At 42.7% G+C, this 281,888-nt stretch overlaps 20 protein-coding genes across 33 annotated transcripts; 9 read left to right on the top strand and 11 right to left on the bottom strand.

Annotated features, from left to right (window-relative positions):
• Positions 1-24,842: 24,842 nt before the first annotated feature.
• fbxl15 (F-box and leucine-rich repeat protein 15) lies at positions 24,843-27,382 on the bottom strand. 2 transcript variants are annotated; one of them, XM_030098038.1, is made up of 5 exons: positions 27,241-27,382; positions 26,750-26,909; positions 26,143-26,645; positions 25,805-26,030; positions 24,843-25,657 (listed from the first exon to the last, which is right to left on the bottom strand). In XM_030098038.1, exons 1-4 carry the CDS (start codon positions 27,264-27,266, stop codon positions 25,841-25,843), a joined length of 879 nt encoding a protein of 292 aa, XP_029953898.1. In that variant the 5' UTR covers positions 27,267-27,382; the 3' UTR covers positions 24,843-25,657; positions 25,805-25,840. The 2 variants fall into 2 exon arrangements, with proteins under 2 accessions (XP_029953898.1, XP_029953897.1); XM_030098037.1 differs by having other exon boundaries at positions 24,843-26,030.
• Positions 27,383-28,859: 1,477 nt separating this feature from the next.
• Positions 28,860-30,552, top strand: LOC115393245 (glutathione peroxidase 1). Its single transcript, XM_075410428.1, has 5 exons — positions 28,860-29,071; positions 29,184-29,277; positions 29,924-30,054; positions 30,195-30,325; positions 30,410-30,552. The coding sequence occupies exons 1-5, from the start codon at positions 28,940-28,942 to the stop codon at positions 30,465-30,467; spliced, it is 546 nt and encodes a 181-aa protein (XP_075266543.1). The 5' UTR covers positions 28,860-28,939; the 3' UTR covers positions 30,468-30,552.
• Positions 30,553-31,513: 961 nt separating this feature from the next.
• ndufb8 (NADH:ubiquinone oxidoreductase subunit B8) lies at positions 31,514-34,767 on the top strand. Its single transcript, XM_030097386.1, has 5 exons — positions 31,514-31,631; positions 31,889-32,015; positions 32,574-32,673; positions 34,034-34,189; positions 34,606-34,767. Exons 1-5 carry the CDS (start codon positions 31,541-31,543, stop codon positions 34,696-34,698), a joined length of 567 nt encoding a protein of 188 aa, XP_029953246.1. The 5' UTR covers positions 31,514-31,540; the 3' UTR covers positions 34,699-34,767.
• Positions 34,768-36,374: 1,607 nt separating this feature from the next.
• sec31b (SEC31 homolog B, COPII coat complex component) lies at positions 36,375-45,171 on the top strand. 4 transcript variants are annotated; one of them, XM_030097381.1, is made up of 25 exons: positions 36,375-36,600; positions 37,155-37,350; positions 37,438-37,533; positions 37,654-37,794; positions 37,977-38,119; positions 38,218-38,317; positions 38,395-38,556; positions 38,757-38,909; positions 38,990-39,220; positions 39,312-39,386; positions 39,499-39,591; positions 39,679-39,796; positions 39,870-40,048; positions 40,142-40,268; positions 40,435-40,580; positions 40,741-40,914; positions 41,011-41,172; positions 41,264-41,456; positions 41,539-41,940; positions 42,079-42,117; positions 42,888-42,946; positions 43,043-43,168; positions 43,247-43,366; positions 43,469-43,540; positions 43,758-45,171. In XM_030097381.1, the coding sequence occupies exons 1-25, from the start codon at positions 36,398-36,400 to the stop codon at positions 43,935-43,937; spliced, it is 3,690 nt and encodes a 1,229-aa protein (XP_029953241.1). In that variant the 5' UTR covers positions 36,375-36,397; the 3' UTR covers positions 43,938-45,171. The 4 variants fall into 4 exon arrangements, with proteins under 4 accessions (XP_029953241.1, XP_029953242.1, XP_029953239.1 ...); XM_030097382.1 differs by lacking the exon at positions 42,079-42,117; XM_030097379.1 differs by having other exon boundaries at positions 43,043-43,366.
• Positions 45,172-50,128: 4,957 nt separating this feature from the next.
• Positions 50,129-55,059, bottom strand: scd (stearoyl-CoA desaturase (delta-9-desaturase)). The gene is made up of 5 exons (XM_030097384.1): positions 54,683-55,059; positions 53,501-53,631; positions 53,163-53,368; positions 52,529-52,761; positions 50,129-51,069 (listed from the first exon to the last, which is right to left on the bottom strand). Exons 1-5 carry the CDS (start codon positions 54,918-54,920, stop codon positions 50,870-50,872), a joined length of 1,008 nt encoding a protein of 335 aa, XP_029953244.1. The 5' UTR covers positions 54,921-55,059; the 3' UTR covers positions 50,129-50,869.
• A 3,175-nt stretch (positions 55,060-58,234) lies between these two features.
• Positions 58,235-62,712, top strand: dnajb12b (DnaJ heat shock protein family (Hsp40) member B12b). The gene is made up of 9 exons (XM_030097383.1): positions 58,235-58,548; positions 60,342-60,519; positions 60,634-60,779; positions 60,934-61,107; positions 61,220-61,290; positions 61,531-61,640; positions 61,976-62,148; positions 62,318-62,459; positions 62,564-62,712. The coding sequence occupies exons 1-8, from the start codon at positions 58,416-58,418 to the stop codon at positions 62,437-62,439; spliced, it is 1,107 nt and encodes a 368-aa protein (XP_029953243.1). The 5' UTR covers positions 58,235-58,415; the 3' UTR covers positions 62,440-62,459; positions 62,564-62,712.
• A 1,331-nt stretch (positions 62,713-64,043) lies between these two features.
• On the bottom strand, positions 64,044-65,906 carry ddit4 (DNA-damage-inducible transcript 4). Its single transcript, XM_030097385.1, has 3 exons — positions 65,792-65,906; positions 65,323-65,555; positions 64,044-65,228 (listed from the first exon to the last, which is right to left on the bottom strand). Exons 2-3 carry the CDS (start codon positions 65,534-65,536, stop codon positions 64,729-64,731), a joined length of 714 nt encoding a protein of 237 aa, XP_029953245.1. The 5' UTR covers positions 65,537-65,555; positions 65,792-65,906; the 3' UTR covers positions 64,044-64,728.
• A 1,387-nt stretch (positions 65,907-67,293) lies between these two features.
• Positions 67,294-69,510, bottom strand: anapc16 (anaphase promoting complex subunit 16). Of its 2 annotated transcripts, none has more exons than XM_030097620.1 (4): positions 69,374-69,510; positions 68,833-68,979; positions 67,968-68,042; positions 67,294-67,887 (listed from the first exon to the last, which is right to left on the bottom strand). In XM_030097620.1, exons 2-4 carry the CDS (start codon positions 68,972-68,974, stop codon positions 67,778-67,780), a joined length of 327 nt encoding a protein of 108 aa, XP_029953480.1. In that variant the 5' UTR covers positions 68,975-68,979; positions 69,374-69,510; the 3' UTR covers positions 67,294-67,777. The 2 variants fall into 2 exon arrangements, with proteins under 2 accessions (XP_029953480.1, XP_029953479.1); XM_030097619.1 differs by lacking the exon at positions 69,374-69,510 and adding an exon at positions 69,232-69,367.
• Positions 69,188-81,940, top strand: ascc1 (activating signal cointegrator 1 complex subunit 1). Its single transcript, XM_030097617.1, has 10 exons — positions 69,188-69,736; positions 70,177-70,279; positions 70,359-70,456; positions 70,544-70,722; positions 71,127-71,260; positions 72,312-72,431; positions 72,517-72,641; positions 73,202-73,275; positions 74,920-75,046; positions 81,691-81,940. Exons 1-9 carry the CDS (start codon positions 69,622-69,624, stop codon positions 75,034-75,036), a joined length of 1,065 nt encoding a protein of 354 aa, XP_029953477.1. The 5' UTR covers positions 69,188-69,621; the 3' UTR covers positions 75,037-75,046; positions 81,691-81,940.
• A 3,318-nt stretch (positions 81,941-85,258) lies between these two features.
• LOC115392930 (testican-2) lies at positions 85,259-120,380 on the top strand. The gene is made up of 11 exons (XM_030097618.1): positions 85,259-85,514; positions 101,408-101,416; positions 103,427-103,472; positions 111,795-111,909; positions 114,964-115,072; positions 115,575-115,683; positions 116,310-116,429; positions 116,548-116,766; positions 117,745-117,807; positions 118,686-118,823; positions 119,725-120,380. Exons 1-11 carry the CDS (start codon positions 85,338-85,340, stop codon positions 119,868-119,870), a joined length of 1,251 nt encoding a protein of 416 aa, XP_029953478.1. The 5' UTR covers positions 85,259-85,337; the 3' UTR covers positions 119,871-120,380.
• A 3,629-nt stretch (positions 120,381-124,009) lies between these two features.
• Positions 124,010-130,170, bottom strand: sar1aa (secretion associated, Ras related GTPase 1Aa). Its single transcript, XM_030098806.1, has 7 exons — positions 130,088-130,170; positions 127,614-127,682; positions 127,310-127,429; positions 126,990-127,055; positions 126,401-126,504; positions 126,176-126,307; positions 124,010-126,063 (listed from the first exon to the last, which is right to left on the bottom strand). Exons 2-7 carry the CDS (start codon positions 127,669-127,671, stop codon positions 125,947-125,949), a joined length of 597 nt encoding a protein of 198 aa, XP_029954666.1. The 5' UTR covers positions 127,672-127,682; positions 130,088-130,170; the 3' UTR covers positions 124,010-125,946.
• A 2,068-nt stretch (positions 130,171-132,238) lies between these two features.
• Positions 132,239-134,705, bottom strand: ppa1a (inorganic pyrophosphatase 1a). Its single transcript, XM_030098129.1, has 11 exons — positions 134,605-134,705; positions 134,339-134,403; positions 134,102-134,155; positions 133,885-134,004; positions 133,707-133,793; positions 133,501-133,627; positions 133,295-133,422; positions 133,027-133,112; positions 132,779-132,848; positions 132,457-132,496; positions 132,239-132,369 (listed from the first exon to the last, which is right to left on the bottom strand). Exons 1-11 carry the CDS (start codon positions 134,663-134,665, stop codon positions 132,341-132,343), a joined length of 867 nt encoding a protein of 288 aa, XP_029953989.1. The 5' UTR covers positions 134,666-134,705; the 3' UTR covers positions 132,239-132,340.
• Positions 134,706-136,883: 2,178 nt separating this feature from the next.
• On the bottom strand, positions 136,884-139,920 carry lrrc20 (leucine rich repeat containing 20). 3 transcript variants are annotated; one of them, XM_030098102.1, is made up of 5 exons: positions 139,685-139,920; positions 137,881-137,969; positions 137,555-137,704; positions 137,250-137,417; positions 136,884-137,166 (listed from the first exon to the last, which is right to left on the bottom strand). In XM_030098102.1, exons 2-5 carry the CDS (start codon positions 137,948-137,950, stop codon positions 137,030-137,032), a joined length of 525 nt encoding a protein of 174 aa, XP_029953962.1. In that variant the 5' UTR covers positions 137,951-137,969; positions 139,685-139,920; the 3' UTR covers positions 136,884-137,029. The 3 variants fall into 3 exon arrangements, with proteins under 3 accessions (XP_029953962.1, XP_029953960.1, XP_029953959.1); XM_030098100.1 differs by having other exon boundaries at positions 139,649-139,880; XM_030098099.1 differs by lacking the exon at positions 139,685-139,920 and adding an exon at positions 138,747-139,620.
• A 1,118-nt stretch (positions 139,921-141,038) lies between these two features.
• ndr2 (nodal-related 2) lies at positions 141,039-144,194 on the bottom strand. Its single transcript, XM_030098523.1, has 3 exons — positions 143,930-144,194; positions 141,586-142,340; positions 141,039-141,191 (listed from the first exon to the last, which is right to left on the bottom strand). Exons 1-3 carry the CDS (start codon positions 144,192-144,194, stop codon positions 141,039-141,041), a joined length of 1,173 nt encoding a protein of 390 aa, XP_029954383.1.
• Positions 144,195-145,333: 1,139 nt separating this feature from the next.
• On the top strand, positions 145,334-188,307 carry pald1a (phosphatase domain containing paladin 1a). 7 transcript variants are annotated; one of them, XM_030097605.1, is made up of 20 exons: positions 145,334-145,500; positions 153,205-153,402; positions 153,555-153,657; positions 154,451-154,630; positions 155,090-155,254; positions 155,662-155,822; positions 156,368-156,443; positions 157,067-157,224; positions 157,336-157,432; positions 157,567-157,671; positions 157,864-157,959; positions 158,057-158,191; positions 158,515-158,631; positions 158,926-159,099; positions 159,187-159,384; positions 159,654-159,794; positions 159,877-159,948; positions 162,817-162,957; positions 177,394-177,549; positions 186,670-186,819. In XM_030097605.1, exons 2-20 carry the CDS (start codon positions 153,218-153,220, stop codon positions 186,817-186,819), a joined length of 2,610 nt encoding a protein of 869 aa, XP_029953465.1. In that variant the 5' UTR covers positions 145,334-145,500; positions 153,205-153,217. The 7 variants fall into 7 exon arrangements, with proteins under 7 accessions (XP_029953465.1, XP_029953469.1, XP_029953467.1 ...); XM_030097609.1 differs by having other exon boundaries at positions 145,476-145,500; positions 153,208-153,402; XM_030097607.1 differs by lacking the exon at positions 145,334-145,500 and adding an exon at positions 147,829-148,133 and having other exon boundaries at positions 153,208-153,402.
• Positions 188,308-192,994: 4,687 nt separating this feature from the next.
• Positions 192,995-232,672, top strand: adamts14 (ADAM metallopeptidase with thrombospondin type 1 motif, 14). Its single transcript, XM_030097603.1, has 22 exons — positions 192,995-193,453; positions 193,872-194,287; positions 203,814-203,970; positions 206,349-206,545; positions 211,858-211,941; positions 215,699-215,855; positions 218,170-218,275; positions 219,803-219,946; positions 220,112-220,244; positions 221,003-221,116; positions 221,327-221,475; positions 223,480-223,652; positions 224,131-224,264; positions 225,007-225,130; positions 225,309-225,389; positions 227,500-227,663; positions 227,761-227,926; positions 229,376-229,508; positions 229,697-229,904; positions 230,014-230,143; positions 230,898-230,981; positions 231,088-232,672. Exons 1-22 carry the CDS (start codon positions 193,375-193,377, stop codon positions 231,636-231,638), a joined length of 3,684 nt encoding a protein of 1,227 aa, XP_029953463.1. The 5' UTR covers positions 192,995-193,374; the 3' UTR covers positions 231,639-232,672.
• Positions 232,673-234,142: 1,470 nt separating this feature from the next.
• star2 (steroidogenic acute regulatory protein 2) lies at positions 234,143-238,591 on the bottom strand. Its single transcript, XM_030098194.1, has 7 exons — positions 238,514-238,591; positions 238,295-238,402; positions 238,081-238,226; positions 237,813-237,971; positions 236,356-236,540; positions 235,581-235,674; positions 234,143-234,235 (listed from the first exon to the last, which is right to left on the bottom strand). Exons 1-7 carry the CDS (start codon positions 238,575-238,577, stop codon positions 234,143-234,145), a joined length of 849 nt encoding a protein of 282 aa, XP_029954054.1. The 5' UTR covers positions 238,578-238,591.
• A 9,298-nt stretch (positions 238,592-247,889) lies between these two features.
• Positions 247,890-251,480, bottom strand: tbata (thymus, brain and testes associated). The gene is made up of 6 exons (XM_030098897.1): positions 251,288-251,480; positions 249,562-249,732; positions 249,369-249,457; positions 248,992-249,141; positions 248,723-248,804; positions 247,890-248,056 (listed from the first exon to the last, which is right to left on the bottom strand). The coding sequence occupies exons 1-6, from the start codon at positions 251,478-251,480 to the stop codon at positions 247,890-247,892; spliced, it is 852 nt and encodes a 283-aa protein (XP_029954757.1).
• Positions 251,481-254,667: 3,187 nt separating this feature from the next.
• On the top strand, positions 254,668-260,431 carry qrfprb (pyroglutamylated RFamide peptide receptor b). The gene is made up of 6 exons (XM_030098413.1): positions 254,668-255,034; positions 256,341-256,499; positions 257,254-257,315; positions 257,951-258,186; positions 259,829-259,926; positions 260,034-260,431. Exons 1-6 carry the CDS (start codon positions 254,668-254,670, stop codon positions 260,429-260,431), a joined length of 1,320 nt encoding a protein of 439 aa, XP_029954273.1.
• A 1,453-nt stretch (positions 260,432-261,884) lies between these two features.
• Positions 261,885-276,056, bottom strand: polr3a (polymerase (RNA) III (DNA directed) polypeptide A). The gene is made up of 31 exons (XM_030098602.1): positions 276,013-276,056; positions 275,505-275,640; positions 274,498-274,635; positions 273,894-274,065; positions 273,645-273,799; positions 273,277-273,516; positions 273,042-273,204; positions 272,778-272,914; positions 272,593-272,696; positions 272,376-272,517; positions 272,145-272,285; positions 271,957-272,026; positions 271,683-271,810; positions 271,471-271,609; positions 270,912-271,076; positions 270,628-270,800; positions 269,809-269,920; positions 268,969-269,087; positions 268,400-268,537; positions 267,553-267,723; positions 267,111-267,224; positions 265,317-265,403; positions 265,159-265,241; positions 264,876-265,046; positions 264,585-264,678; positions 264,343-264,435; positions 264,107-264,271; positions 263,859-264,023; positions 262,921-263,052; positions 262,693-262,825; positions 261,885-262,616 (listed from the first exon to the last, which is right to left on the bottom strand). The coding sequence occupies exons 1-31, from the start codon at positions 276,054-276,056 to the stop codon at positions 262,468-262,470; spliced, it is 4,173 nt and encodes a 1,390-aa protein (XP_029954462.1). The 3' UTR covers positions 261,885-262,467.
• Between the last annotated feature and the right edge of the window lie 5,832 nt (positions 276,057-281,888).

Raw genomic sequence — 281,888 nt, 5'->3', positions numbered from 1 at the left:
CCACACACAATGGCCGCCCTGCTGTTCAATGATGGCTTTTGTATTGGGGATAATCTACAAAGGTCATCAATCATGCCACACATCCTCCTCTGAAACAAAAAAAAAGACCAGAACTGACTGATGTGATGGATTGAAACAGATCTGTTAGAGAACAACTTTATTTTTTTTCCTTTTCATCTCAAAAACAAGATGTACTGAAGCCCATGGTAAATTCCTGTAAAGAAGGATATATGTTTGGCTCCATGCTAAGGAAATACACCAAGGAAGTCAATGAGGCAAATTGTTCCAAATTCACTGTCAGGCATGTGGCGAGACGGGTATTTTCACAGCAAAACACTCCCTGGTTGAGCTGGAAATGTACAATTGACCCTGTCTGCCTTTTCAAAATGGTGCAACATTATAACCTGGGGGAATGTGTTGTCATCCAAATGAGATAAGTTTATTTTCTGCGATGTAGCATTTGTTCCATCAGGCAGGGAGGCTATAAAGCTAGGAGGATCAGTGGGGAGTCGCGCTCGGCACATGTGGCGCGAACGAGGAGCCCGACGAAAGGGCTTGGCCGCCGCCCAAGTCTCTGCCTCTGCCTTCTGTGCGGGCCCAGCTTTGGAAAGCAGGAGGCCACAATATTGTGGAACAAATTTCCCCTAATCTGAACGTGCTGGTCCAGGGCTCCGGTGGGAAGGCTGCTCTCCTGTGCCCTCCCCGCCTGTCCCACAGATCAGCCCAGTTTACCCTTCACAGTGCCAACACACTGCAAGACGGATGAGATGTCGGCGGGGGGGTTAGCGCTGTCGGGATCCCGGCCCTTCCGTGGACCGCTCATGTGTGCTCTCAGCAGGCCGGCGTTTTGCCCTGGAGAAAGGATCCGGGTGGAGGAGGGCCGACCAGCTCCCGCATGCTCACTGCCAACACTGGTGCAACTTTCACAAGTTTTAGCAGCATCATTAATCCGAGGATGATTATCGATGTTATCTAGATCTCGCAAAAAATAACACCAATATGAACCTACAGCCTCTCCATTTCAGATTAAAAAAAAACTAAAATTAAACTTGGTGAGGATTCTCCAGACGTACAGGACTGTATTTAGATTAAACGCGGTGCTGAAACAGACAAGCCACGTGCTCTTGCTGGGTCCTGTATCCATCAGCTTCCAGTCACTGTACAGCAGCATGCGAGGCTCCTCTGCTCAGGATTGATCGAGACAGGAAAAGGAGTGGGAGTGATGAAATGTATAGCAGATAATTATTTATGGTGGCGATGCGACAACGCGCCTCCTGGCACTTTTCTTTTTTCTCCTCACAGGCAGCTTGTCAGGGGAAAAAAGCATAGTTTACACCACGAGTACGACGAGCAAAAGTTTGCAATTGAAGCTTTCGATACATTTGTCAAAGTGCTTTGTGACTTGTGGCTGAAGGGAAAATGAAAACTTCATCATCTGACTGAATCTAAAGAAAGCTTGGTCTTTTATTCTTGTAATCATTACTCATAATAATTGCAAACTAGTGAAAATAACAAAATTTTACAGTAACAATGTACGTTTACTGTAAGTATTGAGATATGGATTGATGTGAGCCAAAGATTCTTAAATTGAATGAAATAAAGAAGTCATCAAATCATCAGACAAACCTACCGTAGACCATCAGCACAACAAAATACCCAATTGAAGATGATCGTCCAATTCATTTATACCAAGCTTTCATGTTTAATCTCGGTTGAGATAAATTTAGAATCATTCAGATCTGAAGATATTGTACTTGAATTGTGCGTCTTAATTGATGTTCAGCTCAAAAAAAGCAATATGAGTCCGCATTAGATTTTTGTAGCTTTTTAAAGACGAGATGGACTGGAAAGCAAACAATTGCTCAGCCTCTATCTCCAGCCAGCTTATAGGAGCCCATTCTAGGAAATTTTCCAGCTGCAAAGCCGAGCTGAGCACCGTTAAGCACCCGAGTGCACCCCGAGCCATTTTCCATTTGCAATAAACCCCGTTTGAAACAGGGCAGAACAACAGAAAAGTTGACTTGTTAACACTGGGAGAAGGAGGAGGACTTGTATGGTCTCAAATGAGCAGTCTGGGTTTTCTTTTTTTTTTTCTATGCACATGGAGGGGTAGATGGGCAGGGGAGGAAAAGGAGGGGGCGGCGATTTCCATAGCAACAGTCAAGTCCCCAGCTGTCATGTTTGGGCTGAGATAGGTGCTGTGAGCACAGGGACCACTTAACCCCAGCCACACTTCAACTTAGGAAGTTAAAATGCTGCTGAGTGTCTCTGCTGTGCCTCACTTAAAATGCAAACTCTATACCCCTGGGAAGATAAGGGAATGCTTCTGAATTAACCCAGGGATACGGGAACTATGCAGGAAGCCTTCTCAGAAATAATTAACCATCAATGTTTTTGGATGTCAGTGAATGAAGTGCAAAGGGGGAAAAAAAGACTGAGATCATAGAGCAAGGCACAAGAAAACAGTGAAGGTTTGACGTTGTGCGTCAGTAACAAATCCACTGGTTGATGATAAAAGAAGATAAGGTTCAATAACCCATAGAGATTCACTGTCAAAAGCAGAATACACTACAACTGTGTGTTTGGCATCATCTTCCCAGATAAATTATCTCTTATAAATGGCGAAATCCACACCATATTATGGATGCAGCTTTGATTGTGCATTTGTCAACAACATCAAAATAAATCCTCTTCGAAAAAGATTACACTAACTCCACTTCTTATTCTCTTCCACTATTCATGTCACAGGTTTTATCTCTCCAATTACAAGAACCTGGGGCTCCCCGGTGCTCAAATGAGCAAAAAATGAACTGATATTATGCCTAAAGCTACAAGCCTCCGCTTGGAGGACATGGGATTATTACAGTGCTCAGAGGCAGCTCCTTGAGCTGCAGACATGCAGAACCACAGGAACAAGCAGACGAAGCAGTATGAAGCAGAAAGAGTGGGGCTTTTTTCCTCTTTTTTTGACCTTCTCACCCACAACCGTTAACTCATATCAAGTGTTTATTATATATTGTGTGAAAAAAGCAGGCTTTAGGTCATTCAGGTAACTTTAGGACTCTGTTAATGTTATGGACAAAATATTTTTAGTGTAGTTTGCATGTTTGCTCATTGCATTTGAAGCTTACCACCATGAAATCTGGCACTATCCAAACAAAAGACGTGCTCGTGAGATAATAGGTGTGTGTATGTGGGGAATTGTCCGTCTGCGTGTGTCAGCGCCCGTTGATGGAGTGATGATCTGTCTGTGGTCTATCCCGCCTCCTGATCAAGTTCGACTGGGATACGCTCCAGCCACTCAAACGTACTCTGCATAACATGTGAGTGGAGGATTAATACACGGTAGGATTACTTAAAAACCTGTTTATGTGAGTTGATATAATATTGTATAGTACTGCAGAATCATAATAAGGAGGGGAAACAACAAACCATTTTATGGTTGTGCAACAGCACAATTTTGGGGTGTGTGTTTCACTTTTTTGCAGAGAAATATGTACAAAAATATATGTTTACAGGTTTACAGGTTATGCTTGTTGCTTCTAGAAATTTTGCTGGAAAGGAAACAAGTTGAAGAATATATATACTCCATAAAAATGAATAAGGAGATGTATTTTTTGACAACTGTTTATCTTAAGGCTACTTTTAAACCTCTGCAGGAACGGAATTTCTGGTAATTTCCCAATAAGGATTCTCATTAAAAGGAAAAGCTCATCGCAAATCATCAATCAGCTGATATCCATCCATTCCTATGAATAAGTATTGTTAAACAGTAAGACTGAAATAAACTGACTTCCTCTGAAGCCACCAGGAAAACTGCTTTTAGTTTAAGCCGAAGTGACTGCAGCTCCAGCAGCCGGTCGTCTCAACATGCAGGGCTGCTCAGCCTCCTCTGAGCTTTTCAAACAGCCCTCCTCGACATAACAGATATTGCCCGCGACAGGCCAGACAAAATGTCCCTGTTGTTTTGCAAGAGAAAATGTGGCATTGTCCCTCTATGTCAGTCCCCTTCTGGGTGTGAATGGCCATCTAATCAAGCTCTCCCTTTCACTGCAGCTGGTTTACAGCGAGCAGCGGGCTGACCTCTGAGGGGCCCGCCTCCCCCTCCCCGTCCTCTGGGACCCTTCAACAAGCTTTAGAGGCCAAATGAGGTGTAAGTCTATTAAAAGGGAGTTTGTGTGTAGATCACAGTCCCTCTGGGGGTGGGAGCCTTTGCCTTGTCATTCAGGTGCGGCTAATTTCCTTCTGCTCCACACGCAGACATGAGGTCTGGCCGTGGTCCTCATCACGCTCAGACGAGACCCGCTGCTAGAATTTCAAATGACGGCTTCTTGCGGAGGCAGCAGGTGATTTATTAAAACAGAAGATTGAAACAAAGAGACATCGCCTTAATGCTGCAGATTATATCCACAATGAATACAGTAACCGTTCATGATCCATGATCTTAGTCATTTAGGAGCCTCATAACTGGAGTGCATGTACCTCTGTATGCAAATCAGATGCAAAAACACACTGTGACATTTTTATTTCTTGCATGTTTTGAAAAAAAATGGGTCTGATTAATAATTACTTGAGTTCGATACTATTTATAGAATTACTGGGTGACAGTTGTCAGAATAACATGATGTTCAACCAATCAGGATCCATAAAAGTATCTGTTTGACACATCACCCAGCGAGGCTCTTTCAAGACGCAGTCACAGCCCAGTGCAATAACCTAATACCTGACAGATACAGTGAAATCAGGACAGCGATACAATTCTCACCGTGTGGTGCTGATACACATGCATGTTTTCAGAGCTAATAGGGCACTTTGAACCCAAAAGAAGCAGCTGAAACTATACAAATAAGAGTCATACTAAAATAATCCTCAGAAAGTATTAGGCAGTAGTAATATTTGTTTTTCCTGGCAACAATTATGTGGAATCAACACAAGAGCCGCAGACTTAGTGTGCTTTTACAAAAGTGAATGGAGAGCTCTCGGTTCAGATTTTACTCGTTTTTTTCAGGTTAGCTCACATAACAGACTTTAGGCAAAGGAATCTGTCAGAACGGCGGACCATGTTGGACCCTGGTCCTTGACCCTCAAATACAAATATGAAGTCTACAGTTCCTACTCTTTAATTAGAATAATCCAGTTATAAAGGAGAGATGGATGTACGAAAGTTTCCGAGTTACAAAAGCTGCTCTTAAGTATCCTAAACACGTCTAAAACCACACTGAGTATGCCGACCTGATATTTGGCTGAGGAAGAGCTTTGCTGAATCAAACATTGACAGTGTTTGTCAGGGGGGACCGGGGTCAGCCGAGCAGCATTAACCTCTGGAAGGCCATCTCTGTGAAGTGCATTAGTCACATAGAGGAATAGGAGGGATGTCCTGTAATAGATTATTGACCAGCGGGCAGCGGCCTGCGCCGCACCATGTGGTCCAAGCTCGCTACTGACCTCTTCATCACAGATGGAGCCACCCACCTGCAGTCCAGAGCAAAGCAGGAGGACACAGAAACACACACACACACACATTCCCACAGCGGCGCACCCCCAGTGACTAATGACAAACATACGAGTAATATTCTCGGTTTGGTTGCAAAACAGTTAGCAGGACAAGGAACCTGAGGGGTATGAAACTATATTCATTCATAGCTATAAAATGAGAGTCCTTGGCTCATCAAATTGAAAGTGGTGGGGAAACAACAATTGCTTCCATGAACTTAGACTACCTAATTAAAGGCAGGCAATTTCTCTCCGAGAGTCACACTCAGGATCTTTAATTGAAATCAAAATGAATATCGCTGGAACGCAGAGGGCAGGATGGAGCGGGGGTGGGGGTGGGGATGGACGCATCCTTTGCCATTACAATGGTCCCACTGTCGGCTCACGTGACTTCATATTCGATTTGCAGGTCGCTGACAAGCAAATTCTGAAATCCATCTTTTATTTATTTTTTTATTTGTTTTTTTTTTTTTTTTTACCATGTGGTCTTTAAACGCCTCCATAGTAGGGCACATTAGAGTAGCTTAAAAACACAAAAACAAGACATTAAAACAAATCAGAATGCAAAGTGACTGAACCCAAAAAGACAAGCGCTTCTCCAAAGCCATTGCCAATATCATCTGTGCTCTGTTTCCCTTTTGGCTCAGCTTCACTTCTTTTTTTTTTTTTCTTTTTTTTTTTAATTGTTTGATAATTCATCTCCGAGCTCTAATTTACCCCCTACCGTCGGCCCTGTATGTTCGACCATTGTGTGAGACATTCAGCTGAATTTCAAATGAGCTTGTAGCATATAAAGTCTTTCTTCCAGGGAAAGCACCTATTTATGGACATGTTTGTTTGTTTTTCATCAACATTAACCCTTTGGGCGAGTAACGTCCGTATGCCGTCTTTTTCCAGAGCGGTACCGGGATTGTCCTTGGGCAGGAAGTCACACTGTTTTAGTTACACTGGCTCCTCAGTAACTCCTACAGTGACAACACAAGTTAATTAACTTTGTTTTCTGTATGAGAACATGCGACCTGAAAGACGTCAGTTATCTCGTCTGCTGCGTGAAGAGCATCCCGTTGGTGGTCATCCCACCTTGCAATCACAAGCATAAGACATCAATTACTGGTTTCCAGAGGGAGATGTATAATGACCTTGACTGAAGTCACAATTTAAAAGGCAATGATTTCAGTCTTATAGTGGGGAGTTTTCTCTCACTCAACAAGCACTGATATAGGGTTGACCCCTTTACTTTTTATTTTTCTCTATCTCTTCAGTTTTCTCGAGAAGTGTTGTCTTTAAGGAAAACATCAAGATAATTTCATTTAGTTATTTATTCCAACTGTTGCATCGCTGTGCTTCTATATTGAACACTGCAGTATCAAAAATATCAGATCTAAATTTTGGATCACCATGAAGGGCATTTGACATACAAAAGTATCAAAATCTACAGAGCAAGCTCCAATACTTGATTTTGCTTTCTCTCTCTCACTCGTATAGAACAGACTTCATGGGACTAGTCGTTTAACAAAGACAAAATATAAAGTTAAGGTGAGGTTTCCTTCATACTTAGCTTGATATTGAAGGCAAGCAGTTTGACCTATTCCCCAGTCTTTCCCATTTAACAAACTGCTGACCATATTTAAAACATCTAAACTGTTTAAATATTTTCATCTCTGGGGAGAAAAAAAAGCTAACAGTTGCTCTAAATGTCAAACCAGTCCTCTGAATACTGCCTAAGCCTGTACAAGTGCTGTATAAACTGCAACAACGTGCAACAAACAAGATCCTGATGTTTTAAAAAGACTCCTCTTATGGAGTTTGTTAAAATTTTCTCAGACTATGTTACTGTTTAACAGCATTAGCTATATTTTATTTAACCTTAATATCCGACACTAGCCTTGGGTGCAATGTTGAATAATACGTTGTGGATGTGGTTAAAGACTAGAAAACCTCTTAGGAGACCAAGCGTTACAGATACATTTGTTCCACTAAAGCCACTGTGAACCTTTCAATGAGCTCTTAGCAACAAACAAACACATGCACGCCAGCGAAAATCCCCACACCCAAACAGGATTGAGAATATGAGGCTATCAGAGCTTTGCACATTACATTGAGTGGTGGAGGTCTTCACTGTTTAAGTGGAGCTGCCTGCTGAGGTTTTCCTCCCGAGCAGCAGGCCTATAAGAGTGGTAAGTGGCGGTGATGAGACACTGTCCCCTGTGCCTCCTTCAGCTGCCATTCCCTTTAAATTGAAACAGAGTCCTGCAAATAAATGCCACATTCTGAGCAGGGAGAACGCCTGAAAGTTGCATTTCATATAAGCACCCGTTGGGGAATTGGCCCCACCACTGCCTGCTTTATTCGCTCTGCTTTTTGTTATTTATATGATGAAGGAACAGGGCTGCATCAGGGTCATTCAGTGTTCATTTATCTTTTTATGTTGTGTTCTGGGGAAAGCTCGCACAGCTTCGGCTGCTGCCTATAGCAGTGAATTCTGCAGCGTGACTCCTCTCTTATGGTTCTGAATATGACAGACGATCTGATGCTTTCACCTCTTGGTATCAATATGCATTAGTTTTACCCCCTGTTCATTAGCTTTAAATGGTATCTCTCTTTAAGATTAATTGAAGCCAGGATAAAAGAAGATGGCTCCCAAGAGTGGCCCGCTGTTTGTTATTCATGTTGGCCTGAAAACAGCAACAGTAAATCCTCCAAGTTGTTGTTAAGCTGGCTGTATTACCATATGTGTGCCATTTCCATGGAGTGACAGACCCCCCTGGATCAAATGGGGACTATTGATCCTGCAGCACTCCATTTCAAGTTAATTGTGCTTGAAATGAGGTGCACACACTCAAGCATACCTGCATTGGGAAGGCTTTATTTATTTATATTTGTGAGGGAACACGTGTCAGATAAACAGCAAATATTCAATTCACGTCTTATTCAATTTTGCTCAAAAGGCCAGTTGTGCTGAAGTATGCTCTGAAAGCAGTTGAACCAGATTGAATCAGACTTTGATCCTCAATAAGGCCAGGGCTACATGAGACTCGGGGCTACGGGGGGACATGTTTAGGCAATGCAATGCAGAGGATTGACTGAAATTATATCAGCAGAGCAATGATTTAACCTCATCAGTGGAAAAACCCTCATTAGATCCTGACAATATTCCCACCGCCTCCCTCCTGCTTCCTGCCAGGGCCTTCCTGGCTGCACAGCCAAGTGAACCTGACTGTAATATTTCAGCGGAGGTCAGGTGAAATCTGGCCTCCGCCTGACACCTATTCCTTTCCACACTAACAAAGCAGGCTGTAAGGTAACCAGGCATGAAAAGCCTCTAGCCGAAGCAAAGAGGCTGCGAGCGCTCAAGCTCCTCAGCAGCCGTCGCCGCAGCGTCACCGTGTTTTTGCCAGATTATGAATCTCAGCACACGCCAACGCAAACAAATCCTTGATCTTCCTGCAGCATATTGGTTGACGAAGGGCCAGTGCGAGGTTAAATGTTTGAAATACAATCAAATCTAGAAACCAGGCTATGAAGTTAAATGTTCACCGGGGTATATCAACGAAAAATTCAACGCTAAAGGGGTCGTCTGGTCAGGAAAGCAAATATTCAAGGTTATATAAACGGACTCCTTGTTCAAAATGCTAGTCCCATTGTCTTTCAGTGGTCGACAGTGAATATCAGTGTGCTTACCATGAGCCCCAGGGGCTCGGCACAACACAGCCCCCCATTTAAAGAACACGCCCCTCCCTCAGTTTGTTTATAAGCCTATTCTTTTATAATAGTATATATAAATAAGTGAAACAGTGTAATGGATCGCATTAAACAGGCGGGCATATTGAGGCAGGATTTAATTTGCATGCCAGATTAGCTCGCTATTGGCTGAGGCAGTGCCGTAGGGCAGCCTATTCATTAATAGGATCTAGTCTCTTCAAATCCATTAAGTCAATTGAACCCATACATAATCTGATTTCAGAGGCACCATATAAATGCTGTATGGTACGCCTGTTCGGGGACAGGCCTTTGCACTCACTTAAGTGCAGCAGCGTGATGGTATTTGTAGATGTGAGAGGGCACAAAAAAAAAAAAAAAAAAAAAGACTGCAATGTACACACAGGTGTGTTATGTACCGTTAGGCCTGCGGTGGTAACCAGCCTTATGGCAATAACCCCGAGTTATTCTGCTTCACACATCACAAAAAACACAGGCTAACTTGACACTTCCAGAGCTTCCTCTGCCAGCAGCGGTACATGGGTGATGACAAGCAAGAACTTTTTTATTCTGTTACCTGTCACCGAGGATGGAGGACGGATTATGTGACTGCACTACCAACAGACTGCAGACAGTTCAAGAACGGAATATAAAACAGGTTGTTGCTTGTATTTCCCTTCTATCATTTCAGATGATTATAAAATGTTTGTTTTTATTCCAAGAAAACACACGCTGGTACACTAACTTTATCCATCATTAGTGGAAAATAAGAATCAGTGTCAGCTTCTCATAAAAAACACAATAAATGCATTTCAGAATACTTTAATCAGACAAGAACACTTATACAGGATAATCCTATAAAACCCTGAAGTACAATTAATAACTGGTCTGTATTATTAAGGAAAAACAACTTTTGTCATTAAAAGATTATCCTCTGGCTCTGTAGGTTTACCACATAAAGACGACGCATGTGTTATGTTAGGCTTCGTTTGGACTTATCTGTTCAACTTCCTGGCATAATTCAGTTAAAGATGCAACATGTACATCATATAAAATCAAAATAACAGAAAAAATAACTATTATTTCCAATTATTCCAGAAGGTAAAAAAAAAAAATATTGAGTGTAAGCAGTAATAGTTTCAAGCATTTCTTGGTTTTCACGTTGACAATTCAAACAGCCGGAAATAAATATTTGTCCAGAAGACACTCATCGACAGCCTCCACGGGAAGGTGAGTCACTCAAGGTGAGTGTTAAAAGCGGTGCCATTTACAGAACGCTGCTTCAAATCAGAGTGAAAGAAAGTTGACAAGATATTTGTGGTGCACAAACAGCTAGGACGATCAAAGCCTTGAAGAAATTGTCAATACAAGATGACTTGAGAACATGAAAAAGGGCAAGATAGATTCTGGATGTCATAACATCTCATTCATAGGGTCTGGATGTACCAGCAGTGTCTTACCTGATTGATTAAAAAGAAATTCACATGTTGTGGGAGTCGGCAATGCAGACACGCGAAGGGCTGCAACCCTTCCACCTTCTGGTGCACAAGTTTCAATATCATCCAACTGATGGTTGCATCACACTAACCCGTCTTTCACAGGTGAAACTACAAATCGAATGTTCAGTTTCAGTGATCATGTTTCACCTGCTAATCGATTCCAAAGTGAACACAACATCTCCAGAGCCTTTCCAACAAACTTTATGGAAATGCTGATTTCCTCTTTTCAGCAGGACTCTCCACTGGCCCACCGCGCCAAAACTACTCCGAGCTGCTTTGCTGACCAAGGTGTTATTGTGCTTGATTGCTCGGCCAACTGGCCTGACCTGAACCCGTTCCAGGATCTATGGGCTTTCATCAAGGGTAAGATGAGAGATGCCAGAGTCACAATACAGACAAGCCGAAGGGCAGTATAAAAACAGCCCGATCGTCCAAACAACTCCTCAATGACACAAGGAGTAGTTTGTTCAATTATTCAGAAAAAAAAAAAAAAACATCTGCATAATGGTCTAACAACATACTTTTAAGTTTTGAGTGTATTAAAACGAACAAAGGGTTCTGCAACCAAAGTACAACTTCATGTAACAGAGAAAATATTGTTAATTTGCTAAACAAGTAATATTCAGAGATTAATCAGCATCATCATATTTCGATTCTAAGGTTTGTTCATACAAACACAAACATATTTAAACTGTACAGTAAAAGGAGTAATAAGAAGTATGCTGTAATGGTGAAATGTAAGAGTTCAAATCTCCACTACAATGTTAAACTTTTTACATTTGATACCAACAAAAGAAATTCATTCTTCTGAAAATGCTAATTTATTAGCCCACTAATAATTCTATCTATTCTATGATTGTTTTTGATGTTTGTGGACACAATGAGCCTAAAATCCAGTAGCAGTACAGTCTCTACTTTCACAAATGGTCTTATGTATTGAAGAAGAAAGAAAGACTAAATAGCCGGTTTTGTGCCAACACTTCTGGCACCTCAAAAACCCGCCAATCATCACAGGCAGCAACTAGCAGCCACATTAAACTCACTGGTGATTCGGGGGGGGGGGGGGGGGGGGGGTCAAAATGACCTAAATCCTTGTTTGTGAGGCTGGCTGGTCAGAACTGAGGAGGGGAACACTGCTGGAGGCGCTCAGAAGACACAGCTCGACATAGTCCAGGTCATGCCTGAGCGACCCGACGAGCCCCAGATTTACACACTGTACACACCCCGGCATCTGGGCCAACAGGGAGCCACACACACACACACACACACACACACACACACGAACCCTGTAGATGTGAAGAGAGGACAGGGACTCACCATTGGGAAATCTATACAGTTTATAATTGGGGGAGGCTACAGAAGGAAGAAGAGAACCATAACAAATCTACACAAGGGTGCATGAGGCTAAATAGACGTGACTGTCTACAAGGAGACTCAAAAAGTGGGCCGATTTCAGTCGAGGTGCAACACATAAATCTGGTGTATTGCTATTCAAGCAACCGGCTGAAAATGCAATTATATCAAAAAAAGCGAAATGGATAGCTTTACAGCAAGTCGTACTTACAGAATTTAAACGAATACTAGAAAATCTTTAAATTCTCGTAAAACGTAAGGAAGAGCCCGAGAAACAAAAGTAACTGACTGTATGTTAAAAGTTTTAAATAAAGAAGCAGAGTATAATAATAACAAGCAGTTCGCTGCCTCTCACCTTTAGACTCAAAGACTTCATTTACAGTCCTTAAACTGTACCGCAGTGATTTCTGTGTCAGAGGATTTGTCACCGCTGCTGTGAGGTCTTCCTGCTTTTGAAAACACACAATGGGGGAAAAATTAAATCCCTCGAGGAGGATTTAGACACTTATATAACTCCCCAATTATAAAGTTTTTTTCTTCTTCAAGAAGCCTCAGTGCCCTCCCTTCTGTTTATATGACTCACAAATATCTAATACTGAACTGTGTATAATGCCAGTATGCCCACATGACTGCAGAAAAGGCTCTTTTGCTTTCTGCCCGACTGAGTCGGGCATAATGGGGGGCTTGAAAAGCTGCAAGCTTAAACCAGCACAGTCTTGACAAAGCCTTGGTGGCTTGCTGGGAGACCGTGCATCCTAGGAAGTTGCCAAAAAACTAATTTTCAAGAGCACTCAGCATGGTCTTAAAGCTATCTAATAGAACCACACCCTAACTGGACATTAAATGCCTCACTCCTGCATGGGCAATTTGCTGACAATGATGTTGGAAATGACCACAAAGGTTATTAACATTTTAGAGTGGGGGGGGGTGATGGAATAATGGAAATGACAGTGTTTACTTTAATGGCTGTTATCAGTCAAGATCAATCAACACATCCCACATACCACAGGAAAAATATGTGTAACCCTCCAGTAGTGCAACAATCTTCTAAAACACTGGTCCTCACTAGGATACTAGAACAGTTTTTAGTTGTTTGAGATTTCCACAAGACTATTTTAACAGATTATGAGTATTTTTCCAGCATTTAGCCACAAGAGCGATTCACTACTGGTGTCTGGTAATCACCCGTTTGTTGTGGTCAACAAGTTCAACCTCATGTGTCTATCAGATCTGAGGTTGTGGTCGTCTGCAAGCTATTCAAGTATTAATTTCAATATTTAAATGTAAAATAAAATAAATAACAAGTACAACAATTAAAAAAGCCAATCCAAGTTTCCAAAGCTTAAAGTAATGGACTTAAACTGTGTATTTTGTTTCCTCTGAATGAAAGACAAGCAGCAAATTCTACTAAAAATCACCCAAAGCCACCGAATGAGTCAAATTTATATTTGCCTGATTTAATTATGAAATAGCATTTTTTAAACACATAATTCCTCCTAAAATTGTTTCTTCTGATTTAAAATTAAAATGCAATGTTAAATGCAATTCTTATATAATTTCTGTATTCATTTGTTGGGTTGCATCATGTTTCATATACAGCATTAATAGAAAGCAGTTTACATTACTCTTCAATCTGACATAAATAAGTTGATTTTTTCCATGCGTACACTTCGAATGAAACTTGGTGAAAATTGGTGCAAATAAAATGATCACTATTTTACAGATGAATTAAGGTCTGGTAACGACACCATCAGGACAGAGTTTTGATGTTTACATTTTAAAAACGGGACTTTCCTACCAACTGTTGCTACTGTTGAAACTCCAGTGAGATCTGAAAACACGGACAACTTCATCCTGGCTGCAACTTTCTGGTGTAAAACTAACGGGGTTCTCATCAAAACTGTAAAGACTTGTAAATGTATAATCAGGAATACTTTGTCGTGTACACGCAGAGACAGAACTGCAACAGTAAAGTCTCATTTCTGTATGTTAACAGAAATTAGGAGAAAGGCAGATAATTAATATGAAATAGAAATAGACCAAAAAATAGTCATATTGAACATTACAGGCATTCTGCATGTAACAGGAATCAAGTTTTAACTGATTTAGATAAAAATGTGCTTCAAATAAAAAAGGGTTGGTATTTTAGCCTTGCTTTTTGCAGAACATTTTTTATCATAAACCACAATGACGCCAAGTCATGGAGAGGTTCCCGTCCCCTCTGACCCGCCTACCTGCCGGCCTCAAACCTCCCCTTGCCCTCTTCTTATATTTCAACCCACCTTGATGTACCTGTTTACCTGTCTGTGGGTGGTCCTGCTAGTACTAAAACAGATCCCCCCCCCCCCCACACACACACACACACACACACACACACACTGTTCAGATCCAGCCTTGGAATACCTGTTTATCCGATTTCAGGAAACAACTAAAAGCAACCTGCTTGTTTCTCCGTTTATGTCCCGAGTACGAGAGAGAGGTAGAAAGGGATCGAGGGTGGGCGCATGGCAGGGAGGGGTGGGAAGATCATTCAGTGAAAAAGTCCCCCTGGTCAGGCCTCAGGACCACCTAACCTGTGGCTTCTATTCCTGACCCCATAATGTGTGTGTGGGAGGGGGGATATTACCTTTTCGCCGACAGCGCTTCCCCATATTCCCTGACCCCACAGAGACATTACAGTGGGCAAATATAAAGCAGGGCTTCATGAAGCCTGAGCTTATCTGGACTTTGAAAGTATGTGAGACATGCCTGGGAACAAAAGGCCGTCTCTCAGCCTGGGAGCAAGCCAAGGGGATCTCTTTCAGCAGCCACAGATTGCCCTGTGTTTTCTTAATTGACAGACCCCGGCCACATTTGATAGAAATGACATGCAGCTGGCAGGCGGCCCCGGCCTTCCAGGTAGACCACCTTTCAGCAGGAAAATTGTCCTCAATCTACTTCATAAAGAAGTTCGATGGGGGTCTCTCAGTCTGCGTCATAAACATATTGTGCTGCGGTGGGTTCACCTCGCTGCAGATTACACCTGCGTGGGAAACGTTGGTTGTTTCAGAGTGGGGTCAACTTTCCAAAGTCCTCATGGACTCCGCTAATGGATTTGGTGGCAACAATTTTAAATGGGTTGTAGAAACAGTCAAAAGGCACTCTCATCCAGTTTTTTGTTTTCGAAAAAAATGTAAATTTCTGTCTTTCAAAGTCATGTTTTCAACTGTAAATATTGCTTTTATCAACACTTTAGATATTGCAAGTGTCTTTATTATCTCAACAGCCAGAATTTACAGTATAACTTTTGTTGTGTGTATATTTTAGACAGTGTTGGGACATAATACAGTTAAAATTATTCACTCTTCCCATTCTTTATGGGGTTTTTTTTTTCATTTAACCCTTTAATTTTTCTATTGTTTGAATGCCTGTTTTTGTTTTGTTGTGTGTTGCTTGTACTGTTCAGGGAGCTGCTACAATTTAAAACGTTGCTTTGTAAAGCTGCAATAGGCACATTGCAATTCTAATGGTGAGTTATACTGATATGAGGATACATAAAGCTATATGTTCCCTGCCTTCAGTCTGAGGAAAGCATGTCCTCAGCTGGCCACACACAGTAGTGCACCTTTCTGCTCCTCTCTTTTTCCTTTCTTTTTTTCAAACCTGTCAATCAATAATGAAAAAAAGAAACTACATTTTTGGACATTTCAGATTAATATTGTATTTCTACTTAAGATTTTGGATTTATTTGATGCTGTGATCTGTGAACAGATGGTTAGAAGATATAGGGCCGGCTAATTATTCCATGCATATCTACATTTGCTGAATTTGCTTATTTCATATTGAGAACTTATTTGACTAATGCAGAAATTGTGTGCGATGAAATTAGAAATTGCAAACATTTGTTTGTATAATGGCATTTCTAAACACTGATGAAAAGTAGGATGAAGCCTTCACAGGCTGGACGGCTCAGACAGAAAGACAGACACAGTCACGCCTATGGGTCAGTATTTAGTCAAACATAAATGTACCTCATGCATGTAAACAGGACACAGTACAGAAACATTTCAGCAGGAAAATGAGCATCACGGTGCTCTCAAACTCAGGTTACTAGTTCTTTTGACGTGCAAAGATTAATAAATGAGCCAGAATGTGAGTGTGTGTGTGTGTGTGTGAGTGTGTGTTTGTTGGACTGGCAGCCTGTCCGGGGTGTACCCTGCCTTCGTCCACAGTTAGCTGGGATCGGATCCAGCAGCCCGCCACCCTGGACAGGATGAAGTGGTCCAGAAGACAGATAGATGTATAATTTCCTTAATGGCCATTCTGGTAATGTCGTTTAAATTTTGCAAGTCTGTTTCGATATTTGTCATCATTTGTAACTGACACATTGGGCGGCGTGTACGCGACGCTTAATGTCATTTATTTTTAAATTTCTCTTGAAAAAACAAATTGCTGTAAAGGCAATCCAAAGATTTCCCAGAAAAAAAAAGAACAAGCCAGACTTTTTCTAAACACGCACCATCATTTCTAAAATACTTTTTCACGTGGTTCGCAGCATTTTCCTCTTCAGACAGTACTGTGGCCTCTTCACAGTTGAAAGCGGCGCATTACTGCAGTGGTGTGCCAGTAATGACAACAACCTAAGCTGCCAAAGGGCTTTTGTGATGGCACATATTGTCAAACATCTCTTGTGTACGTTTAGAAGCTGGGCATCCCAAAGGCCTGAACTCCACAGAGAATAAACAGGGGCCATATGGCATCCATGTCTCAAGCCCCCCGTGATCCACCCAGCCTGATTTCCCATCCGGCGGAGGAGAAAGGATTTCAGGGTGCCAAACACTGTTGGTCCCCTGTGGATATTAGTGGGCCATGGAAGATAAGAAACTACCCATCCCAGACAGCCAGTTCCATCAGCAGAAAAGAGCAAAAAAGGCCCCACTGCTCCACCTGAACCTGCACTGATCCACTTCAGACCCACTGTGCTGTGACTTTAATCTCTCAACATTCATTCAGTGTTTGAGCCTTGGTTTCATCAGCGTGCCGTGATTACTCCTTGACAGGATTTCATTAATTGCTTTGTGTATTTACATGTTATGAATGAATTCTAAAAACTCTGAGGTTGGAAATGTAAAAATACAGCAATATCTTCTCAAAAAAAAAAAAAAAAAATTCAGCTGTACCTGTCTTGTTTTTGTTCTATACCATGCGATATCATACATCAATACAGCATTTCTCCATTTGAATGAGACTTAAAACCAGAGAACCAAACTCCCTTCTCTCTTTCGATCCAAAAAAAATACTTTAAGTACAAAAACAGTGTCATTTAAAAACAGTGGCTTAATATAGTTGTAAATGAACAACCTTATCGAGTAGCTTAAAATGCTAAGCGGTCTTACTGTGTGATGAGAAGCGACAGTGTAGAATCATCACTGGTCCCAACCTTGGATGAATAGAGAGGAGGGGGTCATCAGGAAGGGCATTTGAAGTACAACTTTTGCCAATTCAAATATGTGGATCACAAATATGTCACCCGTACTGGATCGGTGGGCTGCCACTGGTGCCGTGAGCCAACAGGGTGCCGGTGGAAACAGAGGCACTGCAGGAAGAGGCAGTGAGGGAGGACGGGCAGGCCATCGGTGTGAAGGGAAGGAGGACGCAGGACTCAGACGGTATTGGAAGAAGACCATCAGCTGTGGCAACCTCTGACTGGAAAATGCTGAAAGAAGAAGAAAAGACTGTGAATTGGATGCTAAAAAATATTGGAATTGGAAATTAACACCGTCATGCTGCAACAATAACCCCAGCGCAGCTCCCGGAAATAAAAACCAAAAAAGTGAGACAGTTCCACTTGGGAAACAGCTAAACTAAAATAAAAATAAAGGATGCGTAATGTTATTGTTACTCACAATCTCTGTCGAGATTATGTGAGGATGGAGGGACATGGTGGGAAAGTCTGTATGGATGTTTTTTCTTCCAATTCCTCAAACTGTAAATTGTTGTTTTCACCCTGAGAGGAGTGAGAGAAAAATTACAAATTAGCAACAGAAATGAACGATATTTCCAACAACACACTTACAAATGCTAACCACAATAACTAACAGGCGGATTTGATGAAAATGAATGACATAAATGGATTTACCTCCAGTCAGCTTCAAAATGCCAAATGTGAACAAGTAAGGATCAGACAGTGCCACTGTCTGCAGGCCTCAAGTGCACCACGTTGTTTCCTCAACCAGTTACTAAGAATCAATACCAATCAACTCATATACTGCATTACCAAGAGTTCTCATTGACAGCTCTGTTCTAAACTACAAACACAGGTTATGATAAAACAATGTTGGTGAAAGATTCATTTCAAATTTTAGAGACGAGTGCAATGCCTTCACTGGATTGACTGGATTTCATGTGCAGCAAGTGAATAATTTTGCTCCCTTTTTTCAGGAAAATTTGAACTTTAAAATATCTTTAAAGGCAGTTTGGAAACGATTGTGTATTTTAACAGCACTGAGAAGCTAAAGTCACAAATATGTGTCACTAACACTTTTCACTGAAGAAGTATTTCAGCTACATCATTATTGTACGTATTACTGTATGTATCTACATACACTTCATTTCCACTTAATCTGACCTTTCCAAATCTTTGAAGCAACAACACAATCTGAAGTCTTCAGAGATGTCAAAGTCTAATTTTAATGTACAGAGAGATATCAGATACTCAATAAAAGTTAATTTTTGTGACTGACAAACTCAAGCAGTGGTTTTCAAAGAGTGTGCTATTTACCTCATTTCGAGAATAAATTACAGGCCATTGGAATGTTTTCTCCAAGCAAGAATAATGCAACAATATTAATTTATAAGAGGAAATCTTTTTCTTTCTTTAAAAATTGACTTAAAGTGTTATCAACATATGTCAGAAAATTGAACACTGATGAACCATTACAGTCAGTTGCAGGCTATTTATGAAAGCACGAATATTAGGAGAGTGGTGATTTTTATTGGTTCCAAAAGCCTCATATATGAGGCGCGTTTCCGTTAATTAATTTACCTCTTTCAGCTTGGTTTTTCCTCTTCCAGAGTCCTGCTGAGCCGTGGAGCGTCAAATCTGCCTACAGAAAGAAGGAAGTGCGTCACGTGACGTGACAGAGCTACAACCATAGAGAGCCCTGACCACTCAAAGTCAACTTTTAAGTCCAAGTACAGAAACCTATCGACATATATCTATGTCAATAGATGGACGTCAATTAACGTAGAAATGCTATCTATACTTACGGCTTTAAAATTGACTTGCCAAACACTGCCAACCTGTGTCTCCCTTCTTGTCTGTCCTCTCTCACTCTCTCCTGTAGTCCCTCCCATTCTTTTAATAGGTAGGTTTTTTTACTTTTAAAATGGAGTTTTTCCTTTCTACAGCCGCTTCTGCTTGCTCGTGTGGAAGTGTTGGGTTTTTCTGTTCAGTGTCATAACAATTCGAATGAAAGTGGATAATGTGAAATGATGGCATTCATATGAAATGCTTAAAAATTATATAAAATTTGATACACTTTATTGTGTTATGTAAAAAAATGTGTTGCCTTAGATGCTGCCAATTTCTCAGTAACAACGTTCTAAATGACGTCATCGTCCTATTTGCATAACTACTCATTTGCATATCTGGGTCAAATTAGATGCTGACGTCATTCAAAAATGATACATTGTTACCAACTTCCCAGTCAGAGTCCAAATGCATCATTTAAATAATGATACAGTCAGTTTTATAATAAGTAATTGAACATGTATCTTAAAGTTCCATGAAGATGGAATTCAAATTATTTGACATATTTAAAGACACTTCTTAAAGTAATGCAAGAGTCACTTTACCTAGTAATTAGTTACTTTTAAAATACAACTCAGTTATTAGTTCTGTTACTTTTTTTGAAGAAATAACTAGTAACTATAACTAATTGCATTTTCAAAAGCAACTTGCCCAACACTGCTGGTGTGACACTTTGTGGTGTTACTAAAAAAAAAATCTCTGCTCTCAGTTAGTATGCATGCAGATGATTGAGAGGCAGATGAAACTCCCCCTGTGTCACTTTTCTGATCCTCTCCCCATGCGGCTGCCTTCCTGCACACTGAACCTCAGAGGCCCAACAAAGGCAGCGCGAGGAATTTTTAGGAGAAAAGATGGGTCACAACTTCCCTCCCCTCGCTCTGCAAATGCTGGTCGGTTAATGAAGTAACAACAAATTGGGCCGCAGACTAATTTGGAGTGGCGTTTCTTGGCCCCTCTTGGCCCATAGAGATGTGTTTCATTTTCTCTTATCAGTGATTCAGTCATGTGGATTTACGCATGGACGCCTCTGTCTCCCCTGATCGCTGTGCTAATGGAAACTTTGTTAATGTCATTAATCTACGAACTGAGACATGTACTAAACACATATTTTTCTGTTTGTGCTCCATTTGTCAAATAATACCAAGAACTTCCTTCATGTCAGAGTTTATAAACAAGGAAACAAGACAGAGGAAATGAGACAGAAAAGGAGAATATGGTGGAATGTGAGAGTATTCTGCTTTGCTGTTTTGCCACATTATTTGATCACTCACTCAAAAACCAACAGATACTGGTGGTCTCTCATCTGAGTTTTCCACATATGGAGCACAGAAACACTGCGCATCAGATTCAGAGTTCTCTTTCTCCATCTTAAATTGGATCTTTGTCTCTACTGCAGAGTACAAGATGAGACCGCCTCTAGCATCTTTCAGTGTCCACTAAGCATAACAAGATGTGATCCGTGATTATGCCAGAACGCTGAACTCTGATCTCTGCTGCCTGGAGGACACAAGTTCAGCCCAGTTACTTACAATTTAGCACCCCAGATTAGTCAGAGGGTAAAATGCTCCTGCCAGGACAGATCCTCATCACGCTTACAGTGTACGTATTCCCTGTTAGGTAAATCGGTGTGTTTATATTGCAGCCAAATTGAGCGTAACGTGGTCTGTGGGTGCTCAGAATCGGGTTGCACTTAAGGCTGGATGACAGAAAGCTTGAGGTCAGAAATCGCGTGAGAAAGGCTTCTTCAGTAGCAGAGCCAGATAATGAAAGGAGAAGAGTAAATTCTTCAGAAGAGCCTAAAGTGAAAAGTCTGATTCCTAGAGAGATTATTGAACCACACAGCAGCCAAAATTCAAACCAAAGAAGCTTCTCTCACAGTGAATCTTCTTTAGTGCATTTATAGATAAGCATAGTTTGTGAAAAATTATATTACATTTGATTTTCTCACATAAAGTAACTTTGGTTTCTTTGAAAGCAAATAGAGCCTAAGAAAATGGCTTGTTGTCCCACATATTCATTTCTCAACTCAGCTCTTCAGACAAACATTTTTATACATTTTTTTGCTCTCTTTTTTTTTGTTAATTTAATCCTAAATATTTAAAAAGAAACACCAACACTGGGCAGAATTTTGAAAACTCTTCCTCAACTGAAAAAATTGTAAATATATTACAACTTGTGCCACATTTTGAAGTTTTGAGCCCAACCAACGCAGAGCAGCAGCCATGTTGTTTCTATGAGTAACACAGACTCTTACTCAACAGTAAGCGGTCACATTGTCCAGCCCAGCAGTGAATGGATGTGAGTCACACTGGTTCTGGTACTCTATTCATTCAGAAAAATGACAAAAATGTCTTAATGAAGAGATAAACTATGTGAGTTCTAACTTGCTGACCATGTGCTTCCTGTCCACTCTGCGGTTTGGAGCGCAGCAATTAGGAAGATGCTAATGGCTCTGACAGTTTTGAGTCCGAGAAAAGCTTCATATGTCGCTTCAATTAGACGGCGCCCTGAAGACGTCTTGTGTGGCAGCATCACTCACTCCGCTCAGAGGCCGAAAGTACAACTGCGCGAGCCTTATTCTCCACATAGTAATCTTTCATTAAACCCTCACACCCACTCATAAAACCCTTGAGAGATAGTTAGTTCATCAGCATCTTCCACAAGCGCGTCAGCACCTTGGAAATCTCTCCAAATTGAGCCGCAAAGATTCTAAACGCCCATATTTATTCATGCTGATTTAAGAAAAAAAAAAAATCCAACATTATTTCTTGCTTGGTTGATCGACATTTTGATGGCCATGCTCACAAAGGCACTTTAATGTTGTCATTAGTTATGCTTCTCTGGTGGCCAAAAGATGGATCCTTAAGTCCCAGGATCCAATAAGGTTGTGTATGAATGGTTGGAGGAGATAAACTACATGGAATAAATGAAAGGAAGAGTCATTCACTGATGGAAGACGGAGAGGAAAGCCTGTTAATTAAAAATATGAAAATGAACAAAATCTCTGACACAGTTTTGGGTCCATCTGTACGGCTACAGTAATTCTCTGTTCACCTTATACGAACTTCATTTAATTAACACTGGGCTGAAAAGTATCCTCAACCAATTTCTGGTGTCTTTTTTTCCCCCTGAACCGAGTGGGGTTTTCACACAAGGTATAAAAAGGGAAGGTTAGCGGTTATTATTGTACTTTATGTGCACTTTTACTTTCTCATTCAGTTGAATAATGATTCTTAGGTTTATTTTGAATGCATGTGATCTGGTTTACAGTTTCAATGTATTTATTTTATTGAAATAAATCACAAATATAAGTTGTCAATATTTCATCCATGTAGCCCTGGGTGTTCGGCAGCAATGATGAGATTCTTCGCTGTGATCTGAGAGTGGGAGGCATCATTATCACCAAACCAAATTCTTCTGTTTACGTGTCTCACTTGTGAATGATACTCATAATACTACTGCTATACCTCTATGTGTTTCACACTGACCAGTTATCATGTCTCCTGTGAAGAAGACTTATTTACAGTCCTTGTTATGTGAACCAGCTGCCACGGCACATAAATGAAACTCACCAGCTCCCGAGCAACATCCATAAGTTACTCTGACAGCCAGGACTTCAAAGGGAGCCAGAGATTAAGCCTGGATTTATTCTTTGTTTTAATAAGTACAATATATTACACTTTGCCAGGAGCTAAAACTGCATAGTGAATAGCATGAACCAACTTCATTGTTGTGTCTTGGTATGAAATGATCAGTTGCTATTGATCAATAATTTAGACAAGTGCCAGATTATTGACAGGAAGACAAAATACTTAGGGCGGGCTACGTTTGAGAAATCCCCCCATACACTCAATCACTGGAGCAGAAATTGCTCCATGCTGTATAAGATGGTAGCAATGTTTCTTTCCCTCCCTGCAGATCAATGCTAATCGAGGTCCTACATGATGAATGTACTTTGAAATATTTTAACCCACTGACTGCTGAGCAGAAATGAGGACGGGCAGCTGCTGGGTCACAAGTCACAGGTTTTTGTTTGTTTGTTTGTTTTTTCATGTGCAGTGGTTTGAGCTTTCCATTCACAGTGAGAAATTCCCCAGTTTGAGTGTTGAGCTTGATGGGTGGTAGAGTTGGTATGGTTTCCTAAAATTCTGAATTTCCTGTTATTGTGAATGTGTGTGTTGTTGTCCTTCTCTCTGTGATTGCACTAGATGGACAGGTGACCAGAGCTACCCGCTTTTATAGTGAGCAGGGAATGGCTCCAGTGACCCATGACCCTGATTATAAAGCACAGATGTTCAACAGATAGATGGCATTTTACCTGATTCTAACTAAAAACTTACTTACACAAAGAAAATGAATGAATTTGATCAATTATGTGTATCTTACATACCATATGCAGCATAAATTGAAATTTCAAGATGTACCTTATGACTAATGACACTGTGAAGCCTCCTCAGAGGGACAGCGGTACGATATGATGATCAGCACCGCCAACAGAAGGATGCCGCTCGATCCCTGAAGCCCTCCCAGCGCAACTCTCTGGGTGCGGATTCGGCTTGTGGACAGCACGCAGCAGATGGGGTAAACCATGCCATCAAGTGGAAAATAGACCTGTTGTGTTGTCACAGAGACAAGTTACAATATAGTCTGCCAATTGGACCACCAGAGAAAACTGCAGGAGGTGTTTCTAACACGGAGCTGTAACAACAAAGGGAAGCAGCGTTTGTCTCAGTGCATCCATCCACTGCATCAGGTTTTAACAAAAGCACAAAAACTTTTTTCTTTCTTTTTCACAATCATCTTGCACAAGAACATACATTATTTGCTGAATATTTCGAAAAAAAAAATAATTCTATCATCTCTTGATATTGTAACAGGAAACTACAAGTGTATTTTGTCACTTTGATGTGCTGAGAGGTTCAGAAACGTGGACTATCACGCATAATCAGACTGATGAGTATCTTGACTCATTGCTGCCATCTTGTGGCAATTTATTTAGCAGAACGTGAATCAAGCGAACAGAGAGGCTCATCTTTAAATAAACTGCAAAGCTTTACCACTCTCCACTCACGCTGGATGATCGGTGGAACTGTGCTTCTCACAGTGGGTTGCATATAAAAGCAAAATTAGGCTCATTTTCGCAGCTTAAAAAGCTGAAAGAATGGATGAAAATGTGTGTCTGGCTCATTAGACTGAACATTTTTCCATCTGTCAAGAAATGTAACCAGGCCAATTTGTTTGCCTAAAAATCCCTTTACTTACACTTGAAAAGCATTTTTACTGTCTTTTGTGTACCCAATGGTAAAGAGGCATTCAGAAAAACCAACAAAAGCTAGAGTTATTTTTTTAAACTGGAATTATTGAATTCATCATGTGATGAGACAGGAACTTTTAAAAAGGATTTTGCATGTTTAATCTGACCCAATATCACTGCAGTATTTGCAACAAGCATTCAAGAATAGAAGCTCAGACATTAAAGGGCAAAGGGAAAAAAAAGTAATTGCTTGTGGCATTTTAACATTTTATTATTCCTTACATAATTCATATTGTATCACAGATCGGGACCATTTCAACAGGTTCTTCCTGCAAACTTCAATGGAAAACAGTCTTTGAGTATTTGAAACAAATACTAAGGCTATAGATTTATTAAAGGGTTAGTTCACAAAGAGTACGATTCCCCGTTATCTCTGGCAACAAGAAGCCATGCAAAGAGTCACACGGAAAAGGCAAAAACAACGAGGCCTGTGATTGATCCTGAGCAGTCAGGACATTTCTAACAGAACTGCATTCAAGTTCAGGGTTTGGTTCTGTGCATCTGCACAGGAGTAACAGTATATGACAAATATATGTGTGGTTTGAATGAACTGACTCTTCAAGCTGGCAAATACATGCAAAATGAAATGTTCAATTAAACTCAAACATTTAAAATGTTTCTAACTGAAACATAAGATAACAGTTTTGCACTTTAAGAAAACAACAACAACAACAGCAAAAGATTAAATACACTGTACTTTGGTAGAATTACTTATCTGTAAAGCCACATCATAACAACACCAAAAGATTAAGGGGCAGTGCAGTGACATCTTCTGGACACCAGGTAGCAATTCTAAAAAGTACATGGCTTTCGTTTTTTGCAGTCATTTGCAAAATTACACTTATTTTCAGTTCCGTCATATCTTTGCATCATAAATCACACTCCGGTGATTTAACCCACATTATTGTGTGTAATACATCCAACTCTTCTTGAACTGTCTTGACATTTTTTTTTTTCAACAACACGTCTGTGCAACACAGATGAAAGGGATTGCTCTTACCAAGAAATCTGTAAAAAATAAGAAATGTATTGGTAAGAAAAATTACTATTACTTTGTATGTCATTCTTATCCAAATAAACAAGTTATGACAACACAAACGGTGAGTTCAGGGTCTTCTGTTCAGACACTCGGATAGTATAGTACTTCTGATCCACCTGTCGCTCCTGTTGAAGAGACAGATTGCCGCTGGATCATATCTGGAGGTTGATAAAGGGAGCGAACCCCAGCACGTCCTGAAGAAGCACCAGGGCTCTCTGTAACGGCGGCTCAACGTCGATCACCACGTTGCGCTTCCGCAAAGGATCAAGGCTCGACTCTGTCACATTGTGACAGTGGTTCACCTTCAGGGACTGCAGCTTCGGGCAATACTCTGCCAGAGTCCTGTGAGCACAGCATGCAGGAGTCCGTATTGGATGAGTGAACAAGTAAGTGTGGAGAGTGATAGCACAAAGTCAGCTGGAAAACAGTTACAAAAAGATAAGATATGATGTACCTTATGGACTGGTTCCTGACCCGCAGGCAACCCGTCAGGTCCAGCTGCTCCAGGCCCCTGCAGTTCTTGGCCACCTCCTCAACCGACTCATCAGTGATGTTGGCATTGACTGCCAGAGATAGAGACCTCAAATTCAAGCATTTCTTGGCCAGGTAGCAGATGGCGTCGTCCTTCAGCTGACGGCAGGCGGTGAGGTCAATGGACTGCAGCCCCCCACAGTGGTCCGCCAGGCTGCGCAGGGACAGGCTGTCCACCCACTCGCAGTGGGCCAGGCCGAGATGCTGGAGGTGCAAGCAGCTCAAGGATACAGCCACCAGGGAGTGGCGCGTGAGCCAAGCACATCCGCTCATGTCCACTCTCTGCAGATGCTGGTTCTGGCCGATAACCGGCAGCAGCTCCTGGTCGCTCACCCAGTCTGAGCAGTTCTGAAGTGACAGGTTCTGCAGAACTTTATTGTCCTTTAACATGGAGCAAAACGCCTCTTTGGGAATGCATGGTCCTATCTGCAATTGACAGAAAAGCAAATACGATCATTTTAGTGTGAATTCCAGCCAAAAACGCAGCTTGATGTGTGTTATATTAGTATAAATGTCTCATCTGGACTTACCGAAGACAGACTAAAAGTCCTGCAGTTGGCCAGATACACCTGGATGAGGCTGTGGAACTGCTTGCTCACCCTCTGCAGGCTGACCAGGTGTTGCAGTGGCAAATAACACAAAATGTGCGGAACAAGCACATCCTCCCAGGGCAGGTCCAAAAGGTGACATCTGCTGACGGGCAAACTTTGTTAGGCGAGAACTTTGACATTGAAAGTCGTGTTTTCTGCAGGAGCACTTCATTAACAGCCACAAACACAGAAAAATCCAAACAACTGCTTCCGACAGTAGCGGCATCAGGAGGGACATGGGTACGAGCAAACAGCCCGGTATAATAGCCGTGTCACAGTCACATACCGTTAAATCAATTTAATAAATGAGCCGAGCTACGTCTCTTCTCACCGGCTGCATGTTGTTACGCTGCTAGCAGGGCAGCTAGCCTGCCGGGGCTACTGAACCAGCCGCTTTTTAAACACAAAACTCCCCTTCAGCGAGCACTTACGGTCCGTTCGTGGCTTCTTCCTCCATGGCGAGCCTCGGATACTATACCGTGTTTTTACAGAAGTGGTGTTCTTCATATAAATACCCAAATAACCTAATTTCTCTTAGCATCTTGCAAACCCTTTAAGGTGTAACCCAAGCATAATGCTGCATTCAGGGACTGTGGGAAGAATTTTATGTCAGGAAGCTTCACACAAGGTTGGTTTTCGTAAACAGAGCCAAATAGACGGCATTTACGACCGAAGCCTTTAATTCTGTCAAAAACAGTTAAAACAAACATTCTAACTTTGCAGTAGTTAGATACACGCATAACTTGTGTTCCCACTGTCGTTTGATTCTACAGGAAGACGCATTCACTAATTAATTGTGCAGTATTAAACACCAGAATTAACAACCACTGCCCTTTTATAAAAGAAACATGTGTCAATATAACATTTATTTGCAACACATTTTTTTTTTTATTTCTGATGCAATTTACAATGCAAATGTGTAAAAGTGAATATCATAATATGGTTGTTTACAAGGAACCGTGAATGCACCAGTGATAAATTTCCGGGTTCGTATATGTAATATTTTTATACATTGATTCCACATTATTTTCAGATAAAGCCCGCGTTATTATTCATACATAACGACTACTATACAATTTTATACATTTTTAGGTAAAATATCTCTTTTTAAAATTCATTCAAAGAATTTTCATGAACAACACAAAGTCATTAAAATTTATGCAGGTTACATGTAGCCTGAGTTTATCAGGAAAAGAGTGATGGATAGGTGTATTAAATAAATAAATAAATAAATAAATAAATAAATAAATAAATAAATAAATAAATAAATAAATCATCAGTAGCATGTCACTCAAAGAACACACATTCATGACACTAATATATCTTAAACTCCAGAATAAATTTTCATTTCTCTCTTTCACAAATTTATTGATTTGGCACAAAATCGTGAAAAAATGGGAAGAAACACATTATGAGGACCAAGTTTGTTTGTTTGTTTGTTTGTTTTGTTCATAATGCTCTTCTTATTTGGAAAGGTACACTTTTTCACATAACATGTACACAACTATTGTCATTTAAGCGCACACGGAAGTATGGTTGCAAAAAGTCCAGTTAATTTTCTGCCTTTTTCCTTTCCAGTATTTTCTTTTATGTACTGGTTGAGATGATAAACACCAACAAGGAAAAAAAAGAACAGTAGCGCACACTTGGTCCTCAAGCTTTCTCAAAGACCAGAAGGAAGGCTCACAAAGAGCACAAGTTCTGTCAAATGAAGTCTGATCTAATCAGTTCTATAAACTCAGTCCATTCGGTCCAACTCCTGTAAAAAAAATTCTTCTTCTACTTTTAGGAACAGGTTTTTTATGGTAATATGACACTTTTTTTAAACTTGTTAACAGCAATAACTTCAGTTAATACATTCCTATTTTAATCCAACTCATACGAATTTGTTTTTGATACCTATCATGTTATTGATTTCAGAATGTACGCCACTATTTTAACAGGTGCTCTTCCAACATGTGTTGTCCATCCTGCCAGTTCACCTCTGCCCAGTAGAACAATGAGATCAGTCATGCTGAACAATTGCTGACCCATGAGTTATGTTTCAGTGAATGAGACGAGCCAACAGATAGCAGAGTGAACGCTCACTCTTGACTGACTGCAGAGCTGTATACAAGCTACAGAACAAGCATGGCGAACAAATCAATCTATGATTTCTCTGCTGAGACCCTGGATGGACAGCCGGTTCCGCTCAGTAACTTCAGGGGTAAAGTGCTTCTCATTGTTAACGTTGCCACCTTCTGAGGGTCAACAATAGAGGAGGTAATAATTTACAAGAGGATTGATTGATTACAGACAGGCCACCGTGTCTCATAACTCATAACCTGTTCAAGTGTTTTATTGACTGTATTTGATTTTTGTCCTGCTCTCTCAGTACCACCGACTGAATGCACTGATGGAAATGTTTGGTGACCTCAACTTCACTGTCTTAGGATTCGCTTGTAACCAGTTTGGTCTTCAGTCACCTGGTAGGCACCTCAACACCCTGTAGTGCATTTACTAAAGTATTGTTGTACAGTAATTGTTTTATACTCTATATTCCTATTGTACATTTATATATCTTGTCTAGTTTTATAAGATTAAACATGTTCATGGAATGTGGAATATTAAACCTCATATGTCAACAGTTTTTTCACATTAAGCTCCAAACCTGATTCTGCTTATTCTAAATCTAGTTAAGGGGCCCTTCATTTCACACAAAGCAAATGTTTAGGGGACAATGCCAATGTCTTTATATTCTGTTGCTTACAATACACCATTCATTTTCAAATCCAGATGAATTATGTGAACCTCTGCCATCAAATAAAATGCAGCTTATGTCACTGTTAAAACTAGCTTTGGTCCTACCATCATCAATGTATGTATTAAAAATAGATTATATAAATCAGTCAGATGGAATATTTTTCTACAGAATAATCACATTTAGTTTCCTTATTTTACTGTTTGAATTTTTTTTTATTTATCATGCTAATTATTTTATTTTATTTTGCAATTTAGTTAAGATATTTGTACATTGTTTGATTTTGTTTTTACTTTTGGTTAGTTATTTTAAAGGTAAATCCTTTCATGTGCACATTTTACTGACATACATTGAAATAACTTTATCTTTTGTAGAGGTGAATCATGAAACCCTCAATATTCTGAAGCATGTGAGACCTGGTGGGGGTTTTGTGCCAAAGTTTCCTGTCTTTGCCAAGGTGGAAGTGAATGGATTGAATGAAGATCCACTTTTCACCTTTTTGAAGGTAACATGTTTATAAATGACATTATGACATTATAAGATTAATAGGGAATAGAATACAATTGTGACCTATGGATTATATTTGTCCGTGAACACTGCAACCCTCAAAAACTCAGACACCGTGTCATTTCTTGTTCGTCGCAGGAATCTTTGTCATTTGTGAACCCTGTAATAGGAGACATAAAGAAATTCTACTGGTCCCCAATCAAAGTCAATGACATTCGCTGGAATTTCGAGAAATTTCTCATTACTGCAGATGGGTTGCCCTTCAAAAGGTAGATTCATAAGCCTTGTGCGCAGCCTCATGTCATTTAAACGGTTTATCTTTTTTTCCATCTAAAGCTTTCCTTTTGTTGCAGATATGAACTTCACTGCCCCATTGAGAAAGTGGAGAAGGACATAGCACAACTTCTCTAAAGTTTCTTCAATTTTTCATCGGTGGCAGAGTGACGATCCCCCAGTAAAAGCACGTGTGCAGCTGGGCTGGGTCCGATGAGAAGAGGAACAGGCCTCAGAGCTTCAGTGCATTCACTCTGAGAACAGGTTCCCTTCAGCCACTCGAGGAGTCTTCATGTCACTCTCATGTTTCTCTGTAATGTGAAGCTGTCAGGAATGAATAAAACATTGTTGATCACTATTCAAGTACTTATGGTACTAATGTTGTCACTGATTTTATTGTTAAGCTGATAAGTTTACTTGGCAGCAAATGTCCAGCTAAGCAACAATCGTTTACTGTATTAAATAAAAATGTAATGTCACACTGATGTTGCTCACTCCTGCAATCATCTCTTCTGTGCTGTGGTCTGAAAAATGCTACAGAGCCTCAAAACCCATTCATTTGTTAACTGTCTAACTAAATAACATTTAGTGAATTGAATTGAATTGAATTGAATTGAATTGAATTGAATTGAATTGAATTGAACATTCTAATTATATTTGAAACATTTGTAGTGACACTTTTGGAAACAATTTTCAATATTTTATAGCGACATGGGAAACAGTATTTGTCTCAAAGGTTCAGAGATGCCACTCACCTTTTTTGCTTGTTTATTATGCAGCAGTGGTGCAAGACCCCTGTCCAAAGTAATCCCAACCTCTTCATCACTTCATCCAAAATACTGACTCAGATTAAACATTTCTGACTTGAAGAATTTCCCTTTGGGAATAATAAAGTATTCTATTCTATTCTATTCTATTCTATTCTATTCTATTCTATTCTATTCTATTCTAATCTATTGCATATACACCTTGGTGTTAACCAAATGGCAAGAAATGTTATCTTTCGATGGGATATTAAATGTGTTGGGTTAAGGGTAGTAAAGTGACTAATATAATCTTTACAAATTCAGAGAGTAATACCAATATTTTCAAATCAAATCTAAACTGCGGTTAAATAAATGTTTGCGTTTTCTGCCATTATTGAATTGGGCTTTGTAGGGGCCCGTACCTCGACGATAGCGCATGCGCACTGTCACTGTGCGTCGGGAAACATGGCGGGTGTCGGGTTCCGACGTTTGGCCCTGGCTCTCTCCACTGGAAGAGGGACGGGTATTTCAGCTCTCCTCACGAGCTCCAGAGCAGGTGGGTTGTGTTTTTGCTGTAGTTTGAGCTTTGTGATAAAATCGTTCTGAAGAAAAAGCCAGAAATTAAGGTTATAATCTTCTGCTGAGTGTAACCTTGACATGCTAACGTTAGCTCTGGCTAACATCGACCACCGCTGACATGAATGTAAATAAAGATAGAGAGAATAGCAGTGTTGTTATTGAGCATAAGAGTCCCGATGAAAAATGTTACACCACGACTTAGTGAACTAACACTTGTTCTGGTGTCTCTTTCAGCCTCTGGTGCATCCAAGGATGGTCTCCCTGGTCCTTACCCGAAAACTCCCGAAGAGAGAGCTGCCGCCGCTAAGAAGTACAACATGAGGGTGGAGGACTATCAACCATATCCAGACAACGGCGAGGGGTGAGTGTGATATGGAATAAGTCCTTCCCTAATTGCTCCCAGAACTTTCGTGAAAAGGACAAATGTAGATTCTGTCGAAGTGTGTGTAACTCATATCAGTGTCCTTGATAAAGAAAAACTGAGCACTCTTTAGAGATCCCATGTAACTTGTTCTGACCTCTCACTAAGTTCATCATATGATGGACAGTTTGTTCCATTTTGTCACATTGCCAAAAACTGCAATCTGGAGGATGTTAACCCTGTCCCTAAAAACATGTCTTCATGTTCTGAGACAAAACATCCAGACACACTCAATACACAGCCTTATCTGAATTCATACACTTTGGATCTTCTTTTCTATAAATTCTCCAAAGGTTGGCTCCACAGAATAGGAATGGCAAGTCCTATGTGTAGTACTATATAGACTTCATCTGAGATAAACTCTCTGCATCATCAATTAGTCCAGTGAATTCCTTCCAGCTCCTCTCCAGAATGTATTCAATAATTGTAATGTAAAGCTTTACTTTTAGATACGCATCACTTCACAGGTATTCATGTGTTTTCACTCTGCTTTTACAGCTATGGTGACTATCCAAAGTTACCTGAGAGATCTCAGCATGAGAGAGACCCCTGGTACAAATGGGACCACCCTGACCTGAGGAGGAACTGGGGAGAGCCGGTAAAATGCTGATCTGTTCATTTTCTTTCTTTTGTTTTCCTTTTCTATAATGTTTGTAGTTATTGGATACACGTCCCTGGTGTAGAATTATATCATAGGTGCAAACATTTCCATGTGTAGTAATACAAATGTTCATACAGTTTCATTTATTTGATAAATATGTTTAAAAAGAAGTGTACAGGTTGTGAAAGGTCCATAAACTAAATAAGTCCTCACAGTTTGTTTTTTTTAAATGAACGGTTTGATGACATTTTTTCCCTTAAATGAGAGTTTATTTTGCTGTGTTTTCTTTATTGTATTAAGTCGTTATTCATAATTGTTTCATAGTTGCTGTTTCAGTATTTTTTATTTCATAAAAATGAATGTTTAAAGATTGATTGATTGACTTTTCAGTGTTTCAAAAGTTCACACTCATTAAATTAAAAAAAAAAAAAACCTCAGCATCCAAACAAAATATGACGATTACAACAAATCACTATTTCCAAACAGGAATTGTGAAAAATTGTGGCAAAAATAGCCTGTTAATTTAACTAATAAGAGAGATTAATGGCTCATTTCATAGACTTACAGATCACCCAGACTCAGGACCAAATGTTTTTATCTATTCATTGCTCAATATTTGCCTTTTGTTTAGTGTTTTTCCAGTTTCTGCACTGAGATGTTAAAAATAGTGATTTCATATATGAGAACGCATTGATGACAAATATCGATATTGCTTGTGAAATACCAAAAAAATAATTGAATCAAGTTAACTAAAGTAATTATCCGCTCAAGTATATCAACTAAATAACCCCTGTACTTATATTGCCCATTATTTGAAAGATTCTCTTTCAAAAACAGTTTTATCTCATTTGCATTAGCACAAGAAGCACTGCACTTTATATTTAACATTAATGTATAGATCAATACATCCAAAGTCTTGTCTTTAGGCCAATCATAGCCTATGGTTTGGCTTGTGCCATCACACATGTCATGTTTTTGGGGGGGAAAATGTTTGCCTCACAAGGACAGCATGATTTTGTAGTAATACATACAAGCATTGTGATTTGTGGACGAATCACAGTATCACATTCACCTTTGTGTCCTACCTCTGCAGCAAGCTTGTTAGATTTTTATATGAAACACTGAAGAACAGTCAATAAGAGCTGAAGGGTCTATTTTTTTTTCTTCATCTGCTATACCAGACCTCAGTAATGTTGAATGTTGTTTTTGATTGGTCTGTGTGCTTACTCTGTGGCACCATTGTCCTATCTGTCACCTGGCACCTGTCAGTAGTCTCTTATATTGTCCTTACATTAAAGTCCAGGCAGTTTCATGATGCCCCTAACAATTACTTGGTGTTTATTCTGTCTGCTTTCAGATTCATTGGAATTTTGACATGTACATCAGGAACCGTGTGGACACATCTCCCAGCCCTGTGTCTTGGTCCACCATGTCCAAACACCTGTTGGGATTCTTAGGATTCATGTTGTTTATGTTCTACATTGGGGAGTTGATGCCGTGTTACCAGCCTGTTGTGAGTGTACTCAACTTCAAACATGAGCTGATGCTTTTTGTTTTGTGAGCTGTGGTGTCAGAATTGAAGAAAGAATGTTTTACTTTATTGAAACACTCATCATTTGCTGGAATTTTAACTGATTTTCATGCAGTTTACTTTGGAACATACAGCAGGCATATAGAACATGCTGTGAATACAGTGAGTTATTTCGCTGGTTGATTTGCTCATAAACTGTTCTTTAATTCTGAAAAGAAGAGAGATTAGGCCATGTCCAGTCTGATTGACCATGCAGAGCAGGTTCCATCTAAGATTTTTAGATGTTTTAGCAATATGCACATATGTGCAGCTTTTGTTAATTACCATACAGGTAGAAATAGACATGAAGTGTTTTCATTTGAGTGTGAACATTTTCTGAAAGTGTTTCTCTGTTTCAGGGACCGAAGCAATACCCTTACAATAACCTGTACTTGGAGAAGGGCGGAGACCCCGAGAAGCAACCGGAGGAAGTCAAAAATTATGAAATCTAACTACTAAAATACAACTGTACCTGTGTATATATTTCTGTTAAGAATAAAAACCTACCAAACCTTTAAAAATATATGGATCTTGTGTTTATCTGTAATGGAAATAAAGTATTATTAAAAAAAATAAATTACACCACACCCTAAGTGGTTGGATTGTTATGATCTTTAATTACCTGCAGAGTGTGATCACATCGTTGTGGGGTTCATTTTCGGTGACCCCGTTATATTGAGAAACCGAGGTTACTTCAGGTCATCAAAAATGAGAAATGTCCATCCGGGCCTCCGTAGCGTAGTGACAACACGGCAGAGCTCTTTGCTCGGATCTGCCTGAGCTGCTAGCTTAGCCCCGAACTATCTCCAGTCTGCTGTAGATGCCGACACTCAAGTTGTGATAAAGACCTTTAACGTGAGTTTCCACCCGCCCACTCTTGCCTGTTGTAGTAAAGTTTAAAGAGGTCTTAATGCGGATTATCTTTTTTCCTGCTGAATGTGCTCAACAGGGGTGGTGGCTGCGGCTATTAGCTTATTAGCATCAACATCGAGTTAAACGGCCTGGCGGTGACCGGCACTTTCATCTGCTCGTTTAAAATCGTGTAATTCTGTGCGTTGGTAGGCGATTTGTCAGTAGAGAGAGAAGTTTGAGTTATTCAGCGACAACAGTAAATTGGATTTCTCGAAACGAGGGAATGTTAGGGACGAGCGATAACGTTGAAAATGCTAACATGAGCTAACTACTTATTAGGTTCATGCCTAACGAGCTCGGTTGGTTGTAAGCGGATAAAACGGCGTCTCCACGGTGGTCATTTTTAGTATTCACCTACATTTTTCAGTGCTCTCATTTGAAATACTGTTTATGTGAAATAGTGTAGCTGTGGTTCACAGTGGAAGACAGTCTGCCGGTGAGGGTGACTCCCTGTTAGAAGTGAGTAGACGTGTTAATAGTGCCAACAATCACCTTCAGCAGCAGAACTGTCTTATCGATGGGACCGCTCGACATAAAGTTGCTATATTCGCTGTGTGGACTGATTATAACTACTACATACTCTGTCCAATGTAAATACACATTATCAAAGTATTTAAGGAATACTCGGATACAGCGACTGTACCTACATTATGTATGAAACAAGCAAAACCAAAGAAGCAAACTCTGGTCGTCTATTACCTTAGCCACGTGGAAGAAAGGCTCAAATGAGATTATTCTTAAATTTTTTTTATTGTCATGAATGAATAATGTGGCATTGAGAATGTGTGATGGTATTTTAGTGGCCTCTTGTAGTTAAGAAAACAAACAAAAATCATGCATTCATACTCTGACAAGTTGTAGCAGCAAGTGTCAGCTCTAAAACTTATGAAAGTGTAATTGGAAAAAATTAATAATGCGGTAGAATGTATGGGAAACAAACAAAACCAAACCAAACCAAAATGACTGTATCTTCAGAAACATGGCCATGATGGTGCACAGTGTGGTTTAGTGATAAACCAGGTAATGGAGGCCGCAGCTCTGAGATAAGAGTTGTTTCTCCTTCTGGTTGATTATTCTGACCTCTCCTCATATATCACCACCTTTTGTTCATTTCTTTAAATAACACATATTATAATAATAATACTAAAGAGGCCTATTGAATCTGCTAGTAAATGTGTTGTCACTGAGTTGGATCATTTTAACTGTCCAGGATTTGAACTTGAGCACCTGTAGAGGAAGATGAGGCTGAAGGAGATTCAGAGGACGGCCCACCAGGCGTGGAGTCCGGCGGGACACCATCCCATCTGCCTGGCTTTGGGCACATCAGCGCAGCAGCTCGATGCTTCTTTCAACACCACCGCTGCCATCGAGATATTTGAGATGGATTTCTCGGACCCCTCTCTGGACATGCACCTCAGAGGGTCTTTACCCACTACAAACAGGTACTTTGTGCATGTTGTTTACTGCCGTTCACGTCAGTGGCATGGCGTTTCAGTGGTTTGGTGTGATTCTTTGCTGTTTGATTTGTTTATTCCACTTTATGTTATCATTCGTCACAGACGCTTTCCTACTTGAGTGGTAGCCAGCCTAAACTGCTTATCAGGGCCTTACAAGGTTTTTTTCAGAGCAGTTGCATCAGCCAGAAAATGAAGCTCTGGCTTGTAACAGAAAGTTTGAAGCTTTACTTACAGTGACCTATTTTTTGTTCACTCATGCATTCTAAAAATAACAACAGTGGAACGCACCTATCCAGCTTTCATGTTTTTAAGCTTTGTTTGTAGCAGCTTTGAGTGCAGCTGTTGAATAGTACTGTACATCACAGATGGAGGCTTTGTATAATTACTCTGCATTGATACTTTGGTCATAGAAATATATATCTCAGTCCTTGTTGAACGTGCTTTGTTTTTGCCTCAGCTACTTGTGAAGTGTTTTTTTCCCTCTCCTTTTACAGTCAAATTGGGAGCAAACATTTCTCTCTTTCTTCTGTATCTCACAGGTTACACAGCATTGTATGGGTCAACTTCGGAATGGGAGCAGATGGTACTGGAGGAAGACTGGTTGCTGGCAGTGAAAACGGTGCGCTGACTGTCTATAACCCAGAGGCCATAATGAACTCTGCTGCAGACACTGTAGTGGGACAGTCTGATAAACATACGGGGCCGGTCCGAGCACTCGATTTCAACCCATTTCAGGTAAAGCTAGACAGAGAGTTGAGTTTCTCCGGCAGTTCATCATAGTCACACGTCTTGGTGACCATTAATAATTGATTCTCTTCTCAGAGTAATCTCCTGGCATCCGGAGCAAATGATTCAGAGATCTATATCTGGGATCTGAACAACTTCAGCAGTCCGATGACCCCAGGAGCAAAAACACAGGTGAGCATGTGGCTGCTGATCACAGAGGGGTGATTGAGCTCACAGATGGGTGATGATGCGTGGATTGGATATTTTGATGTGGATCACAAGCACAGTAAATGCTTTTGTCTTGTTTTTCAGCCTGCCGAGGACATCAGTGTCGTGTCCTGGAACAGACAGGTTCAGCACATCCTGGCCTCTGCCAACCCCAGCGGCAAAGCAGTCGTGTGGGACCTGAGAAAAAACGAGCCCATCATAAAGATCAGTGACCACAGCAACAGGGTTGGTGGCTTTAATACAAAATAAAGAATACATGAAGTTATTTTCTGAAAAGTCAATCAATTTTCAATACTGCAGAAATTTGGTATTGATTACAGATTACAAATGAAGAGTTGGAAAGTAGAGCTTGTACTAAATGTTGGCCTCAGTTATTGTGGATCTAATCTCAGATGTGATATTTTCAGATGCACTGTTCAGGAATGCTCTGGCACCCGGATGTGGCCACTCAGCTGGTGCTGGCTTCTGAAGATGACCGACTGCCAGTCATCCAAATGTGGGACCTGCGTTTCGCCACATCACCTCTTAAAGTCCTTGAAAACCACACAAGGTGAAGCTGCTAGAAACGTGCCGTCTTGCTCATTTACTTGTTTTCGTCTTGTATGATTTGCCACGTGATAATCCTGGTGGTGTTTTGTTTTAATGTAGGGGTATTCTGTCCATTTCCTGGAGCCAGGCAGACTCTGAGCTCCTGCTGAGTAGTGCTAAAGACAACAGAATCCTCTGCTGGAATCCAAACACCGGAGAAGTGAGCGACATTAACTATCCATGAATCTCTTACTGCTATTCACAATACCTGTGGCTGATGTCTTGTCTGCATTTTAGGTAATATACGAGCTTCCGACAACGAACCAGTGGTGCTTTGACGTCCAGTGGTGCCCCAGGAATCCTGCGCTGCTTTCAGCCGCATCATTTGATGGGAGAATTACTGTTTACTCGGTGATGGGAGGGAGCTTGAAGGCTCAGCAACAAAGCACAGCTGATAAGGTAAGTCTGTGAGATCCATTCAGCTATGAAATACGTGTAACTTACCTGATTTCTCCACAAGATGGTGCTGATGTGAAGAAAATGACCTAAAGTACCTTTTTTAACATGTACACAAAATTCATGTATATCCATTCAAATATCTAAAATATTAAATCTGAACCTCCTCATCTGCATTTTCACACGTTGTTTCTCTTCAATAGATCTCCTCCTCATTTGATACCATGGACCCGTTTGGTACTGGGCAGGTGTTGCCTCCTTTACAAGTTCCTCAGCCTAAAGCTCAGGACACCATAATTCCCCCTTTGAAAAAGCCTCCTAAGTGGATCCGCAGGCCCGTAGGAGCTTCCTTTGCTGTAAGTACAACACTGAAGCATAGTGTCTGTGAATTTTGGACTTTTTTTTTCATGATTTCTCTTGCTGTTTTGTTTCTCAGTTTGGTGGAAAGCTGATAACCTTTGAGAATCCCAAGCTGCCTCCGGTGCAGAGCCCCCAGCCCGTCCCCAGACAAGTGGTTGTGAGCCAGGTTACCACGGAGACGGAGTTCCTCCAGCGCTCTCGGGAGCTGCAGGCGGCGCTACAGTCGGGCTCCTTCAACAACTACTGCCAGGCGAAGATTCAGGGCGCCAAGTCGGACGCTGAGCAGGACATATGGAAGTTCCTCCTGGTGGGTCTTCTCATATTGACATATCAAAAAGACTGTCAATTCACATTATTGTATTTACAGATTTGAGTTAAGTAATTTCTCTGGGTTTTAGGTTAATTTTGAGGATGAAGCCCGTGTCAAATTCCTCAGACTTTTGGGTTTCAGCAAAGATGAACTGGAAAGAAAGGTATTTAAAGTTTGATTCAATTCTGTAACTCAGCACCGATCAATTGAAACGGTCTTAATGCTTCCAGAGACGTTTTATGTGCCGTAACTGAAACAATGTTCCACTGATTCAGATTTCAAAATGCCTGGGGAAGAGTTTTCAGCCTAATGGACACGGAGTCGACGCCAAAGATCTGGCAGAGAAGATGCAGCGGCTCACCACCGAGGTCAGCAAGTCGACACAAACACAAACACCCTCCCCGATCATTCTCCGCAGCTCCTGCTCACTGTACAACGATCTCTGTTCCGCTCAGAGGTGTGACGACGCCGCTGCTGCAGGCGACGCCAGAACCTCAGGTTCTGTGTCCCCCGCTGACTTCTTCAGTCAAACCCCGAAGGATAACTCCAACTTCCAGATCCCCGTATCTTGTGGTAAACATCCCTCCCTTCCACTAATTCAGCGTTTTACCTCAGTGTGTTGACTGACTGCCACTTCCCCGTGCAGACACCGATGGATTGATAAGCCAGGCGCTCCTGGTTGGTAACTTCGAGGGAGCCGTGGATCTGTGTCTTAACGACGGGCGCTACGCTGAAGCCATCCTGCTGTCGATCAGCGGAGGAGAGGAGCTGCTCAAGAAGACGCAGCAAAAATACCTGAGCAAGCAAAAAAACAGCATTTCAATGGTTAGAGGAGTGTTCATTACTTTTCAGATTATACAGACATAAAAGGTTTTTTTTTTTTAAATAATACAGTCATATATTTATTTCCAACAACAGCTCATATCATCAGTGGTCACTCAGAACTGGAGGGACATCGTCCAGAGCTGTGAGTTGGACAACTGGAAGGAGGCCCTGGCTGCTCTGCTGACCTACGCTCACCCCGAGGAGTTTGCTCATCTGTGTGGTGAGTTGCTCTCGACCACAAGGCCAGAAATCTAATGTGTCATCTGAAGGGAGATGCTTCAGCCGCTCTTCACAGATCTCCTGCTGAAGCAGTTCTTTTTCATCCTCTCAGCTCCAGTTTCAGCCTCCTCCCTGTCTTTAATGTTTTTTCTCCTGTTGGTTTGTAGATACCCTGGGAAGCCGGTTGGAGTGCGAGGGGACAGAAAAGCGGTGCCTGCAAGCATGTCTCTGTTACATCTGCTCGGGAAACATTGAGAAGCTGGTGGAGTGCTGGGCCCTGCACAGAGACTGCAACTCCCCTCTCGGTCTGGAGGTATTCACTCTACCACCTGCTGGATTTGTTTTCTATTTATAGCTTTAGAAAGTACAATAAGTGAGAGTTTCTGTCAGTTTTTTGAGGTAACTTCAGCTTTTGATATCTGAAAGGAGACATTGTGGAAGTCAAGTTTCATTCATCTCTTTGTCTTTTAAAGGATCTAGTTGAAAAAGTGATGATGCTGCGAAAGTCAATCGAACGGCTGCGTAACAGCGAAGTGGCAGTGCAGAGCCCCATCCTGGCTGAGAAGCTAACCTGCTACGCCGGGATACTGGCTGCAGAAGGCAGCTTAACCACCGCCATGACCTACCTGCCTGAGAACTCAGACCAGGTAGAAAAAACAAAACATGATTTCATTACCCAAAGTCTTATGTTTGCTTTGAAACAAGCGCACTCAGCAGGTCTTGAATTCTGTTCTGTTCTTCAGCCTGGGATCATGATGCTGCGAGACAGGCTGTTTCACGCTCAGGGAGAGGCTGCGATCGGGCAGCATCCTGCAAACTCTTTCAACAGCGGCGCCGGGTCCGCTGCAAAGCCTGCTGCTGCTGCTGCTGCTGCTCAGATCCCTGCTCCAAAAGCACAAATGATGGTAGAGATTCATCACTGCAACGCCACGTTACCAATGCATTCAGCAAAAGGAATATACACTTAAAATTGCTCTTTTTCTTTCTTGTTGTTAGAATCAGTACCAGCCTCCCGCTCCTTCCCAGATGGCTCCACAACAGCAGCCTCCCATGCCATCGATCTTCACCCCTCAGACTCCCCCAGCTGCCCCCGGGCCCGGTCTGCCACCACCTTCTCACGCGCTGCCGCCCAGTGCGACCCGTCCAGCCCTGAGGCCTTCTTACCCACAACACCCGGCCCCGGCTCCAGGTGCGCCAGCTGGCACCGTGTCCGTCGAATTTGCCGCGAAGCTGTCGAGCCGTATTACAGCTGTTTGTGTCCTTCCCCCCAGGCTTCCTTCCTCACCAGCCATTCCAGCCTCAGCCCATGTCCGCCGGCGGACCCTTAGCCTATTCTCCACCGGGTCCCTCGATGCCAGCTGCCAATCTGTCGGGACCTCAGCCGCCGCCGCCGCCGTCGTCCTCCACGCCCGGAGGCGTCCCCCCCATGCCCAGCCCCGGGCTGCCGCCAACGGGCCTAATGCCGTCTACCTCTGTGCCCTCCGGCCTCATGCCGCCTAGTTCTCAACCCGGCGCTCCGGTTCCCATGTACCCCGGGGCCCTCCACGGCCAGGGGCCCGCACCGCTGATGGCGGCTGGTTCCTTTGCTCCTCTAGGAGCCGGTTATCCACAAGGAGGCCCCGGAGCTCCGGCCGCGAAGCCCTTCTCCGCCCCCGTTGGTCCTCCTCCTACAGGTACACAGAGATACATTCAGCTCCATTCTGTTTGATTTTACACCGAAACATCAGACAGATTACGTTCTGCAAATATTCCATGTGTTTTTGTTTTTTCTTTAACTCCTACTCAGCTGTCGCTCCCTTCTTGACTTGCAGGATACTTTCCCTGGCTGAATTCCCAGTGTGACCATCAAGGTGACAGGGTTAGGGCTGAATTTGGAATTGGTGTGTGACAAAAAAAAAAACTATACGCAGAATGAGCAAAAACCAAAAACATACCACAATAACGCCATATCCCTAAACGGATGTGTTGGTGGTATCTCTGTGGTTGCTTGTGCAGTTCAATGCTTCAGGGAAATGTAGAGCCTTCAGAGGTGATGTTTTTCTACGTGTGAGCAGAAACCCGGCGAGACCTGAAGCAACCCGTGCGCAATTCTCTTTGCTGGAGACGAACGCAGCTTCAGTGGATTTATGTCACGATCTGAAAGAGCGGCGACTCATAAAATGCATCATTATCTGCACGAACTCTCGTGGGAAAAACTGACACCACGTCACGTTTAGCTCTCCAGTGGCAAGAAACCCTGAAGGAATACTCACAAACGCTGCCTCCGGTCTTAATGGGCTTAAGCTACAATAAACAAAACCAATGTTTCCCGTCTCAGATATACCAAGTGTTGGTTTTGTTTTGTGCAGTTCTTTTACGAACGCAGTGACAGCCTCACAGACAGGAGCTCAAATGGTACAGATGAGTTCCTTTCAGCTTGTTTCACTGGTCGAAGCTTTCCTGGCGCGATCACGGTGACACGGCGATTCTGCATAAACTGCTCAGACACGTTTGGCTTAGCTTGTTTTCACTTAACGGTTTTGTATTGAAAACTAACTTTGGTGCAAAGATCAATTTGTCTTTTTAATAAGAGGAAAATGCAGCCAGTGTGTCTAACTGATCGCTCCTCTTTTCGCCGCAGGGCCTCAGGAGGGCTGGAACGACCCACCAGCTGTACGAGGCGTACCCAGGAAGAAGAAGGTACCGTCGTAGTTCTATCCTGTGAAAGAGAAAAAAAACAATCAAATACATTAATGTGACGACTATTAAAGAGCTAATGTTTGTGTTGTTTGGCAGGTCCCTGATAACTACACTCCTCCAGCTCCCATCACAGCCCCGGTGATGGGATTCCCAGTGGAGGCCCCCCAGCCCCACGGCCACGCCCAGGTCCCTCCGGGAGCCCCCCAGGAGCCGACCGTGCAGGTGGGTCCCCAACCAGGGGCTGTTTGCCGTGATCCTCACCGCCAGCGGCAAACGTGTGACGACGGTTTTGCTCCTCAGCTCCTCCAGCAGCTGCCGGCGGAGCGGGTGGAGCAGAAAGAAATCCCCGCCGAGCACATGGTGCTGAAATCCACCTTCGACAGCCTGGTGCAGCGCTGCCAGCTCGCCGCGGGAGACCCGGTAAGGACGGCCCGCAGTCAGGCCAAACGCTCACATTTTGGTGGTGGTGGTGTTGTGGAAAAAAATAAAATAAAATTGACCAAAAATCTTTTACTTTTTCAGCAAACAAAGAGGAAACTGGACGACGCGGCCAAACGTTTGGGACACCTGTATGATAAACTGAGAGAACAATCGGTAAGGATGTTTTTGCCCAAGTCACAGAGTTTAAACTGTGGACAGAATCACTGCCGGTCCTCAAGAGGGCGACGTAAACTAGCTAAATCTTGACTGTTCCTGTGTGAAGAGTTGCGGCTCAGCTAAAGTGCCTGTAAATACTCCTCAACTGGAAATGAGCCTGAAGGAAAAGTTCAATGTTCTCTACTCCCTGACGGTTTCCTCTTCCGCCTCGCAGCTCTCCCACAATATTCTGAACGGGCTCCACGAGATCAGCCGCTGCGTGGCGAGCCAGAACTACCAGCGGGGCCTGGAGGTCCACACTCAGGTGGTCAGCAGCAGCAACTTCAGCGAGATCTCCGCCTTCATGCCCATCCTCAAAGTGGTCATGACCATCGCCAACAAGCTGGGCGTCTAACCGGCCGAGACACCACCCACTCAGAATTCAGTGTTATCATATTGTTATATATGTATTTATTATTATTATTTTTGACCCAGTGACGTGCGTCAAACATGGGAATAATCGACCGATAGAATTCCGCGTCCTTTCGAAAGAGAGCTGGGCTGATCTGGGTGGTGAGGTGGGGTTTCGTAGAGACACGTCAATGTATGTTGCTGTGGTAATTTTACAAGGAAAAAAAAAAGATGAATGTATTCTGAAAGTTGTGAGTCTGTAAAATTCAACTGTCGATGTAGTTCGTGAAGCAGCTGCTGCTGTTCGAGTCGATGCATTTTCACTCTCCATGAAAGAACGCACAGGGACACCTTCAGTACTCCACTGTGGGGAAAAACAGAGACGAGCGGCTCCCGCCTCCAGCCGCCCCCAGGGCGAAAATCATGGGGATTAAAACTTGGGTTAGCACTTCCCGACCGCCCTGCTGGTGTGCTTTTTAGCGGGAGAAACGCGTCGCCCCTCTGCGAATGATTTCACAACAAGCAGCATTTCTACAACACTGTAACAGATTTCCGATTGTTCTCGTCACCTGCTGTAACAGACTGTGTCCAGTCCAATTGTGCCATGAGGGTTTTTTTTTTTTTTTTCTTTTTAATGATTATTTTGGGCCAAAGCACTGCAGAAAAAAGTCAGTGATTGTCCAGTTGCTCTGTTTTTTTTTTCTTTGCCCCTCATTTTGTCTTAACCCTGTTAACTCCTGGTACAATATCTCCTGGCGGCTTGTGTGAATGACTTGAGTATTTTTTTGTTTTTTTTCTTCTTTCTCAGATTTCAAATCAGTTTGCATGTTCCCCAAGTGAGTTCTTTCACCTGGCAGCTTGTACGACAACCTACAGAATGAATTAACATCCTCGCCTCCTCATTATGGGCCCTTCCATCTCTGTTAAATATACTCACTCCTCTTACCCAGGCAGGTTTTCAGATTTTTTTTTTTTGTTTTTTATGTTCTTTTCATACTTAGTTTTAGATTCCAACAAATAAAACACTTTAATTGAACTGACAAATTACAGCTGTAGAGAAAGACTTCCTGAGGTTTGTAGCTGGACATGAAGCTGGATTGTTTGGTGTGTCGTGGCAGCAGAAGGCAGTGAAGTGCCTCCGTGTGCCCATTTCGGTTGCACAGATATTTATACAATCCATGTTGCTTACTTTGCTCATTTCTGTATCTTTTTCCAATAAAATCTCACTTTAAAGCTTTCAGGGCTTTTGACATGTTGAATGACTCCCGATCTGATTTCATCACTTTACTTAATGCAGACATTGCCAAAGCTTTTACTCACATTATCTTTATTAGGTATATTTTGAGCAGAATTTTGAGGGAAATAATTTAATCAATTTTGGAATAAGGCTATAACAAAGCAAAATGTGGAAATTGAGAAACAATGCTTTCTAGATGCACTGTACTCTTATTATAATGCATCAGTTGCGTGTAAGATACTCGATTATGTGACATTTGCTGTGAAACAATAACGTGTCCCAACCTGCCTCCCAACCGGCTTATCCACTGTGCAATGCAAATAGCAATTAATAGAGACAAACAGATCTGATATTGTACGATAAATAGCAGGGCATGCAGCATGGGTGTCAAACATAAGGTCTGTGGGCCGAGAAGCTCCAATTCGGCCCATCAAACCACCAAGCAAATGGAAAAAAATAATCCAAAAAAAAAAGCCATTATTTTCTTTTTTAAACAAATTTCCTAATAGTAATGGACACAATACAACACTGAGACACTGAGATCACTGCAAGCATTGTCCTCAAAGCCAAGCTGTAAGGATGAGCTTTTAAAAACATGCAAGAGAAGTAGATTTATTTTTTGCCAAAAAAAAAAAAAAAAAAAAAAAAAACTTTCACTGTATTTTGCACCAGATGGTATCATGAAAATTGACTTTAGGTTGAGGTTGTAGTCACTTTTAGTCATAATTGTTTAGTTTCTTGAAGATATAGACATTTTCATCATGTATAGTCTGAACCGTAACAAAAGTTTGAATCTTAAGGTTCTTACTGCACTATTTTACTGGGACACTCAAGATGGAATTGGGCTGTTTGAGTGTATATAGTCCTACTATAATTAAAAAAAAAACAAAACATTAAACAGTCTCCACAGTTAAAGTCAGTTTACCTACAACCCTATTCTCCTATTTTCGAAATAAGCACGCGAATGCACCACAGTCTAATCATGTTGGAGTTTTTTTTTTTTTTTTTTTTCCAATCAGAGTTTCATAACTGATGTTTTAATGAAAGCCTGCAGGCAGCGTGTAGTCAGACAGAGCCTTCCGGCTCAGGTGGCTCCTCAGCGGCTCGTCCATTGGCCCCGCAGGATCACAAGTCAGCACCTCGCCGCTGATTGGCCGCGCGCGGTCAGACTGGGAGCGCGTGGCCCGGACGGTTTTTTTTTTTTTTTTTTAGGTGGGGTGGGAGTCTGCCCCGCAGTAACCTCGAGCATGTCGCGAGTGTGGGGTGATGATGGGAATGTAATGCAACTTCACCACCCGTCGCACTGACTCACGCTGTGGCGTCCGTCCACGAGCTGACTCAGCTGCCACGCGCTGGATGGAGATCCCGGATATCGCAGCTTCACAGAGACATGCGGGATGAATAAAGCACGGCTCACCTAATGGGTTCAAATGCAGATGTGCCCTGCAGATATTTTAAAATCTTTATAGGCTACTATATCATCAAATACTAAATTATTTAGTTCAGTGTTTGAATCCCTGTAACAGTTTTTGTCATTTCTTTTGATTAAAGTTTGAATGATGTTCAGAGAGGCTGAAGTGTCACATATAAAAAGTCCATGTTTGGAACTGAAGAATCAAAAACCCTCCACTCCTTCCTCAAATTTAACTCATGAGGTGGTTTATAACCTCCTCTCAAACTCAATCAGCGGGATCTAAAATAAAGCAGACTGTGGTCAGCAGGCTGGTCAGACATTCCTCTCTCCCCTGTGTAAACGCCGCAGGAGCTAATAACAGCTGTATTAAACAGAGGAGATATATTTGACTTGCACACTCATTACAGCAGGCCACCACATGAGCCCTTTACCACTTAAGGCAAGAACCGGCCGGGGAACAGAAAATCCCACAAGTCCAGCTCCAGAAATCTGCAGATTATAGTCACATCAGCATGGCAGGGAAGTTCAGATCAGAAACTTCTTTCCATCATTTAGCAGTCCAGCAAAGGAAAGATATAACGTTATTGTGTTAAAAGTGTGATTTGTCAACTCTGTAGTAAATAATTAAACCTGCACATACTTTACTTTTCTGAGTTTCTGTCTTCATCTGTGGCATGTCTGTAACACAAACAGGTTGAGGAATTGACGCCACACAGCGCCTGGTGTTCGGTCACTCATTTGCTTACTATTCTAATTGTGGTTGAAACTTGTATATGTAGCAAAGGTTCTCCTGTTTATTTGAAGTGTACTGTCATGATGTGTTTGCATGATTACTTCGTTGTTTCATGCTATTTGCATCAGGGCGTCCCCGCCCGGTTTAAAAGGGCTTAGATGAATAAACAAACTGATGTGCTGCATTTACAAACACTTCTAATTCAGTTTCATCTGAATATTGTCGCAGAAAGAGTTTGTATTTTAGTGTAGTCTTTATCCCAACAGCGGCTGAAGGCAGGTTCCACTCAGGACAGCGTCTAAATGAAAGTATCCCTTTCATATATATTTTTTTTATAATCCAATAAAGCGGAATGCACTGGATGCTTGTCTGGTTGATCAGTGACTGAACTGGAATCAGGTGTGTCTCTCTCTGCTTTATGAAGCAGGCATTGAAGACGGATTGATCAGCTGTGTGACAGTGAGCAGGGTGCATGCAATGTTTTATTATCACACAAAAACTCTTCATTTGGAATATATTTATAGATAGTTCAATATACAAAATCAATTCATGGAAATTCGTTTTTTCGGGTGATAATTAAAAATCAGGAGCCCCCTAATTCAGAACACAATGCTGTTTAATATAATAATAGTTTAATAGAATCACTTCTGTAGCAGCTTTTAAAAGCAAACTCAAAATATTTCACATTAAAAGCCAGGCCCAGATGTTATAGCGGTGCTCTTAAAATCAACAATTGAAATCACTCTTCAGGCGAGGCTGCGTGTAAAAAATAAAATAAAATAAACAGACAAAACATGAGCAGAATGCAGTAAAAATGAAAAGACAGCTCGCTCTTCAGCCTGCTTGAAAAGGAACACGACACAGAAAAGGACACCAGAACAAAAGAAGGTCAACAACGGTTCATGGAAGTACGAGTGTATTGAAAATATTGTGAATTTTTATTTCAGAATAGAGTACACTTGAAGATCTGACATGTTCAGAGGGAAAACCTTTAGATGCTCCTCGGTCATAAGGAAATGCTGATTTTTGGCGCTGTGGACAGCAGGAGTCGCCGTTGCCATGGCTTGTTTGTGATAATTTGGGGTTCGGCAGGCGCTCGGATGACGCTCTAACGTTCCTTCAACGGCATCTTTTTGGTGGGAAGTTAAAAAATCTCACGGCTGAACATTTGCACCAGCTGCTAGGTTTGTATTCTGTCCTCTATTTACATTTACAGTACCTTGTTGTTGTCATGCTACCATTCGCCTAAATTAAAGGTGTGGTTTCAGAGTAATAATTAAAAAAAAAAAAAAAAAAAAGACGACGGTCCACCTGGTGCTTCAGCCTGTAAACATGAAAACTTACATGTCAGATTTGTTTTGTGATATTTAAACCGATTTTTTTTGTCTTAACTGACAGGATGTGAAGGTATGGATGCAAGTCATAAGGCATTAGGTTGAATCCTGACTCTTGGGAAGAAATAAAGAGGTCCTCCAATTTGGCGATATTTCACTCAGAGTTGTAGGAGATCTGGGAAAACGGTGAAATATCTGATATCTTGGTTCGAGTCGGGGTTTTCAAAGTGTGGGAGGATGAACCTCAGCACACACGTAGTATGGACCAAAATACAATAGGGCACATTTCTTATCATGCTAGTTAGATTTTTCTTTTTTTTTTTTTAATTTTAGATGGTACATCTTTATATATATAGTCTGCAAAAAGTCATACCTGTTACATTTAAGTTTTTGCACAAAAGCTTGTTTTAAGATTTGTATTCATCACCATTACATTTACAAGGGTTTAGTTCAAAAAAAAAAAAAAAAAAAAAAAAGAAAGTGTTTTGGAAATGATGTTGAGACAAGACGCCCCCCCTGACCCCATCCCCCGCCGCTGTGGCCCTCCAGGAAGGACCCACCCCACACTTTGAAAACCACTGGGTTAGAGCAGTTTTTTTTGTTTGTTTGTTTTTTTTTGTCTTTAGTCAATGAGGATTTAAAATAAATAAATACATAAATTATATAAGCATTCCACACACCAGAACTGAAAATAAGCATGAACATTGATGCACCTAATTTTTTTATTTTTTTTTTTTTCTAATGACAATCAGCTTTTTAGGACACCAAAAGGGAAACCAGACCCGTTTCCGAGGCTGGCAACACCTCTGACGATCCTAAAGCGACGCGGCTCCACGGCACGAAACAAAACATAGACAGCAGTTCTGCCATGACAGTCACCGACGCAACACCTCACCACGACACCTACCACGGTATTATCGCCATGCACGGGGCGGCGCGTTGATTTTCGCAACGCCAGAACTGTCGCATGACGCGCCGCTACGCCGAAATCTGTGAGATCTCTCGCTGCAGATGCTTCGGCGGGGGGGGGGAAGGGGGGCGCGGTGGGGAGTCTGAATCCAGAGAGCAAAGAAGCCACTGATGCCACAATGTTAAAAAACGTCCACAATCATGAAATGTAAAGAAGCGATATATCGACTCAGTGTGCTCTAGTGGACCATTGAGATGGCTGTAAATATGTCGACGACTGGCACATTTTTGGCACTATGATATATTTATAAAAACACAACAACTCAATAAAATGTTGCATTTGTTTTCTGTAAAACGGCATTGAACATTTACTGTTAACATCAAACGGCAGTTTTAGTCTAATATTAGAAATGTGTAACGTGTGTTGCCATGAGAGAATTCCATTCGGTTATTGAGCAGGCCTAAATAAAGCACGGTGCTTCGCCTTTCTGTGATATTTGGTGTTGTTTTAAAACAATCTGCTTGTCACACACTGAAACACACTGTGCGACTCAGCAGTTTGATTTTGTTTTTGGTGTACTGGTTGTCAGTACATTACGGTCAGGTTAAAAGAAGGTCTGGGTTCCCTCACTCTCCCCCTATGTGCTATATTTCATTAAAGCCAGCAAGCTTTTTTCTTTTTTTTTTTTTTTTACAAAAAGCAAAAGCAACCTAAAAACAATAGTCAAAATCACCCATCGTTTTCCTTTCAAATCCCAATCGCTCAGTTAATTATGGATGAAACTGCTAAAAACTCGCCGTGAACTGTAAAGGCAACAGTCTCCGATCGGCATTGTACCTTTCCATCGTCACTCTGTAGTTCAGTGCTTGGCTTCTCGTCGTTTCTGATTAATAATAGAGATACACTTACATAAAAAATGATCGGCTACATGGTTTATCTTGCATGAAGAATGCGCACAAAAGTGGCAAAAAACAGCAGAGAATGAAGTTGACTTTTAAAATGTATCTACTTCAAATCTGAAACATGTGCTCTGCGAGCTCTCGGCCTGACTCGACAACACTAATCAAGGCAAAGAGCTGAGCAAATAACATGTATGTGATTTTTTTGTTTTGTTTTGTTTTGTTTTTTTCCATCTTAAATAATTTGTATAGTTACAGCTACAAAAACCACAAAAACAAGCAAAATGTGGTCAAGGCCCTCATGAAGCTGACTTTGTCCTCAGAGGATGAGAAATGTATAGCTGTCAAAGGACTGAAGCTTCTTCTGTACCGGTGGTTTCGCCTGGAAGCCGAACGCGGCGGGGCCGTCTTAGCCACTGCGGTGGCTCCCGTCGCCGGTGCGCTGTATCCGGGCCAGGACCAGCTCGCGGGACACTCTCTTGCGGTCCTTGGCCAGGCCCAGGAAGCACATGAGGTCGATGAAACACGTGGTAATGTTCAACTTGCAGCCAAACTCGCTGGTTGCATAGTCATAGGGAAACGTGTGGTGATAGTTGTGAAATCCTTCACCTGTAACAGACAGGAAATAAAGGAAATTTCATTTTGGTTTGTCATTCATGTCTAATGACTGTTTTTTTGTGTGTGTGTGCGTACATGTTGTGAATGATGAGTGTGTTGATGCCCCGGAGGATGCAGAAGCTCCGCCCTCCCTGTGTCTCTCTCGGATTACCCTGGAGTGTTATCAGATATGCCTTGCTGCTCCTCACTTCCTGTGCTTGTTCCATCCTGACTCCTGTCAGTTGCACATCACCTGGGATTCTTCCTGCCTGTGATCCTGGTTGCGTCCCCAGATGTTTCTAATTATTCCGTCTCTTCATCCTTGCATGCTCTGCCTGCCTCACTTGTCTTGGTTGCTCGTTTGTAAACGTTTGGATTTAGATTTCAGTTTTGCTCTTTTTTCTGAAGTCCCTTTTATATGAAACTGCAGAAGATGATCTTTATTGGGTCTGCATCAGAGAAGGACTCTCCTGGTCGCGGAGGGACGGTCCAGAGCACCTGAATCTGATTGTGAGTCTCTAATTACAATCAGGTACGATGAGGCAGAGACACATCACAGGACCAGGAGGGCCACTTCTCGCTCTACATGATGAATTTATTGTCATCAAGCAAAACTTGCAGAAAGAAAATTTCCGCATTGTAAATAGCAATTTATATTTGTCTGTAAAATGTCAATATATCTACCAAAATCATGACTCTAAGAGCCTGACATGACACCCCAACCTCATCAATAATATATGAATGACTGATGTTACTGACATTTCATTGTTTTAGTTTTAACCATTGTAATCAATGAAACCTAAAACACTTTGCTCTGTTGTCTTACATTTGGGCTCACAGCACATTACTGAGCAACATGGCTGAGCAGAAACAAACAGAATCAATACATATAAAACGAATTGATTCTTTCAGTCATAGTAATTCATATTTTGACCACAGTAATTTGTCTTTTTTAGCCGAAAAACAGAAGAAAGCTTTAAGAATCCAGCCTGGATCTCAAACAGGAATGTCTTTCAGTGTGAATGTCTGGAGCTTTTTGTATATTAATTTATAAACAATCACCAGGTGCTGCCTTACTCTGATTCCTCCTGACTGGCTGAGGCACAAGCATGGATATTGCTAATTTCATTATTTCTCTTTAGACCATTTAAAGACTTTCCATGCATGCCTACTACTGGAAATACTCAGAAAAGCCTCAACAAGCAGAACCTTTTTTCCTTACTTCTCTCCTTACCCAGTTTATTATCATTACATTTTTACCTTGCACTCTCGGGGAAAAGTTCACAATACTTTAATAGGTAGTTGGAAATGCTAAAACTTTATGTCAAACGCCATGTTCAAATCTTTTTAACAAGATCCAACCCTATAAAACATTCACTCTTTATGATTTTATGATGCTGAACTATACATGGCTTCAAGTCACGGTTTCAGTTCTGTCTGTATCTTTTTGTGTTACGAGAGTTTTCCATACCTATGGCGCTGAAGGTGACAAATCTGTTCTCCCTGGGGTTGATGTTTTTATCGTACGGCCTGTTTCCCCACATGTGAGCGGCGCTGTTAACCAGCCAGGTGGCGTTCAGCACCAGGGTGTATCTCAGCAGAGCCGGGAGGAAGTACGCCACCCACAGAGACTCCCCCCACAGGTACCAAGGCACGAACATCGGGATGAAGAAGCACATGAGAAGCACAGACAGCTTGTAATACCTGTTGAACACAGAGAGTGGGTGGGAAGCGGCAAGAACCAAGTCGTAAACATTACATACAAATGCTCAGCTTGACAGATGGGAACTTGTGCTCTCCTCCTGCTTCATTCACACCGCATATTTTTCATTTAGGCCTTTCTTGAGTTGATCTAAACATTCATAGATGACATGCGAGTACCTTGTTAAACCAGAATGACTAATGCAACCTGAACTGAAGACACAGTTTTACAGGCACAGTGGATTACTTGGGTTATTTCTGTTTACACAAAATAAAATATTGCACTCCTACTTTGTTTACAATCCCAACTACGTCTTGTTGCACCTTTTCTTAGACGGAATGTATCCAGGGTAATATCTAGCTTATGTAAAGTATAAAATAAATGATTGACTAAAGCTACTTACTTCCTCTGAAACATTACAACTTTGTCAGACAGAAGGTCGGAGAGCTCCAGCTTGCGTCCTTTCTCAATGACATCGGGGTGTTTGCGCACCAGCAGCCAGCCAATGTGAGCGAAGAAGAAGCCCCGGACGGCGTTGTGAGGGTCAGCGTCTGTCTCTGAATATTTGTGGTGAACCCTGTGGTCTCGAGCCCACTCGAAGATATCATTCTGTGGTTTGAAGGCAAGACAGAGATTCAGTGTGCTGCTGAGTCAACACAGTCCTCCTTGAATAATGACAGCTGCTGTTCAGGTGTGTGCCTGTGTGACAGCAGATCTGTGTGACTGGTTACGTTTCAGTACCTGGAACGCCATGGAGTTCGCAACACCAAGAAAGATCCTCAGTGGTAGCGTGGCCTTGTAGGATCTATGACTCCACAGGCGATGAGCTCCTGCAGTGATTCCTAAAGCACTTATCAAAAAACAAATGGCAGCTGTGGAGAGAAATACATTAACAAATTAGTCTGACTAGGTCCTTCTTATTTGTAAATGTTATGATCGCCTTTTATCATTAATGCTACACATTGCAATGTGAATGCATCACACCAGTGCTCCCACAGTTAGAGCTGGAAATGAGTTACAGCAACAAGTGATTAATTGCAAGACTGAGATCTGCTATCCATCATGATGTGCGTGCAACTGCGGGGAGATCATTACTCTAAAATGGTAATAGAAAGGTTTTCTATGATCATAAAATATGAATGCACAAAGCCATTTGTTTCCCACACTGTGGCTATATCATATTGGTTTTTTTTTTCCAGCGATGGAAAGCTATTTACTCATTTGCTTTAAAACACTCTTCACTGCTCAGATATATAGAGCACATGTCCATTATTTTATTTAAAGCTCAAAACAATCAGAATTCACCTGCTGCTACTTGTGTCACGAAGAGTGAAGCATTCATGAACACAGCAAAGCATGTTACAGGGCGCCGTGGCATTCCTGTGTGAAGTAATCTTAATATCCAATAATGACTGCATGGATGAAACCATTTGATGATTGCATTTATGAAAACAAGGGAGACTTTCAGTCTATTCAGCACTGCAGTCGCTGTGGCTGTAAGTCATGAAAATCACAATTTTAACCTTAAGTACCTTTACTTCTACAACCCTTTGATATTGACCCTTTAACTAAATAAATGCACTAGTTGTGAAGTCATGTTGAGCAGCACAATCTGTGTCCCTGGTATGCTCAAAACACACCGTGTTCACGTTTAAGATGCATGCTGTGAAATTAAATCTCTGGTGATGAATGTCTGATCTATAATCCCCTGCATATGCAGGAGACTGGGAGCATCATGCACAGATCCATGCAGCCCCCCTCTTTTGTGGTGAGAAAGTGGGCCGGCTGCTGACATAACAGCTGGCAATTTCGAAACAAAAATGATCCCCACAAAAGGACAATGGCACAATCAACACCTAGTGCACAAATGCTGTAACAGGTTGATTTAGTTTTTTTTTTTTTTTTTTTTAATCTTCTACTTACACCAAACCAAGGTCAGAGGAGCGGCTGATGGGATGAGGAAAATGCCGTACACAGCTCCTATATGCAACAGAGTCATCAATATGACATTTTTCCACACGATGATCCGCTGGGGCTTGGGGCCCTCCTTCTCTTTGTATGTGTTATCAAACACGTCTTCCCTGCCGGCCTCTGGACGAACATCCCCGTTGCTGCTGGACGACTTGTGCTGCTTCTTCTCCAACGCCTCCGCCTCCGTCATCGTGGTGGTGTCGGTTTTTGTTGTTTTTGTTTTTACGGGTGATGCTCCGAGCTGGAAAAGATGCAGGAAATCGGTCACCTCTGTGTTTTCTGTGATGAGCTGGCGTCACGCAGGCTGAAAAAGCTCTGAATATGTTAATTATTTTGGGGGGGAGCTAGCTGTAGCCCGGAAAGCTAGCCGCCGCCGCTGGTAATGTAACGATGATGCTGCTGACTTATAGCTGGCGTACGACAGGAACCGCGTTGCGTAACACCGAGAATACACCTGTAGGAAAAATGAGCGGTGAATGAGCGGACTCACCGAAGACGAGCGGAGATAAGATTTTGGGTGCTACAAACTAAGACGGAGTTGTACCGCTTCACCCCCAGAAAAAAAAAAAAAAAAAAAAAAAAACTACAGTAGCCCAAACAGAGGGGGACAGTCGGCTCTGCAGCGGACGCATCAATGGGAGCTGGAGCTCGAGGTGCGATTGACCAATCAGCGCTCAGAATCCGCCTCAAACTCGGCTTCTGATTGGCTGTCTGTTTATCTGCTGTTCACCTTTTATTCATTCTCCTGGCATCCAGATGTATATTTGCCTCCCCCGGAGAGCAGCCGTCGCTGTCTAGACTTGTATTGAATTAACTGCACTCATATTTCCATATTTCCGCGCATTAGAATTAATCTCGAATCTCGAGCGGAGTAGAAGGAAGGGGGCGTTCACGAAGAAACTGGAACACAACAAATTGGCCAGTGTACGGTGCACCGAGCCCAGCGGCGGAGGACCCCGCCCCCTCCTCCACACCGAGGCAAAGGATGCCTGCTCTGTCACGTAATCCTCGCCATCCCCGAAGAAAACCCCCCGATTGCTTTATATAAGAAGCAACATACATAATCAAGTCATGCTACAGTCATAATAATTATTTTTCTTCTATAGCTGAATGGAATATTTGATTGCCAGAAGTGTAGCACATGGTCTCCTCACTGACGCGGCTGATGTAACATGAGGTGAAAGGGATGGTATCTCAACTTCTGGCATCCAATTCGAAACCAACATTTACTTTCAACATATGTGATTCTGCATCTTGAGCCTTCATAGCATCTATGTGATGTTATGGATTTCATGTTAATAAATAATGATTGCTTCAAGGATTCCACAAAACCATCAGCTATACAATGGATTGCTGTATGTTTTGCTTATAATTCTGATTTTTTGTTTGTTTGTTTGTTTTGTTGAATTTTAGCCAAGGTACCAGGATCGATAATTACAGTAATACTAAACTCAGTGAGAAGTACCATATATTGCGCTTTACGTCTAACAATGCAACAAATTTCCGAAATAGACCACAAGTCAAAACCCATATAAAACTATCCCAAGAAGCTTTCTTGAATATGAATAGCAATGGTTTCCACATTAATTATCAATTTAATTGATTACCTACATTAGACATACATACAGTGTTCAGTCCAGGCAAAACACCCTGAAAGGTCTGTACTGTAAGCTTGTTTCTCTGAGTTTTCTTAAATCCTATGCGATATAACAAATTTTGTGCTTGACTTTGGCAAATTATCTGATTTATTACATCATATTTACCACAGTTTTTATTCTCAGGCTAATGCCTGCTTGTCACTACACATGATTTATGCATTTATCAGTTCATCCTCACATCTGCACACCAGTATAAAAATCTATTGGAAAAGTTTATAAGGCATCTCACAGCCAGCCTGAACCCGCTGGCTGACTGGTTTTGGCTAGCAGTCTGGATTTTTTACACCTCGGAGGTAGTAGTTTAAAACTTGGTGAAAGAGAAATGTTCCATCTGTGAGATTCTGGTCACTTTGTTTTGTCAATGGATGATACTATCTATGAAAAGGGAAATGTTGTTTAGGGAACTGGAGTGAACAGATCACAAGCTGTGTATTTTGAATCCTCAAATAATATACTGCATGCCAGTTGTTAGTCAGTGATAGTATTTAGAAGTTCAGTGTTCAAGTTATATTGATGATTAAACTATTAAAAAAAAAAAAAAAAAAGACAAGGCAAAGAAAATTTCTAACATCATTCAGATAAAAGGCAATCCAGGGTGCTTTACAGAGAAATAAAGGAAACATATTAAAACAATCCACCAGCCAGGGTCTTCTGTGTGAGTTTGGATTCTCCGCGCATATACGTGGGCTTCCTCCAGATATTCTGGTTTCCTTCCACACTCTATAACTATCTTGCTCCTAGGTGTGAATGTGAGTGTGTGTGTTGCTGTCTGTGTTGGTCTTGCGATGGGCTGGCAAACTATCTAGATGTACCCTCCCCTCACTCATAAGTAGCTGGGATTGGCTCCAGCACCCCATGACCCTGAGAAGGACAAGTGGCAAAGATGATGAGTGCAAGGAGTGGCAATCCACTTCAGAATCTTAGTCTTAAGCAATTTATTCATTTATTTATGTATTAAAAACAAAGCAATTACGAACAACATGAAAGGGAAAATAGATAAGGCAAAAGCATTATTAAGATAAAGATTAAATAAGTAAAATCTATTGTTTAATGGAAAGTCTGAGCAAATAATAGCGCTTTATGGTTTCATTCAAAAGTAGTGAGTGTGACAGCAGGGAAGTTAATTCCACAGGTGAGGAGTTTAGGAACTAAAAGCTGCTTCACTTTGTTTCTTCTGACCCTGGGAACACTTTGGAAACCTCTTCCTGAGGATCTCATGGTTCTTGATGTTCGATATATCAGGGACATATTTAGGCCCATGACCAACAACAGAACAACAAAATGTCTACCGTCCAAAAAAAGTGATCCTATCATGATTAATTATTAAAGTGGGTATTTGCACTTTTATTATTATTATTATTATTATTATTATTATTATTATTATTATTATTATTATTATTATTATTATTATTATTATTATTATTATTATCATCATCATCCTTTATTTAACCAGGTAAAAGCCCTCGTCAAGATATAAAATCTGTTTTTCAAGAGGGACCTGGCACCTGACATTATATTGTGAATATATGCATGTGATATATAGAACATGTTTCGGGAAGTCACTTGCTTTCAACCTTAATTGAGTCCAAATGTACAAAGATGGCAAACATTTTGTCATAAAAATCCTTATCCTCAAGCAATCATTGATCTTTGTTTGATCACGTACGATTGAAGATAGATAGGTAACCAGGTTACACAGTTACAAATCATAAGACCCAATGACGATCACTGGAGACGCACTTTAAGAGGGTCAACACGTCCACTGAGTTTTCACCTGTCGATGACCTACATTTGTAAATCAACGATTTGTCGCCATCTGCTGGAGTAAAGCTACAGGACAGGAACTGCAGCCTCTTTCTGGTGGAAGCAGATCCAACATATTTCTGTTGGGCATCAGGCATCAGCGGCAGGATAAAGAAAACGACCCCACAACCGATAAATTCATGTCACAGGACTCCTGACTCTGCCCTGCTCTTGCAGCATCCCTCTGACGTCATCAGCAGGCGCCTTTATTTACCACTGCAGCAATGGAGGTAAACAGGGATGAAGCTGAGCGCTGCATTGACATTGCGGCTGTGGCGCTGACTAACCAACAGCCGGAGAAGGCGCAGAGGTTTCTGGAGAAGGCGCAGAGACTTTTCCCCACAGAAAAAGCCAGGGGTGAGTAAAGAATGCTCGGAGGGCGTAACGGTGGGAGCTTCGGGCCGTGGAGGTCCGCAGCAGCATCACCTGCAGCAGCATGCCATCACCTGCATCCCGGATGCGGCCTTCGGTAGCATCCCAGCTAACTGCTCCGATTCAGTGGTACCGGCAGGAAAAGCTGTTCTGGAAATACTCTGCTACTGATCGATTTAATGTTTTTATTGTTTTTGTCGTGGTTTGTATTATTAGAAAGCAAAGATTTGAAATGCCGGTCAACTCCAGGCCAAGGGAGGGAGGGAGGGAGGCACAAAGTGTCCCATCACACTTCAGAGCAACAAATAACAGAATTAGACATGTGTGATTTAAACAGCTGGATATTAGATGATAAACCCAGCCTTTAGAACTCAAAATGTTGAGTTATGTTTTGTGTCGAGTCAGTGGTAATGGGGTGGTCCTCCTATACTCCAGCCAGAAGGATTTGGAATGGTCCACAGATGGCAAGAAGTTTTTTTTTTTTTTTTTTTTTTTTTAATCAAAGCAATTCTTTGAAATTTTGACAAGGTTGGGCCGAGAGAGATTTCCATCCATTCAGCCATCCATTCATCCAACACAGAGAAGTCAGTATTTTATTCACAGACCTTCTTACTGTGGAGCAGGAATGCTAACCATTACTTCATCGTGCAGCAGGGAGATTTCCATTCCCTCAAAAGGATATTTGTTCACAATCTAGGTGGTGACACAAAACCAGAAAGCATGTGCGCTTTTACACTTTGCATCTGTCACACAGTAGTCAAATTGTGTGGTAAAACTTATGTGGGCTTCACTTCAAGCTTGGACAGTGATCTATAGTAGTTTTGCAACACATTCCAGGCTTATTTCTCTTTTATACCAAATGAGAATTGGGAATGGTGAAAAAAAGAAAGAAGAAGAATCCTGTCTATAAACACTTATAATCATGGCACATCTTCCAATTTGTAAAACATGCTGCACATTTAAATGCACGTTCAAACTGTAGCTTTCTGTTGCAGACATCCATTCATCTAACTGCTACACCAATGTGTGATACTGTTCGAAATATTTATCAAATTATATCCCCTGTCAATAAAAATGACACTAGATAATTCATCTTTATACACAAATAAGTGGTGCATTCACCAGGAACAGCTAATGTATTGTCAGTGTTGGGGACTCAACGCGTTTGAGAGCATTTAGTCTTGCTCTCCCCAGTATGTGCACCTTTCTTTCTCTTTTTGTTGTGCTTCTGAAGATATTCACAGACAGCTCATAGTGTATGCCAGAACTCTTTGACGTGGTACAAAACAACCGGTAACACTTTACTTGAAGCCCCCCTGTATAACACATTATAAATACATTATAGCACTGTATAGCTATAAATGATCACAATGCTTTATAACATCAGGACCTAACCCTAACCCTAATCCTATGCTGTATAGTGGGTTATAAAGCATTGTGATCATTTATGAGTGTTTATAACTATTTATAATGTGTTATACCGGGTGCTTAAAGTAAAGTGTTACCAAACAACCCATAAAACCTTGTGTTTGTGTGCAGTATAGTAAGAAAGTAAGAAAGTCTTTTGATATGACTGTTGATTTTATCAATGATGACACACTTTTTAATTTGACAATTTTGTACTAAATTCAGTATAATATAATTAAACAATACACTGCACAAAAATAAAAAGGTTAAGGCTTCTCACTAACAGTATTTGCAGCCTACTGTGGGACTTTGGCTTCTTTTAACTTCCTACCTGAATATTTTCACAGCACTTATTTTTAAATCTCTTATAGTGTTGCTGGACTTCATTGCAAAAAATGGATTTACACCCGGACAGAATGACCAGTCAGACTTCTCTGGGGTGTCAGGGCCTCGGCAGCGGCAAAGTACAACTGAGGATACCCAGCCTGAGGAGAAGCCCTCAGACATAAACAAAGCCTACACAGCAGATCAGCTCGAGGCTGTGAAGAGGTATGAAAGCGTGCGAACAATGTGAATAATCTGTTTTAAGAGCCTGTTGACTGCAGTGTTGAGATATTTTCCATCTTTACATAATGTTTCATGTTCCTTGCCATCTGTACACAGGATAAAACAATGCAAAGACTTCTATGAAATCCTCGGGGTTCAGAAAGATGCCTCGGAGGACGAGCTCAAAAGATCATACAGGAAGCTTGCTTTGAAGTTCCACCCAGATAAGAATCATGCTCCAGGTGCAACGGAAGCATTTAAAGGTAACCTGATAAGAGGCAGCACCTGTGCTCACAGAAAGTGCATCATTATGTATAAACGAGGATCTATCTTATACATCACCTGTTCTCTGTTTTCTATTCTCTACTACTTTTTCTGACTCCATAATTTAATTAAATGGATGCTTTTCTCCAACAGCGATTGGCAACGCTTATGCCGTTTTGAGCAACGCTAACAAAAGGCGACAGTACGACCAGTATGGAGAGGAGAGGAGGCATCCCTCCGGACACAGCCATGACACTGGAAACTTTGAGCCAGATATCTCTCCTGAGGACCTCTTCAACATGTTCTTCGGAGGAGGCTACCCGTCAAGTGAGTGTAACTCCTCTGTGTTTTCATGCCACGCTCATCAGATGCAGTATCTTGTCTTTCCAGTAGTATTTGCTGTTATGTTCCTAATAAGCAGTGGTTTGTCCTGCATTAGGTACTCCTCATGTGTACACTAACGGACGGATGCATTACCAAAGGCGAGAGAGAAGAGAGAGGCAGAGAGATGTGAGTTTTTAATTTAAAATTGCTACTTGGGGTGAGACAAAGCTCTGTGACCTTGGCTTATCCCCCCACGCTTTGAGAACGGTTGTTCTTTATATTAAAATGTTTTCATGATAAAGAATAATCGACTTCACTATGAACCAGCAGGGGGAGACATTACACTGTGTTCAGTTCTGCCACGCCAGGCACATTCAGCAACGGTTAGATTTCCTTTGTGTTTAATGTCGACGTGTTGTTTTGCAGGGAGGCCTTGCTCTCTTTGTGCAGGTCATGCCCATCCTGGTCCTGGTCATTGTTTCAGCTCTCAGTCAGATCATGGTGAACAGCCCCTCCTACAGCCTCAGCTTCAGGCCGTGAGTGTGATCCCTGTTGCATCAGTGTGTAACTGCAGTTGCACAATAATATCCTGAAATTGCGCTGACTTACTTACTTTTTGATGTGGAGATAAATAACACCCTAATTCAGTCAGATCCTCCACATTCTGGTGTTTACTTGTGCCATTTGTCTGGCCAATCTGCAACGGCGAGTCTCCATGCTGAACGCCGTTCTGTTCCAGATACACTTACGTGTTTTCTGAGTCTTCTATCAGCTGTGAGTCATGTTAACAGAGACAGACAGTGCTCCATCTGTCGTCCTCGCCATACTGTCGTATGATAACTCCCCGACACCTCACCGTATCTTCTCGCAGGTCAGCGGGATACTCACACAAGCGGCTGACGGAGAACCTGAAGGTGCCATATTATGTGGGGGAGCAGTTCTTCAAGGAGTTCACTGGCGTGAATCTGAAAAATCTGGAGCGAACAGTGGAAGATGACTATATTTCCAACCTTCGCAACAATTGCTGGAAGGAGAAACAACAAAGTATGCTGCTCAGGGGAAAATGAAAAAATTGTTATTTGATCATTTAAACTTGAAAATTAGTTGTAGGTTCTGCTTTTACCACTTGCAGGAAAGGCTTTATGAACATATTCAAACTCCCACTGTCACTAAAACATTTTTTTCTGAATTGTTTCTGTGTTTCTTTTTGCAGAGGAGGGCATGCTGTACAGAGCTCGCTATTTTGGAGACACTGATCTGTACCAAAGAGCGCAGAGGGCTCGCACACCAAGCTGCGCCAAACTGTCAGAGATCACAGCTTCATTACACGGCTGAGAATGCATCTGTGATTGAAAGCAAGTTCACCAGAAAACTCTTCTTTTTTTCTTCAACAAATGTTGTTATGAGTTTTCAGATGTTTTGGATAATAACACAGCTCTCTGTTGCTTCTTGTCTTCAGGTTTCCAGAAACTCCACGAAAAAAAAAAAAAATACTGGATGTAAATAGGTAAGCTTTAACAATCTGGCGGCTGAAGAAAACCCAACAAGCAACACAAGCAAGGCGCCATAAAACTCCACCAAACTGGATTTAAAAAAAAAAAAAAAAAACGACTGAGAGCGTTTCAGTATGTGAAATGACCATCTAATGTTATTCTATTATTTGGAAATGGAAAAGCCACCTGTCACATTTTGTCTGCCTGACGAGATGTGGGTTTATACAACCTCCAAGCCTCAGTTTTGACTGGAAGCCATGAAGCTGAAAAGGGCACTTTAATGTGATTTTGTCTTTCTTTGCAAGTATGAAACCAGAACCTAGTTGAATCATATGAAATTATGCAGATGTTATTTATGTAGCAGTGCAACTGATATCACATTGATTGCTTCCCTCTTTGATTTTATCAGCCACACCAGTGGAGAACTGTTTGAGTCCACTGATGTGAGTTCATATGCACATTCCCAAACTATGCAGGAATATTGTGAAACCTCTGATAAATATACAGTCATGTCCACGGTTCGTCAGACACCTGAACACCTGAGATTCGTCCTCTTCTGCTGTGTGTGAGATAACATCTGTCCCTGTCACTTTACCTCTTTTCATTGTACCAAGGAAACAGTTAAATGTAACTTACCTTAGTGTCACTTACCTTCACAATAGATGCCAAGAGAGTGAGACATGTGCCTACCCACAAAGTGGGACTTGAACAAGTTCTAGTTTTGGAGCATTATGTCTCTGTTTCATCTCGTTTGTCTGAAAAAGCAACTCTTTTTAGAATTCAATTTCATAGTATGCTATTTATTTTACCTATTTATTGAAAGTATAGATGATCATGCTGAGAAAACGGTTCCGATCTTGCTTTTCCACCATGTTTTTACTCCCAGGTGACAAAATAAATATGGATGCTTGAACCTGTTGATTGTGACTCATTGCTCCGTGGCGAACGTGCGCAGAAGGAGAAGCAGAGCTTGGCACTCAGGAGTTTTTTTGGCCTGCCGGCCCCGCTGGCTGGCTGAGGCGGGGGACTGGAAACATGACTGCGTGCACGTTCACAGAGAGCTGTGCTGCATGTGCCTCGCAGGAAGTGTAGTGTCATATTCTTGAACCACAGAGACTTTTGCCAGACTTTGTAGTTCTGCTTTTTTATCTACTGTATGATGAGTGTTAGTCTTTCTTCTTTTACTTTAAACGCTTCCTCATTTTTCTCTGTGGTTCAGACTTTTAAACTTTGTTGGATTTTGATGACGATCTAAATTGAATGCAGTTCAACATCATTCCTCACAACAGTTATTTTAGTATTATGGTAGCTGAATGTTTGAAAAAAGATATTTGCTCGTTCAAAAACCTGTTTGACTCCCATAAGGAACCTGGATTTGTTCATGAAGCACGCAAACAATGGTTCATGTGAACTTGACACGTCATAAAATGACAAGCAGAAACAGAGGTTGTTAGAAAATAATAATTTATTTGCGATCATGAAAGTACAAAAACAGTGCAATGTTATGAGTATTTGAATATCAAATAAAGTGGAAAGCGGGACGAGGCTACACAAACACAAGTTCGAGCTTTGTCGGAAATCTTAAGCCAAAGCTTGCACAATTTCATTGTTCTCCGTGTGATGAATAGAGGACTTTATCATATACTGCACAGGGCAAGCACTGGCAGGCCTTTATGCCTGACGCGGCCACGACGGCCCCCAACTGTTCTCATTGTGTACAGTTCATCAACTCATGTCCACCTCAGTTAACAGTAATGTAAAAAAAAAGAAAGAAAGCACACAATGGTTTCAATGACTATGAATCAATAATAATATAGCTGCCGTTGTATGGTTTCAATAGAAACTGAGGTATGCATTTTTATATTTGCAAAATGCCTATTTACCGGATATAGCATGATGGTTACACTTTGTAATTCAAAAGTCTGAATGTCAGTGAGCAGGTGTTAAAACAACAGCTGCTCGGGGTACCATAAACAGCTCCTTTACTGTCAGATCAATAAGCTGCATCATGACAAAGTCCATCCCTATACTTCAGAAGGCATCATATACATGAAGGTATAGTAATAAGGCCCTTCTGTGAGCTTTTACTGTCACATTATAGACACTGAAACCCAACAGTTCCTTGTCTTTCTCAACATTCTTCAATGAGGAGCTCCTCAGAGCTGTACAGTTTCTTCTTAATGACACGGAAACCAGTGCTAAGTTTGATAGCTTGTCTCACTGCGTGAGTGGAGCTCGACTTTGTGCTAAAGAGTCCTTGGATTTTAGGCCACAAGCCACCCGACTCCAGCCTCAGCACCAGCGTCAGCTGAAAGGTGGGTACAAGGTAGGGGTCCACAGACAGCTGTCCCATGCTCTCACAGGTGGCCCCTTGCTCCACACAGAGGTCGATGAGAGCCCCTCTTAAACCACAGGGCTCGCTAGCTGCCAGGTGAAGGAGCTCCTGCCCAATGTGCTCCAGAAGCTTCTCTGGGATGAGCAGTTTGGTACATCTTAAGGCGCAGTCTGAGTCTTTGGCTTCTCTTAAGCTTCGTGCAATAAGCTCCACGACTTCCTTCAGGATTGTCTCCTCCATCGGATCATAGAACAGGTCATCATTAGAGGGACACAGATCTCCGAACACGTCTGACCCTGTGGAAAAAATGAACAGCATGTTAGGGCCTGAAATACGAAACCCATAAGAAACTGTTCACAAAGGATTTCACATATCTGCAACAAAGCTTACCTGATTCTGACAGATCGCTCCTGCTGCCATTGTTGGAAACAGACTCAATGCTGCTGCTATTGGTGGATGAGCTGAAATCAGCCAGTCTTTGGACCAGTTTGCCCCAGGACAGCCTTCGGGGACTGGCATCCACTGGGGAAGGGGGTGAGCTGCCAATATCGGTGGGTGCAAAGAGATCAGGCATGGTTTCCTCTCTGCAGTAGTCAAAGAGCATCAGCTGCTTCTGTGGGCAGCTGCTTGGGAGGAAACAAAGGCGACAGATCAGCACTCAGACACTGTCTTTAAATGACCTATTAATGGTTCACTTTAACTGACAGCTATGTATTTAAACTATAATATGCCAAGAAATGCACAAACAGTACACATTAGCAGCAGAAACTACATGTATGTGAAAGCAACTAAGAGGCTGTTCACTCTTTCATTTTACTGTAAAGTTAGCAAAACTGCTAAATTATAACAGCGTACTTACAGTATGTAAAAAGCGTCGCGGTGCAAGCTTGCTGTGGCAGTTGAAGACAAGTTATTGTCTCCAATTGTTCCCTGCTTTTTATCTGTACTCCGCTCGTCTCCTGGCTCTTCCAGCAGCTGCCAAGCTCTGCAGTCTGTCCCGCAACAAAGTATATATACGGGGGCTCCGAGGCCACGCCCCCCGCCTCCCGGCCAGCCAATCAAAAAGAGAGGCACGCCATCTGAGCTGCAGCCTGCCTGGTAACATGCCAGCAGAGGAGACAAACAGGAGGTGGGGGAGGAGAAGAGGGGGGCTAGCTGGCTCATGAATAGCACACTCCAGCGCCATGGAAATGTACATGAACATGCCTGGACATGTAAACATCATATGCATTTGTTTACCAGCCCGCTCGTGTCTGAATGCATGGCCGTGCTGCTGCTGCTGCTGCTGTAGGTTACAGGCTGGAGTCCGTGCAGGCAGCTCAGCTGGAGCCAGTGTTGCAGTGTACATTACGTCACCTGTTTTTTGCTCAAGCATTACATCAGAATTTTTTATCTGCAAAGAGAGAGATGCAAACAGCGAAACGGGCAGCTGCATAAAACAGCGTCAGGGACACGATAAAGCAATAAAAGGTAACATTTAATCAAATCCTGATGAGAAAACAGTCTTTTATCGCCCATATTTCGACACTGCAGATAAACAAGAACAGCTCTGACGCAGATAAACAAGCATCTGAGAGTTGTTGACACATCACATTTTCAGTATCTGTCATGAAAGAAATCTTTTTTTTTTAAAAAAAATCATTAGACTATACTGTAGTTTTATTGGTAGGTAGTTTTCCAAGCTTCACACTGTACATATAACACAGTTTGCTTAAGGAAAGTTTTGGAGCGCTGCCAGATTTCTGCTGTGCTGCATGTGAGTGGGCGTGGGGAGGGCTGTCGGGGAGAAACTAAACAGGCACCAAACACGTGTAGGTACAGTACGTTCTAAGGAGACCAGAAATTAAAGAGTCCTCCAAAATCTGTTGTGATGCTGCGCAATATGTTTACCCCCTTCGAAAGAATGCGGGAGAACTTTTCAGGTGTCAGCAGCTCATATATCCATAGTAAATATTTTGACTTCCACAGCTCGTAACATGAGCTTGCTAAAAAGTGTCCTGTGACAAACTATTGACCTCTGAAGCAGGAAATTTGACGTGCAGCCAGAGGCGTGTCATAAAATGTTCTGGGCAGTCCTTAGATGCTCCCAGAACAGAACACTCTGTGCAGACTCAGCCTTGATTTGTTTGAAAACAATCACTCAAAGAGGGAAGAACAGCAAGATTTGCGTACAGTATTTCCTTGTAGTCAAAATGAAGAAAAGGCAATACTGAGGGCACATTGAAACCACGGAAAAACAGAACATTTTTTGCCTTCAAGAGAAAGTGACAAAGCCATTGACATTGCAGATTTCGACAAACACCACACCACCAGCAAAAGCAGACAGCAAGAAACGCAGAGAATGTCCAAGTCTGACTTTATTTACAAGTTCTCTGTGTTTTGTTTGAACGGAGAGCAACAGCGAGGGAGCAGAGATCGAAGCGAAGAGCCTGACCAAACAGCGGGTTCCAAAATTTAGGAGTCACACCACAGTTATGTGGAAACACTCCACTTCCAGCAGTTTATTACATCACATAGGCTGTGCCTTAAAAACACCCTCTTAGCATCTTCAAGGACATGAAAAACAAATTGATCTATTACAAAAAGCTGAATTGTATGAAGTTATCACTTTATACAAGAAGGTTTACTAGAAAACTGTTGCTATAATATACATGGGGTAAAGAATAACAACTCAAACATGCATCTGTAAAAATAATAAAACATCACATCTCACATTCCTTATCTGCAGGAAACATTTCATACTTAGCATTTACCCATTCAGTCATGATCGATGAGATAAAATGAAACATTCCTGTGTTTTCCATTCTATTTGGCTCAATAATAAACCAAAGGCATCGGAATAGTTTTAAGATGGTGTAAATCCCAGCAGCTGTTCAATAGGTTTGTAGCGCCACTCGTCTGCCTCCAGCTCCTCCACCAAGCTTGCAAGTTTCTCCATTCTAGATACCTGTTGATCTGAAAACAACACAATGTTATTTCATTACTGAGCCAATTTTTATTCATGTTATTTTTTTATCTGCAAAAGAGCGACTTACCATGTTTAACTTGTTTCAGTGTTGAGGCAACTTGGTAGCTGAATACAGACTCGCATAGAAATCTATCAGAACCATCTACATATGTGAAAAAAGAAAAGATGGAAAGTAGTCAATTGGTGGCGAAACACTTATTAAAGTAAAAAAGACAGCAAGACAGTAAAAAAAAAGAGAGTTGCTGGCAAAGTATGCCATTTTCAAAACAACACAGAGGAAAATTGCTTCACTTTTCAAGCATTTTGTAAAGCCACTAATTCAGTGTCTTGAAACAATGTAGGTATTAAAGTAAAAATAAAGAAAGTGAGAAACTGCTTGACACTTTGAGCATAACTGTATTTCTGCTCATCACTGCAGCACTTAAGCACTTCCTTCTATGCCAAAACTAAAATAATCACATTATTTAGTGCGAGTCAAGCTAGAAATGCAACAAAACAAGTCGGAAGAAACCCTAAGAACAGGGTTTTGAAGACTTATTCTCACTTATTCGATTTCAAGTAAGGCAGAAAATACTGGTTCTAGAAGAGTTAAGATAAGAAGGTGATGTGCAAGTGTCAATGTGCATGACTGTCTTTCTCTCTCTGTTTGCTCTGTGATGGACTAGTGACCTGTCCAGGCTGTCTGCTGTCTTTTTCCTGAGTTATCTGGGATCAGCCGGGAACCTTGAACTGAATCAAGTGGGAGAGGGGAGGAAAGATTTGTTATCTGCAAAACTGAACTAAGCCTCACGTCATTACTTTTATGCTAGTTTGTTTGTTGATAAGTTGGTAAGACTTCAACGAGGTTATTGACTCTGATGACACTGTCTCCTCAGCATAAATGTTTTGCAAACATATTTTAACATATAAGCCTTCAGGTTTTGGATCCGTACCTTCCATCATCTCCCCTGCACCCTTTGGATATGTGTACAGCACTTTTCTCGGAGGGATGAGCTCTGAAGCGCTGAACCCGGAGCCAGTCACCGAGCTGCCGCTCACTCCTCCCGCAGAGGATGACGAAGAAGACGCTGCCATCTCCTCTGGAAAATTAAGAAACATACACAAATAAACCCCACAAAATCGGATGTTATTGGGTGGAACATGTGTGCTACAGCTGATCTGTGTCATACGGACCGATTAAAACAAACGTTAAATGAGTGATTCTCTCAGATCGTCATGTTAGCAAGCTATCAAGTGCTACGGCTGGCCTGCTAGCAGCAGCACAGAGCTTCCCTTTCATGTAATTACGTGCAACATCACAGTCAATACCGGTTTTCTAACAAAAGGCTTACCGTCACCGTCCCGGTTAATTAACAAAAATAAAAACCCACGTCTGAAAACAGCTGTTTGTTTAGATGTTCGCCACAACGTTACGACAAACTAACAGCTTTACGTTTGAAGCCACGGCGCCTTCGCGGCAGATCTAGCACTCACCCGGATGGGCTCGTTCGGCACACTTTTCAGGAAATGGCTGCTTGAATTGATGTGTAGATCTAGTAGTGTACCAAAAAGGAACTCCGTATGTCGCAAAACAAACACGTCAAGTTACTGGTATGCTAAAAAGAAGCTAGCTCAGTGAAACAATACTTCTTACTTTATTTTGTTCAGCTAAATTGTTTGGTAGTTATATATGCTTTAAGTTAAACTTTCAAAAGTCTAGCTAACAACAAGGAACTGGCAGTATGGATGTCTTACGTCCACCTCTTCTCAACATAAATGGGAGAATATACCGTAGAAATATAATTAAAGAAGAACATTATGAGGAAGAAGAGGATTTCTCCTACATGGGAGCAGCAGGTAAGTCTGAATCTGTCAGTATTCACAGATTAATTGTACGTATAGTAATACGTAAATGAAACTTCAGATTGTAGCTTGCCACAGCTCCGTGCTGTTTTCTCAAACACGTCATTCGTGGTTTCATAATAATTGTAATTCATCTCCATCACAATTGCAAAAGGTTACATTTTTAAGCGATGTGCTGTAATGAAATGATTATATTACATTATTAAATAATAATTATTTTTTGCTTAAATTAACTTAAGTTAAAAGTATATTTGGTCAAAAAATGCTTTAAGTTTTTTTGTTTTTTACCCCTGTTGAAACTGAACCTTGATATTTCTTCATCATGATGGTCTAATTAATACATTATAAGCCCACTTGCTGAGAATATTGTTGTTTTTTTCCCCTTCCAAATCAGTTTTTTATAAACAAACAAAAATATGATTTTGTGCTTTCAGAAAGTGAAGAGCTGGTAGCAGATGAAATCTGTGATCTCCACCAGATTGAACAGACTGATAAAGGATATCGCAGTGCCATTGACGTCCCAAGTGTTCTTTACAAGTCTGTTATCTACTAAATGAATGCTACAATATGTTATGTGGCATTCTCAACTTGAGGTCTGTCTTTGATTGTTTTCCAGATACATCATTGGGAAAAAAGGTGAAACACGTAGACGCTTGGAGTCTGACACAAAAACGTCCATCAGCATTCCAAAACAAGGAGTGGAAGGACAAATTGGTGCGGACAAAGAACAAATCTGGTTAATGAAAACACAAATCGGACTGCAAAAGATTTTGATTGTTACTGTGTTTGTTTCCCTGACAGTTATCACAGGATCGACCAGGTCTGCGGTGTCGTCTGCACTCACTCGAGTTGAGGTTCTGGTGGAGAGTTTCAGGAAGAAGCAGCCTTTCACACACTTTCTGTCATTTCCACTGAATGACTCCAACATTCAAGAAGGATTCCTGAGATTTAAAGAGGAGGTGCTGCAAAAGTGTTCGCAGGTGTGGAAGAGGGAATGATGCACAGTGATGATATGAGGATAGGGATTGTAGACATTCATGTGTGTGTGGTCAGTGTCCTCGCTTCACAGTGAGAATACTCCTGGTTAGACTCCAGTAGGTGTGTCTGTGTAGAGTTTACATGAACTATTTGTGCTGCATGACTTTTTTTTCTGGGTCCTCTAGTTTCCTCCCACAGTGCATTAGAATGTGTTTGAGATTGATTTGTGACTCCAAATTGCCCCTAAGTGTAACCGAATGTAACTCTGTTCAGGGTCTAAGTTTGGCATATCATAAGACAGGATCAGTTCCAGGCCTCATGACCTTTAACTGAACAATGTAGTATAGAAGATGGATGGATCATCAATTAATTATACATTATTAAGTTGTTATTTTCCAATGTCCAGGATCACGGAGTGGAAGAAAGCATCTTTCAGAACCCTTTAAAGCTCCATCTGACAATCGGCACTGTGGCTCTATTGAACGACATTGAAGTGCAAAGAGCATCTGAACACCTTCAGGAATGCCAAAGCTTCATCAGGTAGGGGCCGAACACAGAAACTCTGTGATCCTACCTGAATCGAATATTTGTGTTTGAATGAACTGATCCCACGAACAAGTTGGTTTCAGAAGTTTGTTTTTTTACCCCAACAGGCAAAATAACAATACAGGCAAATAAACAATAGACAAGCTACTATCTGACTAGAATTTATTTAAAAAGAAAATCTGCTGTTTTAGAGAAACATTTACCCATTTTAAGTAAAAAAATAAAAGACCCCGAAGAGGTCCAAAGTTTCATGACTGCTCAAGAAAGAAAGCAAATAACATTAATTATGTTGCAACAATGGTGCATTTCAAGGTCGAGGACATAATGAAGCACTAAGTGGAACGTCATTTTTCATCGTCAGCATGCTGGATAACCTGAACAACTTTGACAAAGAAGCCAAATTGTGGCCAGACAAATGACTTGGCACATCCCCAAGAAGGCAAGGACGGCAGTCTGAAGGGAGGCCGACCGAGGACCTGCAGCGAGCTGTTAGGGAACGTACCGGACGCGATGTTGTCACCAATGTGAAACCTGCACCGCATTAAGGATCTGCTGATCGTGTCTTGGTGCCAGATACCGCAGGGCACCTTCACAGAGTGTGTAGAGTAAACACTTTGGAGGCCGAAAGCAACGCTTGAAAGACTTAACAGCAAATCAGTGTGGGATGCTTCATAATGTGTTGGTCATGAAGTCAGATGCTTGACCTGATTTTACTTTGTCAGAAGCCACAAATATCTGGACAAGAGACTATCTCATTACTGCCTTCTTTTAGTTAGCAGATTTTCACCTGCCTCATTTTTAAATAGCAACTTATGTTGTTGTGCATTTTATTTAGATTGAATTTAAATAGATTATGTGGATTAATAGAAGCCTGCTCTACAAACTCTGAAGTTTGTCTTGTGACCAGACTAAAGACGGTTTTCTTTTGCAGAGTTACAGGCAGCTGCAAGTTATTTCATCATCAGTGTCTTTTGAGGAAAACATATAAAAATGCGGAGTTTGTCCGTTTGATCTCACGCCTCTGCTTTGTGTTGTCTTTCATCAGGGACATAACTGAAGGGAAACCTCTCCCGCTGGAGGTGGCGGGTATAGAGTACATGAATGATGACCCTGGCATGGTGGACGTCTTGTACGCCAAGGTCCATGTGAAAGACAAGTCCGATAAGTCAGTGAAAAATTAAATGCTTCTCTTTATTTGACTCTGTAAATCCTTCTTCGGGCCTGTTTTATTGGAACTGCACATGCTTTAGGTTGCAGGAGATCGCCGAGCGGCTGGTGGAGCATTTTGTGTCCGCCGGGCTGATGGCCAGAGAGTGGGACAGAGTCAAGCTGCACGCCACCGTGATGAACACCCTGTTCCGAAAGGATTCCTCAGGTAGGAACGTGACATGACACATGACAGCCTAACTCGCACAAATGCACAAAATCAGACCGGTATCTCTTGCCCAGAACACTATTTTGCCAATGTCCCCTCATTACGTGTTGGCTCGGACCGCTGCTGCTCTGACGGCAAAGCTGATCTTCAACAATTACAACAGCAAATTTGTGCGGAGAGGAATCAGGGAGGCGGGTCTCAGTCCGACCGCAGCGCTGTTTACGTGCACCGGGGAGCGCGCTTTCCAAGTACTCGGACAATGGCCTCTTTCATTTTGGACATGGACTCGGTCCAGCAGCAGTTCTCAGATTTGCACTGAGCTGACCAACAACACGGCACAAACCACTGCTGACCATGTTTACCACGTTTCACTCTCTTTTCTCTACTTATCCCTTCCATAGAGAAAAGTTCCTCTAATTAGCGTGCCTTCATGGCGCTGTTATAGTACAGCTGAAGGTATGAGTAAACATGTTTATCTGATCCCAGAGATAACTTATCTGTTTTATATTGTTCAGCGCTGCAGTGCTCAGCTTGCATTTGACCCTCTGGTGTTTTTCCAGCTGAAGACTCGGGCGGGACAGGAAGACAGAACGCGAGTGAACGAGAAGCTTTTGATGCCAGAAATATATTAAAGGTTAGAGGAAATTTACTCCTTCTGGATCACTTTCACATATGTACTCACTACACAACTTCTGTTAAGAGAACATGATAGATTCACATGAGGGCCTTTATATTGTGTGTCCTGCTGGTTTTTAACCATTCGACTTAAATATATATACCATATTAAATTTATATTGTTAAGATTATTTCCTCAACAGTAAATTGGATTTGTGTTTCAGTAAAAAAACTTTTAGAAAGAGATATAATCTAGCTTTATCAGTGTGTAACTTATAACCTCAACTGTTAACTGTTGCTTTTTTAACGTTGATATCAATAAAAAAAATTATAGGAAATTATAATGCTGCAAATCTAAGATGTCATTATATTTGTATCAAACTGTTTTGATCAGTTAGTGTCATAAGTTTTTCAATTATATTTGTTTGGTTCTCAATGTGTGAAGTTTTAAAGCAATTCATGTTAACAAAACAGGACAGTAGTTAAAAAAAAAAATCATAGTTATAATGTTCTAATGACTGAAGATTTTGGCGTTACCTTAAAAAAATTACACACAATAATAAAGAGAAAGGAAACGACAAACTCGCGCAGATTACAGGACGCGTCTTTATTTTTTTCTGTCCTCCTATATGCTGTATCATTTACCAAAAAAGTGCCATAAATGGAGTTGAAACTTGAGTAAAACTGCACCCATTGACATTAAACAATGGACATGTGCAGCGGGGATAATCAGGTTAATTTTGAGGCGTTTTAACTTCCATCAGGTATTTCAAAAGGTGTTATTTCTTCCAGGGACAGATTGATCATGTTCCCAGATTAGCCACTCAGCCACCGTGTGAAATACAGGAATTAAAAGTTAAAAGAAAACAACAAAAAAAAACAACAACCTTGATCTCCTTAAATGTGGCTGCAATCGGATTTCAAATCACACACACGTTTATTTATGATTTATCACCCTAACCCTGTACCAGAGTAGGGAACATGGTTTATTCAGGATTATTATGAGCTGATTATGGTGATTTGTGTCATTCAGTTTGAACTAAAACTTGCTCATATTTAGGACTTTCACGTAGCCAGCATTTGGAATTGTAATGTAGAAAAAGCACAGATTTTCTTCTACAATCGATCCGGTTTACTAAGGTGTGTCTGTAGGGGGGGACTGTTAACCAGCAGGCACACGAAGCTTAACTCAAAACGAAGCTTCTCCAGGATAATTTTCCACCACTCTTTATTGTTTGTGTGCAAGCAGACTGAAGTTATTGATAATTTTCACCACTTTTATGTTTAAGATTTAACCAACAAAAGGAAAAATAAGGTGTGCTATTTCAAAAATATATATTATCTGTCAGAATCTAAACTAAATTTGAAGAGAGTCTCTTGAATAAGATCTCGAGCAGCTCAAAAAGAAGAAAACAGATTATTTCGAAATGGGGTTTTTTGTTTGCATTTGAAATAAAAATGTCTGTAATTCACCTTTTTTTTGTTCTCTGCTTCTGAGAAGGTGTTTTTAAATAACATCGTTGTTGTTGTCTTCCTGAAAATCATGCAAATGTGTCACCTGTTGCTATGGCAGCATGTTTTTTGCAGTTTGAGTTAATTCCGTCCTTCAGATTTTTTTTTTTTTTTTTCCTTTGATAACATGTTTTTTGCTGTTTCATTGCAGGAGTTTGGCGCGTACCGTTTTGGCGCGTTTGAGCTGAACGCCGCGCATCTTTCCCAGAGATATTCATCCGACTGCAGCGGATACTACACGTCAGCGGGAAGCGTCAGCTTCTCCTGAGCTGTCAGAGGTGAGAACCTGCACCACAGCAGCAGTCACGGTCCAGTAGGTGGCAGCATAGCTATCTGGATCAAGCTCTGAAAAAAAGCCTGAGGAAGAGAATGTATACATGAAAGAATATCACGATCAGAGTACAGAGCATTTGAAATTTTCATTCAAAAGCTCATTGAAAAGATGAAACAGGCATGCAAATCCATTCTAGGATACTTTAGGCCCTCAGATTTTTTTTTTTTGTGTTATTCTCCAGACGATTGATTTTTCTTCAGGGAGTCGGAGTCAAGCAACATCAAAGTAAATGACACAAAATACATTTTAATGGAAACGGCAATCAAAAGGAAACATGAAAAAGCTGGATTATGTATTGAAAACTGTACAGAAGCCATGCTTGTTCATGTTTGTTTTTTTTTTATTGTGGAAAGTCAAAGGCTTTGCTTTCAGAAACTGAATAAGTTGTTGAACGGAGATTCCGGGAGAACTGTGTCTCTGTGTGGGCAGAACGCTGTTACCGGAGTGGAGGAGGTGGCTGGCTCCGAGTGTCATAAATGACATGCTGTTGAACACAGTCCTGAAATGCAGTCAAGACAAGTTTATTTATAATATCTGATCTGAGAAACAACAGAAGTTGGCTCAGATAGCAGCACTTAAGGCACAAATGCTTAAATTCTCTTAAACAAAAGTGTCTAAAACCAAAAAGAGTAAAAAATCGTATAAATTAGCTGTAAAGAATAACTCGAATTCGATGCTCCTGAAATGCTTGATATCTTTGTTACCTTTCATACTTCATTGTGTGTTTTGCTGGCAGTATTTACTAAACGATCTGAGCGGTTTCCACGCCGCTGGATGAACATTTGCTTTGTGCCACCTGCTAAGCATCACCATCAAATTAGTTTCAAACTGCTGCAAATTGTCAGAAAGAGGTAATGCGTCTTCCTCCCTCTCTCTCTCTCTCTCTCTCTCCTCTTCCTCGTGAGACTGCCGGCTGATCCGCCTCATAAATGTTCGAGCTGCTCGTAGAAAAAGTCAGTGTTGATGGCACGTGCTTAATAATTTAAGGAATCTTCCTGCAGTATCTCACCTGTCAACTATTATAGCTGAAATAGCTACCGTTCCTCAGCCGGCCCCAGCTGCACCGTTCTGATAAAATAAGACTTCCACTCAGAGATGGTGTGACATAAACATTTCATGATTTAGCAAATATGAATCTGACAGCCATAATACTTTCCAAAACAAGTTCTGGTGCCAAATCAGGGGAGTTCCGTATCTCTGGAAGCACTCTGCTTGGTATTTTCTTGCACAGGTTGGATGTTACAGCCAGGTATTGTCCATTTCTTTTCATCTCACCGGCTCATGAATGTGTTAATGCATGGATGACAAGATTTATTACACCAGTCCCAGCGTTCCTTTTTGCTAGTTTTCCTTTTTCTCTGACGCCTGCCCTTCCCGCCCAAACCACAACCTTGTTCCCGCTCCCGCCTGTCAGTGAAAACAGACATCGGACACAGAGCCTGGCCGCCTCTTCTTGCCGTCAGTTGTTTTTTTTTTTTTTTTTTCTTTTGCGCCCCTCAGCTGGCGATGCTCCCTGTTTGGCATTCAGGAGGGTGACCGCCGAGCGGCCGAAAGTTACACTGATGAAAACTGAGGGCGCTTTTTGTTTGTCAGCTCTGCCATCCTGTGCTGTCCACCCTCCTCTCTTCGCAGTGGCGTGAGCTTTTTTTTTTTTTTTTTTCCCTCTCTCCAGTGTTTTCTTGCAGCTATGTCCACGGACACCATTAGAGAGGGACATGCAAATTCACTGGGAAAGAAATAATAATAATAAAAAAAGCTGGCCAGCTGAACCGTCCACGCCATGACTGCGGTATTGCCTCGGCGTCGCATTTATCTTTTTAGAAACTGGAAAGGAGGCTAATTACCTCCACTCGGCCCCCTGACAGCATGCTTTTTAATTGGGTCTTGGGTGTACATCTGCTGTAATGCCATTCCCAGGTAGGAGATACGGCGAAGAGTCTGGAAATGGCAAATACCGCTGCTCATAAGCACAGAGAGGAGGGAAAAAAATGAGACGGTTAATTAAAATCACTGAGACTGTGCATCCTTTTTTTTTTTCTTCTTCCTCTTGGCACAGACATGATTAAGGATGTGTTGCGCAGATGTCCTCAGTAATCATCGCGCCGAAAAACACATGAACAAACATACGTCACCGGCACACATGGACAGTGAGACGGACTTGATTTGTCAGAAGTTCATATGTTCAGGAATACATGTTCAGACTGCGTGTTCGTTGGAAAGGCCATATGCTGGAAACTGTTGCACATACATGGAACATACTGGCTGCAGTGAACAGTTATTCATCAGCATGAATAATTCACCAGCGGCAGCTTGTCCTATTAAGACATGTTTATCCATACATCTGCATTTAAATGAAACTTTTTTTTTAATGCATTAAGCGAGAACAATGAACTATTAAGAAATACATTATATACTGGTGAAAACAACATACATTTTTTTTGCTGAAAAATGATTCCCGCAATTTCCCGAAGCCCAACAACTGCATCTTTAAATCATTTGACTTATCTGTCTGACAGAGCAAATCCCCAAACTATTTGATTTATTTCAGAAAAAGCTGTAAATTCTTCGATTCTCACAGCTGGAACCCGCATCTGTTTTGCTTGATAAATGACTGAAGTGATGATTGTTTCATTTCTCCACTTTAAACAGTTATGCATTGTTATATTATTGTTTTGCTCCTTTTGGTTTGTCTGAACTCAGAAATACTTCTGTGGACTCATTTGACTTCTTAGACTTTGTTCTTCGCATTGTGGAGAGAAGTGCGGGCGAACGGGGGATAAGTAGGAGTGTGAAGCTTGTAATTGTGTTGAAAAACTAACAGCAGATCTAACAGCGTGCGAGCTGGCAGCCCTGCTCTTACCTACACTTTGTAATCCATTTATATGCTGTGCTTTCTGTGGTCTGTTGATGATGTACAGTAGCTGCAATGATTTGGCCTCTTTCAAACGCACTCACATAATTACTCCCACTTGTTGCTGCTGCAGCCGGCTTGTTACTTTTGTAAAAAAAACAAAAAGAAACGTACTTTTTAACTATTGACACAGAATGTCTTTTTAAGGTATTTCGAACCTTTGTTTTGGCAGAGGTCGGGGATATTATATATGCATAGTTGCCACAGATTGTAGCGATAGTTATTACTCATCAGTCTGGATGTACCTGCTTTGTAAAGATGCAGATTGTGATTCTGACTCTGAGTCACAATTTAAATGGTTTCTAATTAAGGGAAAATGGTACAAAAACATCATTACATGTGACTTCTGTGGATGGATACATGGTGCAGACTGTGTGGAAAATCTCCCAAATTGAAATAATATGGACTTAAATTGACCTTTTGCTCAGCTATTGGTGATGTAAACTGTAGAAATAATATTTGGCATTGTCATAGCTAATTTCTGTTTAGCTGTGTTGTCAACTACAAGCTGACACTACATATTTATGTTTGTTATTTTCTGCATTAAAAACACAAAACTTTTGAAGACCGCATAAGATTTGGTGCCCATTGCTGCGTGAAACCCAGCAGATTTAATTGAAAATGCCTCCTAAATGTGTGCAAATGATTATTATTGTCATTGTGCACAAACACAATGCAGGATGCATGATGAACAAGCCAATTTTACAACCTCGCTCAGTGTTATTGCTGTAATTCCATGTGATTACAGCATAAGTAAACTGATCACGACTATTGATTGGTCCATTCCGACTGCACATTTGTAAAACATAATTAACAGCTAACTCACAAATCATTTTGAATGCAGAACTGCAAGCACTGAGCTGCGACGACTGCAAACCAGCCAGAGAACTCACACGGAGCACAACTTTGCACGTTATGCCATCAGCGGATAATAAATCCGAGACATGCGACTGCCACAGGATAACAGACATTAGCCGTGTCCACGAGGAATCTTAATGATTAAGCTAACAATTTAAATGACCTGACTCTGATGAGATCGTGGTGTTCAGAAATGTGCGGGCGGACTTGCTGATGCACTGCAGGACGTCCGTAATTTCCCCGTCCCTGCCACATCTCTCACCCTAATTAGTCATCTCTGTCTTTCCGGCTGTATGACCCTGCAACAAGACCATTAAGATTTCAAGACAAGCATCCAGCACTTCCACCAGGCTGGATAAATGAGACCCCTGTGTACGTTTGTTTGCTTTCCCTCAGACGGTCGGCCCCTATTCCCGAAGATCTGAGAAGACTCGGGATGTGCATTTTAATTAAACCGTTAAACAGTTTGTCAATGCACACATTCATGTGCGTGCGCTTGTTTCATGCACTGATGAGTCAAGAAGGCTGCATGTATGGGAGGGTGATAGACTACACCCACAGAAAACATGCCTTCAGCTGATACAACCTTTTTTTTTCCCTCTAATCCACTTACTTTTTCCTCCCGTTAAAAACTTTAGAAAGGAAAAACAGATTTTTATTTGAATGAAAAAGCAATCTTAACATTCTAAAAGCTTATACAGAACCCTTCTGAAATGAGAATTCATATCTTGCTTGAAAACTGAAGTCTTATGTTATCTCAACAAAGTATTGTTTAGGCTTCCGCCCAATTTGCATATTTAATTTCATGCCAGTTTTTTAAAGTGGCTCTTTTTTTTTTATGCAAAGGCTGTTTGAAATAGGTCTTACTTGATCAATGTCGATCTTTTCTTCTTCTTTTTTTTTTTTGAAGCATATTTTGAGGTTTTGATATTCTGATCCACACCGTGCAATTTTTCATCGCGTAATTGGAAATTAAGCTTTCCTGTGGGAGGGAAGACATTAACGTCTGCCGGGGAAAAAAATAGGCGATATTTGACAAACGTGACCTTTCAACACAGAGGATGTGTTTGATTTGCATGCTCGGAGTGACTAATAACATGCATGGAATCGATTAAATGCCGAATTACTTTCATAGGTCACAGCAAGTTCTAGTGCGTTTTAAAGCGTGCTCGAGGATTCAGTCAATTTAACGGAGCAACGCAAAGAATATATGAAATCAAATCCAATTAGGCGATGGGAAAAAGATCCTCCAACAAGAGGGGGAGCTAAAAGGATGACATTTCAGCAGGTAGCTCCATACTCCTCATGTCATGTTTTCCCTCTTAACAAGCTTGAATCCCCGAGATTGTTTTAGGTTATTTGATTTTTTTTTTCAAACACGCTGAAAGGAGCTCCTCAAATGAAACCTGCTCAACGGCAGCCGAATCCTTCAACCCAGATATCGTTAGCGGGGAGAAATGTCAGCACACCTTTCCCGCTCGCTCGCTCGTGTCGGATGCGACTCGCCAGTCGCGTGCTGTCGCCGACGCTCGGATTTGGCACTAATCACTCTGTCACTAATGGGCACAGTCGGCCCTGACGGACGGCCGGGGCCCGAGTATCTGAAATGTCTAATCTGCGTCTCCAGCGAGGAGGCAGGAGATCCCTGCAGCAGCTCTTTATCATTCAGAGTGCTGAGTCTGGAGGCTGCCTGCAGCTGTCCGGGTCTGTTTACTGCTGGAGGCGTCCACACAGGGAGGAGAGGCAGAAAGCTGCGAGTGTTTGAACAGCAAAAAGTCAGTCTGGGATGCTGTTTACTTTATGTACTCTTTGCGAAACAGCATTTTAAAAAATAGGCCAGCAGAAATGTTCATTATCTCTTAGTCTCTGTTACTTTTTTGAAAATCATTGCTCAATCTATAAAATATTGAAAAATGTGATTCTGCAGGATCTAGAGAAGTGGTCAGAGTGTTTGCTTTGTTTCATTAAGTCAACATTACATGAAATTTTATATTTATAGCGGCACAAAGCAGAGAAACAACACATCCTCACACTCGAGAAAGTTTGATTAAATAATTATCTATTCCACCCATTTATTTACTTTTTCATGATTGCATTTGAATCTCTTATCATTTATTCACGCTGCGGTGTGAAACCTCTCAGCACGCACCGCATCGTTGGAGGGAAGCTGATATGGATTCGTCTCCTATCAAAGTTGTTAAGCATGAGCATTTTAACAGCGTCTAAAAATAAATCTCCGGCTGACACTGCGCATGCCAGGAGTTCAAACTATTTCCCGGTCTCCCCGTCTTTTGTGTGCATTTAATTGAAAAAGGTGCCGCACTCTGTTCCGCCTGTGCTGCAGCCGCCCGCAGTGAGCATCAGCAGCCCCGGCGCTCCGCTCGGCGAAGGCAAACTGCTGTCAGACTGCTCTCAACTAACTTTGCACTTTTAATAGCTGTGTGACCCAGTTTGAATCCTATTGAATTAAATCTATACGCATTTATAGCAGCTCCACTTACAGCTGTAAGTCACTCGAGATTACTTATTAAACGCCTCCCGATGTGGTTTATTCGCTCCTCCACTTTCAAAATAACATCTTTTTGATGGGATTCCCTATTCAGGGACGGAAGCTCTCGGGCTATGCTGTATTTTCCTCATGCATACTCCACAGTGTTTGGGTATCTATAAGTGGACGTAACTGCTTTAAGTGAGTGGCTCTTGAAAGAGAGCCGGCTGAAGTGTGTCATCAATATTTCATGCTTTAATGTCCTTTCCCTATAGGTTGCCGTTTTAGATACATTTTAACTTAAGTATTGATTACTGATTATGTGTTGCAGGTCTGGAATGGGGGGAAAAGTTCCCTGCTGCTGAAAAATGAAGAAACTCTTGGTCGGAAGAGAACTCCCATCAGATACGTCGATGAATGGATTCGCAGCAAAATGCTTCAGCACCTTTCCTGAATCTTTAATTGAAATTACTTGAGATTCAAGATGTGTTTTCCCCTCTCATCCTGGCAGGACGTGCTCCACTTCAACTTTCTGTTTTAATTTGTCAGGAATGAATAAAAAGTGTGATGCATCCACCCATGGCCTGTTGCAATTAACTGTGTGCCAGAAATCCCTCAAGCGATCCTTACAGAGTTGTTCCGCCATGTGACAATACGTGTAGCCTCCGTAATCACTTGTTTTGAGCCTCATGAGCTGTACGTAAAACAAAAAAAGGGACACGCTGTTTACATTTATGGGCAGCAAATATTCATAGATAAGGAAGCTTTTAGAATATACTTGATTCGGTCTTGTCTGATATTATTCAAATGAAGCTTCTCCATCCGCTGCTCCTCTTGTGCAAACTGATTATGCTCGGCGAAAGATAAATGAGTTTTATCAACATCTGCCTAGAGAGGAACGGGAGGAAGTGATGACATCGGATAATCCTCTTACAATTACAAGCTCTCTTCCACAGCGTAAGTCTGATATGGAGATGGAGACGTCGAGCGCGTTGTTTGGCTTTTACGGCTCGTGCATCCAGCTTATTGTGTTGTAAGAGTACAAGTTCAAGCTTCAGCAATTTCCCTTGAAACACCAGCAAGCATAAATATATATATATATATTCACGCGATATAACAATGACTGATAGGCCTTCGGTGCAGCTGGTAGAGTAGGTCGTCTTCCATGATCCCCAAAACTGCTGCGTTGGTGTGCACGAGTTAGTGGATGCGATGTGCTTTGAGACTGCTGAATATGAGTCAAGTCCATTTCCCATTCCCCGTATCACTGATAAAGCCAAACTGCTTTCCATTCTGCCTGTTTACTTCAATTTTGCCGCTTTCAGTTGTGTGGAATACAGACATCAATGACAGACAGCTCCAGACTAAAATAATTGCCCTGTGCAAAGAGTGGAGCATTATCTATTTTATAATCAGTGTTGTGACAAGTGTTGGAAGAAGAAGGTTTTGAAGGACAGAAATTACTGTGATTCATTTAAGAAAAATAGACGTCTGTGTGTGAAACCTCTATTTTCAAAGACAGATTTGAGACTAATCTATTATACATTACCAGTGTCGCCTTTTAATGTTGAAGCAGCTTGACTGCACTGCCTCCTCTCGCACTGACCGACTACAAAAGAAGCCCAGCTGGCTTTTAAAGAAGCCCACCTACCCTGGACATCATCTGTTCTCCCTGCGGCCCGCTGAAAGGAGCTGCGGACTCTTTAAACCCTCAACAAACAGACCGAAACCGCATTAAACTCAATCCATCCCGCCGCAGCCAAACTTTCTTTTCATGTATTCTGCACTGTCAGCCAGAGCCGCTGAGCATTTTATTGTCTCTGAAACATTGACAGTTAATTCTTTTCTTGCTTTCAGTGCTGGAGACATGCCATCTGAGGTCAGTCTCCATCATTAGGACTTTGAGGCAAACTGGCCACATTTTAATTTGATGAATATTTTCGGGGCCGGATCTGATTTCCCTTATCTATCAGGATCATTTCCGAGAAATAAATCACATCAGAAGCAAAACTCTTGGTCACTCCGCTGCTGTAACTGATACCGATGGAGCAGCAGAGGCGCAGAAATCTGAAGAGCCCTCTGCGTTGCTTTGAGTCTTCTCATCCCTTAAAATCTGCTTTCTGAAGTTTTTTTTCAGTGTGTGCACATGTAAGATTCCCTTAGAAGACTTTGCATGCCACAGTCCAGAGGGAGGCCTCCCAACAACATCTCAACTCTGAGAAAATCTTTAAAAGCTAATGGTGCACAGCCAAACACACTCCCAACTGACCCAGTTCAGCTGTGCGACCATTTATCTGCAACACATTCACGCCGACCACGGCTAATGTTGACTTCCTGATTAACGCGCGGCGGCTCAGCATCTTGTGGTCCCGATGTGCACAGCCGGCTGGCGCTGTGGGGCGTTTCTCCCGTTGCCCTTGTTTCCTCTGGATGCGGAGCTCAGCGAAAAGAGGAGCCTGTTACCGCCACATCGACCATGTTGATGCCAGTGTCAGGGGTAGTTTGGCCAGCTAAGCAGCATCACAGAAATGTGGTCCTGCCCCCGGCTACTCAACCTCAGCCAATATTGGTAACCTTAAACTTAAATGAATCTGAGCAGGGGGCTGAATTAGGTTTATCTTCATGGGGATGAAATACTGAGCGGATGGAGTGGAGGAGCGGGGCCACGGAGAGTTTAGAGAGGGTAACGTGGGGAGACTTAAAATGATGTGCAGGTACTGAAAACTGCAGGGAGAGGCAGCGCTCTGCACATTTCTGGTTCTGCCATCCAACTTCACAACACTATTTTGTGCAGCCGATCACTGTTTTAATGCTGCATCAAATCTGCTGTTGTGCTTTACACTTAAATGTGTACAAGGTACAGAGCAAAATCTGATTTAAACAACTTAACTTTTTATAAATCTCTGGCCAGTTGCACCCCACGCCTCTTAACTATGTTTGAAGGCAGGGTGAACACTGGACAAGTAGTGTCTCCATTACAGGACAAATTCAAAGAGACAAACAATACAGACTCAGAAACACAGCATTTAAGGCTCGTAAGAAAATGCTTTGAGAAACATTAAAAATGGAAACCGATTTTATGGAAGATAATAAGTAAATAAGTAAAAACACAATACATAAGTAATGGGAGAATATGCCAGCTAGAAAAACAGATAAAGTGAATTCATGAATTCATACACAATAATAATCCATATAAAATCAATCCATTTATTTAAACGTCATTTTTAATAAAGGCTACAAAGGATGTTGGGTTTGCTTTTAAAAATACTGGAGTCACTAACACAGCATAAATAATATTTAATGGTGAATTGAGCTTTATTGGCTTGCCTGTTAGCCTAAGCATAGCTCGAGCACCACTTTTTCTCAACAGCAGTTTCCCTCTGCTTGTCTTGTCAAGATGACTCACTCTGTTTCAGCTTATTACAGCTCAATTGAGCCTTATTGGCGTAAATATTCCATTAATATAAAAAGGCACTTTTCCAGAAAGTTTTTTTCTTCTTTCAATTTAATGAATAAAATAGGACTGATCAGCAGCACAATAATAAACATCTGTTCTACTTGTATGATTCATTCGCAGTGTGACTATCACACAAGCTTGTGTGTGTGTGTGTGTGTGTGTGTGTGTGTGTGTGTGTGTGTGTGTGTGTGTGTGTGTGTGTGTGTGTGTGTGTGTGTGGAGGGTGCCTGCAAAATAGAAAAGCCTCTGAAATAATGAATCCAAGTAAGCAGAAATAAATGATTAGTGCAGGATCTGATCTCTCTCTCTCTCTCTCTCTCTCTCTCTCTCTCTCTCTCTCTCTCTCTCTCTCTCTCTCTCTCTCTCTCTCTCTCTCTCTCTCTCCATTCAGAGTGTTGAGGCAGCAGCAGCAGCAGTGTTGTGTGTGGATCATTGGCTGAAGGACAGCAGCAGCAGCAGCATCAGCAGCAGCAGCAGGAGGAGAAGGACGCTACACCCCGAGAACAAACTGCCCGAGCGCCATGGAGGCTGTGAGGGTCGCGGCTTGCCTGTGTCTGCTGGCGGGCGTCTCGCTCCAGGTGGACGTGAAAAGTGGCAAAGAGGCGGGGAAAGCCGGGAATTTCATGGAAGATGAGCAGTGGCTGTCTACCATCTCCCAGTACAGCCGGAAGATCAAACACTGGAACCGCTTCAGAGACGTGAGTGGCTCGTTCGGTGTTCGGTGCGGGTTTCCGTGCGCGTGCTGTCGCACCTGATCCGCCGCCTCGCGCTGCGGGGCTCGTGCGGCTCTGCTCTGAAGGGCTCCATGCTCACACTGAACTCTCGGTATTAACTATACAGTAATCTTCTCAAACACAGAATTTGACACCGACCAAAATTCCTGTAATGATAGTTTGATATGTTTTGGATTGCTCACATTTCTTCGCAAAAGTGAGCGATTTTTGCTTTCCCTTCATTCCATTCATTAACAGCGTGAAAAAAAATAATTGAAAAAAAAAAAACAGGCTGCGATTAAAAATTTCATTGCAAATGTCACTTTTATCCTTTAACTTCTTATTAGTTCAAGTCCCAAAAGCTTCTTCATTCATGTTCTTGTGTCATATTGCACTTAAAATATTCGCGTATTGAGACATTCCCAAAAAAAGGCACACCTGCTGTGTGTTCAATGAATCACAAATATTACAGATGAAGTGCAAACTGTTTCTATTTGCAAGTGCTGTCTTTGTCCAGACTGATCTTTCTTGTGTAGGCAGCTTTGTTTATTCTGTACAGCAATGCCAGTAGGACCACTCACTTGGGATGAACAATAAATTCACAAGATGAATCATCTGCTGGTCTAAATTTAGTTAAATCGTCATTAGAGCTGAAATTATTCAATTACTCAGCTGAAAAATTTAATTGACATCTATATTTCAAGCATGAATGATGTAACACTAATAATCACCTCATAAACAAGTATCTAGTGCGTTTCATTATCATAAGCTGATAAATTCAGGTTTTTAAAGAGCTGTTTTTTATTGTAGCATCAGTGGATTCTGAAAACAAAACAAACATTTATGGCCATTCTATCTGTCATCTGTATGTCACCCTGAATTCATAAATTTCCTGATTGGAGCTGAAAATTGGGGGAAAATGTATTAAGTTCAACAAATAAATCCATAGTCTTACTTACAGGTGTGTGACAAAGATAAAATCTCATCTTTTCTCATTGAGTCACCACTTATGTATAAATCCTACAAATCATGCACATGATAAATGAAAGCTATTCATCACTGTGGCAAAAAATACCAGTAAATCCAATTACAGCAGGCAGTCTTGTGCATTATTTTGCAACGTTGCCCACAGCTTCCCGAAGACTGAAATACACACAGCTATTACAGCAACAGCCTTCTTGGCACAAACGCCAACCTGAACAGGTCTTACACGGCGAGGAAATGTGTCTCTCATGTCATCAAACATTTGAATGCTCAGAATCAGTCAGTCTTCCATTTAATGTGTTGTGGGTAATGGTGGAAAGCCTGCTTTTATTTGAGAAGCCCCCGGGTGGCGTGATGATGGTTGGATGCACCCCAGGTTTTATTTGGTGCCTTCACTAATGTGCATTGTCGTGTGCGAGCTTCTGTGGAGTATTACAGCATGTACTTTTTGGTTCTGTGCTCCGGATTGTCAAGTGGAAAGGTGTCTGCATGCAGATTTATTAGAAATATTTTCTATGGCGATATCGAAACTTGGCTCCACAGTGGTGTAGAGGTTAGCACTCAAGGTAAGTAATATCCACGAGCTTCAGCTTCTGCAACCCCGCAGAAGACAGACTAGAAAGTTGAATAATTGAGTCAGGAAGTGGTGCTAAAACGATGTGAGCTATTATCATAGATAAAAAAGATGGCTGTCCAATGCTTGGGTAATCAGCCAACTCAAGCTCGCAGAGCTGCCAGTTTCTTTAATGAGCTTTCATTAAGCGTTATAATGCTGGAAAAACTGTTATACAAAGGTGTTGACAGCACGATCATTTTCGTTATGCTTGTTAAACGGGCCTTTGTAAACTCTGAGGTGCTTATGATTTTAAAACCGCCTTCAATCATGCAAATGGATGAAAGACTTGAAGACATCAGTATCCGCACCGTGAGGATTGTTAGCACGGTGTCAGGAGGCTGTAACGCTGGGTGTGCCACATCTTGACGGCTCCCTCCAGCTGAAAGACAACACAGGACATGAATCAGGAAGCCGGAGCTCTGGAGCTCTCCGAGGTGGAGTGGGTTAGCAACGCTCACATCCAGGACTCTGCCTTGACAACTGGACTGTAGTTTGATCTCATTGCTGAGAAATATCACCTCCGACTGACAGTCTTATCAGTGTCAGCCAGAGAGGAGTTTCTGCGCATTTTACCAGGAATATGTCCAACATCCTCCAGACCCCCGGGAGATTTCGTAATTGAATCGCAAACTTGCACTGCCATGCAAATTGGAGTCTTATCTTTTCTGGCATCCAGACTTTTCTTCTTTTTTTTTTTTTTCCTTCACCTGTGTGATCAGATTACAGCTTTTCTAAAGGAGAGATTGAAAATTCTGTTTGGTTTTCAGCAGAATTTCACCCGAACTGAGAAGATGTGTTTGTCAGTTGATTTGGGTTTCGTTGCATCTCGATTGTGAGTTTCAAACAGAAGTGATTTCTCAGGAGTGTTGTAGGATTACAGTCGGCGATACGTTTCATGGTACTGGAGGCACCACATTAACTAAAGTAGTGAAATATGGAAAAGAAACGTGACATTTTGATTTAAAACCGAAAAATTCACAATGATCTAAAACAGGGAGATATTTGACAAAAAAAGGTCTTCTTATTGAATTGATGTAAATACTAAAATCAAGTTTCTTGATTCTTTTAGGTGACCGATTGATCGGCTCACAGTTCTCTGAGCATTCAGCCCTCTGACCTTTCTTTCATGCTTTACTCCTCATGGGTTAATTACTCTTTTGAGCAACTGAAATCAGGCAAACGCTCTTAAATATGAAAGCGTAAACAAGTCTGTTGATCAGTTTCATTAAAGTTTCATCAGTCTGATGTGGATCAGATTTGTAAAATCATAAAAAATGAATGAACCTCAAGTAGTTGGGATGCATATTTAGGGTTTCGTCAAATGTGTGTAATGTGTTCAGCCACATATTTGATTGAGGTGATGACCTGCACAGTGGTGTAGAGTTGGTCTTTGTGTCTTACAGCGATTGGAAGTTGCATGTTCTCCCCTGTACATGAAGCTTCCTCCAAAAATCCAGACTTGGTTAATTGGTAACTTGTTGAATGCCTTCAGCTTGGTTATTTTTTTTCTCTTTTTGTCTTTTGGGCACTTCACTCTGATTGTTCACGCTGTGATTTGCTTTTAAGGTACTGTAATCTTACCAGCATGAACAGGTTCATGAGTTCTCGCACAGGTCTTCACAAGCAAAGGCTGAACCACGAGACGATGCAGCGCGGAGCCCAGTTGGCTCGGTTTCGCTCAGATAGGACGGTTATCTGCTGAGACGGGCGGTGAAACACAGCATCTGAAAATGTGAAGGGGTTGTATTTGTTTACTTGCAGTCTTGGCAAACAGGAGGTGTGAAAACAGCAAATAGAAATATTCATGCCGCATCTAAATAAAACCAAACCGGGGGTTTGAACGAAGAAGAAAAATCCATGTAGGCTTCACAAACAAAGTGGTGGGGATTTTTTTTTTCTTTATTTTTTTTTCGATCTTGGACCGGCGTACACATGATTATCCGGCAACGGAAACTTAATGAGCAAATGCTGAAAGGAAGAATAATGTAACCAACAGCTGCAGAGGCAGGAGGCGTCGGGATAAACCACAGCAGGTTACTTGGTGTTACACAAGCGCCATTATGACAGACATCAAGGTCGAAGTTATGTCAAGACGTCAGATCGCGCAGTGAAAACTCTGTCATGCACACAAATCAAAGGATCCAATCACACAAAACGGGACAAAATGCAACTCGGCTTGGTTGCAATTAACTGATTTCTCAGGTGAACAGACCCTCTCTGGCTGCTTGATGTATTTATTTGCTGCGGCACAAGTTTCACTTTGCATTCTGCGGCGTCGGGATGGACGCCGCTCAGTGGGAGCTCGGGACGCCACGCACGTGAACAATACCGCGCTGTTCCTTCCCGGCCAGCTTCTTCCCATCTCGCCGAGCGGTGCAGAGAGGGCCTCATTAAGGAGCCGCGCCTCCTTTCAGCCAACCACAGAGCGCTGTTTAAGGTTCGCACCTGCTCTTCTGCCAGCCACGTTTTTAATGAGGGAAAATTGCAACTTTTTTTTTTTTTTTTCTTTTTTGTTTCAGGTAAATGGCTCCACGCGTCTTTTGGTTGTGGAGATTAGCACAGTGAGGGGAAAATACTCATGATCATTAGCCTTATTGGTGTCTTGGAATTGATTTGATTTAGGACTGTGATAATTAGATAACAGTGAATGGGCCCTTCATTTTTCACCCAAGCCTGTCAGTGTGCTTACATCCACATTTCTAATATTCCCAAGGGAAGGTCTTCCATAGTATGACTTTAGATGTTCATGCTCTTATTCACACTTTTGTATTGTGAAAAGGAGTGAAACATACTCAATACATCTAAAGCTAATAAATTATTCATTTTTGAAAGTAAAAAACAATTTGATATAAAGAATTTTCTCAATGACAGTCTGCTTCTCACAGCACAGATTGATGGAACATCTCTCAGTTTAGCTTCGAAAGGTCTTCATATTGATCTCCTTGGCTGTCACCGACAGGTTGTAAACCAACAAACCGTGGCATTATCCAGCATTATTCCTCCGACCTCCTCATCATGTTTGGTGAAAACCGCTAATTGTGCTCTCGCATGCGTCACTCACACTCCGATTACAGTGATTATTTATTGCGCGCTGCCGTGAGTGAGGTGAATCCCGCCGCTGTCCGCGAGCGCCGCGCTTGGTTTTGAGTGGTCTTTTCTAAACGCGAGGCCAGAGTTCAATACGTATTTCCTGTACGTCAACAGCAAAACATGACGCTTTAGCCTCCCTGACAGCGAGCTCCTTCAGAAACACACGGACAGCTGGGGGTTTTTCTGCTCCTGTCATCAACCTCAGCCTTTTATTAGGCTCCCTCAGGATTCATGCTCCGCTGCTAACAACCGGCGTAATTATGGATATGAAAAATTAGAGTAAAATGACAGTATGCAGTTGTGGAGTATATGATAATGAGCCCTATTTCCTGTTAAAAGCGAATAGTGAAGCATGGATTGAAAATTAAGACGAGCGTCGCTACAGCAGTCGAGTGAGCGAATAGATATCTGTATTTTCTCCGCTGGAAATCTGGGAATCGACCCGTCAAATCAACTATCTGTGATATTGTGCTTGTTGCACACTAATGAGATCAAAATGGCAGAAGTGGTGGGAAGAGATGCGCTCTTGTTCTCCTGTCATTGCCATGCATGGAGGTGTTCTCCACTGGAGAACGGGGGGGGGGGGGGGGGGGGGGGGATTCGCTGCGAGTGTTTGTGGCTGCTCAGATACGATTCACAGTGGAAGAGGGGAGCGGAAAGGAGATCCCGTTGGCTTCCCAACACAAGCGTGGGTGACTCTTAATTGAGTGGAAAGGCGGCTTTGTGTTGGTGCAGAGAAGCTCTTCTCGCTGGATGGCAATTCATGCTCTGCGAGAAAAAAAAAAAAAAAAAAAGCAAAGAAGCTCAACACCTGCTCTGAATAGCTGTTCCAACAGCATGTCCCACAGCCCACAGTGTTCAAACAGACAAAAACCCTCTACCCGCTCAGTCATTGGCTGAGTATGTGGAAGCTACTTGTTGAGATCGGACAGTACAAGTAGTTCAATGTGTTTCGTAATGGAGTCTGGCTGTGCTCACACACACTCTCTCTCGATCTCTCACACACACACACATCGGCAGCAACCACGGCCTGAACTCCATCTTTTTTCGCCGTTAACTTCTCTGCGAGTTGCTGAAATGTCGGGCTGAATAATTAGCTGTTTCAAGGTTCCTCTTCTGGCTCTATTGTTCATGCATTATTTATTGTGGCATCTGCCTGAGAGTCGTCTCGGCGCTGGTGACGCTCGCTCCTCCATGCCTTGCTGCAGGCAGAGCGATAAACGCCGCCACTCCACGTGTGTGATTGTCTTCACTCACGGCTGGCATGCTGGCACACCCAAGGTTTAATTGATGATCCAGATATTTAATGAATACCCTGCTCTCTATTAGTTGACAATAAAAACAAATAAAGAGCGAACCAGTTATTGTTTACGGCATCCCTTCTCCGGATCCACAAACATACAAATGTAGTTTTCCACAAGAAATGAAAAATCTGCACGTAATAACGACAGTAGTAATTAAAGATTTGCATAAAAGTGATTAAAGTTCATCTCGAGGGGAACATGAATGTTTATGGATGTCATGAAAATCCATTCTGTCGAGATGCTCGACTCAGAACCACAAATTTCCACCTCATGATGCGTCCAGAGGAAAAGTCAGCCGATCGTAAAAGTCAGGAAACTTCATTCTTGTTGAACTCAAAAAGGTCTGTACAGCCAGTCCACGAAGTCGTCGTATGGATGTTTCCATTTGAGACAGTATTGGCGGATTAACGGCTAACCTTAACGTCACCTTCCTCGGAGCCGCGATCACCGCTTGGCTGAAAAGCAAAAAGAGGTTTTTATAAAGCAAATACTGAGAGAAGAGTTTAGTTAAGATGTAGAGAAGGTGCAAAAAGGTTCTTTGTATCATGTATTTCAGTAGTTCCCAAACAATATTGGACTCGCCCACCTTCAAACACATAGAAATACATAGAAATACACAGAAACCCTTCAACATGAAAGAATAGTGTAGTTTCCCACGTCTGCTTTGAGTCGAGATTCTGTACATGTTTCTCTTTTACATCTGGAATCCAATTTCATCAGAAACATCAAAAGAACACACACATTTCAAACCTTTTTATATGAAATATTTTGCAGTCCCTTTTTGAAAAAGCCCCACAAAAATCCTCAATATGTTATTCAGATGAAGTTTTATTTAATAATCATGTCTGGACTGTGATCAGTCACACTAATAGCGGCTCTTCACTTCGAACTGTATTTTCCAGCTTAGCGGAAATGTCTCACATGTCGCTGCAGACACACGCCGGGAACTTGAGGATAAAAACGCCACCTGTGTTTGTATTCGCCGGAAATTCCTCTGCCACTCAGTGACAATGAGATCCCTGTCTGTTTATCTGCTGTGACCTTTATTGTTATCATTCACAAACAGGCTGGCTGAAGATTCAGTTTACCCTTCATGGGGTAAACACTGTGGAAGAGGCTTCACCTGCTGAAAATGCGCCCCGGTATTTATGGGACCTGTTATTTCTGTGGAAATGATTAAATCTGGAAAAAAGCTCACAAACATTGCTGTGAATATATCAGCCCAGTGGAAATATTGTAGATTGAAGCTGCGGTGAAATTCCGTCCTGGATATATTCAGGTCTGCCTCCGGTGTGTTTATATTCTAGACGGATGTGTGCCTGGAGCCTCTTTCATTATTCCGAATCGTCCTGAGCCGAGCCGCTTTTAGCACACGGTCTGGACAAACACGACGGTTTCGCTCATGTTCTGTAACAATAGGTCTAATAAAGCAAGGTGCTCGGGTTCAACCTGGCATTGATGGATTCTTCGCTTTCGGCCACAAATCACACGGGCTTGAACCAAGCGAGGCAAGTACTGTACAATTAGGCCAACGAGCCACACAAAACTTTGAGGACACGCTGCTGCCCGGGGAGAGTCGGACCCCCTTTGGCTGTCTGCTCTGAGTCTGATACCCTCGCCGGACGTGTCGGGCCCGGCTGGGGGAGCTTAGCCTCCTCTCGGTCCTGTCAGACGTACAGGGAGGTGTCAAGGACACGCTTGGGAAGAAGGACTGTGATCTTCTGTGTGTACAAGCCGCGTTTGGTATGTGTGGCATGTGGTGGATGTATTTGTGTGTGTGTGTCTGTGTGAGAGAGAAGAGAGTGTTAATTTGGCGAGTTGGCACGGTAATGGATACACACTACAAAGTCATATTGAAATGACCTTAATCAAGCAAAGCGTATAGCGGGGATAGCATGCAGAGCTAAACCGCTAATAGCTTTTTTTTTTTCTTTTTCCTTCTTTCCCCCTCACTTGAAAGCGCCCAACAGAATCTCATTTATGCGTGATGTAGTCCTTCCTGGCGCCGTAACGTGACATCTCAATGCGCCTCTCTGTTTTACTGTAATATCCCACCGCCACTGCGGGAGATTAGCATTATCAGCAGCCACAACAACCCAATTTGTTCTCATTGCCGTGGCAGACGGGGGGAATTAAATGTAATCAGCCAGCTAGCATATTTAACTTAGCTACCCCTGTGAGCTGTCTCATGCATGTCCCTGCGGCATTTCAACCGCGATGGTTATCATCATTATCTTCTTTTAACCATGCCGCTGCTTCCTAAACTTGTGTGAGACGGTTGTAAAAGAGCCCCGTAGCTTCAATGAATAAGGCAGTGGACTCGAATTAACTGAAACAGCAGGCGCAGTGGTTCAAATTTTTGGATAATGAAATAATAATCGCAGGTGAAGATAGATGATGGTGAAATTATATTGTAATAATGGTGTTTGGACGTTTGCTGAGCGCACATGCTGACTGTGCACTGCAGCCCACTCAAATGATCGCTCAGCTGCTCAGTATAACAAAATAATTTGGTTTTTGGCCTCCACAGATGACTCCTGTAGTATTTGCATTTTCATATTATATATAAAAAAAAGAAACATTGTCTTTATGTGCCTATTATTACTTTCCTATCCTGTCTGTGGTACTGTACCACAAATATGTGGTTGGTTCAGTCTGTGATCAAATTCAAATCCAAGCACTTGGTATTAAAATGGAAAATGCCCCTAACGGGTCTTAGTCTCACCTGTTTGGTGGATTTATGCTTTGGCTGCCAACACTGCTTTGTTTTAAGTAATTAAACCAAACAAATTTGGCCCATAAGATTCACTTAGTACTCACATCAGCCTTTTCAAATTGAACTTGATTTGAATTTTGCTTGAATCAAATGCTGCCACTTACAACACGACCCTCTTATTTCTCTTTGATTGAAAATTAGCTCAAGGAAAGTCGTATTATAAACTCCAAATGCCAATATCTAAAGAAGTAACCTGTTGCCAGGTGGTATATCCACACCTCATGCTCCTGATTTCTTGTAATTCAGCACAATTTTAATTACATATCATTTAGGTGAATGAATATTATGCTCAGTTTCATCAGATTAAATGATCTTAAAATGTGTTTAAGATATCCTCTGAACTATAGTTCAAATTCATGATGGTAACTTGTATTTTTAGTAGTAAAACCTGCAAAGCTGGTGTTTATTTTTGAAATGGAAAAGGGGGAAAAACAACGTCGACTTGTGAGAGTTTATCGCTGTAGAATTAATTTTCCCAGCCTCCCCCACAGTAGATATTGATTTAAGTTCCCTCAGTGGTTACTGTGCCAACACCAAACAAGATTTTACCTCATTCGTCTGTTTATGTATGCTGATAACTTCTTGTGTTTGCAGATCAATATTGATTAGTCCAGCTCGAACACAGTTAAAATAGCACATTGTATGAAGGTATTTTTGTTTCGGTGGAGCCGCAATGCTTCAGCCTGCCTCATAATGGGGTTTTCTGCTAATATTGTGTGCGGAAGCAGCATAGCTCAGCACTGTAAAGACGGCCGCGCATAAGCTGCAGGCTCCCTGGGGCATCTGTGTGGAGCTCAACCTGAAGGCTCGCCTCTTCCCTTTCTGCCTCTTTGTTTTGCAAATCGGGGGGAGGGAGCGATAAGATGCTGCAGAGACTGAGCCGTTCCAAGGTTCTGCTTGGCTCAGCAGCGCGGTCCAACCGAATCCATTTTTCTGCATCTGCGCCTTCTTCCTCCTCTCCAATTACTGCATCTCTCAGAGCATGCGATGCCCCGATTCAACCATGGAGTCCTCCACGGCAAAGTGAGCCCGGCCACTGTTTGATGTGTCACTTCATCAGTGATTTGAGACCACAGCTAAAGGGTTCCTAAGAAGAAAAGGTTTATTTCTGTGATGCAACTTCCTGAAATGCGGTCTTGGCCGATGGCAGTATTTGCATAGAAAAGACTCTCATCAAAATGTCTTAATGTTTGCAATGGTTTTGTTTCAGGTTGAGAAAAGCCTCTTTCATCTTAAGTACCCAGGAACCAGCTTGTGCCTTCGTGGAAAATAGAATTGACAGTTGGTTAAAAAAATATATGCATTTGTTGGCTGGAGCCGATCGCTTCAGTCGTGGCTGATAACTTTTCCATCTCTGCATGAGTTGAATGTTTCAGTATGCGTGCATGCATTGCAGCGTTGCTACTGTGCGTAGCTCGGGAGGCAAAAAAAAAAAAAAAAAAAAGGAAACAAGACATGCCCTTCAGTGCGCAGAGATGGCTGCAGATTGTGCTCCGTACTGTACTGCATTGCAGGCAGGCATCTTACCTTGTGAAACAACATGCGTCCTTCGCCTGCAGGCCCCCAAGCTCTGCAGCCCAGATGATCAATTTTATCCAGCTCTGTATGGCTGGGCCTGAGACTTAATCCCATAATGCTCTGGTGTTTTGTTGCAATTGAGACACCCCCCCATTTTTCTCCGTGGAGTTCTTATTTTGTCTCGCGAGTGTGATGAAAAACCCCCATGCTGCTTTAGTAAGTATAGTGTGTATCCACTTTAACAAGGCTGCAATGCAACCATAGATCATATCGGAGTCAAATCCGTCGTTTAATTTTTTCTTTTTTAGTAATAGTAAACTAAAGAATTGTTGCTCTACGCTTGTGTGGAAACCACGTGAGTTGATGTGTGGGGCCAGAAGAGATGCGTCTTCGGCTGTTACCGTGTGATTTCCACCTCACGTTTGAGTGTCAATACAATGTTTTGCCTCTCCAAAGCCAACAGGTTCGGGCCGAAAGACGCGCGGCGTCATTTTGAAACACTCTAATGCATTTCTAAGTGTTTCAATCTGCGGCGGGTCTACGCCATTAGTGTCTCGCCCGTCTCTCTGTCGTTTTCGAAGACGGCAGGGTACAAACAGAGCGAGGCATTACCTCCACCACTTAGGCCCCAGCACGCTGAATCGGGGCGCCATAATGACACGGCAAAGGCGAGATGCTCTCCCGCTGTTCCCTGGTAACTACAGAGAGACGGAGGGTGGAATGTAGATTCTCGGCAGCCTCCGCCCGCGTGCCCTTTTGCGGCAATTTAAAGAAAAGGCGGCGGGGACGCAGCTAATTCAGCTACATTAATCAGGCTAAGCACATTACTGTGCAAATGATAGCCGGAGGAATGATGAGCTGACAATGTCCTGCCAGTCAGAGAGGCAGACACACCTCAGCGGTCTGATAGGATGACACAGCTTCAGCACAGAGTGGAGCAATCAGCTTTTCGCGGGTCTTCGTTCATTACAGACATGACCCGGATCGCCAGTCCATCCATCAGCCGGTGTTTATCCAGTCACCGGCAGAGTAAATGACTTCATGAAGCTGGGTAAATGACAACGGGAGGAAATGCAAAATGTCCAGATCATCATTTAACCTCTCACTCATATCCCGCTGCTTAAGCGATGTCTTCAGTGCAAATACCAACCTCAGAATATCAATAAGGGATGTTGTGGAGGGAGAAGTGTGCAGTTATTGCCCTGAGAGAGAGGGAATTCATCTAAAAGTAAGACTTTTTGTGTAAAATTCTTCAGCTGTGTGCATCTCAGTCAGCTAAAGTTCAGCCGCTCGAGTTCTTTAGGTTAGCACTCCAACTTATTTGCTGTGCCTGAAATATTATCTAGTTTCAGCGTGAAAATGTGTCGAGATACAGATTAGATTGGTTGGATTGGATGAAGGAAGTTGCCACAGTTACACATATTTTTTGCAGCTTTGGATTTAGGAAGAGCCGTAATTCTCTAAATCTGGTCATAAATGTTTATTTGGCCATTCAGGTTCCTATTCGTCTTTTTGGAGGCGTTATCCACCTTTCAAGTCGGTAATCAATCTCCAACACATGGAAACTGGAGTTGAAGAAACTCGTGCACAGGGAACATGCACAATCCTCACAGACTGGTCCTCCCAGCAGGTGTTAGTGAATTATGTTGTTTTGTAATTTTGGCAGAGAAACTGAAATCACATGTGGCCCATGTGCCAGTTTTTGTGACTATTTGATGCCAAAATGTGAATTAATTTATGAATTTTAATGGGAAAACGTGAAGTTTGACTGTTGGATTGACTTCATTTAGTGACATTAAACTAATAAACCAGTCCTACACTATATTATGTTTTGACAAAAGACTAATTTTATTCAATTTTTTACTTTGTCTTTTTCATATATTGAAATTTGTAGAACTTAAACTAATATAATGTTTTAATCCTCCAGCCTCCTTTGGGCTGCTATTAGTTTTTGTGAATGACATTTTTGAGAAAAAGAGAAATTCGAATAGAGAATTGCAGCCAACATCCATCCCCATATCTTTTCGTGTGTGTGTGTGTGTGTGTGTGTGTGTGTTGCACGTTGGCACCAGACTGCATGTCCTCCGGAGCCCAGACGACCAACCCTGTCACATTACAGGGACGGATGAGCTCTGGTGATGGAGCAAGCGGGCTGCAGGCACGTAATGGATCATTGCAGCGGGGAGGAGGAGATGCAGATTTCTGTTACTCTTGTGAGCATTTCTCCCGAGAAGTTGGAGTCAGGTCGCGCTCTGACAGCTCTCAGCCACGAGCACTCAGGCTCTGCAAGCTTCTTCTTCGACGTTTCAATTTTTTTTTTTCTCGCATGAAGATGGATGCTGCCTTCATTTTCGATCATCGCCTGGTTTGTACATTTCCAGGGTTGAATCTCTGAATTACAGCTGACCTTTATCACTTAGGCAACAGATGACTGGAACAAATAGAATTTCAAATGGATTTTTAAGATGCCAAAAAATGCAATACACACTTTGCCCGCTTTGTTTTTTTTTTCTCTTTTGCTGTGACGTATTAATTGCTGAGGATGAAAATTCCTGAGACCTTTAAGTGAACGCTCACCAAGACTCCGTTGATTCACCACTCGTTAGCTTTAAGTGCTCATTGTGAAAAGCAATTTTCTAAGATGTTTGGACAGACGTTAGGCCGCCAATTCAAAGAAAGAGTGTTGGTTTGGCAATGTGCAGAAATACTTTTTAACAAGATGTTCTTAAATGCAGAAAGTGGGTGGTCATCCATCAGAATAAGTCTTCAGCCTGTCAGCTTTGTTTTGTTACTTTCTCCAACTTCACACCTTCCCACAGGCTCTGTTGTTTTGGAAAACCTTTTATTCTCAGCATTTATTGCTTGTCCCTTTTGATACCACCTCTGCAGGTTTTTTTTTTTTTAAGCCTTTGTCTTTTATGAAGCAGTCCTAATTTGACCCAATGATACTTTTTTCAGATGAAGACTTTTTTTGATCCTAGAAGAAAATTACAACAGATCTTTTAAAAGCTGAAAACTTCACAAAGTGCTCAACAACATCGCAAGAAAAGTCATGAAATTATGGTCAAGATTAAAATAACAACATTGTGTACAAGAGTTTAATATGCTAATAAAGATACATGTGTATGTATTAAAGGTAAGTAAGTCCCAATGTTCCCTTTGAACAATCAGCTCCATCAGCAATGTCTTGGTCTAGTTTTTTTTCTTTCAAAATAAGAGTTCCGGGATGGAACTCTGGCTTTACTTCCAGGTGCCAGAGCCAATCAGATGTGAGTTCGCGAGGTTGCCAAAGAGGCAGTACAGCAATTCGTATTTTATGACCTATGCTTGCTACACTTTCACCATGTTTTATGTTTCAGATTCATAGTCTTTAACTCAATTTTAACATACTCTAAACTATGTTTTTCGTGATCAGCAGACGCCACGAAAACCCATTGATACCCTTTATTTGTATTATTCTAAACAAAGTATTTATTGAGACGAACAATATGGGCATTTTTTGCATTTTGCATACACTCTCTGCCTTGCAAAAAAAAAAACAAAAACGTAGGTTTTTCCCCCATGTGCACAGTGAGACTCATGCCATCTCAAAGTTCACGTTGCCTCCTCAGTCATCATGCAGACCTCGCATGTCTCAGGGTGGGTGACGGTTCGGGTTGTGTGATTCCCTGTTTTCCACGGGTATTCATGTCCCGAGCAGACGCGGCTTGGGCAAGGTGAGGCAGACGTTAGCTCGGGAGAGCGCGGCAGGCTTGAGGCCAAACGCTGTCAGACTAATGCCGGCGCGCGGTCCGGGAGGAGCGGCCGCAGCATCTGGATAGTCAAGCTCCATTAGCCTCCTGGCTCTGTTTTACACCAGCTGCATTACCGCCTTGTTGACAAATGGCAGAAGAGGTGCTGTGTGTGACATGAATCACATAACTCAGGGGACCTCCTCCATGAATACTATACCCTCCTGCCCTGCGGTCTTTCTCTTCCACCCCGCCTTCGTGTCTGGGCTCGCTTCTAACTGCAGCGGGGGCCTGGATTCAGTGGGACGGCGTCGGCTCTCAACCTTGGTGAAGGACTAAATTGCAGCCTCTGCCTGGTGTCCTTGCTGTCACACTGCTGCTGGGAGAAGATAAGCGCTGCAGCCCTGAGGACACGCTGCCGGACCCCCGTCGGTCCAAGCAGCGTGAGCCGAAGCACTGCGGATCCACATGCTTACATCTGATGTACAACATAACCCGACAGTCTTTCATAATAGGGCTTATTTTAAATGGTTATTTTGACAATAGTCAACATTTCTGTGTTCGCTAAGGCAGATTTTCCACTCCTTTTAGCAATTATTTTTCCACCCTTTTCGCTGCAGGGTCAACATTAAAGTTCAATGACTGAACTATAACCTTCAAAATGCCATGTAAAGAAGCAGCTCTGCAAATAAAATATGCATCCATACATCTGTGTTTACGTCTCATTCGATATGATGAAAAAAAGTTGTTGTTTGTTCTTCCCCCTCATCTGGCTCGTCGAAGGAATGCAGCCAATTAGGAGGATAACAAACAGGCGTACCGCGAAATGTGCAACATCCGGACATTTCCAATGCTACAAGGAAAATATTTATCTCGACAAAACTGTCTCTGAGGTGAAATCTAGTCGTGACAAATTCTCGTTTCCGTCTGTCAAGCCTTTCGTGGCATTTGGCTTGTCCTTGCGAGGCCTGTAAATTGTCCATAGTGATATATTAAGATGCTGTCACAGCGCTGTTAAGTAGACAGCTATACGTGTGTGTGTGTGTGTGTGTGTGTGTGTGTGTGTTGTGGTTGGTGGATGTGTGTCAAAGAATTTGGTATATTTACTGGGTTGAGTTGCTGGAATAAAGCATGCGGTGCTATATTTCTCCTCAAACACACCGGAGCATTGAATGATGAAACACACAGGGAGAAGCTGTGGTGGGTATTGATGTGTAATGCCCTTGGACCGGAGCCAAGACGGTGAAATGGAATGAAAGGAAAGCAGTCACTACCCTGTTAACTCAAGGTTGTGCTTTACAGGAGCTATATATGTCTGTGTTGTCAGAGCTACGCTTAGTAAATGCGCTCTATGTGTGCGCCGAGACTATAAAAAAACATCTAAATCATGTCTGCCTGTTGCCTTTGAGGATGCCTACCAATTTGCCTGAATTTTTCCAAGGCTGATGCGGCATGTCGTGGCTTATGCACAACTTTTTGAGCTGGCAGCGGGGCTGGCGTTTGGCACTCGCTTGTAAACACAGCTAGAGAATGGGCCCTCAGTGACGGGGACCCCTGCCAGCTCATAGAAGTGGCAGCTGATCATCCTCGGTTAATAGGCGCTCATAATCCTCGGTGAATGTCTCATGTTGTCCCCCGAGAGGAGCGAGACTAAGGCATGTATTTGCAATCAGTGTGCATTAAGGGCTGACAGTTTAACTGCTGCCATCGCCGTAATAAACCAAAAACACAATGTGCATGCTGAACAGAAGCAAAATGAAAACTGTTAAGTGTGGGGGTTTTTTTTATTCATGTATCTCTAACAATGGCTCTGTCTCTTTTTTTTTCTCCTTCTCTGTTGCTGCTTGTCAATGCCGCAGGAAGTCGAGGTTAGTATCTCCTTTTTGTAAATTCCACTGTCTGTCTTTTTCTTCAACACTTCCTTTAGTCCTTCGGCATCACCTCCTAGATGAGCAAGAGCAGCTTGTGGGTAAAATACAAAAAAAAAAAATACAATAAAGTACATCGGTCTCTGCTGTGGTGCAGATTTGTCTCTCACTGCAGCTGAACAGTGTGAGCTACAAGCAAGAGGAGGCAAAACAAATAGCCAGACTTTAGTATAATAAATTAAACAAATAATCCAGTGCAAAAATAGAGAATTTCCTTTATAGAGTCACTACATAAAAAATTATGTGTTAAAAATAAGTATAAACATAAAAGGCATCCCTTTAACTCCTCACCCTCTGCACTGTATTTAAGCTGCCTTGGGCTGTACTTGTTCAGCTTGACTTGAGAGCTCAGTCTCGGCGTCCCCCGAGCAGAATAAGACCGAGCTAAACTGAACAGACCCGATCCTCGGGGTCCTCTCTGGGCCTCGTGCCGAGTAGTAACCGCTTTATAGTCGATCCTCTCTGTCCTGACACACAGAGAAATGGGTCAGAATGGATACAGCAGAGGGGGACGCGGAATTTTTATTATCGTTCCAGCACAGCGCCACCGGGGATGATGTGAAAAAACAGAGTTGGTTTGCAAATACTCCCTCTGCAGCCGTGCAGCGGCGGAGATAGTCGGCGCTCCTTTATGAGTTCCATTTTAGCTCTCGGAGGCGAGGCCTGTGCTTTTCTTTCATAGACAGGATAAACTTGACCCGTCAATCCCGACCTTGGAAACAGTAAAGGAAAACCTTGGTTGGCCGATTGAGCTCGCTCTGTTCGCACAGATCTGTGGAGAGATAAATATTTCATGAGTTCTCAATCGTGTTTATGAATAGTAGGCAGTAGTGTCCGAAACTTTCCAGCATAAACGATCATCTTCAACTCATGGATTTTAACCAGGGACACTTTCACCATGCTGACCACTGCACCACCGATTATTTCTTTACCCGCAAAGAAACTTTACTTTTCGTTTTTCAAACAACGGTTAAATTTTCCACATTTGGGGAAACGCGCCGGCAACAATAAAGTTGAGAAGTGAGAATACTTGCTCCGTGCTCCTGTGTTTTCCCCCTGCAGTTGCCTCTAATCTAATATTTTACTTAAAGAATACAATCCACAGTGCTGCACAGTATAGATCCACGCCAGTGCCAGAGGTTTATGTTTCGTCCTTCGGTGTTTATTTTCAGAGAGGTGACTTTCGCACTGCAGACAGGTCTAAATAATGGAGAATCCAGTGTGAGGTGTGAGTCAGAAGGAATATAAAAAAAAAAAAAAAAATAGATGTCTCTTGCTCAATTGACTCTCAGGAGTGTGTGTGAGCTTCAGTGTTGTGATGCACAAGGTTTTTCCACCCTTAACTTTGCAATGTGATACAAAATATGTTCTCATACAGTGATTAATATTTTATGATGGTTATTAAAAAGGAATAAATCCATGCTCATCTTCACCTGCAAATCAACTGGAAATATATTGACTGTTGTATCTACCAGACGAACCTGCTCTTCTCTTTCTGATATTGTTTAACTATTATTTAACAGCATTAGCATAGATCAGTTTATGTTTTTAGCTTTGCTCCCCAAATGTTTCCCTTTCACAGTCTTTCATGTACGGAAGAGGTGATCATTCATTATAGTCGTTGAAATTAATTGGAGTTGATTTAAGCGTAAGAGCAGGAAGAATTAAAAAGTCTTGATGGCTTTGCGTCTTCAGGTAATTTGATTTTAGTTTATTCATTCTGCATGATATGACCAGAATGTATCCGAAGAGCTGAACTGATCCTCGGTTTAAAGTGTTATTCAGGACATGCGGCAAAGTTTCCAGTTCATTTTGCATTTCTTGTGTCTTCCCTGATTGTTTGCACTCTGTGAATGTTAATGAGGGGCAGGAGCAGAAGCGAATCTCCTCCATTGTGCTGCCTCGGCATGAATTATTAAGCCCATTAATGCCAATATATTTTCTTTCTAGGATGACTACATCAAAAACATGGAGGAGAACACTGGTTCTGATGAAAGTAAGTTTTAAAATTACGCCTATTACGTCTGATTAGGGAAGATATTCTGCGAGCGTTTGAGGATGGTGGAGCTCGGCGTGTCTTTTCCACTTACAGCTGAAGCATTCAGTAAATAATTATAAATGGAAATGGTGTGCCAAGACTTCCAAGGTTCAGTGCTTTCAAATTTAAATAATCAAAAGCTAAGTGTTCGTCCTCATGCACCGGTTTCATGAGCCGGTGCCGCATGCATTATCAAAACGCTGACTTCTTTTAGCGGCTGCAGCTGTCTGGGGTCATGCAGCTTGTGGCGAGCGCCGATCCGGGGCGTCGGAGCTCGCGGAGGGGTGAGAACACAGTTGTGATTCAGGAAAGGAGAGACTGAGCCTTCAGTCTGATCCATTAGTTTGAAAAGCCTGCTGTAATTGCTTTTGTTGCTGAGGGCTCAACTCAGAACTCCCACCAGGCTCCATTTTCCTCCACGGGGTCTGTTCCTAGCTGTGCGAGAGAGGCAGAGAGAGAAATCTCTCTCTCAGAAAACCGGCTGTGGAGGTGGAATGGAGACGGCGCGAACATGGGAGTTCGGCTCAGTAATATTGCTGTTAAATGCTCTTTTAGTGTTCAGAACGAATGTAAAATGAAGCCGGCAGAAGGTACATGCTTCTGCAGACATTTCGTAATGACACGGGTTTGACATTTTAAACGCTTCTGTTATTTGAGTCATGAAAGTGGAAGAGCGGTGCTATTACGTTCAAGCATTTGAAAAATGCGTCTGCCACAGGGACGGGCATCAGGCACTGCGGTGTGGGGGAAAGAAAAATATATATGATGAAGCAGATGCAGCGTTGAAGCGATGAAAAAGTGTGTTTATTTTACAGTGTTAGGATTTCCCGGGTGAAGGTTTCTGGTTTTAGCTCCAGCTGAGTTCTTTCCCGTGTTTGGTTCTACAGGGAAAATGATGCTGATCTCAGTCTGCAGCTGTGGGCCGAGCCTCTGAAAGGTCGGGGTAATAAAGTGCGCTATGCATCATTTCGCCGATCAGCCGATCTGTGTGCGTTTGGTGCGTGTTGCAGCCTATTAGTGGGTCCTTACCGGTGCGCTCTCGCTGTAAAGGTGAGTGCGGGAGGTCAGGCAAGATGCCACTCCCACACCGCCTCAAAGGAAGAAGATGAGAGGAGAAGCACTTTGAGATGTTATTCTCGTCATCTCTTCTTACAACAGGGGGAATAACTAATGTAGTCTCAAGAAAATGCCTCGTTTGCTGTAGTGTGGGCGCCGTTCATTTGAATATCATTGATTTCATCGCCATCACGGCTCCCTTTGGGACTAATTCCGCGGACCTAATTGATCTGAGCCTTCCCCGGCACATATTCAACAAGGCAGCCGAGACTCCAGCGAAGGTGTACCTGCGAGCCCCGGATAGAACAAAAAGACCCAACAGGAGACTTCAGACGCCTCGTTGCCTTTTTAAGTGAGCTGATTGAGACGTCAGCTCGGCTCCACGGACTCGTATCAAAGCAACACGCCATTGTTCTGCCTCTGACCCAACGGAGAAGCTGCGATGTTTCACCTTCACTTCGAAATTAGATTCCGTTTGTGTTTTGAGAACATTTCACTGATTGGAGGAACAAAAACAAAAAAAAAAACTTCAAAAGTGGCAATGATTATACAGTCAATTGTACAGCTTGAAGAAACCATTTAGATGTAATGAGTTGTACAAAAAATTGAGGTGAACTTGTGTGTTTTCTTTTAATTTTACGAGCAAATAATTTTCCAGTTAGTAAGTGGAGGTGAAGTTTTGCAGATTGCTTCAGCTTTTCTACTGCCAATGAAATCAAAGAGCATGAACTCGTCCTTAAAGATGACCGTAAATGCAAATACAGTGAAAGCAGCTTCCGTTTATTTATTTATTTATTTATTTTATTTTTTAAATACTTTCAGATATCCAGGGGGAGCTGCTTTTCCTTGGTAGCCTAGTAACAGACTCTCTGCGGATACTTGTTGTCCGGCGCCACTATACTATTTTATTAAATGTAAAATGAACGAGCGGGTGAAAGATTTTGATTGATGATCCCGTCTCAGATGTGAGCGCAAGCAGCAGCGGGAACGCCGGTCCTGGGCGAGAACGTCGCTGTGTGCAGACACGTTTCTGATCGCAGCTAAATAATAATCATCTCCGAGAGATTGGATGCACGCTCCGCGCCGTTGCATTGCTTTTGTTGACGTGATTAAAGGAGGATTTAAAAGCCATGATGGCCTTTACACGTCCCAGACCTGCACTGAATTCTCAATGCAGTGCAATGTAAACAAAACCAGAGTGCAGCAGGGGTGGAAAACACACTTGCCCTTTAATGCAAATTAAATCTTCAGTCTGAATTTAATTTTTAGCATGTGTGGGATTGTATAAAAATACTCCATGAGACACATGTTGGATGTAAAGCTGAAGCCCGGGGGCAGATCTGTAGGTGCTCATGAATATTGAGAAGAGTTGCTACAGTGCATCACTTCCTGAATCTGGCTCCGTTTCTATGGCAACTTACAGTTTAAAAAAAATGTGTTTTATCGATTAAGTCAGATAATGAATGCCTCGAAAATGGGTTCAGCACCAAACAAGAGCTGGAAAACTGCAAGCTTGTTGACTCCAACATGACCTAATCTGTGATGCAAAAGTAGAAACACTACTCTTTATGGGCACGTTTAACATAAATAGACACCTACTGCTAACATTTTTATCATTATTTGATGAAATCTAGTGACCAAAAACCTGGATTTACGAACATTTTTCATAACTTTACTACCACGCCTGCTGTTAGTTTAATCTCCTCTTGATTACGTTTTAATTCTTTTTTCATAACCCTACTAGAATTGGTTTCATATCAGTTTTTTTGTGAATCGCTGTCAGATTTAACAAACGGAGTACATTTTGAATACCATATGAATCACAGTAACTGTAATTATATTTGACATGAGAGACGCTCAGCTTTGAGTAATCTTGGGTTTGTCAGGCTGAGAGGATGAACTCGCTTTCATAAAGCTTGAACAATATTGAATCCCGCAAAATTTTTCATTCTCAATAAAAGTGGTTCCAGTGAAAGATGCGCAGTTTGAAATGTTTAGGTCGAAATTCCTGCTGAGATCCGACAACTCTGATTGAAACCTCGACCCATGTTTTGAGAAACGCTCGAATAATCCAACAACTTTGACAGTGCTTCCTCTGCAGGCGGCGATGTGTCAGTTTTATACCTTTCAGAAGTCGTAATTCAGCAGCTGTGAGTCTGAATACTCAGGCAAGAATTAGATATTCAGTGAAAATCAATCCGACTGTGATCTATGATTGAATGTCACAGATCCAGGCTCACATGCTGATTAAAAAGGTCTTATCCTGGAGAGGAATGTAAAACCTTAGTGGGTGTTTGCTCTGAGTGCTTTTTTTTGGTTTTATTTGACTCTTCCTCACAGAGCACAATCAGCTGGTGCGGTGCACGGCTCACTGCACAGCCCATAGCTGTGGTTCTGTGTGTGTGTGTGTGTGTGTGTGTGAGAGAGAGAGAGAGAGCGCTCTGCAGGTAAAGGGACCACACAGCGGCTCAGAAATAATAAAATGCCACTCATGAAAGTAGGAATAGTTTAAGGTATATTGCACCACTAAAGGCAACTCGCAGAGTTCGGGTCCCCGGCTCCCATGAAAGTTTATGTTCCACAGCTGGAGCTGAATTAAGGAAAGCTCATATCCTGATAGCTGCACAGCCGGGCACAAAATATCCAGTGACAGTTTGTATAAGACGAACCAAAACGATGAGTTTCACTCAGAGGAGTCTCAGTTGGTGCATCAAACGCATGCTGGAAATATTAGATGACTTGATTTTATTTACAGGCAGGGAAAAAAAAAAAAAAAAAAAAATCGAAATGATATGTATGGCGCGACACTTCAGGGTGAATATCTCAGCGGCGTGAAGTCTTCAATCAGAAGAGAAGTGGGAGACAAAAGCCCCGCGGGCACTTGAGTCTGATATTCAGCTGCGGAGGTTAAATCATGAAAGCCTGTTGACCCTGTGAATGGAAGTGGGGTGGCCGCAAAATGTTTTTATATGTGAAAACTCAAGGTTTATAAGTTCCTTGGTGCTTCCAGAGTCTTTTTATCAGGCTTGCAGCTTCTTTGCAGAAGGCCAAATGGAACGTTATTGTTTTTATAGGTTTTTAATCAAGTGAAAGCAACAGTTAAGAAGTGTGCTCTGGGGAATACAACGTTCAAAGTATGCTTTGTTTATCGGTTGTAACTTTTTAAAATCATATTTAAACAATTTCAAGTAATACTTACTTCAAGGTTAGCTTTTCTTTTATGTACTTAAATGTTCTTCAACATCCATCCATGCAGCAACAATACCTAAACAAAAACATTTTTATTTTTGTAATTTCATTTGTATTCAGATTACATACTGTACATGCCATTAACTAGAGATTACACCATGTATTTTCCATGGTCAGCTCCTCTCTGTCATGCACTTGAATTTGTGTTTTAATTCCGCAACTGAAACGTTTTTGATTGATGTAACTTTCAGTTACAGTGAACCCGTCTGGCAGCAAGGTTTTAAAACACCCGGCAGTTCCTCGACCTCGCTGCTCCATACGTTTCACTGCAGTTTCATCAGTTAGCGTCCCCTCAAGCCCCGAACTTGAAACAGGAGGGGTTTTTTTTTTATACGTGCCGTCAAGCAGTCGGCTGAATCTGGCAACACGAACACCGACACACGAAATATTCTACATATATAGTACAAGAATACCTTTATCTGGATGAAATAATGATCGAAATAATGCCTCTTATGTACAGAGAATCATAATGTAACAACATAATAGTCTGAGCAAATGTATTGTTCAGTGTAATCCAGTGTCTACCACTACAGACAGTGTTAAACTCTCCAAGGACCGTCACCTTGAGCAACCTGAACACACAGCAGCTGGCTACAGTTCACGAAGGAGATGTGTTTACTCCTTATATGAGGATTATTTATTGATCGCTGTGTCCAGGCACCGCCACTCTGTAGAAAGAAGTGGTGTTATAACAGGCGCTTAAACTTCACCCTAACAGGGTGTAGCTCTTCTTTATCTCTCTTGAGTACAGAAAGATACAGGACATGATGAATAACAGCTGTTTTCCATGAAACGAAAAGGAAATACAACAATGGCAGTGTTTAAATATTTAGATGAAATATCTTGAAGAACATGAAGGCATATTTAATTGAAAAATATATTCTTAGAGCTGCCTCTTTAGATTCGTATATTGTTCTCACAAATTCACTATTTCAGATAATGGCGGTGGCTTTACTGGATGGGTTATGGGAGGAAGTGTGCCCTCCTCATTACAGCCTCCACTGGACTGTGTCTACCTGTCCAGACTAGTAGTTATCAATGTCAGCCAAGTGGCTAACTCTGTTTTCTTTACAAGTTGTTGCTGGAATGAGCTTCTTGTTTACCAGTGTGTGATGAGGCAGATCATCTGGCTTGACTAATGTACTTAAACCTCTGTGTTTTGTTTTTGTCCTGCACGTGGAAAGCAGGTGAAGTTGTCCCGGAAGTCTCCATCTGTACTGTGTTGTGAAGTGAACATTAATTGTACAAACAATTTAGCTCCTTCCATTTAAGATAATATGAGAAAACGCCTTCATATGGTATTTTTTGTTCAAGCAAACACGTCTCATGATTTGATGTCTCTGCTAAATCTGCATGTAGATAAAAAACTGATGATCTGTCACATAAAACTCTGCCTGGATTTTGCATTTAAGCAGCTTTCCGTAAAAATTACAACCTTCTCTCCTCTGATTCTGGACCTCAACATTCTAATCTATCTAATACCCCTTTCCCACTGCAACTAGCGGGTCGACCCGTGTCTGCGACCCGCTAACTATTGCCTTTTTAGACGCCTTTCCCACCGTCTGCAGACCCGCGTCTCACCTCCTGCTGGCGAGCCGCATCTCTACGTTTTCCCGCACTGATGGTGTCCCACGTTGATGACATCATCAGCGCGACGGAGCAAAACTAAAGTAAACAATGCAGCGGAAAGCAGTCCCTGTTACCTGTAGACGAATCTCCTCTTCCCCACGGATCAGGGGAAGCTCTCTGTTCTCGCTATCTTGCCATTGCTGGGTCATGTTGACGAGGGAAATCTCACGCTGTGTCCAGAAACAACAACTAGCGCGCTAACTTAGCCGCGCTGCGTCAACGTCATCATGTAAGTTCCCGGATGTGTCCCTCCCACTAAAAGCCGGGAGAAAGCTGACCCAGGAATTTACCGGGTCGATTGCAGGGTGAACGACCCGGGTCGAAATCCCGGGTCAGACCTTTTCCCACTGCCATGACTTAGCGGGTTTAAACGGGTTTTTTGGCCAGTGGGAAAGGAGTATTAAACTCTCAAGTCTTTGACACTATTGGACAGTCTCTTCTTCCTCCAATCTCGAATCACCAGCTTCTTACAGGCAACAATCCATCAAACTAAAAACTGCACCTCCTCCACTTATCTTCGGTGTCCCTCAAGGCTCTTTGCTTGATCCCTTCATTTTTATCATTTATCGTCTCCTTTTCTGTGACTTTACCATCTCTAACTCCACCCACATTACACTCCTCTACTTCCCCCATATCAACCAAGTAACCAAAAAGGCATTATTACACCTTCGTAACGTTTCCTTTCTCCGCCGCTCCCTTTCTTTCTCAGCACCTGAAACATTGTGACTTCTCACCTCACCCACTGCAACAGCATCCTCTTCAATTCTCCCTCCAAAGCTTTAAAGAAACTTTAATATGTTCGAAGCTCTGCCGCCCGGTTCCTCACTCAAAGCGTTTTCCCCGACCACATCACCCCTGTCCTCCGGATCTTCCACTGGCTCCCCATCCCTCGCCGCATTTAATATAAATTGCTTCTCCTCACCTTCAAATCCCCGCAGATCGTCCCGGCCTATCTCACTGACCTCCTTCAGCTGTACGTTCCTGCTCACGGCCTCCGTTCATCGGGTGACAGCCTCGTCTCTCCCCCTGATAGGACCGAGTGCTGGATCGAAGGGGGACGCAGCCTTCTCAGCTGATACCCACACACTCTGAAACTCATTCCCAAAATCACTTTGTGACTGTAAAAATATCAGCACCTTGAAATCCCAGCTGAAAAAAACCATCTTTTTACATGTAGCTCTTTATGAATGTCTCTTGCAGTCGATCTGCTTCGTGTGGCTTCCCAGTGTAAAATCACTGCAGACTCGCCGGTATTTGTAGATTCTGAGTTGAGTTGTCATCCCACCTATTCCCAGAAACCTCCGCCGTTCCCTCGTACCGTCCTTCCTCCCGCAGCATCAAAGTATCACCTAGCTGTGGGATTTGCGGGGATCTGGCAGGCAGCCAGCTCGTCTGTTGACCGTGTTGACTACAGAAGCAGCTGCTCGAAGCTGACTCAGGATTTCACAGCTTAAATTTCTCCCACCCGATGCCACTCACTCTTGAAATTTATCTGAACCTCCAAGTTTTTTTTTTTCCCATCTCTCTGGCAGAGGCGGGAAATGGACTGACATCCACTTTCGGATTGCGTTGACCACTGGTTGAGGAAGGTGGAGGACACACTGCTATTTCCATCTCAGTCTATCAGTGGAGAAGTGGCTGGCGTTGAAGCGTTCAACCCTCTGAAGATACAGAGACGAACGTGGGGAAAGGGGGGGCGGGGGGGGGGGGGGGGGGGGGGGCGGAGAGAAAAGGGAACGTGGGAGACGAAGATGGAGTGTGAGTTTCTGTGAGGCAAACTGCAGAGAGACAGTGATAAGTTGACGTGGGGGAAGTGAGATGTGACAAGCAGAGAGAAAGAGATGCTCAATCAGGGCTGTCAGGGCTTTCGCGCAATCAGAGGCAGCCGCCGAAGACTGCAGGCAGTAGTATTGACGGAGGGCTGCCTCGCTAATGACAGCCAGGCGTCCGTGTTTTCAGCAGTGCCGACTATAAAATCAATGGTCTCATTTGTGCACGCTGGTGGAATATTTTCCACGGCATATTTCATGATTTTTATTGCACATCGCTGTGTCTTGGGAGAATGAAAGATAATTTCAAACCATGTAAATACACAGAGCTTGATTACGCCGCACTGAAACTCGCAGTTTTTTCCTTTTTTTTTTTTTTGTTTTGTTTTTTTTCTTCTCTCAGGTTGTACTTGCTATCAATCTGTTGAACACATGCTTGTTGTCAAAAGAAACAGAAAGAAAAAAACAGCTGGGTGCTTTGTGTTTCTCTGCCGGTGGTGACAGAAGTGAAGGCTTGTGTTTGATTGACACTGCTGGATTTTTGTTTGTTTGTTTGTTTGCTTGTTTGTTTTCTCAGCAATGGACACCACCAAGGACCCGTGCCAGAATGTGAAGTGCAGCCGCCATAAGGTGTGTGTGGCTCAGGGCTACCAGAGGGCCGTGTGTGTCAACCGCAAGAAACTGGAGCACAGGTAGGAGGAGGGGTTCACCTCCGTTTCCTCTTTAAATGATGAGCCAGATTAGAAATCTGTTCTCGTGAGTTCCATTGCATTCAGGTTTAGACGGGCTGATTTTCATTTCGAACACGTGAATGCGGCCGATTCTCAGAAGATGAGATCGTCTATGTACGTGGCTTCTCTTGCAATTAAAGCGGCGACGCTCCTCTCGGACGTGGAAGTAAGAGAAATTACTTTAATGGCTGCCACGTAATGTCAAGGGTGCGTAACTTATGATTAATTTAGGCTTAACTAATACATGACTTATGACGATCTAATGCATCTTGTATCATGAATTCCCTTGACTTAGCATTAAATAGTAAAGAAGCTACGATCGCTTACTTTAATTACATGAAACGCCACGGATGATCAGTTTGTGAAATCCTACATATATGTAGCTAAGACAGGCTAAAATGAATTAGCTCAAAGGATTTTATAATCTGCTCCAAAAGCAAATTAGCGCCACATTTTAATGGTTAAATAAGACCAACAGAAGATTTAATGAGCTGCTTGAAATATGCTTCGTGTTATTTGTGCTCAGATGTCCAGATTAGGTGTTTATGCATTGATGCATAAGAAACAAAATCTGAAAAACTATGATTCTGAGTGAATACCAAGTGCTGGTGAGGGGAAATAAACACTTGTGCAAGTGGCTCCAGATCTGCAAACGCAATTCCACTTATCGAAAGATATCTTATTATGAACGGATGAATGCAAAAATATTTTGTCAAAAAGTTTCCTGTTCAGCTCTGCTAATTGAGAATGTTTGATATTATTGTTCCACCTTTTGGTTTCCCTGTCATTTTGTTGAGAAGCTGTTTTCTTCATCAGAGAGATTCTGGTGTATTTTTTTTTATTAGTACAGTCTGTACCAGCTTGGAGCTACGACTTATCCTACAAATGAATATTCCCAAAAAAATGAGGCATCATTAAAAGGTACTAATTGAAATACTATATGATTCATTATGAAGAAGCTTTTTAGGAAAAAAAAAAAGGAATAATCTACCATGCACTTTGTGAGAATAGTTAGCTTTGGAGAGAAAGAAAAATGCATGGTCAACCTGTCAATATGATGCCAGTAATAACATTTAGTATTCCAGCAAATTAAAATAGATAATTATAATGAAACATACAAACGTGATCCGCTTCTTCTTGCCAAAAAAACAAGGACTCTTCATCATTATCTGAAGAGGAGAATTTAGTGGGAAGAAAGCTTGATCTTTTCTTGTTGGAGGTCAAGAATATGTCAAGTGGTGAACATGTAAATTTGAATAAATGCGAGTGTGTCTGTTAGCTGTGCCCAAACCCAATATATAGAATATAAGAGGTTTATTCATGGGCTGGCTTTGGGTTTGTTTTGTTCTCCTGAGACACTGCAGTGCAGATAAGTCACTTTTAAATTACGAGGAGCGTTCATCATATTGTGTGTCACTTAGCAACAGTGTCGTTGCACGTGAAACTATTTTAATGCTAAGAATGCTGTGCATTTTAATTATGCTTCACTGAACTTCTCATGCGATCAGAGACCAGCTATGGAAAAATCAACAACATATTAAGCAGCAGAAGCAGAAAAAAAAAAAAAGATCAAATTAATGAGAAAACCATGACAACTGAAGTGGAACAACTTTGAATTTCTGGCCATTAATACGTGCGACACTTCGGTTTGTGCTCGGATTGCAGATGCTCTCTTCACAAATGCTCTTTGGTTTTCTGTAGTAACCCTCAGTGAAAAAGCATTTATCTGCTCCCTCAGCCATCCATTCCCCGCTCTGACTGAAAAACAAATGAGTAGGTTTGCGGGCTGAAAAGAATTAATGGAGTGAATTATTACTACCTGCAAAGTCTATCTGCGGTGACAGGCATTTATCTTTTTCAATAAAGTGCTTCATTTACAGAGTCACTCCAGAGATGAGAGCGACTGTGTCAAATAATGGGTAATAAGCACAAACGCCGCCACACTGAACCGTCCCCGGCATCATTAAGTAGCGGGCTCTAGAAGTCGCACAGCCGAGCTTGATGCTTGTGGCTCACTGAACATGAAGTCAATCAGCGTGCGAGAGGAAAGCAACCGAGGGGGGGATTTCACCCGGCGCATCCAAATATTAACAGGCGCCTTCTGAGCATCTGGCAGTTTTAATCAAAAAAATGTCTGGTTTAGCCCGCCGGTTTGCAGGGTGTGTTAAATGAGAATGGAGTATAATGAGCACAGCTTGTCAGAGGAAAAATAGGAAAGTCTGCGTGCGTGTGACCTCGGTAAGACGGTAAATATTAAAGGGTCACTTCACCCAAATTACAGAACATATTTTCTCCCTCTTAGTTTGATGGTATCTAGCCATGCAGGCGCTTTCATTTATCCAGGATCGGATTCGCCTCTGAGGTTTTTGCGGAAGGGGAATTTAGCCGGCGATGCTCACGGCTTTTCAGATTTTACACTTTAAAAATGCAGCAGTGAGCTGTCTCTTCCAAACAGCATCTGGATGCATTATGAAGCAGCAGTAGTAAAAGGAGAAGCGAGCTAATGGTATCAAAGGAGAAAATCTTTCCTAGAACCAGATAAAAGCACCTGCAATGCCGGCAGTGGGTGTATTATCATTCTTTGAATATCTCAGATTTTATTCACGGCGCTGCTATAAAATTTAGCTTTAAAATCAGATATGCTCTCTTCTGCATACGCGGCAGTTTTGTGGTTTTAAATAAAATTTTACAACAATAGTGGACAGTGGACCGCCATACAGGTCGATACACACTCCATAAGAGCAGAGAAATTTGTTCTATCTTCCAGGGCTTTTTGTTTTTTTCTCACAGCCCTAGTTTTGGAGATCTTGCAACTTTTTCTCAAGTTCCAGTTTAGTTTTGGTTCTTTGAGGTTCTCTTGGTTTACACTAAGCTATTATATAATTGTACCTTTAAATTCAAACCATGACAGCGAAGTTTCATGTGTCTGCACTGTGGTGTTTCTGGCACGCTGTATGACTGAAGATAATGACGACCACAAACCCTAATCTTTATATTTCCTCACTCTCTCTCCAGAGTCAAACAGTCTGGGCAGGTGGAAGCACATGAGAACAGCTGCAAGCCGTGTCCCGTGTCCTCCTCCTCCCCCGTCTGCGGCTCAGACGGACACAACTACGCTTCTGAGGTACAAGAAAATAATCCGCTCGTTGAACTTCTGCTCACCGGCATGGTAAAAGCACCTGGAGAAAAAAAAAAAAACCAAAGTGCCAGTGTCATTGTCTTAAATGATGAGGTGAGTCCAGTGGAGTGCTGTTTCCTGCTGCACCGACACACGCGTGGGCGCAGCGCGGCGGGACGGTTCATCACCGCTCGCTGGGGGACAGGTACAAAGGCCCCGACGTGGCCGCGCCATGATTAATGACTGACGCCGGTTTGAGCGGCGTCGCTGTAGACCGTCCACCGCCAGAAACCCTTATTGATTTATGTATAGTTTTTAATTTTGACCTTGCATGAGAAGACGGTGGAAATGACAGCTCATTCTTGCTGCCTTTTTTTTTTTTTTTTTTTTTTTTTTTACTGAGTGCAGCGTCTCATCTGAATGAGCAATCTCTTTTCGCCGCGGTCACCTCCATAAATATTTAACTGCATCCGTGCGCCTGTCTCTCTCTCTTTCTGTCTCCCGGCAGTGTAAGCTGGAGCAGCAGGCCTGCCTCACGGGCAAAGACCTCAGCGTCATGTGCGCTGGATTTTGTCCCTGCGCCTCGGCCTCCGTCACAAACACGGACACAAAGCGTGGCAAGTGTGTTTTTCTCACCCCCCCTTTCATAGTCACGCATCCTGATTTTGAATTTCGCGTCGCTTCGTGATCCACGTGACGGTGCTGTGGTTGCCGCACGCCGCGGGCCGCCGCTCTGCGGGACGGGGCTCCCCGGGAATTTCCTCAAAGGGACCAATCAACCCAATGCTTGCTTGACATTTGGGATCAATACTCACCAATTTCAGAGATTACTGTAAGCCAGATATCCCCCCCGTGTGGTTCAACTGCTCTTTCAATCATGCAGTAATTAATTATTTAGAGTGTACACTACCTGTCACTGCAGCCAAACACCATTGATTTTCCAGCCTCTCGGGCACATAAAAAATGTCAGTTGATCAAAAGGATGAAATGTTAGTGTTGTTTTTCATATGTAACTTGGAACATGGGAGTAGCATGAAACCGGAATGTTTTTTTCATGGATATGGCAGATTGCTGACACGCAGCTAATTGGCAAATAGTGTTTTCTTTGACAAGATGAAGGTGTAATTAGATAAATCACAGCAGCACGGATCAAATACTTCATCATAAGGGAAACGTGAGAGCTCCGTGAAGCAGTACGTCTGTATTCATTTTTCTTTTTTCTTTTTTTTTTTTCGCCACCCAGAAAGCTGCACAGGCCAGGACCTGGCAGACCTGGGTGACCGCCTGAGGGACTGGTTCCAGCTCCTTCATGGAAACGCAAAGCAGAACAACTCCGGCAAGCCCGGAGCTGGCACCGCCTCAGGTTCGAAACTCACAAAGCCGCTTTCCATCCTGAAACCTCGAAACTCGCGAGTCAATTGTTCGCGCAAACGTAGCGTATGCAGAACGAAACTGAAGTGGCGCGCTGCCGTCTCCCGCAGTGCTGGAGAAGAGCCTGGTGGCCAGCTGCAAGGACTCCATCGGCTGGATGTTCTCAAAGCTGGACACCAACGGCGACCTGTATTTGGACCAAGCCGAGCTGGCCGCCATCAACCTGGACAAATACGAGGTCTGCATCCGACCCTTCTTCAACTCCTGCGACAGCTACAAGGACGGGAAAGTGTCCACGGCGGAGTGGTGCCTCTGCTTCTGGAGGGAAAGTGAGTGACGCCATTTCCGCAGTGGAAACTTCTGCCGAGTCCATTTAGAGCAACGTATTGGATTTTTTTGAGAAAGAAAAGTTAAATCTGTTGTCTGCATAGAAGTAAGAAGCTTATATTCAGATTTGCATGCATCTCCTGCCAGCTGGGTTGAGATTTAGGGGGAAATGTTGAAAAGATGGATCTAAAAATAGCCTGAGAAAGTCACCTGCAGCCTGTGTGCGCAGGTGTCATCTTGGAGAAAGGAGCATGACTGAGCACCCCTGATCAGCGCCTCTCATCCATTTCTTGATCTCCCGTTTGAGCTGCGCTCCGAACATCTGCACCGTTTGACATTTGCTAAACAAACACAGGGTATTTGTGGGAATGACCCCATTTGCACGCTGATTGTCTCATTGATCAAGCATTTAACCTGCTTGCTGCAGATTGCACTGCGCCCTAATCAATTTCTGTTTGCCGGATGTTGATATTTAGGAAAGAATTTGCAGGAAGCCGTGAAAGAGGAAGACGCTTTTGCAGAAAAATCATGACTTTCCTGTAAAAAAAAAAAAAAATCTTATTTTTCATCTTGAGTGCGACAGTGGAGTCGTGAAGAGCTAATCATGCCTTGTGAATTCACACAGAAGTGCTACACAGCCGAAAGGGCAGAGGAGTATTTCTGTGAAGATGCACAAACGCCAGGTGGAGCGTATTGTCTCCGAGGTCAATATATAATGCCTTTCTCTTCATTGTCCCTATTTCTCTCTGCTCCGATGGCTCACTTCATTTCCTTGTCACTCTCAGACTGCATCCATATGTTCTTTCACCTAAGTTCTCTGCAAAATCGATGCAGCTCAAGGGAATGAAATATAAGACCTCTTAAACAAATCGATGCAGGCAAAAAAAAGTGTAATTATAAAGGGCATTGATTGAGATAAAGTTTGGTGGGAGCAATTTCAGGTATTGTCAGTCATCACTTTTCTTTTCTGATGCTCGCAGAGCCACCCTGCCTCGCCGAGCTGGAGAGGATCCAAGTGCAGGAGGCGGCCAAGAAGAAACCCGGTAAATACATTTTTCATGACGACACTGTGAAGTTCAAGATGTATTGGATGGGCTTTTTTTTTTTTTTCTCAAATGCCACTCTAGCTCAGGAAGTCATTTTGGGCAGTGGTTTACTCACCTCGGCTCGTCTCAAAGCCGAGTCGTACCGTGCAATTAGCCGTGAGCCGCGCCGTCCAGCCGGCCGCTGCCCTCGCGCTTGCCGGCGAACTTATGTAACGGAGCGCCCGGAGCTGGAGGCGAGAAGCTGGAGGAGGCTCATTAAAGAGATCACAAGCACACGGCCAGGATTAGGCCCTAATCAGGCTGGAGGGAGGGGTGGGGGGGGGTGGGGGGGGGGGGGGGGATTAGGGGGCAGCACTGGCTTTGGGAAAAAGCGAAGCTAATACAGCCGTTTGGCTCTGCGAGAAACCGCCGTCTACCCAGAGCGCACAGCTGTGTTGCTTTCTGTCTTCGGCTTCCAAACACAGACCTCTGTCTCCCCCCCCCCACCTCCTCCCTGAAGCCCACTCATCTCGCTTCTTGTGTTTTTCCTCTTGTTTTCTCGGCGGCGGGGCGGGGAGGGTCGGCGCTAGTTAAGAGAGCCGCGCTTCGGGTTTGACAAGAGTCGTCCTGAGGGAGGCTGAAACAGTGGCGCTCTGTCACAGAGGCTGTCACCACTTTTTTTTTTTTTTTTACATGACGGCACCAGGAAAGCCGCCGTGCCAACACGCTTGTATGAAATCACATCCACTGCAGCATATGCCGGCGCAGAACAAACAGTGCTCTGACTGAAGGGCTCATCACCGGCTCGCTAAGGCGTGCTGGCAGAACTCAGGCATCAGTCTGAGGCGGCTGGAGGTGGAAGTGTTCACGACGGCGGCGTGTGCCCGTCTCCGCAGGGATGTACATCCCCAGCTGCGACGAGGACGGCTACTACAGGAAGGTGCAGTGCGACCAGAGCCGGGGGGAGTGCTGGTGCGTGGACCAGCACGGCGGAGAGATGATGGGCACCAGGATCCATGGCAACCCCGACTGTGGTGAGAGAAAGAGCAGTGTTTGGTAAAAAACGGATTCCCCACACTCTGCAGAGTGTCAGAATCAAATAAAAAGAGGTTTCTCTAAATATCAAACTACCTGTCAACGTAGTAATGTCATTTGAGTAGTTTCTAACTCAAGATTAATATTTTAGAGCATCAAGCAGACGTTAATTTATCCGAAGGGACTTTAATTGCACAGCGCAGTTTGACTCAGCATTGTTTTCGTGTTGAAGTAGGACCAGAATGCTCCACCGCTTTAAGTTAATCTGAGGTTTATTGTCTTGGGAAAAGCAGAGGTAAACTGAGGGCGAAAATGTGCAGAGATACACAGACGCAGGGACGCCACACAGTGATCAAGGGCAGTCAGGGAGGAGAGGAAGCACGTTACTGCAGACATCCGCAAGCGTAAAAGTCACAAACAGCATTTAGATTAACTTCATTAAACTATATATGTTCATTCTGAGCAATAGTTGAACACTGATGCATATTGATTCTTTGTAGTGACTCCATAACATTAATCCTAAACAATCTGCTGTATGTACGTGATTCTGGACAGATTCTAAAATCAATAACAACTTACCTGAAGGGCAGCGAGACAAACTGCTGGGAGGTGCTGTTTTTATTTTATTATTATTCCTTTTCTTTTAGCAGTCTTATTAATACTTGGTGAACCTTTTCAAACCCCTGTATGGATTAAATAATCAAAAATATACGTAGAATGTTTGAAGTTAGTCTCACTATTCAAAAAACTGACTCCTTTCGAGCGTTTCAAGCAGAACTCGGTCCGTGCATATTTCATGATCCCAGCCTTTTATTCTATGATTTGCTCGATCAAACAACCAGAATAAAATTCTCAAAATAAAAGAGGAGCTAATGGAAGACTGCCCTCTCCTTTATTCAGATGAAGTGGCGGGATATTCTGGAGATTTCGGGAGCGGAGTGGGATGGGAGGACGAAGAGGAAAAGGAGGCGGAGGACGCCGGGGAGGAGGCGGAGGAGGAGGAAGAGGAGGAGGGCGAGGCCGACGACGGAGGATACATCTGGTAGGACCGTCCGGCCCGCCGCACGGAGAGCACGGCCGCCGGCCCGGAAGATCTGCGGGCACGGCTCTCTCCTGAACAGATTCTGGGACGGGACCGGGGAGGCTGTCCCGGCGGGGTGTGTAGTCCTGGCCAGGTCCAGCGATGAGACGATGACCAGTTGTTTTTTTTTTTTTTGTTTTGGTTTTTTTTTTGTCTTAGATATGTGTAATTGCTTCATTCTATTCTCTGTTTTTTAAAGTGACAGAGCTTTTTACTTTGCTGTCCCGCCAAGCGGGACCCACTGACTACTGCGCCGTAGGTAGCTACAGTCCGTCCATCACGATTCCTATCTCGTCCGACCGCCATCTATGCATATAGAGATTACGAGTGATTTTGTATTGTGTCAACAGTCGCTTGAGTGTTAGAGCTGCCAGCCCACCGAAACGGCGAGAGATCAGAACTGAAGCAAACACTTCGACATTTTGGGAAATAGGCTGTGTTTGTTTTTATATTGTAGATAATTAGAGGAAAATAATCAGCGCCACTTGAGTTTCCAGCTAATTCTGGAAGAATTTATGCCGAGAAGCAGGCTGGGAACCAGAAATCAGTTGCTTTGTTCGCGTGTTCATGAATCAATCAATCAACATCTCACCTTTTTGGTTTAAATCTGGATTTTTATTTCTTTTTAAATAAACCTGTAAACCTGACACGTTGCAGTTTTAGGTGTCGTGACTGTTCAAAAGCTCACTTAATCTAGAAAAAAAAACCCTGTAGAAATGGATGTTTTTACACGTTTTGTATGAATTAACAAGCATTTTGTAACGTGTTAATGAGCTTCAGGGGTGCTGGCGTCTGGGTTTTGTCATCTTTGAGTCCCTTCTCTTCCAGCCTATAAATGCTTGATGAATGTTTCCCTAATAACAGCATATTAAATGATAATGAGAAGACAGTGTGGCAAAGGGGGTCACCGGGAGAAATAACCCTACAGGGAATCGCTGCCTGCGACGGCAGCTGCTAACATCTCCATGGCTGCTTCGGCTTGTTATTTATCGACTCTGCGGTTTCGGCTCTCTCTCGGTTCGGGTCTCTTCGGGTCTCGGAGGACACCTGAGCGGCGTAGCACTTCCTGATTAGCTGGAAACAGCAGGTAGACGCAGTTAGCACCACTGTAGCATTTAGCAGCTGCTGAAGAGCCTTTTATTTCCCTCAGGACTGAGATTGAATCGAATCATAACTAATAGAGAGTAAATATTGGATTTTCATTTGCCTGGTAATAATGAACGGTAATGTTCTTTGGCTCCCTAACCTCTCGAGGTGTAAATAAGCTGTTGTTTTACTTCATCAGCTGTTACTGTTGTGCATTACACCTTGTTTCCACATGTTTCCAGTTCTTCTAAGTGGCTCCAAAAGCAGTTATTTCCTTGTGATAATGATCTCTGACTTTAGAGCGTATTTTCCAAAATGTCGACCTTTTTTCTTTCAAAAGGTTCAGCACCGCGCTGTTAAGTGTTTGAAAACTGTATAGAAATCCAGTGGATTTAAGGCCGAACGGTTTCAAGTAAAAGCTCCAAGCCACTTTTAAATCGTACAAGAATTAAGTGGATTCACGCCACTATTACAGGACCTACATTTCTAGTCGGCTTCACTTTGATTGAAAACCTGTAGAATGTACTCTGACGACCTGAACCGCACCCTCAGTAGAAACCCACTCGCCGTTGTGCTCTGCTTATTCTGAAATCATGATGAAGAATGTGCCACAACTCTGCTTTACTTTTAAGTTTGCAACTTGAAATACTGTATTTTGTGTTAATATCGATTTAAAAAAGAAAAAAAAAAAAGAAAAACAATGTGTGCATTACTTGAAGTTCTGTGTGTATACTTGAATTCACACTGTGGTAATTTTTTTTTTTCTATGAGAATATTGTTGCCATGATTTCATTCATGCTATATTGATAGGCCAAGACATTTGTTTGTTTTCGGTATTGCATGTTAGTAAAATAAGAATGTACTTCTAGGCTGAGCACTTTACTAATAAAGGCACTGGAGCCCGACTTCAGCGTCGTCTTCAATCTTCTCCAGCGGCGTCAGGCACGGAAACGATCGCCCGCAAAGGAACGGGGACGGCGAAAAACACGCCGCAGTGCTTTCAGACCTGCAATGAAGGGCGCTGTGAACCTCAATGAGGGGGTCTGGGGAATTCCTGATCATTGAATAAAGCAATAGGTAGAGGTTATTTAAGGATTATGGGGGAGATGGATCCAGACGCACATTAAGGAGACCAGATGAGCACAAGAGAGACCTTGAGTGGAAGAAGCCACGGGGGGAAACGTAGGAGAGCGAGAGCCACGGGAATATCAGAGCTGAAGCGGGGCAGAATGTCACACACTCAGGGTGTTCAGAGTCGTCGGTTGCTGTCGGATGTGTCTGTGTTCGCAAACTGTAACCAAAGACGACACAAACGCACCGAGCCAACAACTAATCTGAGTTACACCAGGAAGAAAAGAAGAAGATATCAGTAATTAGAGGAGATGATTTGATGTATTTTGTGGTGAAATAGTTTTTTTTTTTTTTTTTTTTTTTTTTTGCTATTCGAACCCCATTGTGATAAAAATAATTAAGCAGAAGGGGGGGACGCATTGATCAGATGGAGAGTAGCAGTAAATGGCTCTCAGCTCATTCCATATTCACACTGCATCCTCCTCTCCCTCATCCTGGCCCCCTCACCTGGTGTGTTAAAGATTATTCACAGTGAGGCCTGTTTAACGACTGTAATCGCAGCTAATTATGTGTAACTGCAAACACCGGGCAAAGTTTTCATTGATCCTGAAGTGGAAGTGAAGCAGGGGGGAGGCCGGGAGCTGCAGCCGAGTGTCCTTTAAGACAGACAGATGGGGATATTTGCCGGGGTATTTCGGTGCTCAGCTGCCACCTCATGCTAGGAGAACAAATTACAGCAGTCGGCGACCAGATGGCAAAGCGCTGAATGATCAATGTGAAAGACGGCAGAGGTTATGCAAACGGTGGGATTGGAAATGACTGGGCGCTAAGCTGTTTACTCTCAAACGATTAGCAATCAGGCCTTAATAAAAGTCCTGAGTGATACACCGAATCACTAATTGAGTGAATTCAACAATCAGCCTGAACTTCAGAAAAATATTTTCTTTTTTTTTTTAGGAATAAGCATTTGAAGACTAGAAAAAATAAGGATAAAATCTAATGAATAAGAGAAATTCGAAAATTTGACCTTGTTATTTTAGTATATTTGAGGACTTTATTTTTTACTCGGGTGGCTTTTTTAAACACATGAAAAATGATTAAAGACCATTTATATTTGCATATCTTCTTTTTAAATTCTCCATTTGGATTTTTAAAAAGATTCTGTTCTTTTATTTCCACCTTTGAGAAACTACTGAGTGCTGCTGGTGTACTTCCAACACCCATTTAAGCAGTTCTGCAAATTTCCTTTTTCAGTTTTACATTTGAATTAAACTCACCAAATTTCTAAATGACATGTTGCTCAACACACGGGTTTAGTCTCGTGACGATGAGTTTGTGGACGCAGGACTTCATTTCCGAGAGGTGTGACCATACCTGATATCTAACAGCAATGATACGTCTACATCAAACATCACTGTATGATCACAGTGTGGAGGCCTCAGTGAAACCCTAAATGTCTTCGTGAGAGTAATCACTTCCTTGTTTTCCTTTTTTAAATTAAATCAGAATGAGAGTAATTAAATATTTATTGAGCAAACAAATGAAAATACATTTACATGATTGCACTCCGCAGTTCAAACTTCATTCTTCAGGGACAAATGACGGCAGTAAAACACTGCAAATGTTTGACTTTCCACTCATCCTCATTTGGAATCGGTTTTTGCATCATTTCGTTTTAATTAGCTTCACTAATTCAATGTAAAGTATTTAAAAAGTATTTATTTTGTAATTCTTTTGTGCTGGACGGAAACTGATCATTTGAGGCTGAGATGGAGCCTCGGAGAGATGATGTGTTCAACTTCCTGAAAGCTACAACTTCCTATCTATTCCACAAATGTGAAATATAAAAACAAAACAACACATTTTAAGTCTATAAAAAGCTGATTTTTTTATTACATTTTACAAGTCAGTAAATTGACAGATAGTTATCTAGGTTAACGACGACTGTTTTGCACACATAATTCCTGAAAATGGTAATTCAAGTAATATACAGTTATAAATAACTCCAGTGCTTTGTGGTGTCAGCTCAAGGGCAGTTCACTGTACAAGCATTTACATATGTACTATACATAATTTACAAGAGCTCACAACTGGTACAGAACACTGTTCAAAGGAAAAGCGGTTTGTTTACATGCATACTACAATTTATATATAATGTGAACAAACACCCTGTAAACAAGGAAACAGTCCATTAAGTACAAAGTTTACATGCCTGATGGTCTATTTTGAGCTTCTTATAATGAGGGAATAAATTAGCGCAGGTCAGAGCGTGTTTTTCCAGAGTAAAGCTGAAACAGTAACTTCCAGAACAGGCTTGCACTCTCTTGTCATTTATAGACCGGGAGTGTCAAACATAAAGCCCGCGGGCCAAAGCCAGTCCGCCAGGGGGTCAAATCTGACTCAATCATAGTGACTGTTTTTTTCTAATTAGTCCAGTGTGGGTTGCACATAATACTTTTTTTTTTTTCCTGGCTTGGTAAATTTGAAAATGTATGTAAACTGAAATGAGTTTGACGCCCCCGTGTCCGACAGTCAAAAAGTACATTACCTGGAACCTGATGCACTGAAGACAGTTAGCACTGACAAGTCTAAGTCCTAATCACACATCAGTACAAAGCTGAGGCACTACAACAACAAAATGAAAATTAAAAAAAAAAAAACAAAAAGAAAGAAGCAAAATTAGCATTTAGTTTCAGCCTCTTATTTGAATGGTTCCCACTCTGAATTGGTCTTTAATCTGCACTCCTTTCAAGTAAAACCATAACCAATCCAAAGCGGTAAAATGAGAGCTGAATATTTCACACAGTTGTGAGTTAATAGTCACATCATGGAAAAGATGAGCAGACTTCTGAGGACAGATTCAGAGCTTAGCGCTCGTAAAAAGAGCACATAACGTTTCTGAAGGGTGTCTCTGCTACAGTACATCTGCTTATTCTACTTTATTGCTTCATGGCATTTTAAGGGGGATTTATTATTACTAGTTTCATGAGACAATAAAGGGACTACAGAAAGACACTCGAGTTCTGTACGGACGTTTGGTCTCTGGATTCCACGCAAGACGTCTGAAGCCGACCGGCCCTCGGATCACGTTTAGCTGCCTCCAATGCAAGTGTCGAAGTGATGAAGGCAAACACGTCATTCTCAGAGCTAAAATAAATAAGCCAATTTCATCAAGACACTGAAAGTGAGCGGTACATTACTCACAGCACACTCATCAGCGAGCTGTTAAATCCCACTCCGTTTACCTCCGTCATATTCTCCTTTGTTTGCCTTTTTGGTTTTTTTTTTAATCGAAGGAGGGAACTGAAGTGATTTTGGCTCATTGCTCGGCTCCCAGAATTCTTTCTTTGCAATAGCACACGTTTTTTGGGGCGACGCTTTGAAGGCAGAGGCTGTGTCTCATCAGATTAAAGGAACTGAGATTAATCTTGTGTAATGACTGATTTGTCTACTTGATTGTATGAAAATCTGAACCAGGCCGTCTTAATTCAATGTCAGACAAGCGTTTAATTATTCGCCGTCGTCACCAAGAGGCCTTTAGTTTCATCACTCACTTACAAATTAAATTCCAGTCTAAACAGTTGGTCTATCAGGTCATTAATAATGCAACACTGAAGCAAACACATCTATGTTCTTGCATAATGCACTGCTGCTGTATTGTAATCAGGTATGATGTAACCTAATTAACAAGCCATGCAACTCTTTTAATTCCTACATTAATAACACATTTAGGACAGTTCACCAGTAAACACTTTTAAAGATTTGCATAGAAGAATCTCTGAAACAAAAAAAAGATAGTCTTTCCATGATTTCACTTGAAGTTCGGGCTTTTAAATACTGACAAAAAAGGGACGCGTTTTGTTGTTATGTTGAAGTCCGGCGTTTCAGTCGATGTACTGCGATAACCACCGGAACCCTTCTCCGTAGCCTTGCTTTTTCAACACGCTGCACATGAAAATCTCCAGCGGGCGGGCGTTCAGCTCCTTCAGGGAGACGTTGCCCTGTCGGTGACGATCGGTGTCAGTGAGGGTGGCCGTCGTCACGCACCAGGGGGTGCCCTCGTAAATAGTTACGCAGGAGAAATAAAAAGCCGGAGGTCAACGGCGTGCCTACCTTTCCGGTAACTTGCCCATCGAGTGCGAAGGCTCCTCTCAGTCCTCCCTCGCTGATGGCCTCGGGACGGTCGATTTTATTACCCAAAACCAACACCGGGACGTTAACTATGGTCTCGTCTGACAGGAGAGCCTGCAAAAATGAGGGGAGCGGAAGAATGATATCAATTCACACAAAAAGTACAGTCGGTCCTGAACAGCTTGCAGCAGCTATATTAAATCTCACATCAAGCTCGGTTTTGGATTCTGTGAGTCTGTCATGATCTGCACAGTCTACCAGGAAGACGACTCCATTCACGGCTGGCAGGTAGTTCTTCCAGACTCTCCGAGCTGAGAGCAAAGGAAAGAAAAAAATGCTTTGAGAATTAGTTGTTTCAGCGGCAGTCCAACAAGAGAGTGAAGGTATGAAAATGTGGCATAATTCTAAATAGAGAGGTGTTCAGTAAACACTGGCACAGCCGCTATATAGCAGCCCGTGCTGCATGAAATTCTGTTTGAGTGTCTGCGGCAGATTCAGTGAGGAATGGTCTGAGCTGGACGTAACTAATTATTACCAGTTATAATTACAAATACTGACATTATTGCTCATTTCAAATAAAATTATTGTTCATTGCTACGGTTAAAGAATGTTTCTTCCATCAACAATCTAAAGTTAAAACTGTAAAAAAAATAGCACAGTGGGAGACAGCACAACTGTCATTTGTCAAAATAGAGCAAACATGCAGCGTGTTGAAAAGATACGCTCATTAATTTCAGGTTTTAAAGAGACCAGTGACCAAAACCTGTTGAAGCACAACAAACAGGAGACAGCTCACCTTGCACATGTCCTCCCAGGTCAAATGTGGTAAACGTCATGCCACCAATCGTCAGTTCCTCAGATGCTTTGAAAGAAAGGAAATTAAATTTATGAGTGAGTTTTTCGTTCCATCTTCAGAAATATTAAAGTGACTACAGAGAACAGAGTCCTAATTGACTGCATGATGAAAACAGATCAATTTCACAACATTTTAAAAGACGATACAGTATGGGCAATATTCTCAAAACAACAAGATGGTAATATGACAGTAGTCACAATCCCAACAACCCCAAAACACATGAAGCCATGGATGACAGTCCTCTCCACATCTCTGCTTACTTGGATGCAGCGTTGGCACGTGCTGACCCAGTCGATCATCTTTCAGCATGTGGAGCAGCGTTGTTTTCCCTGCATTGTCCAGACCCAGGAAAACCAACTTCCCACTCTTTTTGTACAAACCTGAATGGAGTCACACAAAGAACAGCGAGAAATTACGCCTATCTTCTTCATACATTTTGATTTTCACACCCAGAATTCCGCAGAGCCCATGCACAATTAAATATCAATAACATGAATTTACCAATAAACATTTTTAAGTCCTTCTGTCAGTGCTGAGTCACTGCAGAACACAGACAGTACTCACCTAAGAATTGTAAAACACTGCTAAATCCCTTGTAGATCCAGTCGAATAAAAATGACATCTTGACAGTGTCTGCCGACAAGAGGGGGGGGAAAAAAATCACTCCAGAATACCAAACATTTATTATCCATCATGTGAAAATGTGTCCTGAGTTTTTACATACAAAAGGCATCATAAATACTCAAAAACAACTATATACTGTTTGTACTTTACACAACTGCACCAGAATACAAACATAACCCACCTTATGAAATAGTGATGTCTCAGAACAACCTCATAAAAAAACAACAACCTGGAGTCCATATTGTATTCATATTAGGCCGCTGAAGCAAAGGTAAGAGTTTAATATAACATCCAGACCTACCACATCGATCTTCAGAAAATATATTACATATAAACATACACAGGGCTGAAAAACTTGCTCTAAAGCCAGATCGCCGTGCACTCTCGATATTGTGTTCCAGTATTGTGCTCCTGGCTCACAGTAATGAATTTAAAATATCTTATGAAAAACATCCATTAACAGAGTGCTGCACTACACTGAATGAGGGTTTTATAGTACTTCTTTAAGGTTTTTTTTTTTTTAAACAGATGGGCAATTTAACATTTTTGTTCATTTGACAAACTGAGCCCAAGTAAAACTTTTATTCCAAACATTTAACAGATTTTTCCTTAAAGTCATCTTATCTTTAATGTACACAAGATTTTTTTTTCTTTATTGACTCTCGGACTTTTTTCTTATCCATGATGCTCTTCACACTTTTTTTTTTTTTGTTCTCTGTAAATTTCTGGAGCCCTTTTTCCTCCTAGCTCAAGTGGTGGCTCTAAACCCAACATATAGGCAGAAATGTGGTGTCTGTCTGTTAGTGTGAGTCCTGTGATAGGCTGGTGATACCTTTCCAGCCGCATGTATCTTTTCATACTTGGATAGAATGAGTATCAAGAGAGGATGGATAAATGCAGGAATGGATCAGACCCGACTCGGACCTGATTTGCCTAAACAACATCCATATACTGCTTCATCCTGTGCAGCAGAGCGGGGTACTGGAGCCAATCCCAGTTAACGATGGATGAGGGCAGGACTGACCCTGGACAGGTCTCCAGTCCATCACAGGGCAAACACAGAGAGACAGACTCACTCCTAAGGGTCAACACTGAACCTCACAGGCATGTTTTTCAACTGTGGGAGGAAACCAGAGGAGGAAATCCACCCACACACACACACACACACACACACACACACACGAGGACAACATACAGCTACATAAGCATTTGAACCCAAACCTTCTCGCTGTGAGGCGAGAGCGCTGCTTGAACAACGGCATATGCAAATTTCAAGAAATTCCAAAACACTGGCAAAAGGTTCTATCATTGTGAAACAGTTCATCGAGTTTAGGATTGTTCAGCTACTAATAGGGAATGTCAGCTGGCTTTAGATGGTCAGTTTTACCCTACTGATGATGTGTTGCTGCAGTAGTAATACTCAAGTAGATCAAGTTAATAATGACCTCTATGGATCAGTTCCAATGGATTATTATTATTATAATTATCATTATTATCATTATTATTATTAGTAGTAGTATTAGATACAATACATCAAATAGAAGATCGCAGGTTCAATTCCAGAATTTGTGCATACCTGGAATTTACTAACAAATTCCTAAGCTGCTCCAAATGTGAATAAAATTGTAAAGAGCTTTTTGAGCAGCTAAATTAGTGGAAAAAAAATCCCAAAATTAATTAAATCCACTTGCCAGTTTAACCTAATAATCTCTCTTTTATAGATGAATCCTGAATGTTGTTTTATTTATTTATATTGCTGTTGATTACGATTTGATACAGCTTTAAGTACTATAATTATAACCATCATGTATTTTCAATTTATAGGACTTTGTGCAGTATTTTGGTCAAATCATCCTGTTGCTGCCGAAGTAACGTGACTTCACTTGTCCTGGCCATATGTGAAATATCACGACATCTCCACCCACACGTGTAGCAGCCAACTGAGGAGATGTCAACAGATAAAACGACCATTTAGACAGAAACCTGAAGTCTCTGTACTTTTAGGAAGCGCGCAACAGGTGTCTTTAAATGATTTATCAGCGTTTGACAGCATGTAATCGCGGAATGTAACTACAGGTTAATTCACTAGCTCAGATACGAAAGGAGTATAAAATAATCATAATCTCCAGCATTATGATGCTGCATCCTTTGTAAAGTCTGTACAGCTTGTTGTCATGTCTGATATGCTCAAATTATGTCTGTGTGTATTCTGTGCCATTTAAATCGATGGCTACAAACCGCCGCTTAGCTAGTTAGCATTAACATATTAGCTAACGAGAAACCTCTGGATCTTTCTGGAGTCTCCACGCGAGAAAAGACAACACACACCAAACAACAGGCTACTAGTTAACCAGTTACTGAGACGTGTTACCAGCAGAAAGGGCCTTTAAGTGGAGGCTCTGCGTTACACTCACCTGCAGCCGTCCAGCAGCTCGGCTCTCCGTAGTGTCAGTGGTCTCCTTGGAAACAGGAGCCTTCTTCTTCTACGTCTACTAAAACTGTGCATCTGGTCAGAGTTGATAGCTTAGCGCCACCTGTTGCTGGATGATTTTTATGGCAGCATGATGGCTCAACTGTATAATGTGTTTGACGGGTACAGCTCATCCAGAGGGCGGAACACATTTCAACTGAACTTCAGCCTCTGAAATTTACTGCCTGTGTGTCAAGGAATTGCCTTAAAAATCTTTCTTCCGGTGTCTAGAGTTTTGAATGGCGCCTTGGGCCTAAAATGTCAGATTTACTTTGTAAAATTTGAAACATTCAGATCCCAGTATAGACACGAGGACCTCGGGACGCAGTAACACTGGAAAATGTAATTAGTTAGATTACTGGTTACTAGATACGCCATTAGTAACACCGTTTATTTTAAAACCGTCCCAACACTGGTTTTCACATCAATTTGACCTAGATATGCAAATGAGCACCTATGCAAATTGATTATGACGCCATTTAGAACGTTCTTGGCTGAGGAGTTTGTTACAATGTATCACTTTTAAAGCAACATTTGTGTTTTTACAAAACACAATGAAGTGCATCTTATTTAAATTTAATTATTTAGCATTTAATGTAAATATTGTCACTGTTTCTCATGATGCACTTTCATTTAAATTATTAATGACGTTGTAATATGAAAAACACCACTCACCTTTAAATTTTTATTTAAAAAATTTACTACTGGAGTGCATTCAGTTGGATGTTCTTGGATGACTCCTCTTTTCATTGTAGTTGCTTTATTTGTCTCAATTCTTGAAGCAGTGATGGACTACACTAGGAGGGCTATGGAATGACAGCTTGCGAATTAAAGTCCCACAGCAGACACGTCAACATTTAGCTAAAATGCTGGATCAACTTTAAAAAAAAAGACAAGAAACAACATACACACAAATTTCTGTCATTGCACATTCCCTTTCACGTACATTTATTGTATTGACACTGATTAAAAACAGCTGCTTTGATTTGTCTAATAGTGACATTTGATCCAATGTATGCTGTATCTTTCTATTTTTATTCACAGAGCCTGCAGAGAAGATGTTCAGTGTTCCTCATTAAGTTATTCACAATGTGTTTTAATGATCAGGTTGGTTTTTTTTTGCTCAATGTATGCTCAATGTAATTACACATGTGTCAAGCTGCTCTGACATTTAAAAACCAGCATAACCTGATGCCTGCTTAAACCTTCTAACCAACCTGAGAAGCACGACTTGTTACATCCTGCAAGCAGAGCTTGAATAAGTATACATAAATGAGAGTAGATTTCTTCCTGTGCTGTATTGGATCTGACTTCACACTCACAGAGTTCACATCTTATGACTAGAAATCAGTATTCTTCCCCTCCAGTCACAATTATTCTATTTTACAGCTGGTCCACAGCGTTGTCAATTATACATAACCATTCCTGTAGGAAATGTGAGCACGTCAGGATGAGCCCTCTGTGGAATAAATGTGAGGTAGTTCTTATTAAACATGTTCGCTGAGCAGAAAAACGCCAAATTTAATAAAATCTTGACTATTTCAATTTTTTTTCCAGTTTTATACTTCTGATTTTTATCAATTCAAAGGGAAGCCTTGTGCAGTTTTACTCAACTGTACTTATCTGACTCTTACATGAATGCTTTTTTTATAAAGGTATGCTAAAATTATCCAGCTTGTTGCATGGGAACTGCAGACTATGTTCAACAGCCCATAATGTTGATTGGATTGAAGCTTATTCAGTCACTGCCTTAAAAAATAACCCTGTGAGCATTTTTCACACACTTTGACTTTCATAAGTCAACTGAATAATAACATTTTCAGAGCATTGAATAAATTGTTTATCGGAATCGACATGAGTTGAATAAGATTACACACAGTCATGGGAATCTCTGTAGTGTAGATGACAGCGTTGAGGCATTAAAATCAATATATTACACACTTTTGGGGATTTGGAATTGTTTATCACAGTGTTCTGTCCAGTCTGGTATTCATGGCTATTGTACAGAAAAATACACGCTGCTAATAAGTGTGTGCTTTCATGGAATGTGAATCTTGTTCGCAAGAGACATTCAAAAGGGAGTAAAGAAGCAAATGAATGCGACTTGTGAAATATACATCCAATCTTCTGAGTTTGATGAAGAAGAGCGAAGGAAGCAGAATTCAAGCCTTCATCCCTCCAACGACGTTGAACTTTCCTACTTCTCATAGTAGAACCATTTGTCAACTGAAATAAGAAAAGAAGAGAGGAAAATATTAGGCGTGTGATAACATGAAGCGCCCACAAGATCACAAATAAACGTACAACGCTCACCTGAGCTTGGAATGGGACTTTCAGCTCCAAGAGCAGGTTCCTGGAAGCATTAAGTGAAATCATTATCTGTTTCATAAAAAACATAATATGCATGCATTTTGATTGATTTTAAAATCTATAGTCCTGTGTTTCTGAATAAATCAGCTCGAGGAAAAAGAAAGTGCCTTGGTAGGTTCTTTTCTCTACCAGCTTAACTAATGATGCTCATCGATTGCCCAAAGGCCTGAGTGATGCCATCTTATTATAGCCGCTCTCATTTAAGGAGGGCTGATTACAGATTTGTAAGGTGTAAGCGTGAGATGGAAAAATCAAAGGTACATACGGATTTAAGTACAGCCTCAGCGTCCGCGGCAGAGCAGCAGAACGGGCTGTCAGAGACGCTGGTGTTCATGCTGTGTGCAATAAAATGAGTAATAAAGACTAAGATATTAAAGAATGAAATAGGTAAAACATTGTTGAAGACTATTATTAACACACAAATTTAGAACAAGAGAAAAAAAATCCTTCAAAAAAATGACTTTTCGTAGATATACACGCTCACAGATTATAGAAATACAGGAAAGTGCGCACCAGTTCAACTCGCCAGCACTTGTGGTTTTAGAAATGAGAGCCTTCCAAAATTCATGAGTGTCCTTCACCGTTTTGATGGCAAAGTCCTGGAAAACATAAGAGATTTTCCACATTTCCGTTCTCTGAGAATGTGTGTGTCAGTATGCCAGGAAAAATATGTGGAAAAAGTGTGGATACTGGAAACACTAGAAATGAATCAGAGACAGATCTAAAACAAATGGAATCTGCTCTTTGCTGTTATACGCCACACATTTTCAAAACTGCATACCCTGTCCTTGAACTCTCCATTGAAGGCAAACTGGTTTTCGGGTTTCCCGTCAGGGACTTTGTATCTTTTAAACCAATCGACTGTCGCCTCGAGGTATCCAGGCTTAAGTCGTCTCACATCGTCGATATCTGCAACAAATCAAAGACAAAATGAAAACTGTGTATTTTCCTCCAGCAAAAGACGCTGCTGTTGCCGATTTCTCCTACTGTTAAAGTCTGCAGCTTCTGGGTCCTCAGTATTGATCACAATGACCTTCCAGTCTGTTTCACCCTCATCGATCAAAGCTAGAGTTCCCAACACCTTAACTTTGATTATTTCTCCTCGAGAACACACCTGAGAAGCAAAGACACGTCTGAAAAGGCTGAGCGCACATGGATCTGAACAGCAACACAGTCAGCAGTTCTTCCAGTACCTTGTTTCCTATGTCACATATGTCGATGGGATCGTTGTCTCCACAGCATCCCGTGTCGCTGTCCTTGTGGTTGGGGTCTTCCCATGTCTGTCCAGCAGTAGAGTTTATGTTTCATTAAAGAGAGATGCATTTTGGTTTTGTGTTGTTTGAGTACATAGGAGCTGAGAGAGAGACCTACCTGGGGAATAGCTCCATAATTCCAGATGTAGCCTTTGTGTGGAAACACGTTGGCGACGTAACGAAGGTTTCCTTTTTTCATGTCTTGTTTCAGTGGATTGAGGGGGTCTTTGGTGGCAATCTGAGAGGCAAGAGCACAACGTATGAAGCATCGACTCAGACTACAGCCCAACAGAACTCAACAAAGCAAGAAGGTTTCAAAATATGTAAAATTGTACCTCCATCTTTGCATTCGTCCATCTTGGAACTTCCACAACAGCGTGAAAAATGTTCTGCAAGAATAAAGGAAAGAACCACATGTGTATTATCCTGATCAACAGCTCAAATCAGGCCCACAAAGACCTATTTAAACTTTGATCAAATGTGCCTATTTGTCAGTTTGGGTTTATACTTGGAGAAGCTGCACTGCAGTCTCCAATGTAAATGACAGAAACATGATCTTAGACGAGGCTCACCTCTGCTTCGTTTGCGTAGATGGGAATATCATGAAAGGGAGAAATGTATTTCCCCTCAGAGTTTTCTATGAAAAGAAGGAAAGTGTATGTGGAATCAAAAAGTGTCAGATCTTTCCACAAATCTTGCCCTCTATTTGTCAATACTACTGGCGCCTGCGGGGGCTACAGAGCTACTGAAGCAACAAGTACGCAGTTTACAATCCAGTCAGGGATTATCTTTCACAAACACACAAGCAGGTATACTCTCCAAAAAAGCAGCGGCTTACTGAAAAACACCCGGTACTCCTGGGTGTTCGGTCTGCCCCTCTCCTCAGTGCTGAAGCTCATGTCTGTGGTTGTCTCTTCCTCTGTGGTGTGTGCACTAATACAGCAGGACTAAGACGCCCAGGAGTGTCCGTCCCTGAGGAAGAGGACTGTGCATGCGCATTGCTTAAGCTGGAGGGTTACAGACCTGACAACTGCCTGCATGTGACAACACAGCCGGCGTATGAGGAGGCCGGCAGAGCCGCTGCTGCTGCTGCTGCTGCATGCAAATCACAGACATGCGGAGCTAACAGGAGAGCAAACAAGTGTTTGGGGGAAGGCAAGCAGTTGCCAAGAGATGCAATTAATAGCCAATCCCCCTGCTTGTTACCACTTCTCCATGGCTGCCACATGCATTCTGTAGCGTGGATGTGAAGTTTGCACCTTCCTTGCGTGGAGGGGTGATTTGTTTTCCATTTCCTTCATCTAAGCTGCGGCCCTCGAGAGCTCTTTTCAGACAAAAACAGATGGAGCCGACTGGTGTTAGCTGTAAGCCAATTAGCAAGAGGGATTAAGGAGTTTGCCTATGTTGTGACTTCTCACCACTCAGATTTCACTGTAACAGTTTGATAACATACTTATCGGGCTATTTTTAGAAACTGCTGTGGAAAATGTGAAATTCACTTCCAGTTTGGAAAAAAAATAAATAAATAAAATGTCACTTTTTAAAACATGGGCTCTTTTCCTAAGGTGTGGGATATTTTTATTTACATAGAACTAAAACAAGAAAATAATGACAAGTTGTGATGTCATACCAAGATTGATAATGCAATATAAATTTAAATGCTAAAATGTTACTTTTGTGTCCATGCAGTTCAAAAAGTGGTGATTTACAATCTAATATTCTAAAATGGTGGCATGACGGTTAGTGTTCCTGTCTTGCAGTTAAAAATATCCCCATTTTGAGTCGAGATCGGGTCCTTTTTAGTTCCAAATTACATGTTTTGTGCATTTGTGCGTAGTTTATCTTTAGGTTTTCTTCCACAAACACATTCAGATGAGGTTTACTGAGTCTAAATTGTCAGTAGGTGTGAATACTAGTGACTCCTTCTCTACGCATTCAGCTGGGATCGGTTCCAGCTCCCTGCATCCTTGAATGGATAAATCAGTACAGAAATGGATGGATGCTTCTAAAAACATTCTGGTAGCAGGCTACTTGTAATAAATACAGTCTCGGGGCACAGAGTAATTAAGCAGATGCATCTGCGAAGATATCTGATTACATTTTGGTGAAACTGGAGCACAAAATGCTAGGTTTTTTTTTTCTCTTGTATGGATAATTAGAGACTGGGAGGAAATCATGATGCCCAGTGCAAGGTCACAGTCTGGGCAGCAGAGTTGACATGTGATCCTGTAAGCTTGTGGCCATTCTAAATATTTCTCTTGGCCAGGCCGCCCGTTGGCCGGCTTCTTCATGCAGTCAGTCGAATTTCTAACCCGACAGAAATAGTCAACATGAAGTTGGACACAAATATATTGTGCACCAGTGTGTAATCTACATATCTGAACGCCATTAGCCTTTTCACAGTCACACGTTAATGTACCACAAGCTGTGAACTCAAGCACTGCAGCTTAGGTGATCCAGACTGAGCTATTTAAAGAATTCTCCAAAAGCCTGAGTGAAGTGGTTCTTATGTGCACCAGCCTCTGCTGTCTGGAGCCTCTACAGATGGAGGATTTAAGAACCTGACTGACATTTGCCTAAAGGTACTTGCTTCCACCTCCGCTTTACTTATGCGTGCTGTATTCAATGTGGAACCGGTACCCTAAAAAAAAGGCTTTAGAAATTCATAAGAAATGTACCTTATAATAAATGCAACTCCTCTGAGTTGGAGCCATGCAGGAGATGAGCTGTAGAGAGGAAAAAATCAGGTTTCTCTCACTGTCCTGTGGATGAATGTTGACCACAATAAGGCGTATTTGTCTGACATATGATCACTGACTTCTTGATGAAAGCAGTATAATCCATCCCATAAATGGAATTACAGAAATGTTCTTCTCTCAAACCACTACAACATGACGCAACACTTCATTTAAGGGATTTTATACAAATTCATCCAACAAAGTCCAAGTGATGAAACTGTTATTCCGGGAAAAAAATACAAAAAAAGTCCACATTTTCAGAGTACAATCTTGAGTTTATTATGCTATCAAAAGTAATAAATTAACTGAAAAACATTCCGAAATGATGCATCAGGGATGTTGAGGATGTGTTTTCAACAGCAGGACTGAAAAGTCAGTCAAGGAGGTCACGAGTTTACAAGTTTGTAAAATCTTCCAGTATTTCTTTTTTTTTTTTTTTCACCTCTCAGGCACACAACAGCATCCAGCGTCAGCAGTGAAAGGCACACAGCATGCAGTCTATAGGCGGTGAAATATTATCACATTTTAGGACTCTGTGGTGGACAAAATGTCAAATTTATGGGGCGACTGCAGAGCAGACTGTGTGTTTGAATCCAAGGGGTTTGACTTGACATTTATCCACTTCAGTGCTGGCATGGCCGACAGCTTCTCCACAGGTAACTCTGTCGAGGGAAATTTAAAGCGGAGTGAGCCACATGTAAAGTCGCAGCCATGAAAAGGACGCATCGATCTATTTTTATCTGACCTGTGATGCTGTTTTCCTCCAGGTTAATCATCTCCAGCGTGGCGATTTCGGTGAGCTTCTCGGGAAACGTGGAGAACTTGTTCCGGGAAAGATTGATGCTGGTCAGATGCTGCATTTCTCCGACCGCCTCCGGCAGCTTGGTGAGAACGTTTCCGTGCAAGTCCAGTTCTGAGAGAAATAATTCAAAGACAATAATAATAATAATAATACATCAGACTCTTCATCACAATGTTTCAACACTGGCAAATTTAACAATGTGTGGGGAAAAAAAAACTGCATAGAGCAACACAGTCTTCTTCAACTACCTGTGAGCTGAGTGAAAGTTGAGAAGAACTTGCTGGAAATGGCCTTCATCTCATTGTCAGCCAGTGTGATAACGCGGATGTTTTCTGATACACTTCTCAGGACCTTGAAGACACCGTCTGGGAAAGAAATGAGCTTGCAGTTTGACAAGTCTGCAATGAAAATAGAGAAAACAACATAAATCCTCAGATCATATATTGCACTGGAACCAAGTGTGCTTTAGAATTTACACTTAGGTTTCTGTTGCCACCTGCTGGTAAAATCAGAAATCACCTCATGACGTGTAATTCCCACAATGAAGAGCATCAGAAAGTGGATGGGATCTTACCTAAACTGTCTTTGCCCTCCTCAACTGTGGCATTTATCCTCCGGGCCACATTTGCCACAGATTCAGCCATTATTTTGTTGGAACCGTCCCTAAAAGAGGCAACAGCACAATGAAATTAGACCCAAGTTGGCATAAAAAAACTTTCAAACAATAACCCAGCAAAATGGATCTCATTCATAAGCCTGTTATTTTGTTTGCTGCTTCTACATTCAAAACATGCATTGAAAAGTTTTTAGTTAAAAAAAAGATATAAATTGTGGCATCTGGTTATTTTTGAGTTTCATGAGGTATAAGGGAAAATAGGAAAAAACAAAACACGAATTGAAATATTCTGTCGTCAATATGAAGTCTTAGTTACATGTTCTCTGACTACATGGGGAAATTGGAGGAAGAATGTGGAAATTATGTACAGAGGCTCACTTGAGATCAAAATCCTGAATTTCTTTTTCTTCTTATGCGCCTGAATTCTCACCAGAGGTCACTGTGTTCATTCAATAACTACATCTCAGGCTGAAAAGGCCTGCTTTATTCTATGCAACATAGCCTAGCGCTTTCAGTCACAGCATTGTCACAATAAACAATTATAAAAAATGAATAAAATGTGTGCTGCAGTTTATAGTGTATAATATATCAACTATTGCATGTTCGTAATTCCTCATCAGCAGGTCCACACAGACACCATCAGCCGTCTTGTTCTGCTGGCAGTATTCACCTCTTTTCTGCTGCTTGTGTGGGAAAAAAAATGAATGACTTTACAGTACCTTTCTGCCACTTTACAGTGTCCACAGTCCAAATCTGTTCTGTTGTTTGAATTCCACTGTAAATCACTGTTCAATCACTGCATTACTGTTGTGGTTGATATTTACCTCATCATACCCATTACTGTCTTAGAGCCTGAGTGAGTGGGCATTGAGGAAGTGTTGTTTTCCTTCAACTCCACATCATGTGATCAAACACGACAGTACATGCCCACTTGTTATTGGTTCTGTCTATGTGGAAAGAATAACAACAGCAACTCAGTAACTTCCCCTATGTTTACAACCTCACTTATATGACATTTTAATAGTTCATGATGTTATGCTTTTGTTCACACTTATAAAAATGGTGACTGATGAGTGTGAACTGATCTTGTCTGATTGATTATGACATGACTATCACTGTCAAACACTCCTGTGTGAGTGTTCACTACCTAATAGCACAGAGTTCAAGCAGGAACTTGTCTTGTGCATTATAAAACTGTCTCAGCTCTGGTTATGGAGTAAACAGAAAATCACACTGATGCTGTTTGGATTAAACTCGTGTCATTGCTGTCTTTTGCTCTAAGCTGCTTTTAACTTAGTTTGGATGCAATTAAACAATAATTCAGTTGAAAGTAGAGCAGTGTGATATTAGTTAAACCTGCAATAAGCAATAATCTTATAGAGCATTGTTATGAAATGAACACAAATACACTGAAGTTGATGTGTTTGAGCTATAGCTACCAAATCATGTCATGGTGATAATAATAATAATAATAATAATAATAATAATAATAATAACAATAACAATAATAATAACAATCTGATACTTTCTAAATGTGGTTTTGTGAATCATTTGTAAAATCTTAATATTATAAAACACAATGAATCTTATTCAATACGCCATTCATGGCATTCCCCTTCCTTACAGCTCAAACATGATTCTCAAATACTCAGTCAGTTCATCTTAAACACCTTCTTTTCCCTAAACAGACATAAATTCACATAAAAAAGTGATCTTTGGGACTTACATTGTTCCTGTCAAGCCACGCAGTGAAGCCACTTACCCAGAACTAGAAACTAGAAACTCAACCAGTCCGACCGGGGAGTGTATTTTTAGCACGGAAGGGGTTGGTTCTCTTCGATCATACGCTGTTTATTAGAACCGGAGATACCTTTGGAAACGCCTCCCGTGTGCTTAAATCGTGAAAGCACTCGGTAACAATCGTTGTTGTTCGGTTTTTTTTAGTTGGTGAAGCGTGAGCCGGTGGCAGCGTGCGGGCTGTCAGAGGTGCGCTCAGGAGCGTCGCTGCTGCGCGCGAAGAGCGCAGCTCACGAGCCAAAGTCACCAAATCGTGGGTAAAATCCGACGTTGTTTCAAATTTATTCATCTATATTTTTTTTTATTGAAAGTGAATTACGTATGGACTTTAAACGATTAAGGATTGATTTGGAAAATTAAACCATGTTAAAATAAATGATAAAAAAAAATTACGGATTGCTGATGATTCATCAAATAAAAGTTTTTTTTTTTTTGCCTGATAGTGATGTCTAAGTAGTTAAATGTTGTCTCACCTTTGGATCCTTGTCATCTGTTCTCATTCTGACTGCCAACATGGCTCAGAACTCTGGAAAATTCCTGGTTAGTCAGTGTATTTTTCAAAAAATATGAACACAAAGAGCTCTCTGGATTCAGGAGAATGGAACATAGTTTAGCTTTGTTATAACTACCTGCCACTTCAGGTTTTGCTGGATATTACTGTCCTGGACAATGGCTTATGATGAATGTGAGGGGATTTCAGGCTTTCGATGGATGAAACACTGGAAATCCAGAAATAACTTCCTCTTTTGTCAGTAAGTCCTAACACACAGTGCTCTGTGTGTCACGTATGTTTAAACCGTAATACAGTTATATAATCTGAGCTGGGAAGGTTAATAAAATGTGTTCCTTGAATTGTAGGTTTAACTAAAAATAATCTTGTAGATAATATGTGTAGACATCCATATTTCTGGACTTTTAAAAGTTCACACATTGAAATGAAATGGAGCATATATTCACAATCAGTCCACCAAATACACATAAATACATTACTTTAAATATTTACAATAAATAAACAATATAGTTTACAGTTATTTACAGATGAGCATACAATAAAAACAGTGCTGCAACGTTCAACGCTACCAACATAATGTGTTTTTCCTGATAAAGTCGATAAGTTAAAGAGTTTAAACTTATACATCAGATAGTGACATTCTTGTTGATCTCAGCACATCTTCAGACGTCACAGCAGGGGTCCACGTCACAAACTAAAGCTGTGTTTCAGTGCACAACTTTCAAAGAGCTTTTTTTCCCCCTTCTGGTTAAGTGTTTTCTTGAGTCTTTTGCCGATTTCAAACGTTCTCTGTCTCGCTCGGAGGTGATCACTGGCAGCCACACTCGTCCACGACCATGTCTTCGTGGTGTCGGAGGAGCATTTCCCCGTTCTCGTAGTAGAGCATGCTCAACGGGCTCATCTTGGTCGGAGCGCAGCACGGGGGAGGCACTCTGTCGGGGTGGTAGTGTTTCAGTAGACTCTGGAAAAAGATGGTCAAACAGATTTCGATAAATCGCTAAATAATAGCTGGTTTTAAGTGATTCATTCAGTGAGTCAGACGTGTTTGGTTGTCAGTATGCTCAAGGAGAAATTTATATGAACTCTTCACAAACCCTAAGCCTGCATGGTGTCTACTGCAAATGCTGAAGTTATCTTGCAGTTTATGAACCAGCAAAGCAAGCAGGTTTGTTGAATGAGTCAAATACACACTCCGGAATACCTGTGAAACACTGGTCAGACCAGGTACCACCCGATGAAATACCAAAGCAATTTTAAGTCATGATGCTCCCTCTGCTGCAGGGGATGATCTGATGTTGGTATACACTGCTTTTCTCTCAACATGTGATGAATTCTTACTCAACAGTTCAACCCACCTGCATGTAGGCATGGTTAGTTGGATTCATGGCCTCTCCCAGAGGACCGGGGCAAGACCCTTCACAGCGGTACGCATTGTATTTCTTCGGAAAGACGATCCAGGAACCCCAGCCTATTACATTAAAATCAATATGCAGGTCCATTTTGCGACAGAAGGACTTCTCGCTCCCCTTTCTGGACGCCTGTATGCTTCTTACAGTCGGTTCTCCCTGGCCCCGTTTGCTCCTGCGCCTCTTTGGCCAGGGGGCCTTTTTCACATCAGCAGGCGACAAGAATTTGGACTGCTCGGCTGTGTGGAGCAAGCTCGCTTTAGCCTTTGACTTCTTGTCACTTCCTGTGTGTGAGAAGATAACCAGCAGAGCACGGTCACTCACGCCCTGCTCTCTTCTCAAGGTTGCCACATGAAGAGGCAGGTCAGCAAGAAATAGACTTCTCGCTCTCCGTATCGGTCTTCGTCTTTTCGGCTGCCTCCGTCGATTTCTGGCCGCAGATTTCTGCCTGATCCAGCTCAGGAGAGGACTCGTCATGTTGAAAACTCTCCAGCTCTGTGCTGGCGGGACCAGCGACCTGTCGGTGAGCAGCTCCACCAGCTCCTGGTCGCGGCCACGCTGGTGATACACCTCCACAGTAACCGTGGAAGCATTCGCTATCTGGGGAAGCCTCAGTCTCAGCTCTGCTGCCTGGATGTGCCTGTCGGCCAGCAGGGCGTGGAGGTCAAAGGTCACTGCCCAGTGCGGCTGCCTATATATCAAACCTGAAAGAGTGAACAAAGACAACTATTAAATCATGCATGAAGTTGATGCTGTATCACAAAATACAATATTACGCAATCAATAAACACTTGTATTATAAGTTACATATTGAAGTTAGGGCAGAGCCAAATATTACGAAAGCAACATGTTTTTGTTTTTCTGATTGTTTTAAAACTTTGAAAGAGAAATGTGGACTATATACAAGAATCACATGCTGCTGGAGAGGGTAGCTCCGTCTAATAGCTACAAGCTGAGTCACAGCAGTTTGCTTTGTCTCCAGAGGTGTGCATGTGGGTTTTTTCCAGCCACTCCCTCAGTCTGAAAACATCCATTTCAGTTAACTGGTGATGATTGCTTATAGGTGAACAAATGGGTGTGTTTGGTTGTCCAGTGATGGACTGGTGCTGCATGTCTTCACCCACAGTCATCTGGGTGAAATTATGCTTTGTAGTCTATGAAGAGCTCTAATTATCCCACAGTGTGCTTGATCACATGGTCATAAGGAAAAATTGCTGAGGTCATCATACTTCAATACTGGCAGTGATGAACAGCTGATGGGAAATGAAACAAAGAAGGGCAAGGCTGGTGTAAATCAGGAGCAAGAGCAAGATCAGTATTATTTGGAAGAACAAGGACATTTGCATCAACTTCTTTCTTGTATTTAATCCAATCATGCAGCTCTGATAAAAAAAAATAAATACAAATTTTCAGATCTTCCCAATCACATAGAGCCATCTACATTTGATTGGTGATTACATCAATTCCTTACATTTTATAGAAAGAATTAGTCCCAATAATTATTTTATCTGCATGGAAAACCAGATGCTTAAAATACAGGATCACACTGAACCTGGATCACACCTTTAATTGGAAGTCATTGTGATTCAAGAGTGCGACTCAAATTAATCCAGATGATTAAAAGATGGACCTCAGTGCTTTGGTCCCAATGAGTGTGGCTCTTGATCAAAGGCACAAAGCCAGCTGGTTTTTTTTTTTTTTTTTTTTAATCCACTCAAACTAAACCACTGAGGCCGAAACCAATCACTGGGCCCTGCCCTGCTCCTCCTGACTCCTGCATATCCCCGCTCAAACAAACAGGTAAGACTGCAACACCTCCCAGCGAGGTGAAATTGGATTCAGCAGCAGGGAGTTCGGGCTGCTTGTGCCACCATTAAGCCCTGAGCTCTAATCTAATCAGACCAAGTGTGAAAAAGAACTGAGAGAAATTGTTGATTTGACTTAACAAGAGATTTGTATAGGAGGGGCGTCTGGCGAGGCGTCTAATCAACATCACCTATTTAATACGGAGCAGGTTTGCTTTGAGAATTAGACCAAAAACCGGCCTTTTCACACGCTGATCCTCGCATGGTTATTCGCGGGATGTGGATTGAAGCCCTCTGAGGTCGTCTGGCGCGCAGCAATGACAGGGCGACACTTGACCCGAAATGCCTCACATCCATGAGAGACGTCGGGCTCTAACCACGGCATCAAAACCCCTCATGCATACGGATCCTTCAGTATTTCCTCATTTATAGTCAGATGAATTAAAAAAAAAAAAAAAAAAAGGTGTAAAATGTGGAAAAATTCTTACTTTTAGCCATCACACTCTTCACTGTGTCTGCTTGCTTCGCCGCGTCTTGCTCCAAAGCGTCCAGGGATCTGGAAAAGTTTGACCTGAAATTCCGGTAAAGGTGCATCATATAAGTTGGCAGATGATGTCCCATGGCTCGGTCCAGGAAAGACAGCCGGTGCAGGGGACTCCCCGGATCTCCATCTCTGGCCCTGTGCGTCCCGTGAGCCAGCAGCACCAGCAGGGACGCGTGCAGCGCGGCGCCCACAGCTCCCAATGGGCGCATGGCGCAGACTGGGTGATGACAAATTCCTCTCCTGGGAGATCAGGGGTGTCTTATATACCTTCACCCACCCCCTTTCATGTTTAACAAGTAGCTGAGAACATTAAAGGAAATTGACATGCGTCCTCAAGACTTGTTACCTGACAGCTCATCATGCATTCAGGTGGTAATGAGGCCCCTGGGTACATGTTTACAGGCAGCGCGGGGTTTTGTTTGCACCGTGCATGCTCCTCGGGGTCCTGCTGCCTGACTCCCCATCCCTGGACTAATTGTTTCAGCTACTCTGCTTTACTCTAATTGTTCGGCTTTCCCATAGCGCGGTGCAGTTTATTAAATGCAATCTGAAATAGACTACAGGGAGGGCAATTAGAGCGCTTGTTAGGTACAGAATAATGGATAGAATACAAACACATCAAGGCATCAGACTGGAGGCAGTCATGCTGTTTATTTTTTTTTTCCAGATCACTTTTTCCAGAGCAGGTTTTTTTTTTCAACCTATAATCTGCATTTCTAATCGTGACATATCAAACTGTAGAAAGGCACAATGCTTTCAATACATCTCATTCCACAGGATATTTCAATAGTTTGGAATTAATGGAAATGGTCATAGGCACCAGGCTAAAAACGCATTATACTCTTTGAATTAAACACATTTGGAAGTCTCAAATTGTTCAGAATTTTCTCAGATTCTTCTGAAAAATTGGATTCACACTTCAGACCTCCTTCTATATAATCTACTTCAGAATAAGTACCCTAAATAGGACTTGCTTAAAGCAAAGAAAGATGACTGAAAGTTTTAGTCCACAGTTATAAGAATGAGGTAAACTTTAGGACATGCAGAAGTCACTTGAAAAAGTCAGGGACATCAGTCTGGGTTGGATTAAATATAAAAGCTCCTTTATATTAAATTCACTGAAATATTTAATGCGTGAGTGTTATCTATCTATGCCAGGTTTTCAGTTTAACCATCAGCGTTTGCAATTTACCACAAAATCCAAGACAAACGTGTCTTTGAAGCGCAGTCTGAATGCTCATATTTGGTGACTGAGATCTGCAGAAAGCATCCGTGGACGGCCGCACTCTGCGCATGCGCAGTCCGTCTTTGTGCACATAGAGAAATCGTTTTCCTCGTAAATTTCCGGAGAAAGTCCACAAAAAAAAAATCAATGGATGCGTTCTCGCCTCAACGTATATAGTCAGAAAGCACCTCGTATATCGACTCCTTCATTCACACAGGCGGTCTCTGAAAAAAAAACACGCTTTTTCTTCCGGGCCCGACGGTTTTCTTCACCCTCCGTGTGCTGAAATGGTGAGTGGCTTTAAAGTTTACGGCTCCGCTTTCACGCGCCGCGGCCGCCCAGAAGTTCGCGTCGCGGCTGCATTTGGATGCGAAACAACGCTCGGTCGTCGGTGCCTTCTTCCGAACGTGCAGTGGGTTTGCACTGCGATTGCACGGAGGGGCTGCTTTTCATGATGCGGTGTGCCTGTGCGTGGTTGATGGAGTAATACATGTGCTTGGCACCCCCACGCTCTCCATGCTTTTGCACTGTATTGTGCACTGGAGCTTTCCCTCTGGACATAGGTAAAATCCACGGAGTTTGGCTGAACGTGGCCTTCATTATTGTGCAAAACCACTGCAAATGTCCGCGTGTAATCTCTCCAACAATCTCATGTAGGCAAAGATTTGCATTTTTAATGGAATGACATCATTCATGCCATCAGGTGTAAGAAGTTTCAGCTGTGTGTGTGATTGTGTGTGTGTTTGCCCACCCCCATCACTTTGCCTTTTATCTCAGGAGCAGACAGAAACTTGCTCTTCCTGACAGCAATGATCAAACTCTGAATTAATCAAGGGTGACATGATTGAACACCGTGATAGAAGATCACTGAGGCTTGATTCCTGATTTGTGTTGCTTAAAGAGATTTGACTGGAACCCTTTGCCTTACACTGGTAACTCTAACACAGATTTACATTTTTACATATGAGTGAAGTCTTGTTGAGTTCATGCCTGCATGCAGTGGATATTTTTTACCACAAGGTGTCATATTTGATCACACAACTCATAAGACTATTTCCTCACTTCCAATGAAAGGCCCTATTTATATTTGTGATTGATTACCAGGAGCAGATGTGTATTTCAACTTGACAATAATAGATAGCGGAAAAGTTCCTTGGCAGTAATGTCCCATTCCTTTACGAAAATGAAAAGACAATGGAAATTTGATGGTAATATATTTCTGGAGTCTAAATGTTTGACAGAGGTTTCCTTCATCGTTACTGTCTCCATGCTTCAAGTAAAATGACTCGTTCCAGATCAAACACCAGACCAGAGAAAGGATTTATACCAGACAGGTGATATTAACCACATGCTCCACATCCACTGGGACGTTCAGCAGTGAGGATGTTTTTCTTAGTCTGTCACAGAACTTCCTCTCATTATAACATAGTGTTTTATTACTATCTGTTATTAAAAAAGAAGCCAGAGAAAGTTTAAACCTGACAGGGAAAAGGATTTCTTTTATCAGCCAGTATTTCAGTGTCTAACTTGGCTTTTCATTTATTATTTGTTACAACACAAAATCACACCAGCAGTTGTGAATCTGGGATTGATTCATTCATCTCGTGAAGTTCTCAGGCTTTTTGGGGGGAGTGGCAGTTTCACATCGCAGTAACTTCAGAGACTTGGCGTGTGCTGCAGCAGGAAGGAAGGAACAGGTGTGGCAGCACTAGATTTTACTTCTGTATCTCAGAAAAAAAAAAACACTCAGCACTTTTGCAAATAGGCTTAAAGTGGATATTATCTCGCAACGGACTGTTGATTACACATACTTGCGCAAGACCATACTCTCCCGGGCAGATATGTAGAAGAGCTTTGTGTTTGCAGGTTATTTGATGTGTTAGCCGTGAATATACTGTCAGGTATGTCTTTGCTTCCTTTGTTATCTGCAGAAACACGTTCTTGACGCCGCTTGTGTCTCTTCTTTAACCTGTTGCATGTCGTTGCGTGAAAAATGCAGCCTGACCACGGGGTTATAAACACAGGAGGTGTAACACACTGCTGTTTGCAGCTGAACCTCCTGCTTAAATCCCAGTATTTGCCCAGCTGTAAGCCTGTTAGCCTCTTGCTCGCCATGTGTTAACTGCTGCTGAATGGAGTAATTAAAACATCGTAGTGAATTAGGCTTACGTGGAGTCATCTGTGGGCAGTTGTTGGCAATCCCCCCCACCCCACAAACACACAGGGTTATCTGCTGCAGCTGATTGTCCGCCACTTATTAAGTGCACATTTAATTCTGTGTGTTTGATCCAGTTGTTAAAAGGTCGCCGGTGTGTGCGAGGTACCGAGCCGCCGGGATACTCCTGTTGTGATTGGATAGTCAGCTGGAGGATGAGTAAGCCTCTCTGATTCCGCCTCCACATCCTCTTTACACCCACCCCCGTCAACACACACACACACACATGCACACATACACACACACGCACAGTGTTTCGTGTATACAAATAAATCCTGGCATGTGAGAGAAACCTGGCCAGGGGATGCATACTGAAAAGTGAAGCGACAAGAGAGCATGCCTTCAGTCGTCCGATGGGGAGCTTGTGCCCCCCCTCCCTCCCTCCACCCCCCCCCCTCCGTGCCTCTGCATGCGCTGAGTGGCTGTCTGGGACCGGTCTGCACTGAAGGACACGTTCATTGACTTGCTTTATAAGGACACGTTAATGATGTGAGACCGCCGCCCGCTCCGGTTTGATCAGCAGGGCAGAGACGGACCAGACGGAGAGATGTCAGCGAGCACGACTGACTGAGACCGCTTTTCCCTGCCGGAGAGCTGTCATTTATTTTTTTTGGGCTATTTTTAACCCACTACTTTCCATTTTTGTCATTTGTTGTCCTGTGAGATCCGAGCACCTCTTGGATGGTGAACCGAACAGCTGAATGTCAGGTACAGTTGTGCTGCGTTCTGCGTGCTGCGATACTCGGGACTCCTGCCGCAGGCTCGTCCCTGCCAGGCATTTCAGCAGTGTCTCTCTGAAGGTTAGAAAAGGAAATGGCATTCATAGTCTAAATATCAGTTTAGATGAGATAAGATGAATGAAGATCTAAATATATTTCCTTTTCAGGAATACAAGATTTCCTCATAATCTCATGGAGATGTTCCTGTTCTTCTCTGCCTTTGATCTGGCAGTTATGTTTGATCTTCACATAACTACATGGATTACATTCTGCTGCCATGTGACGCCGGGGCTCTCAGAAATGTTTATCAGCTCTCGTTCTTTTTGCCAGAGGAGACCATCGGCAAAAAAACGAACCTGGAAAGCGATGTCGGGATTTCAAGTTTTCCCCACTCGGGCTTGAATAGCAAGCAGACGTAAAGATGTTAACAGACCAGTGTAAAGTCTGGGAGGGAAAACATTTCGGAGGGTACAAGAAATGAAGAAATGCTGTCATTTTGGGCTTGTGCTGCTGACAGAATATTGTGGTCAGACGCTGAGGTTTGGAGGAAAAAAAAAAAGAAGAAGAAGAAAGCCACATTACTGCAGCCTCGAAATCACAGGGGACAGAATTACCATCTTGAAATGAAATAAATTACAGACGGGGTTTAAAAATAGATTTGCACACCCTTTTTAGCAGCTGTGATTAAAAGCGAGAAATGCAGAAAGCTACATGTTATTCACACTTTGTGTCATATCGCGGCTGGTTCAAGGTTTGTTTCTGTCTTATCCGAGAACTCCCAGTGGCTTCATGGCTTTTCATTTAGAAATAGACCCTTTTTTTTCCCCCCACTTGGTTTTCTTTAGGTTAGTTTATCCGTCTGGGCTATCTGTGTTACGCTGCAGAAGCTTTTCACCATCAGATTTGAAAATTCTGCGCTCTCACAATGCGTTGCTTTCTTTTCCCATAAACATCCAGAGCAGATCGCTGGGAGATTTAAACATCAGGGTTGTGAGTTGACACAAATTAACAATGAGGTTTGTGGAACAGTTAAAGGAACCACCACAAGAAAAAAAAAAAAAAAAGGATTTTATGCTGAGGAAACACTGAGCTCATTTCCGTGCAGAACTGATATTTAGCTCAGGAACTAGCGATGTCCTGTGGAATCACGCCTGCATGTAACCCCTAACCTCACTGGTGAAATATGTGTACAGCTGCAAGGAGGAAGTCTGAGCGAGTTCGACCGAGCACTTCCTGTCAAGGTGTGCTCACGTTTCCTCTGCCCTGGGGGGGGGGGGGGGGGGGCGTGACAGGGCTGCACGGAGTGGTTTTGTTGGTCTGGTAGCCTGTCCTTACTGTAGAAGTGCGAACCACTGTGTCATCATCACTCGACATTGTTCGCTGACTCGTATTATGTTACGATTTTTCAGAAATCCATAGTTAATCTGAACAGGTGGCCTCGGTGATATCAAGATTCCTGCAGTTGCACATGCAGCGTTGCCAAATAATCACCCTTCACTGATGGTGTGTCTTGATGTTGTTTTAGGAGGTTTTGTTGAAAGATCTCTCAGACCCATCTCTCTTGAACCCCTGGATCTCTTGTGAATGAAGAGTGCTCTGCATCCTTCCTCGGGCCCACCAGCAGATGCATCCTGCAGCTGCAAGCTCCTTCCTGTCTGTGCTCGGGCCCTTTTGTCTGAAGACGTTTCCACAGTCGAAGCTGGGACACCGGTTGAATTTCAATGGGGCGGGCCTGAATGGAAGCGGCGCTGGTAACGCTGGCCGGAGGCTCCGGCCTTCGTGGTCTCACTCTGGCTGCGCCGCGAGGGAATTTGAATATCAGTGCCACTGGCTAGCTTTGAGCAGCTGTTCACAGCCTGCTTGGCAGTATCGAACACAAACCCCCAGATCATCAGAGCGAATCTGACTGCTGCTGTCGTCGCGTTGGCCTCGCCAGCTCTGCAGCGCTGCTCCTTCTGACATGTGGGGTAAACAGCCCCTCTGATGAGTTGCCTTGATTGGCTCTCCAGGAGGATGTTTATGACTGAGGGCTATTTCTACTCGGGCCTCCGCCCCGGCCACCGCACCGGGCCTGCCCATGCTGAAATCAGTGTTGCTCTGGAACGCAGTGTCGGAGTGTGTTCATGCGGCATGGCGCGGCGGCAGAGGTGACGGGCCGTAAGGTAAGACGGAGGACGCCGCCTCAAGCTTCTGTTGGCGCCGTGGCGTTATTGCCACCACGGTTCCTCTGCGGGCTTGTAAAGTCACAGCACCAGGAAGTTCAATTAACTCTCTGATCTTTTACAAACACTACACGCCTTAGAATATGGGAAGTTCAAGCGTGTGGAGGAGAGTAATGGGGGGAATCTGTTGTGAGTCAGTGTTTTATTGCCCTTCCACTGAGCCACATAGGAACATTCATGACTGTGGAAACGGGTGATAAGTTCAGAGAAAAAACTTCCAGCAGGAACAGTGTAAAATATTAAGAAAGTTATGAGAAAAGTCACAGTTATCATGTCAATGAGATCCATTGTGGAAACTACTTCAGCCGACGGCGCGTCGTGTCGTGTGTGTGTGTGTGTATGTGTATGTGTGTGTGTGTAGCCTGTCCCTGTAAAAGGCAGCTGAGCTTCAGCCATCTGGCTTCCAGATGTAGCGCCGCTTCCCCCGGTCCCCTCCGTTAGAGGCTTTGAGTCGACTCCCCGACACCAGACGGCGGACAGGACAGGGACGAGCGGGACGCTGCTCCCAGAAGCCCCCAACCTCTGTGAACTTTCCTCTCTCCTCGCTGAATGCCAAGCAGCGGGGCACTCGGAGCTCCGGCGAGGGGTGTTTCCCACCGACTGGGGGTGGGTGACGGAATTCAAAAGAGGGAGAGATTTCTTTTTGGATGTGATGCCAAGTTCTCACACTCCTTTGGACCATGGCGGACAGCAAGCAGCGGAGAAAAGGATCTGGGAGTACAGATCGCTCCTTGTCTCATGCGTAAGATTTAAGATTTTCACTCTCGGAAGCTCTTTGCTGTTTTTTCTTGCGGTCACGAAAATTATGGCAACAGAGATGTTTTTGGTATGTGGACGGGACTCAAATAGATTTGTCCTGCTGGAGCAGTATATTCCTAAAAACGTAGCTTCCATTTATGAACCCCTGGAGGGGATTTTGCCTGTTTTTACGGTTTAGTCCTTCCAGTTAGTCCATATCCTATTAAGATACTTAAAATCTTTTCAATCTACTACATTTTCTGATGTTCATCTGTTTAGGTTTAATCAAGCCAGTAAAACAAAGTAGCAAACCATTGTGTGTGTGTGTGTGTCTGCAAAGAGATTTACTCTGGTAAATGTGAAATGTCTCTGAGAGCGAGGCTGACCTGCCCACTCACCTCCAGACGCAACAAAGAGGAGAGTAGCCGTGACTCACCCGGCACTTCTCTTTTCCACACAGCCTCTCTGCACAATGAGAGCGCTCTCTATTCAGAGTCGGAGATCACACGCAGAGGTGCTTTGAGCCCAGCTCTGCAGTGTGCAGCGCTCCTGGTGCAGTACGTGCATCCTCGTGGTTTTTCTCCGATGACATCTTGTTCGCGTTTTCATTCATTTATTTTTAATGGTTTATTTGCACATGGCTCGGTGCGTTCTCCACCGTCCCTGTCGGTTCCCGACAAATCTGCATGTCGGAGGTGACGTTCAGGAGCGGGGCCGCTCCTCCGACGTGGGCCTGTCGGGAGCCTCGTTTGTTTATCTGCAGAGTTCCCTGGAGAGCCCACTGTTTACTCAGAGAAGGGGGGGGGGGGGCGGGCAGACTGGCTCGAGACCTGCGGCGAAACCCTCGTGGGGGTCAGAGTGCTCGGCATCAAGTGGTTTGATGAGAATATAAACACTGACACACTCGACTTTAATCCCCCTCGTGATGAAATCGGGGAATTAATGGCGATTGTTATTTCAACACGTTGGTATAAATCGCAGAGGGAGGGGTTTCATGAGTCAGTGCTGAAACACGTGTTATCTCTCTGAAGAGACTCACAAAACCACTTCTGCTGAGACCTTGCTGGATATATAATGATGTGACCTGACTGACTGATCTGTTTTCATCAGATGCTTTCTGTTTGGGATATATTATAAAATGGTTGGACACTTACTGAAGTTTATAAGGATTTGAGGTTTTTTTGTGTTTTAAGAGATCATCACAGTAAGTTTTTTCACTTTAACTCTTTTTATAATTCAAAATTTGTGTGTTGAATCAAATTTTTTTTAATTAAAAAAAAGGAACTTTACAATGAGAAGTAATTATCCTTATCATAAATAGTTGTTCAGAATTTTTAGTAAATTACAAACAACAATTCAAAAATTGATGGAAATAACAGCAAATTGTATTATCTTTATTTCTGGAAATGGAGCATTGGTGCTCAGGACTGAACTAAAGTGAGAAAATATGGAATTAAAGTGTTTCACGATATAGTAGCGATTAAAATGTAATCTGTGGAGTAACTCTTTGGTGGTTGTTAAACTGAAAATGTTTCAATATAAGAGCTGTTCATGAGTTTTATTTGTTTTATTAAGGAATTCAGTTACATAGTTTCATCGTGGTCCTTATACTGCAGTGATAGTTGCAAACGTTGTGAACAGAATATCGATGTAAAAAAAAAAAAGGGAACTTCATTAATATAGTTGTGTGAGAAAAAAAAAAGAAAACGTGGTTTGACAGCTGGAGATTCTGACTCATCCAGGTCGGTGTATTTCTGCTGCTTGTATTAAAAGACGTTTCGCCTTTCATCTGAATGAGTCCAACTTCTTTATCTGATTAGCATGGAATCGATTCAACTCTTACAAGTAGTGATGTATCATCCACGAGAACGGAAACGGAACAATCATCTTCTGACGGAACTTGATGTTTAGATTGCAGATTTGAGCGCTGATCGTCACGTCTCTCACGTCTTACTGAGATGTAGATATCTGGTAGGATAGGAAAAAAAATAAGGTCACCCTTATAGTGACACGACAGTGAGATTTTTTAAAATTTTTTAAATAAAGAACATGTATGAGCATCTTTTTTTTTTCCTGAGTGCGTCGTCTGGTCTTTCACAGCAGCTTGTGGAGCATGGGTACAACTGCCAGCGCCGCACCACAGCCTGTTTCTGTAGCGTCGCCGCTTGAGAGTGTCCATGGCAACGGGATGGCCGACAGCAGGCAGTCTCTGAGCATGAGCCCCTTCCAGACGGTCAACATCCACAACAACAAGGCCAAGTCCATTATCACCAACAAAGTCGCACCTGTCGTCATCACGTAAGTCCCTCCCGGAATCGGCGTTCTCACAACTGGCCTTTAATCCTTTTTGATCACTGAGGTGACGGAAACCCCGCCCCGTCACGTCTTTTGTCATTCTGAGCAAACAGTCGCTGATAATTGAGTCGACCTCTCGCCCCTCATTGCTGCAGGTACAACTGCAGACAGGAGTTCCAGATCCACGATGACATCCTCAAGACCAACTACAAAGTGGGCCGGATATCGGACGCCATGCCCGAGCACTACCTGGTGCAGGTGAGGGCCGACGGCGAGCCGGGGAGTCGCCTCGCCGGTCCCTCGCGTCTGCTCCCCTTTCACATTCGCATGTCTAAATTGCGGAGTGGCGTAGGAGACATTGTCATGCGCCGTTTTATGATCGGAGGCAGGAATGTTGTCGCCCTCCCATCGAGGCTTTGATCTGCTGTGTCGCCTCTCCTCTGGTGGCTCAGGCATGCGGTGTGTGTTATCTGCGTTTCAGGCCGCAGCTTCTGTTTACATGTTGGAGTTTCACGCGTGAAAGAATCCTCGAAAGGTCGTCTTTGTTTTGACACTCGCTGCATGTGGAGTGGATGGCGGCGTGTATTTAAACATGCCAAGGTTTCCAAATCTGTGATAAGAAAGAAATCCGACCACATTAAAGTGAAGTTTTGCCAGAGATTAGAGTCAAACTGGCACAAAAACAGGATTTTTTTTAAATTAAATTCAGCTGTAATTCACCTATTTTAAAGAACCTGTGGTGCATAAACACTGGTGCCCTTCAGGATGTCTGCGTTCGGTCGTGTTTCTTCGCAGCGTGTCGTCAGGAGGATGAAGATACTTGCTTCTGTTTTGTCTACCGGCGTGTTGTTTTTAGGCTCCTGCGGTTTAAACTCTGAGGGCCACGGTAGGAAACGGCTCCACCGAAGGGTGTTTAGACAACAGAGCAACCAGACTGGATCCGTCACGTTTTAACTTAACAGAAAAGAAGATCGTAGTATGAGGTTTTCGTGGCGATTTCTGGAACCTGCATGTTTGAGTGGGTGAGTGTTTGACGTTCATGTCTTTGCAGGGTGAGTACTTCATGGTCCAGGATGTGTACAGCAAGGCAGATGTCCTAAACACCACCGGCAGCTACGGCGCCCCCAACTTCCGCCAAGTGAAGGGAAGCCACCCCCTGTACGGGATGGGCCAGCCCAGCCTGAACGGCTTCAAACAGGTCCTGCAGAGGCTCCAGGCTCAAGGGCACGAGGTCACTGTCACTTCCTTTTATCCACATTGAGTTTCGGCTCTTCGGCGAACAGAAGAGGTTGAGAGGATTATATTTTCCTGCTCCCTGTGTAACCCTTTTCTATCCCCCCCCCCCCCCCCCCCCCCTCTCTATGTTGTCAGTAAATATTTGAGGAGTCAAGTGCTCAGCGCAGGCTGCGGCTGAATTGTAGAAGTGAGCAAACAGAAAGTTTGTGGTCGTGCGCACCAGTGGAAAATGACTCTCTGCTTACAGCAGCGAGAAACTGACCGTAATTGAAATGAAATTGACAAAATTATACATCAGGGCCTCTGCAAACTCCTTACTCATGTGCTGCATGTTATTTCTCTGCAGATAATGTTTCCAGTTGCTCTTGGAAGCGGCGTAGCTTGGCAGAGGCAGGGACAATTTGCTCGGGAAGTCTCGTATTTGATGCCTCCGGTGCTGTGTTTCTGCCGACAGGAGATCATATTCTTCTGCGTGAGAGAGGAGCCGGTGGTCTTCCTGCACAAGGACGACGACTTCAGGCCGTACACCCCCAGGAGGAAGGAAAACCTGCACGAAAACCTCCACGGCCTTGAAAGGGAGGAGATGGCGGAGAGCCTGGAGCTCACAATCAGGAAGGAGGTGAAAAAACACAGTTGCAGTGATACGATCGGTACACCGGTGTTTTGCCGAGTTCTGCATGACAAGATCATGAGCAGCACGCTGCATGTGATTCACAAACACCTGATGGAGCCAGTCGAGCATCAGGTGGACACAATCAGCAGGGACCTGACCACCGCGCTGTGGGAAAGAGACGCTGCTGTTAACAAGCTGTTCAAAGGCTTGTTAACAAGCCTTGTAAAATCCTGCTTCTTAGAGGTTTGGATGTTGGGATGACTGGGCAGTCTCAGTCACATCGTGTGTGTGTGTCTGTGTGTGTGCATCCCTGTCCCATTACCTTTATTTCAGCAGCGAAGATTTTTTTTTTTTTTGTTATAATAAAGATTACAGCTCAAAAATCATTTGTTTTTTTTCTCCCATCTGTGTAGCTGCATGACTTCGCCAAGCTCAACGAGAACGTCTTCTACGTCTACAACGACATCGAGTTCTTCAAAGACGAGCCGCAGAAGATCTCCATCGTGTGCGAGGAGGACATCCACGTGACGGAGGAGGTCTACAAGCGGCCCATGTTCACCATGCCAGCCTACAGGTGGTTTGCGCTCGCTCTTCTTCCTCCCTCGGCTCCTGCGTTGTTCAGACGGAGCCGCTCGCGGCTGCCTGCTGCAGATCTCATCGGTTAAAAATAGTGGCGCTTGTTTGTGCAATGGGATGCTTGCCTTGCTGTTTTTTTTTTCTTTTTTTTTTTGCAAAGAAACGGGGGCGTAAAAATGAAAGATTGCTGCATCCTGTTTGCAATCAGATCAGTGAACGCAGCTTTCAAGCTAGCAGGAACTTGGAGATTCAGAAAAGAGAAGGCATTCCTCCCAGTCTTAATGTTTTCACTTTTGATTCTGAACAGTATTAGAGCATCAAACTAGACGTGCTCGGTTTTGAAGCGATCCCATGATGCTGACCGCTCCATCATCCCTCGCGGATTGTTGGAGGAGGCGTATCTGATGTGATTAGTAAACACAACAGGAGGCATCTTAGCTGTCAGGATCTGGGGTCAGTTGTGTTGCTGTGACCTACTTGAGCGCTGTGTTGACACAACACGATCGCCGGTTCATCTCTGGGTGACGGTCTGTTGTTTTGCAGGTACTACAGATTACCGCTACCGATGGAGGGAGCGCCGTTGGAGGAGGACTTTGACGCCTTCGTCAACATACTCAGGGTGCGTTTGTATTGCTTCGAAAGTTCTTCTAGGGTCTTGTACTGATGTGCCATCAAGGTTGTTAAAAGCTGGGATATCTCAGAACATCTGGATTTTCTCGCTGAAGCGGCGAAGAGGTCACAGAAATCATATATTTGTACTATCAATCACTCATATGTGTGATGGTTTAAGAAGAAAGTGATCTGTTCTGTTCTCACTTTGCGTCCGCTCTTTGGTCATCTGCCGGCCTGGTTTCCGTCCTGCCCTTCACTCACACAGGATGTTCTTTTCGTCTTGTTTTGCCCTTTTTTGGACTGGTTCGCAGCAGCCAGTCCAGTTCCCTGTGGTTGGAAAGTGACTCCTTTTTTTTTTCTTTTCTTCCTCCTCAAAGTGTTTGGATCAGAGCTTTACTGCCACACTCACTTTGCACTCTGTCCTTTTAGTAAATCTCACCCGATCGCTCACTTGTGTATTTGCGAAATAGCTAACAGACCCGCGAGACGGATGATTTTGGATTAAATCTCCATAAATCTCCAAACATCAATAAATGGCACAAAATGTGGAAGGAGCAGACTGAATCGAGATGAAATAGACAGGTGACAGACTGACACTTCTCTCCTCCTCATGCCCGCCCCGGCCCTCAGGAGAGCCCCAGCCTGTCTCTGGGCGGCACCGAGGCGTCCCGGCAGCCGCCGGCTCTGCTCTTCAGCTGCCAGGTGGGCGTTGGACGCACCAACCTGGCCATGATCCTGGGCACGCTGGTCATGAATCGCCTCGGAAGGGATTCGCAACCGTCGCCGCAGTAAGAGTTCAGGATGAAAGAAAATTGCAAGCAATATAATCAGGAAACTTTTGGTTTTAAGCGGATTTAAAAAAACATAAAAGTGACAGAAGTTGTTGTTTCCTGGTGCAGGGTTGAGGAGGCGATCGCTCCCGAGCCGAAACCACTATTCCAGGTCATCCAGTCTCTGATCAACAAGCTGCCCAACGGACAGCAGGTCATGGAGGAGGTAACCCTTCTGAACGCCATGAGAACAAATCATTGACATAAAAATAATACAATAAGTGATTCTTACTGTGTTTCGGTGGAAATCGGTAAGATTGATTCTGTTTTCTTGAGTGAACCTCCTCCTCTTCCTGGCAGGTGGACCAGGCCATCGCTCTGTGTTCAGAAATGCACAACATCAAAGAAGCAATATATGAGAACAAGAGCAAGCTTGAAGGGATCGGGGAAGATTATCAAATTCAGGTCGGTGGTCTTTCTTTTTTCCTGATAGATTTTATAACTCTCCAAAGTTTCTAAAAGACTGTGTGGCCTGATGTTTATACTGAAAGAGCTGAAAGAGCAGCTTCTGCCCAGCGAGACACTTAACAGTTTAACAATGTGTTCTTTTCCAGAGCTGCCGCTGTGAAAATGAAGCTTTTCTTTTTGTCTTTTTAGGGAAACAGTACCAAAGACTACTTCCTACACAGAACCATGCAGAGCTTGGAGTGCTACTTTTACTTGATTGTATTTAATGCATACCTTCACGAGCAGGTACAGACATCACGTTTTTTTTTTTGTTTTTTTTTAAGTGTCCTCGCCGCTAAGCTGGAACCGATTCTCAATTTTTTTTCCATCTCGGGTTTTGCAGTATCCTCTTGCCTTTGTGTGCAACTTCAGCCAGTGGATGTGTTGCCACGCCTGGCTGTACAGGCTCCTGGCCTGCATGGACCTGTCGGAGCTGTCGGCGCCGGCCGAGCTGGTCACCAAAGGAGCCCGGATCCTGGTGAGGAAGCCAGCACACACGTAAACGGAATGTTTAACAAGCTGAGAACATGCTCCTGGAATATTTAGTATGTCGTCTGATTAGCTTCAGTGCCATACAGAATAAAAACACATCAGTGCTCATGCATAAATTGACTGCAGATATATTCGAATATTCGTGTAAATCAATGTGTTTTTGTCAGTCATGCTTCCATGCAAGGTGTTGGTATAACTCCCACTCACGTTATATCTCCCTGACTGAATTTTATTATATCAGTGTCTGTTTATCAAGGGTGACTCAAAATACTCTTCTCATTATGCGAGTGTGTGTGTGTGTTTGCGCAGGTTGCCGATGAGTACTTGGCTCCCGACGTGCTCAGCACGGCCAAGGAGATGAAGGCGGTCAACTTCAGACGAGTGCCCAAGATGCCGGTTTATGGGGTGGCTCAGCCGACGGCAGAGGTGCGGCGCCAGCACGTCTTGCTTTGTTTAAAAAAAAAAAAAAAAACACGGACGCAGCGAAATCGTCTGTGTAGAAAAAGTGATGCTAGTAAAAGAGATTGAAGCCGTTTGTTGTGTTCATATGAAGCGTATTCAAGAGTGAAAGCCGCTGTTGTGCCAAGTGGAAATAAGAATATTCATGAAGGAGTGACTCATGGTTATTTAGTGGAGATTCACACACCCACCTCAGGATGCTCAGGCTGGATTTCCAGCTCCTTGCTGTAATGGTGTGTGTGTGTGTTTGTATGTGTTCAGGCTACCGGGGCGGTTCTGGCCCATTTGACGGATGAGAAGAGGAAGCACAGCCACATGTTGTGGGTCAACTTGCAGGAGGAGTTGGTTTTAGAAGGAAACGGGCAGATTTTCACGCTGAGGGAGCCTTCGTGTCTGGACCAACACATCCCCGTCCCGTCCTCTGATGCCTTAGAGGTAAAAAAGGGGGCTTTTATTCCTTTTGATGCCTTTTCCGGCAGTTACACTCAAGACTTGACCGCGCTTTCACCTCCCGACCTTTAGAAACTGGAGACGTCCCTGAAGGAGGAAGTCCTGCGGGCCCAGAAGTGGCTGGAGGTGATGCTGGAGCAGGAGAAACAGATGAAGATGTTTAAAAGCTGCCTGACGGTGCAGGAGATTTTCAACCTGCACAAAAGCTCCCACCAAGGCCTGGTGTACAAACGCATCCCTCTGCCAGACTGCAGCGCGCCCCGGGAGGAGGTAATGAAGCGGAGGGCTGTGTAAACACACGTGTAAACACACGCCGGTCTACGCGTAAACAGGGATTCTCCCTTGGCTGTTTTTAATCAGGGCAGTTAAGAAAGACTGAGGCTCATGCTCCCTCTAGTGGCAGTCTGTGATACTTTCAGTAGAAAATCTACTTTTTAATAGCACTGCATATATTATAAGCATGTGATTCAGTCGTTTTCTGTTGTCATGTTTTCTCGACAGATTCTCATGTTATCTCTGTTTATGTCGTTGTTCTGAAGGACTTCGATAAGCTCCTGGAGGCCATGAAGAGTGCCTTAGCTGAGGATTCCCACTCAGCCTTCGTTTTCAACTGCTCCAATGGCAAAGGCCGGACGACCACCGCCATGGTCGTCTCCGTCCTGACTCTCTGGCACTTTAACGTAAGAAACCTTTCTGCGACCTTTCCGTCATGGCCTGTAGTTGCACAATATATCACCTTAATTTGAAATCTCTGTTCTGTAGGGTTTCCCAGAATTTGCTGATGATGAGATTGTGAGTGTTCCTGATGCCAAGTACACAAAGGGAGAATTTGAGGTATGTAGAGTTTTAGAACAGTGATTTTTTTAATGTTTAACCATGTGACTTCTGATCACTTCACAGTCAGTTTTCAGTATTGAGCATTTATTTTTCTTTCAATATAACTGTAGGAAGCTTTCATTTCTAATATTTGATTAAAGATACTGTATTTATCTGATCATATAAAATCCTCTTGGATCTCGAATCATTTTTTTTTATATGAAAGAATGAAATTTCTATGTCTGGCAGATGGCCTGTCCTGCTATCGTGCCTCTTATGTTCTGTCTACTTCTCTTATATATATAGAGGCTCAGTCTCGATGTCATTCATAACGTTTGACATGCAGCTTTTAAAATCCTTTGAACAGTTTATGTGCAGCACCTGTAGTTTCTGTTGTTTCCCACATGCAGGAGTGAAATTTGAGACCGATATAGACCGGTCTAAAAACTTTATGAAAGAAGCTTCTGTCACTTTGTGTTTGTGTTTTTCGGTTAACATCTGCAGTGTTGTGGTATTGCGGCTTTTCTAATTTGTTCTGTTTGCAAGCGGCTCTTTGGCAGCGAAAGAGACAGTCGGTGCTTCGATATTCCAGCACTGCAGCTCTCTGCTGATGAAGCGTAGGTTTCTGGAGTAGCACTTGTGCGTTTGCTCAATCTCAGCTGAAAATTAAAACGCCTTAACCTCCGGTGCACCACCCGTGATTGAAGCTCAGTCGTCGATGTTGTTCTGCTTGTGGCTCGTTCATCTGTTCTAAAGCTCACTGTTGGCGTCGGCTGCAACTCGGATTTGCCTGAAACTTCTGCAGTGAACAACATCACCAGCCCCTCCAGACAAACACAGATGGATGTTGTTCTTATATTAACGGGGAGGAGCTCGGCCCTTTTCAGTAATTCTTAACGCCCACTTTGCATTTGTGATTAAACGCCGTGTCCACACACAGCCAGAAGCCACAGCCTTTTGTCTTCTGCTCTGAATGGTGCAGCGAATTTGGGGCTTTCGGGTGTTTTTCTTGACTCGGAGCTGTGACAATGAATCAGTGATTGGAACCTGCCGGCGGCCTCCTCCGCACAGCGAGCATGAGCGCACTGAAAGAGGCTGCACAATGCCGCATGCCAGCCGCAGCGGAGCGGCCTCCGGAGTTTCTGGGATACGCCGAGCGGTCGCCACAGAAACCTCGTCTGCTTTCAGTTGGGCCTGTGAAGGATGCGTGACGTTGCCATCGCTGCGGCCTTTCCTGCCAGAAATGGTGTTTCTGTATAGCTGTGAGGTCCAGAGCGCTGCTCCTGCAGGATTATGTGGTGGATCATCCTCCCCTGGTGTGATTTATGACACAGAGTTATGTGATCTGGTTATCACTGTGCATTATGATGTCTATTGCAATACTGGCTCACCCCCAGTGGACAACCTAAGAACAGCAATTGAAATAAAGTCTTTCAAAATGTCTTTTTTTGTTCGTTTTACACAATGCCAGGCGATTTCAAAAGCTGCTTAAACCCTGGTTTGAGATAGTTTCGCCCCTCCTGGTATAGAGAGTTGCCAGCGATCAGCACAGACCAAAGTGTTCTGCAAGTGGCGTTAAGTTGTGGTAGATTGAAAGTACCTAAAAGCAAAAGACACCACGAATGATCCGCAGATTCTTCTATTTTTCACTAATGTTCTTATCGGTATCATAAATAACTTTTATGTCTTTTACTTGGAACGCAGGGTAAAGATGTGCTCAAATACAGGAGTAATCAGAATTCCTTGTACATATTTTTTTTTATTTTCTAATGTTTATTGCTAAATATTTTATTTACACCATGTCTGAACCACTTGTTGCCAGTATTTTAACATAGATATCATGAAAGAAAATAGATATGTGGTTTGCTTTTCTGCAGCTTAAGCAACAATAAGTTGGGTTAATGGCAACCTGAATTCCTCCCCGGCATCAACATGGATGATAATGATTTGTGTAAATCAGCGAGTGTTAATGAACAAGTATGTGATAAAACGTGATGTTTCTGCTGTTAAATATAGGAACATAAGAGCTTGAGCTCAACTTTGCTGAAGTTATGATTGGAATGTATAAAGAAACTTAAATAGTCTTAACCTTATCAAGGTGTAATCTCGTGAATTTTAGGTTAGAAACTGGAGAATATTAACCAACTGTCTTGTAATATCACTATTGATGATCTGAAGCACTGCTTTAAGAGAGTTTAAAAAAAGTGCTTTAAAGAAGGATCAGGAAGCATGATTAACTGCACCTCGACTTCTAGTTAATAAAGTTTCCCCTTCGGACTCAAAATGCGAGTATAATTCAACTTTTTTCCTTTTCACGGATCTTTAAATGCCATGTTGAAGTAGAATGCACTTGAAACAAAGCGGCTTCGGAATGCGTTCCCAAAGAAAAGGAGGTTAGATAGAGACCGGCACAGTTTGGGTTATTTCCCAAGGACGGACGCTCATCAAATCAGAAACTAGGATTGTGCCTGCGGGCCTGTCCTGATCAGTTCCTCCCTTCGACTCCTTCGTGGCGTTATCGTCGGCGGATGAAGTGGACCAGCTGTGCTGAGGCCACCAGCAGGGTTCAGCGAACTGGCTCCAGTTGTGCTGTGTTTTACATCATACACACACGCCGAGGGAAAGTGTCCCCATTTCCACTGGGTCAGCGCCGTAAAGCGAACATGCTGACACACATTTGCATGTTGGAATGGGGCCAGGCCTGGCAGGCTGCTTTCTTTACCGCCGGGCTGCGTGTTGGCCGAAGATGACCCTGCTTTTCCAACCAGCCGTTGCAGTGCTTGTGCGAAAGAACGAAAAGAAAACAGTTATCTTTAGATACAGCCTTATCAGGTTTGACAGTTTGAAAGCATGGATGATGAAGGTGTTATTCTTTCCGTCTTCCAGGTGGTGATGCAGCTGGTGCGTCTGCTGCCGGACGGCCACCGGATGAAGAGGGAGGTGGACATGGCCCTGGACTCGGTCAGCGAGACCATGACGCCCATGCACTACCATCTGAGAGAGATCATCATCTGCACCTACAGACAGGTAGCTCATGTCGCACGTTCTCGGATTGTGAAGGGGGATCGCAGCTCGGACTCAAACCGGGGATTGCCTTGCTTGGAGTGCATTGCTACACTCAGTTTTAAATTGTAGTTGCTGTTGGAATAACTTAAAAACAGCAGTAAAGATAAATATTCTCAACAGTATCTAATGATTAATTTAGGTTTGTTTGGGGGAAAAAAATTTCTCCAGATGCTTAGTCTGTATGAAATCTGCTTCACACACTCAACAGTTGGTGTATTTTCACTTGGAGGCCCGTAGATGGCATCAGGAGCCAGATTTCCAGCCACTGTTTGACTCTGAGCCATGAATGAGTCCACTGCTCTGGAGGGGCTGAGGAAAACAGCTCTGATCCTATTTTAACCATTTTCAAATCAATTGTCAACATGTGAAAAAACAAAAAGAAGAAGACAACAAGTGATGCTTTGGAGGTTTTTAGGATCTGATTTGATGAAGTTGTCTATTTTAGCACAAAGATTTCTATAAGTTTAGTAGTTTAATGTAAAGTATGAAAGTCGTATTTAAAAAAGACAAATTGGGAAGAAAGGTGTTTTGATTGTGAGGAAGTGAAGTTAGCCGGTGCTGCTGTTTTCTGGTAAATGTGGACGTTGTGTTTCACTGAGGGGTTCCAAGGTCTCTGCCGATGCCGTGGCCTCTGCAGGAGCTCGGCTCTGTTTTAGCCATTTGTAATGCAGACTAATCGTGGTGCCTCTGTGCACCGTCAGCCGTTCTCGGCGCGCTGGAGGCACCCGGTCCCGTCTCCGCTGCATCAATGGGCCTCATTGTCCCGTGAACTCCCGTCTTTCACTTATATTCTCCTTCCTGTCACTTCCTGACGTCAGATTCCTGGAAAAAAAAAAAGGAAAAAAAAAAAAAAAAAAGCTGCTTGTCAGGCCGCTTTCTAATCACTGGGGTAATTTGTATGATAATTGCAAAAGAAGAGAGGTTAACGAGTGACATTTCAATTAGAAACCATTCCTGATGGTAAAAATTCATTATTCCAATCTGATGTTTTGGAGATTAATGGTTATCATTCAGCCATCTTCAATAAGAAAGTTTATTTTTTTAACTGATGGTCATGAAGCATTGTTTTATATTGGTGCATTGTTTGTTCATAATGATGCCAGTCTTTTGTCCTATTAGACAATGTGTTTGTTCGACCTTGAGGACATACACCAGCATGTCTGCTGTATAGGAGAACAGCGCTCTTTCATCGAGTAATTTCATCATTTCTTCACAGTTTTCTGTTATCTGCAATGTGCGCATAAGAAGTAGATATAGCAACCACAACAGTCTTGAACTATTCCTCAGCAGTATTCCCAGTGGCGCCCCGTAAAGGGTTAACTGTTGTGTACACTAGCACATCACAAAATAAGTGGTTTCCAATGCACGCATGCAAATATGAAGCCTTTTCGCACGTTTACACACGTCAAACTTACTTAAGAAAACAGTCTCTGCTGCCAGGAGTTTCAGCTGTAAACATCCATTACGGCTCGCAGGCCGACTCTCCGGTTCGGCTTGACCTTTCTAAAAAATTCGGGCTAATACACTTGACCCTCTGGCCGTCTCCAGGTTTCTTACATCGCGCAGCGTTATTAAAATAAACAGGGAAGGTGGCCCAAAGAGCAGAGACGGAGACAGAGCTGCTGTGTTGGAGCTCAGGTTGGCACTGCGCTCCCCTTCCAGGCTCTCCCCTCCTGCCTGAACCAGCAGGCCAGGTGATAAACAGTGCCAGATGTTGCTCTGGTCGAGAGGCAGCAGTCGACTGAAGAGGGGGGGGAGAAAAAGGGGGGGAAAAAAAAATTTCTCTCTCTTCTCACAGTCCTCCTCCCCCTCCGAGGCTCCCGCCTTTCTTTTTCGACGGTGGTTGGAAAATGTGTCTTTGATAGAGAGAAAAAAATATATATTTACACTGAGACGTAAACCGTCCGCCGAGGGGGTTTGGCTTTTCTGAGGGGGGAAGTTTTTTGTGAAGTGGGGGGGGGGGGGTGCAGATGGCTCCTTTACTTTAAGTCCCTGCTGCTAACCAGGCGTGACTCTGCATCCTCCAACATCAAGGCGGGAAGGCGCCTCCTTCTCTCCCTCATCCTGCGCTCTGCTCCGGTGTCAGCCGGACTCTTATTGTGAAGCTTGTGGGATTGTGGGAGATAAACGCCTCGGGCCATCATCGCCCCCTGCAGTTCACTTTAATTGTGTTGTTTCTGGGCAGGCGGATGCAATATACATGTCTCAGAAACACTTGATGGGCCACCAGGAACTCAAACAACATATGACTCTGAAATGCATTTATGAGTTGGAACACCCGTTATTTTTAAAGTCTTTTTGATTTCCATGATTTTGCTCTTGCACCGTCTTTCTTATCACGACGCCTCATTTCAGCAGATAATGATATCTCTGGCTCCTTCCAGCGACGCCTCGCGTCGGCCGGCAGACCGCCGGGCCGGAGTCGTGTCTGACTCATTATGTTCAGACGGCAAACAGAGGGAGTTCACACAGAAAATGGTCCATCTCAGGAGTGTTAATGAAAGAAAAGAGAGCAGAGGCGCAGGAATGGAGGCACTTACTGCGCCAGGACTCATTTTGAAAGCCTTTTTTTTTTTTTTTTTTTTTTTCCTGTTTCGTGACAGCTGAAGCAATTTCTCTGTCTTCTTTTGTCAAAAAATACAGTGTGCTCCTCCACAGAGATGGCGAGAGTGAATCAGTGGTTGGTGTATGTGTATGTGTGTGTGTGTGTGTGTGTCATCCAAAGAAAGGCCCTCACGGTTTGTACGGGGCAGTGGAAAAATATTTTGGGAAAGGGGAGAATGCTGTGAGCAGGTAGCGGATGTCCTCAGGAGGGCTGAAGGGGGAGCAATCCGGGCTAAATGCTTTAAGATCACAGAGGTTCGAGTTAATCCTTCTAAGAGAGAGAGAGAGCGGGGCAGAGGAAGAAAGAGGGCGGGAGTGGAAAGCAACTCGAAGCTCTGATGTGAAATTAAACTAAATTTTCTACCTTGGAGCTAATGTCTGCTTTTATCTTTAATGATATCTATCGCTCCTTCTCGATCACGGTGGCATCCGGACGTAAGTGGGCTAATCATGAGGTGAGGCTGGAAATATTGGCAGGAAAAGGAGAAAATCCGATCCAGGGACAGGTCGTCTTCTCCTTCTTGCAGCTTCTGAACAGGGACAGTCTGCCTACAGAGTGGGGATTTATGGTACAGCTGTGTGTTTCTCTATATGTGTGTGTGGTTGTACTGGTAGAGAATCTATGGTTACGTCCCCCTGGGGTGAGTCAGTTGCTTTTCACACGTTCATTTGCTGTAGAATAATGGTCAGAGCAGCAAATTGCTCTCATTGATTCCTAATGCTGAGCAATTCCTCCTAATTCCACCTGTACGGTCATGTACACTCATATTTTTACACTTTTGGTGTCTTGTTTGTGAACTTTAAAGTGATGCCTTGGAGAGACGTTTGAAACACATTCCAAGTGAAGAAAGCAAAACATGCGAAAACTGTCGACAGAGATTGATTTAAGTGACACATTTAAAGATTTTTCCACTCTTGGCAGACCAATCATACATTTATAGCGCCGTATATGACGTAGAAGGCCGGGGATATGGAGGCTATTGTTTGAGCCATATGCCCGCTGATTGAGCACATGTTCAACCAAATATGGCAAACCAATCAGTAAAATAACCTGGGAGACTGCAGCTTCGGATCAAATACGTAGAAATAAACCAAGAATGATTCAAACCCTCAATTATAATCATTCCCTGTCTTTTTTGTGATTGAAACTCTTGCCAGTTAACGTGCTGGTGTTCAAAGTTTACTTGCCTTGTCACTTTGAATTATAGAGCTCTCCGACGTGCCATTTTCTAGGACATGTGATTTTCGTATTCAGAGCCAAGCGGCTGACCTGAAGAAATATCGAATGCCACTCAGACACAAAGGACTGTAATCAGAATCAGTGAAATGCGCTTGATGGGTATTTGACTTTCCATTCCAGTCATGAACTGAAATCTCCGCGGCGACCGGTGTGCATCCGTGGTGTGTAACGACAGCAGACATCAAGTCGAATTAAAATTAATTTGCACCCGTGCACCTTTGGTTGATGGCAAATCAATGAACTCAGCTGTTTTTGAGCTTCTTTTGTTTTGTATTAAAGTTGATTTGAGTATGATCAATCGCTCTTGGTTCAGACGTTGAACTGATTGCGTTCTGTTCAACACGTGTTCGCTGCACGCCGCCCGTGCGGGCACCGCCGCTCTCACGCTCTGCCACTTTGAGGGCCGTTCCGATTCACCTCCCAGTCTGTCCTCTTTTACCCCGAATAACTGGAGTGCCGCGGGCCGCCCTTTGCCCCGACCCTCCGTCATGCCCCGGCCCTCCTCTGAACCGCAGGCCCCAGGACACCGCTTCAGACCTGGCAGGGCACACACACACACACACACACACACACACACACACTAAACCTGTCATTGCCCCGGGCCAGCAGACCAGGAATAACTGCCTCCGAGAGCGTTTCAGCTTGTTCCCAGTAGCTGCGGTCATGGTTATCTGTCAAAACCCGCAAAGCCTCCGAATCATTTCGCCGGGAAAAGGCTCACCTTTTCCTCTTAAAGCTCTCAGACCGGCTCGCCACCGGGCCCCGGACAAACGGGGAACCAAATCTGAGTGTCGAAGAGACTTAAATGCCGAGCGTGTGAGTGATGCAGAAGTGGCGAAGGGGTCGAGTTGCTCCAGGAATTGTGCTTTTCACAATCCCCGTGCGGGGAAGCCGTGTTTCATACGCGAAGACAGTTGTGCAACAAATGACTCCCGTGTTAACGACGCCCGAACGGCCTCCGTCCAGACCCGCTCTGGCAAATGGATTCTTCTATCCCTCTGAAAACCGCTCGCAGTTGGGCACAACTTGACCCCGTTTACAGGATTTTACTATTTCAGACAAATTTATGTCCAGTAGTTAAGTTTGCATTGAAGCTTATTTGCAAAACGAAAAAGTATTCCACACATCGACATTCCTGCAAAGGCAGCTGTTCAGGTGAAAAAAAAAACAAAAAAAGAAAGAAAGGCATACACGTGTTGCCTTTTCCTGGACTCACTGGGATCCTGGCATATCCAGAGATTACCCTGAACATGGAAAAAGAGAATGAATGAAAGTCTGCGGCCACGCCAACGGGCCTGTCCTGATGTCATGATTGGCACGCGCCAGAAACCCAGATCTGTGGAGACAGTTTCGCTATTTTAGGATTCATGTGACTAATGAGGCAAAAAAAAAGAACATTTTTTCATGGTTGTGCCAAAACTACCAAGTCTCCCCCCGCTTTCCTCGGCGCATCGGATACACCTAGTTCGTGCACTGGCAGCGCTGCGGTTGGAAAATGGCATTCGGAGCGGCAGTATATCGGCTGGATTAGGAATGGCGTTTCATCCCCGCCAAAGCCAGAATACAGATTTCTACGGTGATGGATTAAATGTAGCTGTATAACTGTCTAGCCTGCTGTATATGAAACCAGCTAAATAATGAGATGCTAGCTTGGCAGAAGGGTGTTTTCTGCTTTCCAGTCCTGCAGCTTCTGGAGCTGCAATAAATTCTACTGTACGAAAGTGTAAGAGGAGCCGGTATTTTGTGGTACCGGATGTATGAGGCTGTGTAGAGCTGCAAGGATGGACGCGCGTCTCTGATACGTGTCGCATTTTGACGCGCATCATGAGATAACTCTACTCATCAAACATATTTGCTTTTTGTTCCTCATGAACGTCGCTGCTTAATGTCATTATGTGGTCAGTCTTGATTGAGGGAGCTCCAGAGGGCGGCGAAGTGTCGAGTGTGACGTACCGTCGGGTTTGCATGCGCATGAGATTTTGATAGTATAGTAAATGATTGATTCGCAGTGGGAGCCTCCGTGCGCCGCGCTGCCAGACATGTGCACGTACAGAATGTACCATAACGCGTGTGGTTATTGCGGGGAGAGATTTCAGCCTCCGTGAGAGTCTGAGTTGATGAGCCCTGTCTCCTCCTGTGGCTTTTTGTAATCTCCCCTCGCCAGACATGCTGAGTAGTCCTACTCGGTCTTTTGTCTGAGAAATGAAAAGCCTGTTAAATAATTTCTTTTCTCCTTCTGATCCGAACTCTGCTGTCATTGTTCAATATTCAATTTAGATGGGGGAAGGTGATTAAGTCTGTAAATCCGTCGCGGAGCCATTAGAAATGGTGTGAGGAGTTTTGAAGCTCCCGATCAGATGAGCAGATTGTGTGGCGCTTTGCGTATGCGGCATGTAGATCAACACGGCCTCAGCTTCATGATTTAATCAGCGCCGCGCGGCTGAGAGACTGGAAAAAGACAGAGGATCGGAATCTGTAGAAACCATTAACATATAGGCATCTTCGCCCCTCCCACCGGCTGCTTCATGGCTTTTCTGCTCCTTTGGAAAAAAAAAAAAGAAAAAGATTTGTTTTGGGCACCATCCCAATCCATTAAAGATCCAGCAACTCCAGGCCAAATAATATATAATTTTGATTTCTGTGCTACTGGCCAGCCTGGCAGGCAGCAGACATGGCGGGGGTTGTCATGAGGGGGAAAAAAAAAAAGAATGGAAATGCCTGTGTGTGTGTGTGTTAGAAAAGCCTCGTGCAACCCGGAGAAATATGTAAGAAATATGTCCGCATGCTTATCTCATTTTCACACATTCCAGCAGCTGAGGGGCGAAGAACACGAGGATACCACTGGTTCCAGTGAAAGTCAAGATATTTAGCTTTTCTAATTTCCTCATTACTGTGCTGCAGACAAAATAAATAGATGGTTTGTAGAGGTGATGCCTGGTTTGATGTCATGTAGGAATACCACACAAAAAAATGCCCCAGTTAAAATCGGCTTAAAACCAGAACTATCGGTGACGTTTTATCCATTCAGCTGCTTTGCATACAGTCTGAAGGTTGGTTGGTCTTGTGAAAAACTGTGAAAAGGTGAAAGAGGTCGATGCTAATGGTCCGGGTATTACATAACGATCATGATGGCTTTTATACAGGGACAGTATTCATATCACTACGAGGATAAGTCAAGCATGATGAAATTAAAGGCTCTGACTCATTCGATGATATGTGGATTATAACATCCTGTACTGAGACTTGTTCCACATGAGAGGACGCTCTGCCTCCCCTTCACCTTACAGGACTGAAGCTCCGCTGAGCGGTGCTCTGCTGTGTTTTTTTCCTTCTTTAAACGTATTTATTTTTTGTCTCAAAGCACTTCACAGGTTAATTCACGTTCACACCTCAGTTCACACACACACACACATTCATGCACCAGTGTTAAATTAAGCCGCGATGCGCCGCGCTCGCCCACCAGGAGAAAGTGGGGATTAGTCACCAGGCCGTCTCAGAACGCCCACCAAGCCGCATCTCAGTAGAAAACTGTCAACTTGATGAAATTCACATCCTCCAACTTTGAAATTGCGAGGTCATGTAGGCAGCAGCTGAGAAAGTTTCATGAGTAAATGTTTCAATTGAGAGAAAAAGACACAATGGAGTTAAAGTCGAACTCAGATGGTCCGTGTTATTTTTACTCAACAGTTCTAAATGTTTTTGGAGACCTTGGTGACTTGTATAATCTCCGCACTCTAAGAGATGTTCTTCATAACAGTAGAGTTATCAACCTTTGGCCTATCAGTACCACTGGGATGTTCTCAGTTTCTGTTCTCCCACTCTGAGGCCAAAGGTTTTGCGCTTCCTCCTTTCACACATTGTGAATGTCAGACACACGTTAACTTGCTGAACATAAAGGTTGCGACTTCCAAACTGCACGTCGGCAGCATCGCTGCTCGTCCTGTGGACGGTTAATCCCACATCATGGCTCTTCCTTTGCCATCAGATAATGATTTGACAATTTCTCCTCCTGTTCATTCCACTCAGTCTCAGTATGCACCGCCTTAAGCTCTGGAAGCCAAAGGTCAGCCCGAACCGAGTGCAGTTCAGCTGAACCGCTGTCAGGCCCTGGTTTGTCTCCATTTAATGAACCGAACTAAAAGCCAGCATGTACACTCGACTCTGAGATGGCTGGCCATTGAGCGGCGGAGCCATGTGTAGGCCGCCTGTCCACTCCAGACACGTCGCAGTTTGGTTTAGGATTTAGGTGGGAGGCGTTCTCGTAGGATCTGATGAATGGCTGTTTGTGCAAATCTGTGGGAAGGGCCAATATGGATTGGCCTTTTTACCTCTGCAACCCCATCAGCTGGTAATTGGCTCCATATGTTAAACAGACAGACTCCTCCAGGAGACGTGTGCACTTCTCAGCTCAGGCCTCATCCGCCACTTGTTTCTCACCAGTGATGGGTTTTACTGAAATACTTGGAACAACTATATCAACATCTGTTAATTTCTCATTTTGTTCGCATTTAACATTAAAAAGGAACAATCAGATTGATTTAACCTTGATATAAACACGATAAAGGTCGTAACTGTAACTGCTGAAAACTCAAGAACTGTCCAAAAATTGGAGCCAATACACTGGTCGTCAAGTGTGTCTTCAAGATTTCTGCAATCTGATCAGCCAAAATTCACTGGTTTATCACATACCTGCTCAACATAATATCAGAGAACGACTAAAGTTATCTGAAAAAGTGGTAAATATTCTGAAATTACACATTTGGTAATTCCAGAGTTGTGTAAAGAAAATGCAGAAAACATTATCTGGCATTATTTACATATTATTTACAAAGTGATTTTTATAACAATAATACAATAATCTGCCATTTCCTGCTTTAAAAACACTCATCTGTTGTTCCAGATTAATCACATTTCTACTTGTGTTTTCATACTTGGTCATTGTTTTCTGTCAACAGTAAGATTATCCACTTCGAGCTGTTTGCATTGGAAGCTAATGTGGAATCATTGAAAAACACACACATGCACGCACATACACACACAACCATACGACTTGTTTTTACACCAGAATCTATTTCTCTTCTTTTTTTTTTTTTTCACGCTTGGATACACTTGACCGATCAGCCAATCAGAGGGCTTGATTTCAGGCCTTGTCTCTTCTTCTTGTTCATTCGACATCCTCCAGCTGGACGGATGATCAGCAGCAATAACAGATCAGTCAGCGGCGCTCGATAGAGCAAGAACCGCTATAAATGCTCGCTCCAAGCTGCAGTCGTGGGAGATAATGGCCGAGTGGTCCTTGGATTTCTACCTTTTCTCCTTCTGAGTGCCGAAACACGCCAGCAATGATTTCCCAGTCCTCCCGCGTACAAGTGCATATCATTTTCTGACTTATTTATCTGACGCCACAATCTTTTGAGCGTTAGAGGTAAGGAGGACTATATGTCAGAGTGTTTCCCTTCCTGAGTGATACGCTGTTAGAGATGGACGGAAATAACCGGTGACCTGAAGCACCCTATAGTGCGAAGTGTCGGCGCTCTGGGCTTCCTGTAATTGACCTGTCAGTCTGCGAGCGGCTGGAAAGAGAGAGCCAGCACAGGTTCTTCTTTTTATCGCCGTTTTTAAATCTAAGTAAGCTTTTGCGCTTGTTGCCCCGTATAGCTTCCGGTGTTTGCAGTTAGAACAACAAGGCCAGATATTGGCATTGATCTACAAACCTCTCGTGGAGAATCCGGGATTGCTGAACATGTGGAACCCTTTTATTCCAATTTTGAGACGCGGTATCGCTGTTTACACAAGACACGGGTGTTTTTCTTTAATACAGCTACACCTGCAGCCTGCGGGGCTGTGACGCTTATCCGGGGATTATTATGAAGTTTAGTCTGTACCTGGTTTGACGTGTTTGCATTAAAAAAAAAAAAAAACCGACGCAGACGCTCCAAAGTTTTATTGAATCGCTTTGCTTCTCTGAAGTACCTGTCGGTGTAGGCAGTCTAAATAAAATTTGTGGAGTTTATTGAAAATACCTCATTACAGGGAAGTGCCTGCAGCTCCGGTTTTTTTTTTTTTTTTTTTACTTTAACAAGCATGAAGTTAACAAGACGGGGAGCATAAAGCTCAGATCTCGTGTCGTCTGCATGTGTTCAAGTCTGATTAATTCCACGGGGATGTGATCCTCAAACATATGTGCTCCGCAAAATTCAGATTTCTTTCATGTGCTTCTAATTTCATGTGTAAATATTTACTGTATGTATCACTTACTCAGTGAAGTTGAGAAAAAAACTGCCTTTAAAGTGGCGTTTTACAGGGCATTTAACTCTGTGCTGACTCCAGGTGGTCCCTTTACTGTTGTTGTTCGCCGCTCATGTTCTCAGGACACCACTGAGTTGTTTTGCTCACATTTTCTTTTCTTTGCGTCTTCCACCATATGGCTGCTGGTTTTCTGCTCTCTCACATGTGGGAACGGAGAATTTGTGGCTATGTTTGAATGAGTTTAATAGCAGCCCCATGCTGTCATGTACATTATGTGTTTTCTGAGCAGTTTGTGTTCAGGAGAACCTGCGACTCCGTCTGAACAGTCCGTTTCAGTTTTGCGGGACTTTCTGTTTCGGCTGTGTGTGTTGGTTGTCCGTCTCACCGTGTATTTGTCTTAGTAGATTGGTAAACTCCTCAGTGCTCCCTGATATTTGCTCAGTGCATGCTGGGATGAAGACTGATGAAGATGCACTTATTGATGCACGTCTGATCCGAGTGTCAACATGAAGGACTCTGCAGTCCCCGTGTTTTTAATTTTTAATTTCACTTCTGGCATTAACCGAGCTGAACTTGTGAGCTGATTTTTCTTTGAAGTAAATTAAAAAGTTTTTTGGGGCGACTGAGAGGGCATTTAAACCTATTTCCAGTCTCATGGTTGGTGGTTTGAATCCTCATCACATATTTTCCAGGTGGTGGAGTTACTTTGCAAAGATCTGATCATGTTGAGACGCCGGACGTTTTAAGATTCAAGTGAAGTGCATACACCTTTTCCTCTTGTGCTTTGCTTGACATTTCTTTATTCAGACCCATGCGGGGTTTTTTTTTCTTCTTCTACAGTCACAGCGGTATAGTTTTATCGGCCTCAACATCTATTACATGCGAAAGGGATGAAGTATATTTCTCATGAATAGAAATTGAAACGCCACACAACTAAGCTGCCGTTGGAGAGAAAAGCGTAGATCAGACTTTAGCGGGAAATGTGAAAGGTCTACTTAATGACCCGGTCAGTGAAAAGGCAGCAGAAAGCAAAAGAGTGAAAGAAAAACACCGTATTCTTCTCCAATCAAGAAATTGTTCTTAGTTTGTTCCAACAAGACTAAAAAGTGTAGCTCACACAAACCCGAGCGATTCAAGGTTATCTCTTCTACTTGGGAGGGAAGAAGTCTTTTCTCTCTTCGCCGCAAAAGGAAGGAAGGAATTTCTGAAAGAGCAGAAGAGGGTGCTCAACCGCACATCTGGACGGACAGCGAACCGGGGTTCAGCAGATTGTGGAGGTGTGGATTATGTAATCTTTGCAAACCAATCTTTTTGTGTGTGTGTGTGTGTGTGTGTGTGTGGGAATGGTGGGTTGAGCACAGCGAGCTGCCAGCTTTTCAGGCATGTGGATCTCAGGAGCGAGAACTGAAACGCTGACAGCCCCCTTGGGGTGCAGGGTGCCGAGGGTGATCAGGTTCACCGCTGGCCACCTGCCCTTTGACTGCGGCCAGGGTTAACTGTGGAACATCTGAAAAAGTGAATTATGTGTGATGCCGGGTTGCTCTCTCTCTCTCTCTCCTGCTCCTGGGAGATGATAGACAACAGACAGCACGTCCATTGTTTGCGTAGGTGTAGTTTTTCTCCTCCACTCTGCTGCAGATACTTGGAAAACTGGGATCTGACCGCAGCTGTTTGGGAATGGACAGGAAACCCCATTCATCCCCCCCCCCCCCCCCCCCCCCCCTCTCTCTCTCGCTCTCTCTCTCTCTGCTGCGTCATTCAGCTCTGGAATGATTGTGTTATGGTGCGCCGTGCACATTTCAAATTACCCCGACTTCTAGCCCACCTACTTTGTAAACGTTCATTAGCCTCTCTTCGGCTCCGGAGCTGCCTCTGTGGCGGACCGGGAGCAGAAAACATTTTAAACGTTTCATTCATCGGCAAACAAAGACCTGAGAGGGTCCGGATCCTGCGTTATTGTGCAGAATTGTCGGCTGCAAGGAAGTATCTGAGGAACTGCTGACAGTTCACTGAGTTATACGACACCTCCACCACGCAGGCAGTTTTCCTGAACCTCAGCTAACTTGTTATCCAGTCCCGTGCCACACACACACACACACACACACACACACACACACACACACACACACACACACACACACACACACACAGCTGGATGGCAGACCTCTGTGCCTGGAAGTGCTCAAGCCCCGTAAGCAATCAGAAATAAACGACCAGAAAGTGAAAACATCTCAACACTGATTCAACAAGATGATTGAAGTCGGTGAAGGAGGCGCGGCCCACTGGGGCGTTCTGGGAAACCTCAGCACCTCGCTCCGTCCTGGAGACAATGAATAGGTCCTGTAAACACTGTCATCTCGTCTCTTGAAGCTCAATCGATGGTGTTGTCGGAGCGTCTCAAACTAGTCATGATCGCACTCGTCATCGCCGCCGACTGCAGGGGTCTCTAATGAAAAAAAAATCTCATTCACTCGGTAGATAAATGTTTGTGATGTTCTGTGTTGGCATGATGGTTTCGTATAATCGCATCCTGACTGAGTTCCAGATTTTAAATCTGTGTGTGTGTGTGTGTGTGTGTGTGTGTGTGTGTGAGAGAGAGCTTGGGCAGCAGATGAAAGCCGGGCAGCGCTGCTGAATGAGTGTGATGGAGGCAGATCGTCTGTTTACAGCTTGTTTATCAAGCGTATTACGGCCATGCACTGTGCTTGGAATTGTCTAGACATAAATATTGATGTCTTGCTGGTCAGATAACTGTAATCAGACATATTCTTCAAATCACATGGTTTACCCACGGGTTATTTCGGGCCGTGTTTCTGTGTGGCTCTGCTGAAAGGTACGAAGACGGGAGGACTCACACAATCCGAACTGTTTGTACTTTCCTTCTCTGAGTCGGATTTTTATTTAGTATTTATAAATGTTTATCATTTCTTTTCTGCTTTAAAGATTTTTTATTTGGACAGTTTAAAGTCGCCATCCAGACTGAGGTGTTCACACTTGCTATATTAGTGAAAATTAGTAAAGAGCTGCCGTTCCAAGGACTGAGACTGAAGCTGGCAATCTCACAACTAACAGTGCCAACATTAATTACTTCCTCTGCAGTATGGTGACTAGTGTTACTGAGATAATACAGGCAGACTTATGAGGTTTAAAGGTCACACAGTATAGATATGATATTTTTAATCCCACCGATTGTCTTAATGCCCTCCGGTGAAGCCGTTCACACAGGATTCAGTGAGAGGGTTTGATTTAACTCGCGGCGCAGACGCTGCCTGCACTACGCGCCCAGCTGACCGGTACTGAATCACGTTGAAGTGACGGAGTTCAAAGGAAAAGCAAAACCTTCATATCTGCTTTGAATTTCACTCACCGCTCCCATTCAAATCTGAGATTAAAAGACGTGACTCCTTCCAAAAATGTCTTTCAGACGTCACAGGAAAGGGCAAAGACAGGAATCAGTTTTTTTTTTTCATTAAACGTGTTAAGTTATGGTCAAATAACTTAATTTTTCAAATATTTAATAATATTCATATCAGATATTTCACATTAGGTGTTCATCAAGCTGAAATGTAGTTTAAATTTCCAGAGATTACACTTGTTAATTAAAAAAAACAACTTTTTCAGGCTATGAATTCTCTAGTATATTGATTTTAAAGAGACAATGCGAACCGTTTCCCAGGAGCTTCTGGATTTCTCCACCGCCAGGTTTCCTTTGGGTTGTAAGACGAGTTGATCATGTTGACGCTGAACTCACGAGACAGGACGCGGACCTTGTGTTGGAGAGCTGAGGGAGAAGCAAGATAAACAGCATCACGTTGGCTCTTTGTGGATATAAAGGACGTGCAGGCAGCCGCTGGCAGGGAGGCTGTAAGAGTACAGGAATAATAATGTTGCATAAGCCGCAAACAAATCAATGGCTGAAAAGACTCATGCGGATGTTTGTTCATTTGCAGGATCCACAATCTGTGCGGACCTGATGTATTGACCTGTAGCGTCGTGGACGTGACCGGCAGTTTCAAAACATTTCAATAATTCTGTGTGTTTTGATTGAGGCGGAAGTGTGTCATAAACTGGTCCTTTTAGTGACCGCCTGCATCTTTAATTAGCAAAAATCCATGAAATTGACTTTCCCAGCGTCCCGCGGACTTCAAGGCGAGCTCAGTGTGAAGGAAGCCTCGGCTTAATGCAAACCCGCTGAACTTCTCCTGCTCCGCACGGCGTAAACGTGAAAGCTGCTGACTTGATAGTAAAAACGTTAAGAGCCCGCTCGATGCACCAAACCGACCTTTGCTTGTGTCTCCTCGCAGATCAAAAGTGGTAAGACGGAGAAGGAGTGCCAGCAGCTGCTGCTGAGGAGCCTTCAGTACCTGGAGCGCTACATTTACCTCATCCTCTTCAACACGTACCTGCATCTGGAGAAGAAGGACTCCTGGCAGCGCTCCTTCGCCCGCTGGATGGAACAGGTACGCCGCTTCCCCGTCACCGGAACTCCGCGCAATTATTTTAATTATTCATAAAAGAGACAGAAAAAGGTGGAATAACCCGACGGATGAGGGATCAAAACAGCTCTATTCAATTAGAACGTATGAATTTTTGACCACTTCAGCGATTTGAAAGCGCTTCACATTCTACAGTTTGAGGTTCAGTGTCTCACCTGAGGGTACATCGACGGCGTCGGGGTAGCGCGGGGGTCAAACCACCAACAGTGGGACTGAAAGACGGCCCACTCAGCCAGATGGGAACCAGCTGCGCTCCTCATCGATCCCGTTCGACCGCCGGCTGGAATTGCATCACAGTCAGGAAGGGCCGACCCGATCGCGGAGTGGCAGGGGCGCTGTTGTCCAGATTTACTTCCTCCGCTCGCCTCACGTTCCGTGTTGAATCGGTCAGGCGGTGCATTGACCGCACCTTTTTGCGACTTGCAGTTCATCGGTGTGTGATTTACATGCTTTGTTTCACCTTAATTTACTCCTAAAGCTTCGTGGGCAAAGTGGGGGAAAACAGGAAACTGCTTTCGGCGCTCGGCCGGTGCACATTGTGAACTCGTTAGCAGCCTCGCTCGGGTTTTCTTCCAGGAATTTACAAGGTGGTTCTGGTTCTGCGGAGGCCTGGTTCCTCACACACTGAACTTCATATTGTCTGGTCTCCGTGTTTTTGTTGGTGCATTAATCGTTTGGCCAGCTGCGCCCCTACAGTAAAGTCGAGAATTTATGTGCATTCCAAACAAATGAGTAGTCCGTAAGTAGTACCCAATGTACACACACACACACACAGCACACTCGCACACATACACACTCCTGTTATATTTCTATGCCTTATGGGGACTATACATTGACGCACTTTAATTTCCTGCAGACTTACTCCAAAGTCTGCTGAAGCTACGACTCTAACAACAACCACAGCATGACCCCAAAATATGTTTGTGTGGAAAATGTATTGATTTCTGCCCTTGTGATCTCCGTGGGGTCAAGAATCCCCTATGCAGAAGCAGAAGAAGAAAACCGACACACATTCAGAGTTTGGGTTTCATTTACACCAATGAGACACTGCGTTGACTTACATTAATCTGAATTTCTTGCAGACCTAAAATAAGATGCGCCATAAAATAAATACTGTTTCAACTCACATCCTGTCATAACGAAGCCGTAGTCCCGACGGTGACACTGGTCACACACACCACACCACACACTGTAATTAAAGTGTACGTTACAGCGCATGTTGCTTTTGCGTTATTTTAACAAGCCATTTGAAAGTTTGAAAAACACATTATGCTCCTATCTTTTACTGCAGAAGTCCTTGAGGGAAAAATAAACTCAGTGAAGTGCTTTAGTGTTTTATGCCTTCATTTACTAAATTTATTTTCACACATTGAGTTTGTAAGCTCAGAAAATAGTTTTTAATTAAAGATGTAGACTTTAAGTATGGAAACTATTTGTGTTTTTCATTGAAAAATGTGTTGTCTTATGGGTAGATAAAGACGTTAGGGTTCTGTTTCTTTGTAGAGAAAATGCTTATCAGCAACACCACAATGCTTGTATTTAAAATATTTCTTATTCTTAACAAAACATGCCCAAGGGCCTGGAAATATTTGAAAATTCCTGAATAATAATAATAATAATACTAAAAAAATTCTTCCTTATTGAAGTGGATTAAACAAAGAGAAAAAAAAAAAAACAGAATTCCAATATGCGGTGGAACAATCGCTGTGAAAACAATTGTCCCAGAAATATGCGCGGGCCAATCGGGGGCGTGCTCTTCCTGTTATGAGTAGCAAATACATGTGGTGCATCAGGGTGGCTCTAATGGCCCAGTTATGCCCTGAGAAAATAAAGAGGCGTGCGCACAGCGGGCAGGGGCGCGGCGCAAAGCTGAAAAGAGCCGAACCGTTACGGTATCGCGTCTAAACGTCACGCACATCGCAATGCAGCTTCATTTTGTTCCTGCCGTTGTGGTAAAATGTTTTGCCAGTGTGGCTTCAGTCACATTATTAATACTTATACACCTGAAAAACCTACTTATTTACTTTAGTAGCAAAGCCATCCTCCATTTGGTTTAGTAATCACTCGTTTTTCACTGTTTTTAAATCTCCTCGAGGCCCCTTAAGGGGAAAAAAAAAAAAAAACCCTGACTTTTCTGCTGCCAAAGGCTCCACTATGTTCACAAATTAACTGTGTCTGTCAGGTGTTTGGCTCCGAGCGGCTTGTGTACAGTGGATTTCTGTAGCCATTTCGCGAAAAAAACAGCTGCATCCTGCTGGAGAGTGCACGAGAGCCGCCACGGTAAACAGCGAATGAAGGTGATCAGTGTGAAGCTCCGAAGAGCCTCGCGCTCCCGCTCCAACTTTCCTGCGGGCCCGTCATTTTCAGCTACTTTCTCTGTTTGCATTTAATGAATTGCTGAAAAGAGCTTCCCTAATTTCTAATGTGATTTGCTTGTTTTGGGTTTAATACAGACTTTACTGAAGTGCTTTCCTTTTTGCCGAGCGCCCCAGAAAGGTGCAATATCAACTGTTGAGACTGCGGGAGGAGGCAGCTCTGACTTCAAGCATCTGAAATGAAAACATCCCAAAGGGCCCAACATTTGTCTCTCTCCATAGATTTCCATTTAAGCCCACTCAACTCACCAGGACGCGACAGAAGTTATTACATGTCGGATTTCAAAGGGCGATTCAGGGTTTGCTTGCATGAGGGAGAGGGGGTCACGATTTATACAAGTTGTGTTGAGATTAAAACGCTCTTAAGCGAACTCGCAACATCTTTTGAAACCAGTGGTTTTCACTGTGGCTGCAGATTTGTAATTCCAGAGATTACATCAAGTCTTTTCCAGGTTATTCTCTGCTGTACTGAGCATCCTGCCTCGTCGTTTTTCGTAACTCCGCTGGGAGCCATTTCTATTAGTCATTTGTAAACTGTTTTTCTCAGTGGCGATTATCTCAAATCTTTACGAGGCTTAGCAACTCGTGACCATCGATCCTCCCGGATCTCATTCGCACGGTTGAAATCCACAGATGCTTTTTGTGAAATAGCAGTCAAAAGATTTGAGTGCTGTTATGTAGCAAAGTGACTCTACGCCCGCTTGTTGTCATTCCGCACTCCATCCATGATTTATCGATACCTTTTCAACTTTTAAGCTAATTGTTCATTTGCTTCAAACTATAAAGAGTTTAGTCAGGCGTTTGATTTGAGAGAGACAAACTACAATAAATCAAAGGTTCACTTCTTGTTCTATTTTTTATTTAAAATTAATTTGCTTATATTAAAGAGCCATTCTCTGCCTATACTCTGCTACTCAAGGCCTCTTCATTCAGAAGCTATGCGAACACTCCAAGCTGATGTGGTTGAATAACATCATGCTCAGTTCCACAGATTCCATCAGTTTCACCTTTTTGGCCATTCAAACACACGTGCATTTATAATTCTCTCATAATTTCCGCTTATTTCTTGCTTTGTGAGGGAGACTTTCTGATGTTTTTTTCACAAGGGAAGCTTCTCATGTGAGAAACCTCTGGATTTAGAAAGAGCTCATACTGTATTGATGAGGTTGGAGCTTGGAAACGTGAAAAAAGCTTCAACAGGCAGAAAATTAAATATCTTTATTCATATTTGATCAAGGACATAAAGAACAAAGACCTGATTCTTGGAGGGAACATCAGCCATGTGTCAAGAATTAAGTGGGAATCGGTTTGCTTTTGCCGCTCGATTCTTCTCAGTCATCTTCATGTTCTCCCTCTTCATCTTTGTCTTCTCGCTGTTTTCTTGGTCTTCTTCATTGTCTCCATATTCTTCTTTGTCCTTGTATTTTCACCTTTGTCGTCTATTTTGACCTTGTCTCATTCATCATCGTCCACGCCTTTGTCTTTTTTCTTTGTGTTCATTGTCTCCCTCCTCTCTGTTTATTGGTCAGCCTATAGTCATTCATAACTATTGTAAGTGGAAAAAAAGTAAGTGTAAGTGTAGTGCTTTTCTCTTTTCTCCCATTTGAAAGCATTTGGATTCCATTGGCCTGTCTGAAAAGTGATGCAGGGATAAAACCTGATTGATTGATGGATTGACTGGTAGTTGATTGATTGATAAATACACTCAGACGAGTGTCTAAAGGCACCACAGAGCTGGAGCAGTTTTGATAAAGTAGCATTACTGTCATCCTGTATTTTCAGAGAATATTCTATAAATACATGCAAGAAATGTTTTACTACTACAAAACAATTTTATCTGGTACGAAATTTAAGACCTAAACATTCAAACATCTTTGTCATGTGGCGTTTTTGGTAAAAACAATTAAGAAAAAAAAAAACATCAGTAAATAGTTAAATGAATGTAAAGCAGTATCAGTGTTGCGATGCGTTCACTGGCCCAGTTGCAGGACAATCTGACACAAGCGACCTCAGGCCACGATCATTAGCCAATCACCAGTGACCGTGGCGAGATCGTCAATGACAAGCTGCGGCGCCAAGGGCGTCGGTCGGGGGTCATCGCCATCGCTGGCCGTGCTTTTGAAGCCTCAGTTACACAACGGGCCAGCTCTCAGCTGTACAGCCTGTCCCGCATCCTATATCGGCTGTGTGTGTGTGTGTGTGTGTGTTTGATCTTTACACCCGCTGGAAGCCGGAGCACAGTGTTCCCAGTCCTGCTGAGCTGCAGCGTGTGCCAGCTGATAGGGAGCCTCTGCTCCCAGCTCCTGTTCAAATGGAATCGTCAACATGAGTCACAGAACCATAGTAAATTTAACAATATAACACCTTCTTCTTTCCTCACTCCTCCATTGACTCCAAATTTATCCGATCCAATCATTTCTTACCGTCCGAGTCGTTCTCAGAGTTCAGCTCCTGATCTGAAGTAGACGGGTCTTAATGCCGCATTGTGTGCACGTTGCACAAATATTGTTCTTGGCGTCACGGGGGCCGTGTCGTGAGATCAGAGCTGAAACCTCAGACGAGTTATTGAAATCAAAATATGTGTTTGCTAATCCAAAACGCAGGCCTTCACACAATGGCGGGACTTGTGTACAGTGCATACCAGGCATGCCTGCAGCAGAGGTACCCTATCAGTCACTCCAGCTGTTTTGATGTGTGGCACAGAGGCCTCCCTGTCCCCCAAGCGCCGCCACGGTATGCGCAGCCTTTGAGATCGCCGACTGTGGGAAAGACCAGCGCCTCCTCATCTCCCCTGCCCGCCCACGCGCCCCCTGCCCGGCCCGCTCCGGCCGCCTAATGAGTATTGGCGTTTGTGATCCCCCTCGATGCGGCATGGGAGGCGTCTCTCTACCATCTTTTTTTTTTTTTTCTAATGAGGGGAAAGATGCTCCCAGCAAGCCATAAACCAAAACTACTGGTAGTTCCACGATTTTTTACTTTTATTTTAAAACAAGTGGTGAAATGTGACACAAATAAAAACTCCATGATGGAATGCTGGATGACTAATGTGGCAGAAACTTGTCGGGGTCCAGGGGCAGATCCAGAAATAGTAGTGAGGATGACAGTGTTACATCAACCAGAAAATAGCAGCTTTGCAACATGGTGTGTGATGAAACCAGGAAAAAAAAATACTGTATGCTCTGAAGATTGATTTCAGAAATGATGTGACTCAGTAAGAGAAAAACTTGCTTTTGGTTTTCGCCAGGCTTTTGCTTTGAAAGGTGTATTAGGTCTTCTCATGGACACGTTTAAATTCAGAGCCTAAGCCGGGAAGTCCTTGCAATCAAACACCCTTTAAAAGTCTTTATAGAGTGTTTGATTGCACGTTCCAGCTCACTAAAACCTCTAAAACTAATTAATATGTTTGGCATTTCTATGAAGAAATACAATGTCTTGCTGTAATTGTGTTTACGAAGTTAGGAAAGATCCGTAACTCACCTCAAATCTCACCTGTAAGGATCACTGTCATAAATCCACAGTTTTATGCATTTAAGTCAAGACAGGATATTAAAACCAAGACTTCTGAACTCTTTCACTCCTCTCCTGTCAGCACTGACAGGATTTGGCTTGCATCCTTCTCGTAACCATAACTGTCAGACTGATGGCCAGGATCTGGAAGAAACCACCAGAAAGCAGAGAAATGGAGCTTTGCATCCATATACTAATCATCGCAGCGGGCTGGAATTCCCCAGCAGAACATCCAGCCGCTGCTTTTCATACGTTTATGACATTCTCTTCTCAGTACTGTCAAAAACCTGATATTGTTCATTTTTATATGTGATTAAAAAAAAAATTACTTTACAGAAAAAGCCTCTTTTACATAATTTCAGTCTCTGAAGAGTTGTAAGACAGACCGAGCTCGACCTGATATGGATGGACTGTCGATGGTAAAGTAACGATCCCACACTTGGTCGTCTCATTTCCAACAAGAAAAAAAAAAAAGGTTTGTGCGCATGTGGTTTGCGGTGGTTTGTGTGGAAAAAAGTTGACTGTGGGAACCAGGGTTTAAAGGGAGGCCGACACAGATCGCACCAAAACATTCAGACGAACTTGGCGAGAGGCTTCTCTCTGCAGCGTTGAGCCCCCTTCTGTTGATCTAAATGGTGTGTATGTTTGAAATGTCATGCAAATAGCATGATAGTGATACTTTGAATTGAAAGACTTTTGAGAGACTGGTTTGGGAATATCTGAGCTTTTTTTCCCCCTCCATGTCTCTTCAATCCAATTTGGTGTTACTGCTATGAATCTTTCCTGAATGTAGCTGACAGCCTCTGCAAAAAACAACAAAAAACAACTTGATACTCCAAAAACACATGATTTGTGAAGTGTTACTTCCACCCACGTTTCTTTTTTTTTCTTTTCTCAAATGAAGACAGCAGATTCCTAAAACCAGAAACGTATAACATGTTGTCAACATCCTCTGGAACACAGCCTTTCACTGCTTTCAGATTCTTCACAACGTCCTTTATTTAGACAGCCGGGCTCCGGAGAGCATGAGTCAGGTTATCCTGGTTAGCAGCGTTCCTCCTGGGAGTCCCATCCTCTGACTAACGATTCCACAGCAAGTCATTTGTTCCCATCAAAAAAAAAAACCCAAAAAACTTTGGACCAGACTGTGAGACTTTCAAGAACATATCAAACACAATTACAAGGGAAATCCATGTGAGTGTGTGTGTGTTATTGCTGCATTAAAACCGACACATTGAACACATTGCATTTTCTTTTAACTGGACAACTCGGGAAAGCGACCCCAGATTTTCAGGTTCAAGTCAGTGTCTCTACAAACCAGAAGTAACAGGATATTTGATGTAAGATTTAATTCTGCACGGTCAGCAAGTGGATAATCCAGACCACACTCTGCGGCGCCTGTGTTTGTTCCTGCACAAAGCTGGCCCTCCAAGCTATAATCACTGCTGGTGAAAGGGATATCTTCACATTATTATTCCTTGTTCAGTATGTCAGTATGTCTCCCTCGGCATTAAACCCGACAGTGCATTTGTGAAACACGTTCTTTTGCATAATTCATACCGGCCGAAAGAATTTCGTCCGTAATGAAGTCTTATCGTTTGAGCGTTGGTTCTGTCAGATGCATCAAAAGTTCAGACCCCGGTAAAAAAAAGGTTTTTATTTGCAAGAAATGCACTCATAATCCTGTATCGTTACAATATTCTCTGCAGTTATCACATTTTGAAAGGCTTTTATTTTCCAGAATTAGATTATTAGTGAAATGTTAACTCGATAATGGCTGGAATATCCTCTTACACCAGTGCCAAGTTATTACATTTTTGACTTTATTACATTTAAAATAGCAAAATTCATTACATTATTGGCCATCATGACATTATTGGTTGTTAAATATGCGTTTCCATCGTCCTACTTTTACCTGTGAAACCCATTTTTCCATTCATTTTGAGCGTCGCTGCCCTGAAGCTTCTTCTGCAGAACAAACCAAACACGCCGTGCCACCTCGGAGGGGAGACTCAATCCTCGCAGTGAAATCGCCGAGTTTGACCTCGCAGCCAGATGTTTTCGGCCGCTTGTTAGTGTTTCCCATCCATCCTGCGTTTGACAAGCACGGCAGTGTGTCTCAACACGAACACTCAGCACACTCCAGGGAAATCTCTCTCTCTCTCTGATCTCATTCACTCAGTGATGATTCAAGAACTCAAGAGCTTGTTTCTGTGGCCTTCAAGGAGTCTCGTACCATTGAGGGGCCAAGCTTTTCACTTGAAATGTACAGAAAACACCATGTTCTCATTTGCAATTCTCTTATTTGTCCCTTTAAAAGATTCACAATCGAATGCAGAGAACGTGTCAAATATTTATAAGTGACGCTGTTCTATAGAAGATACGAGCTCATGTTGAGGTTGAGAGCCGAGGCACATCTCTAAAAACAAAAAGTTGGCAAAGAGAAAACAAAAATCTGGAAAAGTTTGTGGCATTATTTGGAAAAAAGAAAAAAAAAAGCTGGAGGGGCTATTCTGCAACCAATTAGGTTAATTGGCCAGCGGTCAATAGAACAACTGGGTTTAAAAATAGCGAATCCAGACTCCAGAGAAGAGATTCACCACTATGTGGGCGATTGTATTATATAATTGGAGAATAAATGAATAAATTGTTAAAATATGGAAAATCCCACCATCCAAAGAACCTAAAAATAATGAACTATTCTGGGAGCATGGAGAAATCTTTGTGTCATTAAGCAGCTACTGCATTAACAAAAATGATGATTCTGTACTGAAAACCACGGCATGGCTGCAGGGGCCGCTCTGTGAAAGGATTGTCTGTGAGCGCAGTTTACTGGGCAAACCACAAATGCAAGTTAAAGCTGTGTCATGCAAAAAAAAAAAAAAAAAAAAAAGCCACTGGTGAACACAGGCCAAAAATGCTTCTGTCCTCTTGGGTCAAAGCTCATTTACCATGAACTGCTCTGTGGTCAGGTGAGTGAAAAATCGCTGTAATTTTTAAAAACCACATGCGGAGTGTCTTATTGAGAGAAGGATCCAGCTCGTTTTCAGAGCAGTTGAAAAGACTGTTCCCATGGTGCAAGGTTGTGTTTTCAAGTGTCCTATTCTGATGTAAAACAAAAAAACCTGATGGCTGCTTGACTGTTGTGTCGCCTGTTCATTGACATTGCGTGTGTGTGTATGTGTGTGTGTTTCTGTGCTAGGTGGCTGCCAGAGCCGGAGTTTATGACATCCTCAACCAGCTGGGCTTCTCCGAGTTCGAGAACCCGAGGGACACGCCGCTGGCTCGACTGCGGTGCCGCTGGCAGCAGCAGAACATTCAGTCACTTCCTTTCCGAGGGGAGTTCGTGTGAGAAAGGATCACTGTGAACGAGCCGGAGCAGCACTGTCCTTCACAGACATCCACAATAACATGGCTATGGCTTCAGTATTTACCCTCCGTATTATGTATATCCTCACGTCATCAGCTTTTCTTGTTTATTTTTTTAATTTCGAGCTCACTGACATTGTTAAAAGTTTTTAGATGTTTTAACATGAAGAGAAACGTCGCTCCTGTATGAGAAGTTAATATTTGTCAAACGCAAGACTGGGTGTCGATTTTTCTAGTTGCCTTTACTTGCGGCGGCCTTTAAAGTCTTGAGTTTGAACCGAACACGAGTTGATCTGCCGCAGAAGAGACGTGAGCGCCGCTTTGTTGTCAGCCGGCAGTTTCGCTCGCATGTCACAACAGTTTGTTGTCGCCGGAACTCGTGTTTTTCAGTTACCTTTTCGTTTCTTCTCGCCGCAGCTGGTTTTACTCGCTGTGAATGAATTCCACTCGAGGATCGTGAGGAGAGTCCCTTTGTACATATATAATCTGTTATTTAAAGGTTAATGGGTCCTTGAACGCTTGTCTTGAGTGGAGTTCTCGGACGGGAGTGTTGTGCAAGACGCTGTTGGCCACAGTTTCTAATTTTAACATTTCGGCCGCAGCTAAGTGTCCCTGAGTTGTGCCTGTTTGTTTTTACGCTTAATGACATGGTGTCATGATACAGGTACTAACATGTCAGGAATTCCTCTTAGATTTCACCGTAAAGCTCTTTATGTTGCTCTGTATGAGTGTTTCGAACATTTTGCAAGCACTATTTTTCATATATGAATTAGAATAACTACGATGTATTGTAGGGCAGAGTTCAAGTACGTATGATCAGTAGGAGTTAATGTAGCGAGAACTTGGCAGTATCCAGCACAACCATGCATTGAGCTTCCCAGGTCAATAATTTCCCTTTTTTTTTTTTTTTTTTATTGACTTCCTTTGCACAGACTTCATGATCCTCCAGCCAATAAATTGTTACAATTTCTATAATGTCATCGGCCTGTCGGCGGGAATCAGAATTATACGTCTGACCTGCAGATTTATGGTTGGAGACAGCGCAGTCCGCAAATACCTGGGGTTAAAGAAAACACACGGTATCAATTGATGCTGGTCAAGTATCCCCTGACATTAAGCAAAGCTTGTGTTTGGTGGCGTGGGTAAACGTTACGGCGGCGGAACAATAGAAAACAATAGCAGCTTTTATAGCGGTATCATTAGTTGTCATTCAAACAGGGTAACAGTGAGAGCATTGTCTCCACTGAGCGTGTGCCAGTTACGGTTCAGCGTGCCTACAGCCACTCCAGAGCTTTTACTGTACAGTATTTCTTTAATTTCCTAACACTTTAATTGTTTTGTTCATTTTTTTTTTTTAAACAAAAAAGCTTTGCCAATATGTCTTTAATTGCAGAGTAACTTGTAACTCAAAATGTGCTTTAATTATGAATCCTGCCTTAATAAGAGAAAGATAAGCCAGAAAAAGGAGTCAGAAAGTCCTCTGAATGCCTGTCGTTTCTGTTGCTGTGCATTAAAAACACATTTGCACTCTGAAAGTGATTCCGACAGAAACAAAGAGTTTGACAGCCAGTTGAAAAAATCACATCCAAATTATACCCGCATTTGTGTGGCTTAATGAAACAAGTGCATTAACATTTAACCACGCTCTTATTTAATAATTGTTTTTTAGCTGTTTTTTGTTTTTTTTATAGAGGAAATGTCTTATTGTTTATTCACTGTATGTGCCATTTCTTTTCTTTTTTTGGAGGCTAAAATAAATAAAAGCTAGTTTTAACCTCATGTCTGCTTGTCGGATCATCGATATGTATTTTTTCTACGAGGAGAATAATAACAGTGATCCACCTGTGTGAAGGATTTAGCGGGTGCGTGGGCGGATTTTCTTACCCTAAGATGTTTTGCACACCAAATCTCCGCTCTGCTTTGTTTTATTGAAGTTTCCGTGTCTGTGATGGAGCCAAATGATAGTCTCTTCCCTCCTCAGCTTCCTCCCTTATCTCGGCGTCGTCTTTTTTTTTTTTTTTTTTTTTTTTTGCTCCAGATACGCACCGCTAAGAACCCTCTCGTATATCCGCGCGGCGGCCTCTTTGTCTTGTGCCAGTGCCAGCATCGGGGGAGCCGGGCAGGTTATGAGCGTCCAGCAGCAGCAGCATACATTTACACCAAACAGATGATTCATTGTTGGCCTGAAAATCTTAACATATTCCATACACAGTAATAAAGAGCTTAGGCAGATCAAAAGACTAATCTGAGTTGCTTTTTGATGTGGACAGGTAAGGTCTTAATTAAAAAAAAAAAAAAATCTGGTCACTCTTTCGAGAATAGAGGGCTGTGTGAGGATTAAAAGCCGCCGGCCGCCACATCAGTGAAGCTCACTTGGCTTCGCTGGTTTGCTTTGAAAGGCTGATATCCCAGATCACTTCCCGTCTTGTAAGTGCATAGCAGGCTTATCTTCGGGAGGGCGGAAGTTGTTCGGATTTTTATCACACCGCAGCCTATCCTGGATTATTGTAAGCGGAGACCGAGTGGTTCAGATTAAAGCGCTTCCATTCAAGTTGGGCGCCCTTCTTCCTTTGTGGCGTCAGCTGAAGTCAAGGAGTTAATTAGTGTTGATCAAACAAACACTTTTGTTGCGATCTCTTTACCAACAGACGGACAAACCGGAACAGCACGAGGATGTCGGAAAGGGATATTCAGTTGCAGCATGCGGCCAACTTGACTCCAGGTCAAGATAAGCTCAGGACATGAGGACCATGCTTGGATGATATAGCGGCCCCCTTGCCTTTGAAATCCTTTCCAAACTCATTGAGATACTCCCCAATGTGAAACTCAAGCTAGTGGTTCTGAAGGATCCAGAGATTACGGCGGACAAAGAGCAGCATTGAGGGGTTGAGCGGCAAGAGGGGATGTAATGAACTTCATGCGAAAAGCTTCCCGCCGCAGATGAGAGAGCTGCTCAGGACAGGAGGCATGGTGCTGGTCCAAAGGGGTGTGTGTGTGAGTGTGTGTGAGTGCTCTGCCAGACAATCCATTCCAGTATGGATGAAGACGCCGCCGCAAACATCTCAGAGATCCGAGTGCGCTCTCCGGTCTCGTGAGAGCGGTGGAGAAGATGTGAAGAAGCGCCTTTAAAATCTGCAATTCTGAATTCATTTACCTCAGACTGCAACACACAGCCCCATGGAGCTCGCTGTTACACCGAGCCTCAGCTGGCGGGATAAAACTCAGCTGGTGGCGCTGTTCAATGCATTAATTTCTCATTCTTTATTCCTGAGTGTTTCACTTACTCAGGGATGACTGTGGGCCAAGTCACTGCCAGAGCTACAAGGGGAGGACGCTGTGTTTATAAAATGGATTATTGGGAGGAAAAGCAGCTTTCTCTGTGAGATAATGTCATGATTTAGAGACATTGACCTTCTCCAAGGGCTGTCGTATTTTAAAATGCTTCTGAGGAAGATCTGAGGAAGCGTTGCATTTTGTTGTGTGGTTTGGAAAGACGTGCTTCATCACAATGACATCTACCTCTCAGCAAGGAAAGGAATAAGTAAGGAACTATTTAAATGATTAAACCAAAGTCAGTATGGACTGTAAACATCTTGGATAAATATATGGACAGATGTCTAAAGAAGACTCCCAGTCTAATCACATCCTCTTAACAACAGTCGAGTGAGCCTCCTCTGCTTCATGTGCTCACTGCGCAGCTCTCGGTCCCAGATCCCTCCATCCACGCCGCCGCAGACGCTCCTCTCCCCTCGAGCTGCCGGGCAGACGAGCAGCTGCTTTGCATCTCGCTGCATCCCGCAGATGAAAAGTCGCATATTTTCTCAGCACGCTGGCATGGCCAAGACCACATTACAGCATGCGCCGAGGCATCCGCAGCTCCACACTGTAACTTCTCCCCCGCCGCTGGAAACACAGTGGAAGAGGCAGCTCCACCCGCACAGGCCGGCCCAGGAGCTCTTCAGCTGAGGGAACGTGTCTGAATGAATCACATTTTGAGAGCACTGCAGACGCTGAATCCCATTTAAGTGCCAGACAATAATGTAAGTTTTCTCAGATAAAGTGCACTGAAACATTCTCACTCTTGTGTTGTGAAGGACAGACTGTTCTCCAGTAGAAAACTGTTCTGGTGCGTGCACTTAACCACAGGCTGTATATCTCTGAAGGGGAAAAACAAGGCTTTTAATTGAATACTATACTATATTATGGAATTTCATCCTGGTTTTTGGACGCACATGAGAAGAAGGAAAAAAAAAAAACCCAACACTCCAACAGTATGGATGGAAAAACTGCATAAAACTTCTCACAAGGCAGTTAATGGTTTCCATCTCTTAATGCTGCGGTTAGTTTCCATTGCTTATTAATGCAAACCTCTGGATCACCATCCAGTCCTCTCCCTGCTGCCCTGGGGGGGATGACTGCTCCGCACCCACACCTGCTCCGCATTGACTATCCTGGGATCAGCCAGTTAATTAGGCACAGAATGAGATGAGGCATACGTTCTTATCTGGGGCCTAGACCAACAAAGCCCAGACACAGTCGGGGGAACTGTGGAAGGAAAAAGAAAATCCAGTCTAGACACCTTTTTTCTCCAGGAGTACCTGAAATTCAAAACTCATTTCAGCCAAACCCCCTTTTCCTCCTTTGAGAAGGATTCCAGAGTTGTTGGTTCAGTCTCAGCGTGGTCATGTCTGACTAAGTCTGGACTCCAGCGGGGTGAGTCGCAGCCAGAAAAAATTGTCTGAGCAGTCATCCAAAGTTTTAACAGGCTGTCATTCCACTGATGAAATCTCCTGCACAGTTTTCACACGTCTTAAGCCCCTAATGATGGTGTTAGACTTGTTCCCTTTCTGGAAATGGAACATATGCTCACAGTGACATCTGCAGGATTAGCCCAGATGATAAAAGTTTAGATTAAACAGAGTGAGGTCATTAAATCAGATAATGCAACTTATACTTTTGTTGATACTAGAACAGTATTCAGTGGGCTCAGAAAATATCAAATCTGACATTTTTCCCAGAGGCAGTGAAAGATTTGACTTCACCTCACAGAGAAAATGACCATTCAGGCTGGCGTGACATCTTATTTATGTTTTTACTCACAGATATGTCTTGGTGTGCTGACATACAGGAAGTAACATAAAGAAAGATAGGAGTTTTGGAATCATAATGGAGACTTTTGAAAGTCATAAAATGAGCTTAATTGTGCAAAGGCAGTTTTGCCGTCTAGCTCCATAGGGCCATGCTTTTGATTGCCTATATGAATCCCAACAGCTGTTAACATGAGTGTCCCTTCAGCTGTTCACTTTTAAAGTTGTTGTCAAAGCCAGTCACTGCCACTTGGCCAGATTTGATGGAGGACGTCCTTCTTGCCGCAACTTATTTTAGTTCAGGGGACACACACAGCAGAATTTACACTTCAGAAGATGAGACCAGTGAAATGATTGCATGTTAGATTTTAAATAACGGAAAGTCAGAGGTTTCTTTTTGTCTTAGTGTAGAGGAGAGCCTGTACACAGGGAAAAACTCCTGCTATTTTCTGAATAGAAAACTGAGAATATAAGAGAAAATAAGTGTAATTTGAACGTAATGTTTGTTTTTTTGTTACAATACCTAATAATGCCATGCCAGAGCTGCACATTTCTTTACATAAAAACACTTTTGTTTTTATTTTACTTTAAGTGTTTTTACTTTACCAAAGTTATTGATTGGATAGTTTTTTTTTATATTTCCTATTTGCTGTAAGCCTTCCTACATAAACTATGACTAACGTGTTTGTGGATGTGAAGGAATCTCCTTTGAGTTCTTACTTTGTGAGCCTTTAAAAGACTGATAGAGCAGTTTTTGAAGGATCCGTGTGAGCGCTGTGTGCTGCAGAGCAGGCGCTCCCACTGCCGGCTGGTGCTGCTGGCTGAGGTGGAGCAGTGGTAAGCTCCGCGGCGCACTCACTGGTGCGTAATGGTGCACGACTGGACGGCAGATGTTTCACCACCGGGACACTCTGTCTCTGCACACTTTATCTGAACCCTCCAGAGCTTTTTTCTTTCTTTTTCTTTCTTTCTTTCTTTCTTTTTTTTTTCCTTGCGCGGAGGCGTGCGTTAACTTGGACCCGTGCCTTTAGAAAAAAGGAAAAAGTTATCTAAGGAAGGATAAAGAAAAAAAAAAGTGGGCTACTTCTCCAAAGCGTCCCGGTTTGTACCGGGGAGTTTGTCGTCACCCGCACCCCAGCTTTCCCCCCCTCGGCTCCCTAAATGGATGGGCCAGCCTTGGTCTTTGCAGTTCAGCGCAGGCCAAAAGATTGGAAACAACTTGTGAGTATCCGTCAGTTTGGCGTCTAGAGGGAAACTCTCAGAAATGCCCCGCTGCCTCGCTGGACTTCAACTCTGAGGACTTTTCTCCTGCATTTTGCGCTTTCTTTTTCTTTTCTTTTCTTTTCTTTTTTTTTTTTTTATTTTTTTTCATTTCAGGAGGAAGCACAAAGTTTACAGGAGAAAGGAAAACTTTGCGCTGAAGTGGCAGCTCTCTCGCTTTAGCTCTCGCTATGGATTGTATGTATTTATTGATGTGCTTTTCACTCACTCAACTCTTTTTGGAGCATATTTTCGCTGCAGAAACACATGGTGAGTTGTCCATTTAATTCTTCTATTTTTTTTTTAAATCTGCCTCTGCACTAAAAAAAAAATGCTGTAAAGTTTTAGAATAGCTGTATAATGATAAATAGGAAAGTTTATTTGTCATTGATTGATGACTGTTATAACTCTAACAGCTTTATTGTTCTGGGTGAAGCAAATCAATACCGGGTGTTGCTGGATGTCCACTGTGCTTATGGCTGTAGTTCATAAAGAAAGCATAAATGCTGATAATCTCCTGTACTTTTATGGATTAATATATGTGCCCATTTGATCCCTTTCCTCGTGATGCATGCCCTTGTAATCATCACTGTTGCATTGTTTTATTGTTGTTTTTTTTTTTACATAAGGATTTGCTTGGCACAGGTCTGTGAACGTGATTCTCACTTGACACTGTCTGTCCCATCAGAAAAACTCTCTGGAAAGTTAAGTGAATATGGTCTTATCGTGCCATTCAGCACAGACTCCCACGGCCGGTACATTTCTCACGTGGTCTCTGCTGGAGGTGGAAGTAAAGGTGCTCCTGCCCCTGATGCCTCCTCGGCTCCTGGCAGCAGAAGAAGGGTGGCCCGCAGTGCCCCGGAGATGCCCTCTGTCACCTCTGCCTCGGCCCAGCACTTGTTTTTCAATGTCACCGTGTTTGGGAAGGAGCTGCACCTCCGCCTGAGGGCCAACAGGAGGCTGGTGGCCCCCGGGGCAGTAGTGGAATGGCAAGAGGACTTTAAGGAGAAGGGAAAAGAGCAGATCCACGGGGACTGTGTTTTCACTGGGGATGTGAGCGACATGCCGGAGGCCTCTGTGGCCATCAGCAACTGTGATGGACTGGTAAGTCACTCTTTTCACACTCCTTTCAGTTGTCATTTTTTGGCACAGTGTCCACTGATTGTCCCATGTTGACACGGACTCTACTTTTTAAGTTGCCACATGCAACACAAAAGACTCCTGTGCAGAAAACCCAAGCTGTGTCTCAAAGCTTTATGTTTCTGCTGTCATATCAGTTAGTATGCGTTCTTAGTGACCATTTTTTACTGCATTCCAGGACTTATTAAGCCACTTCTCCAACATAATTTCTATTCTTATTAGTCAAGCACTCATCAGCTTTGCCAAAACAGCCCAATCACTTGCAGATGTTGGAGTTATTGGAGTGTTTGTGTGCAGCTCCACTACTGGTCACATGCTCATTAGGCAGCTAATTATTGGGCTCTGCCCAATGACCCAGCATGCAGATGGTTAAAGCTGTGAGAAAATGTACAGAATGGATGATTTGAAAAATAAAGCTCATCCTTGTTGTCTGTTGGTCAACCATTCAGACATTAGCATATCATTACATATTGATAGACATTGAGGGAAACTAGACATGGGTGAGAATTCTTTTGAAATATTGACAAATATTTTTTTCTACTTCTATGAGTTCAGTTGTGGAAAAATCAAAGCAGCTGGAAGCCTGTTGCTTGAGTGTTTTATTCTCTGCCCATGAGAAACAGTTCAGAGAGATTAAAAAAATAATAATTTCAGAAGAGACATGGTTGACCTTGGATCCAAAATGGAAACAGCCTTTAGGCCTCAACCCAGAGAAACACAGATTTATCCAACAGAAGAGCGTTTGGACCATGTGAGGATAGAGTTTTTCATACTTTGAAGTCCAGTAAAAAGACTACAACCAGTGACACTATCTTCACCCTCAGCATCAGGCATCAACAGCTTGTGAACTTTAGCTGATGTTTGAGGAGTTTAACTGTTTTCTGAGTGAAGTCAGGTCAGATGAGTGTTTTCTTCTCCTGCCACAGCCCTTTCAGTGTCACCGTGCCCTCTAAGCCTGTGTTGTGCTGTCACAGAACAGAGCAATGGGAGCTCAGCCACTAATGAATGTTTGCATTTGAGCAAATTAGAGTGAATTTCCAAACAGCCACGTGACATTTGAATTGGCAGGTTCACTCCGGGACTGCGCTGAAGCTCCTCCCTGAGCTGTTTTGACAGGAATATTGTGGACACATGTACCTTTAAACTCAGGTCTTGAATGATCACACCCTGTTCACTGATTAAAATCTGCAGGTGGCTGGAAATAAGGCTTCAGCCCTCTCTTTTTTCTGTCTGCTTCATGAGAAAAGCTTTGATTTACATTGGCACAGCACAAAATAACCACTTTTTAGCACTTGCCTTGTTTGTTCTCATCACCGCGTTTTCACACCCCTGGTAATCTGGCTGCGATAATGTACCAAGCCACGATAAAAACAAAAGACCACAACGCGTCTTATTTCTTATTGTTTTGGATATAAGTGGTTTCTGAACAATGACATGTTGTGTGATTTCAATGAAAGCGCCCACAGTGACTCAAAGCGGCAAATGACAAGCTTCCCCTGTGAGACACAATGCTGTATTCATCTGGGGAAACAATAGGAAAGGTGAATAAACACAACCCCAAACGCCGAAGAGATGGCAGACGTGAAAACAGTCATGGCACTTTGGAGCTATCAGAGGTATTATTCAGCACTATTCTTACATTCACTTCTGCTCAGCCTGTCTTTAATACAAGGTTTGTGCTAAATTAATTTTAAGCCTTAAGCCTTTAAGTATTTTTATTTTTATTCAGAATAAGAAAAATATAATGAAGAGGACAAGAAGATTGTACTGTAACGATTATTGAAACAGGATGAAAGCTACAATCAGACCCCAAAAAGAAAACATGACGTCAGCCACAGCGGATGCAAACAACAACCACGATGGCATGAGAGTCGTCGCTGCAGCGCGACCGAGCCTCGCCACTAATGATGGCCCGCCGTCTGGGCCGCTGAATTGCTTCCTCATGATAGTGCAACCAAGGTGGCACCGCGTGCCGCCGGCGACTGCAGCAGCCCTCCCGCGCCTGTCAGTGCCACGCTCGGATCAATGTGTGTCAAACTGTTTGAAAGCGAACGCTGCTGACATTGCCGGGAGGGCAGGGCTGCACACCGTGGCAGCAACACCGTGCATTTTGATAAAGAAGTCGAAAGGAGGCAAGAAAAAAAAAAAGAAACAGTTATAAATTAGAGGTAAAAGAAAGATCAGTTATTTAGAAGTAAATAAAGCACCATTTTATAAAAACTTGAACATAAGTGTTTGTTTTTATCACAGATCATCATGGCTTTTGCAGTACTTGACAACATCTTGTGTGGCCTTGATTTAATTGAAAGACTCTCTGAAGCACTGACAGTACTCATACATAGATGGCATTATGTGCAGCTCGTTCAGTTATGACAAGCTTATTTGTTGTGTCCCCGTGGATGATCTCTGAAAAATCTTGTGTTTTTGTTGGAGTGCATTCCTGTGGGATTTCTGAAAGTTTGACGTTAGGTTGATACAAACATGCATTTCAAGCTCATTGGTGACTGCAGATGGCCTGCAGGTGTGAGTCTGAGTGTGTGTCTGTGATAGGGTAAACAAAAATCCCACAACCAGAAGAGTCCTTTTAGCAGGTGTGATGAAAAACCTTTATTAGTTATAAGTTAGGGATTCCAGGTCTCAGTCTCAAAAAATGTAGAATACATAGAAATAAAACTTCTAAAATACTAGTTATGTTCCAACCGTTGCTGTTTTGCTTCCTGTAGGACTTTGCATGAACATTTGCTTTCAAATGTTTGTTCATTAAATATTTGTTCTTCTTCGATCTGTGGTTCCAATATCAGTCAGATAGCTGCTCCAGTAATGTTTTCAGTAGTGAGGATTCATCCTGACACTGCAATAAAAAAAGGGACCAAACAATAAAAAAGTTAGTCGGCTCGTCTTCTGAAAGCAGCTCTAACCGGTTTTGTCAAAACAACTTCCTTTAGAATGCAAATCGCACAAAGGGCTTGAAGATCTTGATACTGATCACAACGAAAGAGAAGAATCCAAATTTCAGATCATCATCAGGTTTTTATGGATCTTTATGATCTCCCATTGTATTCATGAATCTGGTCTTTTATTTTCCTGTGTCTCATCATTATGGTCTCATTTCTCAGCCAAATCACAGGAAAGCAAACCTTATTTTTCTGCCGTGCATGAAGCAAATTTTCAAAGAGATTTAAGATCTTTATGCCATTAGGATGTTTTGGGACAAATACAGGACATAATGCTGTTTAGATTAGCAAATGTCAGATGTCAAGCTCTACAATTTGCACTGTGATCGCAGCAGGAGCCTGGGGCAATACGAACAAAACAGAAGCTAACCATTTAACTGAATACACATCAGTCAATGTAGTAAAAGATGTTTTATTCGCATTTTGGGTGAATTAACCTCTTTACATGCTGCAACCAGGCTCCTCAGAATATTGTCCATGCGTTTCTCTTGCATCAAAGCCAACGCAAACATGGACCTGTCTGTGCATGCAGGGGGGCTCGGCGAGCATTTGAAGCTGCACAGGCAGATTATTTAGTCTGTCATGTGTGCTTGATGTGGAAGGACGAAGAGGAGATCATGTCTGATGAAAGAACCGTCTGAACAGCGTGAGCAATGTCACGTGACCGAAGCGCTCAGGCCGCCCAATGCGGGTGAGATCTAAGAGATGCCCTGTATCGTCTTCGTGTATCGGCGGAGCCTATAGAGAGCCTTTATGATCAAGCTTTCCCATCATTTTGTCTGCAGTCAGTCTGCTGACACAGTGATGACTCCCACTAATGGATTGTGCCAAACTTTTGTCATGACAGAAGAACAAAGCCACGCCGTCACGCCACGCTCATGATAAAACCTGCACCAAAGGCTTATTTTGATTAAATTTATGCATAATTGACCAGCGTCTCATTCCCTGTGTACCTACTCAGACTCGTGCGTGATGGGAGCAGCTGTACACTTCAGACAGAGCTATTGTTGCGGGGCGATGAGTGATGGCTATGATTACACCGGCGTTGCTCATGTGTCAGGAATTAGCACAGATGATGGGGCTGATTGAATTACAGGCGCGGTGGAAACACAAGTGCCAGATAACTGCAGCAAGAAGAGCCTATTCCTGTGTCCATCGGTTAAAACGAGAGAGAGCCACCTAGCAACAGGCGGGACTTTTTTTAGGAGGCGAAGGGGTGCGGGGAGCTTTCCAATCACTGGAGATGGAAAATGCCTGCGTAAATTGTTCTATTCATTAATGTTTTGAGGAATTCTGGTTTCGGTCCAGTATTCCAGTACCGCGCTGGCGCGGCGGGACAGTCAACTGAATTAGGAGCTCCGTCAGGGAGACTTCAGCTCGGCCAATAACGTGATTTATTTCCATCTTTATTTGCGGCAGCTCCAGAGCTGCAGCGAGCTTCTCGAAGCAGGTGCTCACTCAAAAGCAAATGAATGCTGCTGCTTCTGCACATGCTGTAATGTTACAGGTTTTTAGTAGTTTACTATTGAACAGTGACAAGGATTTTGAATATTGAGGTTGTTTATGGCACCTTATTGTCTGGCTTAATGTTGCATTTTCTCTTTTCTCCACCTCTGAATAAATCTGGATTTGCACTCTCGCCCTCATTCCAACCATCGGACACTCCGACTGCAGCGCTATTGGCTCCCTTCCTGAGCCAATCAATATCTGCCATGGCTTGCCATGTGGGAGTGACAAACTTAATTCGAGAGGAAGCTGGAGGCTTGTCAACAATGGTGCGGGCTGGTCGATACCGGCAATCGGTAATTGGCTGTGGGGTTCGGTCTTCATAAAACGGCAGTGGTACAAACTTTTCTTTTTTTGCGTGTACACCTGGAACACTGCTTTGTCTATAAATAGCTAAATCGATCGCGGCTGAAGGAAAGACCCACGTGGTCCAGGAAAAAGGGCATATGACTGTATACGACCATATGAAGCCGTCAAATGTCAGAACAGGCATAACATGTAGTATTCATATTACTGTAGCTATTATTTCCACAGCTCTGAAACACCTTGTGCACTTCTTCACTGCTTATCTTTTCCCCCACAGCTATATCTTCCCTTTACTTCTCCTTCAGTTCCTGGAAATGTTTTTGCTTCTCTCTGAAAACTGCTGTGACTTCCTTTGCTGTCAGCACTATGACTAAGTAATTATGTATGGATGGAGATGATTGTCGGTGATTATGGGCCCATTTTTCTCCTCATAGCCCTGATCTTGATCACCAGCTACGCTCGCCCTTTGTGGCCTCTGCACAGAAACGTATGAAGATTCAAATCGTAACCCTTCACTGCCGCTACCTGTCTTACACAATTATTTCAAACCCATGAGTCCAGCACCGTTGGGGTATGAATAACTTCCTGTTTTATTGACCTTCATGGTTTTTTGCCACCAAAGCTTTTATCCAGCATCTGCCGGCATCTCGGCGGAATTGAAATCTCATTTCTTGCTCCCCGACAGCGATGGGATTATGGATCACGTGTCCTTAAGTTAATCCAATAAACTCTGTGACCTCATGAAAATAAAAGTGCATACCTTGATCCCAGAGGCTGACAGCGGATTACCTTCCTAAGCCTGTGTCACTGTCTCCAACCGAGGAACTAAAATTACACGTTTCTAAACAATCTGCCACAAATTACAGGTTGAGCTCCTGGAATGACGGTTGGACTTTGATTTTTCTTGCTTGTTGCAGCTCAAGCAGCCGTAGCCCGCGGCGCTTGTTTCATTTTTAGACGCTGCGTGTTTGTCATGCGCCATAAGGGACGTCTCCATCAGATTATTTGAGCAGGTGATGTAAAAAGACCACCATGCTGCATCGTATGCCCGCGGCATTTCGCTTCGCTTTAATGTCTGCACCCAGGAGACAGAGAGAGGAAAACACAGTTTCCTTGAATTCTCTCATCTTTTTGGATCAATGCTTTCATTGTAATTTGATAAAACAAACAAAAAAATAGGAAAAGGGGGTTTTGCATTGCTCACCTTTCATTTTTGTTTTGCATTATTTATTGAGATGCTGTCATCTTTATCCAGTCTTATGAACAGTTTCATCCAATATACTGTCAAGAAAGGCTTCCCTGTACTCTTATAACCAATCTGTAGTTGTTTCATAGATATTTTTGAAAGACAATCCACACTTTTTCCTGCCGAGCAGGTGGCGGAGGGAGTATCTTCCACACAGCAGAAAAGTGTCACTGTGAAATTGCCTACAGTAAATGTCCACCTTCAAAGTTGCTCTTACTGATGTGTGGAATTTAGTGCGCTGGTGAGCTTCAGGGTAAAGCTATATTTGTCTTTTTTTTGAAAGTGTCAGTGTCACAGCTGGATGTCTCACCGCCTCAACTCCACAGCTTCTTTCCCTCCAGTGCATTCACAGCAGACGCTCAGAACTCACTGATTATTATCACCGCCGGCATTCAAAGCTAAAAAATTTTTAATCCATGTTTATGCAGAGTGATGGTTTAAAATAATTTAGTCCACTTGAACCTGCTTGTCTTTCTGATCAGCTTTCATTAAAATGAGCGGTCTGACTTCACAACCGTGTTTGCAGATGTGAGATTTTTGCTTGTTAAGGTTGTTTTTTTTACCTGCGTGGAAGCTTTGGAGACAGCGACCTGATCTGAAATGACGTCCATTTAGTCTCAGAGGAAGAGCACGATAACACAATACCACAAGGCAGCGTAAAAACTCAGATTCTAAACCTGCCTGATTAGTTTTTTTCATGTTTTCTTCTTGTTTTGTGTTGAGACTAGGAATATAATTAAATGCACGATTAAAATCTTTTAATGGCATTGGATCAATTTCACCTAATCTTGTTTAAGAGTAGCTCCCATGCTGTAAAAGTTCAGAAACCAGTGATTTTACACACTTCAGCAGTGACTAACAGAGAGGCACTAATTGGAGTAGCTGTAGTGCAAAGTGGCTCGTTGTTTTCACAGTACGACTTTTTGAACTAAGTGACGAAATTAATCTGGGGATAACATGGAGTGGCACCCACTTTTTGAGTAGCCTGATTTGTAGACGTTTATAAACATCGACCTTTGTTAATGAAGCGGTGACTTGTTTTGCCTGTAGGGTACTGAGTAGAGTTTTAAATAACCGTACATTAACATGAGACAGACAGAAGTGGCATGTGTGAAATGACTTATCTTTATAGATGATTCTTCTGTTATTCACATTTTGTGACTCCTCACCCTTCCTACTCTGGACTTGATGGTAAGATTTACATATGTTTACGTTCGGTTCCTCTGTAGGCCCTTCCAGATGCGTCTGCTCTCTCCTCACAGGCTCAATTTCACTTTCCACCCACTGCTGAAATAAGAGACCACAGAGGAAGTATTGGAGCATGTCTTACTTGGCATTTCCTGGTCAAGGGCTGCGGAGATTCTTTCACTCCTCGTAGTCCTTACTGTCACATGGCCACAGTGAAGTTCATAGTAGCGCATTGTTAGTGACAGCATGCCGGGGATTTTGAAGTGAGGGTTGTGTGTGTGTGTGTGTGTTTTTTTTTTTTTTTTGTCTTTTTTTATAGCACTGTTCCATTCCCTGCACTGTATTTAGATTTCTTTTTGCAGCTGCAAATACACACAATCCTGCCAAAGTTTTGTTGGTGTGCTGCGCTCACGAATATAATGACAGGTTGGACAGATTTTTTTTTTCGGTTAGTAAGGAGTTGGGGTGTGTGAAAAGTAGTGTACAGTGGAGCACAGCTTGAGCTCATTAGATATAATAAAGCAAGATGCAGTAAAAAAAGTGTGCAAACTTGAGTTTTTCTTTCTTTGCCAGCGGCTTCAGCGTCGCATCTCCTTCATTTAGGACACACTGGATTTCCTTCGCCTCTGGATGCATATTTTGGCTTTTTAATTGGAAACACTCTACAGGAAAAAAAAAAAAAAAAACACAGGAAATGAGCAAAATGTGTCCCTTTAAAAGGATTTGAGCAAGTCGCGTTGTCACACTACTTCAGCACGGAGTTGTCGCATAACTGTGTTTCAATATGTGAAAAAAGGGCGGGATTTTCCCCGATATCTCGCTTTCATCTCTCCTGGCTGTTGAATCCTTTCCTCACAGCGCCGAGGCATATGTCTCTCTGCTGCCCAACGTCAGGCTGATCATTGCAGCTGTCCTGATGCAGCGTTCAAGCTGCTACGACTGTAATAGATAGTACTGTGCATCACAAAAATGCAGACAGACAAAAATAGCTGGAAACAGTTGTCTTCTCTCTAAAAGATTAGAGCTTAAATGCCCAAGATATAAATAATATAAACTCTGAATGCATGCTAAAGTTGCCAGGTGTCTCCTCAATCTAGCAGATTTGGCGTTAAAGAGTAGTTATTGTAGTTAACCTTGTTTCAAAGGATTTCAATGTAAGAACTGTATCTCTCGTCTTTGAACTGTGGAAACATTCTGAGTTCCTGGTTTAAAATCAAGAGTGATGGAATTAATGATCAAAATCTATATGGTTATTCTGTGTGTTGTGATAATTGCTCAAGAAGAAACTAGTAAAAGTTTCAATATCTCTCATCGATTCCCCTCTTCTGCTGAATTATTAATCCCTTCACAGCACACTGTTGTTGCCAACTGCCAACTCTCAGATAGTTCAAATGCTCTTCTTGTTTAAGTATATTGTTATAAATGTAATACAACTTTTCTTTTAAGTGCTCACACTGTATAGGAATCTGTTGTTAACTTGTCTAAACTTTTGTTGCATAATTCGGTGTGTGGGCGGAAAAAGTTCCTCCTCTCCGTACATAAACGTGTTGTTTACATCATGTTGTTCCTGTTTGTGTTCACTCACCGTGCAACGGAAACAGCAAGATTTTTCAGTTCAAAAAGAAGTCTGGCAAGAGAATAAATCTTCTATATGGCTTCATCCAGCTTAGAGTCTCATGGTGCCGACTGAATGGGGGTGAAGGCAGGACACACCAGTCCATCACAGACCGTCTCGCACATTCTGACCTGAAATGCACGTTTTTGGACGAACTGGAGAAAATCTACACATGCAGAAGGAGAACTTGTGAAGTTCAAATGGAAAGCCTTTCAAGCTCAGGCTCAAACTGGGAATATTCAGACTGTGAGGTGGTAGTGTTAACCACTGTACCGCTGTACCACATAATACAGAATGATTCCCAAGCCCTGGCATCAGTCTACTTCTTCTTGTGTGTGCAGTTAAGGATCAATAAAGTTTACGCACACTTTGAGCTCCTTCCAGATTGCAGATTGTTCGCTGAGGTTTCTGGTTTTTTTCACTTCAAAGCAGATGGAAACACTGGAAAATGAGATGTTGCTCATCATCTCCCACGGGGTGAAGTTGTTTTGACATTTGATGAATCCTTGCGAAAGGTTTCGAAGGCCCCAAATTGTGTCTACCTGCGTCATACCACGCATCCAGCTCCGTGCCGACTCTCCCAATTGATCAGCCGCACTATAATTACCGGCTCCAGTGGAATTACCGTCCTTTCAAGTGGGAGCAGTGCACTAATTTCAAGCCCTCTTTTTCCAGGCAGGCCTGATCCGGACTGATAATGGGGAGTTTTTCATCGAACCCCTCGAAAAGGGCCAGCAGGATGTGGAAGTGAAGGGGCGTGTCCACGTGGTCTACCGCAGATCGGCCATCAAGCGGGAGACGGGCCGGCGGAGGGACGACCTTCACAACGAAGGTAGGCAGGGAGGAGGAAAGTGGCGTCAGTGGAAAGAGAGAGCGCCGAGTGGCCTTGGGTGTTGTGACTGTGTGCACGAGAAACGAGCGCCAGAGCCCCTTTGGTTCTTCGTAGTTTGTATATAGAAGTCATTGTCCACGATTCAGGAAAAGATTAATATCAAACAGATATCAGTGGTTCATGAGCACATGTTAAGCCTTATCTACTTCATACTGTATTACTTTCCTTGCTCCCTTTCTTCAAAACTTTGGTGTTTATCTGGCTGCAATCAAATCGCATTTTTTTCTACATATCTGCTCGATAAATAGTTCATGCCGCCGCCTGTTTGTCCATGAGATTTTGATGCAGCCAATTAAGTCTTGCATAAAACAGTAACATCACCAGCAGAGCAGATGGCTGCGCCGAGCCAGACAGCTTCACATGAGTCACAGAGAGAAAGGGAGAGGAGCGGCACACGCTAGTCTTCTTCTCTAAACACAAACACATGTTATCCTGCTCTGCAATGTGTTCGACTCCAGGCTTCCACCGAGGGAAACTGCACCGCTATCATCCGCGGTAATGAGCTTCAGGATGCTGGGATTCAAAAGTCATATGCAAATGACGCCTTAGATCCACAGGATGTTTATGTGCTTATCAATAACTTGTCCTGCAGACCAAAAAGCAGAGTCATTTTCTTTTGGTTTGACAATAAGCGGCTTCATTTTTAGGGACTCGCTGTTGACTATATTAAAAACATTAAGCAGCAAAGCAAGAACCACAAAGGAAACCTATTAAATCTGGAGTTGTGGTAACAGTTTTCTCTCATTTTGAGAAGCTGTGGCTTTAAGAAGTTATCCTTCCTGTGCAGTTTTCTCTGGATACTCTGGTATCTTCCAACAATCCAAAAAAATAGATTTCAGGATAATCGGTAACTTCAAATTGATCGTCTCTCTGTGTGTCTGCCATGTGATGTACCGTTGATCCATGTGGGATGTTTCCTATCTTTGTACAGTCATCTGAGATCAGCTCCAGCATTGTGTTACCCTGAAATCTACATTATTTGCAGTTTAGAAGGAAAGACTTGTGTGGACTTCTGCTCTGGTCGCTGGGCTGTGCAGCATCCCTCCCATATTATTCCTCTGGATATTTTTATTAGGCTCAGCAGCAGAGGCAGTGCTCAGGAAAGCAGCTGGTAAAATGAGGAATGCTGGGCTCCCGTGGCAGTGTTGGGAACTGGGGAGTGTGGGGGCTTCCAGGAAGGTGGGGGTGACCTTTCCTTCACAGTCAAACAACCTGACTCCATCATGAATTCCTTCATTATTCCCTTCTTTCTGCAACAATAGCGCAAAGCATCTGGTGACACTCTCTCATTTTTCTCACTAATTCTCTCAACTGCTCAGCATCTGCAGCTTCAGACTAAGTGGACGTTTCATTATGCTATACCTGACACATACAACCTCTAGAATCTTTTAATTAAGTGTACATCCTTGTAAAAGGCAATGTTGTGCAACGTTTTCAGATGCTCTCTTTTTCACAACGGTTACTGTCTTTCTTACATCAATTTTTCACCAGTAAAAAACATTGAATAACTAAAGTCATACTGAAGATGGGTACTGTTTTGTTGATATATAACATTGTGTAGACTTGTACACTTGTTTTTAGAAAACAAGAGAATATGCAGAGCAAGGCTGTCTTTTGTTTTCATTGGGTGTCTCTACGTACCCATTAATCCGTGCTGTAAGTGAATATGCTATCAATTATAGATGCAGCATTTCGAACTGTTATTGTGTTTACCACTTGTACATTCCACAATTAAACGCATTTCCCTTCATTTATTCTGCCACAACTGGAACAAATCCATTTCCATCTGTTACGCATTTGCCGTTTCGTCTGGTATTTATGTGGAATTGATTGTTTCTCTGGAGATCTGCGGAGACACGGATGTGTAAATGAGCGCTCCATTCAATTTTGATTTTCAGTTGAGTACCTCTGGAAACACTTAATCTCGTGGGTTTTCTTGCTTACTATATACAATTTGTGTGATTATCCTGCAGGCTTGCATCATTATGTTATTCCGTCAAAGCCCCAGATCGGGCGCATACATGTGACAAGTGCCACACGGCCGCTGACGGACTCCGTGGCTCGGCTGAACGTTGTTTACACGCAGTGCGACTCCACCGGGATTCATGAGTGAGACTGTTTGTGGGGCGGAAAAGAAATCACTTCTGATTATGTGGCGGCACGCCAAAGGCTTTCTCATCTTTAGACCCCAAGACACAAACTCTGTTGCGTTCGATTTTGACAAAGCTGTATATTATTTCCCTAAAGCTGAAATGATTAACTGAAATACATCCTTCCTCGCCTGTCTGACTTGTTTACTCCTTCGTCGTGTTGTTCAGTGGCAGACATCGGCATCGCGGACCTCCCGGCGGCTCTCGATCTCGTCGAGCACAAACTGTCGGAGTCGGACCGCAAGAGGAGGCACGCGAAGAAAGACGACTACAACATCGAGGTGCTGCTGGCGGTGGACGACTCGGTGGTGCGCTTCCATGGCAAGGAGCATGTGCAGAATTATGTTCTCACGCTCATGAATATAGTAAGTTTCTACGTCTAACTACATATATTATTTGCCAAAGTCAAGTTTGCTGGGATAAACAAGGCCGCTGTAATCCTGGATCTGTGGTCACGTGCATAGTTTTATCTACCTGTGTAGATTTCTTTCCCGGTTTGTCCTCTTTGACATCAGACCTTGCCACACTTGTCCCCGGACCCCCGCCCTCTCTCTGGCTGTTTGTTGGATTAACCAGCGAGAGTGAGAAAAAAAAAAAAGAAACTCTCAGCTCATTCATTATGGGTTCCACCAGCTCCTACCACCATAATCTTCTTACTGGACCCAAATCCCCCAAGTCAGATTTTCACAGGGTGCTGGTTTCACTCTGTAACAGTTACCATTTGGACCATGCATGGTGGTCTGATTAGCTGCACTAGACCAATTAGAAAGTTGACTGGGAGCAGTGCGGGGCAGTCGTGGAAACCAGAGCCAAAAGTCCACTTGCACTGACATGGAGTGATGTGTGTGTTTAATTGGAATACTAGATCCACGTTTCATACCAAGATGCCTTACCAGAGAGGCCTTTGAGGCTCCTGGGTGATTGGACAGTGGAGTGGATGTGACGGCACACCCCCGTAACTGTCAGCTCTCTGGGTTTAGTGCTTGCTGATAACCGTTTAATAAGGAGAGTGAGATAAATCCCTCTGATCCACTTTTTTTTTTCCTTTTTTTAAAAAAGCCAGATTTCTTTAAAGTCATGTCATGAATTCCCCTTCTTGCTGGGAAAATTGTGATGAGCTGCAAGATTGACAAAGAAACGCGAAGTTTAAACAAACAAGGGTCAAAACGCTTTAGTTCCACTGGTAAGCCACAGGCTTGCTGTGTCTGAAAGCGCTCTGCCCACTCAAATCCCTCTGAATCCCTGCCCCGTAGCTGCAGAATGTGTAGTACCACCTGGAGAAACTCTCCCTGAAGGATTGATTACTGAACATCCTGTCTGCACAGAGCCAAGGTGACTGCCGAGGTGCCTGCAGCACAATGGTTGTGTTGTTTGACGGCGGACCGGGCTTTGTCCATGTCAGTGTGACGCCGTGCACAAAGCCAGGGACACCTAGCGCCTATAACCCACAGCTGTTACTCCCATTTTCATCCACAAGAGTCCCATTTTGGTGCTCGGTGTGCTCCTCCTGGCTTTGTAATTATCTGACTGAACGTGGACTTGGCGCATCGCTCAATAAGACTTACTGGAAAGTTTTTGAAGATGCAAAAAAAAAAACTTGCGAGAAGAAATTGTAACTTCAGTGTCAACAAATGTCGTCACGGAACATTAATGATACTATTTATTGATGCTGCCCTCATTTTTCCACAGGTTCTGCATTTCGGTCCAACGTAAACACATCTATATAGGTCAGCATAGAATAGTCTAGGAATTTGAGTTTGTAACAAATCTGGGAGAATTTGGGGTCACTCAAGGGTTCTTTGCAGCATTTATTGACCTGAATAGGCTTCTGTGAATGGAATTTTTTTTTTTTTTTTAAATGCTTTGGGTGTAACCCCGAGTAAAGTTGGCCTGGAGCCAAGATGGCCTTTCTCAGTGACAGAGCTTTTGTTCTGCACAGTCATAAGTTTTATGCAGAGGCCAGGCATGCAGTCTTTCAGTAGAAAAGCAGACTTCTTTCTCTTTTTTGCACAAGATTGTATAACAATGACTCGGTTTAGTAATATTACATGAATAAACATTTTGAAATGGAATGTACTTATTAGAATTTTAACTGCATTTATTTTTGTATTAATAAAAAAGCCTTATGCTGCTACTAAGAAACTGAAAAGCTTTTCTTTTCTGTACCATCATGGCAATATGCAAGCCACACATGGTTTCGTACAGTCTGTCATGCTTGCAGGTCATTCTGATCACTGATGATCTGCTTCAGCATTAATTACAATACTCAACCTCTCCTCAGTGCTCCTGTCATTTTCAGACGCTTTGGTAGCCGATGCAGGGTACATGATTAAGCGACACTAAGCAGTAAAACTCACAGTTATGGATTTTCCACCATCATTGTCACGCATTCGCAGATATGTTATGAGTATGTAACGTAGATAACTTTCACACCCACACAATTTTTCTGAAAATACACACTAATGATGGAGAATACTGTAACACTGGTGAGATAAAAAACAAGACATAATAAATGAACGCAAAGTAGTTAATGTTGATTTGGTGGTAGTGATGTTTAAATACGCTGCACAGTGGTGCAGTGGTTTGCTCTCTTGTCTCACAGCAATACCTACAGTATCTCTGTTTCGAGTCTGTTGGGCTGCCCTGTTTTCTCGGTTTGGGTTGTCTCCGTTATGCTGGTTTCTAACCACAGATCAAAAACACGAATTTCAAGGAAATATTTCCCAAAACTGATTGCGAGTGTGAATATCAGTGCATCTGTGTCCCTGTTTGCTTTGTGATGGACTGGCTCCCTCTTGCTTTCCATGACCTCGGTGTAGAAAGTGGATGAATGGATGGAATATCAGACTTTAGGTTTAAAGTGCTGAATATCACCTGAGACAAACTTTTAACCTTCAGACAGAATGGGTACAAAAACAAGAAGAAAAAAAAAGATGTTGACAGTGTTGATCAGCGGTCGAGCTGCGATAGGAAGAGATCGATGTGGAGCATACAGCGAGTTTTATTGAGGTTAAGAATAAACAGAGATGTTAAAGTGTTGACAATAACACCAAATCAATATGTAGGATCTGTGAAAGGCAACGGCTCACATGATTGTAGATGAAGGACAGACGCCTGCCTGAGACTGATGCACATGGAGTGAAGGAGCATGGGAACATTGGCATTTGATCTGACAGTGGTCTGATCAGATCTGACCTTTTTTTTTTTTAAACGACTGGACAGGCTCTGATTGTGATCCCAATCTCCCACTCATTAAAATTGTCATCAATACCACTGCAACCTCATAACTGGTGCTAAAAGAATCCACATTTATGCCTGAAATCCACAATTAATCCCTCTAATGTCTCAGGGAAAAAAAATGCATTAACAGGCTTTCCTGTGGAGATCTCACCACTGCTCTCTGAGTCTCGCTTCAGCTTAAACTGATGGAAAGGATTTTGTTTATCACCCATAACAGCCTTAACCAAGGCAACATAATGAAAATGGTAATGAACAACATGTTCTCAATGCAGCAACAAATGCGAACGGTGCTTGTTGATCTTGAAGACTCGCTTGTTGATTTCCAGAGTTGTCATGGCGATATTTACACACTAGTTTTAGTCAACATCAGCTCCAAGAGCTTTTCTTTCAAAAACCATTTTCCGTCTCATATGGTATTCATGGCCCTTGGGTTAATGGCTGCCATTTGAAAAGTACTTTTATCAGTGAGGAAAATAATGATGCTAAAAATGTATTTTCACAAAAACAAGTAACAAAGCTACTACCTAAAGAGGATTTGGGTAGCTGATGAAAGCGAGCGCCTGAGATTATTACCGATGTTTGTATGAAGCAGGTAACCTCTCAACAGGTGACAAAAAAGTGGTACGAATCCCATCAGGGGAATTAAAGTGGAGAGCAGGTGGTGGAGGAGAAAACCAGAGAACTGTTGGTTCACAGCGATATCAGGAGAAACACATGCGGCATTAGTGCAACAGAGTTTATGCTGACAGCAGTATGACAGTTATTATTACTAATTATTAATTATTTTACTCCCAAAGCCTGTCAGTCGCCACGTCTGCTGTAGTGAGATTTTATAAAATAGTCTGTGTTCTGTTTGAACCTGCAGCGATAAAAGTAATTGATCAGAAGTGCACTAATCACCCACTCCGATTCCACACAGCCCACACACCTGGCTCTAACTTAAACATAGAGCTCCATATTGTATACCTGATGGAGATGACTGAGGTCTTCAGAATTACCTACTCCTACACAAAGTCGGTAATACTCACAGTTTTTCCTGTTTTCATTAACATGTTCTGCCTTTAAAGTCGCACTAATACCATAGAGTGAAAAGCTCCGCAGCCTGCAGTCATATTTCTCTAATGAATGCAGGATTGTATCAGATCAGATCCGAATAGTTTAATTTACAACCCGAGGAGTGAAGATGACAGTGGATGGAAAATAGTTTAAAGAGTTTGAAAAACAGAGCATTAAATCAGAATGCCAGACAGATAGACGAGACATTCATTCATTTGTGAAAACGTGGGTTTTATTCCTTTAAACCTCTTTAATGAAGTACTTCAAAACCCCGTGACAGGATCTAGAGAGGAGACAATCACTGTGATTTTACAAAGAAGCTTTATTAGAAGTGTTTGAATGTTTTTTCTTTGTTGGTAAAAGTTTGATCAGTTGAGATTTTGCAGCTTGTCAAGGGTGAAAAAGTTGCTCCCATTGACATTGTTTGAATTTCAACTTTCAGCACTTCTTTTCAATGCAAATACTGAAAAGATGAATATATTTTTTTTCTGGTGTCAAATATCTTTTGACAAAGTAATGGATTTGATCATAAATTATGCAGAAATTGACAGATTACGGGGTCGTAGTTCAGGTTATAAAGCTCTTGGCATTGGTGGTCTCGAAATGTCAGTTGCAAAACTTTTGGAAGCAACTTTGTGAAGTACAGGAACAAAGTAAATGAGTGACGTAGAAATAGAATTGAAACTCTTCTCTTCTGAGCACACTGGAGCGGAAGATTGACTGCGCTGAGCCCTGGCTGAGTGTTGACATGCAGTGACCGTTTGATGAAAATATCTCACACTCGAAGAGGAAATTGGTCTTGGGATTTGAATGGGATTGCAGCTTGGCCCTGGGTTATGCATCTACATACCACAGCATTCTTATGAAGCCAAATAGCAGCCGACACATTTATAGGTCAGGCTTTTGCGCCATTGCGTAACGCTGATTTCACTGGACGGTTGCCAGTGTCTCGACAGCGTTTTTCATCATAATTCCAACTCACCCTCTCCTCCGCTTTGAGGGCTTCCTGCTGGGGTGCTGCACACCAGAAACAAAGCGTGCCGAGGCAATATTCCTTTAGCAAGATCATGTTTCTGTATTGATTTCAATCAGGTTCTCCTCAAACATTTATTTTTTTTTAATAGCTTTAGCAGATTTGACCTAATATTGTGTAACTGATAAAACATTAAGCTTCCCAGTAGCCCAAAAGTCTTTTGAAACCTTCAGAGATTTAACAAAAAAAAAACCCCAAAACAAAACACGCTTTTTTTCTGAGTGGAATGGAGCTCAGCCACACTCTGTTGGTGTTTGGCTCACTGTAGGATATATTGTCAACTTTCATTCATAAAAAGTCAATCTTCATCTTCCAGGTCAGTGATGGATGCTTTTCATTTCTTTTCAGGTTGATGAAATATATCACGATGAATCTCTGGGGACCAACATCAACATTGTGTTGGTGCGGATGATCATGGTCGGATATCGGCAGGTGAGCACTGTTACACACTGTTCCTCTTTAATTATTACCTTAAAAACAGCTTTTAAGGCAAAGTTGATATTGCAGTAGCAGTTTGAAAACAGATCTTTGTTCGCTCTGTGAATATAACAAGCAAAACTGATAATTTTTTTTTTTTGGGCAGTGTTTTGGATAAAAACACTAAAATCTCAGCCGAGGCTGAAAAGAAAAGAACTTGATATCATATAATCACTCTCCAAGGGAAAAGATATCTGCCTACTAAATGGGCCAAAAGCCTCAATCAGTGTCATTTTTTGCACATTTAAAACAGAAAATCTGTCTGAGATTGTTACTGCGGACACGTTTTTCTCCCCTTTGTACGGTTTCTTCAAGACAATAGTCAATTCAGCCGGTACATTTTTTCTCTCAGCATTAAAGCCTTTGACGGGCCAAGTTTGTGGACCTGCTTTTTCTCATTTAGATATACAACTTGGCATTAAAATGTCCAAAAACTTCATATTGTGAAAGTTTAATCTCATAAAACCAGTTTTCGCCTATTCAGATACATATTTAAGGAACTGGTGAATGCTAATACGACGTCTCTCTTGAATGAAGTACAGAGTACAGAATTTAATGCAGTGACTGAATACCTGTGTGAACCATGACCCCGTCACGATAAAAGTGCTTTGAAAAACATTCATCCGTTTTCTATACCTGATTTATCCAGAATAGAGCTACAGCCTGTCCAGACCTTCACTGAGTTACAGGCGAGACACACTCTGAACAGATTGCCACCCCGTTACAGGACTGACACGTGTGCACATGTGCACACACGTGCACGCAGACAAAGGAAATCGACTTATGCCAATGAAAAGTACAAAAGGAATTTTCACATCGTCGGTGCTTTCGGTGGTCTCCCGGGGAGTTTGGGGCCATTAGCAGGACATGATTTGATTATGTCTCAGTCTCAGTGCTGCACTTAAAAAGCTCCTACTCCGTCCTCCGCAGTGCGATCCATGTGCTCACTAGTAGTACATCGGGGCCAGTTCATGTTCACTTTCTCTTTCAACAGTGAATCAAAAGGCCTTGTGTGCAATTTCTGATTAATAGCAGCAATCGCATGCATGAAAGTGGCAACTCCAATTTCCTTTCAGAGCCGTGCATGCTTGGCAAATTAGCATAGTCTTGTCATTGAGGCGTGTTAGCCTGGAAGTACAGAGAAAGGCTTTGATGGGGAGGAAACAGATTTATTTCTGCACGGAGTAAAAGTGACGACTGTGACAGAGCTCAGTCGGAATTCAAACACACTGTGTTTGTGTTACGGCGTTACTGCATTTATTAATGAACTGCTGGAGATGAGCTTATAGAGAATGCTGTTTTATGATGCTGCAGCTATTTAAGACAGAAGAAAGACATACGCCTAAAAGCCGTGAATTAAAGTAAAGCTCATAATATTAGGGGAAAACTAAGGGTCTGCTAGAGGTTTGATAATATGTGCAAACATGATATTGTGTGCACACACACACACACGGGGCATATTGAGGATTCAGCTGACAGACACGTAGAATAACAAAATACTGTTGATTTAGCGTGTTTGTCTTCATGAATATGTAATATTAATGGTGTGTGTTCAAGATGATGCAAAGTAATTTAAGGGGTTTATGATAATAAATTAATGCACTTTCAGCAGAGATGCTGCTGGTGTTGTGATGTGAGACATTTTCTCAGCTGGCTCGCCGCAGCTTTTATTTGCAGATGTTATGCTGTCATCGTTTCTCTATTTCTTCTTTTTCCAACAACTTTGATTTTTTGAATTTCTTACTTTCTTCCTTTTTTTGCCATATTGCCATAACTTCGCCTAACACATCTAACTTCAATACTCGTGTTTGTCCAGGATGCCTCTCGTGGGCATAAAAAGGGTGAAAAGTGCTTTTGATGTCTCAACAACTTCAACGCTGAATTGAACAATCATCTGAAATCAGCTGAAGCACTTTCTTTGTGCGCGGCAAAGCTTTGTTTGACACACACAATAGACCCGCTGATTGACAAGAATAGCCTTAGATGAAAAAAATAGAGGTAAAATATCAGGCTTAACACTCAACAGCAGGTTCACTCCGAACACTGCATTGCACATAATTAAACATGAATATGTGGCACTGGCTCAGTCAGCAGGGACCGATCTGCTGACAAATCAGACACAATCAGCACAAAGGGACAGACACACTTTGTATTATCTAGCTCTCATTTCCATAATTAAAGATGCAGAAGTAGATGGAGCCAGTTTTAATAAGGCTGCCAGCATAAACACCATAAGCAGAGATTTTCTTCAGGCTTGGTGCTGGGATGCCAGATCACCAACCGAGAAAGAGGAAAGCGTGCAAGCCTGTTCATCTAACATTCAACGAAGTGGCGCCCAAACTTTGTCACATTGTAGAGCTGACCTGGCCATACAGTACATATGACAGGATGAATATAATTCCATTTTCTGTGCATGGATGTGCTCATTGACAGACACCAGTGAGTCCTCCCTCAAAAGTTTTCCATCTTTCCTTGGGTGCCTTTAATTCAGCATATTTGCGTTGAAACCTGTTGGTTCCTTTTTTTGCGTTTGGCTACATCTGTCTGGAAAACGCTGTTTACACAACACCAATTAGGGGAACTCAAACACGCTGAATGTGTCTCGGGCCCCTGCCTGCAGCGTCCATGCGAAAAGACGTGTTTTTTCCAGGCTCCACTTGGCTGCTTTCAGTGGAGCTCTTGTCAAAACTCACTCTTAAATTAGCAAATTGTCAAATTGCTCTTCCTCTTACATTCAGTGCATGTATTTTGTACGTTTTGTGTCTTGCATCTGTTACTTTACTTTTATTATAACATTGAAGAGGCACCATTCCTTTGTTTTTTTTTAATGTTAGTTATTTCTTGCTTATTTCTAGATAAGTGGTATCCACTCAGTCTAAACCATGCACGTATCGGTCACTCTAAATTGCCAATAATTGTGAGTGTGTGACTGTCTTTCTCATTGTGCTCGTCGTGTGACGGGCTGGAGTGTGTCAGGGTTGTACCCTCCCTTCACTCAGTGTTAGCTCTGATTGCTGACTCTGAGATGGCTCAGGTCAAATAAAGAATGGATGGATGGAACATATTTCCACCTTGTGACCTGGGTATTTTAGTCTGAATAAATCATTCTGACACACTTTCTTTCGTATTCATCTGCACTTCTTGTTCCCATCTGCTTCCCCTGTCTTCGGGATAGAATAAACCTGAAATATGCTTTTCAGCTTTTTCAGTAATTGAAGTAATACGTCCGGCAAAGTTCGATAAGCATCTCAATTGTCGGTACAGCGCTCGCGGAGCAGAGGTTTCAAAATTGAGGGCACCTTTTCATTTCCAAATTTAGATGGTTGAATTCAATCTTTGGAATAAAAAAAGACAGCACCTCCATTCCATTTGCAGCCGCTTTCATTCCATCTGATCTTCAGTCACACTCCTGATTCTGTCGGTTGGAAAAAGTTGTCTTTCTGTTTTTACTGTCTCTTACATAATGGATTTAATTTTGATCGTTCACATGTGTCAGACGGGTTAATCTTATATACTCTGTTTTTGGCTCATCTGACATTCTCTTACAGTTTAATCAGGGAAAGCAATCTAAAACTTGTCAGACAGCCGATGATGATTCCAATTCTTCCACTTCAATAAGCGCGGCGTGCTTTAGTCGGGGGTCAGTAAGGTTGGTAATAAGGCTTCTATTCAGTTCGATGACACTCTTTTCTTTGTGCTTGTCATTCCGCAGTCTATAAGCCTGATTGAACGTGGCAACCCATCTCGCAGCCTCGAGCAGGTCTGCCGATGGGCCAACACGCAGCAGCGCCGCGACCCCGACCACGCCGAGTACCACGACCATGCCATCTTCCTCACAAGGCAAGATTTTGGTCCTGCAGGTATGCAAGGTACTGTATTCTTCTCGATCGAGGCCTGTGCAGACTGAGTGCTGATATCTGCTTCCATTCACAAAGGGGTTGGCTTCAAGTCTTGACCAGGTAAGGTCAGTGGAAACCGAACCAAAAAAAAAAACAAGAAGTGGGGGCCGCTGAGTTCACCGAACCAATTCTTCCTACGAAGATCTGAAAGAAAATTAATTTCCAAGGATCTTTCCAGAACCTAGCTGCCTTGACATTGATGCCACCCTGTAAATTAGAAAAATTGATGTCGAAGAATGTTTTTGGCATGTAGAGAAAAAACAGAAGTGTTGTGTATCTGAACTAATAGTCCTTTATTCTATTCTCTGTAATGTTTAATATAAAGTTACTCATAACCAGTTAATAAATCTCGATCTGATCTTTATCGTCCATGTATGCAGCCATTAGATGTTTTCTGCCATACATGCCAGCAGTTAAGACTTTGTCTCACCTTGTATTTCTTCTTTTCAGCCCTTCAAAACAAAAAAATTTGAAGTGAGCAGCCAAACCCGCAGTGAAACTGGTCCCAGAAGGAACAAACATCCTCTGTGCTCCAGCTTCAGTATCTTGCACTGACCTGTGTATATTTTTAACTTCTGAGGCACATGTGTCATGTTTAGCGGCCGGCGCGAGGCTACCTGGTTTGCTCGTCACACCTCCGGTTGTTGCCATGGCTGCGGTCGTGTTGTGTTCACAACAAGCCCGGTTTCTATGGCACGGTGCGCCGCGCTGGCCCGGACCCTGCTTTGTGTCCCGGGGTCACCGGCAGACCTCGCACTCTGTTGCCAAAGTTTAGCCGCGAGACGGCAGATTCTATAGCCCAATATGGACGGATTGAACTAGTTGGGTAAACACGGCACAAATGGACCAAACGAAGATGCCGTAATTGTGATTTATTACGGAGTGATGTCGCAAACACACCTGTGAACTCTGTGATTGATTTCAGATGTTTGTTTTTTCATCCATTCTTCTCTCCATTGAATGATTCCCCCATGCAGGATGTTCAATGTTTGAGTTTATCAACCACATGACAGAGACCACATCTCTCTCCACACTGTTGAGATCACCCATAGAGAGAAAAGACATTTCTTGACCGTAGCTGCTGCTGCGCCTTTTCGCTTCAATGTGCAAAGCTCCAAATGGCCTCTTCATGGGAATGTAATCTGCATTCTCCTGGAATCCCTTTATCTGCCTTTCGGATAAAGGGTCACTCTCCACAGCTGCTTTCATGTTTTGCTACTTCATTTGCAGCGTTACTGTGTCCAAAAAGACCATCACATCATCCAGTAGCAAAAAAAGAAAAAAAAGAAAAAAAAAAATCCTGCTGTGACTGAAATAACTTGCTGCAGATATCACTGTTTAGCACCACCGAAATAACCCGACACACATACCTTTCGACAGTCTTTTATCGCCAGCTGTCTGCCTGCTGCATTCTCTGCTTTTTACCTGCATGCCAAAAAAAGAAAATTCTTCTCACGGTCAGAAAGCATGAAATTTGACTTGAGAGCCGCCTGCAGAAGGCCGCAGTGAGCGTGCTTCTGAACCAGTCCAAACGCCGCTAAGCTGAATCGCTGCACACCTCTTGATCGAGTCATGTTTGATGTCTGTGCTTTGCTTTAAAGTTTGTCTCCATGTGTTGTGATGCCAGGTGGGTGTTTTGTTTTGTTGTTTTTTTTTGCTGGTTATCTGTGATTACAAGCTGCTCAGCAAGTTTCTCTGTGGCTAAAAGGCAGAAACACACAGACACTTATAGTCAAAGAAAAAGTTGTTGGAATTTCCTCTTGCATGTCAGTGGTAAGCAGTAGATCAGGGATGTAATCCTCCATTGATTACTTGCAGCTGTTTCTGAAAGCAGAACAATCAGCGACACCTTTTTACTCTTTACGGATCATTATGCACAAGTCATTTTTTTACATTTCAGTGACTCAGAAGCATTTTTGTTTTCTGATTTGGATTAATCTTGGTTGGGTAGGATTGCTAATGCTTTAACGCAACATCCAACTGTGTCAGAACGAGGAGTGTGTGTGTATTTATATATATAAGTTCATTTTTCAGTGAAAGACCGTTTTTGTTGTCACTGCCTACAATACCTGCAGAACAAACCTGAAAGCTGAGCGACTGCAATTACCACATACAGAGCTGTTACACAGAAATTGAATCATTATGGCACAAAGAGATAATTTTCCACCTTATTGCACTGCATGAGTATGCCTCCACTTTCGTTCTGGTGCCTGATTATTAGGCCTGTGTGGTCTTTTCTTTTCTTTTTTTTTTTTTTTTTTTTTCCTTCTTTCCCCATGTCCAGGTTACGCTCCAGTGACGGGGATGTGCCACCCACTGAGGAGCTGCACTCTGAACCATGAGGACGGCTTCTCCTCTGCCTTTGTGGTCGCTCACGAAACCGGCCATGTGTGAGTAGATGATGTGGAAGCAGAGAAATATTTCATGGTGAAAAGTATCTCTGATTAGTTTAGTTGAGCTGAATCTGTAATATAATTTAATACTTGCTTGCTACTCTTCCTCATCATGTAAGTTTAATTCATGGTAATCATCATAACAAGGCGTAAATAAACTTTTAAAACAATTGATCACAGACATAAAAGACTCACCAACAGTGATTAAATGTGCTCTATAATTCCTTTGTTAAGCATACTTATAGATGACAATGAGGTTGCGATTGCATGATTAAATCTCATTCTTCAGTGAGCGTATCTCGTTTACATCCTGAACTTCAGCATATCTAACGTCTGCTTTCTAATACAGCTTGACAGTAAAATCCATTATATCACTCCTTTGCTCGTCTTGACAGTTTCATCTGCACAGTGACCCTGGAAGTGGAGGCTGTGTTGGAGAGATAAAGGATGATGCTTTTATTCAATTAAATGAGCATCTGCTGAGTGATTTAAGGCGCCGTCTTCAGTGTTTTCCTCCTCCATAAGCCCGTTTGAAGTTGTCAGGCTGGAGGCAAATAATTAAGGTGTAATTGCTGAAGGCAGCAAAAGAAATGGGAAGCGATTGAAATTTTTGCTGTGATCGGCCTGGACAGGTGTGAGTTTAAATGTACTCCTCGACAGCTTTAATTGCACCTAGCAGAAGCACACAAAGAAATCACCTGAGAAATTCACTGATTTTCGACTTGATTGCGTAAATTATTCAATCCAGACATTTCTTCTTTATATGAGAGACATGAGATTGACTTTATAAAACAGGAGTTACATGGAAATTCTTCTGTTTTCTTGATCCTAAATGTTTTTTGAACTCATTTAAAGCCTCATGTTAGTTGCCACAGGCACAAATCTCATCTTTTCAGTCTGCAAAGGATTAAAAAAAGAACTGAAACTGGATGAGTGACTGCATTAAAATTCTTATGCTGCTCATCAGAACACATCCGTGAAAACCCAAAGGCTTTTAGCACATTTCACTTTGAACATCTAACAAATGCTAACATACTGCAGCGACGGAAAAATGTAAATGCTCTGGAAAACATTTGATGTTTATTGCCTTAATGGAGCAATAATTAGAATTCTTGTTAAACAGCCAAATGCAGCTCGCTGTATGGCTGGGAAAGTTGTTGTTTTTTTAAAAATAATGAACCCACAGGGAAGCGTAACCTTGCTGGGAACGTCCATCAGAGTGTTGCCATCCTCTTGCTTGTTGTCCTGGTTTTGCCTCCCGCTGCTTGTTTGGCTTCGTCGTCAATAATCAGGGTGTTATTTCTGCCCCGCGGGGGGGGGGAGTGTTTATGCACAAAATCTGTCCGACTGCTGAAAAACAAAGTTGCTTCGCTGTCAATTCAGAAAACAGAATAAGTGACAGTTTTGGTTTAGTCACATTAGACACACCCAGCTGTTCTGTCGCAGAGAAATAAGTGATTTCCGTTGAGTTTAATGCTCACGCTGTATTATCTGCGTGATTCATTTTGGTTTCCTGCTCCTCAGGCTGGGGATGGAGCATGATGGCCAGGGGAACCGCTGTGCAGATGAGACCAGCATGGGCAGCATCATGGCGCCGCTCGTCCAGGCAGCGTTCCACCGTTATCACTGGTCACGTTGCAGCAAGCAGGAGCTGAACAGATACATCCAGTGAGCGCCGCCTCTCTCAGTCCGCTCCTCGTTTCTCATTTCTCCTTTTCAGATAAGGATTTACTGCCGCGCTGCTGTTAAGTGAAGCAATTTCTTATTGATGCTCCCTGTTTTTAAAGCGCTCAATCCGTAATGCCCTCATGTGGTTCTCGTCTTTTTCTTCAGCTCCTATGACTGCCTGCTGGATGATCCTTTTGAACATAAGTGGCCCAAGCTTCCTGAACTCCCTGGAATAAATTATTCGATGGATGAGCAGTGCCGCTTTGATTTTGGCGTCGGTTATAAAATGTGCACAGCTGTAAGTCCTTCGCAGTCCTGTGGTTTCAGCATCGTCCAACTCAAATCCTCCAGTGTGTTTGTGCTCAGAAAAGTAACATTTAATTAAAAGAAAAACTCAAATATATAATATCTGGTCTTGCTGATCTCACATGACGCTGTAGTTAGTTCTAGTTTCTCACTGTAGGGGGCAGTGTTGAACACTCATGTTTATGCTTGTTATTAAATTAAAGACCCCTAAAAGGATAACACATGCAGCAGTTTCTTTATGCCAACACAAATTTGACATTTCTCTTTGCATGGAAGATTGTGGGATGAAAGGCAAACTGAAGCTTACCGTCAGGTTCATATATTTGTAAATCTGGCTTTAAAAGAGTTTGTGCGTCACATGATCCTTACTGCATGTTTGTGATTATAAATCTGGTCAGCAGCGTGTTGTAAATGTCACTTTGTGCCTTTTTTTCACAAGCAGGGGACTTTGAACAACTGTGATTATTTTAAATGCCAAGAACAATTCCATCTTCACTACAGAAACAGTGACATTGTGGTCAAGCAATTATTCTATGAGGATATATTGGGATAATGGCTTCTAGTTTTGATTCAGCTGTTAACTTAATACTGTGGTTATGAAGTATTTACATCTGAAATGAAATAAAACTTTTCTCTTAACCTGCGGAATCAGTCGTGAATTACATTTTGGAAAGCGGCCACAAAGAATACTGTTGACATATAATCATATATCTAAAAGCATTGACTGAATTTCTCTGTTCCCCACTTCAGTTTCGGACCTACGACCCGTGCAAGCAGCTGTGGTGCAGCCACCCTGACAACCAGTACTTCTGTAAGACCAAGAAAGGCCCTCCAGTCGACGGTACAGAGTGTGCTCCAGGGAAGGTGAGAAATACCTCCGATTCAGTTCAATTGATTTTCTTTAGGTGCAGTAATAAAAGGGAAACGACCTTCTCTGAAGACAAGATGAAATCAAAACCCTTTCAGTGTGTTGCGACAGATTGACCCTCATTGATGTGGACCTTTTGTTGGGCCCGTCTGTCTGATGGCGCTCACTCGTTTCCTTTTCTTTTTTCTTTTTTTTTTTTCTTTCAGTGGTGCTTTAAAGGTCACTGCATCTGGAGATCCAGCCAGGAGCCTCAAGGCCACGATGGGAGTTGGGGCTCCTGGTCAAAGTTTGGCTCTTGCTCCCGAACGTGCGGCGGCGGAGTTCGATCCCGCAACAGGCAGTGCAACAACCCCCCGTGAGTCCTGAGGAAACGTGTTCGTCAGGCTGGTGGTGCAGTGGGAGATGGACTGTTTAGGATTAAAAGAAGCACTTGAGGCTAATTCAAAACGTTTGCCGTAGGAGTGAATGTGAGTGTGTGGTCGTCTGTGTCTTCCTGTTTGCCCTGCAGGTTGGATTAAGAGGTGAGTGAGATGAGTGTGTTTCTGCAGCCTCGCAGCTCTTTGTGTCTCCAAGCTTCGTCCCATTTCCCTTCAGCATTGTGAATTAACTAACTGTCAATTAGCCTGAAGAAGCGCTCATGCCAGAATAACATTCCAAGTCAGTCATTATCAGCCTTGTCAGAACCTTTAAGGTTTTTGCAGGAACGCTGACACTGATTCTCTCAGGCAGGGCTGTGAGAAAGAGATGATATTACTGCTTTTTCTCCATTTCTCTCCTCGACACGGTCTTTGCTGAACGTTCTTTTTTTGTGTTTGACAACTCTCAAGTGATTGTTCAGAAATGTGAAGTGTGTGTGTGTTTTATGCAGTCCAGCTCACTACAGAACCAAATTATTTTCTGAGGAGAAGATTAATTTTGTAGAATTTGAGCCAATTTTACAAGGCAACATCATTCTCGATTGTCTTGCACTTTGTATTTTTCTTCATAAAACAGAAACATTTTAGGGATACAGATTTCATTTTGCTGTGATTACCTTGTAAATATGGCTTCATCTTTGTTTTCGTCGAATTGAGGAATTGAATTAATGAAGTATATTACGTTTATTGTGCTATTTCAACCCCTGCGACCCGAGCAGATCTGACCTGTGGTGATATTCTTAGTTTAGTCTTTGCAGACAAATGTTATAAAGATCGACAAGCAAGTTCACAGGAACGTTCTGTAATATTTAAATGCTGAGGTAGAGTGTTTTTCTCTATTGCACAATTCATTGGCATGGTATAATAGAAAGTGCCTTTTCCACATAGAAACAGTGACGACATGTCCAAATAAATATGCTTCTTTGATCCAAGCAGCAAGCATAGCTTTATAAGCTTTGGAATTATTGTGAGATGTGGTTGAAAGACCTCTGCTTTAGATCGGAATGATCCCAATTTACTCAGCGTTTATTTACTGACATGCAGGCGACCTTTATAAATAAAAACTGTAATGGTAAAATCAATTCCAGCCTGAATAGAGAGCCACTGATAACAGGTATAACATGGCCCAACTTAGTCAGTATCTGGCGCCGGTGCACTGAATTGTCGCCTCTTGCAGAGCTGATTTTGAGAGTCCGGAGCAAAGACCATCATACTGCTGTAATCTGAATATTAAATGCTTGAATCAAATGCTCTTGACAAAGTAATGAACACATACTTGACTCGGTAGAGAGAATTTGGTGAGAGCGCTGGTGTTTCGGGCGGCTCAGTGGTGTAGTGGTTTGCACTTGTAGCAAGAGGGTCCCTGGTTTCATGTGGAGTTTGCGTTTTCTGCTTGTGTGTGCGTGTGTGTGTGTGTGTGTGTGTGTGTGTGTGTGTGTGTGTGTGTGTGTGTGTGTGTGTGTGTGTGATTCCTCAACAACAGGCCTCAAAATCACCCCTTGAACAGCTCAAGAGATACGAGCCAGTGCTTTGCAAACGATCCTCAGCTGTAATGCTTATGCTGTATAGATGAATAGGTTGATAATGCTCCTCAAATATTTGATACAATTATGATGAATATCTTTTCAATTTTTGATTGCAAAAAATCAATGCAGAACATTCACCATTTCAGTTTTTCCATCTTCGAACTCAGTATATTAATAGCACCACACTGGCATGTCATTCCACTGCGAGCTATTATAGCACCAAGACTGATTTGCATGTGCAATCTGCTGTTGACTCAGAGGCAGAACACCGATCGTTTACCTGAAGAAGTCTCTTATACACTTTGATAAAATTGAACAAATTGTTTCAAGTGAGCTTGACTCATCGAGTGACATTTTTATCTTGATCAGAGTGTGAATGCACGCCGCATAATGAAAATTGTGTTTGCGTTCCGTCAGGCCTGCCTATGGCGGTCGGGACTGTCCCGGCTCTGCGTTCGACTACCAGATGTGCAACACAGAGGAGTGTGCTGGCCCTTACGAGGACTTCCGCGCTCAGCAGTGCGTCCAGAGGAGCAACAAATATCACAAAAACATCAAGCACACCTGGCTCCCGTACGAGCACCCCGACGGTAAGTCGGAGCAGAGCTGGCGCCCGCTTTCGAAGGCGGGCTTGAAAGACGACAGATGACATTTGCAGGAAGAACCATTTGCACATCTAATCTCAAGAAGGCGATATCAGCCTTCTGGGACCTGCAGATGTTTTTACCAGAGGCTCAGAAAAATGTGATTGATTCAAGGTGTGTGAGCGCAGTGCTGCACAGCGCTGGAAAACCTTTCATTTGCCGCATGTAGATTTGTGGAAAGAATGGCTGCCAAGAAACCTTCCCTCAAAAGATACAAACCAGAAAATCCTTCAAAGTTGCTTGTGATCATTATCCAACTCCGTGCATCAAACAATCCTTAAATCTAAATGAAGTGTTTTTGACTTTTTAAAAAGAAAGAAAGAAAGAAAAAAAAAAAACGAGCAAGTTTTGTGTCATTTGGATCAACTGGAAGGAAATGCCGTGCTGTGCGGCCCCATCTGAGTGTGTGTCGTGGTGTTTTCAGAGGGTCGGAAGTGTGAGCTGAGCTGTAAGTCGAAGGAGACGGGCGAGGTGGTGTTCATGAACCAGGTGATGCATGATGGGACGCGGTGCAGCTACTCGGATCCCTTCAGCATCTGTGCTCGAGGAGAGTGTCTGGTAAGGCTGACGGTTAAACACTCAAACTGTGGCATGTTTGGCACTTTCTACAGAGTAAAGCTGTCGGCCTTATTGAGGACGTAGGACATTTTTTTTCCACTGAAAAGATAAACAGCTTTTATGTCTTCCTAGAATACTGAGGCCAAACATTCATGTAGAGAACATTTTCAAGTGGAAAGCGACAATAATGCCACAGTGTGTTATTTTTCTATGTCATTATCACACAAGAAAAGATCTTCTCAATAGAGCGACGAGGTTTTATGAAAAAGCCAGAAGAGGGCAAAAAATTCACCAGAAGGAAATCTGACCTTTAAAAATCAACGAGCTTCAAATAGAAGCTTCACATATTTCCCGTGGAAATATTCAGCATTGATGAATGCGTAAAAGCTTCTGAATAAAACAAGCTTCATCAGTTTAATTGCATCAAACATCAGTTTTCTTTTTTATCAAAGACAAAAACAGATACTAAATGCTATTTTGAATAAGGTTGTAAAAGCTTCCTACTTCGTTTCAACCTTGAACTGAAACCAGTGTGAAGAGAATAAATAACTTCAAAAAATGTCGCCGTTGCAGGGGAAGCTCTTTGTGTTTTGGCTACAGCCCTGTTATGTCTGAGTGTGTTGCCAAAACGCAGCGTGTCTCGACCCCAGGCGTGCGCTGTGGCCGTTTTCCCACCACGGCGGCCCTCGGCGGGCGCGGACGTCCGTTCCGACTGACCGTCTGCTCTTTTGTTTCATCTCAGCACGTGGGCTGCGACAAGGAGGTGGGCTCCTACAAGCAGGAGGACAAGTGCGGCGTCTGCGAGGGGGACAACTCCCACTGCCGCACCGTCAAGCTGACGCTCACCAAGACCCCCAAAAAGAACGGTAATTACAAGCTGGAGCTTCCGTGCTTCGCCGCAGCCCGTGTGCCACATCTCATCATCAAACGCACGGCCAGACGTTCTGTCTGAATATAATTTTTTTTTTTTTTTTTTTTGATTTGGGGATAATTGGCTGTTTGAGACCCCCGGCTGTACCGTGCTTTGTCTCTTTGTCTCGTTAGGAATGCTGAAAATGTTCGACATCCCAATTGGAGCCCGCCACATCGTTATCGAAGAGAATGAGACCTCCCCTCATATCATTGGTGAGTCTGTCTCACGCCCCCTTTTTTTTTTTAAATTTTAATGACACATTGAGGGCATGAGGAGCGGTGATCTTCAGCGAAAAAGGCCTGAAAACAGGAAGAAGCGGCCATCGCGGTGGTTCGTCGCATCTCCTCACAGAAGGTGTTTTTCCCCCTGTTGCTCAGATGTTAGTAAAACAAGTCCAGGCTGTGAAAAGCTGTGTGTAAACTCCTCCAAAGATCACAGCTATATCAGGTCCTGTGAAGGCTAAAATGAAAAGCCGGGGTCTTAAGGGTGTTTGAGGATTCACAGTTTTCCTGTGGTGCGGTTTACTGGCTGCCTAGTCAACGTGATGCCACTCATGTAATGCAGAAGAGAAATGAAAAAGATGAGATAATGTTTATTGTGGATTTGCAGTAGTTATGGCTGTTGCGTAAGATACGAGAAGCGGTGAAGAGGCTGTTATGATGAAAAGACTTCTGAGGCGGTGTGTGACGTGTTGTGTGTGCACCTCTATTTTTTATTTGTTTGATGATATTTGTATGAAAAGATTAAAGCGATACTTGGCTGCAAAGTGCAGTCCATTTCAGTGGGAACGAGGCGGGCCAAAGCCCTCATTCCTCGAAACCTTTCCACACTCTCTTGCGTAATCCACTAATGCACTGCAGGTCTTTCAGGCTCTGGAAGGCCATATGATACTCAGAATAGAAAACACGTATTCAGGAAACATGATCAGCCAGCAGACGAGAGAACCTGTTATACAATTTGAACTTTAGAATCAGGAAAATACGTCAAACAGGTGGCATATTTGATTTTGAATGCTTCATGGATGCCCTTTCAGTGGAACGTTCAGACGCTGCCATCTTGAAGGTTTCCCTTGTCACAGTGAAAGATCAGAGCGGGACGGTCAGATTGATTTGTCAGAAGAAAAGGCAACAAGAAACCGCTGGATCCACGCAGAGGAGCATTTCTGATTGCACAGCCTGCGAGCTTTGAATCAGATGAGCTACAAGTAATCTATTGCTGTCAACGGAGAGCAAGAAGCAAAAGCTTCTTTCTGCTCAGGCTCATCAAAATCAATGCGTGGATCAGATCGATGGCAGGGACTGGGTCACAATTGGTGTAATCAACATGAAAAGCATCCATCCATACAACAGCTCACACCGATAATGCTCCTGTCAGTGTGAAGATTCTTTGTGTGTGTGTGTCACACTTTGTGTCTCACTGCTGGCAGAGCATTGCTTATATCAGGTATTCAGTCCATTTCACCATAGAGGTTACTTTACTGACCCTGTTTAATATTAGTCTTGTATTATTAAAAAAAAAAAAGTATGTTACCTGGTTTTCACAAGATGATTCTGAGTGTAATCCATGGACAAAGTTGTCTCTCCTGTATTTGTCTTGTTTTTTTGGGGACTGCTGATTATCAGTTCTGCTCGATCACAATGAAGAGAACAAACATGAAAGACACACTTACAAAAATCACGCTTCCACCTTATAATTTTAGCTGCCCGAGCTCTTTTGGCTCTTTGAAAAAACTTTTTTTTTTTTTTTTTTTAATCTATTTTTCAGAGATAATTAGGTGTGTATTTATCTCTCTGTGGAATATTTCTGAGAGAGGAAAAAAAATCACACATGCGATGTTTCACATTGTGTTTCTCTTTTTCTGCCTTGAAAAGAGCAATTGTTTTCTGTTTACTTCTCTGCAGCGCTGATAACCTTTAATTGGATCTTAATTGAGGTAACCAAGTGACAAAGTCATCATTTCCTAGTAAATTTAATTTATCAGGCATATGAAAGGCACTGAGCCCGGCGCTGGGAGCTCTCCAGTGGCAGACACGTGTCTGTAAGCTCATAGTGGCTCTTTGTGCCGCCGAGCCGGGATCAGATCAACCTTTTCTTCCTCTTCTCTCTGGCTTTTATTAGCTCGGGGAATGAGAGATGGCGCACAAGTTGGAGGAAGTCATGTTGGCTAACCATCATGGCAGACGTCTTTAAACTCAAACTGACACATTCTCTGCTTTGAGGAAAGTCGTATTTGGAAAAGGAGCGTCGATCCCTTTTTTTTTTTTTTTTTTCATGCCGTGCATACACATTTGAATAAAACATTCCTCTTGTCATCATTGACAGCTGTGAAGAACCAAGTCACTGGAAACTTCATACTGAATGCAAAAAGCGAAGACGCAGAATCGAAGACTTTGATCGAGAACGGTTTACAGTGGGAGTACACCATGGACGGCGAGAAGGAGACGCTGAAAACCAGCGGCCCGCTGCACGAAGGGATCGTCGTCCTGGTGGGCGGAGTCACGCCTTCACATCTAAACCCATTTTTAGGAGTTTATAATCATCCGTTCCAGTTGTTTCTAACACGGTCTGTCTACTTGGTCGCAGGTCATTCCCCAGGAAGACGACGTAAAGATCAGCCTGACGTATAAATACATCATACACGAGGACCTGCTGCCGCTCATCACAAATAACAACGTGCTCCTGGCTGAGCTGGACACCTACGAGTGGGCCCTGAAAAGCTGGTCTCAGTGCTCCAAGCCGTGTGGGGGAGGTATGCCAGTCTGTACATGAGCGACAAGAGAAAAAAGAAAACAAAACACATATACAGTTCAATGTAGAGACAACTTCAATCTGTCTTCATGTGCCAAAATGAGAAAACCGCTTTACAGCTCAGACTACCTACATCAGGAAACATGACAAGTCTATAACTCTGTATTCCGTCCACCTTTTATTCAGACTGAGTTCAATCGAACGTTTGACACCCCGGACTCGTTATCCGAGCTCACACTCGTGTCCGCAGCCGGCTTAAAGCCACCAATTAACCTAAGCATGTCTTTGACTTGTGCGAGGAAAAAGAAAGAGAAGAGAGATACGAAAACGCACGGAGAAACTCCGACAAACCCGGTGAACCTTCAGGCCACGTGTGTTTCTATCCTGCCATAAAGTAATGAATATGTCTGCTTCAACAAAGGAAGGCATTTAAAAAGAAGTTACTTTTGTGGCGTGAAGTCAGTTCAAATCAAATTGATTATATTAAATTTACATAAAATAAAGTGCAGGAAATCATTAATATTTCACCATTTTCACGAAAAGAATGAATTTGGAATTCTACATTATTAAGAAATAAAATCCTCCAACATAATGAAATCAAAAATACAAATCCTGTTATAGTGCATACAGCACATTTAAATATGGTTTTGTATCTCAGGGTTATGTGTGCTAAATCAGGTAGAGTGAGTTTGATTGAAAAATGTGGGGATACCACAGCTGTGTTCAGACAAATGGAAACTATTGTTGCATCGTCTTAATTTTACAAATATCTCACAATGATTTAAAGATCTATTCCTCCAATCTATGTTGATAAGAGACAGACTTACATTATTTGGCCTATACTGGGTTAAATTACACATTAAAACTTTTATTCTAATAACCATTTCTCTTTGTTCTTGTGTTTGGATACTGACGTGAGGCTCCACAGTAGCAACAGCCTCTACTTGATCTCACTGTTCCTCTTGATGCTCTCCTATTTCTTGTTGTTCACACTTTGTCAGAGGTGGTTTTAACATGCTGTAACCTCCACCGGGACCTGACAGCTTTCTTTACACAACACGTCTGATCCCTTTTTCCGCAAAATGTTTGAGAGTGCCAGATACCCTCACACAAACCCAGACATCATAATCACAATCCGAGGCAAAGTGACGCTCAGTTGAACATTTGATTTATTCTTGAGAGTGCTGTATGTTTCTTTTTCTAATATGAAGTCCACTTACACATAAGACTTCTATTCAAGAGCTTCTTTTACCCTAATAAGAGCTCTCTGAAATCCTCTGAATCTCTCAAAGATGATATATAATGATTTCAAGTATAAACTAGCTTGCAAAGTATTCATCTAGTTTGAATTCCACATTTTGTCACATAAGTCCCTCAATAACAGAATTATTATTGTACATGTTTTTATGAATCTGTCTTGAGTGTGTTGGCCGTGCTCGTGTGTTCTCAGGCATACAGTTCACGAAATACGGGTGCCGGAGGAAGAGCGACAGCCGTCTGGTGCACCGGAACTTTTGCGAGACCAGCAAAAAGCCCAAACCGATCCGCAAGCGCTGCAACGTCCAGGAGTGCAGCCAGCCCACGTGAGTGACCTTCACACATCCAAAGTGAGCCTGAGAACGATATCCATTAGCAGCGGGTATTAATGCCTCCGATCCGATCCGTGGTGGAAATAATGACTCCGCCGCCCGCATGTCCATCCAGACCCGAGTCGCACCGTTTACGACGCTGCTGAATGCCAACCTTTTCAAAGTGCCTGCTGTGCTGACAGGTGGGTGGTGGACGACTGGACCCCGTGCAGCAAGACCTGCGGGAAGCTGGGCTACCAGACCAGAGTGGTGCAGTGCATGCAGACGCTGCACAACGGCACCAACAGGCCCGTGCACAGCAAGCACTGCACCGAGGAGCGTCCGGACATGAGGAGGGGCTGCAACTACACCTCGTGCCCGGCGCAGTGGAGGACGGGGGCCTGGTCTCAGGTGGAGAAAGCTTGATATTTGGCTTTTTCCTATAACCGCCCGGCCACATTACCATGAGCAAAGTGACGTGACGTGTGTGTGTGTGTGTGTTTGTGTTTGCGTGCGGCAGTGCTCGGTGACTTGCGGAGAAGGAATCCAGCAGAGGCAGGTGGTCTGCAAGGCCAGCGACAACACAATAGGAGAGTGCGAGGGCGAGAAGCCCGAAACTGTCCTCATCTGCAAATTAAGCCCCTGTCCAGGTGAGACGCACGAACACACGGCGTGATTGCTCGGTGAATCACAGGCTGACTTTTTTTGTTGCTCCTGCTATTTTACGCAGACCCGGATCTGCTTTGAAGCTGTTTTCAGACAGACTCAACTCGTGGGTGGTAAATGTGTCCCATCCTGCATGTTTAAACCCTCCATCAAAAGATGGAAGAAAACTCGTAATTTCCGACGCTTTGATTCAGAAGCAGCCGGCTTTCATCAGCTGAATCGAACCAGAACAAGACTATTTTTATTGCAGGTTCTCAAAAGCCAACAGGTGAGCTGTTAAATAGCCTTTATTCGGCGTCGCGTTGGCGCAACTTATTCAAATCAGATACAGAGATGTGTTTCATTATCGCAGCATGCCAGTGACAAGGACGGCCTTCTGCCAATGTGTCAACCCTCAGCGTAAAGCTGCTCTCTGCCTTTAATAAACCCGGTGAACCCTGTCAAAACATTTCTCTCTGCAGTGATCATCTCCTGCAGCTTTTCCTCATGTTGTCACTTTATTTTATAAGAACTCAGAGCCTCCTTGTCTCTGTGTCCTTACACTTCTAGAATTGTTTAGTTTTTTTCTCCACAAAGAAGCTGTGGTTGAGCCAAAAAGAAGACTTGTAGTAGCTCGCTGTTTAGTAGCGGGTTGTCAGATGTTTCTCTGGGAGAGAACAGCTCTTGTTGCTCCCGTTGAGGGTTTTATTTTTTCCATTAAAATCGCGTCTTGTCTTTGATGTCGCTCGTGCACTCCAGGCCAGCCGGCAGAAAACTCCACCATGAAAGATGAAGCTGTGTTCCAGAGAGTTCCTGAAAACCCGGTGCAGAAAATCTCATCAAGTGAGTTCATATCGTTTTTGACACACTCGTGTGATTGAAACAGTTTTTTTTTTTTCTCTCCTCAGTTGTGCTGCTAGCCATGTCTTCTCTTGTTATTTATTCCCAGATGAGCCCTGCCTCGGGGACAAATCGATTTTCTGTCAAATGGAGGTTCTGGCCCGTTACTGCTCCATCCCGGGATACTATAAGCTGTGTTGTGAATCCTGCAACAAGAAAGGTCTCACCACCGACATTCCCGACTTCGACTTCTCCACGGCGCCTTCGGCCGACCACGACACCTCCGCCGCGTCCCACCCTGCCTCAACCAAGGCGGCGTCTCCTTTCACTGCGACGCCCGTCGCACCGCAAACCACTAAAGCCGTCAGTCGGCGGCTTCTCTCCACGGCCCCGGCGCCGACCACGTCCGTTCGCGCTCAAGCTTCCGCCTCGCCGGGCGCCGCCGCCGCCGCCGCCCCCCGGAGTCCCACCGGGGATCCAGACGCGGGGCCTCTTCTACCTCCAGGGCCGCCCCGGCCCACCGCAGACTCCAGTGGAGGTGCCTCTAAGGAGCACAGTCCAAACAGCACTTTAGGCCCAGTCGCTGCCAGGTCAAGAAGGGACGATGCAGGATCTGAGAGGGACTCCAGCCACAGGACCCTGTCGGCACAGAAACAGTGAGCGTCCGGCGCCGGTATCTGTGTCGCTCCACACGTTGCTGCAGATAATTTCTGTATTGTTTTTTTTGTTGAAGATTTTCTTTTTCATACCAGTGAACTTAGACCAGACCAGTGACGGTTACCTCATCAAAACCTCCAGAGTGATCTGCGTGCGGCGCTGCTCTCCCCTCCGCGCTTCAAATAATGAAATGGGAGAAGGAAGAAAAAAAAAGAAAGAAAAAAAAAAACGTTGTCAAAACCAAGGTGCTGTAAACTAAAACGACTACAAGACGCGTTCAAAATGTGATGACTGCATTGCTACATTCATGTTTTTATCTGTGTACAGTTGTCTTAGTCTGTTGTGTTTCCTCAAGTGCATTAGAACTACTATTGAACTTGTATTGTGAATGTGAGGAGAGCTCACAGTCCCGGTGTTTGAGGGTGCTTGTGCGAGCTATGGATTCTGGAGTGCGCCACCAGAATAATTACCAACCTGTTCAAATCACTAAATTGGTCTTTTCATAGAATTTTAAATTGCATTGGGCATTAATTATTTGTGAAGATAAACTATACTCATCATATTTGATGGTGATATGAGTCAAATTGCAAATTGGATTATTACTACAACAAAAGATGATCTACCTTTTGTGGGTAGAAGCATCTAAATCTGAAAATCTTTAAACTATTATCTGCATTTTTGTAGATATAATGATTTCCATGATCTTCCCATGTGTAAAAGATGGAGCTGTTCCTCTCTGACAACTCGAATCCACGCTCACAGGTGATTCATTGTTAAAATGCTCAAATCAGATCATCGGTCTGTTCGCAGAAAGCCCTTGTCAGCGGTGTAATTATCCCGGTGGCTCACTCCTGACTTTACAGTCATCGCTCCTTGCAGAGAGCCTCCCGGCTTCTCTGTTCCCGGTGCTCTTTGTTACGTTGTCAAATCCAAAAACCTCTAATTTTCCTCACTGATAGCAAAAAAAAAAAAAAGAAAGAAAGAAACTCGGCTGTTTGGAGGCCAACCCCGCTGTAGCGTGCCCGTTGTTTGTCTTTGTGAGAGCCAGTCCTCCCATGCTTTAAAAACTCAAAAGATTCCCAGAAAGAAAAAAGACATAAACACTCAATATGATATTTTTTGTTACTGATACATTCTTTTTCCCAAACAATAATGTATATAGTGTAAATTTCCAAGTTATGAAACGTTGGAAAACATGCAATGCTGTAAGTCTACAGACTGTAGTTGGTCGTACTGTTACACCGCTCCTGCATTGCAGTTCATAACGCCATTATGTTTATTGTATAGTTATTGTATATATGTACGTGAATGAAAGCTTTAAATGTTAATATTTATTGAATTTTTAAGTGGTATGGTGAACAAAGTAAAACACATTTGAAAGAATAGAGCCTGTTTGTGTTTTTCCTTCAGTCACTTTTCCCGCTGGAGAGGATCGATAAACCAGGACGCTGAATAAATGCATTAGCTCATGTTGCAAAACTCTGTTGTGCTTCAGCAGTGCTGTATGAGCTTACAGCTTCGGGTTCAATATTCTCAGTGTTCACTGAACCATTTAGGTGTTTTTTTTTTTCATCAAAATAAGCTCTGGCTTCCAGGGATGTGCCTTCCCTTTATATAATACGTCTCTGTGTGATCTTACATTAAGAGCTACAGTGGTCTTCATAGTGTTTGGTAAAGTAATGTAGAGGTTTGCTTCCAGCTTGAGATGAGCGGACACTTCGCACATATAGTGTATTTGTTCCGTTTTGCTCTCACACAGCCGCTCCTCCTCCACCGGGAGCACTTTAAGGTTCAGTGCACCTTAATGCTCAGAGACACTTGGGCAGGATGAGATGAGGGATCAAAACTGCAATCTCCTGATTGGAGTCCGACTGACACATACTGTACATTTCCACTCGCAACACTTATGGAAGCACAGAAGGCGGATGTTTTGTGACAGACTAATGCATTCTACGCCACTTCAACCAAACCAGGCATAAGATAATGACAGGTGAATGCGAGGAGCATCCTGCCTGTGTGTTCATCGACATCTCAGGGTCATCTGTGTCAGGCCGGACAGGCAGAGGCAAGAGTAATCTCATGCACACATAAGGAGAACATAAACACAGGAAGGACTCAAACTGACTGGTGATGATTTGCAGCGTCTCTTCTTTTGTGTTTGTTGATCAGCAAAAGCAAAGCGATGAAGCTGCATTCTCACGCTTTTATTGAATTCTGTGCAGGGAGACGTACATGAAAAGACACGGTGATGTCTTCTAATCTGGAAAACTTAATGAGGTTTGAGTGACGTTAATTCCTATAGAAAAAAAACCTGCTTCTTTCTGCCCAGCGAGCGCCAGGCTGCCGGCTCCGGCCTGCAGAAGCCTATTAGCCGAGCGTCTCTTCCGGCCGTCTGACAGGGTGGCGCTGCGCTGAGACTTTCACCCACACTCCCTCCAGTCTTTCTTTCTTTCCCCTGGGAGCGGTGACAGGGTGCTGCTGCAGTCGAGGGCGTCACGCCGCCTCGGTCAGCGCAGGCTCACATGTCTGCGGAGGTGTCTGGTGAAATCCAGCTGTGCTCGCGGCAAAGTCTGATTGACAATGGACTTTGGCAACCAGCCCTGGGAAAAAAACCGAAAAAAAAAATGTTATCTTCGTGAGAACACTGAATTGTATAGTTGGTGGTCTAGTGTGTGGTCTGCTGCTGTGGAGGAGATACGTATGTTTCATATGCAAATGCGGTTCCCCACATAAAGAAAGCCATTCGTCTCGTTTGACAGACACATGAACAGACACAGAGGATTCTGCATTTCTGCCTGTTTTTCTTACATCTTAACAATGGAAGGATGGCGGTGAACTGAGTGCATGATGGAATGGTTGTGGTAAGTAATAGAACACGTATTGTTCATTTAAAACCTCTGGGATTTGTAATAATGCAACAATGCACGACTCTTTTGGTTCAATATGTGCAGTGTACGCATGAGACAATGTGCTAATTTTGGAAACATGCTTCAAATCATAATCCGATTTCAGATAAGCTACTTTTTTTGTGTTTAATCCTTCAATCGGTCAATACATTTCCTTGCTCAGTTGAATTGGTATTCAAACCAGCATGCCATATGTTGGAGTAGTGGTTAGGGTTCTGGCCTCACAGTTTCCTCCCACAGTCCGAAAACACACATGTGATGTTAATTGGTTAATTGTAAATTCCCAGTGTGTGGAAAAACTGCGTGGTTTTGGTCGTCTGTGTGTTTCTGGACGGGTGACCTGAGCAGTAAGTAGTGTTTTTACAACTTTTACATCAATCCAGTGCGGGAAAAAAATGTTTAAATTGTGAAATATACAGAATATGCAGTTGATTTACACTTGGACAGCGACAGTTTTAATTCATACTGATTTAAGTAGTCTGAAAATATCATTCCATTCAACAGCGTGACATTGCAGAGACTTTCAAATTACAGTTATTTCTTCCAGCGCCCTGGAAAAGGGTCATACAGAAAAGAAAAACAAAGCACCATGTCTACCTACTCATTAAACTGCATTTAGATAGAAAAGCTTTTAAATGAAATTGCTTTTACATAGACAAGTTTCAATGAAATCTCACATTCTTTATTTTATTTGTACAAAAGTAACAAGAAAATAACACTCCAAGCTCAAACTTTCAAATCCAGGGAGTACTTAAATTATATCTTCGATCAATAAATTGAATTTATAATAACCATTGAACTCAGATTGTAATCACATTACTAGTGTGTGGATCTTGTTACAAAACCAGTTCTATCTTGATAAGGCCATCCCATCATACGTGGATTATATATTTCTGTGCACAGAAATAAAATCTTTTATATAACGAGCCTCCAAACTCAGAGTTTTCTTTTAAATTACAGAGATTTGTCAAATTCTTGGCATGTTGATCTTGAAAGAACGGGAAAGAAGAGAAATATATTGAAAAATCTCTAAATTTACCTTGACATCCATATTGAGGAGCCATGTGAAGTGTGTTTTTGTTGTGTTTTCGTCCAGAGCTTGCATGACGATGCAGGTCGGTCCATCCTTGGCTCTGCAACAGACGAACTCATCAGTCTAGAACTCAGTCTATATAACATAAATTTGGGTTTGTGCTGGCAGAGAATGGTTCAAATAGCCCAAAGAGGGCAAATCCACTTTTTTTTGGCCCTTTTGTATTTTTGTTAACAAATGGAGAGATGATGAGATTTAACCCAACAAAATCATTGATTTTTTGTCGAGGACTATGTTGAGTCATGTGATTTGTTTGCTGGTGATTTAAGATTATACTGATACTCGCTCACACAATAAAATGAGCACAGTGAAAATGCCAGATGACGACTCTAACAGGTCTAAACAGCATCGAACATCAAGACCAGTGTCAGTCAATGTATCACAGCACAGAAAAGAAACTGCCTCCGCTTTTTTTTAAGCTTGTGATATATTCCTTTTGTTTTCATACTCTTCAAAACCCTCTGACATTTGCCTAATAAGGCATTTTTTTTAATCTCTCAGACATGCGATACGAAAGCAGACATTTTAAGGCCACTGATATTAAAAGATGCTGTCAGGTCAGATTAGAGTGTCAGCTGGAATCAACACAGCTTCATTTTTTTCTGTCTCTGTTTTCATTCTGGCTGCTTTGTATCTGAACGATTGGAATCAGCCTTATTCGAAGCTCTGTCACATACACTGTAACATGATGATTTGTAAAGCGCCGCAGAGGATCCTGTACCTCACGAAGCCCGTCTGAGGCGGGAAAGACTCCAGCTCAATGGCCGCTCCTCCAAGATAAATGCCCGCCTTGTGTTTGCAGCTGTGTCTGACGCTCAGGAAGTCCCTCTGGCCAATCAGGTTCCCCGCCGTCTCTGCCGATATCTCATGAGTTACAATTGTTTCTGGTCCAACGTGTTTCAAAACCTGCAGCCAGAGGAAGAGAAATCAGCTTCATTCAGAAGGGAAACGCAACACAATCTGCAAGAACTGCAAATATTTTCAATATTTCATTAAACAACACAATATACATTTATTCTAAACCCATAATACCAACGGAACTCAGTTTGAATTTCCTCCCCACCTGAACCACTATCAACACAATCAGTGTTTTCATCTCGCCGTCACGCCGCTTTACCCATTTCAGAGCTGCAGGCTGCCGGATCCAGTCCCAGCTGACTATTAGTGAAGGCAGGCATGCCTACAGGCAATTTCCAGTCATCAATTAGCATCTAATGCATCTTTGTATAGTGTGAGAGGAAACTCAAGTGCGTACTTCCACACGGCCCCAACTGGTGATGCTGTCGCTCTGCATCTTTAACTACCCTTTATCTGAAGACCTCATTGAACCTCAGCATACGCAAACTCCAGCTGCCCGTTTTGACAACCGACCTTTCCTCCAGAACCTCCCCAATACATCCAGCAAAGGCTCCATGAAGCCCTCCAGAATCATTCTCCTTCCATCTGACAGTTAGTCTGTCATGCAAAACCTTAAAAAAACAAAGGTGCAAATGTAAAATCCCATCCCGTCTGATAGCAGTGTGTTTTCTCTTTTTCAAAACTGTTCATCCAGAATCACTGGAATTGATAAAAATGGACTCAATTATTAAAACATTCCTCAAAAAAGAAAGAAATAATATGATAAAATGATCAAATTACAAATAATTAAAACTGTTGATCTTCCTTTTTTTTGGAGTAAAAGAAAAAAAGCCCAAACTACAAACACCATTACAAAATGCAGAGCAGCGACAAACAGCTGAAATATCCAGGATGCATAAAATGAAAAAAGAGGGAAAACCGATGAAAAAAATAAAATAAAAATGGCACCAAAGCTAAATTAGAACAAAATATATCTAAATTGTACCTGTGACATTTCATGAATGCAAACTGTTAAGGTAAAGGTTTTTTTTTCTTCATTTCAGAAAATTAACATGTTTTTCAGCCCCAGAAAAAAGAAAATTAATTTGATGAAAAATAGTAAAAATGGCTCTTTTGGCCGATCCTGCGTTTGAGATTACAACAGCCTGTCCGCCTCAATTCTAACCTCATCAGGACTGATTTTATCAGGCAGCTCACTGTCCCATGGCGGTTTCCTCACACATTGCTGTTTCAAATTTACATTTCTTCTGTGTAATATCACCATGACAAAGCTCTGCTGGTGCAACTTATGACTATGAGCATAGTACATGATGCGCTCACTTTTATTTGCTGTATGCTGGGGTTCCACTGGTGCATCTCTTCCACCCTGACAAACAGGACGTCGTAGAGCTCCTCCACGCTGGCCTCCAGGACCACCTCCAGCCTGAAGACCTTCCTGCCCCCGGGCATGACTTTGCTGCAAACCACGTCTCCGTTGCTCTAAAGAAAAGAAGCAAACAGGGTTTATAAATACGCGCAGCACGATGGTCACTTTGGCTCAGACTATTTCAGTGTGGCACTTGAAGGAACATCCGCCGTCAGACCTTACCTGTGTGATCTCAACCTTCCATCCTTCTTTGTCTTCTAAGATGCTGAGAGCGCTCCTCATCGCTTCCTGACCTTGCTGCACATACAGGTGGTTTTCTTTCACCGGAACGGATTTGATGTTCTTTGGTTTGGGTTCTGCAAAAGATTCTTTTTAGTGTTTTTTTGAAAACACATAGCACTGAAAAACGATCAGAAACAAAAGGGCTGTAATTTACCGATGTAACTTAAATCAGCTTGTTGCCTTGTGAGCTGTTGGACCTGTGCCCATCGCTGCAGGCGTGTGATCTCTTGGCCTATCACTGCCACAGCTGTGCGTTGAAGTCCTACAGGATTCAATCGATTTGGATGAAAAAAAAAAAAAAAAAAACTTGTTGAGGTCTCTTATTCAGACGGCAGAAGGTATTAAAAAAAAAGACGTTTCCAGAAGGTTTTACCTGCCATGCTCCTCAGATGTGGGTAGGAGATTCCACAGCAGAGCTTTACAACAGCAGGCAGCATGTCGTCTGTCTTCGGCAGTGACAGCAAAGAAAGTGGAATGGATCGCTCCCCTTTATATGGCCCGTGAAGGACACTCCAAGGAGATAAGCGCCAGAGAAGAAGATAGCACCTGCTCTGGATTTGGTCCTGAAGGCCACGCTCGACAAGCGCTTCATTAACTAAAACACGGGATCAGATACAGGGAGAGAAGTCTCACAAGCAGAAGCTCACTGTGATGCAGTTTTGTGTCATTTCAAAACATCAAGAGGAGATTTTCTCTACTGTCAGAAATGACTTTGAAGGCATTACCGTGCCACGTTTAACCAGCATGGCTGAAGCGATTAAGGGAGTCCTTGAACGACCCTCAAACCTCTGAACCTGTGTGCAATAATTAAGTCCACTATTTAGGAATCAATGCGATTATGTGATAGTTTCAAGTGCAAATGATGTATTATATTTTCAGGGTGATGGCTTAAGGATGCTTGAATGTTGCTGCTTAATGTATTAATTCGAAATTTATTTATGAGACACTAAACCATCAATCCCAGGGAAATCATGCAGACTGCAAAACAGGCCAGAAACCCAGAGATGGTCGGGTAACCACGCTCATGAGGTTATGGATATGAGACAATGTGAATGGCCAAAGTTTGAATTCAATATGCAGAGTCTCCAACTCTTTTAACCACGAGGGCAACAGGAAGAAACACAAAGTCTAATTAAAAGAAACATCTTTCTGTGAGGCAAGAACACATTTAAGGATTTAGTTTATAACTGGAAAAAGGCGAGTTATCCAACTGTATGAAAGTGTTTTCTTCCTATGGGAATCAAAGAGGTGTCTGACATATACATGTGAAAATCTCTGGGCAACAAGGTCCTTGAAGTGGATAATTGACCCCTGATTAAACACTGCTGTAATTATGTCTCTGATTAGATTCTATCCTTCTGAAATTGTGATCGGATGCAATAAACTCACAGCATGACGCCTCAAGGCGTTTTGAAGAAAATGGCAGTTGCAAAGCAGAATGCACCTGGAAGAGAAGTATTCTCAGCCTGATCAGACCCTGAAGCAGGATACTGATCTGATCAGAGTAATGTGATTACATTTAGTTCATTTTAATTTCATTTGTCCTTCATTTGAATCCAGATGATCAAGAGAGTAGAGTATATAAATGCATGAATCTAAACCAGCTTCACCAATGGTTCATTATAGATTCTGTGAAAGGTAAATTATGCACATTAATTACTTCTCATCTCCTCTGACACAAAGGCTCTCTCAAGGCAAAAATAGACTAAAAGCAGTAGTCCTCATGAGATCATGCATCTGCCTCGCTTCTCTTTACACCACTTGGCAGAACTCACAACTGTAGGATGTTTGAGAGGGTGTGTGATGTCAGGGATCAGAGGAAATCTACATTTAAAAAAAAACCTGAAGATTGTTTGGATCCGTTCTAGCAATGTGACCCTGAAAGAAAACAAAGCTCGGAGTTGGACTTTGAGGAAATTTAACGAATCACTGAACAAGATGAAGCAATGAAGAGCATATTTACATAACATTACCACAGTGCCATCAAAAATGGGCAGTCACACTTCTCAGGGCAATACTGATAACATGAACATAAGAGGTGCACTCAGGGGTAATTATATGTTATGCATGATCCGGTATTTAAATTGGGCTACTCACCACAAACACACTAGATTTCTGCATCCCGAGCCAGAAAAAGATGTCGGAGTGAAATAATTAAAGCCTGTAGACTGCTGCACTCTTCATGACAAATGTCTGAAAAATAAGTAGAACTACAGGAGCCAGAGTTCATACTTGAAAGGTAATTTATTTTCTGTGCAAACTGACGCTTCATATCCAGGACAAACCGCTGTGATTTATGTGCATCCCTTGATTTATGGAAACAATTTTTTTTTTTTTTCCACAGCGGTGGGAATATCATGAAGATTTGAAGTGAACATCCGAATACTAAGTAACACGAAGAACATGCATGGACACACACACACACACACACACACACACACACACACAGAGCAAACATAATTTTCAGCCCTGCAGATTTGGCTATAACACCTGATCTCATGAGAAACTGTAAACAAATTGCAGAATTGCAATAAATCATATTTCAATGCACTCTGCATTCTTGTTCTGCATATCATAATTGACATATGGAGCCTTGCTGCTCTTTTTGCAGTTGCTTATTGATTGTCATATCTGTGCACTTCAGCGTTTAGTTTTTTTTTTTAACTGACTTCCCTTGCAGCCCGTGCTGTAGTTACATCATTTTTCTGTTAAGTTCCAGGGTCAGGGAGATACCCGTCTTTGGATAAATTTCCATAACAACTTTAAAACCACACTTTTTTGGACTGTCTAAAACATGCATTTAGAATAATTTATTGACATTTAAATGTAGAATTAAATTTCACATGGTGGTCAAAGGTCAACAGTTCAAAACTAAACCCAAGACGACCACAAACAATCACTGCCTGAAAACATTACCATCATCTCTCTGTTGAGTGTTTTTATTGATAGCACGTCATTATCTCGGGACTCCACAGCCTTACTGCGTCTTGCACGAGTAAAACTTCTCATTCTGGAACAGCTCCCTCTGTCGCTGCCTGCTTCAATGACTACAGCAGCGAAGCCTCTGTGTGTGTGCTTGTTTCCGAGTGTGTGTGTGTGTGTGTGTGTGTGTGTGTGAGAGCTGGAGAGGGAGGCGGGGGTCACTGTCACGTCTTAAAATATTTGGTCGAGGCCCCAGCGCCACCCCCCCCCCCCGCATCTGATAGGGCAGCAGAAAGCAGCTGCCTCTTATCGCCGGGAGGCAAGAGGCGGCCTTGCGGGAAGGATATGTGACGTTAAAGCTGAACTTCACCTGCTGAACAGGGCGGCTACCCTCCAAATGTGGTCACACGACCAGGGAGAAGCCTTCAGCGCCTGTGAACAGCAAGGATGACCTCTGACGCCTGCAAAAACACTCAGCAATTTACAATCACTTGCAATTTTTCTGCTTTATTTTCACGGGTGTCATTGAAAAGCATTTTGTCTACAACAAGCCAGTCAGAGGTCGGAAAAAAATCCAGTCTCTATAATTTAATTCTATTTTCTCTTTATTGTTAAGAAAAACTGTTACTTGGCGGTGAAATCGCACTCTGCCTGAATGGAATATTATGTTCCATTTACATCTTAATCATGACAAAACGTGGAGAAAAGAAACTTCAAAGTCAAGAAAATAAAACTTACTCCTGATGAACAAGATAGAAAAAAAGGACTTTTCATGAAAGAGTTCATGAATATTTTATATTTCATTTTTCATAATAGCTCTGTTTGAATTCAACAGCAGCTACAATTTGAGACAGATTCCTGCTCAGTATTGTAGTGGTCAATACCGATCTCCCTGTTTGAGCCTTGAAGTGTCTTTGTGTCGTGTTCTACCTGTGCATGAGTGGATTTTGTAAAAAGGAGCTCTGGTTCCCTTTCACAGTCCGAAAACATGAGCTCAGGATTATTTGTTGCATCTTCATTATTGTAAGTGTTACTTGTCTATTTGCGCTTTCAGATTCTTGCAACCAAGGAGACAAACCAAGCTAGAAACCGGTGTGTTAAATCAATTGTGATGTAAAGATGTTTCACAATGAACTATACAAATACCAAGTTTTTCAAATCTCAGCTGAGTTCCAAGGCCAAAAAAAGTACACAATACAAATTCCCACAGAGTGCAGCTCGGCGAGGTAACAGACTTCCAATTCAGGAGATTTAAGTGCCTTGCTCGAAGGCTAGAAAAAGCTGCAAAGGGACTTTGTGCAGAGGAAAGTGATGCGGTATTACCAGTTGCGCCAAACAATGCCAACACCGAATTTAGTGCAATTTTCTTCCCCGTGACCTCAAAATGTTAGATCAGTAGGCAAAGCCAGACATGACTAGAACATACCCTATAAATATAAGATGCATCAGCCTGACGACATCGGTCATAGATTGAATCCATATTCTGATACATCCAGCCTGAATTTTGTTAGGTGTTTACAATGTAAAATTTTGCACTGTATCAGGCCGTGTCTGACACAAATTGATAAATTATGTACTTTATTCAAAATTTCCTTCTTTAGATCATCTTTGAACACCATTCCCAGATTTTCTTGCCAAAGTGAATTGATAGAGCTCAAAGAAGCCATCTGTAAAGAATGAATCTGAGAGTATATACATGAAATCGTGCCTTTTAATTCAGTAGCAACTTCAAGAAATGCTTCTAAGCATCAAAGCTATAAGAGATACAGCTCCACAAGAAGCATTTTCTATTTTCAACCAAACTGGGGCCATAAGTTGTAAGTGCAAATACAACCAAAACTGAATTATTTCAAAGGTAGCGGCCCAAAAATAACATTGGAAATTAGGTAAGGCCTATTTCTTTGGCCTTTGCAAAAAATGTTTTTGCAGTCTAGTTGTTTTCTTGTTCCAAACAAAGTCAGAAATGAGAGAGTCTAACTTTTGAAAAAATGCTTGAGTGAGAAATACCAGAACACAATGAAAAAGACATCAAAAATTAGCAAGAATGCTCATTTTGATAATATTAATACGGGTATAGCTAAAGACAATGTGAGTACTGACCAACGGTTTAGGTCCTGGATTTGAGTCATGAGAGGAGTAAAATTTACTTTAAAAAGTTCCATGTGTTTTTTAGTTACCTGCACTCCAAGACATTTAAATTGGTGACTGGCTATTTTAAATGATAAGGTCTGTAGAGGGCATTCACAAGCAGCCTTGTTAACAAGAAGCAATTCACTTTTGCCCAAATTCAGTCTGTAACTAGTTACAGACCCAAATGTGTCCAGAAGAGAAAGAACAGCAGGGATCGATAAAGTAAAATCAGATATGTAGAGAAGAAGGTCATCTGCATATAACAACACTTTTTGTTCCTGGTCACAGTTAACAATACCTTTAATTCAAAGCCATCTGGGCTTGGGCACTTAATGACGATGGACCAGAACTCTTTCCGCTTTGTCACCGTGTTCAAAATATATACTGCCTGTCTCTTATAATAATTTAACAGCATGATCAGCGGTTAAACTACTAAAGTCAGTATGTGCTATAAGATGCTCTTTATATGTAATTGACCTTAGAAAAACTGAAAACTCAGCATCTAATTGGGCAATGTGCTTTGTGAGAGTGGCAATCATTTCTTTCTTTTTCCTACTCTCATGACTCACACATGAGATTACCTGTCCCTGAATGTAAGCCTTCAAAGTCTCCCGCAGAACAGTTGCTGCAATTTCAGGAGTCTTATTAATGCTCAAAAATAGATCAATTCGTTCTGAGTTTATATCATTAAAATTGTCATCTGACAGCAAGAGTGCGTTAAAACGCCAGAGTGAACGTGACTGAAAATTGCCATTAAAACAGATACCAACTGAAACAGGTGAATGGTTAGAATTAACTATGGGTTTGTACGCACATGAGGCAGGAGCAACATTTGGAAGTAGTCTGTTATCTAGTAAAAGATAATCCATATGAGCAAATGCATAGTGTACAGAGAAAAAAAAAAACAGTAGATTTTTTGCTTGTAGGATTAAAAAAAATGCCAGGGGTCTGAAATCAGGAAGTTATCCATAAAGGTCTTTGAAATTGTTGCAGCTTGGTAGATGAATGGTCTTTATTTGACTAATTGAAGTCTCCTCCCATGACAAGTAAATGGGAGGACAGGTCTGGGATATTAGAGACAAGCTGTCCAAGGAATCCTGCAACATCCCAATTAGTGGCATAAATATTAACTAGAAGCAGTGAAGTGCCGTATAGGGAGCCAGCAACAATTAAATATCTACCGTTTGGGCCAGAGACTTCGAAGGAGACTTCTTGTTATTTCCACAGCCTCGTTTGCTCATTGCATAATTTAGCTGTATTTATGTTTCTCAATTTTTTTAAGCTTCCCTGCTCTGACGATGTTTTTGTATGATTCTGAGAGATCACAGTTGCGCTTAACAATAAGAAATATGGCTAACTCACTCAACCATTGCTTGTAGTGAAGTATGTGTTTATAGTTTCTATATATTTTCCAGTGAAGGAGAGTGATCCGTCACCAAGACGGACATTTCTTTTCATTTGCAGACGAGTGTGGGGAAGAACTGCAGTATGTTTGGGACTATCAGTTCCTGCTTTGAGGCTCCTTCTGAAGTCTTCTCTGCGGCTGGTGTTGGCTCAGAGGAAGCTGGCCGTCCTGTTGTGGAAGCCATATGTGGCTCAGGCAAAAAGCTGAAAGACACACTCAGATATTTCCCTCGGTGATGCTTTGTGACTGAACTTCAAATAAAAGACTGTTTGAAAGAAGGGAACAGTGATTCCAGTGTTTGTCATTGATGATATTAAGACTAACTGCTGGAACGCTGCAGAGCAACCTAATTAGTGCTGGATTTGTTCCTACAGTCAATTCTGACTTGGCTTCAGTTGAGAATATTAATGAAGACGCTCAGGCAGTGTGGCTGACCGGAGAAGAGTTTGATTAACTTTTACAAAACAGTGATGAGTTCCCCGATACATCCAAGCAGAAGAACTCCGTCCACGTGTGAAGCCACTGTTCACGAAGGAGCCCCAGCTCGATGGAGGGTCAGGCTTTTGGACAGTTGCAGGATCACATAAACTCCACAGCTTGCTTGTGCAGTCTTTTATGCAATGTACTTTTATGGTACTATTCTGAGAATCTCTTCACAAAACATTTAAAAGATTCCATCTCAGGGCCTTGTATTTTATTGTGAAGAAAACATGGAATCCATTTAGAGATCCTGGCCATGGTTGTGAGAACAAACTATTCTGTTTTGTCATGCTCAAAATTACATGTTACTATTTTATTAATGAAAACATCATAGACTAATAATTTAATGGAACCGAACCATTTCAGTCTGAAAGAGTGTGTCAAATCCTAAATGTCCTCTAAAGTTCATTTAGCTTTTAAAAAAGCAAAAATGGTTCGTTCATTTATGCAATGTTCAAAACGTGAATGAATTAACCAAAGACTTTCACACACTTGTTATATGGCCCATATTTATTTGTCCATTCCAGCCTGTAAACAGTTTTGTTGACGTGGCAGAGAAATCAGAGATGGCCAGTAAAGTTTTATCAAGGTTCACTGCCTTTCAGAAACCAGGAAGAGCATTTTTGAAGAGCAACCTCTGGACTGGCTGGAAGCTCCTTCAGATCATTGTCAGAAACCAGATGCACAAATCACGTGGACAAAGCAAAGTAGCAATTATCCTTCAGTCTGTAGCTGTCCACTTCAAGAACTGTTATCAGATGACATTGTTTAACCTTTCACTGTTGATTACTTAGATGATAATAATCTGCTCTGCAATCTCCTCATGTTATATTTCTGAGGATATAATCACACTACCTCTCAGTGCTGAGATGCTGTGAAGAGGGGTTTTTTTTCCGACCACATCATGTAAAACTTTGAAATAGAGATTTATGATCATTTATATTGATAATAGAACATTAAAACATTTCTTAGTGGTCAAATCACAAGTTCATGACAATAGATAAGTATATATAGGTTGAAGTTCGTCACAGGTTTAGATGAATAGAAAACACGCTCTCAACTTCTAAGTTACATTTAGGGTCTGTTTTCACTCTGAGTCACATTTTCATGTACAGCACGTCAAACAACTTCTCACAGAATACGGAAGATGATGGTGAAATAAAATGAGCACAGAGAAGATATTTACAGTGATCACAGGTTGAGTGTGCTGATGTGGAATCAGTTTATCAGCCTTTCTACAACGATTCATTCTGAGATGGGTTCATAAATATGGCTACTGTGCCACTTAAGGGATGAAGCCTCCATGATTATGCTGATAATGTTGGAGCTCCTGTTGTATCAAAACACATATGGATCATTTGAAGAGCTGACATTTTGTCTTGGTTTGCGTTTTGTCCTGTGTTTTTATGGCGTTTCTCACTGTGTGAATATCGTTTCAGGCTCCGTTCACTCCCTCTCCTCATGTCTGATTGCCGTTCTCTGCCCTGATGTGCTTTGCCGGTGCCTGAGTGTGTGATTGCTGTCACCTGGTGCTCTGGGCTTATAAGAGGCTCTTTGTGTGTGTTCTGCTTGCCGGATCGTCTTGTCATGCAATGTTTGCTGTGCAGTTGTCTGAGTCTTTGCCCTCAGATCTGCACCTTCATGCCTTAATGGAGCGTTTTTGTGTGTTAAGTACATCCAAACTTTAAATTGAATTGAACTTTTTTTATGTTGCCTGAATGCTGATAAGTTACTTGAATAAGAACTTGAAGCCATTGGGTTTCAGAGTGAGGGCTCTTGCTTTTGTATGTTGGTGAAAGTGGCTTTCTGACAATATCCGACTTCACTGTCCTGCTTTGTCATAATCAGAAATCAGAGTCTGCTACCTTTCAAAAGAGACAATCAAGCTAAGTGGGGGGAAAAAAAACACCACCCATTTTTAGGAAATACAAAAACATGAATTTCAAAACTTAGTTTTATTCAATATATCCTTCACCAAAATGTGACATTGTCTTTAATCTTGACAAACACACTGATAGCATGCTGGCTGTGTAAATTAAATAAGTGTAAATGAAAACTACTCTAATGAACTGCTGACACATGCATTTAAGAGAAACATTTACTAAACGATAACAGTCCACAAGACACAATATGGATGTATATCGTGTATCAGCATATATTCAGGATTACTGTCAGTGCTCGAGCTCTACACATGCTCAGCCTCCAGCAGTGAAGGATGATGATTATCTGGGGTTCCTGCATGGACTTGAAGGACTTCTGCATCTCCGATCCTCTCTGCAAAGAGCGCTCAGATTGATGGAAAAAAAAAAGCAACAATGTCTCACAAAAACCAAGGTCACATCTGTTCTTTTCTCCATCATTTTCTCTATCAGAAATCATTCATTCTTTGTAAGAAAAGAAATAATCACTTTTTTTTGTCATGTAAATGATGGAAAAGGTCAGTCGGTCTGCAGCGTTTGTGAAAGGTTAGAACAGGGATCAGTATTAAGATGAAATTCATTTCAGTGAGAAACTAACTTTAGAAGAATAAATTAACAATTTCAGATCCCCAACTGTGACAGCAAGAAAAATGATTCCAAATGAAAAAGTTTTGGGCTCAAACAGAACATCTGTCACTTCACCCAAGGTCAAGTCTGAAGATGGTTTAGTAAATTATCAAGGCAGCAACACGATTTGTTAAAACAAACAGAAGTACATGTTTACCTGGTTTGTCGTCGCACAACGGTGAACTATGAGGGGAAAAAAACAAAACAAAAAAAATTAAACTTTAAGTATTCCCAAGCAGAATAAGAGAAAGTGAATATGTATGAGTTCATCTTGACCTTGTTTTCCTTGTTTTTCTCCATGGTTGCTCAAAGGATGAACCGCACACTGGAGCAGATGCGCCGGCACGATAAGGCTGAAAGTGCTGGAGGTCACGACCTGAGAGATCGACGCCACCCAGAGCTTGCCTGATCATCCCCATCACCAGATCTTTCTCTGTCACATCACATAATTGCAGCTTATTACAGTAATTATGATTCCACTGAACGTGTCATTGGCAAAAGTAAATGTTGAGAATGGTGAAGAGGCAGATGAGCTCTTCGAGTGATGGAAAACAGTGTTAAAGTCATTTAGGCCTTTCACAACTTTTTTTTTTCCAGCAGTCCAGTTATTCATTGCTTATTTAAAAAGTGAAGAATGAGGAGTTTCATGACACTTACCTGCAGTGGATCCATAATTCATAAAGGTGCATGTGAATGCATAGGGGTCATTAAAGTCATTAGTACTGTGTAGGCGAAGCATATGTGTGAATAAAGACCGTATCCAAGAAAACTTGTGATACATACAGATATGTTCATATGGCATTTGCTTTATGGCCAAAGTGTATGTGCCAAAACAATTTGACCAGATTTAGCTCAGAATTGCACTAAGCTTTCATTTATTCTTTTTGGACTCAACAAAAACAAATCTTATCAAACACAATGAAACATTTGAAATTGAAATTGATTTTTCTTGCTACTACAGTGTTTTATAATCAAGGTCAACTTTATACTTTCACTAGCTGCAGTGGTTAACTCAAATGGTTGCATAACTTCTTCGCAAACTTCTGTCATCTCCTCTATTTACAAGATCAGTCAATACCTTTTAAACTACAGAGTTTACCTCTTTGTCCTGCCAGCAGAAGCCACTGCTGGACTGTGGACAGGGAGTCTGTCTGCAGGATCTGACAGAGAACCTCCAAAACCTGAGCAGATAACAGAACATCACTGCAGGTTTAGAGGGAAACCAGTTAAGTTACTACTGACACAAATCAAACATCCTTGGTTCAAAAAGCATTTCTTTTACTTTAGTATTCCAATTTTCTTTTTTTTTTTGTTTTGTTTTTAATACAAAATACAGAAAAAAACTTGGCCATTGAAGGACTGCATCACCGTCAGTTCTTGATCCCGGAAAGGTTGAGGGTACTTCAGATGCTGCGAATAGGATTTGCGGTGATAAGACTTGCTGGATGGAGGAATAATCCTCCCCGTTTCTGCTGAATATTGCGTCTGTCGACGGACAAATCCATCCTCCTGTGTTTCCTGAAATACACTGACGCATCTGTCCATCTTTGCATATACAAAATGGGGCACAACGCAACATTAATTGCATTTGTATTGAACTTCGGGTATCTGTCCTTCCTTTAAAATGCTAATTAGTGTCTTCAAAGGTTTCATGTAGCTGCAGGCTAAAGTGTACTCAGGCATGAGCTGCACGTCATTATTCTAGCATAGCATTCACAATGCAGTTGATACAGAAATACACACACCTCTTTTTTGTCTTTTTGTGCCTGAGAAGACAGATTGACTTTTGCAACCAGCTCCTTGAGCTCATCCCTCCAGGCCTCTGAAAACAGCGCTGTAGAATAATGCAAAAGAACAATCACTTTTGATTTAAATCTAAACTGGACTCTTTGAAGATGCGTGTCGACGGGATGAGGAGTTTACGTGAGATGAGCATGCCTGATTTGCTTTGGTTTCCGCTCACTCCGTGCAGAGTTTGAACATAAGGGAAGGCAAAGGCCGGCGCCGCGGCTTTCCTGAGCGTGTGGCCCTTGAGAAGTGGATGAGGAAATAAAGATGAGGTGACGAACCAATCATCCCTCACCGTGCAAATGGGCCTTCCATTAAGTCCTGTGGGAAAGAGAGGTGCGCTGCATTCACTCGGCCCTCATGCATGTTCAAGTGTCACAGAAATACGGAACAATCAAAGCCATACCTGAGGAAATACGCCAGCGGAGCTCCTACTGAGACTAAAGGCAGCCCCCTCAGGCATGAAACCTACTTTCCTATCAGTGATGCATTCACGTCTTTCATGCAGCACACATATCTGATCCGTGTTTTGAACTTCAAAGCAAATTGAGCCGGCTTTTTGAGATTTGTGTTAGTTTGTCCTGTCATAAAGCAAATCCAACATGCTGATTATTTAACAAGTAACTAAGTTGTTGGATTGACAGCAAATAATACAGACTGGCTGTAAAAGTGTCCAAGAATTAATAATAACTGCGGAATAAGCAACCAGAAGAGGCAGGGAACGATTAGTGCAAGTAAGGATCTCAGATAGGATTCATAGATGTAGCGAAGGAGAAGATGGAGAAGATTGGTGTAACAGCAGTGGAGGTAGATGAGGTGAGAAGGGGGCAGGTGATCTCCTGTGGCGACTTCTGATCGCAGCAGGCAGAGACAGAGATGATTGCCAGTGAAGAGATTGTTAGCGATGTTCGATATTGGAGAGAAGGGATGTCAAGCATATTGCGCGTGGGTCAAATCCAGCGTTCGCCAACTGTATCACCTGCAGTCGCTGTACCCTGTTAAATTTAGAAGCTTTGTTCTTTGTAAGGATCAGCAGGCATGTGTGAAACATTGTTTCAGTAATGAGGAGACAAAACAAGAAAAAGGAAGGAGAAATCACAGAAACAGGAGCATTTAAAAGCTAATGTGGGCGTGATCAGTTAGATTAAGTGGCTTGTGAATACACTTCAGAAGGCTACTAGATGAAATTGAAATTAAAGTGAGAAAAATAAAGTAATTGTTCACTGTCATTATTGTTAATCACTTTTACACCCTAATAAAAAGAATTAGAAGATTTATTAAAAGCAGTTCAGATGAAGTGTTTAATGTTGTGGTTGTTTTTAAAGTGTGGTTATGAAGCTGAAAACTTTAGTTTTAGGGATGCTGAAAGCAAACAGCCCTGCAGCAGCAGCAGCAGTGCTTCATCTCCCACTCATGGTGAGGACTCACAAACCACATCAAAATGTTTTCATGTTTTTTGGTCTGGACTGTTCATGGCTGGTGTTACAAGAAAGATAATCGCATTCTGCTCTGAAATGTGACTTTTCTAAACATAAGTTGTACCTGTTGTTATTTTGGGAACTCGGTGTTCCCTGTCATGAAGTGGACAGCCTTCATCAGGAAAGACAAGCAATGAAGAGAACGTTTGATTTTTTGCTGATGTTCCTTCTGTAACTTTTTGAGTCATTCTTTTTGCCACAGACTGCATGTGTTGCTTTAATAACAAAATCTACAGAAGTAAAGTAGTATATTTCAAACAGAGTAAATTTCTCAGCACTCAAGGCCGCTAAGCAATGAACCAAAGTGCAAAATTGACTTTTGATTGAATTTGAAATGATAAAAGCATTACCTGGAGTTTCTTTATTAACTTGAGCGTGTGGACTGAAGATGTTCTTACCTTGAATGTGCTTCACCCTGTTTGGGTGAGGGTTGTGGCGGGAAAAGAAGGAGTGGTGACTCAGGGCGCCGAAGCGAGCGCTGCCTTTTGTCAGCATCTTGGTGAAGTTGGCGGTGAGCGGCACCAGATCAACGTGACCGTGGCTCCTCTCCCCGGTGGACCCCCGGGGGCCTGGACTCTGTGCTGTGGACATGTCCGCGGCAGCAGCTGGCTCCGATGAAAAACGTGTCGAGCTCTAACGTGATTTCACAGAAACAGTCTGAATTTCACGAATGCTGAAGTGATTCTCGTCTTTGTTGTTATAAACGGTTTCGGTGGAGAAGTTGTAGTTGTAACTGCAAAACCATCTTAAAAGAAGCATAATGGAGACCCAGATGTCCACTCAAATGGCCACAAATGGAGGCTTTGTGTTCTTCCAGGTGGCAAAAATGAACAGAAAAAGATGTATAGAAAGATAAATATGAAGACTTACCTCTGAAAACCCGGCTGCTGCTAAAATCCTTTGGGACTCGATGCTTTGTGTTGCTTTTGTTGCTAAGGAACAGGACCTAAACAATGGCATGTTGTGTGCTGCTGTACTGAAGACAGCATTTTTTTTCTCTCTCTCTCAGCAAACCAGCTGGAGTTTAGCTCCTCTAACATTACATAATGATTTGGGTCTCAAAAGTTGGCGGGTGAAAGGAGAGGGAAGCCACCGACACTTGACCATCAAACGCTGTATGTTGTCTTCGACTGCTGTTATGTGAAACGGAAAACAGTCTGGGTGGATGTTTACAATCCTTTAAACTGTCTGCTGGAATTTCTCCGTGACCTTCACCAGCGGTTGGACTCGAGACACGCGACCACCTGAAGCTGCAGACGCAAACATCAGCACCAGCGGTGTGTTTGGTAGCCTTGCCGGCTTATCTACTCTGACTGTAAAGTGATGGTGAGAGTGAAAAAAAAAAGTCATTATAATGACAAAAGGATGAATTCAATATTAAATTGTCACCTTTTATTTTCCAGATGAAAGATTAATTGAATTAGCCACATGCAGTTAATGGAGCCTCTGTAGCTCCAACAAGAATATAGTGAAACTTTCCTTCCTTCTTTTTCATTTCACACACATTAAGTAGGTTAGTCCGTGTGGTCCAAGGCCAAACAGGCTCCACAAAGCTGGATGCTTCCGCTGCTGCTACAGGCTCAGCACGTTCTTCACAGTACTGTGTCAAGGTATGGCGCTCCAAAAACCTTTAACCTGACTGAAAAAAGTCAGTATATCAACAGTGAATATAGTTGAAAAACAAGTATCAGTAAACTGAAATGTCTGGGATTTCACTTGAATGATGACGACACAGAACTCACTCACATATTCATTACTTTGAGAAAACTGTGGAGAAAATTTTATTCAAGAACATGGGTGAGCTTCACAAGGAGTAAACAGCAGCTTGAGTCTGTACTCGTTACGTAATGTCTGAGTATTTGATGATTAAAAAATGTCTCAGGCTTCTGTGGGCTTGATACTCCTTTAGTATGTGAGAAAAGAGCTGCTTCTCTGTGTCCTGCCTCTGTGCAGACCGTCGGCTTTACCATCAGCCTGCCTACATCCACAGCCATTAATCAGAGCTGCCAGCTCATACGCACCGAGTGTGAGACGCTCACGTTTTACTCTAAATTCGAGCTCTCATGTGTCACTTTTGGGGTTTCACGCTAAACTACCGTCAGAAAAACCAGAACTCGCTTCTTCCACTCGGATTATTTTCTCTCCCTGCCTCTCTCTGCCTCTGGCCTTTAGTCTGCTCCCAGTGGGAAGCTCGCCTGCCATCATCCCTCCCTCATCACTTATCCATGCCCTAGTGGATTGAAGTATTTTGCAAGAATGGATTTTATGGAGATTTGAACTGTCAGATCTATGAACGTTTTCCTTCTGGGTGGCATTGTGCTAATATTTGATCAATTAAGTGAGTGTAACTCTCAAGTAAATAGACTTTGAAGGCTTGCACAATCATTCAACATGTGTAGAAATGCTGTCTGCAGTTACAAATGGAATGTGGTTGGTGTCAGTGGCAGGTGAACAATGTCAGTGACAAAAAAAAAAAACAATGTTGCTTTAAAACTGATACATTGTTGCCAACTCCTCAGCCAGGAACGTTCTTAATGACGTCAGAATTTAATTTGCATAGCCGCTAATTTGCATAAGTAGGTCAAATTAGATGATGACGTCATTTAAACTGATACATTGTTGCCAATTCCTGTCAGGAAAGTTCTAAATGATGTCAGAATTTAATTTACATTGCTGCTCATTTGCATAAGTAGGTCAAATTAGATGATGACGTCATTTAAACTGATACATTGTTGCCAATTCCTCAGTCAGGAAAGTTCTAAACGACTCCTGCAGAAAGATGCCCAGCTGGCATTCGACCAACAATACATTTTGAAATAATGTCAGTTGATGAAAAACATTAATTCAACGTCAAAGCAGCATTGAAAATCAAACGGTTAAAGTTGTGTTGTTAACTTCCTGTGGATTCAACATTGAAATATCAGCATTTTTTTAGACGTATGTATGTTGTTGTTTTTTACCATCGTGACTTTTAAATGTTTTTCAGAAATATATCAGCTTAAAAATAATATTATTTCAACGTCCAAACAATGTTGATCAATTTACTTTTGAAAATTTGTTGAATCATCAACTCTGGTTTAAATGTTTGAGTTTTGAAAAAATAAATGCTATCTACAGTTACAAATTAAATGAATGCAATAGTTACTTGGCCGAGGAATTTTGTTACTTTTGAAATATTAATGTTAATCTAATATAATTAATATAAAAGTCAGTTACCACTTCAGCTACTTTTTTGGAGAAGCTAGCTATCGCTACTAATTAGTCACTTGCTAAACAATGATCATCATTTTCCAAGTGCTGAGAACTTCAGTGGTATGGGGGTTAGAGTTGAATAATATATTCCATATATTGGCATTTCCTTGCTCAGTTTTTGATATTCCGTTGCGGTTGCAACAAGGTTATTCACAATATCACTCTTCAATAACTGCCAATAATAAAATATAGTAAATAAATAATGCAAGATTTGTATCCCTACATTCAGGGTCAAGCTGAACAGAGAGGAAAGCGAAGGTTTCATTTAATTATAAATTAAATTAAATGATTTTCCCATTGAAAGATGAGGATTGACAGACTATATAAGGCAGAGCCTCGTCAGCAGACCCACCACTGGTCTGTCACCCTGCCTTACAGCAGGTCGAGTCTGGGAAAATTAAATGAAAAAAAAAATAATTGCAGCGACACCAGCAGAGTCAAAGAGTCAGTACAGCACCCACATGCACCTGCAGGATGGAGAGCAGCTTCCAGCTCTGAGTGGATTTTAGAGGCGCAGATCGGGAGGATGGCAGCAGCCTCCACGGACTCGGCGCAGGGCTCCTCGAAGATCACCCCGGAGGTGCTGCAGGAGATGCTGCAGCTCTACAACCTCAGCCGCCAGGAGTTCGTCAAGATCTACAACATCAAGCCGCTCGTCTACATCCCCGAGTTGCCGTACAGCGCCAAGACCACCTTCGTGATCATGTACGTGGTGATTTTCGTCCTGGCTCTGGCTGGGAACAGTTTGGTGATCTACATAGTTGTGAAGAAGCGCGCGATCCAGACGGCGACGGATATCTTCATCTGCTCCCTGGCAGTGAGCGACCTGCTCATCACCTTCTTCTGCATCCCCTTCACTCTGCTGCAGAACATCTCCTCGGAGTGGTTCGGAGGTGGGTCTCACACTTATTCCATCAACTTTTTAAAGCTTTTGCACGAAAGAAAACACTCATTGCACGCGGATAATTGTGATAAACAACTTTTATTTGCATGAGTGCTACAGACTAATGATGCGGCACAGCCTGCAAAAAGTCTGGAAGTCATTATTGAGCATGCCTCAATAATGCATGGCAGTCAATATAACTGACATATCTCACGGAGCAGTGCAAAAGACCTCCATAATGCAGCTTTCAAAGAGTACAATCAATGGAAAATTGAAGGAAACACACTGGGAGCGGATGCCTGCAAATGATGGTTTATATCTTTTATCTGGCAGGAAAAAAAAACAATTTGATGCAGGATTGTGAGAAATGAGGAGGCAGATAACAACAGGAAGGAAGTCATTTGCCTCTGATTCCCACCTGCAGTTAGTCTGTGAACTGTGGAGAATGATGGAGGAATTGGATGCAAGGATGAGAAGTGATGAAAGGTGAAATATGTGACACTGACAGATCTTTCTTCTCATGTTTTAAACTTCAGACTTTTACAGATTTTTTTGCTCCTGATAGGAGATATGATGTGTTCATTAAGTGAGTTGTGATGCTCAGTTTGTATTTTTACAAAATGTAGTTATGCAAGTATGCATAATTACACAACAGTAGAACACAGAACAACAGGAGGGATTTGCTTTTGCTGCCAAATAAAACACTTTGCAGCAACTGTGAAGTATTGTCAGATTGGAATAGATTTCAAAGGCATTTTTTTTAACTTGTTAAAACAATTGTGCAAAATTTCAGCTGCTGTCTCCAGACTGTAGTGTCTTTTTAACATGTATGGTAGGATAGATGTATTAGGAGGGACTGAACCACTTTTTCATCAATTGTTTTCCACTTTTTCACAGATTGAATAATTGCCATTTAATGCTGTGTTCAAACTTCAGCACCTTCCAGTTAAATTCTTGAATTCACTCAGATCTGATTGCATGTCCTGAAACCAATTTAAGCTTCCAGCTGATATTAGAGCAACATGTGTCTCCTGGAGTGGAGTTTCCACAGCAGCTCTCACCAGTGCATGAGACGAGCTGCAGCCTGTATCATAGCAAAATCATATCCAGCTCAAAGCATTTGCTCCCATTGAGATGTGCTCACAATTATCTCAGGAGGTACACTCAACATGTGGGTTCCCGGTCTGCGCCTGATCATCTGTGAAATATGTGTGATTGCTGTTGAGTAATCGCTGATGGCTGTTGTGTCATTTCGGGAAATGCGGCGCCTCGTCTGCCATTCACGTCCACTGCTGTGTTGGTTTTCTGCCCTGCAGGAGTTCTTGTTTGCAAAACAGTTCCCTTTGTGCAGACGACAGCCATCGTGACAGGCATCCTCACAATGACCTGCATCGCCATCGAGCGCTACCAGGGGATCGTCTTCCCACTGAAGATGAGGAGGCAGTACTCCTCCAGGAGAGCATATAAAATGCTAGGTATTATGTGTTTGCTTGAACGATCTACTGTGTTTTTAGAAGTGCAACCCCTGATTAATGTAATCAGCAACATGTGCAGTACTTTACCTCTCTCTTGAAATTGGAGTAAACAACCCCGCTTCAAGTGTGACTGATTGAAATGAAGTGAATGTACAGACACACGTGTGCTGGAAGTGGAAGGCTTTTTCTGCACCGCGTGAATGCCATTAAGCATGAGAGGCATGTTTTGTTCTCAGGATGACATTTGTGTTTCTTTTGTCCCTTCTACAACTCATAAATGTAATTTAATTAGACTTTCAGCTCGGCTGCTGTGAACATCTGCCTGGCTCGGTTTGTCTCCTGACAGATGTGGAGATTATCTCAAGTCTTTGTCCCCATATGGTGATTTAAAGTAAACCTGTGCAGACCTGTGTTCAGTTTAAAAAATTACCAAATTAGAAATGATATCTAGTGGTGTTAACAACATTGGATCCTCCACATGCAGTGGTCAGTCTGAATAGTCTCCTTCCTCCACTGTGGAAGATTAATGAACTATGGAGGGAGCCTGCTGAGACTCCACAGGACTGAAAGCTTGTTAATTACACGAGGCAATATTTAATCATGCATCTGCTGCGACTGCTGGTTGACGATAGCCACGTGAAAGCCGCTGTCTTCAGATCGCTATGGCAACAATTGTATTTATTGACTCATGGAAAAGCTGCAGAATGTACAACCTCTGTGAAAACGTCTGTGCTCTGTCTGCTGAACCCTGCAGGGCTGGTGTGGGTCGCCTCCGTGGTGGTGGGCTCACCGATGCTGTTTGTGCAGCAGCTCGAGGTAAGAACCTCAAAAACGTGGCTCATGGCATGGTTTTTCCATCTTCAAGAGGGGAGGTGTAGTGGATAAAGGAATAAATCATATTGCGAACGATGCGTCTCCACATTGCAACTCCAATACAATGCAAAACAAACAGACGGTTTGAAGAGCGGAACAGTCAGTGATGTGTTTGTTCAGTTGTGTGGTTTACTGGATAAAGAGTCTACTGGCTGAGGAGAAACTTCACACACATGTAAACACTGAAGACATCACTATTCACAGAGTGCAGTGGTATTTACATGAAGGCAAGGTTAGCTGGAATTCCTCGAAGTGTGCTCGAAGACTGTTCTGTTGCTTTATGTCTGAAAATGCGCTTCTTTTCAATATGAATTCTATGAAAATACACTAAATGTATTCATGAGCTGTGTGGGAGGTTAGCATTTGTTGGTTGGAGAACTTTTTCCTGAGTCTGTCATGTGCTGCTTTCTCAGTGAAGTTCATAAAATAGGCTTTGATGGAATTCATCCAGCAGAGTTATAAAATACTTTTTATGCAAAAGAAGAGAGAGAAAGTGAGATATTGAATGCCTCATGAGGAAACACATCAACAACGAACTGTGAAGCAGATCTTTGTTCTTACTGCACTTTGCTTCTCAGGTGAAGTATGACTTCTTGTACGATCACTACCACGTGTGCTGCCAGGAGAGCTGGAGGTCTCAGACCCACCGGCAGGTCTACACCACCTTCATCATGGTGGCGCTCTTCGTGCTGCCTCTGGCCGCCATGCTGTTCCTCTACACGCGCATCGGCATCGAGCTGTGGATCCGCAAGCGGGTGGGCGACGCCTCGGTCCTCAACACCATGAACCACAGGGAGATCAGCAAGATCTCCAGGTGCGTTTGAACCGCCGAGGCGGCCGATGCTTTAATGAGAGAGCCGACACAAACGTGACAAAGCCGAAGGTCGTGAAGCTATTTGTTTGTATTGTTGCCAAGCAAAGCCAGCATACAAGTGAGGAGGAAGCGTGTTGATAAGATTCCCTGGAGGTGAGAGAAGCATTGAACTCCACAAGGGCTGACAGCTGACATAAAGCCTGCTCCAGTAAAACATGCAAATCACAGTCTGCAGTGGAAACCCAGCGGTGAAATACAGTCAGGGGAAGATTCTCAGCAAATATCGAGAAGAATTATTGTGAGAAATTTCGACGGTTGGATTTATCCATGGGTGGGATTGATTATAATGATAGTTTGTATCAATTAAATCCTCCAATTAAACACTGTTGTTATCTTGTCATGTCAAACCCTGCAGCTGGCAGCGTTATGTAACAACATGCTGGATGAAATCAGACCTGATGGAGGAAGCAGCAGAAGCAAGTTGACTTTTTTTTTTTCCACTTGACTGATTAAAAGCTAATTATTAAACACGGATCAATCGGCGAGATGTTGAACTGATGCTGACACGCTCGGCGGAGACCTTAGGGTCACAATCCATTGATCTGTGATCAGCTGATAGGTCAGTGAGGACGTGAGATGGGAAGAATCCTCCGGTGCCTCTGGATTAAAACGGGCAGGATGAAAGAAGGAGAAACCCCTCGTTCCCCCAGAGTCTTACAGAATATCAAGAAGATCGCAGACTACGGAAACAAAATCACAGTTCTGTGCCAACGTTTCTGGATATTTACGAGAAGTAAACCATACCTCCTGTAAAAAAGCGAGTGACATTCCAATTTTAAATCTCATATCAACTTGTTTCTTCATGAAATGCAAAAAAAGAGGGTTCTCAGTAATTGTAAATCATCTTTCTGCTGGTATTTTTTTTTTTTTTTTGAGTTTAGATTTAAGTTTAAAAAAAGTTTTAAAGGAGATTTTCCTTCATCTCAATAGCAGTTCAATTTCTATACAAAGTACTTGAAGGAGTTTAACAAACTATTTTGTGATCATCTTAAAGCTTCTTTTCATCCAAACATGACCTTGATTATCCACAGCTTCCCACAGCTTTTATTATTTAAGTGATCATTTCCAACTACTTGACTGGGCTATTTATGAGTACTTTGAAACATTCTTTGCATTTAAAAAGTCCTTCAAAGTGCTCTTGATGATGTTTAACACAGCTTCGGATGCATTATAAAGGATGAGTTGTCTCGAGTTATGTCTGATCACAAATGAAAGTTTTCTTTAACATTGATTTTTGAAAAAATTATTTATTAAGCAACGACAGAAGTCGTATGATTTCTTAGTTCCAGGATAATCTGAGCTTAGACTGAAATTACAAATGACTCCTATCTCCTCAGCTTCATTAAAATGGTGTTTCAAGCTGTTGGACGAAATAGAAATGATTTTTTTTCCCCTCCTTTTGATGAAGTAGGAGGAGTAATTTCTGAATCCTGCATGCACAATGGGAGAAAATTAACCAGAAAACATGAGAATTTGTTAATGAATAGAGGAATATGCTCTTCCTTCTGTGACACAAAAGACTGTCATGTGCATTGTTAGTGTACGTTTATGACTTTTTTTTCATCTTTTCCTCCTTTCATAGGAAAAAGAAAAGAGCTGTTAAAATGATGGTGACCATCGTCCTGCTGTTTACCGTCTGCTGGGCTCCGTTCCACACGGTGCACATGCTCTTCGAGTACTGTAAGTACTGCATTAAAGCACAGCTTAGCCTCACATTCTGGTTATAGTTCAGCCCTTGGCAGGATGGTGAAGGTTGGTAAAGTCTGTGTTTTTGTGTCGTTTCCCAGACGAGCTGGAGAAGAAATATGACGACGTGACCCTCAACATGATCCTGGCCATCGTCCAGGCCATCGGCTTCTTCAACAGCTTCAACAACCCCATCGTCTACGCCTTCATGAACGAGAACTTCAAGAAGAGCTGCGTCTCCACGCTGTCCCACTGCCTCCGCAAGCACGGCCAGCAGGTCGGCGTCATGGCGGCGCCCAGGCTGAGCGTGCAGTTCGTCAAGCCCCAGAGCAGGGAGGCCGTCCCGAAGCCCGACGAGGGGGACAAGGCGGAGCCGCCCTCGGCGGAGAAGGGCGCCTCCAGCTCGTCGCGCGGGGAGAGCTCCCTGGAGGTGATCGGGGAGAAAATCTTCACCATCCAGACGGAGCTGCCCGCAAACAGCTCCTCCCAGGTCAAATGAGGAGGTTCGAACCCGTCGGTCAGCCACTCCGAGCCAGCAGCAGTCGTGCTCAAACCTCTGGAACAGTTGGGCATCTCATCCAGTGCGGTGCCAAGAACTTACGGCGTGTGTTTCATGTCTGGTGTACAGATGCAAAAATACAAACGTTCTGAAGATGCAATCTTAAGATTAACAGTGTGGGACGGTGATCCCTCGCTGCCGTCTGTGAAAGTTACAGGACATCCAGTTTTTGTTTTATTTTTCAGGATGTTTAATAGAGAATGCACTTTCAGTGTCGTCCTAAATGAGCTCTTGAGCTCAATCGGAGAGTGAAATGTTAAAGAGGGCTTTACACTTCGCAGTGTGGGATGGCAACCAGTACTCCATTACAGAGATACGTGTGAATTTCAAGTGTTTAAAAAAGTCAGCGCAGGGTAATTCACTTAACACAGTCTATTTTACCGTCAAGCATCTAAGATGCCTTTTGCATTTCAACTTTTACAATCAGAGACCTCTTATAAATGACCTCTCGCAAGTACTCATCGGTGACAATCAGCACTTTTTTTTTTTTTTCAAGCCAACTCAGCATTGAACCATGAATGTAACCCAGAGACTCGGATTGAATTATGACCGTATGAATAAATTATTTTTTACACTTTTCCGCTGTAACTAAATGGAAAAGGAGGTTTTGGATGAGTGGCGGACTTGTGGGATGAATGTAAGCACCAAAAAAACATGAGCAGGTCCGAGCCTTGAGGCACGCACACAACCTCAGACACTCGACACAGACCAGGAACAGTTTTTAAATGTTAAAAAAAAAAAAAAAAGTGATTTGCATTATAGTACTGTGGAATATTTTTGTTATGTTGCTGTCTCAACACGAAATAAATGTTTTGGGTTTTTTTTCATTTACAACAAAATGTTTCTTATTGATCAGTTGTTGCATTGTAAAACAAATACTCATATTTTTCCTTTCTGGGCTTCATTCTGTCTTGTTAGTCAATGGTTACCTGTTGACGATTGAAGATTGGAGACATTCTCAAGGGAAGGAGCAGTCGGCCACATTTCTAGTGCATGACTGCGTTTAGCATCGAATAAAAGGAGATTGCTCTCAGTAAACCCAAGACAGGTCTTTTAATTTAGCCGGAATAAACCGAATGTGTGAAGGAAAGCTGACAACAATCAGGGTTAATCATGTTTTTGTCACCTCTTCTAAGGAGGGAATAAAAACCCTGCATCCTCTTTTGGTTTCAAGGTTCCGAGCCTCGAGACCAGAGAGCTACTGGTGTTGAGTAACAGGCACATGGCTGATTTCCAGAACGTTCATCCAACTCATCAGTTTGTCGGAAATTGTCTCGTTCTGCAGATGAGAACTGATAAATTCCCACAAGATGAACTCACATTCTCAACCAAGTTGAAAAATATTGAGACACGTATGGCAAACGTTTGAAAAACTCTGCTTTCTCTTCCCCTGTTCTTATTGAATACTTTATTCATGACATTATATACAAAACCTTAGACCAGTAAATTAATGAGCGACTTTGATAACAAAAAAAAAAGTTACTTTTAATAAATTTGCAGGGCAGAATCTGGTATGACCTAAACTCATAACTCCAGTAGTTTTCAGAGTGAATAGAAATGGAAGAAGTTTGTTTCCTATTTGGAGACAAAACAGAATCTATACAGTCTGCTTGCTTATGAAATTTTACAGAATCCCTCTGGACTCTTTATATCAACTGAAGGGTATTAATTAAAGTTTCATTACAGGCCTTTTTAAACATCACAGCAGAAAACGCACACACCCTGAAAGAAACATGTATAAAGCCAGAAAAACATTTCTTCATTTTTTCTGTAGGCACTACGATCCAAAATTAAACAACTTCCACAACTTACATGGAAATTAACTTAAAAAAAAAAAAAAAAAAAAAATCACACAAATGAAACCGGTCTTTCGTTGTCTTTGCTTGTGTGTGACATTAAATGACACTGTGGTAGGCACTTTTGAAGATGATCCTAATGTCCGTAAAGAAAATACTTCAGAAAACATCCTCTGGATGCTATGTGACCAGCGGGACGTGGAAGTCTGGACTGTCGAAGAGAAGAGGCCTTTTGGGCGTGGCGGGGTTCTTGTCAGCTTTGTGGAGAAGTTTGAACAGACCTGTTCCGATATTCATGGGAATCCCCATGATGATGCACTCAGACACTCCTGGAATAAAGAAACATAAAGACTGAGAGCCTGCAGAGTCAGAAGGAGGCAGACCTGAGGGGTTTGAGTCATTTACCACAAACGGAGTCCTTCTGCCCGAAATAGGCGGCGTCAAAGAGATGATCGGCGGTTTTCTCGAAGGAGGCCAGCATGAGGACGCTCTCCTTCATTTTGGCCAAACCGAACCTGGTGATTCCTAAAATCTCCCCCTTTACAGAACAAAGACCCAAAACACATTCAGGGAAACACATCCGGTTGTGCAAACACACACACACACACACACACACAAAAGATAAACTCCTACCTTGTAGGACATGAGATCAGCGAGAAGCATGACGTGGCGCCGGTCGATGCTCATGCCGTGGTTCACCATGGTGTACTGGATCTCATTGATGATGGTGGATCTGGCAGCCTCGATGCCCAGCGTCTTCTCCACCTGAACGCATCACGGTGGATTTATTCATTGCTTTCACTGATAGTACCCGGGAGAGAACCTGAACAGGCTTTTCAAACAGTTGCATAGTTATAAACACTATTGATGTTTGAAATTGTTACATAAATTAAGGTTTTGGAGGACATTAAAAATTCCAGTTACAACACAATAAAGACACATTTGCTGGTACTTGGCCAGACTTTAAAGACAGTGTTATTCAGAGGCGTTCAATATCCTGTCAGCGGCAAAACAATCTTTGTTCTGATTGTAAAACCTCAAAGCGAGCTCGACCCTGAGCGCTGGAGCGCTTTTTAAATGTGATTTATTGAAAGCTTTACAGCATCTTTTCATTTCGCCTTTAAACGGCTCTTCATCGCGACTAAACAGCGGCTTTATTTCCACATCGAAGTTCTTTCTGCGAGACAAAAGTGTAAAACACACCGTCCCGCCTCCACACGGCAACATCTTGATCTCCTGTTTGAACGCGCCGGGATGTTATGAATTTGAAAGATCTTTCATAGAGGCTTAAAATCAGGCTCGCAGGCAGCCGCTGTCAGTCATGAGAGCAAAAACAGTGAAATAAGATTAAAACGGAAAAAAAAAAAAAACCTATACATTCTAAAGAATTACTGAATAAATGAGCAAATTAAAAAAGACGCTGCAGCTGAGTGAACGTTCCTCAGACTGCTCTGACCTACACGTGACCCCCGCTGCCAGAACAATCAGCAGTCCTGCAGATTACGTATTACCCTCAGAAACGTGCGGCGCGGCGCGGCGGTCTCAATCCCCCCCCCCCGTGTGACTCATACCTCGTACGTGTTGTTTGAAGTGGTCCGGCTCCCGTTCACGCCGTGCGTTGCCATGACGGCCCTCAGGTTGTCGCCCTCCACCAGGAGTTTGTATTTGTTCTTGCCGCTCTGCTCGTCGATGTGTATGACGGCCCGGGCGACCTCGGGGATCCCCTGGACGACCACCTGCCGCGTGAGAGAGACGCCTCGGTAATTAGACGCGGGACTCCGCCGATATCAGTTTCACGGCTCCCGCTCCGGATCCTCGCCTTGGGAAGTTCTTCCTTCAGCGACTGCAGCACGTAGTACATGGAGCTCTTGCTGTTCTCCCGTGGAGACACGCACACCACCGCCTCGCCGTGCACGGCGATGTCTCCGGGCTTGACGCGGAGCTTGGACATGCAGATGGAGTAGCGCACCGTTTCCGCATTGACCTGAAAGAGTCGAGAGAGTTTGAAGATTTCTGGAACAATGGATGGATCAATCTTTGAGAAAGGATTCGAACCTCCAGTCTCAGCAGCCTTATTCTCTCTAGGGACAGTTTCACAAGGATGAAGCAGTCGTCTGGAAGAAAAACCTCTTCAATGTACTCGGAAATCTGAAAAGGAGAGGAAATAAAGAACTTTGTTTTGCACTTCAGCGCAATTGTTTATCACACATGGCCATCTGGAACTGCCAACCTCCTTCAGATATTTCCTTTATATCGGACAGATTTGACACAAAAGGAGAAAAACAGGGCAGCTGTACCTCTCCAAGGAGAGTTTTCTCAATTCTTCCCTTCACCAGTCGGGCGAAGTCGGCGTCGTCCTCCACGTCCAAGTGGGCCGTGATTATAGGAGTGCTGCGAGACACGCAGAGGACTGTATGAGTCATTCAGAGGAAGCTCACAACATGTTGGCTGACGTTCAACACAGAGAGGCGCTCTGAGGCCTTTATCAGACTTCACGTTCGACCCTGCAGAGTTATTTTAGGGTGAATTTTCCCCAAACCTCTGAAGATGAAACCGCCTCTTTCATTCTGAACACAGACGGATCCTACCTGATGTTCTTGGAGGCGTTGATTATCTCTTTGATGCGTGGGACGCCCAGGGTGATGTTCATGGACGCCACGCCGGCAAAGTGGAAGGTTTTCAGCGTCATCTGAGTCCCCGGCTCGCCGATGCTCTGGGCGCACAGCGCTCCGACGGCCGAGCCGGGCTCCATCTGAGCTCTGCGCGGGAAAACACGCACGTGGTGAGCGACCCGGCTAAAAGCCCAGCTCCATTCCCAAGTCACGGCTTTGCTGAGGACGGCGAAGAAAACACAATCAGCGAGCCTGATACCTCATGTACTTGTCTCTGCAGGTCTCCAGAAACTTCTCCAGCTGCGTGGGGGTGATCCGGTCCAGCTGATAAAGCACTTTGGGCTACAAGACAGAAAAAGTCACGGCTGAATGCTGGAGAGACCTTTGAAGAACCTCGAGAGGGTCCGCTCCTCCTACCTCACTGGTGCCGTTGTCATTGATCCCGTATTTGTCTCTGGTCTTCTTGATCCTCTCCGAGGCGCTCTTGATGAATTTCTTTATCTCCTGTGATTGAGAGAAAACAGAGCAAAGTCTTCAGTGACACAAACTGCAGGATTTACTCAAACTGATACAAAAAGTTATCATGCAGTTGTTAGAGAGCTGCACGCTCGAGCAATATTAGAAGGACTATTACTAAACACAATCATTCCTCAAGTTAAAAAAAAAAAGGTATTTTCTTGCATCCAGAATCCCTCTGTCAATACTCGTCAAATCTTCACAAAGAAACTCAATACGACACATGAAACAAACAATAAACATGTCTTCCCTGATTAAAAAAGTGTTAAAAGCAAATGGATTTTGTTTAATTGAACTAAAAATGAAATCGAAGCTGCAGCTTTTCATATTGAACACAGTGGAAGTCAGAACCAGAGGCTCTGCCTCAATTATTCCTCTAATGTTGCAGATGAGATCCTGCTCAGGCTGAGGTTAACCTCCAGCTCACTGGACGGCGTGCAACTGTAGTAATGATGAAGACAATGTTAACTGTGACATCCAGTATGAGATCAATTATAGCTTCATTAGAACGACGACGACTTGCAATGTGAGAGAGAGGAGGCATTAAAACACTCTGATTAATCTTTGGAAAAGCCATCAACAATCACACAACAGCGAGGCTGGCTTTACTGTTTTATCACGGCAACAGAATCTTTCAAGACATTATTTCTTCCTTTTATTCATGATAAATAACAGCATTCTGTGTTTTTATTAGACTTCACTCCACATGCTGGGTCACTGTACCTCCAGGTACTTCTCTGAGCCAGTGTCAGTTAATTCCTTCACATCGGGGGGAAAAGTTCACATGTATTAATAACAGGCTGGGACTTCATGACCGTGTCGCTCTGGACGACCGGAAACCACTTCTCTCCTTAAGCTAACGAAAAGTTTTTCTTTTTATTTCTGTCTAATTAGAGCAGAGCTGCACAGTGAACACAGTGAGAAAATGACTCATGTTTCAAACATTTCAGCACTTGTGTACTCCAGAAAATACAATTTACTGTGAATTGTGCATCAAAGTGTGGATGTCTTGTGAAATTTTATCCCAACCTAAATTACTTGTAGAGCAGAGAACAGAGAAAAGGGACGCATGTCTGATTTTGGTTCGTTTTAAACATTGAAATATACTTATCGGGCTAAAAATTTTAATTTGTATGTATTTGACCGAATGCCTTTTAAACCGTTACCCACAAAAATTCATTCTAAAACAGAGTCACCAAATATTGCATTTTTCAATTTCTCCTTAAAGCATGTAAAACCTCAAACGTGGTCATGTTTGATGAAAGTAAAACAAACAAAAAAAAAAATCTGACTATTTCTCAAGACGCATGTTCAGATGGTTTAGGAAAATACTTCAAGTATTTTATTTTGAGCACCTCTAATGGAGATTGAGGTCGTAGCGCTTTGAAAAGACGAAATACTGTTTAGAATTTGTAATTTATTCATTTCTTTAAAATCAAACAATATTTTCTAATCTTTTCAGAGCAAAAATTCAAACATTTGAATATTTCCATGAAGACATTTTTGGGATTTTCAATTAATTTTTTTTTTTAAAATATTTCTTTTGGTCTGTTCACCTGATCTCCTCTGCTTGAAAAAAAAAAAAAAAAAAAAAAAGCACAGTCTGAATCTGCTCCCTGCTGTGACCTTGTTGTTCACGACTAAGTAAAATTCTTTGGAAAAATCATGCAATCGCCAGCGCTGAGACGAGAATACCTCCAAGAAGCTGTCCCTGCAGCACAAGAAGTCGGCTCTCTTCATGATGGCCTCGGCGGTGAGGACCAGCTCGTTCTGGCTGAGCGCCGGCTCGTCTGGACACGTGAACACCGCCTGTGGACAAAAACAGGTCGAGCGTTTAACCTCCGGGAGACCCGCGCCGGTCAGCTCGCGGAGATCAGAGCGTCTAATGGACGATCTTAATTACAGCCGATTTTCCTTTAAGGGGAAAAGGGAATAATACCGACTGACGAGCTAATTAAGATCATTCTGATCCTGGTTAAATATCATGTTAATTTTCTAATGATTGCTCTGCTGAAGTGAAGGATATCGTCAGAGTTCACAATTCAGACATTATTCGTTAGATGTCCTAAACCTGCAATACTGTGAGTGTAAAGAGAAAACAGGCTGGCGCACAGTTGACAGCCTTTATCTGACTTACCCGAATATTGTCGAGCACTCTCTTGAACTCCAGCGGTTCGTCTTTTCCCTCCATTGCGGCTGGATCCAGGCCGTCGCCTCCATAAATGAACTGGATGATGTCCCCGGTGGAGCTGCGCACCGTCAGGTCGTACTGCGAGCACAAATCCTCCAACGACTTCACCAGACGTCTCTGAAAACACACCAACAAGAAAAAAACTTGTTTTTGTACTGCTGTTTGCAACATATTCATTCAAGAAGGTCAATTAAACTGGATAACAAACATATAAAGCTAGTTTCCAGTACCAGGTATGGTTGAAATATGTGGCTATGTTTTTCAATTGAGTGTTTTGTAGCTGTGAATTTAAAAACAAAGAGGTGGTTAACTCAAGCAGATTTTACAATTTTATGTCCATCGTTCGAGTACTACTTTCAAACTTTACTAGAAGAAAATCTCAACACAAATATCTGCACTTTTTACTTCCTCTATTGTTAAAACTGGCTCGTTATTTGCTTTGAATCTACAGTTTAGAGGAACACAGCCGATGAAAGCAGTTGTTAAAGACAGTAAATCTGAAAAAGTTTCGAGGAATCCAGAGTTTTATATCAACTGGAGTCAGGCTAGCATACTGCTGTATGCCTGTATTATTGCTAAATAATAAATAAAGTCAAGAACTTGAACTGGATCCAGTAAAGAATGTGAGTATGCAGTGTGTGGTAGAACAATTAGCACTTAAACACACTGAACAACCTCCAAAACAGTACAAATGTAGACTCTGTGGGAAAGCACATGCTCTCCTTCTGCTGTCAGACAGCATGACAACAAGGGAATTCTGAGATGATTGGGGGGGGGGGCAGTAAACGATTACCTGCATGTATCCAGTCTCTGCGGTTTTCACAGCGGTGTCCACCAGACCCTCTCGACCAGCCATCGTGTGGAAAAAGAACTCGGTGGGCGTCAAGCCGGAATAGAAGCTGTCAGCCACAAAGCCTTTAGCAGCAGGCAGCTGTGGGGAAGTCATAATCGAGACATTAATTGAGCGTCTGGGTTCTCTGGAAATACATCAAACACACACCTCTTAATGTCATCCAGGCTCAAAGCTATATTCATTTCAATCCTGATCCTGTGTGAACAGATATAACTAAATAAAGGCTTTTTGATGGAGTTCATCCTTTAATGCTGGGCTGTCGTGATAAACACTCATATATCTATAAAAAAGGCTCAGATTAACAAGTACCTGTGATGCATTATGGTTACAATCGGACATTGATTTTCATTTGTACTTTCTCAGAAACCTGCTGACATTTACTAGAAATTAGCAAGTGTCCCTGTTGTAAATGTTTTTATGTCGACCCGAACAATCACACAGAAAACACTTGTGCGTCATCCTTTTAGGGAACAACACTGAAAATAATGCATAAACACATCAGAGCTTACTTTTGAGTGTTTTTCAAAGTGCGGCAGAGAGCGATTCTCGAACCCATCAGGTACTCGAGAGCCACTTATGGCCTGCTGGCCCACACAGGCAATCATCTGAGAGATATTAATGAAAGATCCTGTACGTACACAGACAAGACAGAGATGAGGAGCAGCACACAAAATAACTTGAAATGGAAACAGAAAATAAAAGAACTCTCAATTTGGAAGTGGTTCGATCACAAAGGATGAGCCGACTGTGAAGAGAGAAGAACTAAGACTCATCTCACTGATGCATATTTGAGTAGAGAAAGCAATTTCCAGACTAGCTGTGCAGCAGAATAAACGTGTAATTACCGGTGCGTAGTCATGACAGGAAATATCCGCAAATATCAAAAGAAAATTACAGTTTGCGAGTCAGCATGTGGTGCATTTCTCATTTATTTTTCCTTCTTATCATAAAGTTTTTACATGCTGTTGACTGTGAAGTAAACACCGGATCACACGTTTTACCTAAATTCAATGAAAAGAACATACTTTCAATCACTTTTCTCTATGTTTGGATCAGAGATTACATGTGAATTAAGGAAAAATATGCTAATGTCATAGCAGGGACAGTTTATCCACAGCCTATAAAAAGAAATCTACACGGCCCACATTAAACGGCGTGACATCTGCCGTGTCAACTACCTGTTTGGTTTGTCGAGCCGCCGACAACTTCTCCGCCATTTTCAAACTAAAGCGGTTCTGCTGTTCTTTTTCCTACTGTTACGCACAAGCATTTGCATTTACAAAAAAAAGAGAGACAAGCGGATAATTGAGATTCCTTTAACAGTCGCATTTTATTTCCACGGAGCTTACCTTTGGAGCCACAAAGTGCCATAATTAGAGGGCTGTTGCTCTTGTCGAGCTCTCTGAGGCAGGCGCTCCCGGCTCGGTCTCTGATGACGGACAGCTCTTTCAAGATGAGAGCCTATTGACAAACACACACGTCTCTCAGCTCCTAATGTGTCCTGCTGCACAATGGCTCGAGTCACAATCACATGCGCTGATGTTCAATGGCTTTAATGATGCTTCCAGAGCGACGGTGAACAAAGGAGGGAAAAGTATAAGAAACAAACTCAAACGAGCGCCACTCTGTTTGATTTTCTTTTTCCAATTAGGCTCGACATGATTAAAGTTTTAAGTTTTATACTACAGCAGCATAAACTTAATGACTTTTATTGAGGTGGCAGCACCACTGATTCAAAGTATAACGGCTGAAAATAGCTCTTTGGATGAAGTTAGTCTATAATAGTGTAAGTACTTTGATCAGATGCTGGTAGCTGCGACTCGCTTTAAGAGTTCAACTGAACACTTACATGTGTGTAAAAGCGCCAATCAAACGATACCGTCAGCGTGACTTCTCTGAAGTTTTTCATCACAGAGAATTTCACTGAAACGAAGATGACTTTCTGATGCAGAGGTTTACTGGAGGATGATAGAGACGAAGCTGTCTGGCACAGAACCAGCACGGGCAGTGTCTCTCCTAGTTCTGGTTCTAATAAGAGCATCAGGGCTCAGTCTTTGTGAGCTCTCCTGAAATCAGTCTTTCAAAGGATGAGTCACTTCGGTCGGAAGGCGCTGCTTTTATAAGCCGTAATGACACAAAGGTGGAAGAATGAGAGAGATGCGGTGTACCTCCAGAGTCTCCTCGGCCGTGCAGCCCGGCTGCTGCTGCAACTTGCCCGTCGCTAAAGCTTCAATGTATTCGTCACACTTTTTGTAGCCGTCGTCCAGCAGGTCGTGCTTGGCCTTGAGCAGACCCTGGCCAGGTGTCACATCGCCAATTCCAATAGAGAACCCTCTGTTGGCTGGAAGTTAAAGCCAAATATATTGAGAAAAAGCACATAATTAGCCTAAATCTCAGCAAACTTCTGCACAGAATTATAAAAAACACTTGTGGAGTAACGTCTATCACCTACATAGATACACGGGAGCGAGTCTTGCGAGGCGAGACATGGCGTTGGCAGCCTCCAGCTGCCCCCAGTCTCTCAGCAGGATGTAGAAAATGTTGTTCTTGGAGCCAGATCCCAGGGTACCTTTATCCATGCTGCCACACATGAGCTCGCTGTTGTGAATCACCACGACTGACAGAGAGCGCCGGCAGAAAAAGACAAGCGTTAATATGATTAGGTCATGATTAGAAATGAAAGCAAGCTGGGAAAAAAAAACCATACATCTCTGAAGATAAGTTTTTATCTGAGGCTAATTTGGGGAAAATGTGAAGGACGTCTTTCTGACAGCCAAAAGTCTAAATTCAATCATGCATGATATCGACCAGATTCATGTTACAGTTGATGATCGTGAAGCTATACTGTCTCCTCACGAGTTTAATCAATACTCTACCATCTGAAAATTGATTGCAAAAGGTCACATTTAATTGTTAGTTCAAGCAGCAATGCTCAGATGTAAATATCAGCAGAAAATCATTTATGATTGACACGGAGACGGCTTCAATCTGTCCACAGTAAAGACACTCACAGGAGTCGTTGTGACAGAGGTCTTCTCCTTTCCCGCAGTACTGTTTGCCTTTGGTCCGCAGGTTGGCCTTGACTGGACAGTCCTTACTGGGCTTCAGGATCATGCTGAAGATCTGTTTGCCCGTCCACAGGGCCATGGGCTGGAGGACACACAGCAGGACGTTACTCAGGGGTCATTTATACGACGACGACAGGCTCATCTGAGAGGCGCACCTTCACGATGGCCGGGCGAGGCAGAGTGATCCGGACTTTTTCGTCTTTGCCCACAAGGATTGACGCCACAATCTGACAGGCCTTCGATCGGTCGAAGAAGGTGTCCTTCAATGTCAAGAGGTAGGCGCCTGGGAGGCGGAGATAGGCAAAAGGTCAGTCTAACGTAAATACAGCTTACAAATACTGATATTTACATGTCTTTTCACTTTAATATTTGTAAGAGGGGAGTTTTAAATGAATGGCAGGAACATCTGCCACACGTCACCGCACCGACCTGTCAAAAAGTCCTGAATGGCAGCAATCAAAGGTTCACCATTTCTCGGGGTGACAAGATTGGCTTTAGTCTGGAAGGAAGGAAAAAAGATAATCAGTTCTGTCAAAGTGCTATTTCACAACAATGAATTTCCTGGAGACAGCGGCTCCTGAATGTCAACACTGAGTGGCAGGTCTGAGGAGACGCACCCCCATCAGCACCAGGGCTTCGGCTTTGGCTTCTTCAGTCTGAGGAAGATGAAGATTCATTTCATCTCCGTCGAAGTCAGCGTTGTAGGGCGTGCACACACACTCGTTGAACCGAAACGTCCTGTGAGGTTTGACTCTGGCCTGTTGGGTTGAGATGAGTGCAACAAACATAGAAGCTCAGCAAAAACGCGAACAACAAGCTGAAGTCAGTTCAGCTATCTGATATCTTACAATGTGAGCCATGATGCTGAGTTTGTGCAAAGACGGCTGTCGATTGAAGAGAACGATGTCCCCGTCGATCAGGTGCCTTTCCACCAAGTCGCCGAACCTCAGCTCCTGAGCGATCTTGTCACGGTTTCCGTATTTCAAAAACCTGACAGACAAAGAAAAGTAATTTGTTACCGGTCTCTCTGCCACTTGAAGCACCGCTTTCTGTTTCCAGCTTCACCTCTTGATCTGCGTGGAACGGTTCTGGATAAAATTGGCTCCGGGGTGAACATCTGGACCGTTGCGGACAAGTTTTCTCATGAGCTCCAGGTTGGCTTTGTTTACCTGCAGACAGCAGCAAATTCAGACGCTGTAACTTCAGTAAGAGTCAACGCTTACTAGATTCAGTCAGAAAGCGGAACCCACCCTCTCTGGGTACGTGAGGATTTTGGCAACGTGCACCGGGACGGCCACCTCATCGATTCTCAGGTTTGGGTCTGGAGAAATGACAGTTCTGCCAGAGAAGTCCACTCTTTTCCCTGAGAGGTTCCCTCTGAACCGACCTGAGGGCATCAAGAAAAACGTCCACAAATCACTTTACTGGGCAGTCACAGAGATGTTTCATACTGAGTTAGACTTTACTACATGACATTTTACGATCTTAAAATAAATATTCCACATTTCTGATACCTTGCTTTCCCTTAAGTCTCTGCACAAAGCCTCTGGTCCACTTCTTCGGAGCCATGTTGAGAGGGATGCCAGACAGTTCGCTGTTGATATAAAGGGCACACTGCAGCTGGAGGAAGTCCCAGTCCTCCATGATCATCTGCGTCTTCGCCCCGGTCATACGATGCTGAAGAACAAAGATTCACTCAGTCTTTATCGATTATAAAACTACTTTCCCAAGTCCGTGGGGAAAACCAACCTTTTTGATGACATCGTTGAGGAAGATGATCTCTGTCAGCTTCATCGTGAGGTCGTCCTCGTTGGTGCCTGATTTGAGGTCGCTGACCACGGAGGGTCGGATGCAGAGCGGGGGCACCAGGAGGCGAGTGATGATCAGGTCAGCGGGTTTCCCCGCCTCGGGGTTCATCAGCAGCAGGGGGACGTCCTCCAGCGGAATCCTCTTAAAAAGGTTCAGCACCACCAGAGGGTTCAGGTTTTCCTGCCGAGGAGAGCAGAATCAAGGAGAGTTGAAGCTTTAATTTCATACCAATCATTAGACTTATAAATACTGTGCTGGTTTTAATATAAGACATAATAAATAACCTGAACCCTCAATCCATACTTTACCTGAGCTCTTGTGAGCAGAGGCTCCACGAGTTTGTTGTGTTCGATGGCGATATCAAAGGACTGCATGAACTCTGACACAAAGGGGTCGATCACTTTCTTGGTGGTTTTATATTTCTCATGGATGATCTTAAGAAGGCCACATTTCTTCACTGGTCCTACAGAGTAAAAACAACACAATTCAGCATAAAAAATAAAAGAAAAAGTGAGCTTTGACGACTGAATATCTCAGATTTAAATGTCGCTTCTCACCATTAAAAGCGGCGCAGTTTAGACAGATTGTCCTTTTCCGGCATTTATCAGAGATCTTCTTCTTCAGGCCGCGTTTCTGGAGGTAGGCCAGGTTCGGCCGCTTCAAATGATCCATGAACTGCAGCTTCTCTTCTTTCGTCAGCATGATGCTCGAGCATGTCTTACAAATCATCTGGAAACAGCACAAAATACCACATCACAGTGGGAGAAGGAAATCAGTTTCTGAAGAAACGATTTTAATCAAAGAGAAAACATTCTGTGTAACATAAAAAAGGCAATGTTGTATTATCTTGTCGTATAATACAAAAATTAATGAGAAGATTGAAAAACTGCTTCAGTCGACTTGCTTGAAATGTAACACTCTGCTGACATCTACAGGAACATTTATGTTTCTGCAAGCTGTATTCCAGGTGGTCGGAGTTCTACTAAATACTGTATTAAATCAATAAGTCGATTTAGATAAATACCTACACATGATCAGTCAGCTACATTGTAAACCTGACTCTCCATCTAACTATTTAAGATATAATCAACTTCCCATTTATTCTAACACACAGCGTGTAAACAAAACACTCCTCATAATCTCATAAGACTGTGACTTTACCTGTAGGATGCCTATGATGGCTTTAAAGTAGCCGACGTGGAAACATGGCAGCTCCAGATCCAGATATCCGTAATGTCCTAAACAATCTGCCAGGTTCTTGCCACACGTCAGACATGGTCTGTCTTTCTCACTGGTGCCCTGCAAAGAACACACATCAACTTAGTATGATCTAAAGCTCCAGACATGAGACAGTTCATTTCCAGGACAATTAAAAGGAGTAAAACATTGTAAAATGTTCATAAAACTGTCCGACATTTATTTGAATATATTTAGATAAGTCATTCACAAACACAGTTACAACTGTGTCAGGCGGATTCTTCAGTTTGTCTTTCAAATAATGAAATCAAGTTGAGCAAGTTGTAATGAAGCAAATCAAAGGTCACATTCTGCTTTGTATTGATACCGCTATCCAAAGCTCCTCGCCTCTGTTTTGATTTCCACTCAATTCAGACATTTAATTCACCACAAGAAAAAGCTGGATTAATGTCATATTCATAATTATTATTGAAAGAAACACTTGTTGAGTTTGATATCAATTTCTGTAACTGCACTGAATAGGATCTAATTTGCTTCCAATCAATATCGGACAAACGAGAAGCAGTGGGCTGATTAACAATGACACTTTCATCTTATTAGCACTCAGTGTACACAGCTGGATTACACTTTTTTACACCTCATTTTAATTAAACTCTAAAATTCTGTTCTTTTATGCTGGATGTATTTTTGTTTTACCTTGGAATTGGCTGCTTATTACATCTTCAATGCACAGTACAAGGGTTGGTGCAGTGTCAATGTTTTGTTCTTTCACAGTGTGTTTGTTTTTCTATTAATTCTTATCTTTTGTCCCTCGTCTTTCGAACTGTCCAAATGAAATATTGTCAGATATTGGCACTTATTATGCTCCTACAAAAATATTGTCATTAAGATCAAATGTGAGATTAAGAACAAATGTGAGGAGATCATGTTGTCATGCTGTATGTGAAAAGTGTGGAGTCTCCAGGTCGTACCATGCGGTGGTCCAGCACTCCATAGGGCAGAGGAGTGTGTTTGGTGTCTTGGCTGTACAGATTCTTACTGACCACCTGGATGTGAGCCTGCTGCCGCATCTGCTCTGCAGATTTCATCCCAAAGCAGATGTGGCTTCTGTAAATACACGAGCAAAAAAAACAAGACATTTCCATCTGTCACTGAAGTCTGGAAGCGTATTAAGATCATGGACGTGTTGAGCACAAAAGAAGAAAAGGTCGATTTAAACATTTGTAATTATGTTCTATTACACTGTCATTTACTCAACTTCTTTTGTAGCTAATGGGTCAAAATAAGCCCAACTGTCGAGGATTACTGAAACAACTCTGAAGTCGGCAACCACAAAATGAATACAACCCAAAGGGCAACAACTACAGATGTTTTTTAATCCCAAATATCCCACTGTAATCCCTTCACACTCAAACTTCTCACTAATGAGTGGCCACAGCTAGCTAACAAGCTAGCCAGCTAGTGTTCTGTTTTACTCACATTTTCTTCGCCACATCCGTCTCTCGGAACTGCTCCTTCACCATTTTGACACCTTCGTCTAAACAAACAACGATGCAATTACGTTAACTTTTATTTTGCCTTCATTCGAGCTTGCTAGGGTGTTCGGAAAACCAGCATGTTGTCACTGTTGTGGAAATGCTAGCAGTAAGCGACATGCCGCAATGTATTGCAATGTGAGTCTCAGCAGCGCTGCATTTACGGTCCCCGTGGAAAATATGTTGATGAGCAGGACTTTTATATATAGTTAAAAAAATGTTTTGATAACTCTAGGAATATCATAAAATAGTGTGAATACTTAAACGTAATAATATTTTATCCTGAAATTTGCTTAAGTGTGCTAAAAGTATCACCAAGAAAATCACTATAACAAAATTCCGAATCCAAGCAAAGACCACAAACGCCTCACGAAGCCATGCCCAACAAGAGCAAGAAAGAGGGCCGCTGGAGGACGAGCAGGGTCAGGATAATGAGAGTGCTGCCACCCAGTGGACAGAATCGGTATGACATGGAACTTAAAGAGGGACAAACCATTGAAATGAGTGAATCAATGAATGAATTGTATGTATATTTTGCCCACATTTATTTATTTATTAATTTATTTGACTATTATTAAGTAGTGTTGTGCCTTCTTGTATATATACATAAAACTACAATGTATACAATTTATAAGAGACAAATCCAGAGTGATAATATAGTACTGTTTTCTTACTTTGTACAAGAAGGTCACATTCAAAGTATGGCAGCTCCTGGATAAGGGATTGGTGTAGCTAAAAGGTGTGCAATAACTGTTTAAAATGCTTGAAAAAATAAATTAATTAAAGAAAGCAATTGTGTCATCATTCATTTAATGTTAATGAGATGCACTGTATTGGCGTTTACAGAAGATAATGACTAGATAAAGATAAAGCCTGTCCAATCTTCTAAATTTAGCATCAAGTTTCTATCTCAGTGTGAAAAATTATGTCTTAAATACTAAATTCTTATTTAAAAATTAAAACTACAAAAACTTTGATACAATTGTAAGCCTAAAAACAAAGTGTTCCCCCCCAAAGTACTTTTAAGTACTTATTTAGGAATGACTGACTGTCTCAAATTGACAAAAGTGTGATCGGGAGCAATCAAAGGTCCTTCCTGTGAGTCACGTCCATTATGTAGCCTCAAGATGGCACCAAACCTATGTGCAACAGCCTGACAAAAAGCAAGCAAGGAGGCAGAGATGATAAACAAACCTGCTGTTCTACCTGTGTTGTTTGATGTACTGGCGTGGAAGCACTGATGGCGACTGATGACTTCCTGATGAGAATTTCCTTCCACAACATGCTCGTGTTGATTAATTGTTCTCTCAGCTTATAACCACTGACAGTGAAAATTGCCTGACTGAATCTGAATTTTCCATTTTCTGATTCTTCCTCCAACAAGACGGGAATAATTGAAACTATAATATAATGTTAGACATGGTCCTGGCTGTTCCAATCTGTCTTCGGAGACAACAGTTCCCCAAAGGCGTCGGTGCTCTCAGCGGGGACGTGTTGGGGTGTGTGACTCAGGGATATACACATCAGCCTGTATAAACATTTGTAAAGAGCATGCTAGCTGATCTTCAAAAACACTTGAGGGACTGTTAACAGTGCTTTTCAGCATGAGGGGCAGCCCACTGATCCCCCTTTAAAGTGCCTCTTGAGCATCTCTTTGTACAAAAACAGAGTATCAAATACAGTACAGTGGGCTAATCATCCAATCATGAAGAGAAACACACACAAACACCCAGTTCTCCCAGTGGAAGTATTGAATCGCTCATACTCCACAGATCTGAAGTCTGCTGAAGACCAGGCCTCCCTCAGGATTTGTGATCAAGGGATACGATCACTGTCCCTGCTCAATGCTGCGTTAAATTTATATTCATATAAATGTCATTCGTGAATAATGTAACCGGCTCACTTGTTCTTAGGGTGTAAAATAACTAATTAATTAAGGAACATTCTCAAGTTTTTAAAGTGAATCTTGGATTTCAGGTGATCGCAGACAGTAAAATAGCCCCATTTGTACCAGTCAGTGGATGATTTTCTTTATTTATTGATTAATCTATCGGTCGTTTAAGACTCACTAAGGTTCACCGCAAAGCCACACACGGTTAAAGTGGTCAGCAGAGACAAAATCCCAGCTGGACTCCAGCGAAAAGTTATTCTGCCGCTATTAGTTTGCATGTTCTCCCTGTGCAGCTTGCATTTCCTTTTTTTGTCTCTTCGTAAGCTATTGATATTATTGACTATGTAGATGAACAGGTAATAAAAAGCCTGTGCTTTAGAGACTACTATTTTAAGTATCTGGTAAATCTTTCTCAGCTTCTGTTGTCTCCATAAACATTTTTGAATTTTAATCTTTTCCAATATACCTAAAACCTATTCAGTAATACAATCTGTGCTTTAATTAAAACATTTAGATCATTATCTTCCAAATATATGTTTTCATTCATGATTTACTGTCAGAAATTAAAGGGAAAAATCCTCAAGGAAAGAGATAAACGGTAATTATTCATTAGGTACATGCTCTTCATTCATCACAAGCTCTGCTCCTTGTAACTGATGCCATTGGACTCACTTTTTTTCCGCCCACTTCACAGCGAATTGAACACAGCACTGAAGGCGATCCTTTGATTTCAAAATGTGATAACATGGCGGAACTTGGGATTCCTGCTTCATCAGCTGCTCCGGCTCTCCGGTGGGTCACGTGACCAACCTGAGGAGCCGGGAGTTGAGGCCCCTGTTGAATAAATGCGTTTCTTGCGTCCCGTGTTTACCCATCACACCATTTCCATCATGCAAAAACGTATTTGCAGATCAATGCGACCACCATCTTTGTGTAATTAACATGAGTAATTACTGTGCTTCATTTACAGAGCCGCCCAAGGTTCATAATAGGGCTGCAAAACATTGACCCATGACAATTGATTGATCCTTCCCTCCTTTAAAACCATGCCCCTGCTAATGACTAAGTAATGAGCAGATAGTGTGGCTAGGGTGGCTAATACAGCTTTCACTCTCCATATCCAGATTGGCTGACCCCCCCCCTCTCCCACCCTCCTCCTCGCCATGTTTTCCGCAATGGTGTCAGCTCCTCGCTTAGAGGCCCCGCTTCCTCCTCACTCTCGGCGTGTGCGTGTTTGTCTACACACATGTTGTGCGTCGTGCGCGGCAGCGGCAATCAGCCACACAGACTCGCCTTTGGTGGCTGGAGACTGATTCAATATTCCACTGGGTAATTTATGCAGAACTAATTCTCCACAGGAATGGAAGGGCTCGGAGGAAGGCAGAAAGAGAGGAGGGGAGCGAAACGCGAGAAGAGGAAGAAATCTGTGGTGAAATAATTATCCCCGGTGTCACTGTAGCAACATTCTGTGAAGTTGATGTCAATAAAATATTGAGCTACACAATCCATTTCAATTTCACCTCAAAAAAGAAAAAAAAAAGATGCTGCGGAGGGTCGGCCGGCCGCAGGAATGAGGAGCGGCGTGCGCGTGGACGGCGCGCACGCACGGGGAACATTTCCGTTGGAAGCCACTGGCTGGCAACGTGCGCAGCTTACAGACTGGCTGGGAAGCACATTATAGCCTGTAGTCATTTAACTTGTCAAAACAGCGCGGCTCTGTGTCTGCTCCGATTTGGATTTAGTGGGTTTGAATTACTGGAAATAAAGCGAGAGAGGACGAGATGAAAAATGAAATGAGGGGAAGATTCCCAGTAGAGCTATTGGGAGCAGAGTATAGATTATGGTCATTTGTGACGGGCGGGTTTGTAATAAGAGCTCTGTGTCAGGGTGTGTTTCCGTGCACGTCCATGTATGTATACTTGGAGGGGGGTGGGGCCGGGTCTCATTGTATTCTTCACACAACTCGTATTGATCAGCACAATGCACACAGAGCTGTCTGCGGCTGCACAAGGCAGCTTTGATTGATCTATATCGTCTGGTCGGACATCAGTCAGCACATCCTGATCGGGGAAGGATTCACTTCAGACTGTTTGGGGATGGAAATGTTCATGGACACTCTTCACAAGCAGGAAGACATGAGGTGTTCGGGTTAGGGTGAGACCAAGCCCGAACAGTGGGCAAAGGCAGGGTTTACTGCCGATTGATCACAGGGCGAAGACAGAAAGACAATCGATTCAACTACAAGTTATTGCGTCCTGCTTCAATTCAACTTTGACATATTGTCCCAGTACTTTTTATTTTCCCAGCATCATCAGTTCAGAACCTCCAATACCTGAAGAGATACTTCAACATGAAAAATAGACAAAAGTTAACCTTATTTCTACTCGATCCCTCAAGACCAAAGACCATGTTTTTCTGCAGCCAAGCAGATTGATAAGAAAACCATTTCACTGAACCGTCTGACACAAAACAATGAAGATCAGAACATCAGGTTTTCAAGTATACTTTAATTCACAACAGAGAACAAGCTGAGCTGCTTAACCAGGAAAAACAACGCAAAAGAAAAGAAATAAAGTCAATGATTAATGGTAAACATAAAATCTTTTCGTCATGCGAACACGGGCTTCCCTGTGGGCCACTCATGTTTATTGTTAACAAGCTCAGACTTTCTTCACTGAGTATTTTTGCAACTGCAGTTTCAACACATGAAAAATGTGTGCATATATTTAACGGCCGCATTTTTGCATATTCATAAAGGCGGAAAAAGTAGCAAAAATGTACTGGAACAGCCAGGAGTCTATAGTGAAAACTATTGTTGGAGTCTCTCCTCTGCGCCTCTCCACGGACGACTCCACGCTCTCCTTCCAGACATCTCATTATTTTGCATCTTCGTCACTCTTATTAAAGCCATATATCATAACTTGGGGGCAGTGCCCGCCGATGCAGCAGAATACATACATGTCAAAACATTATCTACGCGTGTGAAACCGGGCTGTGTCCTGCACTCAGGAGGCCCGTGTGCAAAATGAATAATTTATTCAAATGAATTATAATACCTGCATCTCCCCACCAAGGCTTTTTGTCTGAGCGAGATTCCTGCTCACATTTCAGTTCGTACAGTTGGCCTTGCATAAACTGGATACCTTTCTGGACAGATTTGCATAGAAACACCCTGCGATGTGGTGAAAAGGGAGCAATTAGAATTCATGGCGGCGCCTCCCCTCTGGATGCTCCGCTGCCATGTGAGACGGCGGCGGCTGATTGAAATGGAGGAGCATGGCCTTGTTCGCGCGCCTCTGTCTTCATTCTATCCCCCCGTCCTCCTGGAGGGAAGCAGGGCTGACTCTTGCCTCCAGGACCGGTCTGTTCATCTCACCCTCTCCCTTCATGAACCCTTTTCATATTTTCGTCCACCGCCGCAGAAGACAGATAAGCAAATTCCTCCAGGAAGGACTGGTGGCTGTTGTGCGGAAGCTTGAGGGACGGAACCTCTTACACAGCGGGTTAACAACATCATCAAGCGCGGTGTGATTAGTAGTTAACAAATGCGCGGGGTCGCGTCGTGCAGTTGTTTGAAACAGGTGATGGAGTCCGTGCTGCTGGTGTCTGGCTCCTCGGAGCATGTGGGAGGCGTTCGGCGCAAACGAGGCTTCCAGCTCGCAGGACCGGGAACAGATGGCGATGGAAAAGGAGGCACCTCTCAGAAGCATTGAAACCTCCTCCGACGACCCTCCGCGCACTTCCCCCTCTCTGTGTCTCCCCCCATAGTTTGTTCGCCTTCACAAATTATATATATTTTTTAGCGCATGTTACTACTTGAACCAATGTAATGTTTTGTTTTTCCTATAATCAAACCCACAAAGTCGATGGTTTACGGGAATGCCTGACGTCTCCCCTTGGTGGTGGGAACGCCGGGTGCTCTGGGTCGT

The sequence above is a fragment of the Salarias fasciatus genome, chromosome 8 (genome assembly GCF_902148845.1).
Source record: "Salarias fasciatus chromosome 8, fSalaFa1.1, whole genome shotgun sequence".
In the NCBI taxonomy this organism is placed as follows: domain Eukaryota; kingdom Metazoa; phylum Chordata; class Actinopteri; order Blenniiformes; family Blenniidae; genus Salarias; species Salarias fasciatus.
Note: the sequence above shows the minus strand (reverse complement) of the source record. Positions and strands in the feature narration are given on the sequence as shown.

Bases quoted from the DNA above. Each gene is read 5' to 3' on its own strand.
- fbxl15 (XM_030098037.1), bottom strand. From the start codon at position 27,266: ATGGAGGAAGAAGCCACGAACGGACC. The intron at 26,910-27,240 runs GTAAGTGCTCGC...GCCCGTCAGCAG, and splicing joins GAAGAAGCCACGAACGGACC to ATGTCACCTTTTGGACCTGC. The intron at 26,646-26,749 runs GTAAGTCCAGAT...TGTCAATTGCAG, and splicing joins GGACTTTTAGTCTGTCTTCG to ATAGGACCATGCATTCCCAA.
- ndufb8 (XM_030097386.1), top strand. From the start codon at position 31,541: ATGGCGGGTGTCGGGTTCCGACGTTTGGCCCTGGCTCTCTCCACTGGA. The intron at 31,632-31,888 runs GTGGGTTGTGTT...TGTCTCTTTCAG, and splicing joins CCTCACGAGCTCCAGAGCAG to CCTCTGGTGCATCCAAGGAT. The intron at 32,016-32,573 runs GTGAGTGTGATA...CTGCTTTTACAG, and splicing joins TATCCAGACAACGGCGAGGG to CTATGGTGACTATCCAAAGT.
- sec31b (XM_030097379.1), top strand. From the start codon at position 36,398: ATGAGGCTGAAGGAGATTCAGAGGACGGCCCACCAGGCGTGGAGTCCG. The intron at 40,581-40,740 runs GTATTCACTCTA...TGTCTTTTAAAG, and splicing joins ACTCCCCTCTCGGTCTGGAG to GATCTAGTTGAAAAAGTGAT. The intron at 43,367-43,468 runs GTAAGGACGGCC...TTACTTTTTCAG, and splicing joins AGCTCGCCGCGGGAGACCCG to CAAACAAAGAGGAAACTGGA.
- scd (XM_030097384.1), bottom strand. From the start codon at position 54,920: ATGACGGAGGCGGAGGCGTTGGAGAAGAAGCAGCACAAGTCGTCCAGC. The intron at 53,632-54,682 runs GTAAGTAGAAGA...TTCTCTCCACAG, and splicing joins TCCTCTGACCTTGGTTTGGT to CTGCCATTTGTTTTTTGATA. The intron at 53,369-53,500 runs GTACTGAAACGT...TTCAAACCACAG, and splicing joins CGAACTCCATGGCGTTCCAG to AATGATATCTTCGAGTGGGC.
- dnajb12b (XM_030097383.1), top strand. From the start codon at position 58,416: ATGGAGGTAAACAGGGATGAAGCTGAGCGCTGCATTGACATTGCGGCT. The intron at 60,520-60,633 runs GTATGAAAGCGT...ATCTGTACACAG, and splicing joins CAGCTCGAGGCTGTGAAGAG to GATAAAACAATGCAAAGACT. The intron at 61,291-61,530 runs GTGAGTTTTTAA...GTTGTTTTGCAG, and splicing joins GAAGAGAGAGGCAGAGAGAT to GGAGGCCTTGCTCTCTTTGT.
- ddit4 (XM_030097385.1), bottom strand. From the start codon at position 65,536: ATGCTCTTTGACTACTGCAGAGAGGAAACCATGCCTGATCTCTTTGCA. The intron at 65,229-65,322 runs GTAAGCTTTGTT...TTTTTTCCACAG, and splicing joins GAGCGATCTGTCAGAATCAG to GGTCAGACGTGTTCGGAGAT.
- anapc16 (XM_030097620.1), bottom strand. From the start codon at position 68,974: ATGGCAGCGTCTTCTTCGTCATCCTCTGCGGGAGGAGTGAGCGGCAGC. The intron at 68,043-68,832 runs GTACGGATCCAA...TCACATATGTAG, and splicing joins TGCAGGGGAGATGATGGAAG to ATGGTTCTGATAGATTTCTA. The intron at 67,888-67,967 runs GTAAGTCGCTCT...TGTTGTTTTCAG, and splicing joins ACTGAAACAAGTTAAACATG to ATCAACAGGTATCTAGAATG.
- ascc1 (XM_030097617.1), top strand. From the start codon at position 69,622: ATGGATGTCTTACGTCCACCTCTTCTCAACATAAATGGGAGAATATAC. The intron at 71,261-72,311 runs GTAGGGGCCGAA...GTCTTTCATCAG, and splicing joins GAATGCCAAAGCTTCATCAG to GGACATAACTGAAGGGAAAC. The intron at 72,432-72,516 runs GTCAGTGAAAAA...CACATGCTTTAG, and splicing joins GTGAAAGACAAGTCCGATAA to GTTGCAGGAGATCGCCGAGC.
- LOC115392930 (XM_030097618.1), top strand. From the start codon at position 85,338: ATGGAGGCTGTGAGGGTCGCGGCTTGCCTGTGTCTGCTGGCGGGCGTC. The intron at 111,910-114,963 runs GTAGGAGGAGGG...CTCTCTCTCCAG, and splicing joins CGCAAGAAACTGGAGCACAG to AGTCAAACAGTCTGGGCAGG. The intron at 117,808-118,685 runs GTAAATACATTT...CCGTCTCCGCAG, and splicing joins GGCGGCCAAGAAGAAACCCG to GGATGTACATCCCCAGCTGC.
- sar1aa (XM_030098806.1), bottom strand. From the start codon at position 127,671: ATGTCATTTTTATTCGACTGGATCTACAAGGGATTTAGCAGTGTTTTA. The intron at 127,056-127,309 runs GTAAGCAGAGAT...TTTCTTTCAAAG, and splicing joins CGTGCCAACGCTGCATCCAA to CATCTGAGGAACTGACGATT. The intron at 126,505-126,989 runs GTGAGCTGTCTC...CTTTGCTCTCAG, and splicing joins CCTGGGAGGACATGTGCAAG to CTCGGAGAGTCTGGAAGAAC.
- ppa1a (XM_030098129.1), bottom strand. From the start codon at position 134,665: ATGAGCTTCAGCACTGAGGAGAGGGGCAGACCGAACACCCAGGAGTAC. The intron at 133,794-133,884 runs GTAGGTCTCTCT...ACTGCTGGACAG, and splicing joins ATTATGGAGCTATTCCCCAG to ACATGGGAAGACCCCAACCA. The intron at 133,628-133,706 runs GTACTGGAAGAA...TTTGCTTCTCAG, and splicing joins TATGTGACATAGGAAACAAG to GTGTGTTCTCGAGGAGAAAT.
- lrrc20 (XM_030098099.1), bottom strand. From the start codon at position 138,790: ATGCCCACTCACTCAGGCTCTAAGACAGTAATGGGTATGATGAG. The intron at 137,970-138,746 runs GTAAATATCAAC...TGCCTCTTTTAG, and splicing joins ACAGTAATGGGTATGATGAG to GGACGGTTCCAACAAAATAA. The intron at 137,418-137,554 runs GTAGTTGAAGAA...TATTTCTCTCAG, and splicing joins AACTTTCACTCAGCTCACAG to AACTGGACTTGCACGGAAAC.
- ndr2 (XM_030098523.1), bottom strand. From the start codon at position 144,194: ATGCGCCCATTGGGAGCTGTGGGCGCCGCGCTGCACGCGTCCCTGCTG. The intron at 142,341-143,929 runs GTAAGAATTTTT...TCACTCTTTCAG, and splicing joins GAAGAGTGTGATGGCTAAAA to GTTTGATATATAGGCAGCCG. The intron at 141,192-141,585 runs GTGGGTTGAACT...ATCTTTTTCCAG, and splicing joins CTAACCATGCCTACATGCAG to AGTCTACTGAAACACTACCA.
- pald1a (XM_030097604.1), top strand. From the start codon at position 151,047: ATGGCGGACAGCAAGCAGCGGAGAAAAGGATCTGGGAGTACAGATCGC. The intron at 153,658-154,450 runs GTGAGGGCCGAC...ATGTCTTTGCAG, and splicing joins CCGAGCACTACCTGGTGCAG to GGTGAGTACTTCATGGTCCA. The intron at 159,795-159,876 runs GTAAGAAACCTT...TCTGTTCTGTAG, and splicing joins TGACTCTCTGGCACTTTAAC to GGTTTCCCAGAATTTGCTGA.
- adamts14 (XM_030097603.1), top strand. From the start codon at position 193,375: ATGGATTGTATGTATTTATTGATGTGCTTTTCACTCACTCAACTCTTT. The intron at 218,276-219,802 runs GTGAGTAGATGA...CCTGCTCCTCAG, and splicing joins GCTCACGAAACCGGCCATGT to GCTGGGGATGGAGCATGATG. The intron at 229,509-229,696 runs GTGAGTGACCTT...CTGTGCTGACAG, and splicing joins CAGGAGTGCAGCCAGCCCAC to GTGGGTGGTGGACGACTGGA.
- star2 (XM_030098194.1), bottom strand. From the start codon at position 238,577: ATGCTGCCTGCTGTTGTAAAGCTCTGCTGTGGAATCTCCTACCCACAT. The intron at 238,403-238,513 runs GTAAAACCTTCT...TGAATCCTGTAG, and splicing joins ACATCTGAGGAGCATGGCAG to GACTTCAACGCACAGCTGTG. The intron at 237,972-238,080 runs GTAAGGTCTGAC...TCTTTTCTTTAG, and splicing joins GGAAGGTTGAGATCACACAG to AGCAACGGAGACGTGGTTTG.
- tbata (XM_030098897.1), bottom strand. From the start codon at position 251,480: ATGTCCACAGCACAGAGTCCAGGCCCCCGGGGGTCCACCGGGGAGAGG. The intron at 249,142-249,368 runs GTGTGTGTATTT...AGTGTATTTCAG, and splicing joins CACAAAAAGACAAAAAAGAG to GAAACACAGGAGGATGGATT. The intron at 248,057-248,722 runs GTAAACTCTGTA...GTGATGTGACAG, and splicing joins TCTGCTGGCAGGACAAAGAG to AGAAAGATCTGGTGATGGGG.
- qrfprb (XM_030098413.1), top strand. From the start codon at position 254,668: ATGGCAGCAGCCTCCACGGACTCGGCGCAGGGCTCCTCGAAGATCACC. The intron at 255,035-256,340 runs GTGGGTCTCACA...TCTGCCCTGCAG, and splicing joins CTCCTCGGAGTGGTTCGGAG to GAGTTCTTGTTTGCAAAACA. The intron at 257,316-257,950 runs GTAAGAACCTCA...TTTGCTTCTCAG, and splicing joins TGTTTGTGCAGCAGCTCGAG to GTGAAGTATGACTTCTTGTA.
- polr3a (XM_030098602.1), bottom strand. From the start codon at position 276,056: ATGGTGAAGGAGCAGTTCCGAGAGACGGATGTGGCGAAGAAAAT. The intron at 272,027-272,144 runs GTGCGTCTCCTC...CCTTCCTTCCAG, and splicing joins AAGCCCTGGTGCTGATGGGG to ACTAAAGCCAATCTTGTCAC. The intron at 271,610-271,682 runs GTGCGCCTCTCA...TGTGTCCTCCAG, and splicing joins CTCGCCCGGCCATCGTGAAG to CCCATGGCCCTGTGGACGGG.